This window comes from Alosa alosa, chromosome 16 (genome assembly GCF_017589495.1).
Source record: "Alosa alosa isolate M-15738 ecotype Scorff River chromosome 16, AALO_Geno_1.1, whole genome shotgun sequence".
NCBI classification, from domain to species: domain Eukaryota; kingdom Metazoa; phylum Chordata; class Actinopteri; order Clupeiformes; family Clupeidae; genus Alosa; species Alosa alosa.
The window spans coordinates 12,790,102-13,058,840 of NC_063204.1; the positions used below are offsets into that span (position 1 = coordinate 12,790,102).

At 42.3% G+C, this 268,739-nt stretch overlaps 12 protein-coding genes, 1 long non-coding RNA gene and 2 other non-coding genes across 23 annotated transcripts; 8 read left to right on the forward strand and 7 right to left on the reverse strand.

Moving 5' to 3' along the window:
- The first annotated feature begins 3,282 nt into the window (after positions 1-3,282).
- Positions 3,283-32,133, forward strand: LOC125309889 (alpha-2-macroglobulin-like). The gene is made up of 32 exons (XM_048267006.1): positions 3,283-3,412; positions 4,356-4,536; positions 5,875-6,034; positions 6,669-6,721; positions 6,868-6,888; positions 6,990-7,155; positions 7,526-7,610; positions 7,854-7,980; positions 8,473-8,593; positions 8,736-8,845; positions 10,052-10,225; positions 14,299-14,835; positions 16,329-16,478; positions 16,576-16,728; positions 17,035-17,122; positions 17,233-17,513; positions 17,823-17,949; positions 18,094-18,215; positions 23,737-23,788; positions 23,988-24,071; positions 24,165-24,341; positions 24,578-24,653; positions 28,462-28,618; positions 28,712-28,786; positions 28,984-29,134; positions 29,215-29,405; positions 29,521-29,736; positions 29,967-30,100; positions 30,297-30,387; positions 31,523-31,591; positions 31,699-31,804; positions 31,888-32,133. Exons 1-32 carry the CDS (start codon positions 3,330-3,332, stop codon positions 31,926-31,928), a joined length of 4,359 nt encoding a protein of 1,452 aa, XP_048122963.1. The 5' UTR covers positions 3,283-3,329; the 3' UTR covers positions 31,929-32,133.
- A 4,417-nt stretch (positions 32,134-36,550) lies between these two features.
- LOC125309890 (alpha-2-macroglobulin-like) lies at positions 36,551-62,792 on the forward strand. The gene is given in 37 exon segments (XM_048267007.1): positions 36,551-36,696; positions 36,995-37,175; positions 37,348-37,507; positions 37,601-37,653; positions 38,414-38,434; positions 38,567-38,650; positions 38,652-38,736; positions 39,082-39,166; positions 40,288-40,411; positions 40,628-40,748; positions 40,830-40,939; positions 50,728-50,876; positions 50,878-50,896; positions 51,003-51,025; positions 51,128-51,362; positions 51,485-51,697; positions 51,911-52,060; positions 53,166-53,312; positions 54,213-54,300; positions 55,286-55,436; positions 55,537-55,762; positions 56,005-56,131; positions 56,280-56,401; positions 56,813-56,864; positions 57,016-57,099; positions 57,195-57,371; positions 58,179-58,254; positions 58,525-58,681; positions 58,789-58,863; positions 59,907-59,978; positions 60,453-60,585; positions 60,678-60,868; positions 60,984-61,199; positions 61,291-61,424; positions 61,758-61,893; positions 62,021-62,126; positions 62,752-62,792. Coding segments are annotated over 37 exon segments (4,407 nt in total). The 5' UTR covers positions 36,551-36,613.
- Positions 62,793-75,608: 12,816 nt separating this feature from the next.
- LOC125309298 lies at positions 75,609-79,141 on the reverse strand. Of its 2 annotated transcripts, none has more exons than XR_007196102.1 (4): positions 78,956-79,141; positions 78,521-78,873; positions 76,793-76,933; positions 75,609-76,037 (listed from the first exon to the last, which is right to left on the reverse strand). It is a non-coding gene; the product is annotated as an uncharacterized LOC125309298 (long non-coding RNA). The 2 variants fall into 2 exon arrangements; XR_007196101.1 differs by having other exon boundaries at positions 75,609-76,110.
- On the forward strand, positions 76,548-113,364 carry LOC125309296 (alpha-2-macroglobulin-like protein 1). Its single transcript, XM_048266102.1, is given in 36 exon segments — positions 76,548-76,923; positions 78,028-78,211; positions 78,808-78,967; positions 79,049-79,101; positions 79,741-79,761; positions 79,894-80,065; positions 84,289-84,373; positions 84,528-84,648; positions 85,699-85,819; positions 86,217-86,326; positions 86,421-86,585; positions 86,677-86,877; positions 87,028-87,240; positions 88,832-88,981; positions 89,495-89,635; positions 89,772-89,871; positions 90,215-90,314; positions 90,502-90,727; positions 91,738-91,864; positions 92,000-92,093; positions 92,095-92,119; positions 92,214-92,265; positions 92,497-92,580; positions 92,678-92,854; positions 94,417-94,492; positions 100,745-100,901; positions 101,016-101,090; positions 101,270-101,420; positions 101,513-101,703; positions 101,817-102,032; positions 102,124-102,257; positions 102,967-103,057; positions 103,273-103,338; positions 104,358-104,463; positions 104,763-104,806; positions 113,248-113,364. Coding segments are annotated over 35 exon segments (4,263 nt in total). The 5' UTR covers positions 76,548-76,849; the 3' UTR covers positions 113,248-113,364.
- A 5,678-nt stretch (positions 113,365-119,042) lies between these two features.
- On the reverse strand, positions 119,043-121,651 carry LOC125309299. Its single transcript, XM_048266103.1, has 4 exons — positions 121,596-121,651; positions 121,289-121,382; positions 120,836-120,949; positions 119,043-120,346 (listed from the first exon to the last, which is right to left on the reverse strand). Exons 1-4 carry the CDS (start codon positions 121,644-121,646, stop codon positions 119,328-119,330), a joined length of 1,278 nt encoding a protein of 425 aa, XP_048122060.1. The 5' UTR covers positions 121,647-121,651; the 3' UTR covers positions 119,043-119,327.
- A 14,838-nt stretch (positions 121,652-136,489) lies between these two features.
- LOC125309557 (ribosomal protein S6 kinase beta-1-like) lies at positions 136,490-156,182 on the forward strand. Its single transcript, XM_048266569.1, is given in 16 exon segments — positions 136,490-136,761; positions 137,692-137,735; positions 137,983-138,103; positions 138,218-138,286; positions 139,651-139,798; positions 142,206-142,263; positions 142,386-142,486; positions 142,975-143,065; positions 143,367-143,457; positions 144,547-144,654; positions 144,761-144,823; positions 149,013-149,090; positions 152,169-152,276; positions 154,758-154,870; positions 155,130-155,197; positions 155,200-156,182. Coding segments are annotated over 16 exon segments (1,503 nt in total). The 5' UTR covers positions 136,490-136,692; the 3' UTR covers positions 155,373-156,182.
- Positions 156,183-158,078: 1,896 nt separating this feature from the next.
- LOC125309330 (mediator of RNA polymerase II transcription subunit 13-like) lies at positions 158,079-186,516 on the forward strand. The gene is given in 31 exon segments (XM_048266155.1): positions 158,079-158,802; positions 160,656-160,890; positions 161,566-161,734; positions 162,948-163,093; positions 163,261-163,458; positions 163,659-163,856; positions 165,301-165,457; positions 165,615-165,722; positions 166,039-166,066; positions 166,069-166,769; positions 169,832-170,051; positions 170,372-170,402; positions 170,636-170,757; positions 171,427-171,517; positions 172,467-172,678; positions 173,657-173,838; positions 174,073-174,971; positions 175,434-175,601; positions 175,709-175,932; positions 176,224-176,419; positions 177,249-177,498; positions 177,746-177,962; positions 178,177-178,368; positions 179,351-179,574; positions 181,326-181,468; positions 181,594-181,752; positions 182,050-182,223; positions 182,594-182,754; positions 183,044-183,208; positions 184,987-185,087; positions 185,351-186,516. Coding segments are annotated over 31 exon segments (6,270 nt in total). The 5' UTR covers positions 158,079-158,736; the 3' UTR covers positions 185,484-186,516.
- Positions 186,517-197,116: 10,600 nt separating this feature from the next.
- LOC125309722 (autism susceptibility gene 2 protein homolog) lies at positions 197,117-203,106 on the forward strand. 2 transcript variants are annotated; one of them, XM_048266802.1, is made up of 5 exons: positions 197,117-197,168; positions 199,042-199,113; positions 200,776-200,914; positions 201,091-201,168; positions 202,158-203,106. In XM_048266802.1, exons 2-5 carry the CDS (start codon positions 199,063-199,065, stop codon positions 202,442-202,444), a joined length of 555 nt encoding a protein of 184 aa, XP_048122759.1. In that variant the 5' UTR covers positions 197,117-197,168; positions 199,042-199,062; the 3' UTR covers positions 202,445-203,106. The 2 variants fall into 2 exon arrangements, with proteins under 2 accessions (XP_048122759.1, XP_048122758.1); XM_048266801.1 differs by lacking the exon at positions 197,117-197,168 and adding an exon at positions 198,381-198,415.
- Positions 203,107-203,496: 390 nt separating this feature from the next.
- On the reverse strand, positions 203,497-210,915 carry zgc:112083 (uncharacterized protein LOC550461 homolog). 3 transcript variants are annotated; one of them, XM_048267207.1, is made up of 10 exons: positions 210,829-210,915; positions 210,214-210,388; positions 209,704-209,930; positions 209,409-209,520; positions 208,464-208,616; positions 208,107-208,181; positions 207,848-207,968; positions 207,514-207,649; positions 207,124-207,248; positions 203,497-204,897 (listed from the first exon to the last, which is right to left on the reverse strand). In XM_048267207.1, the coding sequence occupies exons 1-10, from the start codon at positions 210,829-210,831 to the stop codon at positions 204,489-204,491; spliced, it is 1,536 nt and encodes a 511-aa protein (XP_048123164.1). In that variant the 5' UTR covers positions 210,832-210,915; the 3' UTR covers positions 203,497-204,488. The 3 variants fall into 3 exon arrangements, with proteins under 3 accessions (XP_048123164.1, XP_048123165.1, XP_048123166.1); XM_048267208.1 differs by having other exon boundaries at positions 210,819-210,915; XM_048267209.1 differs by lacking the exons at positions 210,214-210,388; positions 210,829-210,915 and adding an exon at positions 210,034-210,200.
- Positions 210,916-212,520: 1,605 nt separating this feature from the next.
- Positions 212,521-220,732, reverse strand: map6b (microtubule-associated protein 6b). Its single transcript, XM_048266277.1, has 3 exons — positions 219,568-220,732; positions 217,001-217,211; positions 212,521-214,827 (listed from the first exon to the last, which is right to left on the reverse strand). Exons 1-3 carry the CDS (start codon positions 220,269-220,271, stop codon positions 214,531-214,533), a joined length of 1,212 nt encoding a protein of 403 aa, XP_048122234.1. The 5' UTR covers positions 220,272-220,732; the 3' UTR covers positions 212,521-214,530.
- Positions 220,733-220,830: 98 nt separating this feature from the next.
- LOC125309386 (diacylglycerol O-acyltransferase 2-like) lies at positions 220,831-229,882 on the forward strand. 2 transcript variants are annotated; one of them, XM_048266279.1, is made up of 8 exons: positions 220,831-220,974; positions 225,421-225,561; positions 225,835-225,942; positions 227,486-227,556; positions 227,863-228,067; positions 228,306-228,480; positions 228,600-228,802; positions 229,423-229,882. In XM_048266279.1, exons 2-8 carry the CDS (start codon positions 225,498-225,500, stop codon positions 229,575-229,577), a joined length of 981 nt encoding a protein of 326 aa, XP_048122236.1. In that variant the 5' UTR covers positions 220,831-220,974; positions 225,421-225,497; the 3' UTR covers positions 229,578-229,882. The 2 variants fall into 2 exon arrangements, with proteins under 2 accessions (XP_048122236.1, XP_048122235.1); XM_048266278.1 differs by lacking the exon at positions 220,831-220,974 and adding an exon at positions 223,275-223,380.
- Positions 229,883-229,983: 101 nt separating this feature from the next.
- Positions 229,984-235,443, reverse strand: thap12b (THAP domain containing 12b). 4 transcript variants are annotated; one of them, XM_048266274.1, is made up of 6 exons: positions 233,945-234,030; positions 233,309-233,531; positions 233,093-233,213; positions 232,873-232,980; positions 232,742-232,778; positions 229,984-232,497 (listed from the first exon to the last, which is right to left on the reverse strand). In XM_048266274.1, exons 3-6 carry the CDS (start codon positions 233,105-233,107, stop codon positions 230,552-230,554), a joined length of 2,106 nt encoding a protein of 701 aa, XP_048122231.1. In that variant the 5' UTR covers positions 233,108-233,213; positions 233,309-233,531; positions 233,945-234,030; the 3' UTR covers positions 229,984-230,551. The 4 variants fall into 4 exon arrangements, with proteins under 4 accessions (XP_048122231.1, XP_048122230.1, XP_048122232.1 ...); XM_048266273.1 differs by lacking the exons at positions 233,309-233,531; positions 233,945-234,030 and adding an exon at positions 235,383-235,443; XM_048266275.1 differs by lacking the exons at positions 233,309-233,531; positions 233,945-234,030 and adding an exon at positions 234,459-234,560.
- Positions 234,916-234,987, forward strand: trnap-agg. Its single transcript has one exon. It is a non-coding gene; the product is annotated as a tRNA-Pro (tRNA).
- Positions 235,234-235,305, reverse strand: trnap-cgg. The gene has a single exon. It is a non-coding gene; the product is annotated as a tRNA-Pro (tRNA).
- A 2,845-nt stretch (positions 235,444-238,288) lies between the features above and the next one.
- LOC125309342 (dual specificity tyrosine-phosphorylation-regulated kinase 1A-like) lies at positions 238,289-254,789 on the reverse strand. Its single transcript, XM_048266168.1, is given in 12 exon segments — positions 238,289-239,526; positions 240,318-240,442; positions 241,183-241,486; positions 241,776-241,916; positions 242,292-242,438; positions 244,075-244,256; positions 244,259-244,360; positions 244,573-244,720; positions 245,082-245,270; positions 245,401-245,493; positions 247,999-248,195; positions 253,960-254,789. Coding segments are annotated over 11 exon segments (2,157 nt in total). The 5' UTR covers positions 248,119-248,195; positions 253,960-254,789; the 3' UTR covers positions 238,289-238,920.
- Between the last annotated feature and the right edge of the window lie 13,950 nt (positions 254,790-268,739).

The following is a 268,739-nucleotide window of genomic DNA, read 5'->3' on the forward strand; positions in this document are numbered from 1 at the left end:
GAATGATATCCCATTCTTAGTATACATGTGTGTGTGTGTGTGTGGGGGGTACCAGTGTTACATTACATTACATTACATTTGTCTGACACATTTTTAGCCAAAGCGACTAACAACATGGTAAACAGTTTAAGTTTTAAAGCAATTCTACAATTTTAGGACAATTTAAAAATGGAGTACAGTAAGAATAAGTGCATCAGTGAGTGCTGTTTTTAACAGTTACGTGTTAGTTCAAGACGACTGGTGAGTGCTAGGATCAGCAAGACTTGTTGTAAGTGGTGCTATGAGATGTTCTCTAGAGAGCTGGGTCTTCAGGAGTTTTTTGAAAATGGAGAGGGATGTCCCTGCCCTTGTAGGAATTGGCAGTGTGTTCCACCAACGAGGAACAACAGATCGGACCGGTGGTAGAGCTAGACGTCGTTCGTCTGAGGAGCGCTGTTATTTAATGCCTGGGGTTTATTCAGTATGAGATGCGTCTCTGACGAGATTGTTTTCTGTTTGTCCAGTGTTTGTTAATTGTTTGTCACTTAAACCTGCCGGAAGCCTACCAGAACATAATTTTGACATGCTAGACTTTTCATCCTGGAGTCATGGCACGTCACAGACAATAAAACACTCGACGTGGAGTGTCAATTGTAAGACGCACTCCTTCTTCGATGTTATTCCCGACCTTTTCATAATCAGGTACAACTCTAAAAATGTATTGGCTACAACAAAATCAGGCTGAAATAGTGTAATCTGACCCCAATCTGTGCTAATGTCTAACTGTCAAATAAGGGACTCTAAGGACACTGTAAGAGCTCTGTTGCTGACCTGTCGTAATACGACCACTGAGTATGAGTGGCTCAAACTGAAAGGCAGTTTATGTAGAACCTTAAGTTTATACACAACATTATAGCCAGCAGGTCATTACTGACCTATAGGGCTAGGGGTTGCTGGTGCGTCCCACTCTCTGTAGAGGTTGTAAATCCAATAACTGCTTTGCTGTTGTACACATCAGCTAGGCACAGCATTCTCATACAGTTACATTATTGACACCTTTAGCAAGACACAACATTCTTCCTAAATTCAATCTCTGAGAGGTCCCCTGCACATTCTAAAGTGCATGAGAGGCCTCTGGGTTACATGACACATAAACTAATCAGCGAGCTCAATCTGATTGGGTAAAGCCCACTTAAGCAGCAGAATGACTGGGTGGGAATGAGCAATAACTGAGGCATCAATGAGATCAACATCAAGAAATACAATATAAACTTGCAATATAAACAAGCAATAGGGAGGAGCTGAGGAGAAATGTGATGACTGCTGTCAAATAGGTAGGTTACTAACAGGTATTGCATCATAAGAGGTTCAAATGGACAAAGTATCTGTCATGGAGAGAGTGACAGAGACCTTTGTTTAGGTAAAAGAAATTGAGCTCCATGTCTCCTGTAGGTTTGGTTGAGTCTAATCAGTACTGGTGTGTGAGATTAACATGTCTCTGTGTGTGTGGCACCAGACATATGCACGACATAAAGTAGCCACCAGAGTGTCTGTTCCTCAGCCCCCTCTCCCTTACGCTCCTGCCTGCTCCACATATCACCAAAGCATTCCTCTCTCTGTTTGTTTCTGTAAACGGTGAAAAGGGCACTCTCCTCAGAGGCCCAGAGTAAATACAGCCAAAAAACAACTTTTCAGCAAAGCTTTTGTCGGACGCTCTGTTTCTGTTTCCTTCTGTCGCTCATGTGGAAATACTACTGTATATTGGACAAGAGACTGTTGGTTTAAACCTGTTATGGGACAGTGTGCCTTCCACAGTACACCTACCCCCATTCTAAATCAATTGTACAGTACCCTCCAGAATTATTGGCACCTTTGGTAAAGTCGACTTAAATAATCTTTTAGCAATTTATTGTACTCTCACAATGAAAACAATGAGAAATAAATCCACCCTTGAAGGGAAGGACATTTATTCTGAGATAAAGGAAAATCTCATAAAGAAATAAATCACTGGCACCCCTAGAAAAATCTTTTCCCTTGCTTTGTATTCTCCAACTTTATGGGGTGTCATAGGAGAATATTACAAGCTGTTTTATTGGCAAAGGGAGGCTTAAGAAGATGTTACAAGCAGGGGTGCCAATAATTTTAAGAGACTAAAGAGACATGTTTTTGTTAAAAACTATTTATTTATTTATGAGATTTTTCTTTTTCTTAAAATAAATTTGCTTCCCTTCGAGGTTTGATATTTCCTCATTGTTTTCATTGTGAGATTGAAATAAATTATATTTTACAACAGATTATTTTTTAGCAGAGTCAGTTTTAGCAGAGGGGCCAATAATATGGAGGGTATTGTATGCACCACATTGCTATGTAGCATAGTAATCCATACCCATACAGATTGTACATGGGAATTCATGTGCAATCTGTATAGTGCTTTACATTGTCAAATTAATGTTACTATGTCACAATTAAATTTAATCAAAATTGGTCTCCTCCCCCTCCTCCGCCTTTGGTGCTTCCATACTTATAGCTGCAGTGAATACCCTTAGCAATAAGTAGATGCATCATAAAATATCCACAAGAATTCATACAGTATAAATATAATATTCATGTTGTTTTATCCAATATAGGTTGTGCAGATGTAAATCCATCTTATACACACAACCAACAAAGTGTAATTATTCCATATTTTGTGTAGTCATTCTACATAAGAACCCCTGATATACAATTAACTCCCTGTATTCATGATACACTATTAGTTCACAAAGAAAATTGGTGTCCTTAAAGGTTGGATTTTTCCGCATTTTGTTAATTAAGGCATTAAGATTAATTTCCAAAAGACGATTTTTCAGCTTTAGCATGTGTATGCACAGGTTATGTAAACTTATGAGCACAACTGTATTTGAAGGGTTCAGATGCAAAAGCCTCTAAATGCCACCTATGTCAAAAATGAGATAAAGATGGTGAGGGGATGCTCTCCACACATAGTCTACGCTAATCAAATAATTTAACTACCACTCTCTTCCTGGTCTGAAATATCGATTTATAGGTAAAAACCTATAGGAACCTGAATTTAAATGCTCATTTAAAAGAAAAGTGGTCAGACGGATTTAGAGGGTTTTGCATCTGAACTCTTCATTTATTGATACTTTTCCAGTAAAAGACTATAGGTCATATTGGCACGATGACTCACCAAAAAATATGCTAGTGGTGTAACGGCAGGTTAATCATTGGGCCGTGTGTGTTTGTGAAAGGGGGTGTTGATTCCATCAGGCAGTTGAAATATAAGGCTGTTCAGTGCAGAGGAACAGCACTGCTGTGTGAGACTCTCCCCTGCAAACAGGCTCATTAGAATGGCCCTCACCAGGATCCTGATTGCTGGAGGGCTGCTGAGCTGCCTCTACACTCTCTGCTCCTCCACAGCAACACCACATCCGTGAGTACAGCCCTCTCCACACAGCTCACTCCCCTTAATTATGACCGCCGCGCAGCGAAGTTTGTCCAAATTCCCGGGACACTGTAAGACCGGGGTACACAAAACTTGGTGGGCATGTAACCCCACATGGATAGCATGGAACCATCGCTTTTCGTTTTTATCTGTAGCCCCCCCGCTGGACTGGACCCCCGAAAGGAGGGTAGGGCAGACACAGTTTTCTGTGAATATCTTGAGAACCGTAGGGCCTAGGATGACCAATTTTTTGCGCATGTTTGCCTCCAGGGGTCATGTAAACCCATTCCATATGCACACATGTGCATAAACAGATACACACGCACACACATACATTCACAGTAATCCGACGCATACTCACACAGTAGACATATACGCGCATGCATGCACTTGCACACACACAGGCACATAAACAGGCAAACACACACATGCACGCACACACACCCACCCACACACACATAAACATGTACACGCACACATGCACTAAATTCAAGAATTTCTCAGAATTATGAACAGGCAAGATGGGGGTGGGGTTGTATAAAATGTATATTACATGTGAAATCTATGAACTAATCATGTTTTGGTACTTGTTGTCTAGCAGATACCAGTGAGAATTGAGTGTGCATAATGCAGTTCAGTTAGAATCATATATGCCTTTCAGCGTGACTTATTTTTGTGGAAAACATGTGCTGGACTGGGCGGCGGTCATATTTTGTACCGCTCTGCGGTACATCTAGTATTTCTGCATTTCAGGCATTTCATTGCATTTGACACGAATGAAGATCTTCAGCGTTGCTATACATACTCAGAACTATACGCAAGCAATAATGCTAACTGCTAATATATGCTAATTGAGTTTTAAACCACTGAGGTTTAATAATGCAATGGGAAAGAGTTACTGTACACTCCATCAATTGTATGTTCTCCTTAGGTCTTTCCTGGTGACCTTTCCTGCCCAGATATGGTCAGAGTCCGAAGCCAAACTCTGTGCCAGCCTCTTGAGTCCAAACGAGACTCTGCTCATGTCCATATATCTGACCAATGGAGATGAGAAGAAGATGCTGCACCAGGAAACATCAGACAAGGACTTTCACCGCTGCTTCCAGTTCCAGGTCAGTATGATGATGATCTTGACTGACAGAGGACTGAACAATTTTAAAGCTTGCAGTTACACCCAGAATTAGGGACAGTCCACACCTCACTAGACTCTTCCAAAGGGTTTGTGTAGATGCTGACTTATTAGACAGCAGACATTTCCATTTACAGCAGACAAGCCATCTCTACAGCGTGGAGAAAACTCTCTTCCACCCACTAGCACTAATTAAGTAATTAATTACAGTTTTTCTCAGTCAGTTTTGTGCATTTCTCTGTTCAGAATTGAAATTCTCAAGACTGCTTGTTCATACACCATAGAATCTTCTCACTTGTGCACATCTTAAACACTATTTTAATTTATTTGTACAAACAGCAAATGTTTAGTACATTCCTGCACTTGATTGTGTAAAAATGTCTGCTGTTTTTCACATTTCCGATTGCTACTGTCACGTTGATCAAAATGCATTATACTGGTTTCATGCTGAATAGTCCTACATTACTTGAATCATTACATGTAAAAGTGTTGAACATAGCTGCCATAACTAGTTGTCACAGTCTGTCTAGCATGTTAACACATGTGACCTGACAGCCAAGAATGAAATAGAAAGATTTGCACCAAAGCAACTAAGCAACAAACAAACAAAGCATCCCACCTCTATAACATATACCTCAGGTGGCTTTAAACACCATGTTCTATTCTCTAGTCTACACCTAACTTATTCATTTATCATGTATACAGACCTTACTGTTCTGTAACTGACCCTAGGCAGATGGGTCAGGCCCTTGAGTCGTGGATCTGCTTGAGGTTTCTTCCTGTATGTATCTCCAATTCTAGGGAGTTTTTCCTCGCCCCTGTTACTCATTAGCCTGGGTTTTCCCATGCTGCCTTACGCGAGCGATTTTATTCACGCTGCTAGGCAGCCTGGATGCCATGGAGCAAATTTTCGCCTCAGTTAGGGGACCAATCACAGAACGGAGGGAGGGCAGCAAGACGATGACGACACACCGAAGCCGTTATGAGCTTCGTACAGACGCATTTGATAGACATTCGTAGCACCCAATAAACGGCTCTGGCCATTCATAAACCACGTTTCAAATACGAGAAAATGAATGTCTAGTTCCCAGACCCCATCTCAATGAGATGAGGTCTGACGTTAGCCAGGCTAGTTCCTCATGGGCCTTCTCTGATTGCTTAACACTCTAAAGCGCCATGAGACATGCGTAATGTTTTGGCGCTATATAAGTGAAATTTAAATTGGAAAAACCGTAATCAATACCCCTTTGTGTACATAATATGTACTACAGATGCATGATTGCCTCTATTTCTGACTCTAGCCCTGGTGTACACTTTACAGGCCCCTTTGGTGAAAGAAGGATCTGTACAGAAAATCACAGTAGAGGTCAAAGGTCAAACATCTTACTGGACCTCAGAAAGTCGGGTGAAGTTTAGGCCAAAACCTGCTCCTGTAACCTTCATCCAGACAGATAAACCCATATACACCCCAGGCCAAACAGGTATGTCCATACAGCACACTGCCTCACATAGAGCTCAAGAATTTATCTAAAACTTCTCTATTCAAGTGGGACACTGTGGCACAACAGTACTGTGCCCATATCATGTATTTGTCCAAGTGCCTACGGTGACCCAAGTTCGAATCCGACCTGCAGTTATTTGCCGATCCCACCACATCTTTCTCCCACTAACTTCCTGTCACTCTTCACGGTCCTGTCCACAAAAAGCACAACAAATATACTTAGAACTATGTTAAGTAGGGCATGATCTTACATTACATTACATTACATTACATTTGGCTGACGCATTTTTAGCCAAAGCGACTAACAACATGGTAAACAGTTTAAGTTTTAAAGCAATTCTCAACAATTTAAAAAATGGTAGAGTACAGTAAGAATAAGCGCATCAATGAGTGCTGTTTTTAATAGTTACGTGTCAGTTCAAGGCAGCTGGTAAGTGCTAGGATCAGCAAGACTTGTTGTAAGTAAGTAAGTAAGTAAGTTGTATCTTATGTCCACAACAAACACGATACAACACGTTAGTAACATTTTCCCGTGCAACTGGTTATAAAGATCTTTATAACATGATCTAAACATTTTCTAGATTCAGACATTTCCCCATTTAACTTTCCCACAGTGCATTTCAGAGTGGTCACCATGGACACTAAATTCATACCGCTAGATCAGGAGGTGAGTATTTCAAGATTTTGAACAACTGTTGAATCATGGGGTCATTTAAGGTCATTTCTAAAAGAGTGCTGCACACAGAGAGTTTTTCTTTTTTGGTCCCACTCGAAAGTGAACTTGTAGATTAACTTACTGTCTCTCTTTTACAGTACCATACCATGTCACTGACAGTAAGTCAACAGTCGGATCATAGTTTTTCAAGGAAATACATCATAATAAATAATTGGTCATTAGTGGTCCTGGCAGTAAACATATTTCTGACATTTAACAGGACAGCCATGGCAACACCATTGGCCAGTGGCTGAATGTGACGTCAGAGCGTAAGATAGTGCAGCTGTCTCACGCCCTAAACCCTGAGGCAGCCCAGGGTCACTACACGCTGTCAACACATACACACGGCCGCATACGATCCCACAGGTTCCAGGTGCAAAAATATGGTATGTTTGGCGAGAAGAAGAAACAAATTTCTTGTTTCTTCCATACCTCCATACCATTCTTCAAGAAGAGAAGAATGGTATGGAGGTATGGAAGAAACAAGAAATTTAAGTTTTGTTTGGATGTGAATGGCATGGGGTTATGAACATACAGTAGTGACATTTGTTATGTGAAATACATAAATGTCAGATTCTGGCCTTTTGTGTACATTGTGGTGCTGGATGATGTTCAGTAATATCTGTGATTTTTGGTGTGTGATGTTCAGTAATGTCTGTGAATTTTGGTGTGTGATGTTCAGTAATGTATGATTTGTGGTTTGTGATGTTCACCATGTCTAATTGCGAGTCCGTCTGGTCTCTTTACTGTGGTCAGTTTTACCCAAGTTTGACGTAACGACTAAAGTCCCAGAACAAGTAAGCGTTGGGGCAGAAGAAATGACATTGGAAGTGTGTGCAAAGTAAGTTAGTTAATGTGTCACTTTTTGTTCATCATGACACAACACTGTAATGGAATTATTCTGTTGATGATCAATATAGAATAACGTCCACTGACAAATTTCCCCTCTAGGGTTAACCAGAAGTTTTATCACGGCTAGCATCGACTAACATGTTTTGTAGCTCTTTAAGGATATTCAGGTGTTTTAATGTGTCTTTGCTGTGTCTGTGGCCTGTGATATAGCCTACACTGCTGTTGTTCTCAGGTACACCTTTGGCCAGCCTGTCCCAGGGATGGCCTCCATGTCACTGTGTCGAAACGCTAGTATGGACTACATATATAATGACCGTGACGAGCTTGTAGAAGGCATCTGTCTCACACACTCAGCTGAGGTAAGGATGGTCATCACACCTGGGGAGAGAGAGAAACAAAATGAATGATGAAATGCACACCCAAAGGTGCCAGTTACAGTAGGATGATATCAGAAAAGAATGAGTAGCCACACGTAATTGATAGTAAAAGACAAATCAGTCTGCATCTACTCTTTAAATTAACTGTGAAAAGAGACCCAAAATAAGAACTTTTAAAGGATCTTTATTTTAGTCCTTTGATTTTAACGTTTGTGCCCACATCAGAGACATGTGGGCACATGTGGGCAGAATACCCAAAGGTCCTGCATAATTAGGTGTAGAACAATACAGTAACAAAAAACTAGACTGCATAAAAAATGTTTAACACATTATTCAAACAGCCTCCGGTCATCTCTCACTCACTCTGCATCAGGAAAAAAACCTAACACACCCCTGAGAGCTTGAGTGTGTGACGGTCAGTTCAGAGGTGTGTGTGTGTGTGTGTGTGTGTGTGTGTGTGTCTGATCTTTGCAGATGAAGGCCTCTGGCTGTGCCTCTTTCATTGTTCGTGTGTCTGAACTCACTCAAGGTCCCTCTGCAACGAAACTGAGGGACACCCTTACTTTCAACGTCACCGTGGCTGAGGAAGGGACAGGTGAGTCACTATTGGTGGACTAGAGACATCTCTGTGCTCATCTGATAGTTTTGTTTTTTATTTATCCTTTATTTTACCAGGTGAGTCCCAGATCTTAGATGTTAGATAACTGCAGGGTGTGACGTTTTCCTGTATTCTTTAGGCATCAGTAGGTCAACAGAGAATTCTATAACGGTAAACTTCTCCATTGGGAAAGTCACATTTGAAGAACTACCCACTCTTATTGAGGAGAAAGCAGTTATGAAGGGCAAGGTGAGTCCAGCCGCCAATCACATCACATCATGATATAAGTTCACAAGAACCACCAATCACATCACAGTTTAAATACAAGCTCATCCATTTACACCAGTGGTCCCCAAACTACGGCCCACGGGCCGAATACGGCCCGCCACCTCATTTTGGGTGGCCCCCCAAAACATGTCTGTGGCATATAGCAACCAGCCCGCACGGGAGTACGACATCGTCAAACTATAACCTCCGCAATTTCCCCCATTCATTCTCTATGGAGAGTCTTAACAGTACACATGTAATACTCTTTTTGTCCACTGGTGGTTGTTTTGCCGCTGTTTCGCGTTTGCCATCAAAAATGGAATGAAATGTAGGCCTATCTGCATACAATGTAATGAGGCCTATGCTGACTGCATCAGTGCTCAAAGTATTCTAAAAGTGTATCAATGAATTGTTAATAACTAACTAACTTATATTCAAGTCATTTTTCTGGGACTTTCTGGGATAATTATTTTTATTTGTTCAAATGTTGAATGGTGGTCATTTCAGACCACTTCAGCACTTCATAAAATTCTCATAGTTTGAGAACTTTACATTTTCAGAGTTCAGAGTTTACACATTTTTAATGAAATATACTTTTGGGAATGCAAAAGTCTTTTTATTAGTATTATTTACTTTGAGTTACATTTTACACTATAATGTAATGGCAATATGGCAATATAAATAATTATAATATAATAAAATATAAACACAGCTAACAATGGTATTAAATTGCAAAAGCCTATAGATTAAATGTAATGGAATATTCAACTAAGGTAGACTGCTGTTGTTCACAGCACTAAGCTATTTATGGTTACTGATATACTCCGAGTCTCTGGCCCTCTCTTACAGCCAGGCATAGTAAGCTGGCCCTCGGAAGAAAAAGTTTGGGGACCACTGATTTACATTATTTGTAATGTACCTGATTCTCTTATCCAGAGAGTACAGTGAATTAACCACAGGGATATTCCCCTTGGAGCAACTCAGAATTAAGTCTTGTGCTCAGGGGCACAATGGTTGTGGCCCCTAGGATTGAACTCACAACCAAATTAAACCCCAGATCTAGAACAACTAGAGAACCTCCACACATTACATCTAACTGTAAACACACGCTTGGGCCACAAAATTAAAACAAAAGGTGAAGTTCTGGTCCATTCTCTATTACACTGTGTGCTTATACTCTCTGAAAAGGTCAGAGCAACACATTACAATGGAACAGGAATCGCCCATAAGACTATCCACCTGATGATGCGCCAAGCCCCCAGCTATGAGTCCAGCCTGCTCCAGAACCTGACCACAGACGCTGATGGACTGGCCCACTTCTCTTTCAACACGACTCCTTTCCCCGGAGACATTGAGCTCATCGTAAGTTGTCTTGTAGCGCCCTTGTAGCGCCAACAAATACGTTCAGCATAAAGAGATTAGCAGAGTCAACATAACCCATTCAAGTCCCCAAGTTTACTATGAGTAAACCTAACACTACACGCAAACTTAACTTGAGTGGGCTATGTTGAGGGTGATAAGGTTTTTATACAGTACAGGTGATGGCTGTTTGGAAGAAGACATACTGTATCCAATTTGGCCATCACACCACTATTTTGTAGCATGTAGCATGTTCTATCACCCTAGTCATATCAGCTACAAGAAACAGTGACCATTATGCTGCCAGGGGCCAAAATAGACAAGACGTCTATTTTATGCAAATGCTGAGTAATGCAACGATCGAATTAAAGGCAGCGTGGCGTATGTTGCTTCAAACTTTATACAAAAATGTATCCAAGATGACGGAGCTAACTCATATGCCAGTATTTCCATTTGAAACAAATAAGTTCAGGATCTTGTAAAAGCGAGAAAAATTCAATCTAAAAATTTAGATTTTGTAACCAAAAAATATATCTGTGTCATATGGCATGCTGTATCAAATCATCTAATGTCTGTGAGCTTATTGTGCCGTCTGTGCTTTCTTCCAAACACACGTCTCAGTCTGCTACCACTCTGTAAAGTTCAAAGGACAGAATCTGCCTGACGGATCTCATTCCTAAGGTCCAAAAACCTCTTGTTGAACAGCTAAACAAAAACCAATGCCCACAATACTTGCTGAACAATCAGTATTGATCAGTCCATGGTTCACAAGTCCAAACCACCCATGTCAAACATTTACTGGTACCACAACTGCAGAACTCACCCAATCAATTCACATAAACCTCTCCTGTACAAGTAGACCACCAAAACCTTATTCACAAGATGCATCCTTTATTGTTCTCTTTCAATAGACCCTTTCAAGAGAGTTCCATTATCAGCATCATAGTTGGCCCCACTAGGCTTCCTTTTTAACATTCTATATGTTATCTTAGGGTACGTTCAGACTAAGCGTCTTTTTCTCAGCTACCGGCGTCCATTTTACATTATAACCCTATGGAGTAGACCGTGTTTTCAAAAGTCGCTTGTTTCTTTTAAACGCCGACTGCAACCGGGTTTTTTCTGCAGCTCAGAAGTTGAGAAATGTTCAACTTCTAGCGGAAAAACACCATACGTCATGCTGTCTTTTTTATGGATGACCAATCACAAGCAGATTACCGAGACCCTGACATTTAAAACGAGACATTGAGAACTTTGAAAAAGCACTGGTAGTTTACTTACAAGACGATTTATACAGACAGCTACTGGAAGAAACTGGAATCCATGCATTTCCACAGAATTATTTTTGGAATCTGATCCCTTATCATACCTGTTCATTCTTACTCGTCGCTCGACTTATCGTGACTAAATTCAAGATGGCTGCAAACGCTTAAACTTCGTGGAAGATACTGTCTGTATAAATCGCCTTGTAAGTAAACTACCAGTGCTTTTTCAAAGTTCTCAATGTCTCGTTTTAAATGTCAGGGCCCTCGGAAGTCAACCAATGAAGTGTGGAGATACATTGAGCCTCGAAAATGGTGTAAAACAGTGATTTATTTGCATGGCTAGCCCGATGCCGAGGCACCACCATTGAAAAAGCTGTTGGTAGCATCGGCTAACTAGCGCCAGATTTTGGAGTGCAGGGGACAAGCCAAGATGGGTTATGAGACATACGTTCACACTTGGTATCATGTTTCAACACACTTTAGGTCAATATCACACCGGAATTCTCCTTTAATTTTGGAAATTTGCCTGCCTCTCATAGGTGTTCATGACTACAACTGACAGCTGTTGACAGTTGGCCTTTGCTAATTTGGCAACCCAAATAGGAGGACGCGCTAGCCCATTATTAATACGCTATTCTAGAATTAATCATTCAAAACATAAACGAAAATTCCAAGAGATTCCGCCCCGTAACTCATTTTTTTTTCATGGGTTTTACGGGTTAGAGTAATGTTGTCAAACAAGCCATTACTTCAATTCATTGTGTTTTCTTACTCTCTGACAACATATGGTGATCATTTTTGGAATGGTTACAGTTTATTTTCCATTATTTCCTACATACTGGACCTTTAATGCAGAGGAAGTAGATTGGGGCCCAAATAGAATGTTCAAGCATTGTTTTTGTTTTTATTGTTGAAAGGGTCAATAGGCTACATCTTGGGATGTAATGAACGTGTAAACCTCTGCAGTCTGCACCACATGTGCTCCTCTCCATCTCAACATCTCAATGAAGGCAGTAGCCTGGAAACCCTGGTAATCTAGAAAGTTTAAAGGAATTATCCGGAGTAAAATGCACTTAAGATTAATTTACGGATGATTGGGAGTACATACGTTGAGTTGACATCAAAATCATGTCATTCGGATGTGTTTTGAGAAAGTTCGATTTTACCGTTTTTAGTTAAAACTCGTTAGCCTGGCAGTGACCAGGGCATGTCATTTCGCCGCTACAAAACGCTATTTTTACACCTCTTCTACAGTTCCAAACAACATTACACATACGTGGTAGTGAGTAGAGGGTCCCTAAAGCCAAACCGAAGTATCCCGAGGTCTTTATGTGGTCGGATAGAGAGTCCAGAATGAATTTCATCAAGCCAGTACCTTTCCGGAAATGTTGCTGCTGCAGCTGGCATCTTTAGGGGAAAGTCCGTAGGAGTCGATGTCAACTCAACGTATGTCAACTCATCGTATGTACTCTCAATCATCCGTAAATTGATGTAAAGTGCATTTTACTCCGGATAATTCCTTTAAAACCACATAACTCTCAATACAAATTTCAAGTTTTTGCCTGAAATTGCACTGTGCCTATTTAGAAGGCCATTGTTCCCACTTCTTCTGGGGCCTACCATCAAATGTTGGACCTCTATAGAAAGCTGAGAACCTCTAGTTTTCGTAGGAAACAGTCAACATAACTGTGTGATGTACTCACACAGAGTTACAGAGGCTAGAATATAGTTTTTTCTTTCTGCCGGATTACAAGCATCTCTGAACTGACCACATTTCAGCCCTCTGGGTCACTTGATATCCCTTAGAAACACAACTGAGCCCTAGCACCAGGTCTTGTGAGGCTGTGTGCAAAAGTAGATCAATATAGAATGAAAATATGAGTGCTTTATTTATTTGCCAAGGTATGCTCATGTGTTTTGTAAAATGCCTATGGAAACTCCCCATAGGACTTTTTATTATCCAAAATGCATACTGACACTCAAATGCTTACTGCACATGAACCCCTTTGTGTAGAAGCATAATCCTGGTCTCAAATGAAAGGTAACACTTTGAGGTTTCTTGTGGACTATTTAGATTGTATGTCAGGTGTTCTGATATAGACTGACTACACAAAATATGGAATAATTACAAAAAAGTATCTATTATTGCATTTACTTTGTTGGTTCAATGAGTGTGTATAAGATAAACTATACATCTGTACAACTAATATTGGATAATACAACATGAAGATTCAATTTCTATGGATTCTTGTGAATATTTCAGTACCCAATATGTTGCATCTACTTATGGTGCTGCAGCTACAGTACACTGCAGCCAGAAGTCAGGGTAGCACCAAAAGCGGAGGAGGGGGAGGGGGGCATTTTGGATCAAATTTAATTGAGACACAATAAAATTAATCTGAAAATGTAAAGCACTATACAGATTGTACATGAAAAAAGTTGTCATTTTTGGATTCCCAAGAGCCAGAGCTTTGAAATGGTGTATAACATTACTATGCTACATAGCAATATGGTGCATACAATTGATTTAGAATGTTAAACTGTTAAGGGTCTCAGGGTTCTCACAAGAACTCTGGATTTCCAGGGTAGGGCTTTAACACTGGTAACCCAATGCTAGCTCTCAATGTAATTGTATTCATGCAAGATAGATAAACGACAACACAAGAGACAGTTATTGAAGCCTCTGTCACTGTTACTGTTAGGTTGTCACTGAAACCTCTGCCATTGCTGCTGTTAGGTACCTCATTGAGACTGGTCATAACTTGTTTTTACCAATATTTCAAGCTTATCACTAATCATGCCACTGTTTTCAAGGCAACCACTTTAATGGAAGACCATGTGCCATTCCGCACCCCTTACTACGATTCAGTTTCTAAGACGGTGTCCAGACTGAAGCTGGCATCACCACACACTCCTACATCCAGCTCTCTCAGCATCAACAAAATAGATGATGCTCTTCAGTGTGGCAAAGACGTACCCATCACCATTAAGTACACCTTCACTGGGGAGACTTTCAACGCAGACTCTGTGGATGTCATTTATATGGTATGTGGATCACAGATTACATTCCAGGCATCAAAACAGTCTTCTAAACTCTCTCTTTGGTTAGATGTCATTAGGTTTCTTTGTTTGTTGCAGGTTGTATCCAAAGGGCAGATTGTTCATCATGGTTTTGCTGAAGCTTCAGTGAAGGGTTCTCCACCAGTAACTCAGGGTGAGGTTTCCTTCCAGTTGTCCGTCAGTGCTGAGATGGCCCCCTCAGTGCAGGTCCTGGCCTACTGTGTCTTACCCAGTGAGACGGTCCTGGCTGACAGCAAAACCTTCTCAACGGAGAAGTGCTTCATAAACAAGGTACCTCATCGTAACATCAGGTTTTACAACTGTAAGGTTTTATAATGACCGCCGCGCAGCGTATCTGTGACCTAACATAGTCAAAACTGCACGAAATTGGAAGTGTAGGATCATTATGACACCCTCTGTATGCACGCCAAGTTTTGTGGAATTCCGTTCATGGGGGGCCACACAATAAATTAATTTATGTTACTATACACCAACTGGCCTGTAGGTGGCCGGAGACAGTTTTCTGTGAATATCTCGAGAACCGTAGGGCCTAAGAGGTCCACCTTTTTATGTATGTTGGTCTTAAGGGGGCATGTCAACCCATCCCATTACCACTTATTTCATGTATAGCGCCACCTAGTTAAAAATTAAAAAGCAAAAAATTAGGTGTTTTGATCACAATATCTCTGGCTGACAAGGTCAAAACTGCACGGAATTAAAAGTGTAGGATCATTATGACACCCTCCGAATGCATGCCAAGTTTTGTGTGCTTTCGTTCATGGGGGGCCTTACAATAAAATAATTTATGTGTACATTTAGTGGCGATACACCAACAAGGATTCCGGGACACTGAAAGACCGGGGTACACAAAACTTGGTGGGCATGTACCCCCACATGGATAGCATGGAACCGTCATTTTTCGTTTTGATCTGTAGCCTCCCCGCTGGACTGGACCCCCCGAAAGGAGGGTAGGGCAGACACAGTTCTCTGTGAATATCTTGAGAACTGTAGGGCCTTGGATGACCATTTTGTTCTGTATGATTGCCTCCAGGGGTCATGTTAACCCATTTCATATGCACACATGTGCACAAACAGATACACACACACACACACACATACATTCACAGTAATCATACGTATGACACATACTCACACAGTAGACATATGTACGCTTTCATGCACAGGCACATACGCAGGCACGCACACACACACACACACACACACACACACACACACACACACATAAACATAACACAAAAAATCAAGAATTTCTCAGAATTATGAACAGGCAAGATGGAGGTGAGGTTGTATAAAATGAATTTTACATGTGAAATCTATGAACTAATCATGTTTTGGTACTTGTTGTCTAGCAGATACCAGTGAGAATTGAGTGTGGATAATGCAATTTAGTGAGACAGTTAGAATCATATAGGCCTTTCAGCGTGATTTCTTTTTGTGGAAAAAATGTGCTGGACTGGGCAGCGGTCATATTTTGTACCGCTCTGCGGTACATCTAGTTTTTCTATCTACTTGCTTTGCTCTACTTGTGCTGTAAACTGATTCACTACTATCTACTATCTGTGTCATCTCTCCATCTGAAAGCGTATCTGTCTAAAATAACTGTGGTCTTCACTAATGTCTGGCTTCAGATTTTTCTCTGTAAAAGTCAAATTACGTTGCTGATTCTTACAAAAAGCAAACCTTTCTTGACTTGTTTGTTTGGCATTACAGGTGTCGATGCAGTTCCCCCCCCCCCAAAGTAAAACCTCCTGTCTACTACACAGGTGTCGGTGCAGTTCTCCCCCCCTAAAGCGGTTCCTGGAGAGGAGAGCTCCCTGCAGCTGTCAGCTCAGCCTGGCTCACTGTGTGGCCTCAGTGCTGTGGATCAGAGCATTTCTATCCTGGAGCCAGGGAAGGGCCTAAATACAGACAAGGTTGATTGCATTAACATCATAACAAACCTGACACAAAACAATGCAACTTGATGCAATCCCACGTGGCCTTCACATGACCTTTACCATGTGGCTGCAGATTTTCGGTCTACTGCCTGACTTGGAGTCAAGAGTGAGTTACGATGTGGAAGATCCCGAGAAGTGTCTTCCTGTGAGGCCGAGGAGATCCGTGATGCCAGGCCCCTACTACCCTGGGAGTGGCTCACAGAAAGGGCCCACTGAAGCTTTCAAGGTAGTCAAATAATGGACGGTCACTATGGCATTGTCTCTCCATGGCTTTGTGATATTGCCTGTATTTTATTAGAAATGCATTGTAAAAACCAACCTGCTGCCTCTATACCCAACTCTGTGTAGCATTTTTATAAGACAATTAAGAAGCCATTAAACTATGTCCTCAAGTGAACAATAAAGGAACAATGGTGTTGCCTGGTCTAGATGGTGGGATGGTATTGCACTGCATTTTGTAAAATCAGTATTACACCAATCTGTTGTACTGTAAAATTGTTATTACATCTGTACCTGAATTTGTGTCCATCAGAGGCTGGGACTGAAAGCTATAACTAACCTGGTTGTGAAGAATCCCGACTGTTTATTGTTTAAGGGAAACAGATACGAACGGCATTTTGGTAAGGCTGAATTTCAGTCATTCTTTAAGTTGATCATGTATCTGTAAAGAGGGAGAGTTGTAGCACTATGCCTGAATGGAAACAGGTTCATAAGACATGTGTTTGTTTAGGTATGTATCGACATTTGGAATTTGATTCTCAACCGGATATGGCCTCTCTTCACAGGGGGTCTGGAGAAACACAAGTCCCTCTCACTGTCCCTGACACCATCACCACCTGGGAGATGGAGGCGTTCTGCCTGTCCCCCCAGGGCTTCGGTCTGGCCCCACCAGTTCAGCTCACAGTGTTCCAGCCCTTCTTCCTCGAGCTCTCCCTGCCCTACTCCATCATCCGTGGAGAGACCTTTGAGCTCAAAGCAACAGTTTTCAACTACCTGCCCAAGTGCATCATGGTATTACAACAGTTTTCAACTACCTGCCCAAGTGCATCATGATATTGCAACAGTTTTCAACTACCTGCCCAAGTGCATCATGGTATAGCAACAGTCATGCATACATTATGTTTGTTAGGATTACTGAACTTTCTTCTGGCCAAAGTTCAGTGTATTCTGATTGAATGTTACCCTGTAGCTCTGACTGTGTGTGTGTTTTAGACTTGTATGTTTAAACATGTATGGCTCTGTAAAATGCTGTGTACCGTTAAACATCAGCCCCTCTCTGTCGTTCTGAGTGTGTGTTAAATATGAACCCCTCTCTGGTAGGTCACAGTGACTCCAACCCCTTCATCAGACTTCACTCTGACCCCCTCCTCTGATGGCCAGTACTCCTCCTGTCTGTGTGCAGATGGGAGAAAAACCTTCAAATGGACGCTAGTGCCCTCTGTACTCGGTGAGTAACGCTGAGAGAGTTAAAGGAAAGTGGGTAACTTTATTAGACACTGGGGCCCACTGTACTCTGTGAGTAATGCTGAGAGCGTAGAGACACTGTAGTAGTGGACACTGCTGAAGCTGACCTGGGGAAACTTGCCTGCAGGAGAGATGAGCGTGACTGTGAGTGCGGCCGCTAAGCCGTCTCGGACTCTGTGTGGCAATGAAGTGGTGACCGTCCCAGAGAGAGGCCGCGTAGACGCAGTCACTCGCTCCCTCAAGGTCAAGGTAGGCATGCCATGCATATCTTGTTTGTACTCATGGTAGGGATATTGTCAATATGTTATAATATGGTGCTTGGTATCATTGGAAAGGGGGCCTTTTAGGCTTTCATTTAAGCCCAGTGCTGAATCTGTCTGACAAACACAGATGTCACATGACTTCTTTAAACCAGAAATAACCACATTTTCTCACAATTTCCGCCTAAACTGTATGCTTTATTTTATCCCTGTGGCTTGAAAGAACACCAGGGACACAAAACTCAACAACTTCAATACTCAAGGCACTCTGATGATTCAGAAAATGTATAATATATACAATATAGCCATACTATTTATTTGTGAGAGCCTTAAATTAGACTTGTGTGGCCAGCACAAGTCTTCAAAATAGAATGGAGCCAATAGAATGGACAAATAGTATACCCTATTAGTCCAGGGCCTAGTTTTTGAGATACCTCCACCCAATCGTGTTTTTTATATTTTTGATATGTCTAGTTTATGAAATTGATTGTTGTATAAAAATATTTTACTGCACAACTAGTTTTTTGGATGGTATTTGAATCTTTCCCAAAACTGGAAATTGTGAAAATTCCGGATTCTGCAAAAAGTACATTATTTGCTTTGTCACATATATCTTTAAAAGTAATGATCAGAAACTCACCATATTTGGACTGTATGTTCCCAGGTCGTTGGCCCACACAATGAAGTGATAAATTAACCATTTTTTATGAGTATGTAGCAAAAACTTACCCTTCAACATACATGGAATGTAGGCGGACATTGAAAAGGTAATGCGAAATATGACATAACCATGTTTATTTTAAATTGCTTTCAAAACAAAACAAAACAAAATTGAGCAATAAAACAACTTGTTCATTTCTAATGTAACATCGAAGAACAATGACAAAATACACAAGACAATGCAGGACAGGATAAGAAAAGTGCAAATTCAAAATGGGAAGGAGATACTATAGATTTCATTCAAAGGTAGTGCTTTCTTGAAGATACTTTGCTATTAGATTGAATTCAAATGTAGTGTTTTCATGAAGATATATATATATATATAAGCAATGTATATCTTCAAGTCCCACAGTATCTTGGCTTGGTCATTCTTGACCACCTTTGGAGGTGTATCCCATTTTGACTGCAGCCCATACTTAGCACAGATGTTCCTATATACTATCCCAGCCATCTGATTATGGCGCTCCATGTATGCCTTGCCTGCCAGCATCTTGCATCATGCTGTTATGTGTTGGACTTTCTCAGGGGCTTCCTTACACAGCGTGCACCTTTGATCTTACCTTGCATGGTAGACCCCAGACTCTATTTTTCTTGTACTCAGGGCATGCTCTTGCGCTGCCATGATCAGTGCCTCTTTGCTGTCTGTCAGTCCAGCTGTATGGAGCCACTGGTAGGATTTCTCAATGTCAGCTACCTCCTCTATCTGTCGGTGGTACATACCGTACAGGGTTCCTCCTCACACTCCTTTTTTCAGGTGTTTGCTGCCTGAAGTATTCACTAAAAGTATCCAATCACATGGGGCCATCTTCTGGATGTATTGGTGGATCTTAGTTGTTTCATCCTGGACACTCACTAGTCCTCGGCACGGTGTATCGATACTAAAAAGGTATCACGATGCCTTCACGCAAAAAAACGATATGATTTCCGACGTTTTTAGAATCGATACTTTATTAAAATAATAAAGTTCTGCGTCTGTGTGAACTACTGCTCTCACTGCTCCTTGTACGCATCTAGGCAAGTGGGTGTGTCAAGCAGGCATCTCTGAGTGAGTGAGTGCGCAGCTAATGTCAACAAAGTTTTTTGCCAACAGACACACCTTGTGGATAAAACAAAAGGTGAAGTGAAATCTGGAACTATATGGGACAAATAGCCTAATTGGGAGCTGTAGCCTAATCATAGGGTGCTAACGTGATGAAAGCGCAATGTTCACGCCAGAATATCATTACCATAACTTGTAAACAATCTATTTCATGTTCAGTCAGTACTACTGGTAATATTTGTCATGGCATGTAGACTGCAATTTGTTCAATAATTATTGCCCAGATGTTGGATAGGCTACCCGAAATGCGCTAATTAAAGCCCACAGCATATTACCACAAAAGCCTGGTGAGTCCTAATAATATTACCGGCTTATTGTTACGTGGTAGCAAATCATGTTATCAAAGAAATGGACGTAATGTAGGAATGCACACAGATATATTGCAACATAATGGTGTAGGCCTATCTGACGAAGACCTGAGTGGTTGGAACGTACTTGTACACTGGGCGCAAAGAAGACTCCTCACATTTTTCCCTTTGCAACTGTCAAAGAAATCCCATGAACACGGGAAGGCCTAGGGTAGCCTATACTGTACATCAGATGGCCTAAAGATTAGCCCCCTCTGCATAGCATTCAGTGATTTGCATGCAGTAGTTTCAACACTGACCTTGATCTAGCCTAGTTTGGCTATTTAAAGCTACTTTATTGCCAAAACACAACACAATGTAAATTAACTATAACAAACAATAAAGGACTTAATCACACAAAGTAGGCCTACTATTTTACTGACTATAAAAAATAATAATTATGTAGGAAGTTTAGAAGTTTAGAACCCAGAATTGACCTGCACACTACAAAAGTGCACCGAATTCAACACAAATGACCCAATACACTTGGAGGAGGTATAAGTGCTTTCTTTTCAAGATATCTTAGGATTTCGCCGTAGTATCGTTTCAGTATCGAGCATCGTGATATTTATGGCAGGTATCGTATCGCAGTCATAATTTTGGTATCGTGACAACACTACTTGGATGGTAGACCTCCTTGGAAAACTAGGTTGCTGCTGGAAGTGGTGTTGGTGGGTGGTCAGTAGGTGGCACTCTTCCCTCTGGCCAAAAAGATCGATCCCAATGCCCCAGTGCAGTGATGGGGACACTGTACTGTTAGAGATGCCGTCCTTCGGATTAGACGTTAAACCGAGGTCCTGACTCACTGTGGTCATTAAAGTTCCCATGGCAAAGAGTAGGGGATTCCCCGGTGTCCTGGCTAAATTACCAACCTGGCTCATTCAATCTGGCCCCCTAATCATCCCCACTGTAATTGGCTCATTCACTCCCTCACTCTCCACCTCAAGCTGGTGTGTGGTGAGCGTTCTGGCGCATAATGGCTGCCGTGCATCACCCAGATGGGTGCTACACTATCTTCAATAACCTTCTGAAGACCCAACTCTTTCGACGGTACCTCCTCTGCTAGCACTACAAACAATTGGGCATGCTTAATCTAGCATTGAACAGTCATCCCATTCTATGCGAGTAGTGCTTATTGCTACACTAACATGTCCTAGTCACACTGTACCTTTATTGTTCCCTTTTTTGTCGCTTTGGATAAAAATATCACACATGACCTTGCATATGATACAATTTGGTATTGCAGGAGCCAAAATTTATATTTTTACAATTATTTAGATATTTAAGGGATATGTTCATGAGTGTGTGTGAAAAATGACATTGATTTATGGTATAATATTTAACTGTATAGTTGTTAGTTTCCAGAGCCGGACAGTAACGTTGTACATTTACTTGAGTACAGTACTTGAGTACAATTTTGAGGGATCTGTACTTTACTCGAGTATCATTTTTGGGGAGTACTCATGACTTTACTCAAGTACATTTGAGAGGCAAATATTGTCCTCTTTACTCCGCTACATTTCTATCCATAACCGTGAGTACCCGTTACTTCTTCTAAAAAAAAAAACTGGGACAGCCTATCAACAATCACCTTCAGCTTTCCGCCTAAGTCAACTCCATGGTCAGAATTAGATAAGAGACGAAACCATGGATGAAACAATGGATGAAGACGCAGCAGGTCCATCCCGGGAATGGGCCAACCCGTGGCCCCACCTCGCCAGACTATTTCAATTTTCTGAACAAGTTACAGTAATGATAGTTTTCGCTTCAAGTGTTTCAATTACAAAATAGTATTTTGTATTTGAAATACGTATTTTAAATACATGTATTAGAAATACTGTCCATCCCTGGCAACATGGTAAAAAGATAAAAATGACTTGATTTTACTTTCAATTCCTTTTACATTCTCCAAGGTATTAACATTAATATTTTTCATAACTCCATGTAGGACGTTTCTGTACATAAATGTAAGCACTGTGGCAGTAGTAATGCAATATTTAGAAAATGTAGGCTACTCTTGTACTCTTAATACTCAAGTACTTTTAAAAACAAGTATTTCAGTACTTTTACTTAAGTAGACATCTGACTGTTGTACTTTTACTTGTACTTGAGTAAAATTTAGCAAAGGGTATCTGTACTTTTACTCAAGTAATGAAGCTGTGTACTCTGCCCGCCTCTGTTAGTTTCTGATTTCAATCTCTTTTCACCTAACAAAACCCATATTTGTCAGATTGTTTTTTATAAATGGCCACCAAATCTGAGGCCTCTACGATTCTAAATCTGATCAGACCCCCTTTGTGATTTGTGTGTGTTAAAAATGTGTTTTTTTGTTTTTTGTTAATTTATCACTTCACTGAATGGGCCAACGACCTGGGAACATACAGTCCAAATTTGGAGAGTTTCTGATCATTACTTTCAAAGATATATGTGACAAATTCAAATAACATCCAAAAAACTAGTTGTCCAGTAAAATATTTTTATACAACAATCCATTTCATAAACTAGACATATCAAAAATATAAAAAACATGATTGGGTGGAGGTATCTCAAAAACTAGGCCATTTGGCCCTGGACTAATAGGGTATTCTATTTGTCCATTCTATTGGCTCCATTCTATTTTGAAGACTTGTGCTGGCCACACAAGTCTAATTTAAGGCTCTCACAAATAAATAGTATGGCTATATTGTATTGTACATTTTCTGAATCATCAGAGTGCCTTGAGTATTGAAGTTGTTGAGTTTTGTGTCCCTGGTGTTCTTTCAAGCCACAGGGATAAAAGAAAGCATACAGTTTAGGTGGAAATTGTGAGAAAATGTGTGTTATTTCTGGTTTAAAGAAGTCATGTGACGTCTGTGTTTGTAAAACAGATTCAGCACTGGGCTTAAATGAAAGCCTAAAAGGTCCCCTTTCCAATGATACCAAGCACCATATTATAGAATATTGACAATATCCCTACCATGAGCACAAACAAGATATACACCAGATTTTAAAAATGGAATTTATCTTTGGGGGTGGGTAGGTTCATGAGCTGAAAAAAGTGATTTCGCTACCACCCTGCACTGCTATCGTGATTTTTCTAGTACTAGGGGTGTATACCTTGCCAAAAAACAATGATAGCATTTGTCCCCCCGATGATACCGATCAACCCCCCTGGCTCATAGACTATTAGTCTATAGCTCCCTTTAGTACTTTGCCTTTAGTACTTTGCCTTTTTAGTACTTTGCCGTCACAAACTACAGTATGAACTTGTTTAGCATCTTCCTCAAACACTGGAATTTGAACAGTCAGAACAGGAGCAGAGTTTTCTCAGAAATTATATGGTCCTTTCAATGCTGTTCCCTCAGGCTGAAGGAACTGAGAAGTCTGAGAGTTTTAGCTGGCTGCTGTGTCCGAAAGGTCAGTGGGGCTTTTGTTTTCCAGTTTGTATGTATTTGTAAAAAATATTTTTCTATATCTATTACAAACAACAATCTGTTTCTCACTTCCACACACCACATATGAAAACTTCTGTTCATCATTTGTTTGCATGAAACTTCTGGTAAGTTTAATCTTGCCTCTGGTTTCGTATACCTACAGCTTTATGTTGTTCCCACAGGGGGCGCTCTAACAGAGGAGGTGGAGCTGAAACTCCCAGCAGCTCTAGTGAAGGGATCAGCTAAAGCCTCAGTGTCTGTGCTGGGTACATCCTCGTATCTCAATCTGATTGCAATCATGGTGCTCATTCAGACAAGGTTAGATATCAGCTGTTTCTGATGTACAATTTATCTTCTAGGAGACATCCTGGGTCGTGCTTTGAAGAACATCGACAGCCTCCTGCAGATGCCTTATGGTTGTGGGGAGCAAAATATGGCCGTCCTCTCCCCAAATATCTACATTCTGCAGTACTTACAGAACACTGGCCAGCTCACTGCAGACATCAAGGAAAAGGCCACCAATTTCCTCAAGAACGGTGAGCCATTATTGTGCTTTTGATAGCGAAGTGCAGATATCCATATAGGATACAATAGGATGCGTGCTCCCTGTGGGGTATTACATCTTGCTGCGTCTCTCTTCAAAATGGACATCATTTAGTTGGTACCATTTAGTTTCTGTCTCATGTTATTATATCAATTATATCTTCTCAATTTCTCTAGAATAGGCCAATATTAACCAGTTATATTGCTATCAACCAATTACAAACGACAGGATACCAGAGGCAGCTGAACTACAAGCACCGTGATGGAGCCTACAGCACATTTGGTAGTGGACAAGGAAACACATGGTGAGTTGATCACAGTTAATAAAGTCATAAGGCCTATTCACACCAAAGATTCGTGATGAGATGAGTTGCAACATTCTAAAAAACAGCAACTTGCTGCAACATTCTAAAACCTTGCAACTGTGACTAGACATGGTGACTGTTTCGCGACGGCTTGCAATGATGTGCAACATCTAATTCACACCAGTGTTGCCAACTATTTCAAATGGAAAGTAGCTAAAGCCAGCTCCAAAAGTCGCTAAATGTCGCTAGATGACGTCACACACTAATTTGCATATCAATTACGTCACCAGGTCGTGACCCCCAAAAAAAAACGGTGATGGCCCTTTAATTCCCCTTTACACCTGTTTGCTTTTCTCCTAGGCCTACTCAAATAGGCAACTTTATGAGCCTAATTTAAATATATTTAATTTAATATACTGTATATTAGGGTAATTGATACACTTCTGTACATCTTGTCATAGTATACACCAGAATGAGCATTAAGTGGCTGAAAATCAGCCATTTCCAACCTTTTCCCAACTGCTGCATTTGCTTTGCACAGCTTGAAGTCGGATTATAACTTCACCATAGGCTACACACAATTTAACCTTACGACAATGGCTATATTTTGGACTTATTTAGTTAATGTCACTTTTTCTGTGAATATCTCGAGAACCGTTTTTTTTTTGTATGTTGATCTCCAGGGGCCATGTCCCCATTCCATAACCACTAATTTCATGTATAGCGACAGATCGACAGAATTTTTTCCCCCTCAGCCGACAGTCTGTCCTGCATTGACAACATTGAGGCTACATAGCCTAAACGAATGCTTTAGGTTTTCCTAACTTGTATGCTCGATTTTGAACTATCTGCTTCGTGAAAGTTGTAGCCTACTTTCCTTTGTTGAAAGGTGCTGGAAAGCGTGACCATGTTTCCCTGTCATCATGTCATTGCTCTCGTCTCGTTGACTCTGGTTGTAGCCTAATCTCACCCGAAGTTGCTGCATCTTCCAATAATGTTGTCTGAGCTGTTAGATCTATAGAACATATACTTCCGTGGATAACATGGGCTGATACTACATAGGCCAGTCATTACTTTTATAATCATGGGGCAGCGCTTTGGGCGAACTCGATGTAGGCTAATTCACAAACGAAACAGGCATGAGACTATGGAGTGAGAATTGTCTCAAAAAGATTTAAATATATATAAAAGGATATATATACATATACATACATTTATAAATATCCAAATACAAAATACAAATATAAAAATGTGACATACAAATAAATAAACAAATTTATATAAATAAACGTGTCTTTGTAAATATATTTTCGAGATTTGAAAATAAATATGCTTGACTTTGTATGTGGAATCTGCATTTGTGAATCTCCTTTTGCTTTTATGTCGATGGCGTAATTTTTGAGACATTCCTACTGCACACCAAGATCCACAAATAAATACCACTAGATTTGAATCGCTAAGACACCCTCCACTGAACAACCAGCAGATGGCAGTGTTGTACAACATGTCTGTTATCAACTGATAGCAACTGAATCTTTCCGACGCTGTTTTCCCTAGTTCAGTTCAGTCAAGTGGTCTATGACTAGCAGGATTAACGACATTGAAGACACTGGATTAAATGGATAGGTAAGTAATAACAACTAGCCAGAACGATTTATTATCGGTTTTGATGTGTAGTGCCATTTTTAATTTCATAGACTGTATAAATAAGTCCATTTAGCAATATTGACATTAGGCTAATGGCAGTCTGTCAGATAGCGATCTCAGCTGAGCTGGCTCTCACGTTATGTTAACCTAGAAGCTATGTTAACATCTGTAACATAAGATCTGCAACATCTGTAAAACAGGGAACACGAACACAGCCTGTCACCAGTTGCAAGACACAATAACTTTAGGGAAAACTACATTTTATTTTAAGGGGGCCCTAAATCGGATTTTAAGGGAAATCTTAACTTAATGTGTTTTGTGCAGGCACCAACATAGCTGAACAGGCACCAGCTGTTTAGCTAGCTGTTAACGTTAGCAGCTGTACGCTGACTAAATTGACTTATTTATACAGTCTGTGAAATTAAAAACGGCACTACACATCAAAACCGATAATAAATTGTTCTGGCTAGTTGTTATTACTTACCTATCCATTTAATCCAGTGTCTTCCATGTCGTTAATCCTGCTAGTCATAGACCACTTGACTGAACTGAACTAGGGAAAACAGCGTCGGAAAGATTCAGTTGCTATCAGTTGATAACAGACATGTTGTACAACACTGCCATCTGCTGGTTGTTTAGTGGAGGGTGTCTTCTCATTCAAATCTAGTGGTATTTATTTGTGGATCTTGGTGTGCAGTAGGAATGTCTCAAAATTACGTCATCGACATAAAAGCAAAAAGGAGATTCACAAATGCAGATTCCACATACAAAGTCAAGCATATTTATTTTCAAATCTCGAAAATATATTTACAAAGACACGTTTATTTATATAAATTTGTTTATTTATTTGTATGTCACATTTTTATATTTGTATTTTGTATTTGGATATTTATAAATGTATGTATATGTATATATATCCTTTTATATATATTTAAATCATTTTGAGATAATTCTCACTCCACAACAAAGTCGCTAAGTTGGCAACACTGATTCACACCTGCAACTCCGCTCTGCAATGGTTTTGTCTCGTTGCGAATCTATGGTGTGAATTGGGCCTTAGACCCCCATAGACCACAGACCTTGGCCTTAGACTATAGCTCCTGGCCTTAAACCACAGCTCCTGGTCTTAGACCACAGGTCCTACCCCAAGACCACAGGTTCTACCCTTAAACCACAACTCCTGGTCTTAGACCACAGATCCTAGGTCCTGGTCTTACAGGGCCCGGTTGTTCAAAACAAATCTGATTGGATTTGATCAAATCTTTCAAATGGGTTGTTCAAAAGGAAAAATGGATCCTGAAATTGGATTGGATCACGTAATCTAATCATGGTGTTGATCTGAATAAAACCTTCACTTTGTGTTGTTCAAAACTTTTGAGTTGGATTGGGATAAATTTGATCCAAAAATTAGGATTACCCTGATCCCAACAGAAGGGTGGATTTCAGGCACAAAATGCTACAGTAATACATGTAGGAGATGAAATATGATTGTTTGTACTTATTTATTTGTTGTGGATAAGATGAAGGGTCTGATAATGTTAGGGGACGTTTGTATTGTTTTATTGTGGTGTTTTCAGTCTCTTTTAGGTAACATGATCAATGCTGCCTCAGGCCACCTATTCTAACTGGTGTTCCTTACATAGCCACTAGGCTAGATTGTGATATATAGTTCCATTTATAAATACAGGTAATCAGGATTTCATAATCCTGAAAAGGTTGCATCTGGATCAGGTTCATCCAATCCTCAATTTCTTTGAAAAAACAGGCATAAAAGAAACATGGATTACCTGATTCTGGATTGTAAAACATGGGATTTCCAAATCTAGATCATTCTGATCCAGATGAAACTTTTTGAACAACTGGGCCTAGGTTCTTAGGTCCTGGTCTTAGACCACAGGTCCTACTACCCTTAGACCACAGGTCCTACATTTAGATCACAGGTCTTTAGGTCCTGGTCTTACACTACACGTTCTTAGGTCCTACACTTAGACCACAGACCCTTAGGTTCTGGTCATGACGTATGAGAATGTACCTTTCTTCATCTCAAATCAAACATCTTTATGAGATAAAAGTGTACCTTTCCATCTCAAACCAAACATCTTTATGAGGTATGAGAATGTACTTTCTCCGTCTCTAAGAGGTACTTGATCTCTTCTTTCAGGCTGACTGCATTTGTGCTAAGATCCTTTGGTAAAGCAACATCCTTTATCTACATCGATCCACAAATTATTACGGATGCAAAGACTTGGCTTGAAAACAAACTGCAACCAGATGGTGTTTACCATATGCAGGGGAAACTTTTCAACAACAGAATGAAGGTATGAATACATAATACTTTCTACCAATTAACAAAAACATGTGGTCTTAGGATGGATGCTGAATTTAAAGTTGGCTTTGTTCTTCTTTTGTAGGGGGGTGTAAGTGATAACGTAACAATAACTGCATACATCACTGCATCAATGCTTGAACTGAACATGTCTGTCACGGTAGGTAAATCTTTTTGCTAGTCTACAGACATGAACAAACCATCTGATGTATCAGAGCTTTCATTCAGACACTTCTTCTGATCGATATCTGGTTTACGGCTGTATGACTTTCGAGTCATACTGCGACAATCATAACGGAGAGGTGTTAACTTTGAACCAGATTGTTGAATAAAATTATCTACTTTTTACTACTTCAGGAAGAAACCAAGAGGTTTCTAAAGTCCTCCGTCAGTGACCTGTCCAACACCTATACCACTGCTCTACTGGCCTACACCTTCAGTCTCGCTGGAGAAGAAGACATTCGAGCTGAGCTTCTGAAACACTTGGACAGTAAAGCAACTTCTGGAGGTAGGACACATTTTACAGTGTACCTGAACACACACACATGAACCTGCTTCCTTCATCTCATGTGACTTGTGTCTTCTCAGGGAGTCTCCTGCACTGGTCTCAGTCCTCATCAGAGAGAGCTGATTCTCTGGCGGTGGAGATGAGTTCTTATGTGCTGTTAGCTGTTCTCACCAAACCCACACTGACTGCTGCTGACTTAGGCTATGCTTCCAGGATCGTCAGCTGGCTGGTGAAGCAGCAAAATCCATATGGAGGCTTCTCTTCCACACAGGTGCTCCACACACCTTTCCTTTTTAAACGTCTTCTGTTGTGTTAGTGTGTGTGTGTGAGCTTTCCTCCAGCTTCAGTATTTGCCCACACTGACAGATGGGTTTGTATTCTCTCAGGACACGGTGGTGGCACTGCAGGCTCTGGCTCTGTATGCCACCAAGGTCTTCAGCCCACATGGCTCCGGCACAGTGACCGTGCGGTCAGCAGGGGGCGACACACACCAGTTTGATGTGAACCAGCACAACACACTGCTGTACCAGGAGAGGGCGCTGCGCCACGTTCCTGGGAAGTACAGAGTGGACGTGAAGGGCTCTGCATGCGCTTCTGTGGGGGTCAGTGTGAAAGATCATATTCACTGTGTTTCTAAATAACTAATGGTTGATATTCTGTTAGTAGTATTTCTATAACTCTCTTATGTAACAGTGTCATTGTTATTACAGTATGTGGTATGCTAGAACAGATCCTTTTGACTTGTTGTATGTATTATGCCACATGCCATGCTCATTGAATTGAAATAAAAATAAAAATTTGATCGCAAAAAAAAACCTCTCTTCTTTAACAGGTCGCTCTCTTCTACAACATCCCCACTCCCAGTAAGCACTCAACCTTGAGCATTAAGACTCAAGCCAAGCCTCTAACTGAGGGGGAGTGCAACAAAGCCAATGGACAGGCATTCAGCTTAAACATCACAGTCCAGTAAGTAACCTTATGTAAAGTTTACTTACTTCAAGTACAGGAACCAAAATTAAGGTAGAATAAAGGTGATAGGTAAAAGTGGTTAACCATTTTCTAACCAGAGTAGCATTCCATTTCACTGATGTATTTTTCATATACTACTTATTCTTTTTAAAGATGGCTTTAGAGACACAAATATGTATCCTTTCTTGCACAGGTATGATGGACCACAGGAGAGCACCAACATGGCTATAATAGATGTGAAGATGTTATCTGGTTTCACACCTGACTCTGCCTCTGTTGAAAGAGTAAGTCATCCATCCTAACCCCCTGGTCAGACTAACGACAAGGCACATTCTTTTTGGCAGTTGGCATTTTACAGCTCTCCCCTCCCTTACAGTTCTTCCTTCCACTTGCATATAGGCCTAATAGTAAACACAAATGGCTAACACTTTATGGTAAGGGTACATGAATTATCATGAATTCATACATGAGTTAATTCATGAGTTATGCATTACTTCATTCCTTTTTTTATATCTTATGAATTAGTTCATAGTCTTTCATTCATGACCTCATGCATGAACAACACATCAACTAAAGCATTAGGTACAGTGGGTACATCATTATGATGTATGATTTATTACCGGTAAGCATGATCATCATGATTACATGAATGTAAGGTTAATTGCTCATGAGTTCATCATGTTTGTGGTCCTTCAACTAAAGTGTGAACAATGGCATGTGTTTAGAGAACTGCACAAGTTGTGCTCAAATCAGAATTTGAGTAGCGATGACCACATTTTTGGCAGAAAAAGAAATCATCATGATCATTCTTAATAAATCATAAATCATAATGATGTGCCCACCATACTCAATGCTTTAGTTTATGTGTTGTTCATGTATGAGGTCACAAATGACAGAATATAAACTCTGACATTTCTGATGATTCATGAGATATTAAGGAATTAAGTAATACCTAAATCATGAATTAATTAATGCATGAATTCATGATAATTCATGTACCCTTACCGTAAAGTGTTATCCACAAATGTAATGTTGTTTTGTGTTATGGAAGTTTTGAAAACCTTGAATCCATTCAGTCATAAGATGATGCCTGCACAGGAATTTCTATTTTTATTTTTTGCGGTGGTGACAGTGACGAGTTCCGACCCACAGTAAGCGTCACATGACCGCGGTAATGCGGTTACAGTCCCAGCCCTATTTGTAACCTCAAAAATATGTCTGAGGTGATGTGCAATGTATCTGCCAGCAGTCTTCATGTTAGCATGCTAGCAACCAACTAGCCGTGTCCGTGAAGCACAATCTTGTCTACCAGCTAATAACGGCCATTCAGTTACTGGAATTGTCTGTATGTACAGTAAGTCTGTATGAGTCATTAAATAACCTCCTGTAATGGTGTTCATGGCTCATTTATCTTTCTAGCTAAAGGGCAGCATATTTGTGGACAGAGTCGATAAGAAAGATGACCACATCCTGGCATATTTGTCAGAGGTAAGAAAACAGTTCTGTACATCATTTAGATATTAGACTTTCCTTACATGTTTACTCAAAATGGCAAACATTGTCAATGGCAATCTGAGTATCTTTTGTTTCAACAGGTTCCAAAGGGTTTACCTATTTCGTATCAACTGACAATCCGACAGGATCTCCCAGTGAACAATTTGAAGCCAGCAGTGGTCAAGGTGTATGACTACTACCAAACCAGTAAGTCTGCCTTATAAACCAGTATTATGTGGAAGATACAGTGTTGTTTGCAGCAGACTGATCATGGAATCTCTCTAATTAAGGTGACCAGGCTGAGGCCGAGTACCACTCCCCATGTGCATAAGAAGGCGTCCAGATGTATTGAATCTGTGTGTGTGTGTGTGTGTGTGTGTGTGTGTGTGTGTGTGTGTGTGAACTTGGCTATGTACTGTTGAGTTCCAAGCACAAATGACATTCCATTAAAAATAATTGACAATGTCTGAATTTCAATGTTATAATTATGAACACAGCTACTGTATGCTGACAATAAATATTTCCCTTTGAACATACCTACAAGTCCATACATTTTTGCACAGTGACACAATTTTAATTTTGAACACGCAATTTTTCATAAAAATGTTAAAAAAGATAAAAACACTTTTTTTTATTCCATGTGTTTACCACATTGTCTTGCAACCTTTTGGCATGTGCAAGTGTAATTTTAAGTAAGAACAAACATATTGTTCAAGAGAAAATCAATATTTGCCAGGGGTATGAATATTTTTGTTCTGAACTATATCTTAAAAAAGTCTAAAAAGTGAAAGTTTTGTCAAATGAAAAGATAGCTAGGCTATCATAAAAAAGTTGCATTCTTTGCATGATAAAATGTAATCAGGTAATCCCCAACAATGTAACTGTAATCTGATTACACATTTTTTTTTATTGTAATCTGGGCTGATTATAGTGACTTGATTTTTGTAATCTGATTACGTAATCCAGATTACATGTAATCCGTTACTACCCAACCCTGCCAACACACCACATCAAGAAACTGGTAAGCGATACTGTTAGGGAGGTAGGTGCATGAGGTTTAAGTTTAATTAATATATTAGTAATATATAACTATCAGTATGGGGGACCCTTATAATAAAGTTGGTTAAGCTTTATTAATATATTAGTAATATATGACTACTCAGACTGTGAAGGGACTGAGACCAAAACTGACTTATCACATTTATTCCTTTAGGAAAAGTTAAAACAAAACAACAAGTAGTTGAATGGGCTATATTACATGCATCATTCCTATACCATCACTGTCAGCCCTACTAGCAAGGGAGACATGCGACATGGAATGTTCAGGTGCACAGAACGACAGTTTATTAATATTCTGAGACTCACTAAACACTCACAGACGTAGACCATGCGGAGGACGTAATGCATAAACATAATGCTAAACTAAATGTACATTCATTTCCTGCTAGACTGAATTGCACTTTCCATGCACACTAAGCTAAACTACACTGAATGCATGTAAAGTTGATAGCGGAGTTTAAAGCTAGTCACGTTAGACTCAGTGTGTATGAACTCCTGGTCATAATGAAAACATTAATAAACGTTCTCTAAGTTGCTAGAATTGCACCCAAATCTTAACAATACATGTAAAGTAACATAATACAGGTGGTATATCAAAGTTTTCAACTTAAACAACATTTTACAGTTACAAAATTAAAACAAAGTGGGGAGAGCTTTATACAGTCAACCTACGCAATGCAAAGCAGCATACCGCTTCTGATCGGCTATGGCAACAATACAAGGACAAAACGCAGCAGAGCTGCAGTATAGCGTTTCTCCAAAGGGGGCTCCAAAACACCAATCTCAATAAAGCTGCTTAATTATGGCGAAAATTACATACAAACACTAAACTACATTTCTAACTCTGTTACACCCCCCTCCCCTGAATTTCACCAAATTCAAGCAGCAACCAAATAGTACGTCCAAAGGCAAAGAGTACACTACTTTCAAAAACTAGACAGAGGGTCACCAATTACAGGACAGCCAACCACAGAGGTATCCAATAAGGGTGAAGTGGAAGAAGAGGAGCACAAACTCTCACACAACCAACCACTGGCAGTAGGGTGCCTTATACACCCCACAAGACCATAAAGCCATAAACCATAAATTCCATAAATTCTCCACAAAGCTAATCAGAAAAGCTAGATAAATAATAATATGTCATTAACTTTTATATTAGCATATAGTTTGTGAATAAACATTTAAATGATGTAAGAAATAACTGTTAATTAGTGCCAAAAATATATTTAGTTAACTATTAACATATATTAATACAATATTAGTTAATAGATTTGTTAAAACATTCACATACAGATTTTATGCAAACAACTAATATTTAATTAATGATGAAAAAACTATTAACTTGTGCCAAATAGATATTTTAGTAACAATTAACAAATATTAACAAAGGGTTAGGTAATTACTAGTTTGCTATTTATTATGGCACCTTATTATGGAGTGTTACCGAGACTTGAATGAACACAAAAAGTGTGTTTTTGAAACTATGCGTCATTTTCGTTATGCATTATGTAGGAAAAACTGGCGTTATGGATGTGACGGTTTCACGTTATGGATGTGACGTGTCTGAACCAGTCCTCGACAAACTACATAAAACACATAATTAAGTAGTGAATTTTGAAAAACTAGCGATGAAATTATTGCTTCCTCAGTGCCCACTAAGAGACACAGGAAGAATCAGGACAACAAGTAATTTAAAATATAAAAAATACATTTATTTTTTTCTTTTACCGTCATCAATTTTGGTCAGTGATTCCCGGGTTACTGAAACACCAGGGAACATGAAACTTGGTGGCCACTCCCTTAAATAACTAGTCCTACCTGAACCGTTGCACCCAAGATGACAAAATATTTATGGTATGTTAGTCTCAAGAGCCTGCATCAACCTAACCCATACCCACTCATTTGTGATTTGCACACATAAAGTACATGTGCACACACGCACATGCACACAAACACACACACACACACACACACACACACGCACGCACAGTCGCACACATACAGACAGGCAAGCACACACACACATAATACAGACAGGCAAGCACACACACACATGAATGCAGACACATAAACACACACACACAGGTACGCATACGCATGTGCGCATGCCAACACACACACGCACACACATAAACACACAAACGCAGGCACGCATACGCACATGCACACACACAGACACACACTTATAAACAAAAGCAAACTCACATATGCACACACTCATTTACATGCACATGAGTTGCAGGAGTAGGAAATGGAGACAAATTGACAAGCGTGATTTATTTTTGCGAAGAGAATATGCAGGACTGAGAGGCGGTCATATTTTGTACCGCTATGCGGTACATCTAGTTTATTGCTGCCGTTACTTATGTTACTCTGTGGGTATTAGCTACAGAGGACCTGACACTTCAAATGCTGGTATATCACGTCACATTTAAAATTAAACTGTGTTAAGCAGACGTGAACGGCAGGCTGAACAGATCTGCAACAGAAGGAGGTTGCTATGTTAATTCCAGCTGCAAAGTCAGCCATCTTCACCAGCTAACGCGATAATCCAGTTACAACAACAGTATGACAGTTACAGGAAGATAATCGCTCAGATTTGTGTTATTAGGCCACTTGAAAATAGGCTATGGCTAGGCTAATCACTGGAGGTATTTTAATATTACCGGTATGTTTGTTTTGCTAATGGTTAGGCAAGGCCTCCCTGTGGTTTTGATCAACCTAATAATCTTTGAAATGTCAATTGTAAACACTAAGGTGAAATGCGTTGAAACTGACATGCCACCAGAACAGACGTTTTATCGGCTTTGAGGTATAATAAAGTCTCCAGTCTTGTAAATTCACATTATGTAACATCCATAACGTCACATCCATAACGCACCAATAAAGGTTTTAAAAGCAAGAAAGTGGAACAATTTGGTCATCACACTTTACATTGATATAAATCAGCTTTGCACAGACACTATGGACATTGATATCAATCAGCTTTGCACAGACACTATGGACATTGTCGCATCAACACTGTATGTGTAGCATAAACTTTTCCTATAAAACGTTATGGATGTGACATGGCCATGGAACTTGCTGACTTAAAAACAAAAGCCTTACAAATGTAAGGAGTTGTGCTCTTAAAGGCAAGCTGAGCATAGACATTGCTCTACCATTCCCTTGTCAATCTGGAATTTGTCAAATGGCACAATTTGTTTGAACCTTGAGTCCATTTATCCACTTTTTAAATATGTATAATATTACCATGTGAAAAATGTTGTTTCTGTATGGTTGCACACCATATTTATGATGTAAAAAGAGTGTAATTATCAATTAAATTCAATCAGATCAGTTACAAACAATAAAATATAGACCTAAATGAAGATTTTAACAACAGTTCTATTTGCATATGCACAACCTTTTTTTTCCATGGTAAGGATGACCTTTGCATGGAATTGCCCAATAGGAAAAAGTACAATCACTATGGGTGCCTCGCAGCTTCACTGCTTGGCCCCCAATGAGACCACAATTTAGTCAAATGAGCGCACACACATCCTCTCGATATACAAAAATATCTTACCATGACACCTCCTTGGCTCCATACAAAATAGTGTTATACTGCAAAATCATCAGCACAATCACAAGTAATAAAGTAAGGGTCATCAAATGCAATAAAATAGCAGAGAATACTCATTGCCTAAATATTGTTCAGATATGTTATCTGTTCTGTTTATTGATATTTACCATTTCTGATAAAGGCCATAGGTCATATTGACATGATGACTCCAAAACCAGGCCATCAGTATAGCTGCAAGTTAGACATTGGGCTGTATGTGTGTGTGTGTGTGTTAACAGTGGGTCAGTGTGTGGGTGGGGTTGATTCCATCAGGCAGTTGAAATATAAGGCTGTTCAGTGCAGAGGAACAGCAATGCTGTGTGAGACTCTCCCCTGCAGACAGGCTCAGTAGAATGGCCCTCACCAGGATCCTGATTGCTGGAGGGCTGCTGAGCTGCCTCTACACTCTCTGCTCCTCCACAGCAACACCAGAGCCGTGAGCAAACGCTTTTCATGGTTCTGAATATTTTCACTATCTATTTCATTCAGAGAGGCAACTCAATTCAGATAAAAACAAAGAAAAGATTTTTTAAAAATGTGTGTAAAAGTAAATAGATAAGTATAAGAATAGAATGCTGCTTTTGGGATTACATTTGATCAGGCTAGTGAAAGTGAGATCTGAGTCAATAAGACTGTCAAGATATCAGACTTTCAGTTCAGTTACTGTATTTTGGTTCTTTTGAGTAAGTGAGACACTAATTTGTAAATAAAGAAAGTGTTCCTCATCTTTGTAGGTCTTTCCTGGTGACCTTTCCTGCCCTGATAAGATCAGAGTCCGAAGCCAAACTCTGTGCCAGCCTCCTGAGTCCAAACGAGACTCTGCTCATGTCCATATATCTGACCAATGGAGATGAGAAGAAGATGCTGCACCAGGAAACATCAGACAAGGATTTTCACCGCTGCTTCCAGTTCCAGGTCAGTAGCTCACCTAACCATGGTCAAGACAGGAGATCAGTTTACACTGTGCCTCATGAGAGGCAGGACTGTCCGGGTTCAAGGTTTACCCACCCCCACCCCTCCAGTAAGGTTCACTGTACCTGGTGTTTATCACCCAGTGAATCTAGTGTTTACTCTGCTCTTTAAATAGGCCCCTTCGGTGAAAGAAAACTCTGTGCAGAAAATCACAGTAGATGTCAAAGGTCAATCAAATCACTGGACCTCAGAAAGTCGGGTGAAGTTCAGCCCAAAACATCCTCCTGTAGCCTTTATCCAGACAGATAAACCCATATACAGCCCAGGCCATACAGGTATGTCCACACAGACTCACAATGCACAAAGGTTCGCATATAAACATGTGTATTGTATGCAAAAGCAGTTTCTCACACTATTCTTGCCCACAGTGCATTTCAGAGTGGTCACCATGGACACCAACTTCATTCCACTCAGTGAAAAGGTGAGGCGCATTTCTAAACTACCATATGTCCTGAGGTCAGACAATCCATGCTAAGCTACGCAGAAGAGTAGGGAAAGGATTGGTCAGCTGTTAGAGTTGAGAAACAAGAGCAAACAGAAGTTGCCCATGTTGAAATTTGAACTGATTTTGGACCTCAGAGTGTTATACTCTCTGTTTATTATGTTATGTAACAGAGATAAGTAGGTTCCTACTGTGAAATATCCTTCATTAGACAAGTTCATTTTGAGTTTAACAGCTGTAGCATTTAGCCATACAGTATGCTTAGTGTTAAACTCAAAGTTATAGCTTTTAACCCTGAAGGGAAATCATTTTGTCTAGTCTACATGTAGCTGTTGAAACAGAGAGTATAGGTATTATAGGTACCATACTAGATGCAAGCAGCCTTGGACCGTAAGATACTGATCAATGTGTTGATACTGTATAAGATTAGCACTAGTGGCTAATACGTTTGTTTTAGTGTGAATATCTGCCACACATTTTTAGCCTTGGGTGTTGACTCATGTGATTTACAGTACACCTGGGCAACTGAACGAATCAGTCAAATTAACTCAACCAGAGATATAATTTTAAAGGCATCCTATAATAAGCAAGAGAAACACACCCATGTCTCTAACAAAGTAAAAGTAAAAGTGATTTGTATGACGACACTGTTAACATGATTTTCATTTCCAAATTGTTGTGTTTTGTTTGTTTAGAAAAGTGTTTCACAACTCATTCATGTATGCTCTTGTTTTTACAGTATGACCGCATATCCCTGGACGTAAGAACAAAATCCTCTTGATGTTGTGTAGTTTTCTCACTCTTGCTTTCAAATCTTGAATTAATAAATTCAATCTTAACATGTTATTTTTACAAAGAGGACATTGATTGTTTTCTCTCTTTCACTTCACAGGATAGCCGTGGCAACACCATTGGTCAATGGCTTGATGTGAAATCACAGGGCAAAATAGTGCAGCTCTCCCACGTGTTAAACCCATGAAGCTCCTCAGGGCACATACATGCTCAATGTACAAGGCAGTCAAACATCATCTCAGTCACATCAGTTTCAAGTGAAAAAATATGGTATGTTTGTTACTTACAGATATATCCATATTTAATATATTCATATTCATACACACACACACACACACACACACACACACACACATATTTATATACCTAGTTGCTTCTTGGATAATGGTTTAAAATAAACCATTTTCACATTTTCTACCCATGAAACATCACTGACACATATCATATTGCACATGCCTAAAGGCTTTGTAAGACTTTTGAGGTTAAGTTTGATTAAAATGCAATAACATCACAATGTAAAAACCTGCACACAAGAACTTTGACAAAGCATCTCCGGACAGGGACAAGTTTTTAGCCACTTTCTAGTGTGTTCTTAAGTAACTTCTTTCCATTTAGTTTTGCCCAAGTTCAAGGTTACGCTGAAAGCCCCAGAGGCCATCAGTGTTGGAGAACAAGAGGTCAGGCTGGAAGTGTGTGCTAAGTAAGTGATACATTGTAATTAATATATAATTATAGAAAAGCAAATTTTTTCAAGAAAATGATAACAGGATTATTATAACCGCCGCAAGCGCACTAATCATAAAGGAGTTTTTTTTTTTAACGTTACGTTAATTTTTGGTCAATGACACACCGGGGCACATGAAATTGGGTGGGCATTAGCTCCACTGAATTTTAAGGACAATAAACATTATCTCCCCCCCCCACACACACACACACACACACACACACACACACCATTAGACCCCCCCCACACACACACACACACACAGTCACAAACTGGCACACAAACACACACATGAACACACACACACACACACACACACACACTCACAAGCGAACACACACACACTTACACTTACATACACATAGCATGAGTTGCAAGAGCAGGGAATAAAGTAGGAAATGGAAACAAATGCTAATATTTTGTAGGCCTACCACTACATCTAGATTTAAACAGGTAAAAATTTTTATACGATTTTACAGGGATCGCAAGATGGTTGTGGAGAATGTCTGTTTCATTTGATGTTAGGTTAAGGTATTTGGAGTTGGGTTGATAGGATAAGGAGAAGGTTCTGACAAAGACACAGAAGAGTTGAAACATCAATTGCTGTGCACCATAATCAATGAATTTAAAAGCCATCTCTGTGTGCTCCGGTGAACCTTCTCCTTCTCGACATGATCAGTCCCGTGAAGCACCAGACGTGAATTAAGAAGCACGGTGGAACTACCTTTTTTGACTAGCTACATAGGATATTTGGAGTGGGGTTGATTAAGGGACCATCTGCAATGTAGGCTGCACTTTCTCTTTTACAGTAACCGTGTGTGTCTGTGTAAGGGACCGTCTATTTAAGGGTCTTTAGGCTGCACATTTCATGGATGTTTGCTTTTCTTTACATCAACTGTTAAAGTAGCCTACTGCTATCTTTTTTTTTTGGGGGGCATAAACATACAAAAGAGCACAGGAGATAGAATGAAACTTTACGGTAACCCAGTATTCAAAAAGATTTAATCAAGCAGGGAGCCTTGTGAGAGACACAGGATAGCCTATTATTAAAAACTCCTTCCTTTGGTTGCCTTTAAATGCAACTCTCCTGTTTCTAGGTACACATTTGGCCAGCCTGTGCCAGGAAAAGCTTCCATGTCATTGTGTCGAGACATTGATCGTTATCAAACTGATGATGATGAATTAATTCCAGAGGCACCTTGTTTTGCTGTATCAGCAGAGGTAAGGGTATTCGCTAAAACTAAGCTGGCAATGTCCACTTCCTGGATGCTAACAATTTGTAATTGACATTACAGACCCAAACACTTGAAGGCTGTTGACAAATGTAGTATTAAGGCTGTATTTAAAATTCTCTTTATGTCACACATGGTGATTCACATCCCGAAAACATTTAACTGAGATGCAAACATCTGAAGTGTGTGTGTTTGATTCCCACAGACGGATGAATTTGGTTGTGTCTCTCATGTCTTTAATATGGTAATGTTTACACAACCAGACTTAAATAGAAAATTGAAGAACAGCTTCCGATTCAATGCAACCGTAGCTGAAGAAGGAACTGGTGAGCCAACGGGACACTTTTTAAAACCATTGGTATATCTTCCAAATGTGCCATGTTTACATTACTTTATTTTCTCATCAGGTATCAGTCGGGCAGAAAGCAAAGACATAAGGTTGGACTACTCTCTTGGGAAACTAACATTTGTCGATACACCAGAAGTGATTGAGGACGGAGCAGTAATGGAGGGCAAGGTAAGAGAACATACAGTTCATAGATATTCAATGAGTGTGCTTATGAGTTTACTGTATTTGTTTGCATCACAAGAGTGAGCTACTGTTTGTGTTTTGGTGTTCACTTAACACCCCCCTCTGTTAGCCTAGCTTAGCAGAATTCACTTAAAATGGGTCCCACTCCAGGGCCTATTATGTAACCTCTAGATCAGGGGTGGCTAACCAGTCCAGCTAGAGAGCCAAGAAAATGTTCCACACAACTCAAAAGAGCCGCACAACAAAAAAGATGCCCACACTACAACAGCGACTTAGGCCTACAGTTTAAATAGATCTTCTCTTTTTCATTTAAAGTGAGACACTTGGCAGATGCTACAAATTATCTTTTTCAGGAATGAGTAGCAAGCAACAAAGATATCTGACACACATCACAAATTCCCCCTCACTGAATGACTTATTAGCATGAGAAATGCTCCAATGTAACAACTGATAAGATGCCAATGTGACCGTCAAATGTTCCGTCGAGTATTCAGGGGTAGACTGAGTACAGTTGAGACAGTTTTTGCCCACACAAAATCAAACAAAAAATAGATACTGAAAAGAAGTGATTTTCCACACAACATTCCACATGCCATTTCCTTAGCTTATAGACTAAAATATTATCAAGCAATAATACCCATAAGTAGTTTATATTTTCCACAATTATCTCATAAACATAAGGTGCATTTTTGTCTTGATTGTGTCTCAACTGTACCCTATACACCTACCTGGTACAATTGAGACACCCATTTTTGTTATATTTTTGTTGCATAACATGTTCCAGTACCGGGTCATTAACCCCCTCCACCACCTCCCCCCAACATTCTACATCAATTGTATGCACCATATTGGGTCCGTGTATCATTCGTTCATTTGATATTCAATTGAGAATCCAAAATGAAAAAACGAAGAAAGGACTTGTTTTTTCATTATTTGTTTATGAATGTGATACAAACCAACAAATAATGCTTTGTTTTTCAGACTTTTGATTTCATGATCAGATCAAAAGTAGAACGTTTAAAAAACGGCCTCAGGCCCAAAACTGATTTTGATGTTTATTTTTTCCGATTGCTCTAAATGATTTATTGACTTCCATTGCCAACTGCTGCTTCTGTTTTGCAGTGTTAAATCGGACTAGGTCTACCAGTCCGATTATAACTTTACCACACACAATTTAACCTAAAGAGATATATTTAAATGACCACTCGGACAGAGCAACAGAATCTCTTTTTCCCCCTCAATCGGCAGTCTAAACGAATAGGTTTTTCTACTCCTATGCTTGATTAGCGTAGCCAGAAATGTTCAAATGGGTGGGCACAGAAATAAAAGGGTGCCAATTTGATTGAACATAACCTAAGAGAAGCCTAGATGAGATACACCATACAAATATTAATCGGCATGTTATATTTATGACATGTGGAATTTATTGAACGCATTTGATCACAGCTGACAAATTAGGCAGAAACAAAAAACTGGAGAAAAACAATGCATGAATGTAGGCCTAGCTTCGGCGCGTCACATGAAACACAATTGAGACAATAGATTGACCATAGGCCTATTGTACAACTGCAAAGCCTTATCATAGGCATGTTACATTCATGACATGAAAAGTAGAACTTATTGAACAAAAATGGCAAATTACGCAGTCAGCTAAACATTTTAAACTTGCGCAAAACGGCATGAACCCAGCAACGGTGCGTCGCATAACTTAAACCACAAACTGAAGCAACAGCTTGGATAATCCTACTGCAAAGCCTTTCCTTCCATAGGCATGCAACGTCTATGACATAAAAAGTGGAATATGAACGCATTTCACACCTGACAATTAAACGGAGCTGCCGCCTGTTCGCGATTTCACTGATTCTTACTCTCAGAGCAGTGTTGACTTGCGCGTCTTTTTTAGATGGTGAACGTAATTGGACGGGCAAGCTACGCCTATCAAAGTCAAAGTCTGCTTTATTGTCAATTTCTTCACATGTCAAGACATACAAAGAGATAGAAATTGCATTTCCTACTATCCCACGGTGGAGACCAGACATATTTTACCAATTAGGTCCACAGACAAACCTAACATTCAAGTAAACAATATAAAAAGTAAAAATAAGAAGGCACATACAATGAAGAAATAAGAGCAGCAAAATTTTGTAGAAATTGTGCAATTGTGCATACAGTAGACAGTCAATATAATAGTGCAAAAGTCAGGCCAATAAATGGCTGAGGTAGTTTTGTTTGACCTAAGTATGCAAGTGGCATAGTGGTGCAAGTTATGTAAGAGCAGCAGAAGTGTGTTCAGAAGTGTTCAGGACAACAGGACAACAACAACAAGTTGCAAGTGTGCAAGTGTACAAGTGGAGTAGTGCAAGTGGAGTAGTGCAAGGCAGCCATTGTGGGTCTAAAAGTCCAGGATGTTATGTAGCTGAGGGTGGAGGGGGGAGCCTATGGCTCGATTTGAATTATTTGCTCTGTTTATGAATGAAGTTGTAGCCCCTCTTTCCTTTGATCAATGTGCTTGTTGAACGATGTGTCCCTAGTTTCCCTGTCATAGCTACTGTCTTTGGTGTAATCTCACCAGAAGGCTACTGCAGCTGGCTGCCTTCCAATGACGTTGGCGACAAATGATGATCTGAGCTGATAGATCTAACATCTAGGCCTACTTCCCTAACATGGGCTGATACTACAGTACATAGCCTAGGCCAGTCATTACTTCTTTAATCATGGGGCAACGCTTTGGGCGAAAGCGATGTTCATAAACGAAACAGGCATGAGAAGGGAGATGATTTTCTGTCGATTCAACAAAACCAAGTTTGCCATCGTTGCGCACGTCGCCCAATTTCTCACTATAGTTGTTAGACAATATTTTCTGTCGCTAGGGATGGCCAAAATAAAATCTAACAACAAAGTCACTAAATTGGCAACACTGAGCACTGACAGGTCTAGACCAAGAAAGTGACTTGGATAGACTTCCAGGTCACAGAAATCGGAACAAATAAATATCAAAATCAGTTTCGGCCCTGAAGCCATTTTTTAAACGTTATACTTTTGATCTGGCCATGAAATCAAAAGCCTGGAAAACAACATGTTATTTGTTTGTTTGTATCACATTCATAAACAAATAATGAAATAAGTCATTTTTTTTTTTTTTTTTCGTTTTTGATTCTCAATTGAATATCAAATGAACGAATGATACACGGACCATATTGCTATGTAGCATAGTAATGTTATACACCATTTCAAAGCTTTGATTCTTGGGAATCCAAAAATGCCAACTTTTTTGAAGTACAATCTGTATAGTGCTGTACATTTTCAGATTAATCTTGTCTCAATTCAATTTGATCCAAAATGCCCCCCTCCCCCTCTTCCGCTTTTGGTGCTACTCTGACTTCTGGCTGCAGTGTAGCTGCAGTAAAATATGTAGATGTAACATATTGGGTAATGAAATATTCACAAGAATCCATAGACATTGAATCTTCATGTTGTATTATCCAATATTAGTTGTACAGATGCATAATTTATTTTATACACAACCATTGAACAAACAAAGTAAATGCAAAAATAGAGACTTTTTTTTTGTAATTATTCCATATTTTGTGTAGTCAGTCTATATCAGAACACCTGACATACAATCTAAATAGTCCACAAGAAACCTCAAAGTGGGGGGGCGCTGCGGCGCAGCAGGCTACAGCACCCGTACCATATACGGGTCCGAGTGCCCACGGGGACCCAGGTTCGAGTCCGACCTGCGGTCATTTCCCGATCCCACCCCATCTCTCTCTCCCACTTGCTTCCTGTCACTCTCCACTGTCCTGTCCAAATAAAAGGCAAAAAGCCCACAAAAATATACTTTAAAAAAATAAAAAAAAATAAAACCTCAAAGTGATACCTTTCATTTGAGACCAGGATTATGCTTCTACACCAAGAGGTTGCCACACAGTAAGCCTTTTATTGTCAGTGTGCATTTTGGGAACCCAAAAGTCCTATGGCGAGTTTCCATAGGGCATTTTACAAAACACATGAGCATACCTTGGCAAATAATGGTACAAAGCAGTCATTTTTTATTCTATATTGATCTACTTTTGCACACAGCTTCACAATGTAACCAAGGTGCAACTCGTTTTGCTGGGGAGCTATGCTGTGGCTGTTCAACAAACAGGGCTGGCGACAGAGTTATGCAAATCCAATATATTTATTTAATACAATATTTAAAAAGACAGTCCATAAGTAGAGAAGGCACCAGTTCACAGGTAGGGGGCTATTCTGCTGGTGGTGGGCGGGCGCATCCGATCCGAGGAGCGAGGGAGGGGGGCAGTGTTCAGCTACACGCACGCGCTGATCCCAGGGGGGGGGGCAGTGTTCAGCTACACGCACACGCTGATCCAAGGGAGGGGGGCAGTGTTCAGCTACACACACACGCTGATCCAAGGGAGGGGGGGCAGTGTTCAGCTACACGACAGCTGATCCAAGAGGGGGGGGCAGTGTTCAGCTACACGGCTGATCCAAGGGAGGGGGGCAGTGTTCAGCTAGGCAGTCAGTGTTCAAACAATCCAGGGGAGGGGCAGTGTTCAGCCCTTCCCAGGGGAGGGGGGGCAGTGTTCAGCTACACGCGACACAGTGTTCAGCTACACACACACGCTGATCCAAGGGGAGGGGCGGCCGATAGTCAAGCTGGGCAACCCTTTACGTCACATGCGCACTGCTGGAAGAAAGAGAAAACTGATACTAATAGGCCAAACTGCTATAGCCAGTAAGTGTGGACTACAATTCTTAAGCAGTCAATAGTATTCCTAGGGCAATTTACTGAAGAAGAGAGTCACTGCAACGTCCAAACATAGCACAGCAACATATCAAACTTAAGACGAGGCACACAGTCTTTAAATACACACGGCACGCGTTGTCACCAGGAGTCTATCAATACGTAAAAACTGTTGTCCACAATCCCACGGCAGTCATGGCAGGAAGGCTAATGGGCATCTGCACGCGGCAACACTGCAGCTCAGGTTGAGGAATGCGATCACTTAACTTGATGGAGGGCGACCGATGTCGCGCCTCCAGATGATCCAGCAAGCAGCGAGTTCGTCCGAGGCAACTTCTCGACACCGATCAGGAGCAGACACACAGGAAACTTCGCGTCCAATGGATTCTTCTCCACACGCTGCCACAGCCCGCGGCTATAAACACTGTGCACCAAAACTCTACCCCGCTCTCCCGTGTTCTCCCCTTCCTCCAAATGAGCTTGTCTTTTGTCTGTCACAATGCCGCTTCCCTAATTATCCCCAAATCACCACACCTGTGCCTAGAGAGCCCCGTACCCCTCTGTGGCTATCTACAGGTCGCATTACATGCACGTCACACACACACACACCCCCAGATTCCTCAGTCGCACCAGACATTGACAGCCCTCACCCGATCACACCGTTACATCTCATATGCCACATAAATTCACCCGTGACAACAAGACCTGGTGCTAGGGCTCAGTTGTGTTTCTAAGTCATCTCAAGTGACCTAGAGGGCTGAAATGGTGGTCAGTTCAGAGATATTTGTTATCCGGCAGAAATATAAAACAGTATTCTAGCCTCTGTACCTCTGTGACAGTACTTCCCACAGCTATTCTGATTGCTGTCCAAGAAACTACAGTGTCTAAGCTTTCCAAAGAGGTCAGGCATTTGATTATAGGCCAAAGTATGTAGGAGCAATGATTTCGTAAGTAGATGATGTACAATGCCGGGCAAAATACTCAAAATGGGCCGTATGCAGAAGAATTTAAAAGGAATAATAATAATAATAATAATAATAATAATAATACATGTTATTTAGAGCGCCTTTCATGTCAACCAAGGTCACTTCACAAATAAACAAAAACAAAAAGGTTGTAAAATTATAGTCATCTCAAAATAATAAATTAAAAGTAAAAGTCAAAATAAAAAAGTAAAAATCAGTCAGTCAGTCAGTCCATAAGCCATCTTGAAGAGATACGTTTTAAGTATCCTTTTAAAGTCAGTAATTGAGTCACAATGTCTCATGTAGTCTGGCAGTGAATTCCACAGCTTGGGGGCGATGTAGCTGAAAGCCCTCTCTCCCCAGTGCTGAGGTTCACATTAGGGACATGCAGTAGGCCTGCTGAGGAGGATCTCAGTGAGCGGGCAGGAGTGTTAGGGATGGGCAGAACGAGGCTTTGTGAAACAACGAAACGTTCGAAGCAATTGCGCCGGAATGTGTCGAGGTTTCGAAACAATCCGACACACGTAACTCCATGGTGACATCTAGTGGCCAGTTTTGCTAACATCACATTTTGACCGTGAAGCACAACTGCTTCAGACGAAGAATATAAATAGCCAACATGGAACGCAAGATTTCGTCCACAGCCACGTGGTTCAGTGGTTAATACACTTGCATTCGGCCGGAGCGGCCGGTGTTCGACTCCCTGCTGGTGCTTAGAAATATCAGACTAGTATATGCGTTCAGTACTTAGAACATTTTTATATCTGCCAGTTAGATGTTTTGTTATTTCAGTTTCATAGTACATTATCCTTTGGAATATGCTGGAGAGGAAAATGCTACAATGGTTTTAAAATGTAGGCTATGCTTATGGCCCAGGGTTTTTTTTTGGGAACATGTTGTAGGGAAATAAAGGATACATGTGAAGCAGGTTAGAGTAATCAGGTACAACATGGGAAAAATAAACAACACATTTTTTGTATGTCAACATACATTTTTATTTAGGAATAACAGTTGTTCTGCCGTCTTGGCATTTAATCTGTTTCTTGTTTTTGAATAAACCTCCCCAGCCTTGGAAAAAAATTCTTTCATTAAGGCACACTTGTTGCTGGCATGCACAAATATTTGTTTGCCATCACAGTTAGGTTTGGATAAACCACTCTCCTCTCCTGCCAGTATTTCAAAGGGTCAGCTGTTCTTGAAATAAAGGCATCAGTCATATATTTTTTTTTACTTCTGCTACTATCTAAATATTAACGTCACTAGACTATATCTATCTAAACTATCGCTTACTGTCTGTCTCTAGCCTGTCAATTAATCTATATCACTAACCTATCAATCACAAGAATGCACTATAAATCGCTATATGTCTCTATGTCGCTATATCTCTTAAAATCTCTCTCCTCACAAAAAAAACACAAAGATAGGATGTGTTTGAATGACTTTTAAGCATTCTGGGACTTTGTAATTTAGATCAAACAGGTGTTTACTCGGGTAATTGGCTCGCGCGGCAAGTGTGCCACCTGTCCAAACCAAATTGAAACACCACGAAGCCTCACTAAGCCATGGTCACGTGACATGGGCGTTTTGAACCACACTTCGAAACACTTGCGTTTCGGAAGCTCTACACTGTTTCGAAACGTCAGCTTCGAGCGTCACATCCCTAAGGAGTGTAGACTTCTAGGAGGTCAGTGAGGTAGATGGGGGTATAATTGTGTAGGGCCTTGTATGCCAGGAATAGGACTTTGAAATGTATTCTGTAGGCAACTGAAGGCCAGTGCAGTTGCATCAGTAATGGTGTTACATGACTAGTGGATTTGGAGCCTATAATAATCCTTGCTGCAGATTTCTGAATTAGTTGGAGCCGATGGAGTAGCTTGTTAGGGATTCCGGACAAGATGGAATTACAGTAGTCAAGGCGGGATGTCACATACTGTTATATTAGGCCTACAGACAGGGAGACCCAATAGCAGTTCCTTTCAGTGCTTTTATTTCTTCGCACGTGGAAGACAATAATCCAACAAAGGAAAAAAAGCTCAGAGGTTTAACTAGTTGTGGTCCATATAAAAGTCAACAGAAGAAGACCAGTGGTTCTAAAGGCAAAAATCTCAGTATCGGTAGTCCGTAAATTTTCAAGAAAAAACTAAACTCAAAAGGCTGCATAAGCAAATGTCCACAGCAGTAAAGTAGGGGTGTGACTTTCAAAACCGATGTCTCGAATCAGTCTCGAGGCTTTGAAGCACAAGTGTTTCGAAACACTGCTTCGAAACGTGGTTCAAAACAGCCATGTCATGTGACCACTGCTTCGAAACATCGTTCAAAATCCCCATGTCATGTGACCAAAGTTAAGTGAACCTTCGGTGCATTTCACCGGTGTCGGCAGGCGTGCCCGTGCATTCAATTAACAGTGTAGACTATTATTAAGCAATAACCATGATGTAGTGGTTAGTGAGGGCGTTTTTTGCACGGTAGGCCTAGCCTAGGCTGCTCAAATGTGGTTCGATCCCCGTTTGATTTAAGGTATTGTTTCAGATCGTATCTGTTTATGTTTTCTTACTTCATCATTAACCACACAGTTTCAACTAAACTCTCAGAATGGTCAAAAATCGAGTTTTTATAAGAAGAAAGTGATTTAGAGAAAACTAGCGACAGCAATAAGAATCTCTTTATTGTCACTTCATGTGGTCTCCCATCCAGTAATTGACCAAGGGCATGACTGCTTAGCTTTTGACAAAGACTGAACACAGGTAACACAATGAAGTCGCTGACGAGAGAAGCTTTGTTGGTGAGGGATCTTATGTTGAACAATCCAGCTTTCAATCGGTTTGACTGACTGTGCACATCCGATCTGGGCAGACGGGCAAGCACAGTATGGTCAACTTGTCGATCAGGCTTCAAATGACCACAGTCCAGAGACAGGGGATTATTTTGTCATCTTTGCGAGCCATGCAGATTTTGTTGCGACGAGATCCTCGGTGAACATACTTTGGACGTCGGAGAGTGTCTCAACTGTCCCCCGCTGACCACCTCACACATTTCTCTAGATTTTGCAACGACCTTACATGACACAATGCCATAAAATGTGCCAGTTTTTAGGACACAGAATAATGTTTGTAATGATACCAGTTACGTTTAACAGTGTACAAAACAACAAAAGTGTAATGAGCTATTCATTGTCAAAGGTGCATGGTGAAGTGAAATTCTTACTTTTGGAAAACAAACATTTGCCGATATCCTTGGATGGGAGATACTTGTGTCGTTTAAATTTTCCATGATCAAAGAGGGCACTAATACGCATGGGCATAGCAAAAATCACAACTTGGGCTTGCTGTGCAAGCAAGATATTTAAGGTGCCTCAACAGTACACATGTCTCAACTGTACTCAGTCTACCCCTACCTTTTTTTAGTCTGCTTCTCTGACTGATGTCTATGTATCCTACCTTTACCTTGTACTTGCAAAGGTCAGTGCCTTTGGGAAATGTTCAGGTTTGAAGCTTTATGCATCAGTTAAGTCTGGCATACCAAGTACCAAACTAACGTGTAGACCATGTTTTTAACGGTGTTATTTTGGATATGTTGACGTATCAACCAGAAGGGTTATGCTAGCCTACAAAAAAGATGAATCCTCCTTTTGAATGTCCGTGTTCCGTGTCTGCTTCTTTTTTGGGCTAGATACCTGTCCATAACATGACAGTAGCCTACAATTATTTTAATTTAAATATTGCAGCCTAACTATTGGCAGTACTATCAACTATGAAAAGCATTTTCCTTCACCAGAAATATAGGCTATCTCAAAAAATAAAAAACTCTAAATCCAAGGAGAAGTGAGAACATCAGTTGAGCAGCCGCGAACTGCACGAGGAGGCAAAGAGCCGCATGCAGGTTCGCCACCCCTGCTCTAGATCGTCAGCATGCATGTTCACTATTCATTACTTTGTCTGTAGGTGGAAGCAGTGTTCATAAAACACACACACACACACACACACACAAACACAGCTATTTCCAACATCTTGCATATAACTTGCATGCATTTAGGGTTCTTGTGTTTGTTCTTTCTACAGATCAAAGCAACCCATTACAATGGCACTGGCATCGCTCACAGAGCGGTTCATCTGTTTAAAGGTCTGGGATGGAATTCAAAGCTCCTACTGAACCTGACCACAGACTCTGCTGGAGAGGCCCAGTTCTCTATTAACACTACTACTTTCCCTGGAAAACTTTGAGCTCATCGTAAGCTTCTAACTGGCTGGCTAAGCCTTTCAAATGTCCTTTCAAATACATAACACTATATGGTTGAGAGTAGCCTATTGTGTGATAATGCCTCAATGATTCTCAGTGCTTTGTTATTCACATTCTCTGGTCCTTTAACATTTCGTAAAACATTATATTTTGTCAAACATTTTTAGAGATGAGCATTGTTGGTAAATGCAGAGGGAATAATAACCTTTTTTTTTTTTCTAGGCAAGTACATCATCCATCTTTGTGGAATCTATTGAACTTGCTCCCATATTATGACACTGCAACAAAGTCGGTGTCCAGATTACCACCAGCATCTCCACACACAGCATCATCCAGCTCTCTGACCATAAAGGCTGTAAATGAACCTCTTCAGTGTGGCAAAGACGTATCCATCACCATTAAGTACACCTTCACTGGGGAAACAATCAGCACAGACTCTGTGGATGTCATTTATATGGTATGTGGATCACAGATTACAGATTTGGTTAGAAATTACATTATTGGCATGTATTGGCATATCGTTACAACACTTACTGTGGTAAGATGATGCTGAGTTTCCTTGTGTGGTTCCATGTGTAGGTTTTATCCAAAGGGCAGATTGTTCATCACGGCTTTGTTGAGGCTTCAGTGCAGGGCTCCCTACCAGTAACTGAGGGTGAGGTGTCCTTTCAGCTCCCTGTCAGTGCTGAGATGGCCCCCTCATTGAAGGTCATGGCGTACTGTGTCTTACCCAGTGAGACGGTCCTGGCTAATAGCCAAACCTTCTCAACGGAGAAGTGCTTCAGCAATAAGGTGTGTCAGCAGTTCCTTGCTTTGAAATGTAAATGTTCTATCTTTTCTCTCACATATTTATTGTTTATGTTTTGGTCTGACAGTGGTACAACAATACAGACTGTTACTGTCAACTAACAATTATGTGTGCATTCATGTTTGGCCTGTCTGTAGAACTGGTTGCATCACAAATTGCAATGCAAATTGTTCCTCATTGTTTGCTTTTCATTACAGGTGTCTGTGCAGTTCTCCCCCCCTAAAGCAGTTCCTGGAGAGGAGAGCTCCCTACAGCTGTCAGCTCAGCCTGGCTCTCTGTGTGCCCTCAGTGCTGTGGATCAGAGCATCTTTGTCCTGGAACCAGGGAAACGCCTAGATGCCCAGAAGGTTACCATAGCTGCACTGAAGACTAGCACAATGGCTATGTCCGAAATGGGAAAAATCCTGCCTTAGCATAGCATTCTGAGGCAGCAAGGCTTCGAGGCACATTCAAATCTAATATCTATAATCTATAAAATCTATAAAATGCTGCCCTCCAAGATACCTTGTTTTGCTGAATTATGAAGGCAGCATACATCCTTCATGCTGCCTTCAACCAAAGATTCTTTAGAACATCTCTGCTTCAACTCCCACTGATTAAAGTCAGGTGTAGGTATCCTGGCAATGACATTCTGTATCGCTATCTTGCAGAGTCCGAAACATAGCTGCAATCTTGATGCCTGCTATGACAAGTGACTCATTAGACAGTTGAAAGCAGAGAGGCAGCAGCAGGCAGCTGCCTTCCATTTCGGACACAGCCAATGACAATATAAATCTCCTCACATATTGGGCTCTCAGTGTTAAGGCCCGACTGCACCAAGAACTTCAACTAGAGTAGAATTAAAGAAAAACTATGCAATAATTTACCACTTATATTAGGTATTTTATCTTTATCGCACCATTTTGGTATGTCCAAATTACTTTGAATGTTATATGTGGTCATGTGGTCTTTCCCACAGGCCTCCTGGATATGCACTATGCAGTTCTGTGTTCCTGTAGGAACACATGGAAATTAAAGAAAACCTTTCACAGCAAGACATTACTGCCTACATGTATATCAGCAAAAGACACCAGTTAGCCTGTTAGAAAGCTCCTAACAGTGCCAATAAGGCTCTGGGACTGGGTGGTGCAAGGTTTTGCAGGCCTTTTAGGTAGCTAGCTCGCTAGTTTTAGACCAAAACTCCATAGTGCTGCTTCAAGCAAATAAGCACCAAGATTCTGTGGTTTACAATGATTTTACAATGATACTAGATTATCAGGGCCCATTAAATAGGGCTACTGATCAGCGGACTATGTTATCTGTCACCTAGGGTGATGCCTGCCATTGTTGAATAATGTAAATTGAATTATCAAATGTCACTGTAATGACCAGCTTAGTGAGTTTTCTCAGGAGGATGATGTGGCATTGCATGTAATTCTTAGATGATGTCATTTGAAATCTCTACTATCCTAGATTTTTGGATTATTACCAAGTTTGGACTCAGGAATTCCTTATGATGTTGAAGATCCTGTAGAATGCCTTAAAGTCAGACTCAGGCGTTCCTCCATGCCATACTACCCTTCACGGCGTGCTGATACTGGGGCTTTCGCGGTTTTTAAGGTAAATAAAACACATACAGTATGTGTAATATAGTATATAATTCTAATTCTATACATGGGTCATTGACAAATAAGGCTTTTAAAAATGTGTTTTTTTTTTAATATTTTTTAAATGTACAGCATGCATTTTTGGAAGACTGTGTTTAAACAAGTCTTAATGGCTGTGCAACATTTACAGGGTTGTAATACATGTTTAGACTGTATTTGCAATTTCACTCCTAAGTGTTTTTTTTTTTTTTGGTTAGTATACCTGAAGGTGTCTAGAGTGCACTATTATTTTGTAGTTGCCCTTATAACTTGAATAATAATGAATACTTTGAATAATGAATTGTGTACTTTATTTATTCACATTTTAATACTTAGCCTCAGTTACAAAGTCATGTCGGTTTATCATATAAAAGATTCAGAAGATCAGACCTAACCTAATCTATAATATGCCACACAATGTTTTTTTAGGCCAAGGCTCTTTCTCAACTAGCCTGTCTGCTTGTGTAGTTAGACCATTACAAACTATTAAAAATGCAGTGGCATGTCTGGTCTTTAATCAGCCAAAGAAGACATGTAACTCCTCTGTTAGTTACTCTTCATTGGATTCCTTCAGTTAAGGATCTAGAGTGAACCCTGACCTTGGGTCTTTGATAAAAGATCCAGGGTTAACCCTAACACTAACCTTGGATATTTGATAAAGGAGCTAGAGTTAACCCTAACGCTAATCATGGGTCTTTGGTAAAGGATCAAGGGCTAACTGGGGGTCAAGGATCACTGTACATTTGACTTAAATTTAAGCTCATATTTTTTTTTTTTTACTTTTGTGGTTTCCCAAAAGTTCATCTGTTTGTCTCCCTGCTACATTTGTTTGTGCAACATAATAACCAATATCATGTGTCTTTGTCTACTGCAGAGTTTGGGACTGAAGATGGTCACTAATTTGGTTCTACAGATCCCTAACTGCTTAATGTTTAAGGGAGAGACATATCACAGGAGGCATGGTATGACCCTACATCAATGCTTTGGAGTATTTTGGTCATTAGATCATTGTAATCACAAACAATGGGTTGAAATAGATCCAAATACAATCTGCAACATTCTTGAACAAAAATCAAAATAGTAATGTAAATGTAAATCAGGTTTCTAGGCCAAGTATACTTGCGTATACAAGGAATTTTGTCTTTGGATTTATCCCATCCGTGAATTAGTGAACACACAGAGCACACATTGAATACACCGTGAGGCATAGCACACACTAACAACTCCCGCACACAGTTGCGTGCGTGGCAGTGCAACTAAGGTTCCCGTTGTTCACTTTACATGGGCTTACGTCATCCGTTGCCGAACTGAATTGTGGGTCTGTTGCGTCGCGTTGCTTCCGTCGCTCGCGTAGAGAAGTTCAGCTGTTGCTGCACCGACAGACGGCACAAGCCAATCAAATTACGAACAAGCGAACAACAGACGGCACCAGCCAATCAAATTACTGTTATACTTTAAGTCATTTGCATAGCTACCGTCGGGAACACCCACTGGCATGCGTTGACGGAACGCAACTGTGTGCGGGAGCCGTAACCCGGAGCTGTGAGCTGCCTTGCTACAGCGGCGCTCGGGGAGCAGTGAGGGGTTAGGTGCCTTGCTCAAGGGCACTTCAGCCATTCCCACTGGTTGGGGATCGAACCGGCAACCCTTCAGTTCCAAGCCTGAAGCCACTGACATGAACAACAAAAGTAAATCAATGACTTGAGCTACACAGAACTTATGACCTGTTAAATAACACTGACTAAAAGTGAAATGCGAGACCAGTTCTCCCGTTTGTAAAAATGAATTTATTTGTGCATGCATTTGCAATACTATTCAAGCAGTAGAACACATTCACATGTAGTGATTGCATGACCAGGATTGACACATGATGCAATCAGCATGTAAATGTCAAGATGGAAATGATTTCATCCACTGAACACTGAAATATTGTTCTGTTTCTGTCAGTCTTGTATCATCAGGAGGTCTATCCACTGGCCACTAGGGTGCGCCAGATGGTCACTAGTTCAGGAATGGGAAGACCTTTTAGAGAGGAATTTGGTGTGACGGTTCGCACAGTTTTCCCAGAGACGTGGATCTGGGACCTGGCAGAGGTTGGGTGAGTGGCCCCATAGAAATCAGGGGATCGTTTTTCTGTCTTACTCTAGTTTCAGTCCTCAACACCACAGCCTTTTCTTTAACATGTGCTCTCTTCACAGGGAGTCTGGAGAAGCACGAGTCCCTCTCACTGTCCCTGACACCATCACCACCTGGGAGACTGAGGCTTTCTGCCTGTCCCCCCAGGGCTTTGGTCTGGCCCCACCAGTTCAGCTCACAGTTTTCCAGCCCTTCTTCCTGGAGCTCTCCCTGCCGTACTCCATCATCCGTGGAGAGACCTTTGAGCTCAAAGCAACAGTTTTCAACTACCTGCCCAAGTGCATCATGGTACAGAGATGCATAGCTGGACATACAGATTCTGGTTTCAGTTCTCATTTAAAAAAAAAAAAACTCAAGACTCTTGTCATGGTTGACTTACTAAAATTTATTAATTTATTGGAATTGTTACTAACACTTAAGAATATATAGTATCATTGCTTGCAGGAGAAAAAAAAATATTCAGGGCCCTTGTGGCTGAACTCCTCTCTCTGTGGTTCTGAGTGTGTTAAATATGACCCCCTCTCTGGTAGGTCACAGTGACTCCAGCCCCTTCATCAGACTTCACTCTGACCCCCTCCTCTGATGGCCAGTACTCCTCCTGTCTGTGTGCAAATGGAAGGAAGACCTTCAAATGGACACTGGTGCCCTCTGTGCTTGGTGGGTTAACACACTTCACAGGACTCACTGTAATGCAAGTACAAGGATGTAACCATTTACTGCGCAGAATTCGTCCCAATATCAGCATGGGAAAGTGTAGTATAAAGATATTACTGCTGAAAGTAATGTAGTGTATTTTGCTTGGCAGGACTGATGAATGTTACTGTGAGTGCAGAGGCCACTCAGTCCCAGGGGTTGTGTGGCAACGAGGTTGTGTCTGTGCCAGAGAAAGGTCGCATAGACATAGTCACACGCCCCCTGCTGGTGAAGGTAGGTGGTGCCAAATTTATTATTACCCTTACCTCTGGTATTGTAATCAGGTACGTCCATCCGTGTGTGTCTGTTCACACCGGTCACAATATCTCTGTACTTCTACATAAACTGGATCTGGATCAGGATAAAATGGATAACTTTTGTTTTCGCTTTTTGCAGCTATGTTACACTCCCCTTATTTAAGGGAGAAATTCTGCAGTCGGCTGACTGCTCTTGTTATCATGGTAGTGGGTCTGTTATACTGTAGGTCCCCTGCTCTAGACACAACACTCTGTTTTCTCTCTTCACAGAGCCACATTTTAAACACAAGAGGTGTTTACTACAAATTAATCATTAATGGTGAATAAATGATGAGCCATATGTTCCAGTTTTGATTTTTTTTTTTTTCTTGGTTCTCTGTGTTTTTAGGCGGAAGGAACTGAGAAGACCGAGAGTTTCAGTAGGCTCTTATGTCCAAAAGGTGAATTGTCCCACACTGTTCCTATATTTCCATTGCTTGTCTATGATTTTTTTTTTTTGCCATATTGATATTCAGGTACAATTTTGCATGAAGTAGCAAGTCTGCAAATTAATTCTGTAATAATTCTGCTTTTCTCACATTGTTCCCACAGGGGGCGCTCTAACAGAGGAGGTGGAGCTGAAACTCCCAGCAGCTGTAGTGAAGGGATCGGCCAGAGCCTCAGTGTCTGTGCTGGGTACATGTTTAAATCTTCAGAGTTCAATAATATTTCTGTCTCAGTAATTATAGTAATTCTCTTAACATGTGTATAATGGAATGTTTTCCCTGTAGGAGACATCCTGGGTCTCGCTCTGAAGAACATTGACAGCCTCCTGAAAATGCCTTATGGTTGTGGGGAGCAAAATATTGCCATCCTCTCCCCAAATATCTACATTCTGCAGTACCTCCAGAACACTGGCCAGCTCACTGCAGAAATTAAGGAAAAAGCAACAAATTTCCTTAAAAATGGTGAGAAGTTACTTTCCTTTTGAATGAAATGTTTCAGTGTCTCAGTTTCAGTGACAAAATGAACGACCTCTGACACACTAGCTTTTAGTGACCAGTTACTGTAGGTAACCATTTTCTGATTTGGCTATTGAATTCAATTAACTTTCCACATCCTGCTCCCAATTTGCAGATTTGCACCTTGCATGGCGGCAATCCATCTCCACCATCTGTGTGTGAATGGATGAATGTGAGGCATAAAATGTGCTTTTAATGCTCAGAGAAGCAACGCTATGTAAATGCAGTCCATTTACCATAGCACACCAATAACAGAGAGAATGACTTTGGCTTTGACATGCCCATTACTCAGAGGAGATATGGAGTCAGGAATGTCAGCATTTAGCATTTATTCTCAGCAACAACTGAATAGTCACATTTACATACACTTTTCATCCGATTAGAAACGCCTCAATCGGAATAAAATGCCTGATCCGATCAGAATTTTAATGGGAATGGAAGAGGTGGTGTAGTCCATTCCTGTTCCGATTGAACAGCAATGTACGGTCAATCCAATTGCCTGCTGTATCTTCTCAAGGAAAAATAGGCAACAGCGGCTATTCCAATCAAAGATTCTAAAGCGCTTGAGAGCACCTGATTGGAATAGAACGTACGGCACAGATTTTTCAATTGGAATAGTTTAATAAGAATGACAAAAAAACTGTCCATGTAAACGTGGCTATTGTGGAGTAGCGAATGAAAGGAGAAAGGAAGCAGAGCTGGCTTTCTTTCATTTTGCCATATTGATATTCATCTCCAAATATAACCCAACAGGATACCAGAGGCAGCTGAACTACAAGCACCGTGATGGAGCCTACAGCACGTTTGGCAGAGGAGATGGAAACACCTGGTGAGTTGAACCCAAGCAGTACAGTCAAGCCCATGGCAACCATAATCATGACTGAACACTGAGAAGAGTTTGTCTACATGTAGAATAGAATGAAACAATTTAAAACTATTAAACACTATGTAACAAGAGCATTGGACACACATCAGAAACAAACCATCTACAATGATGCAGGTAAAACTATAAGATAGGTCATCTTAATAGTATAAAATGTTGTATAATAATCTGAAAAGACTTCAGCTGACACAATATTGTTTTTAACTCTTCCTCTAGGCTGACTGCATTTGTGTTGAGGTCGTTTGGTAAAGCAAAGTCCTTCATCTACATTGACCGTGACGTTATTGAAGGTGCCAAGGGTTGGCTGGAAAATCAACTTAGTCCAATTGGTGCTTACCGTATGCAAGGAAACCTCTTCAATAACAGAATGAAGGTTCTTATAATGATAATACATTGATGACAGTTTAACAGTACTTAGTTTTTTGATGGACATGGGTTTCCTGTTTCTTTGTTTTTATTGAGTTTGGTTTTGTTTTGTAGGGAGGTGTAAATGATCTTGTGACAATAACTGCTTACATCGCTGCCTCAATGCTGGAGCTGAATATGACTGTAAAGGTGAGGACATTTGTAACTCTGTTGAACTAAAACAAACCAACTCAAACTTATTAGAGGTCTCATCCAAACAGTTTACTGTGGTGTTATACAAGTAGTTTTTAAAGTGTGTGTGTGTGTGGGGGGGCATCCAAGGGGGGTGCAATATTCAAAAGGAAATCAAAAGGAAAAGCTTCAACTTAGAGGGGGTGCGGAGATTGGTTGAATGAAACTGAAATCATGTAACTAGTCAGTGTGTGGAAATAATAGAAGCTATGCAACAGCTAGCTGGATGTCCCTTTTTTGTTGTTGATTTTGTTAAACTGTTGATATTGAAATCAAACCACCAAATACCAGCTGTTCAAATGTAGAAACAATGTTTTAAGAAAAGTTCGGGAACCAATATGTATATATAACCTTGTATGAGACGACCCAATATTAGATAGATAGATAGATAGATAGATAGATACTTTATTGATCCCCAGGGGAAATTCAAGGTGTTAGTAGCATACAGACATCACATATTCACTAACAGCAGAAAAAAGTAATTAAAAGTATATAATATAAAAAACACAATAGAAGATAAAGTAGAAGATAAAGAATATACTAAATATACTAAAATACAAATTATACTAAATAACACTTAATCTCAATCAATTCTAAAAACAGGATCCACATAGTGGGTGATTAATCAAGAGGCGCTTGCAATGACTGAGGCAGGGACTGAGCCTGTGATTCTCTGTGCATAGTAAGGTACGGTAAGGTGCTCTGTGAGAGTGAGTGTCATGATGATGGTGCAAATGAGTAAATCCAACAGTGCAACAGTGCAAGAATAAAGTCTAGAGACCAGCATAAAATAAATATGGACATATCAGAGAGTAGGCAAGGTAATATAGAAAAAACTATATCTATATATATCTATAACTATATATATATATATATATATATATATATATATATATATATATATATATATATATATATATATATATATAGTATAAGTATTTATACTCTTTTATATATATAACTATATTAAGTATTAAGAATTAAGAATTATTTTGTTCCAGGCAAGTACCATGATGTTCTTGAAGTCCTACTACAGAGGGACACCCCTAAATCCAGCAGGTCTCCCCAGTGTGGTAAGGAAATTACTTGCCTGGTTGCTGGAGAAAAAGGTCTACTCGCAGCCTTAGGTTTAGGATCTATTCTTGGGCCTATTTGCGGTTCTATCTTCTAGTTTCTAGGTTCTTTCTTTCTGCCTGTCCTTATAATGTCTATATTTTAAGCCAATGCACAGGCTCTATTGCAGACTTTTGTGCTATGGTATCGTAAAAGAGAAACAGTGATGACTCCATCGTCCATCCACTGTAACTGAAACTAAAGGTCTTTACATCTGTGATAAACAAACAATTAAAGCTACTTCCACAATGTTTTTATTCCATTTTATATAAAAGCCTGGTAAATTATTTAAATTATTTTTACTTTATGTGCTTTACATTCTTTTTAACTGCCTTTTATATATATATATATATATATATATATATATATATATATATATATGTATATTAAAAGCAAAAAGGACAGTTAATAATATATACATATATACTTGCCAGGTGGAACCATCCGTTAATGACTTCTCCAACACCTACACCACTGCTCTACTGGCCTACACCTTCAGTCTCGCTGGAGAAGAGGACATCCGAGCTGAGCTTCTGAAACACTTGGACAGTGTAGCAACCTCTGATGGTAGGACAGAATTTACACTGTGCCTGAACAGACACACATGAACCAACAGTTGAACCTGCTTCCTTTATCTCATGTGACTCGTGTCTTCTCAGGGAGTCTCCTGCACTGGTCTCAGTCCTCATCAGAGAGAGCTGATTCTCTGGCGGTGGAGATGAGTTCTTATGTGCTCTTAGCTGTTCTCACCAAACCCACACTGACTGCTGCTGACTTAGGCTATGCTTCCAGGATCGTCAGCTGGCTGGTAAAGCAGCAAAATCCATATGGAGGCTTCTCTTCCACACAGGTGCTCCACACACCTTTCCTTTTTAAACGTCTTCTGTTGTGTTAGTGTGTGTGTGTGAGCTTTCCTCCAGCTTCAGTATTTGCCCACACTGAGGGTTGGGTTTGTATTCTCTCAGGACACGGTGGTGGCACTGCAGGCTCTGGCTCTGTATGCCACCAAGGTCTTCAGTCCTCATGGCTCCAGCACAGTGACAGTGCAGTCAGCAGGGGGCGACAAACACCAGTTTGATGTGAACCAGCACAACACATTACTGTACCAGGAGACAGCACTGCAGGACGTTCCTGGGAAGTACAGTGTAGAAGTGAAGGGCTCTGCATGTGCTTCTGTTGGGGTCAGTGTGAAAGATCATATTCACTGTGTTTCTAAATAACTAATGGTTGATATTCTGTTAGTAGTATTTCTATAACTCTCTTCTGTAACAGGTGGCTCTTTTCTACAACATCCCCACTCCCACTGAGAACTCAACCTTAAGCATTACGACTCAAGCCAAGCCTCTAGCTGAGGGGGAGTGCAACAAAGCCAATGGACAGGCATTCAGCTTAAACATCACAGTCCAGTATGCATATGATGTCGCAATACATCATACTTTTATAAAATCAATCAACTTTCTCTACCTTGTCAGTGGACATCGTTATTTGCAAAGCCAGTGCTGGATAAACAAATAGCGTGCGTGCAACAGAGGAAATGTTCTTTGGTATTGCTTTAAAGAGAGGCAACACCGGCCATGTAACTGTTCCCGGGGCATCTGCTGCAACAATTAGCTTTCACTGTGATCAATGGAACTGGCTACACCAGATGTGACAGCAGTGTGTATGTTCAAAAAAATTACAGCAGTCTTCTAAAACTATTTTTACACTCCGTGAACGGAATGATTCACTTGTGGACCCAGTGCAGCCCTGGTCTTAGTCATTAAATCAGCTCCTGTGAAGGTGCTCATCACAGCTTTGTCTTTCCAGCTAAAGGGCAGCATATTTGTGGACCGTGTCGATGAGAAAGATGACCACATCCTTGTGTATCTATCAATGGTGAGAAATAAACGTCTCACAAAATCACGACAGTCTGTACAGATTCTTACCCACCATGTACTTTACATATTCCTCACAGGTTTGCCCACAATGCCATGCATGAATCTGATGACCTTATGTTCAACAGGTTCCAAAGGATATTCCTATTTATTACCAGCTGACCATCCAACAGGATCTCCCAGTAAGCAACCTGAAGCCAGCCGTGGTCAAAGTGTATGACTACTACCAAACCAGTAAGATTCCCTTATAAGTATTACATATACATGCAGGAGACTCCCCTATAAACCAGAATAAAGTGTAAAATCAAATTTCAGAAACAAAAGTTTCACTCATAAACCAGTAAGACTACCTTATAAGCCAGTATTAGGTCTACATGTAAACACAAATGCAAGATTCTCTTGTAAACCAGTAGGACTACCATATCAATTTGAAAAGGCGAACAAAGTTTAAAGATTGTAATTAAGCAAAGTTCTGATGTGTGAACTATAGACCCTTTCAAGAGAGTTCCATTATCAGCATCATAGTTGGCCCCACAAGACTTCCTTTTTAACATTCCATATGTTATCTTAATGCAGAGGAAGTAGATTGGGGCCCAAATAGAACGTTCAAGCATTGTTTTTGTTTTTATTGTTGAAAGGGTCTATAGCTATTGTGCTGAATGTGGTAGCATTGAGCTGACACGTCAATGTTTGCACTTTTACTTGTGCGCGTCTTACTCTTACCCATGGTGTTAACATTTTTATGACATTGATCTTTAGTTAGATAGTTTGATTTAAGACTGTTCTCTTTGCTCATCACTCAAATTAGAGCCCATATTGTTATTCACAGCTGATTGATGATGAAATCTGTTTCACTCAGGTGATGAAGCAGAGGCAGAGTACAGCTCCCCGTGTGCGTAAGACGAGATCCTGGTGGAATCAATCATTCTGATGTGTGTGTGTGTGTGTGTGTGTGTGTGTGTGTGTGTGTGTGTGTGTGTGTGTGTGTGTGTGAGTGAACTTTGTTTTGATTTTGTCATCATGACAGAGACAAAATAGACAGAGATTACATTCCATTAAAAATTCGAATTCATGATGTCTGAATGTCATTGTTATGATGACTTTCATTATGAACACAACTATGTTCAGTAAGGGATAACAGCCGTCGAGGTGTCCTGTTATACGGAATTAATGGATCGAGGGCGAGGGCAAAAAAACTCCCCGACGCCAAGAAGGAGTTGCGCCGCCTCGAGTCCATTATTTTCCTCGTGATAACTGGACACACCTCGGCCGTTATCCCGCTTTATAACCCGTTGCAACTGTAAAGCAATTGGAAACACACGGTTCCGTTTAAAAAGAAGCTCACTAGTTCAGCTTGTTGTACAACTTTAGCATGGACAGTAGCTTGTTTACAGTTGATTCCATTGTTGCGAAGCGTGCAACCAAAGATTCTAGAGCGCTGCAACCGTCGTCCTACTATGGTTTTTATAGTTACCATTCATAAGCATTGATATAGAACGGTGTCCTGTTATTCAGAATTAATAGCCACCCCACCAGCCAATCAGAAAAGAGTATTTCTTCTCTCCGGGTAATAACAATAAATATTTCCATTCTAATATGCACTATATGGACAAAAGTATCAGGACAGCTGGCCATTATTACACCCACAGGAACATTTATGACATCCAATCCTTAATCTATAGCCATAGTATAGCTATAAAGTATAAGTATAAGTATATATACTCTTTTGATCCCGTGTGGGAAATTTGGTCTCTGCATTTATCCCAATCCGTGAATTAGTGAAACACACACAGCACACAGTGTACACACAGTGAGGTGAAGCACACACTAATCCTGGCGCAGTGAGCTGCCTGCATCCACAGCGCCCGGGAGCAGTGAGGGGTTAGGTGCCTTGCTCAAGGGCACTTCAGCCGTGCCTACTGGTCGGGGTTCGAACCGGCAACCCTCCGGTTACAGGTCCGAAGTGCTAACCAGTAGGCCACGGCTGCCCCAAAAAGCTTCCACTGTTCCAGGAAGGCTTTCCACAAGATTGATGAGCATTTGTGAGTTCAGGAACTGATGTTGGACAAGAAGGCCTGGCTCGCCATCTCTGTTGGTTCATCCCAAAGGTAATTGACGGGATTGAGGTCAGAGCTCTATGTGGGCCAGTCAAGTTCTTCCACACCAAACTCACCCAGCCATTTGTTCATGGACTTTGCTTTGTGCATTACAGTACCAAGCTTGAGTTCGCTGAGCTCTTCAGAATGACCCATTCTTTCGAAAATATATGTGCGAATACAGACTGCATGACTGAGTGCATACACCTGTGGCGATCGAATTGAATGAAACACATTAATTCAGGGATTACATGGTTTTATGTCTCCCAATACTTTTTGTCCATATAGCATATTTCAAATAGTGATTATTATAACCATATGGTCATATAGGTTTTAGTCAGATTTTTTATTTTTTTTTAATTATTTTTTTTTATTTTTCGCGATGCCCAAATTTCCGCCAATGATTCCCGGACACTGGAAAGACCGGGTACACGAAACTTGGTGGGCATGTAACCCCACATGGATAGTATGGAACCATCGTTTTTCGTTTTGATCTGTAGCCCCCGTTGGACTGGACCCCCCCCGAAGGAGGGTAGGGCAGACACAGTTTTCTGTGAATATCTCGAAAACCGTAGGGTTTAGGAGGACCATTTTTTTTTGTATGTTGATCTCAAGGGGCATGTCAACCCATTCCATAACCACTCATTTCATGTATAGCGCCACCTAGTTAAACACAAAAAAAGTAAAAATGAGGTGTTGTAATTGAAGGTATCTGTGACCTAACATAGTCAAAACTGCACGAAATTGAAGTGTAGGATCATTATGACACCCTCTGTATGCACGCCAAGTTTTGTGGAATTCCATTCATGGGGGCCACACAATAAATTAATTTATGTTACTATACACCAACTGGCCTGTAGGTGGCCGGAGACAGTTTTCAGAATATCTCGAGAACCGTAGGGCCTAGAGGTCCACCTTTTTATGTATGTTGGTCTTAAGGGGCATGTCAACCCATCCCATTACCACTTATTTCATGTATAGCGCCACCTAGTTAAAAAATTAAAAGCAAAAAATTAGGTGTTTTCATCACAATATCTCTGGCTGACAAGGTCAAACTGCACGAAATTAAAAGTGTAGGATCATTATGACACCTCCGAATGCATGCCAAGTTTTGTGTACTTTCGTTCATGGGGGGGGGCCTTACAATAAAATAATTTATGTGTACATTTAGTGACGTACACCAACAAGGATTCCCGAACACTGAAAGACCGGGGTACACAAAATTTGGTGGGCATGTACAACCACATGGATAGCATGGAACCATCGTTTTTCGTTTTGATCTGTAGCCCCCCGCTGGACTGGACCCCCCCGAAAAGAGGGTAGGGCAGACACAGTTCTCTGTGAATATCTTGAGAACTGTAGGGCCTAGGATGACCAATTTTTTCCATATGTTTGCCTCCAGGGGTCATGTTAACCCATTCCATGTGCACACATGTGCATAAACAGCAACAACAACACGCATGCACATACATTTACAGTAATCATACGTATGACACATACTCACACAGTAGACATATGTACGCATGCATGCACATGCACAAACACACATACGCAGGCAAACACACAAGCACACACATACACACACACACACACACCCACACACATAAACATAAATTTGTACACGCACACATGCACACAATTCAAGAATTTTTTCCCCATTTACTCCCTGAATTTTGGTCATTGATACCGGACACCCCAACCAATCGGGTACATGAAATTTGGTGGGTATGTAGCCCCACTAGACTTTACGAAAATGTCATTTCGGCCCCTCGGACCACCACCAACCCCATGCTGGGCCCCCCTGAACCGCAAAAAAAACCAGTTTTTCCTAAATAACTACCTGAACCGTGGCACTGAGGATGAAGAATCTTTATGGTATGTTGGTCTCAAGGCCCACATCAACCTGGCTCATAATCACTCATTTGTGATTTGCACCCCCACCCCGTAAAAAATGAAAATGCAATATTATTCTGCTTTTAATCGCCCCTATCTTCAGTTAAGATGTTCAGAACTGCACCAAATTTTATGTGTATGATTGACCTGGCATTCTCTGGGGGGGTATGCCAAGTTTCGTAGAATTTCATCCATGGGGGTCTAAAAAATTAGGTTATGTGTACATTTAGTGACTGTACACTCATTGGCTGTAAATGGCGGTGCACACATATACACATGCACACACACAGGCACCCACATACTATCGGTATTAGAACGGCAGATACATAATTACAAATTCAGTAGGATTAAAAAGAAAGCCAAAATAAATATTCATCATCATCATCATGGCTGCATTTTCAGTATTGGCGAAAGTAGTCGCTTGTCCACTAGATGGCGATCGTTGCAGTGAGACGTAATTTTGTTGGAAGTTAAAAGTGGGTTGGAAAACAATGGACGCCTCACAAGGACTGTAATTTCACCGCAGCTTAACATCTAATAAGGATAGGGACGATGTTCACATGAAGTGTAATTCCCATTTCTTCTTGAAGCCTAAATAAATCTGAGGATGTTTATCGGACATGCTTGGTTTTACTGCAGGTAATGCTAATCTTGTAATATCAATAAGGACCTAGGTAATGTTACCGTTAGCTGGTTGAGTGATGGAGGCATTTGATTTATTGCATTTGTAGAAAACTATAAATGCAGTTATACCAAGCAAATGTATAGCAGCACTGTTTGTATCTTTCGACTGTCATTTATTGCACGCATACAAAAATCATTCTGTGCAATGGAAGATTTTACCAACGCTACAACCGGGTCTGATACAGTTTTGCCTTTATACATGCGTGAGACTGAGACGCCTGTTTATTTTGTTTTAAGCGCAGGGTGTGAGAGGGGAATCGATGTGCTTTTGATTACAGCTTGGTAGTTGTAGTCTGTGAAATTAAAAAGCACGCGGTGTGTGAAGTATCCAAACAATGACACCTTCATTTAATTATGGCTGCTTTAGCAACACACCTTAAGCTACTGTGTAGTGGGTCCCATTTAGAAGTGGCTACTTCATTGAAAGACTTCCTTGACTCATGGAGCTGCGTGAATGTTATTACAACTTTTCGCCAATGATATGACAGTTTAAGTCCCGCTTTGATACTGTAAGGCGTAGCCATTGGTTTCCAAAGGAGATTTTATTTGTGTTGCCAGCATAGCCTATTGACAATTTATGTTGTAAATAGGCCTACCTTATATATCCTACCTGTAGCTTAGGAAGCTAACAGCTTTCTATTAGGATAGTTTGTTAGTTACCGCTTTTGTCATAACTCCCTGATGCATTTTTGCATTTAGAATAGCCAGAGTGTGTATATCTCAATCGAAAATTAAAATAATATCGGTGCCTATGGATCTAGGCTGGGTGAACCCAGCCTGATCTGCCCGCTATTTATTTTTGATTTCTTAAAAGATTGAGCTTGGTCTGATGAAAGCCAGACTAGCCATGGACCTCAGTTAAACAATGCAAGGGAACATGAATCAGCCTATATTTGCACTAACAATAACGGACAAAAGCTCTTCAACTTTGGCCCGCTAAAATGTGTATGAACAGTCTAGCTGACGATTTCATCAAGGCCCATTTGGACATGTCAGTTATTTGCACCACTGGTTAGATGTAAAACAGCATTTAAGCTTCAGACTAGGCTACTGTTACTTAATTTGTGCATTAACAATAACGTTTCAGACTACTGTTACTTAATTTGTGCATTGACAATAAAGTATTACATGAACTAAAAGATGACTAAAATCTTATGTAGAAGAAGAAACATTCACAAAAAAAATCATCCATCCAAAAATGACCTTTTGTTTTTGATAGCTGTTGAAAACGGCATGGAACTGACAGAGATGTTTTGTTTAAAAATACACAAAAAAAAAAAAAAATAAATAACATTATGCTGATACCTTTTGCTTTTCCCAAATACAATGTAGCCTACAGGTGTAAGTGACCTTCATCAATCCAGTTGCAATGGATGAACTGTGATGAACTGCCCTACTTGTGATTGTTTAGAGATTTTAAAGGTTTTATAACAATGCTACATCTTCTTTGGCTATTCTACAATCTATTCACCTTTTCAGCACCAGTAGGCTACTTTCTGTGCAGCCAAGACACACACACTCAGGCATGCCAAACAAGCATACACAAAAGTTTCAAGAGTGGGGGATGGAGTAAAATATGGAGACAAATTGAAGTGTGATTTATTTTCATGAACGGATGTACAGGACTGAGCGGCGGTCATATTTTAGGAAATCTGCTATGGTACATCTAGTTAGTATGTATTAGAACGGCCGATACATAATTACAAATTCAGTAGGATTAAAAGAAAGCCAAAAAAAATATTCATCATCATCATCATCATGGCTGCATTTTCAGTATTGGCGATAAGTAGTCGCTTGTCCACTAGATGGCGATCGTTGCAGTGAGACGTAATTTTGTTGGAAGTTAAAAGTGGGTTGGAAAACAATGGACGCTTACAAGGACTGTATTTTACCCAGCTAACATCTAATAAGGATAGACGATGTTCACATGAAGTGTAATTCCCATTTCTTCTTGAAGCCTTAAATAAATCTGAGGATGTTTATCGGACATGCTTGGTTTTTACTGCAGGTACGTTAATCTTGTAATATCAATAAGGACCTAGGTTTCCCGTCAAGCTTGGTTGAGTGATGGAGGCCCATTTGATTGATTGCATGTGTAGAAAACTATAAATGGTTATACCAAGCAAATTGATAGCAGCACTGTTTGTATCTTTCGACTGTCATTTATTGCACGTGCTACAAAAATCATTCTGTGCAATGGAAGATTTACCAACGCTACACCGGTCTGATAGAGTTTTTACTATACATGCGTGAGACTGAGACGCCTGTTTATTTTGTTTTAAGTGCGTGTGGGTGTGAGAGGGGAATCGATGTGTTTGATTCCATCTTGGTAGTTGTAGTCTGTGAAATTAAAAAAGCACGCGGTGTGAAGTATCCAAACAATGACACCTTCATTTCATTATGGCTGCTTTAGCAACACACTTAAGCTACTGTGTAGTGGGTCCCATTTAGAAGTGGCTACTTCATTCGCGCTTTCCTTGACTCATGGAGCTGCGTGAATGTTATTACAACTTTTCATAACGATATGGCAGTTTAAGTCCGCTTGATACTGTAAAGGCGAAGTCATTGGTTTCCAAAGGAGATTTTATTTGTGTCGCCAGCATAGCCTATTGACAATTTATTAGGGCCCGAGCACCGAAGGGCGCAAGGCCCTATTGTTTTTGTAAGGATTATTATTATTATTATTATTCAGTATTATTGTTATTCTACTTTTTTGCTTTCCTGTTTTGAGGTGGTTAACATGGTGAAAACTCTTGAAATGTGGCACACACGTCAGGTGTCACGATCGCAGTTAGGTACAAAGAGCTTGATCCCGGGCGTGGCCCAGGGACTCGCTAGCGCCCCCTTAGGTGACTGATCCCGTGGTTGGCAAATATTTAGAGATGGTTAACATAATCGAAAAGTCTTGAAATTTGGCACACACATCAGGTGTCACACAAAGCAGCTAGGTAAAAAGCTTGGCCCCGGTATGGCCCATAGACTTCGCTAAGCGCCTCTTCCAGCCCCCTTAGATGACTGATCCCGTGGTGGCCATATACTTTCAGCTACAAACACCAAATTTGGTAGGTGTGTGTATCTCCCAAGATGAACAACTTTCGTATGTACAATGCATTAGCCACGCCCAACAGGAAGTGAGGTATTTGGGATTTTTGTGCGGACTAAAAATGTGATGAATTGTGATGCCAAAAAGAGGTGTTTCCCATCAGTGAAAAAGCATGAAATTTGGCACACACATCAAGTGATACAGTGAATAGACAGGGATAAAAGCGGGCACGGGCGTTGCCCAGGAACTCCATAAGCCCCTTATGTCACTGTGACTTATGGTTGGCATATAGTTTTAGATACACACACCAAATTTGGTGGATGTATGTAACTCCCAAAAACAAACAACTTTTTGTATTAACATGCCATTAGCCACGCCCACAGGAAGTGAGGTAATGAGATTTTGTGCATTGTGGACATGATCAATTTTAACGTACTCCTCCTAGGCGGTTGATCCGATTCATGTCAAAGTTGGTATACATGGCCTTGAGATGTTCCTGATTATAAATTGTGAAGCTTTTTTGATATGTTGTAATTTGATGAAATGGCGAAATTATTAATTTTAATACCCTTCCACATAAACAATAAATGTGTCATAATTCACCATGCATGGCTTGAAATGTTTTACATTTCACAGGTCATTGAAGACCATGTCAATGATAATATTCACAGGCCCATAATGCATGTTTGGCATAGCACCACCAACTGACAACAGAAAGAATGACAATTATACTGATGTCATATAATCAATTTGAACATACTCCTCCTAGAGGGTTTGTCAGATTCATTTGAAATTTGGCAAATATTATGCCAAGATGTCGCTGATGTTAAATTGCGAAGGGATTTTTGATAAGTTATATGTTTGATATGATTTTAATATCTCACCACAAAAACAGGAAATGTGTCATAAATCACAGTGCATTGAATGAATGGTCTGAAACTTCTCAGGTTAATAGATATCAAGATTATGATGATATCCAGACACCCAATGGGCCAGCCTGACATAGCGCCACCACCTGGCCAAGCAGAAAATGTGCAAGAAATGGACAATGCCTTAAGTGATTGATCTGAAACTTTATAAAATATCGGATATCATTATTGTGATGATATTCACATTCATAATTCACAGGCCTAGCATAGCGCCACCATCTGGCCAAGCAGGAAATGTGCCAGAAATGTTCTATGCTTTGAATGAATGGTCTGAAACTTCTCAGGTTAATAGATATTATTATTATGATGATATCCAGACACCCAATGAGCCTGCCTGGCATAGCGCCACCACCTGGCTAAGCAGGAACATGTGGGAGAAATTGGCAATGCCTTTATTGATTGATCTGAAACTTTACAAAATATTGGATATCATTATTGTGATGATATTCACATGTGTAATTTACATGCCTAGCATAGCGCCACCATCTGGCCAAGCAGGAAATGTGCCAAAAATGTTCAATGCTTTGACTGATTTATCTGAAATTTTACACAAAATTAGATATCATGATGATGACATTCAAATGTCTTATTAACATGCCTTACATAGCGCCACCAATTGGCAAGATAAGGAATGTGTTTTTTCCACGTCTGTTGGATATCACCAACAGATGCATCAGATTAATCAGATTAGCACACACATCAAATATGTACATTTCAGAAGCGCACCACGTCGGTGCTTTGTTGGGTTCCGCAATGTCACGGGTTGCGGCCCGCAGGTGCTCGGGCCCGCCATTGCCGCTTGCGGCTATATTGTTGTAAATAGGCCTACCTTATAATCCTACCTGTAGCTTAGGGAAGCTAACAGCTTTCTATTAGGATTTAGTTTGTTAGTTACAGTTTTGTCATAACTCCCTGATGCATTTTTGCATTTAGAATAGCCAGAGCGTGTATATCTCAATCGGAAAATTAAACAATATCGGGTGCCTATGGACTAGGCTGGGTGAACCCAGCCTGATCTGCCCGCTATTTATTTTTTGATTTCTTAAAAGATTGAGCTTGGTCTGATGAAAGCCAGACTAGCCATGGACCTCAGTTACACAATGCAAGGGAACATGAATCAGCCTATATTTACCTGAACAATAACGGACAAAAGCTCTTCAACTTTGGCCCGTTAAAATGTGTATGAACAGTCTAGCGACGCATTTCATCAAGGACCATTTGGACATGTCAGTTATTTGCACCACTGGTTAGATGTAAAACAGCATTTCGTTTCAGACTACTGTTACTTAATTTGTGCATTAACAATAACGTTTCAGACTACTGTTACTTAATTTGTGCATTGAGAATAAAGTGTTACATGAACTAAAGATGACTAAAATCTTATGTAGAAGAAGAAACATTCACAAAAAATCCATCCATCCAAAAATGACCTTTGTTTTTGATAGCTGTTGAAAACGGCATGGAACTGACAGATGTTTTGTTTATAAATACATAAAAAAAAAAAATAAATAACATTATGCTGATACCTTTTGCTTTTCCCAAATACAATGTAGCCTACAGGTGTAAGTGACCTTTTATCAATCCAGTTGCAATGGATGAACTGTGATGAACTGCCCTACTTGTGATTGTTTAGAGATTTTAAAGGTTTTATAACAATGCTACATCTTCTTTGGCTATTCTACAATCTATTCACCTTTTAGCGCCAGTAGGCTACTTTCTGTGCAGCCGCACACACACACTCAGGCATGCCAAACAAGCATACACAAAAGTTTCAAGAGTGGGGGATGGAGTAAAATATGGAGACAAATTGAAGTGTGATTTATTTTCGCGGAACGGATGTACAGGACTGAGCGGCGGTCATATTTTGTACCGCTATGCGGTACATCTAGTTTGGTTACATTTTACTTGACCGTGTCGACATAAGAGTGACATGACACTGTCATGAACAAGTCATAAAAAAGTCAAACATTTATGACATATCGCCACTGTTATTAAGTGACATTCGGTTTTTGTCATAAGAAGTTATGGTTAAGATTAGGGTTAGGTTTAAGGTTAGGGTTAGAGGTTAGGATTTGTCATGACAGTGTCATGTCGATACTGTCAAGTAAAGTGTTACCGATTATTTTAATGTTTGAATTGAAATCGGAAGAAATCTCAATCGTTTTTTTTACACTTAGAGAACTTCCACACTGCATGTTTTTTCTCCTCAAGCTTTGTCTGTGGTTGGCTACGATTACACACAAAGACACCCCTGATTACAGCCTACATACAGAAACACCACAAACAAACCACATCACGTATCAACCAAACACAGAATAGTGCCCACATCTACAGTAAAAAGGATTATTAAATAGCGACAATCTCCTGGAACTATGCTTGGACAAGGAACTTGCCTGTAGGACGCTTGGATATTTTACCTCTACACAAAGGGAGGAGGACAGTAAGAGAGGGAAAAAATGTCACAAGGATGTTGTTGGAGAGTTTATACTAGGATCAGAAAGTCTAAAAAAACATCCTATGCTACCTTCATGCGAGTTAAGCCTTTCTTGCCATTTAATTGCAAATGTCAGTGGCTGAAGTTGCAAATTATTGCTTAAAAAACACTAAAATGAAGATATGGTCTTTACATTTTTTCTACATGCTGCTCAGGCACTGCATGGGGATGGAATGCACTGCCACAGTGATTTCTCTAAAAATTTCTTTTGACCATTACTTCAAAAGTTGAAGTAAACCTTTAATCAGATCCTACAGAAATAAAGCAAGGAAACGAGGCAAGGCTTCTAGTGAGTTCTAGACTAGTGACTGTGCTGGAAGTTGCAGTGTGTGTTATCGAAAAAACAATGCCCCGCTTCTTCTACAAAAACAATGAATGCACCACTGACATTCCCATGTCAACAAAATTAAATTATACATGCTTGATTCGTTTGCTGAAATCAATTATGGAGCAGTAACCATTAAGTAAAGCCTTGTAGAGAAAAGTTGGATCATTGGCGAACAATTTCTCAAGGAACAGGGATTGAGCCTTACTCTGACAGTTTTGTCCCCAAAGTGATTGGAGAAAAAATCCCTCCTGTGTTGACTGAATTGCGAAAAGATGAAAACAACCAGATAGATAGATACTTCATTGATCCCCAAGGGGAAATTCAAGGTCTCAGTAGCCTACAGACATCACACACAACATGCACTTACAGCAGAAAGGGTAAAAATAAGTATATACATATAACAAAACTCCACTGTACGATAGAGACAGGAGAAGATAAGAAAAACTAACAAAACTAAATACTAAATATAAATTAAATGTAAAAAATCCACAGTGTGCTTGAGGATGATGAAGCATGAGACGCTTGCAGTGACAGCCATCACAGATCTTCATCAAAACTGTGTGCTATCCTGAGTCATACAAATTCATATCAAAAGCTACTCCCTGGGGATGTAATCATGAGAAATTTGTATGTGACGTGTTTATAGATATATAAGAAATCTCATGAAAAAGTACAAAGGTTTAGAGAAGGACAGTGAAGGGAAACTGAAACTAACACTTAACCGAAACCACCAGTATTTCTACCAGGTGCAAACTCAACTTGGGGTGTGCAAACTGGAATCTGCCCATTTTGTTGTTTGGACAGAAACGGATTTGCATGTTGAGCAGATTTTATTTGATTTGGAGTTCTGAGGTATGAAAAGCAAGAACATTTTCGACAGACATTATTCTAGAGTTAGTTGGCAAGTTTTACACAAAGCTTTCATCTACCATGGCCACTGTGTCCTTACAACCTGGAATATTTGCCTCAGTTGAATCACATGGCTCTGATTGTGCTGCAAGTGCCAGTGGCCAAGAAAGAACCTGGTGTTTCTGTGGCCAGGTTGAGTTTAGAAAGATGGTTCTATATGGGACAATGCAAAATGTCATATTAATTGGTTTCACTACTCATGTATTAATGTTATGATTGCACCAAAGGGAACCTGGTATTGCCCACAGAGCCAAAAGCTACCCCAGTCTCTTCCAAAAAAGAAAGAAACCTCCAAAGTAATAAAACAAAAAATAAAACTTTTTTAGTTGGCTGCTGTGAAGTTTCACTGATACTTTATTTTTCCTTTAATAAATCTGTGTTCTGATGATAGTGAAATGCTGTGTGTTCTCTTCCACAACAATACAATGGCTTAATGACTGTAAATTAACAATCATTTATATAATTTTAGCCTACTGTATATAGACACAGAGACATGGATTCATTTATATTTTCTATTGCCAAAGTGCATATAAAAATATACTTACAGTAGGTAAAAATCCACTACTGATGGACAAAAGTTTACCAGAACAGACAAGTCCAATCTTATATGCTACAATAACCATCACTATCTACACATCAAGAAATTAATTGACCCCCCCCCCTTTTTGCCCTTTGATTGAGATGAGCATTTGTGAGTTCAGGAACTGATGTTGGACAAGAAGACCCCCCCCCCCCAAAAAAAAATAGTATTTCTGGCCCACACAACCAATCACACGCTCAACATGAATCCTGACGTGGGCAATTTTCCTTGTGGTTTCTAAGTGAACAGGAGCTACTGTAACTGTGACTTTCCAGGAGTGAAGGCTGGAATTTGTACATGAGCCATTCTACAACCTAAAGTGGCCTGAATATTTAAGCCATGGTCAGCAAGAACTAGATCACCAAGTATGTTGTCCAAAAAGCCACAGCTTTCAGTTATGTTTTTGTTGCTACTCTTCCTCCCCATGCATTTGAATTGTAGGAGACTGTGCCCTGGGGATTGTAATACCAATCAAGAATTGAACTGTGTTATGGTGCTTGTAGGAAGACCATGTTTTTGCTCTGGCTATAGACGGACATTCTATAAAAACCTCAAAACGGTCAATAATAACAGCAAATATTTTCCCAAAATGTTTCCTGAATTGCATTGGCATGTTTTTTTTTGTTTTAAACTGTTCTCTTTCTGGCCATATGATAATTGGCTTCTTGCGAATAAACATGACATCGGTGATATCCTTGTAGCAGTAACTATTGACACATTGAATGCATATGACAGGAAAGTTGAGGAAACATTTAGATGCATCAATGTAAGCATCAACTGCTTAAACTTATCAAGTGACTTCTTCACAGGGAGGTGGGAACTAAGGAATGTGAAGAGTACTAACAGTATCTGGTATGTATGTAGGCCAGTGAAAAATAATAACTTTCCATCCTTATCAACAAAGGCCCTTTGGTCATAGGAAGTGAACAAATGTGCAACATCACTGAATGTTTTCAGTTCTAAGACTTTGGAGTTCAGTGTTCATAGCCTCAATTACATCACCAGTCAATTCAGTTTGAGTCCCTGTACAGCACAAATTATCGCTGACATAATCACTTGTGTTGGGGTCATCAGTCTCAGCAGCAGCAGCAGTAGCTTCAGCCTCCAGTCTCTGCTGGGTTTGATTCATGTGACGCTTGTAGCGTGAGTTCCCTGTTTCTTTGGGTGACCGAGGTTCCTCCTTGCTGACCTGTCAGTCCAACAGATGGCACCAAATCTGGGTCATCCTTTTGGTAAAGGTCAGACTTCCTACCAGTAATACACTGAAAAATACAGCACATTTTAGCTCTACGTTTTAAGAACGATCAGAATAACATATTAAGTCAATGCCACATGCGGTAGCTTGATATGAATAATATTATATCAATGTCAATGTCAGCTTTATCTAGGCCTATCACATTTAAAATAGCCAGTGTCCTACCAAAGTGCTTTACAGTAAAATAAGCAAACAGTAAAAACAATAAAAGCAATAATTGTTTTTACTGTTTATATTAAAAATATTATTATTATATCATACACTAGAAATCAATCAACATGAAATGTTTTTCAAAGAAGGAGGCTGCCCAGAGTGGAAGTGCATGGTCCTGCAATCCAGTCCTCAAAGAGTGGAGTGCACGCACATCTGCAAATTTAAACAGGTGCTGGGTATAAGGCTTAGCCAACAATTGAAAAATAAAAAGATACCCGCACACTGTTTCTATAAGCTCCCAGAGTGGTTTATTAACACAACGTTGCGACCAGAGGTCTTCGTCAGGTATACCTTCAGGTGTATCTTTTTATTTTTCAATTGCCTGCAATCCAGTCCCTCAGGAGTTTAGACTTGTAGGTTATAGAGTGTATTGACATCATTAACTGCCAAATGTGGAAAGACAATATTGTCCCAAAGTTAATGATTTAGGGGGCTAACAGGAAAAGGTATCAGGGGAATGGGATGTTTCCTAGTACCAGTGGTGACCGTTACAGCAGTGAGTCTTGTGTCCAAACCCCTGGAGACACAGAAGAATGTTCCTCTGGAGGATCTGCACTGCCCTGGGGCTGCTGGCTGCCGTGGGTTACGCTAACCCAGCACCAAGGCCGTAAGTGAAGCTGCACACACACACACACACACACACACACACACACACACACTCACACACTTAAAAGACGTTCTAAGAATGTCCTCTAAAGCAGTGTTTCTCAAAGTGTGGTCCGGGGATCACTGGTGGTCCGCAAGCTATCCCAAGTGGTCAGCGAGCAGACGTGGTAAAATATAATATAGATGAGTTGTTTGCCATATTGAACCAACTTGTTTGTAAATTCAAACAGTTCTGCAACACTGCCTATGTAAGCTATGCCACTTGAAATCATATGAATCCTCAGACACAATAAGCACTCTGACACAATAAGCAAGGTGCAAAGATAACAAGTAAGTTGAGTATGAGTGTTCAGTGAGTAAGCCTATTGTGCAATATACTGTTGAAGTAGGTCTACTATTATTTTTTTTAGCTAGGTGGTCCGTGATTTTTTTTTTTTTTTGGTTAAGTGGTCCTTGGTCTGAAAAAGTTTGAGAAACACTGCTCTAAAGGTATTGTGTTGTGTAGCCTTCAGAGAAGGTTCCCAGAACGCCCCGTTACAGCTGTTTTTGTGCAACTGTTTAGGGAAGCTTTTGGGAACATTCCCTGTTGGCTATATTAAGCCGGTGCCAACATTGACCACTCAGGTCAGATACCTGATGAAGACCTGAGTGGTCGAAACATTGTAACCTGCCATTAAACTGGGAGCATACAAGGCAGTGTGCGGATATCTTTTCTTCCTACTAAGATATTTGACATACAGTAAGTTGCTTATAAAAGTGTTTGCTAAATGAATAACCAATACATGGCAGGACTTTTTACAATGCACACACAGCCCTATATGTTCACACAAACAACAAGACACAGTGTGGGGTTACATGCAAACGAATAATCTGATTTCAGTCTGATTATACTCTTTACTTGGTCACCCGCTAGGAGGCTGGCGGTATCTTGGTAGGGTCCCAAATGACAAAGAACACACGCGCACACACACAAACACACACACACCATAGACACAGTCTGTTGTCTGTTGTCAACTGTAGTCTGTTGTCATTCACAGCCTTATTCATGACACAGTTCACCAGTGAGTGGTGGGTAAATCTAGTGAGTCGCTGTGCATCTCCACAGGTCTTTTCTTGTGACGTTCCCTGCATCCATAAATTCTGGCTCACATGCTAAAGTGTGTGTGAGCTTTTTAAAGCCCTCAGCTGAGCCCACTGTCATGTCCATCTACCTGAACCATAAGGACAACAACACACTGCTGCTACAGGAGCCAGCAGACACTGAGTTCCACCGCTGCTTCCAGATTCAGGTCAGTCATTGTCTTAGTTTAGTTAGTGTAATGCCAATATGGCAGTTTTCTACCCATGTACTGCCCCTTCTGCTGCCAAAAGTCGACATATGAATACATTGTGTCAATCTTGTGGTATGTTGCATACATTGTGGCAATCGTGCCAAGCTTGGTGTCAAGAAGCCTTGCACACACGCAGTGTGCCCAAAATAGCTGCCTGCAATGTTACCCGTGCCAGTGTCTCTATGCAGTGTTGCCCGTGCCAGTGTCTCTATGCAGTGTTACCCGTGCCAGTGTCTCTATTCAGGTAGTGTCTCTATGCAGTGTTACCTGTGCCAGTGTCTCTAGGCAGTGAAAGTTGTGCCAATGTCTCTAAGCAGTGATAGTGAGCAGGGTTAGCTGTGTACAATGCATCAATCAAAAGATCTGTAAATCCCCTGTAGACTCCTGTGGTGATTTTCAGAAGATCGGGAGATGTTTCTATTTTCTCCTTGGCTCTTGAGCTGATGAAAGAGTTTGAGCAAAATAGCAGGTGTTTTTACTTTCTCCTCTAGACTTTTGTCCTGATGAAAAAGTTGGGACACAAGATAAGGGCATGTTTTCATGTTCCCCTCCAGGCTCCTGTGGTGATGACCATGTCCGTCCAGAAGATCCGTGTAGAGGTCAAGGGTCAAACATTTAATCTGATGGAGGAAAGAAAAGTCCTATTCAACCCCAAACCAGCTCCCATCACCTTTATTCAGACAGATAAGCCTATATACACACCTGGCCAAACAGGTAAGTGGAGAGGAAGGTGCAGAGGGCTTCACACAGCATACCTGCCTTAACAGATCTGATTGTAACAGTCATCTTCTGCAGTGCATTTCAGAGTGATCTCATTGGACACAAAGTTTATCGCAGTTAATGGAGAGGTGAGGCAAAGAGAGCTCCCACTATGTGACAATCCTATGCAAACTGAATGTAACCAAAGGTTTTAGGCGGGGATCACATTAGCCAGCGGCCAGCGGTTGAACAAGCTGAGCGTTGAACTTGGTTCAACTTTCAAAGCGCAGCATGGGTGTATTCAATTGTCAGTTAAGGCAAACCATTTGTGTTACCATAGGAACGAGGTAGAACTTATTATGGTCTGAGCGTTGTGTTACGCTTGCTGCTGCCACTTGCTGCTGGCTGTGATCTCCGCCTTACTTAAATGTCAACACTGGCCTCATGGACTTTGGTTTGTCGCATAAAGAACCTGACTCAGGTGCTGTGTGTTGATCCCAAATTGGTTAACCCAAATATCAGCCAAGTCCAGAATGTATCGGACCAAGAGCCAACCCAAATCTGTTCCCCAGTCAGCAGCTGCTGGAGTAGCCCGCAATCATGTGGGCTAGTGATTCAAACCACTTGTTCTGTGCTTCAGCCAATGAAATCTAAATGCATACCAGAGGAGGACTTTAACACATTTAACTTTTATGATGTCATGCCCTGCGACTACAAATAATTGACAATATGTTTGATTACTTTATTCACAACTGTCCTTGTAACATCTCTTTTTCCTACTTTTGCAGTATCCAGTTGTGGAACTTAAGGTAACACAATCCATTATTGCATGAGCATATTGTTGTATATCAGAAGTGTTTGTAGATCATCCACTGCAATATAAACATGTAAGAGTCTCAGCTGTAAGAGTCTCTGATTCACCTCTTGTCCTGTTTAAACAGAATAGTGGAGGGACCAGGATTGGGCAGTGGCTGAACTACTCGTCACAGGGCCAGATCCTGGCTCTCTCCCACACCTTGAGCTCAGAAGCACCGGAGGGGGCCTACTTCTTCTACGTTTACACCAATCAGGACCATGCCACGGCGACCCATGGCTTTAGAGTGAAGAAGTACGGTATGTCCGATAGCCCAGCTCTTTAATATGAAGAAATCTGACAACCTAGCTCTTTAACGTGTAGAAATACAGTAGGCCTATGTCTGACAATTCAGCTGTTTACTGTAAAGAAATATGGTACTATACTATTTGTACACATCTTAAAGGAACACACCCACTTTTTGGGATATTAGCTTATTCACCATCTCCCCCAGAGTTAGATAAGATGATACAGTGGCGCCGCCAGCCGTAATCCTGTACGCATGTGCGTACAATTTTTCAACGCTTTATTCATGAAATCATTCAGTATTACAACAATAAAAATAGCTTATAGTTAAAAATAGTAAAAATAGCAGTTATAGTTACAGTGAGATTAGGCATTGCATAGAGTCACTCTGTTTGGAACATTGCAGTTCGGGTTTCAAGATTGATAAGATTCAGGTAATGTGTAGGCTAAAATATGGATCGTCTCAAAGTTTGGGACAAACAGCAGTGTAGGCAAATCCTTATTGTTAGGTTACATAGCTGTCTTTTCTCTAGGCCTCTCGCAAATCGCGACATAAGCTCATTGGTTTCTTTTTTCATTTCTTTCCCTTGTTCATGTGTTGGGTAGTGTTGGGTATAATGCATTTAAAGCAATGTTCACGTCATGTGAGCCAGAGCCGATATGGCCAGAGCTGCTTGCTCTGTAAAGGTATTTCTGTCCCACCCAAATTGCATTAAAATGGTGCATTAAAATAGCGCCCTGGGCCATGGTGCGTACTATAGAATACAACCATAGCGGCGCCCCTGAGATGATACATACCCTTCTCGTTTCCATGTGTGCAGTAACTCAGTCTGAAGCACCCACCATTAGCATAGCTCATTGAGGTGGGCAGTTCTAACTAGCCTATCTCCCAAAAGTGACGAAATAATAGGGATGTGACGCTCGAAGCTGACGTTTCGAAACAGTGTCGAGCTTCCGAAACGCAAGTGTTTCGAAGTGTGGTTCAAAACGCCCATGTCACGTGACCATGGTTTAGTGAGGAGGCTTAAAAGATTTGGTTTGGACAGGTGGCACACTTGCCGCGAGCCAATTACCCGAGTAAACACCTGTTTGATCTAAATGACAAAGTCCCAGAATGCTTAAAAGTCATTCAAACACATCCTATCTTTGTGTTTTTTTTGTGAGGAGAGAGATTTTAAGAGATATAGAGACATATAGAGATATAGCGATTTATAGTGCATTCTTGTGATTGATAGGTTAGTGATATAGCAGAGCTGCCAACTCTCACACATTGGCCGTGAGACACACACATTTGATTAGTTTCACACGCTCACACGCCACACCCCCGATTTCTCACGCTGAAGTGTCCACCCGGTCGGTCAGATGCCTGAAAAATGAGTTTTATCTATAGATCTACCTGTTGAGCCACTGATCGACTAGTTATGCTTTCAGAGACGGTGAGAGGGTTCAAGAGCACCCCCTGTCTGGAATTTTCTAAATTTACGATGCTACTTCAGAAGCCATCCCAGGCGCATTTCCCCGGCTTCAGGTATGCTGTGAGTATTACTGAGTATTTTTCACGCTGAAGTGTCAACCTGGTAGGTCAAATACCTGGCAGATGAGGTTCAACTAAACTAAACCTATACATATCACACATCATGTGAACGAGCGGAATCTAAGCTTTCCAAAGATAGCGCCAAGTTGCTGTGATAATGGTTCGCGAGAAAATTAACATTGAACTGACATGCAATTTAGGCTAAGCATATTTGCATTTTGCACACAGAGCACAGCCATTACTCTCGGTTAAATATTTCACTAACCCTTCACACAACACATGGAAAACCCAATGTCACAATAAACAGCAAACCGTACCGAATACGAGGATATAAAGCATGCCTCTGTGCAATAAGTGGTTCCTGAGTAATCCGGTTTTGAAATTGCAACACATTTCTACATAGTCTCATTGGGGCGAAATTATAATGTATTCTAATATAAACTATTTGTCAGTACATTACAGTTTTGTAAATTGTTCAGCCATAGATTATCCCACTATCATGGTTCTTATATTGTCAGGTTCCAGCCAATCCCACTTAAACAGATAAATTAATATATTTCTATTGGCATGCTTCCTAGTGACATTAATGCAAAAATATGAAGAAAATCAAATTATGAGACACAAATATTGATATAAAGCCTGACATAAGCCATATGCTAACATTCACATCATACATTCCCAGATATGGGTACATCCTGAAAAAAAGGAAGAGCATGTACAGTAGGCTATAGGCTAGATGGCCATTACAATGACCAATATCTTATCTTAAATGAACTAGCTGAATAACATATGACCACTTCTGCAAAATGTACACGCATTTCTGAACTGTGAATTGTAGCATTTATGTTTTGTGGTTGTGAACTTACTGCAATATCACCATAACTATTCCACCTGTGTGTGCATGGTTATAAGTGCAAAATAGTTTAGGCTACAGCACAAATCTTTCCATAAAAATAAGTCTGACCCCTGAATTTATTTTGAAAGTGCACCTGATTGATGCATTTAAAAGTTAAAATATACAAACATTTCTTAAATTCTTACAAAACACCCTTAGGATGACACAGCATCAGATGAATGCAGGTTCAGGCCGAGGTCCTAGTAGTAGATCCCTTTGATACCAATGTTAATTAAACTCTGGGACCCTGGTCCCTACACCTGAGAACCACTGATGTACGTTTTTTTTTACTGTACGGTAATAATGCTGAATGAGCCAAACAAAAATTTCCGCAGCAAAATTTTGGTTGGCCCCACCAAATCTCACTCCAAGGTTTTTTGAAAAGTTGGCAGCCCTGGATATAGATTAATTGACAGGCTAGAGACAGACAGTAAGCGATAGTTTAGATAGATATAGTCTAGTGACGTTAATATTTAGATAGTAGCAGAAGTAAAAAATATATGACTGATGCCTTTATTTCAAGAACAGCTGACCCTTTGAAATACTGGCAGGAGAGGAGAGTGGTTTATCCAAACCTAACTGTGATGGCAAAAAAATATTTGTGCATGCCAGCAACAAGTGTGCCTTGTGAAAGATTTTTTTCCAAGGCTGGGGAGGTTTATTCAAAAACAAGAAACAGATTAAATGCCAAGACGGAAGAAGAACTGTTATTCCTAAATAAAATTGTATGTTGACATACAAAAAATGTGTTGTTTATTTTTCCCATGTTGTACCTGATTAGTCTAACCTGCTTCACATGTATCCTTTATTTCCCTACAACATGTTCCCAAAAAAAAACCCTGGGCCATAAGCATAGCCTACATTTTAAAACCATTGTAGCATTTTCCTCTCCAGCATATTCCAAAGGATAATGTACTATGAAACTGAAATAACAAAACATCTAACTGGCAGATATAAAAATGCTCTAGGTACTGAACGCATATACTAGTCTGAAATTTCTAAGCACCAGCAGAGAGTCGAACACCGGCCGCTCCGCCGGAATAAAATGAGTTAACCACTAAACCATTGGCTGTGGGCCGAAATCTTATGTTCCATGTTGGCTATTTATATTCTTCGTCTGAAGCAGTTGTGCTTCACGGTCAAAATGTGATGTTAGCAAAACTGGCCACTAGATGTCACCATGGAGTTACGTGTGTCGGATTGTTTCGAAACCTCGACACATTCCGGCGCAATTGCTTCGAACGTTTCGTTGTTTCACAAAGCCTCGTTCTGCCCATCCCTACGAAATAACTCAAACATTGTTCTATTTACATGTTGTAACTAGTATACAGTAAATACAACGTGTACAAATTTCAATGTAAAATGCAAATGCAAATGCAGCGATTTTCTAATCATAGGTTATACATGCTTGGAACTACCTTCTCATTCAGACGAAGCACTGCTACTGCCGCTTTTCAGGTGCTGTGTGCAAATCACTCCACCCAAGTAGCAGTGCTTTTCCTAAATGAAAACATAGTTCCAAGTTTGAATATGCTTAGAAAACTGCCTATCTGTAGTTTGTATGTTGTAAAGTTCTTTTGTAGTGTTGTAGTGTTCTTTTGTCACCTTTGGGTGCTATGGCTAGTTGGAACTGCCCACTTCAATTCACTATGCGAAGCTATGCTAACAATGGGTGCTTCAGACTGAGTAACTGCACGCACAGAAGAAGAAGGGTATGTATCATCTTATGTAACTCTGGGGGAGACAGTGAATAAGCTAATTTCCCAAAATGTTGGCATGTTCCTTGAAATAAACTCCCTCTGATTTAGTGCTGCCTAAGTTTGAGGTAACAACAGACCATCCCTTTGTGGTCAGTGTCGGCTTAGATGTCCTCGAGCTAAAGGTGTGCGGAAAGTGAGTCTCTTCATGCACACTCAGTTCCTTTTTCTCTCTCTCTCTCTCTCTCTCTCTCTCACACACACACACACATGCGCACACATTCATGTACACATACATTATGATTCTTTGGAGTTCTAACCCCAATTCTAAAGCAAGGCTCTGTTCTCAGATACACTTATGGGCTGCCTGTCCCAGGTTTGGTTTTAATGGTTTTGTGCCGTCATGCGAGAGCCTGGATGCTGAGCCTGGGTGAAACCCTCAGTCCTCTGTGTCTCAATGCTTCCCTGGAGGTAGGTCTCTGGTCAGGTGCCCATGCGGACCCAGGTTCGAATCTAACCTAATGTAGTCTTCAGAACCCACCCCACACTTCACTCACTCCCTGCCTACTCTACATTGTCATCCTGATGAATGCTTAAAAAAATACAATGGATGCCTTAAAGCCCCCTAAATATTTTCATACCTAAAAGTAACAGTTCCAGAATCATTTTGATGGCACATAAACTCTTCTGACACACTCTGAGCAGGTCATGATTAATGTGACGTCTTCTGCAATCACTGACTGCACCTTCAAGCAAAAATGTGGTACCTGATGCCTTAAGATAGCCTGACGAGCCAGAACCACATTAAAATGTAGGGTCTGGGCACTCACCGTTGGCAGTGCTCAGTCCGAGGGGCGGGATAAACGGTTGTCTTTCAAATTCCCTCTGCACGCAATAGGACAGCTCATGCGTTCCCACCCATGCGTTTTCCCACCAGCGGAGCTAGTTGGCTAGTTCAAACTTTTGCCAACTTAAAAAAAACTTATCTCGTGTCACGCTGTTCGCCAATAGCAATATCCATCTTCTTTGTTTTCAAATAGCCAGGAATTCAAGTCAAACCGTTGCAACTCTGCCATCAATGATTATGTTAAGCCTGCCTAACGTCTCTATACACGATTTGATTGGCCTGATAGAAATGTAATTTTTCCAGCTCACAAGCCAACGGAGAGTTGCTAGACTAGCCCTGGCAGCAAATGTAATTTTCTGCCGCTAGGGTGCGTCTAGATTTCTAGGCTAGCCTTAAGAGGCACACTGATCCTGACTTCTAGCTAGTCCATCCTGCTTGCAAGTGTGTGCATTTGTGTGCATGTGTGTGTGTGTGTGTGTGTGTGTGTGTGTGTGTGCGCGTGCTTGCAAGTTGCAAACAAAGGGATGTATGACCTGTTGAATTGGGTTGAAATTCAGAGGGATCACAACATCATTTTGACACACTGGTGCACACAGTGACGACTGTGTCGAGTATACTCAGCCCTTAAAGTGTCTGAAGGGCTCTATGTAACTAACCTGTTTTCATCCCCACAGATGGGTGATTCAGGCTGTGCTTCTCATGTGTTCAACATGACATTTTTTACTGACAGTGGCTTTGCTACAAAGCTAGACGATGCTCTTGATTTCAATGCCACAGTCATTGAGGAGGAAACAGGTGAGTAAATGATAAAGAGGAAAAGCATATTTTATTGCTTCCTGATGCCCATTCATATAGGACAGCATCCACAAACACACACACACACAGAAAACAGCCATGATGGAATAACAAATCCACACATACTGTAAGGGTTATGATATGGATTTGGACTGATGCTAGAGTTGTTGTTGTTGTTGTTAGGGCGATGGTAGCATAGTGGTCATTAGGAGCTAGGAAAGCCTGCAGTTGCCAGGAAAGTTGTGGGTTCAATATCCAGCTTCCACCGTTGTGCCCTTGAGCATGGCACATGGCATGGCAACCCCAAGTTGCCCTTGTGATATAATTGAGATATGTCTCTCTGGATAAAAATGTCTGCTAAATGAATAAATGTAAATCATTATTTTTACAATTTCAGAGGTGAGCAAGTCCATAACTGCAAGAATCTGGATTTCCTACTCCCTTGGAAGCATCACATTTGAAGAGACCCCAAACGTGTATGAATATGGATCAGTTGTGGAGGGAAAGGTATGGTCTGGACTAAAACTTCTTTTGTGAATTTCCCTGCCTGCCTATTTGCATATTACACTCTTGCTTTGTCCTCTCTGCTCTGCTACCACAGATCAGAATGAGGCATTTTAATGGAACAAGTGTTGCATATAAGCCAGTCTATCTGTATTTACATGCACACCAAGAGCCCCTGATGAGCATCACCACTGACTCTGATGGACTGGCCAGTTTCTCTTTCCACACCGCTGCTCTCAATAAGGACAACATCCTCCTGTTTGTAAGACCCTCACTGACCTTAGCAGAGCTGACCCTCTGATTACATTGAACAAATGCACATTGCACATTCATATGATGTCACTTATTTGCAGGCAAGGGTCCCCTTCTATGACCAAGGAATATTTTGGGTTACATTGCACAGGAATCCATCTCAGCTACCAGCCTCACACAGCTCTCTATACATCACAAGCCCAAACGAGCCTCTGAAGTGCCACACAGTTGCAACCATTAGCATTCGCTATGTCTTCACTGGAGAGACCTTCACCACAGACACTGTGGACATAATTTACCTGGTGTGTGTGTGTGTACCTGTAAGGGATTTCAATCCCATTAGAAAGAGTGCATCTATGAAAAGAAAATGTCTTACTTCCACCTCAGCTCTTCAGACAAGCCATTTTAAAATTGTCTACACGGGACACTGGGTTATTTTTGGTGTGTTGCAGGTTTTATCCAATGGTGAGATTGTTCACCATGGGTTTGTGAAGGCTCCAATAAAGATCACCCAAACTGTAGTTGAAGGCCAGGTGTCCTTCGAACTGCCTGTCACACCTGAGATGGCTAATTTCATGGACATTCTGGTCTACTGTGTCTTTCCCAGTGAGATGGTCTTGGCAAAAAGCAAGCGATTTCAAACGGAAAAGTGCTTCAGAAGCAAGGTAAGGGAAGGTGAAGTATGATGCTTTAATGTCTAGCAGCAGTGAAGTTGATCGCAACATGTAACATTTCTCAATTAACCAGACAGATCATAAACCACATATGCCTTCATACACCAGTATGCAGCCAACCACCACCAACCAACCCTACGGTTCTCAAGATATTCACAGAAAACTGTGTCTGCCCTACCCTCCTTTCGGGGGGTCCAGTCCAGCGGGGGGCTACAGATCAAAACGAAAAATGACGGTTCCATGCTATCCATGTGGGGGTACATGCCCACCAAGTTTTGTGTACCCCGGTCTTTCAGTGTCCCGGGAGTCCTTGTTGGTGTACGTCACTAAATGTACACACAAATTATTTTATTGTAAGGCCCCCCATGAATGAAAGTACACAAAACTTGGCATGCATTCGGAGGGTGTCATAATGATCCTACACTTTTAATTTCGTGCAGTTTTGACCTTGTCAGCCAGAGATATTGTGATGAAAACACCTAATTTTTTTTTTTTTAATTTTTAACTAGGTGGCGCTATACATGAAATAAGTGGTTATGGGATGGGTTGACATGCCCCCTTAAGACCAACATACATAAAAAAGGTGGACCTCCTAGGCCCTACGGTTCTCGAGATATTCACAGAAAACTGTCTCCGGCCACCTACAGGCCAGTTGGTGTATAGTAACATAAATTAATTTATTGTGTGGCCCCCCATGAACGGAATTCCACAAAACTTGGCGTGCATACAGAGGGTGTCATAATGATCCTACACTTCCAATTTCGTGCAGTTTTGACTATGTTAGGTCACAGATACCTTCAATTACAACACCTCATTTTTACTTTTTTGTGTTTAACTAGGTGGCGCTATACATGAAATGAGTAGTTATGGAATGGGTTGACATGGCCCCTTGAGATCAACATACAAAAAAAATGGTCCTCCTAAACCCTACGGTTTTCGAGATATTCACAGAAAACTGTGTCTGCCCTACCCCTCCTTTCAGGGGTCCAGTCCAGCGGGGGGCTACAGATCAAAACGAAAACGATGGTTCCATGCTATCCATGTGGGGTTACATGCCCACCAAGTTTCGTGTACCCCGGTCTTTCAGTGTCCCGGGAATCATTGACGGAAATTGGGCATGCGAAAAAGAAAAAAAAGAAAAGAAAAAAAATCTGACTAAACCTGCGAAGCGGCGGTCATAATTAGTAATATAATACTGTTTGATGACAGGATAGAGACTTAAGGAAAATGATGTAGCCTAACAATATAATTGTAAAGTCCTAATGACCAGCCTACTTATTTGTATGTCCCACAGCTGACATGGAACGTTATTAACTGGCTCGGGAACTTTATTTTTTTGTTCTAACTGGTTCAGGAATGTCTATTTTAGGGTTGAAACCAAAACCGGAAACATTAAAATACTGTTTCTGTTAGGAACGAACCAATTGGGGGGAGAAATCTGGTTCAAAGCCCTGGTGTAGAGTTTTGAAAAAATGACAAAGAACTTTGAAAATATGCGTAAACAGTTGTAAAAAACTGTAATTTACTGGTCTAACCTGCTGATTCCCCCCTCCCAAAGTAAAACCTCCTGTCTACTACACAGGTGTCGGTGCAGTTCTCCCCCCCTAAAGCGGTTCCTGGAGAGGAGAGCTCCCTGCAGCTGTCAGCTCCGCCTGGCTCACTGTGTGGCATCAGTGCTGTGGATCAGAGCATCTTTATCCTGGAGAAAGGCTCACGCTTGGATGCTAATATGGTTGATATACTTGTTCAGCGTGTAGTGTAGTTTCAATTCTCTTTGAGTTTGCTCCAATATGTTTCCAATCTTCATTGGAATATTTGATGACAAAAGTAACAAATGGTCAATCAAAGCATAAATATCACTGTAGATATAATTTAGAGATGTACCGGTAGTTAGATCACTAATGGGTGTGGTTGGGTGCCTAAGGGGTGTGGTACATGACCAAGGGGTGTGGTTGGATTAATGAGGGATGTGGTGAACATATAATGAAAGGCTAAACATTTAAAGCAATATTAAAATCAAGGTACAGAATGACCGACATTACCAAGTAAAATGACAGAACACATATGAATGATGTTAGGACACGCATGTTGTCTCTCCTCCTGAGCATTACCGGTATACATTTTTTATAGACACTTATCATCCATGTATTTCATATGATTCCTCTCTTGTCTCTCCTATGGTAGTGTATGCTGTCCACAGCAGGTGAGCTATATTCTAGTTGTGTGTGTTTATGTTTCAATACAGATGTTCGGCATGGCACAGAGTCAGTTCCGTGGCATTCCCTCTCAAGTTCAAGATCGTTTTGACTGCCTTCACCTTAGACCTCGCCGATCCTCAATGGCCATGCAAACCAGCATCACAAATGATGCACACAGTGTGTTTGGGGTGATTTATACATAATACTCTGTATATGGTGTAGATATTGTATATATCCACAGTGTGTATGGGGTGATTTATATGGTGTGGATATTGTACCCTGCTGACTTCAAGAGTATTTACCTGCTGACCTTGTTTCTGGCAGAGATTAGGGCTTAAAGTGGCATCAGACCTGCATATCCGCACACCCTCCTGTGTTGTCTACAGGGGCCACCAATACACATTAATGGGTGCTGGTGAACATGGTCAGTTTGACAATGCAATGCTTGTCGCATTCACTTTATACTCATTATACAAGTTCCAGTTTCATTGATAAGCTTTATAGGGATGTGGTCAGAGGGCTGAGGGGTGTGTCAGAATGAATGAGGGGGTGATGACTAATGTGTGTGTCTGAATGACTGAGGGGCATGACCAGAGGATTGAGGGGTGCGCCTGAATGACTGAAGGGTGTGGCTAGATGATTGAGGGGAGTGTCTGAATGACTCAGGGGTGTTGTTGGATGACTAAGGGGTATGGTCAGAGAACAGAGGAGTGTGTATGAATGGTGTGTTCAGAGGACTGAGGGGTGTGATTCAATCACTCTCGTAGATCCTTCGGTGGCTGCTGCAGTTGGAGTAGCTTTCAACCCAGCTCAGACTATTCGCACCTTCTTCCCTGAAACATGGATCTGGGAGCTTACAGAAGTTGGGTAAGAGGGCACAAAACCTGCATCATGAAAATTATGCCTTATGTGACACAAATAACACAAAATGTACTCACACGAAAAACTCAAGCTATGAAAGTATATGTACAGTAAGTTATCTGGAAGTGTTGGATCCAATTAGTTTTTATTGTTGCTATGGCACACTCCTCTGACCTGTGAACTGTCTCAACAGGGAGTCTGGAGAAGCACGAGTCCCTCTCACTGTCCCTGACACCATCACCACCTGGGAGACTGAGGCTTTCTGCCTGTCCCCCCAGGGCTTTGGTCTGGCCCCACCAGTTCAGCTCACAGTTTTCCAGCCCTTCTTCCTGGAGCTCTCCCTGCCGTACTCCATCATCCGTGGAGAGACCTTTGAGCTCAAAGCAACAGTTTTCAACTACCAGCCCAAGTGCATCATGGTAATATCTACACCTGCCAAATTCTGTGTGTTAGAAGTAGGCCTAGCTAGATGTCTACACATGAGGGGTTGTCCCCTCGCTCAAATTGCTTAAGGGCTTGTGTCCACCAATCACGTTTTTTGCGCCAACGGCAGCTATTTTCTATGCAAATCCTACGAAGTTTAGCGTTCTCAGCGCCCGGCGGCAAAATAGCCCTCTGCACTTTCCGAGCGCTGAAAGTTGAAATCTGTTCAATGTTTAGAACAGCGCTGGCCTCGTCAATGTCACTTCTCTCTCGAGGACCAATCAAAACTTTGTAACCTCGCAACAATAAACACTTTGACGAAGAGCTCTGAAAATGAGGTTGAGGGTGCGCTGTCAGCACAAAAAATACGATTGGTGGACACAGGCCCTAAATGCTATAGCCCAATGTGAAGATGAGAGTTGTTTGGTGTAATGGACTCCCATCCTGAGGCAACAGAACATGACAAAAGTCTACCCAGCAGTGCTCTCGCTGTGGCTTTGAGTGTGTGTTGAAGGTGTACGCTGTTTTTAGTGGCAGGCTAGCACATACCGTTGACTTGCGCTAGCCTAGCACCTGCGAACTCTGCAATTAGAAGGACTGGATGAAACGTGTTGAAAACGGTCTCCACTGATAAATATCACACTTGCTTACTTGGAAATGAGGTCCTATGTCCAAAATCCTGAACCACCCCTTTAACTTACATTGTATTTGAAACGGTGCCATTTGAGGTACAAAATGGTTTCACCAGAGAGACAAACCAGCACTGGCTGATTGGCTTGAAAACTTAACTGGATATCTTGGTAACACAGAGCAGGTGTTTATGAAATAATGGCAAAACGGTTACTCAAGTTCTGTTGCTATTGCTAGGTCATGTTTTGAATGTTTGAATGAATGAATGAATGAATGTTTTAAACCAAACAAAAATGTAGCCTACGCTTAGCCGCTTCACACATAAGCGCTTTCTATAGTTTTGAGTGTGTGTTAAATATGACCCCCTCTCTGGTAGGTCACAGTGACTCCAGCCCCTTCATCAGACTTCACTCTGACCCCCTCCTCTGATGGCCAGTACTCCTCCTGTCTGTGTGCAAATGGAAGGAAGACCTTCAAATGGACACTGGTGCCCTCTGTGCTTGGTGAGAATCCGCACAGTAAGGAGAAGTGATACATATGTCTGTGGATGTCTGGTGTGTATAGTAATACTAATGCAGTGGGATGTTTGTGTGTATGTGTGCGCGTGTGGGTGTGTGTGGGTGAATATGTCACGACAGGTGTGATGAATGTGACAGTGAGTGCAGAGGCCGCCCAATCTCAGACTCTATGTGACAATCAGCTAGTTACCGTACCAGAGAGAGGTCGCATTGACAGTCACTCGCCAACTCCTGGTTAAGGTAAGTGTGTGTGTTTGTGTATCTGTGTGTGTGTGACTGTGATGTACTTTAAATTGATATATCAGTAACCCATCTGTAACTGTGGCCACTAAAGGCAGAGGGATCTCAGAAGACTGAGAGTTACAACTGGCTTCTGTGTCCAAAGGGTGAGTTTGACCTGCCCTCCACAGCCCTTTTCATAACATTTAACCATGGCTGTGATATTATGGAGTCATTTAGTATTCATAGGTTTATGTCATCGTATGGGTTTGTTGTTACATATACCGGTACACATGTTAATGTGTATATTTTCTTCCTTTTGTCAGTGGTGAAATATTTGATTGATGTCGATCTCCTCGTATGTTTAATTTGTCTGGAGTTTTGTGTTGTTCCCACAGGGGGCGCTCTAACAGAGGAGGTGGAGCTGAAACTCCCTGCAGTTGTAGTGAAGGGATCTGCCAGAGGCTCAGTGTCTGTGCTGGGTACATCTTCACATCTCAATCTGAGTGCAATAATGGTGCTCAATCAATAATCAAGATACATCTTATAATCTTTTTCTGAAGTATACCCCTTCTGTAGGAGACATCCTGGGTCGTGCTCTGAAGAATATTGGCACCCTCCTACAGATGCCTTTTGGTTGTGGGGAGCAGAATATGGCCATTCTCTCCCCAAATATCTACATTCTGCAGTACCTACAGAACACTGGGCAGCTCACTGCAGACATCAAGGAGAAGGCCACAAATTTCCTCAAGAGCGGTGAGAACTCCTCCCCTTGAGGTGAAATATGCTGTGTCATATGTTCAGATTCAAGATGAATGGTGTGCTCAATTCCTTTTGAGTTTGATTTGGGTGCTCTTCGGTCCAAGGTAGAACGTCTAAGAGGGTCATTCCATGTGAAAACAGCCAATATCGGGGTATCATATACATGACACCTCTCAGATTTTGCTGAAAAGAGGTGAATATATGCCTTATGTTACCAAACAAAGGAATCTGAAGTTTCAAGTCAATATCTCAAACGGTTTGCCTGTGGCGTCCTTTTGAATTTCGGGTGCCACGGCCCTAATTGACACATTGGAAATTCACATTTCATCTTTTGCAATTTTTGGAAGCCCATAACGTCTGTTCTAATAGTGGTAGAGGGCTGGAAATTGGTGTGGTAGTTCATTGTAGCCTGTACTACACAATTCTGGAGAATCAACATTCCTTACTGTTTGGGTGAGAGGTGGGTCACCAAAGTCCTAAAAAATGTTGACGGCATGTGTGATTTTTCACTTTTTGGTTGGGCCTAGCACCACAATTAATGATCATATTTATTCTAAACAGGATTATTTGTTATATGTGGGAACCTTGCTTTTGCCAAAATGAATTTGAAGGGTATGGTACCACTGGTGGGGGTTTTATGGGGGTCCAAAAACCCTCTCCAGCAGAGGTGACTCTTTGGAACCCCATATTTGGACCCCCAAATGACCATGTGGGCACTTGTTGATCCTAACGGGATTTTCACGGATTAATCCGTGACAGTCTCAATATTTAATTGTTTGCCATCACTGAGCATAATACTAAGTTATTTCCACTATTTTCATGCTTCACTAAATTCTCCCTGATCTACATTCCAGACTTCTGGAAACAATGTCCAAAATGGTGCATTATGAAGAATAAAATTCATATTATAGAGCTATACAGTCAAAAAATGTATTTAATTAAAAGAAAGAACAAATATGTATCTTTATCTGGTATAAATCCCATTAGGATCATCAAGTGCCCACATGGTCATTTTGGGGTCCTGTTTAGAGTAAATATGATCATTAATTGTGGTGCTAGGGCCACCCAAAAAGTGAAATCACACATGCCGTCAACATTTTTTAGGACTTTGGTGACCCACCTCTCACCCAAACAGTAAGGAATGTTGATTCTGCCTCCAGAATTGTGTAGTACAGGCTACAATGAACTACCACACCAGTTTCCAGCCCTCTACCACTATTAGAACAGACGTTCTAGAGGACGTTGAGATATTGACCTGAAACTTCAGATTCCTTTGTTTGGTAACATAAGGCAAATATTCCCCGCTTTTCAGCAAAATCTGAGAGGTGTCATGTACATGGGTGGCTGAGTTGGCGTGGAATGACCCAAGAGGCAGTGTAGAGAATCTGAGGGCCGAGGCACTCCTTAATTAAAATGTCTTTATTGCAAAAATGACATGTCCTAAAAGGACAACTTTAAAATGCCCACACGTAGCGGCATGGGGCCTTCTTCAGGGCATGCTGTGTCATATCTCAAGTTGTTCTGATGGTGTGCAGTAAACCCGTTATAACCACCAGGATACCAGAGGCAGCTGAACTACAAGCACCGTGATGGAGCCTACAGCACGTTTGGCAGAGGAGAAGGAAACACCTGGTGAGTTATTAATTGAAAAACATTACAGGAGGAGACAAATCCTTAATGGACTAACGGAGTTCATGGGGGAGACAGTACCTCTAAACCCCTAACTCTCAGAAAAGGCTGAAATTGAGTATCCAGCGTCAGTTCTGGCAGGCCAAGTAGTCAAGTCGGCGTTAACTGCTATTGGCCAACAACAGGATCGCATCAGCTTATCTGCATCAGCGCATCCGCTGGTCAACTCCCCTCGCTTCTAAATGACTACACGCAAACAGGGAGCCTTATTTAAAGCTGCTTTAGTTTTTTCCTAACTGCTTGCTGCTCGCATTTACGCAACCCACCTCCTCCCCTGCTCCACCCTGTCGTGTATAACATGGCATAGGCCTTCTATGTCATAGTTACCGCTCTGTTCATATGGGGGAATAGTTTAGCTCTCCCAGTCTTAAACTGTGTGAGTGTCCCCTAATGCTGCTGCTGTCCCCTGACTGCTTTTTCATGGTGCTCATGAAAGGTCTGCAGACTCCTCTGAACAGAGCCATACCGCAAAAAGATTCTTTTGTTGTTCTTGACTTTAATGGCTGACAGAAGTGTAATTTTGTGTGGACCAACAAGTAATAGACCAAAATAGACTAAAAACTGCTGACAAGTTGTGATAGCTCATTTATCAAAGCCCCATTACAGGGTTTTTTTCAACTGCTTAGGCCTACACACTAAATCTTTGCTTGTCACACAATTTTCTAAACAAGTATTTCAAACACCATAACCCCACACCAAATCTGCAAAACCATACACTAATTCTCAGTGTTTGACTCAGTTTTCAATTTTCTAAAACGCATTTTGCAAAACACCACACACAATTTTCTACCTAACACACAATTCTAATGGCCTATGCAGACTACAAGATTTCAGCCCGATTTTGTCACAATTTTGTTGTAGCCGACAAATTTCCAGTGTCACGCCCGAATATGAAAGGTCGGGAACAACAGCGATGGAGGAATGGGTCTTGTAATGTGACATATTCAACGACCCGAGATTTATTGACTGCAACATTCTACAACTCCACAACCAAAAGTCTAGCATGTTATGTGTTGTCACCATACACTGTATAGACCCCTTCATGTCCACGTCACAGAAAAGGTGTGTGCATGCTTCCCATCCCATTGAATTGTGTGGGTGTGAACTGACTGAGACGTCAAGGAAACGTCAAGAAAAATGCTTGTATTACTGTTTTGCATGTATACAGGCTGGGCTTGTCAACCAGATAGCTGTATATGTCGGGCTAATGAATCTCTGGCCACTTGCTAACGTTGTCTACCCATTCTGTTATCAGCTCAGGATCAGGCAGACAGTCGCCATTAGCTAAGACTAATTTATTAACGTTCGTGGCTCCTCGTGATTAAAGGAGAATTCCGGTGTGATATTGACCTAAAGTGTGTTGAAACATGATACCGAGTGTGAACGTATGTCTCATAGCTCATCTCGGCTTGTCCCCTGCAATCTGGCACTAGTTAGCCAAAAATAATTCTGTGGAAATGCATGGATTCCAGTTGCTGCTACTGGAAGAAACTGGAATCCATGCATTTCCACAGAATTATTTTTGGAATCTGATCCCTTATCATACCTGTTCATTCTTACTCGTCGCTCGACTTATCGTGACTAAATGCAAGATGGCTGCAAACGCTAAACTCTGTGAAGATACTGTCTGTATAAATCGTCTTGTAAGTAAACTACCAGTGCTTTTTCAAAGTTCTCAATGTCTCATTTTAAATGTCAAGACCCTCAGAAGTCTACCAATGAAGTATGGAGCTACTTTGAGCCTCGTAAATGGTGTAAAACAGTGATTTATTTGCATGGCTAGGCCGATCTATTAACTGCGCCATTTTTCTGACCCCATGTGTGCAGAGCACCCAACCTAGGCTCTGGATGATTACAAACATGGAAGGGGTCTATAGGTTGACACTGACACTATGACGACACATGACGAGTAGGCTACGATAGGCTACACGAGCTGGTAATGTGGCCAATCTCCCGACCAATACGCAGCAAGAATTTATGGTTCTCTGATCGCCTAGTTTAATTTTTCGAGCTCACAAGCCAACGGAGAGTTGCTTGACTAGCCCTGGCAGCAAATTTAATTTGCCGCTAGGGTGCGTCTAGATTTCTAGGCTATAAAAGACCTTCATCTGCTTGCACACGAGACCGTATGGAACAGGTGTTCCACTAAACCATGCTTTACTAAAACCTAGCAGAGTATAGCCTACATGCATCTGCACTCGTCTATTATTTGAACTCATAGACAAAGTGAAACTAAGGGACCGTTTGTTATTTATAAACGGGATCACCGGAGGGATTTTGAGTGCTTCGATCAAAAGTTGCATGACCCTGCCCTGCCTGCTATATAATTTTCAACGACCCTCCAGTAAAGGTGTTTGAGTCGTGACTCACTCGGATCTTTCACCCGTGTCTTTAAATTAACCCATGAGTCGCGAGTCTCTAGTATCATTAACTCGGATCAGTTGAGTCCTACTACAATTCAATCTAAAACGATAAACAGCGCCACACACAAACCTCTTGCAACATTAGCTAGCCTCTTAGCCCTAGCCATCATAGCTGCCAAAAATGTAACAATTTCGTAGGCAACCACAACTCCACAACTCAAGCGACTGAGTGAGCAGGCAGTCCGAGATAACTGGTTAACTTCCCGCAGAGCCGGAAACATTGCAGACTCGCAGACCATGGGACTCAGATTGGAGCGGCTGAGTAGCAATCCGTGTTAGTCGGATCAGCCGGCCGGTTAGGCTACGTTGAGTACGAGTCAGTCCAATCAGCCGGCTACGTTGTCATGAGTGGATCTTTAGAGCAGCGAGTAACTCCTCGTCAAGGTGAAAAACAAATCCACAACAAAAGCCATGCTTTCACTTCTGAAATAACATATGTTCTGCAATGCATAGCCTACTATAAAATGCAATTAGGTCGCAAAGACAGTCCGAAACATTGCAAGCTCTGTATGGAGTTGCTTGAGTAGGCTAGCCTACCTGAGTCAGTCGGATCAGCGGGGCGGGCCGGTTACGTTGTTGTTATGAGTGCGAGTCAGCCGTATCAGCCGGCTAGGTGTCATGAGTGGATCTTTAGAGGAGCGAGTAAATCCTCGTCAAGGTTAAAAGAAAATCCACAACAAAAACCATGCTTTCACTTCTGAAATAACATATATTCTGCACGCATAGCCTACTTTAAAATGCAATTAGGTCGCGAAGACAGTCCGAAACATTGCAAGCTCTGTATGGAGTTGCTTGAGTAGGCTAGCCTACCTGGGTCATTTGGATCAGCCGGGCGGACCGGTTACGTTATGTTGTTATGAGTGCGAGTCAGTCGAATCAGCCGGCTACATTGCCATGAGTGGATCTGTTGACGAGCGAGTAGCCTAGTTTCTACTCGTGTCAAGGTGATAATAATAATAGGCCTAATGAAAAGTAATAGTAGTAGTAGTAGTAGTAGTAGTAGTAATAATAAAAATAATAATTTATTCACTGCAGGGCATTTCTACGTTACTGTTTCTATGTCTACATTGAAAGTCAATTGCTTAGGCTAGGTTAAGACAATAAATAAACAGTCTGGCTCAAACTGCCTTCTTTCCCATGAGTGGGTGGAGGTTTTGATGCTATTATATTAGGCTATTTTATATTATATTATATTAGGCTACCTAACAGTATAGCTATGATTAATAATAATATTAGTTGCCTAGTATTAGCAGCCTATAATACTTATTAGAATAGATTCCTATTAGCCTACTATTAGTATATAGTAGTGGTAATAAACATTGTAGCAGAGTAGCATTAGACCTAGGCAAACTTTTCTATTGTTAACAAAACAACAACAGATAATTAATTATTATAATATAGGCTACCCTCTCTGTCAATAAGATCAAAGTTTCTGAACATGAGCACCAAAAAGATGAACAATGTGTGGATGCACTTTGACCAGGAGAGCAAAACTCTAAAGGCTAAATGCAAGTACTGCAAAAACCTGGTTTCAAATCATGGAGGATCCACATCCAACATGAGAAGGCACCTTGAACGTAGGACTGAATTTCTTTGCAATTTAGCAATACTCAAGTGACTCATTCAACCCGGATCAGTTTAGTGAGTGACTCAGAATAACCCGGATCCTTAAAAGGAATCGAGTTTGACCGGCCTACCCTCCAGCACCATTTCATAAATGACTTGACCCTCCCCGGCCAATTGTCAATGTCTTCCACCCACGCTCTTACGCGCTATGAAAACACATCATCATATGCTACCGCCCTAAAACCAACCTCTGCTTTCTGATTTTACACATCACCAAGATGGTGGCCATTTCAGTAGATTTACTCACTAACATTGTTGTGGAAACACAATAAGCATGGAAACTAAATGCACACTTCCTGCAACTGCATTAGCCTACTTGAAAAGTTACTCCTCTAGTAAGTATTCACATGAAATAAAACAATAAAGCATTGAGACCATTCAACAAAGCACACCGGGTAATTTTCCCGTAGAATATCCCATATTACTGTAATACTCTCATAACATTAGTCCTGCATTCTGGCCTGTCTCTGTGTTGTCCTGTTGTTACCCCTTGCCCTTCCAGTGAAACAGATGTATTCAAATCATCGTTTTGCTTGCTTGAATGCGAACTCAGAGTGATGTTAACCTATTTAAGTTAACAACGTGGTTGACGTGAGAGCCGCGATTCATTAGCGCTTGCAGTGTTCGGTCGTGGGCTATGCCTCGTCGCATGCGTGCTTGGGCTACTCAGCTAGACAAAGAATTCCCCCTGTATATTCACTCCAAGTTGGCCTACCATAACTTACCAACTACACTGTAGACCATAAACTGGCTATTTATATGACCAAATGTATTTGTTAAACTTTATGAAGCAGAATTACACACTGCTACTTGGAACGTAACACATTTTTGTTGGCAGGAGAGAGAATGACAGCGATTAACAAATTGCACTTGTTGCTGGTTACCAATAAATACTATATATTTTTTTGCAAACAACAAAAACAGAAAGGATGGAGACAGCAAAGCTAGAGATGGGCAGGAACAAGGTCAATTGGTAGAAATGCTTGTCAAAACGTTAGGAGCTGGATGTGTGGATGAATGAAGCACAAGTATGCTTTATGTTAAGCATGCACACTGTTTAAAGTAAGGCTACACGGTAAACTACAAGTAAACCAAAGTTACATTTAGCTTTTTTAGGGCTGGATAAAGTTGACCAAATGAATAGGCTGTTAGGCGTGAATAAAGTAGGCTACTTTGTTGCTCCAACCCTTCCAACGTTAATGGGGACGAATGTTGACATTTTCCGTATTTTGTGTGAGAAACCTAGCCTAGAAATCTAGACGCGCCCCTAGCGGAAGCAAATTACATTTGCTGCCAGGGCTAGTCTAGCAACTCTCCGTTGGCTTGTGAGCTCCAGAAATCGAAACTTAATCAGGCCAATGAAATCGTGTATAGAGTCGTTAGGTGGGCTTAACATAATGATTGATGGCAGAGTTGCAACGGTTTGGCTTGAATTCCCTGCTACTTGAAAACAAGATGGAAGATAAGATGGATGTTGCTGCTAGCGAACAGTGTGACACGAGTTAAGCTTTTATTAAGTTGGCAAACGTTTGAACTAGCCAACTAGCTCTGCTGGTGGGAAACGCATGGGGCTCATAGCGCTGCCGCTGTCCTATTGCATGCAGAGGGAATTTGAAAGACAACTGATTATCCCGCCCCTCGGACTGAGCACTGCGAACGGTGAGTTTCCAGACCCTACATTTTAATGTGGGTCTGGCTCGTCAGGCTATGAGAAACCCGGGAAATCTCCCTTATTTTCATTGTTCAATGTTGACAGAGCTATGGAGCGAAAGAGAACGTTATATGGCGACAGAAATCAACAATCAAACAAGTCACTTTGATTTTTTGCTGTTTTCATGAATACAAAAGATGGGTGACCCTCCCTAGACAAAAAAAAGTTAGGTGACCCTCCCCTCAACAAAGAATAAAAAGACATGACCCTCCCCTATTTTCCTCCGGTGACCCCGTTTATAAATAACGAACGGTCCCTTACGTGCTGCAATGATAATGATTACCTTTGAATTGTGAGAACATTTAACTGCAATGTTATGAATCACAGTGGTATACAGGAAAGCAGTTCAATAGTATATACTGTTCCATTTCTTTAAAATATTCCTCAGTGCAGTTCACACAAATGGCTAACAGTGTTCCTCCTCTCCTTTTCCAGGCTGACTTCATTTGTGCTGAGGTCATTTGGTAAAGCAAAGTCCTTCATTTATATTGATCCAACAATTATTTTGGATGCAAAGAATTGGCTTGAAAGCAGACTTCAACCAGATGGTGTTTTCCACATGCAAGGGAAACTCTTCCACAACAGAATGAAGGTGCACATATATATTGTGTTTGTGAATAACGCAACCATCATATTTCTTAAGTTTGGATTTTGACAAATGCTTTCCTGAAATGCTTCAATGCCTGAGTTTGTCATTGTGCTATAGGGTGGAGTAAACGATGTTGTTACAATAACTGCCTACGTCACTGCATCAATGCTTGAGCTGAACATATCTGTTACGGTATGTAGGTTCATGCTAACTGAGGGAAAAAAAAACATTGGATATGTAGCTACCTTGTATATCAAGGAGCAAGAATGTATCACTTTTTTGGTTGTTATTATTATTTTACTATCATACACCAGAGACAAAGACATACAGTTCATCCCATGGAGAAATCAGAGAATGTTATGTTATTCCAGGAAAAAACCCTCACATATCTAAAGTCCTCCGTCAGTGACCTGTCCAACACCTACACCACTGCTCTACTGGCCTACACCTTCAGCCTCGTTGGAGAAGAGGACATCCGAGCTGAGCTTCTGAAACACTTGGACAGTGTAGCAACCTCTGAGGGTAGGACAGAATTTACACTGTGCCTGAACAGACACACATGAACCAACAATTGAACCTGCTTCCTTTATCTCATGTGACTTGTGTCTTCTCAGGAAGTCTCCTGCACTGGTCTCAGTCCTCATCAGAGAGAGCTGATTCTCTGGCGGTGGAGATGAGTTCTTATGTGCTCTTAGCTGTTCTCACCAAACCCACACTGACTGTTGCTGACTTAGGCTATGCTTCCAGGATTGTCAGCTGGCTGGTGAAGCAGCAAAATCCATATGGAGGCTTCTCTTCCACACAGGTGCTCCACACACCTTTCCTTTTTAAACATCTTCTGTTGTGTTAGTGTGTGTGTGAGCTTTCCTACAGCTTCAGTATTTGCCCACACTGACAGATGGGTTTGTATTCTCTCAGGACACGGTGATGGCCCTGCAGGCTCTGGCTCTGTACGCCACCAAGGTCTTCAGCCCTCATGGCTCCAGCACAGTGACAGTGCAGTCAGCAGGGGGCGACAAACACCAGTTTGATGTGAACCAGCACAACACATTACTGTACCAGGAGACAGCGCTGCAGAACGTTCCTGGGAAGTACAGCGTAGAAGTGACGGGCTCTGCATGTGCTTCTGTGGGGGTCAGTGTGAAAGATCATATTCACTGTGAACAACTAAACAACTAATGGTTGATATTCTGTTAGTAGTATTTCTAAAACTCTTCTGTAACAGGTGGCTCTTTTCTACAACATCCCCACTCCCACTGAGCACTCAACCTTGAGCATTACGATTCAAGCCAGGCCTCTAACTGAGGGAGAGTGCAACAAGGTCAATGGACAGGCCTTCACATTAAATATCACAATCCAGTAAGTAACCAATGAAGAGTATAGCTGTCTATTACACCCTTAAAGTTAGGCATTTTTTATCAACTGGTCGACTAAACAATAGCTGGTTCATAATTTTAATGCACAATCTGTCCATTCAAATAAGAAATCTTGCTTAGAAATAAAATAACGTGATTTAAAAAAGATTTGCTAAATGGGGCAGTGGATTACCTCTCTATTTGCTTAAGTGCAACCAAGGTTGATGGAGATGGGTTTATTTCCATAAATGTACATTTGCTGCAATTTTATAACATGTTTCCTTAAACGGTCCTGGGTCAATCTTACATTTTGATCCCATACTTGTCAGTGAAAGTCATCCTTTATGAGAATGTCCATTGTAATTCACACAGCACCGTGGAGGGAAACCCACAATATCATTTTCTGAAGCCAAATGTTCATATAAATGGTCATGTAAACCCAACCAGTGTGTGATGCCATAACTATAATAGTTAGAACATACAGTAGCATACTGCTTTTAGGAAAGGCTTCGGCTGTGCCTCAAACCACACATTTCTGTCAGTACACTGCTAGTGTGCAATGAACGCTTACTTGCGTTGTGCCCACTTTTCGATGGTTTGTATTGTCCCAATATCTGCACTATAAACTTAAACTTAAAGTGTAATATACTTAAAGTGTGCACGTAGGCGGTTTGAGACACAGCCTTTGACTCTTTACACTCTTTCTTTCATAGGTATCATGGGTCACAGGAGAGCACCAACATGGCTATAATAGATGTGAAAATGTTATCTGGTTTCACAGCTGACTCTGCCTCTGTTGAAAGAGTAAGTTGTCCGTCCTCAGTCTGTATTAGTTATTAAATAATATCATGTTATGGTGCCAATGTTCAACAATGTTTGAACATTCTATTTGGTTCCCAATCTACTTCCTCTGCATTAAGATAACATATGGAATGTTAAAATGGAAGCCTTGTGGGGCCAACTATGATGCTGATAATGGAACTTTCTTGAAAGGGTCTATAATAGGTCTACTATTCCAGCTACAGGGCGGCATAGTGGACCGAGTCGATAAGAAAGGTGACCACATCCTTGTGTATCTGTCACAGGTGAGATATAAACCACATCACTGTGTATTTGTCACAGGTAAGATATAACCCTTGTCACTGGTGAGATATAGATAGATAGATGGATAGATACTTTATTGATCCTTAGGGGAAATTCAAGAATAGATATTAAGGTATCCAATGCAGTTTCAGGGTTTTTTTTCCGTTACTGGACTCCCCCTGCAGTTGGGGAGTACCGGTATTTGTATTTTACACAACTGTCGTAAATACCACCAGAAGGCTACTGCACAATTGCTGCAAAACAATTTGTGATTCTCCAGGTTGGGGGTTACCATAATCAGTCAGTAAACATTGGTTGTAGTGTTGTCACAGTTCACATTATACATGGCCGAGCAAGATAGTTCATCGTAGTTTAAGTCTATGGGCACGAAATGGGGATCGAGTCCTGTCTGCGCAATGAATGCTTAAAAAGGTGTGTCGTCGACGTATGGATGAGCGTAGGTAGCATCCGGCCAACAGCAGCAGAATAAATCACAGGCGCACACCTGATATAAGGTTGATTTTCTCCAGACTGGAATGCTCAAAAATGCAAATGGGTTTGAGGATCATGAAAACATGCCCGAAATTCACATTCCTAACTCTATAGAACCAAAATCTTAGCATATGTGGTGAAATTCTGAGCTATGGCCATAGACTTCAATGGAACAGTCGCTACCTCTGCTCTGCATAAAGGGTTTTTGACCCCCCACTCCCCCCTCGTGCAATCCAGGTTCCCGGAAGTAGCTCCTGATGAAATATCTTGCTCTGCCCATAATCTTTGGTGTTATCCAATTGCGTCGAAGTCCGGAATCAGTCAGTGAACATTGGTTGCATGTTATCCAATTGCGTGGGCCATTTTCATTACTCATAGCCACACCTTAATCTTTCGGATTTGGGTCTGGATTTCCAGGCTATTAAACCATGTTTTTCCCAAATACAGATCACTGATATGTGTTATTCTCTGTATTCTCTGACCTTTAAGAGCAGTTTTTTCATTGTTTTTTCATGTTGGCATTAAACAGGTTCCAAAGGGATATCATTTCTACTACGGATTAATCCTCAGACAAGACCACCCAGTGAGCAAACTTAAACCGGCCTTAGCCAAGGTGTATGACTACTACCAACCCAGTGAGTCTGCTAACATTTTACTCACATGTCATAAATCCTTATTCTGATGTGTGTAATGAAGCCTGTGAAACATTTTATCCGTTTTATCCATTTTAATTTATTTTAACAGTTATCCGTCTATTGTGAGAATTGTTCTAAAACTTACTGTTTACCATGTTGTTAGTCGCTTTGGTTAAAAAGCGTCAGCCAAATGTAATGTCAATGTAATGTATTTTGTTTAACTCTGATTCTAACTCTGATTCTCTGCTCCTTAAGATAAGTAAGTTCATTCTGAGACTCTCTGATTCTCTCTGTTACAGGTGACCAAGCTGAGACTGAGTACTCCTCCCCCTGTGTAGCCTAGGTAATAATAATAATAATAATAATAATAATAATAATAAGCTTTATTTGTATAGCACCTTTCATACACAGAATGCAGCTCAAAGTGCTTTACATTTGAAGCATGCAACACAATAATAGTCAGTCAGTCATTATCAATCACTTTTCTTCATTGCTGGGGCTGTTTATGATCCACTCAGCAACATATCAAAAATATAGAAAATGACGTCATAAGACTGGCAGCCTTAACCCTCTTACCCTCCACAAGCACGCCATATGGCAACTGTGGCAAGGAAAAACTCCCATATTCCAGGAAGAAACCTTGAGCAGAACCTGACTTAATAGGGGGAGCCCATCTGCTTCTGGCTGGCTGCGCCCTCCAATAGCAGCAGATGTAGAATAATCTGAAAAAAGTAGTCTACAGGATAAGATGAGTTAACTAAAAGCTTTCCTGTACAGGTATGTTTTCAGATCTTTTTAAAAAATATTTACTGAACTCGCCTGCTTGATGTACAGAGGCAGGGTGTTCCATAGTTTGGGGGCATAATGGATAAAAGCAGCTTCTCCACTTTGTTTGTGGAGCACTTTGGGTACGATTAAAAGATTAGAATTTGATGATCTAAGTTTCCTTTGTGGTTGATAAGATATTAAAAGCTCAGAGATATATGAAGGTGCTATGCCATTCAGAGCTTTGTAAGTAATTAACATAACCTTAAAATCAATTCTATAGGAAATAGGGAGCCAGTGCAGTTCAGCCAACACAGGGGTGATGTGTTCTCTCTTCTTAGTCTTAGTTAAAAGTCTAGCCGCAGAGTTCTGTATGAGTGCCAATTTCTTTAGATGTTTTTGGGAAGACCAGTGAAAAGTGCATTGCAGTAGTCTAACCTGCTAGTGATAAAGGCGTGAATTAGTTTTTCTGCATCTTGTTGAGTTAAAAAGGGCAGCGACTTTGGCAATGTTTCTCAAGTGGAAATAGGCTGTCTGAGTAACTTTACTGATATGGGGCTTAAAACTTAACTCTGCATCTAAGATGACACCGAGGCTTGTTACTTTTGGTTTGACCTGGTGCCCAAGTTCCCCAGATTACTAAGAATAATATCTAAGCTTTAGTTTTGGTCCAACCAAAAGTACCTCTGTTTTGTCATCATTTAGTTTAAAAAAATGTTGCTCATCCACTGATTAATGGAGGTTAGGCATGCAGTGAGGGAGCAAAGGCCATCTGGGTTTGTTGGCTCCACAGAAATATACAATTGGGTATCATCTGCGTAGCTGTGGAAGTTTACATTATGCTGACTTATGACGTTTCCCAATGGAAGCATATATAGAGAAAATAGGTGGGCTATTCTATTCCAATCACACAATACAATTCATAAAGGCCCCACTAAGAAAAAGCCAGGGCTTCAGGATTTTTTCAAGCATTTGGTTTGTGTGCAGAACATATTGGGCACTTTTGAAACTTCTCAGATAGAGGGGGCTGGAGGACCACTGGGGATGCCTACAAACGGCCCACCGATTGCAAATTTAGGTCCAAACACTTTTTAATTTATTCAGTTATACTTCTTCCATTTTAATAACATTTTCCCTTAATATTCTTATATTTGCTATCTGGGTTGGTGTTCCCTTACATTGGCTGCTGCTGTGAATTGTAACTGATACTAGTTAATTTATGGCTCCCACACACAGTTGCGTGTGGTGCAGTGCTGGAGACGCGTCCACTTTACATGGGCTTACGTCATCCATTGGCGAACTGAATTGTGGGTCCGTTGAGTCGCGTTGCTCCCATCGCTCGCGTCGAGAAGTTCAACTTTTGCTGCACTGACGGATAACAACAGACGGCACCAGCCAATCAAATTACGGTTATACTTCAAGTCATTTGCATAGCGTCGGGAACACCCACTGGCATGCGTTGACGAAACGGAACTGCGTGTGGGAGCCATTATGCAAGTAAAACACCTCTAAATGATTTTGTATCCTGGTAAATAATTTTCCAGAGTTTATGTAGAACTTTTTTAGTCAATTGCAGGTCCATTTTTGTTTGTATTGTTTCAGGAGATGTCTGAAGAGTATGGGCCAGGATGCTACATAAGAGGATTGTCACTGTTATGATGCCATTATCTGATTTCAACATTATGAAATTGAATTCAAGCGCCAGTAAATCATAAAATAGTCCCATGCCGCTTTTCTCTCTTTGTCTGAAAATAAATGTTCAAATCAGCAAGACATATCTTAACAGGTGACAGATCAGTCAAGACTAAAATATGACCTCAAATGAGGACCCCATCGTTGCTGTTGTCCAACGTGACGTCAGACAAAATTATCAGGTTTCCGCACAGTTCAGCTTCACATGGTTCTGATAAGATTATCTTGGAGATAGTTTCAGCCATAAAAATGCATTCTAGGGTTAGGTCTAGGCTATAGTTAGGGAAAGTTAGGCATTTTTTTCGCCAATCTGCAAAAAAAATATTATCAATAGCTTTTTATACAATGTGTTCATAGGTGTCTAGTAACACCTCCCAATTTATCCACGGCCAAATCCTCTGGGAAACGTCTGGAGAGCCCATCAAGTTTGAGGTGCCCAGAGGGTCTGGACTAGCCTAGAAATCTAGACACCCTAGCGGCTGGAAATGTAATTTGCAGCCAGGGTAGTCTAGCAACTCTCCTTTTGCTTGCAAGCTGGAAAAATGAAACTTCCATCAGGCCAATCACATCACGTATAGTGGGCGACGGTTCCGCGCAAATTTCCTGCTACTTGGAAACAAAGAAGATGGATGCTGCTGCTGGCGAATTTTTTTTAAAATTGGCAAAAGTTTGATCAATAGTCAACTAGCTCCAATGGTGGGGAAATGCATGGGACTCATGAGTTGTAGTGCTATCCTATTGCGTGCAGAAGAAATTCAAAAGACAACCATTTATCCTGCCCCTCGGATTGAGCACTGCCAATGGTAAGCTCCCAGACCCTACATCTTGATGTGGGTCTGGCTCGTCAGGCTAGGTCTCGACAAAAATATATATATTTTTTTCTCACAATTTTTTTTTTTTACTAATATTAGCTTTTGAGATGTCTAACTAGGGGGTTTTAGGGGAGCTGAATCTATCCCAGCCATTAGGTTTGAGTAAAACCATAACAAGTGGTTTTATTGAACAATTACAAGACAATACTTGCTTAATCGGTTTAAAATGCCATCAAACTCCCCTGCATTCCCTCACTCCTGGTGTGAATGGGGAGCAGGTGTGTTTAATGCTGCGTTATCGCTCTCACGCTCTCATTCTGCATGGTCACTGGAAATCCAACATGGCACCTCATGGCAAAGAACTCTCTGAGGTTCTGAAAAAAATAATTGTTACATGAGGATGGCTAAGCTATAAGAAGATTGCAAACACCCTGAAACTTAGCTGCAGCATGGTGGCCAAGACCATACAGCGGTTTAACAGGACAGGTCTAGCTATGGTCGACCAAATAAGTTGAGTGCACACGCTCAGCGTCATATCCAGATGTTATCTTTGGAAAATAGACGTATGAATGCTGCCAGCATTGCTGCAGAGGTTGAAAGGGTGGGGGGTCAGCCTGTCAGTGCTCAGACCATACGCCGCACGCTGCATCAAATTGGTCTGCATGGCTGTCATCCCAGAAGGAAGCATCTTCTAAAAATTCCGCACAAGAAAGCCTGCAAACAGCTTGCTGAAGACAAGGAGACTAAGGACATGGATAACTGGAACCATGTCCTGTGATGAGACCAAGATAAACTTATTTGGTTCAGATGGTGTCAAGCGTGTATTGCGGGAACCAGGTGAGGAGTACAAAGACAAATGTGTCTTGCCTACAGTCAAGCATGGTTGGAGTATCATGGTCTGGGGCTGCATGAGTGCTGCACTGGGGAGCTACAGTTCATTGAGGAAACCATAAATGGCAACATGTACTGTGACATACTGAAGCAGAGCATGATCCCCTCTCTTCGGAAACTGGGCCGTATAGGGCAGTATTCCAACACGATAACGACCCCAAACACACCTCCAAGACGACCACTGCCTTGTTAAAGAAGCTGAGGGTAAAGGTGACTGGCCAAGCTGTACACCAACTACTTTACATTGTAGTAAAGTGTAATTTCTTCAATGTCGTCCCATGAAAAGATATGATATTAACTCAGTTTTCATCCTCATGAGTTTTACATTTTGTTTCTCACCGTCCACCCTCCGCATTGGACTCTCTCTATCTTTCTCACACACACATAGACAGGTGATATTTTTGAGATATGTGCTTCCTAGAGGCATTTTTTTAGTAAAAGTTGGGAACAGGACTTTTTAACATAATTAAGCTGTGCTGAATCCAACTAGCCCTGTTCCCAAGCTGAATTTTGAGTTTATGACCATCTAATTAGAAAACAAAATGGTTGCCAAAATGGCTCCCTTGTCATTATACCAAAATGAGATTGTTCACAGAAATCTCCCTTGGATACAGGCTGTGAAAAAAAGAAAAAAATCTAGTATTATGCCTATGTTAATTACCTGAAAAAACCTTTGAAAAATGTTTAAAATTGCGGCCTACTCATGGGCGGATTATGAACTTTCGGGCCCCTGGGCCCAGATGTATTAAGGGCCCCCCACTTATTGTCGTATATGTGTGTGTGGGGGGGTTGGGAGTCCTCCCCCAGAATTTTTTTTAATTTGTTTGATGTGATTTCCTGTATTCTGGTGCATTTTGGGTATGGCCAATACTAAATTCAATCAGATTCATAGCCTACATCCTGATTTGTTGATATTGAGGCAATGATTCCATGCAAAGGCTTGGGCTTCAGGGCCCCCTGACCCCTTGGGCCCCTGGGCCTGGGCCCGGTAGGCCCATGCAGTAATCCATCCCTGGGCCTACTGGTTAGGTCTACGGGCTTGAAACCAAAGGGTTGCAGGTTCGATCCCCGACCAGTAGGAAAAATGTGGGTGGTGGAAAGGTTGAGCACTAGTCTCCCATGCCCACATCCACGGCTGAAGTGCCCTTGAGCAAGGCACCTAACCCCTCACTGCTCCCCGAGCATCACTGTAGCAAGGCAGGTCACTGCTCCAGGTTAATGTGTGCTTCAATGTGTGACCTGTGTGTTCACTAATTCACGGATGGAATACATGCAGAGACCAAATTCCTTGTATACCCAAGTTTACTTGGCCATAAAACCTGATTTACATTACATTTTACATAATTGAAGCGAATTAGGTTGGTAATGTATGTAGTCTCGGAGTAAGTTACACAGGCCTTTACCCATTTCGGTAACACTTTACGGTAAGGGTACATGAATTATCATGAATTCATGCATGAATGAATTCATGATTTATGTATTACTTCATTCATTAATATCTAATTAATCATCAGGAATTTACTAAGTTCATAGTTTGTCATTTGTGATCTCATACATGAACACATTACTAAAGTATTAGGTACGGTGGGCACATTATTATGAATTATGATGTATTAACCATGATCATGACTTTATTTTTCTGCCAAAAATGTGGTTATCACTGCTCAAATTCTGATTTGAACATAACTTTGGAGTTCTCTAAACACATGTCATTTTTCACTACTTTAGTTGAGGGGCCACAGACAGCAATTATCCTAAAATTCATGTAATCATGATGATCATGCTTAAAGGAACACGCCACCCAATGTCAGTAGTAATATATGTTCTTACCTTAACTTTCACGAGTTGAGTCATACCTCTCCCGTGTCAGTACGTGCACTCAAATGCTCTGGTGTGCGGCGTGAATGTGTTAGCATGTTGCAATGCTAGCGGGCTCAGACGTAGCCATAGAGGGAGAAAGATAGCAGTAATAAAAAACATCCACGTTTTCCCTACTTAAATACAGTTGCACGAGTAGTTGATAAAAATGTGTAAGGTCACACAACATGAAACGTGGCGATTTTCCAGGCGAATAAACAGGAGAACTACAATGTGTGGCGCAATAGCACTTAGGAGTACTTCGACCTAGCATAGTAATATTAATTAACACGTAATTGTAGATCCTATCCACCGTTTGCAGTGAAGCGAAATTCTATGAAACCTGAAATCACTATAATACTTCTGCTTGTTATCACAACCCTTCACAATGCATGTTATAACCATGATTGTTCACAATCTACTTTACCACTACCTGCTACTTTGCTAAGTCAGCTCAAACTAACACCAGCAGGGCAGGTTGTCTCTATTTACGGAAATGACTGTGTGTGTGCCTCGGAGGGGGAGGGGTCGATCCAGCTCTGTGGTGGATAGGATCTACAATTAGGTGTTAACTAATATTACTACACTAGGTCGAAGTACTCCCAAGTGCTATTGCACACATTGTAGTGTGTATTTAAGTATTTAACAACTGTATTTAAGTAGGGAAAATGTGGATGTTTTTGATTACTGCTATCTACCTCCCTCTATGGCTACATCTGAGCCCGCTAGCATAGCAACATGCTAACACATTCGCGCCGCGCACCAGAGCGTTTGAGTGCACGTACCGACACGGGAGAGGTATGACTCAACTCGTGAAAGTTAAGGTAAGAACATATACAGTATTACTACTGACATTGGGTGGCGTGTTCCTTTAAGAAATCATAAATCATAATGATATACCCATCACACCTAATGCTTTAGTTGATGTGTTGTTCATACATGAGGTCATCATGAATGAGAGTATATGAATTGCCACCATTGAAAGCCATTATACTTGGTTTTTGACTTGGATTGGGATTGGATAATCACATTTTGATGATCTTGAGATCTTAAATATAGGTAAAAGGGTCTAGACTTTCCAATTCTACGATAAAATGTCAAAGAATGTGTTAAATTGTGAAGATAGATGCAATTATTGGGAAAAATAGCACATTTTAGTACTAATTTTAGCATAATTAAATTGTTTTTTGTTAATAAAACATATGTTGGTTCGGTTACTTCAGCAGGGGCATGTGCATGTTCTTTTTTCAGTTTAATATATATAATTTCATTATACCGTAATAGTGCAGATTGACAAGAAATTAGCAGGAAAGAGAGACAGGGCTTGATCGGGAAATGATCACTAGTTTAAGCTGAACTTCAGAGGGGGCAGGGGGACTAAGTAAATGCATAAATGCATGTGTTTGTTTAAATATATATACCATGTATTACCTCAATAAAACAACAAAGACTAACAGGAAATGTGTGGGAAAGAGACAGGGCCCCAGTAACCTTGAAATCTAGTGACACCTCTGCTCTGTAGCTAGCCATATCAGAATGTCTGCATTACAAATTAATGTAATCATTGCATTTGCAGGCACACAAAGGAGTACACTCAAGACTAATGCTGTAGCATTTACATCTTCCCAGACATTCAGTCTTGACACATAGTCAATTGTTGACAGCTCTCAGCAATTGGTGGGAGTGTCATCCACACTACTTGCCAAATGTCACCTTCTTTCCTCCAACCCAGGACATATTCATTTGATACATACTTGCCTGGCCCCAGATACAGACAGCTTGATAGGTTGCACACCACATGCTTAGCAAGAGATGCCCTTGTTGGTGGAATGGCATCATAGGACCTCTGCTTCCGTGCAAACAGGTCAAGTCTTGTTTCATCAACTCCATCAGCAGTGCTGTTCTTGTTGTACATTGCTATGACAAACTTCAAGTGTGCCAAGATCCACATCATCCATTACTGGTGGGCAGACCTCTCAAGTCTCACGCATTGAGCGTGAGACACACGCATTTCAATGACTTCACACGATCACACGCCACACATTGCATTTCTCACTCCGAGAAATTATTAACTTGCCCGCACAGAAATTTATAAGGGCTATATTTTACAAACGTGTCACAACGTTGCTGTCTGTGCGCTCATTCAGCTCAGAGAGCTGCTGTTCAGTTACTAACCTATGGGCCAATCAGAAAATAGGATTTCTCAACCAATCAGGAAATAGTTTTGTTTTGATGTGGGTCTGCGGAGTCGTGGAGTGAAATTAGGCGCGGTGCTTCGTCTGATAATTTGCTGCGCAGTTGATCAAGATACCGCGGACCGACAAAAAAAGAAAACAAACGTTTCTGCTACCGATGTCATTAAACATGGAGCCATACAATAGACCCGTTTTCTGTTTGTACACAATGATGACGTAGAACGTTTGCGCGCGCATTTTGGCAACAGAAGTATGGAGGAGATACACAGCTTGTCAAGCTATGCAAGGGGATTATCAGCTAAAGATCGCGAATGTTACTTTAACAAGTTAACTTTAACAAATGGTGTCCGACTTACAGATCCATCTTCTATTAATACATGGGTTGAAGATGTTAGAAAGTGGCCAAATATACAGTGGCCGGATATATATACCTATTTAATTGAGAAACCAAGTGTGTACACCAGAGAGAAATTACGAGCCTATAAGTCACTGGATGCTTATGAATACGTTGTCTGTGGACATGTACAGGATGTCAAATACCATGACATAGACTCAGAGTTTTGTGTTTTAAGAGCAGAAGTTCTCCCTAGTCAATGACAAGGACACAAGACAATGATGTACGATGCTTGGGTTATAATCAACAAACGAGAAACCTACGTCCTCACAGCTAATTGCACCTGTATGGCAGGGTAAGTAGTATTATTATTTGATGTTGTAGACTAGGTAGCATAACATAGCATATAAGTTGCTGTTGCTATGGTTTTGGGAAAGCATCGAGAGCTCTTTGATCTAGTTGTTATGCAAAGATGAAATAACCAGGTGATACCAAGATCCACGCGAAGCTGGTTAGGTGCAGGTAGATTGCAGGAACATACTTAAATAGCAAAAATAAGATAGCTCTACCGCACACTGTTGACGTTTACTCGATTTAACGACTAGAGTAAACGTCAACAGTGTGCGGTAGAGCTATCTTATTTTTGCTATGAAATAACCAGGGTTTGAAACTAACATTTTCATGAACACAGACAACAGGGTTCAACATGTCAGCAACCAATATCATTCAGTTATAACCTGATTACGTTTAGGATACTTACCGGTAGTCATATGTCTAGTAAGTTAGATGTTTATTACCATCTAGTAAGTTAGATGTGTACCTACCTCATAGCCAGAGTTGAGATCTGTTTTGAGTGTTACTTTCAAGCCCTGGTCATAACATTATGGATCAGAATGTATGTTTATTAGTCTACTGTATGTTTTTGAAATTTCAGGCTTAATCATGCTGCAGCCATGCAGCTGCAATATTATTATGACCGCCGCTTATAGGTTTAGTCAGATTTTTTTTTTTTTTTTTTTTTTTTTTTTTTTTTTTTTTTTTTTTTTTTTTTTTTTCGCATGTCCAAATTTCCGTCAATGATTCCCGGGACACTGAAAGACCGGGGTAGACAAAACTTGGTGGGCATGTAACCCCATATGGATAGCATGGAACCATCGTTTTTCGTTTTGATCTGTAGCCCCCACGCTGGACTGCACCCCTAAAGGAGGGTAGGGCAGACACAGTTTTCTGTGAATATCTCGAGAACCGTAAGGTTTAGGAGAACCATTATTTTTTGTATGTTGATCTCAAGGGGCCATGTCAACGCATTCCATAACCACTCATTTCATGTATAGCGCCACCTAGTTAAACACAAAAAGTAAAAATGAGGTGGTGTAATTGAAGGTATCTGTGACCTAACATAGTCAAAACTGCACGAAATTGGAAGTGTAGGATCATTATGACACCCTCTGTATGCACGCCAAGTTTTGTGGAATTCCGTTCATGGGGGCCACACAATAAATTAATTTATGTTACTATACACCAACTGGCCTGTAGGTGGCCGGAGACAGTTTTCTGTGAATATCTCGAGAACCGTGGGGCCTAGGAGGTCCACCTTTTTTTTTGTATGTTGGTCTTAAGGGGGCATGTCAACCCATCCCATTACCACTTATTTCATGTATAGCGCCACCTAGTTAAAAATTTAAAAGCATAAAATTAGGTGTTTTCATCTCAATATCTCTGGCTGACAAGGTCAAACTGCACAAAATTAAACGTGTAGGATCATTATGACACCCTCTGAATGCATGCCAAGTTTTGTGTACTTTCGTTCATGGGGGCCTTACAATAAAATAATTTATGTGTACATTTAGTGACGCACACCAACAAGGATTCCCGGGACACTGAAAGACCGGGTACACAAAACTTGGTGAGCATGTACCCCCATATGGATAGCATGGAACCGTCATTTTTAGTTTTCATCTGCAGCCCCCGCTGGACTGGACCCCCGAAGGAGGGTAGGGCAGACACAGTTCTCTGTGAATCTTTTATGGTATGTTGGTCTCAAGGGCCCACATAAACCTGGCTCATAATCACTCATTTGTGATTTGCCCCGGTAAATCAGTAGGATTAAAAGAAAGCCAAAATAAATATTCATCATCATCATCATGGCTGCATTTTCAGTATTGGCGAAGTAGTCGCTTTGTCCACTAGATGGCGATCGTTGCAGTGAGACGTAATTTTGTTGGAAGTTAAAAGGGGTGGAAAAACAATGGACGCTTCATACAAGGACTGTAATTTACCGCAGCGAACATCTAATAAGGATAGGACGATGTTCACATGAAGTGTAATTCCCATTTCTTCTTGAAGCGAAATAAATCTGAGGATGTTTATCGGACATGCTTGGTTTTACTGCAGGCACGTTAATCTTGTAATATCAATAAGGACCTAGGTAATGTTACCAAGTAGCGTTGGTTGAGTGATGGAGGCATTTGATTTATTGCATTTGTAGAAAACTATAAATTCGGGTTATACCAAGCAAATGTATAGCAGCACTGTTTGTATCTTTCGACTGTCATTTATTGCACGTGCTACAAAATCATTCTGTGCAATGGAAGATTTACCAACGTTACACCGGTCTGATGCAGTTTTGCCTATACATGCGTGAGACTGAGACGCCTGTTTATTTTGTTTTAAGTGCGTGCAGGGTGTGAGAGGGGAATCGATGTGCTTTGATTACAGCTTGGTAGTTGTAGTCTGTGAAATTAAAAAGCACGTGTGTGTGAAGTATCCAAACAATGACACCTTCATTTCATTATGGCTGTTTTAGCAAAACACCTTAAGCTACTGTGTAGTAGGTCCCATTTAGAAGTGGCTACTTCATTTGCGCTTTCCTTGACTCATGGAGCTGCGTGAATGTTATTAGAACTTTTCGCCACGATATGACAGTTTAAGTCCGCTTGATACTGTAAGGCGTAAGCCATTGGTTTCCAAAGGAGATTTTATTTGTGTCGCCAGCATAGCCTATTGACAATTTATGTTGTCAATAGGCCTACCTTATAATCCTACCTGTAGCTTAGGGAAGCTAACAACTTTCTATTAGGATCTAGTTTGTTAGTTACCGTTTTGTCATAACTCCCTGATGCATTTTTGCATTTAGAATAGCCAGAGCGTGTATATCTCAATCGGAAAATTAAACAATATCGGGTGCCTATGGACTAGGCTGGGTGAACCCAGCCTGATCTGCCCGCTATTTATTATTTTTTGATTTATTAAAAGATTGAGCTTGGTCTGATGAAAGCCAGACTAGCCATGGACCTCAGTTAAACAATGCAAGGGAACATGAATCAGCCTATATTTGCACTAACAATAACGGACAAAAGCTCTTCAACTTTGGCCCGTTAAAATGTGTATGAACAGTCTAGCGACGCATTTCATCAAGGCCCATTTGGACATGTCAGTTATTTGCACCACTGGTTAGATGTAAAACAGCACTTCGTTTCAGACTAGGCTACTGTTACTTAATTTGTGCATTAACAATAACGTTTCAGACTACTGTTACTTAATTTGTGCATTGACAATAAAGTATTACATGAACTAAAGATGACTAAAATCTTATGTAGAAGAAGAAACATTCACAAAAAATCCATCCATCCAAAAATGACCTTTGTTTTTGATAGCTGTTGAAAACGGCATGGAACTGACAGAGATGTTTTTTGTTTATAAATACATAAAAATAAATAAATAAATAACATTATGCTGATACCTTTTGCTTTTCCCAAATACAATGTAGCCTACAGGTGTAAGTGACCTTTCATCAATCCAGTTGCAATGGATGAACTGTGATGAACTGCCCTACTTGTGATTGTTTAGAGATTTTAAAGGTTTTATAACAATTCTACATCTTCTTTGGCTATTCTACAATCTATTCACCTTTTCAGCACCAGTAGGGTACTTTCTGTGCAGCCGCACACACACACTCAGACATGCCAAACAAGCATACACAAAAGTTTCAAGAGTGGGGGATGGAGTAAAATATGGAGACAAATTGAAGTGTGATTTATTTTCGCGGAACGGATGTACAGGACTGAGCGGCGGTCATATTTTGTACCGCTATGCGGTACATCTAGTTCAAAGTTGAGTTATATGGTAGGATGGGAAGGACAGAGAAAGAAGCGGTTACTTCTGGAGTGTGCATGTGGAAAGATGTCAGCAGGAAAGAAGTCACACCGGCTCCATTGAGGGATATCTGCTTCCAGAAACCAAAAAGGCTAGGCAGGCAACTTTCAGCAGCTTCAACATCTACTAGGAAGAATAGTATCACACCCAGAGGCATGTAGTGTATAATAGTTGACAGAGCCTAGATAAGTTTCCTTTTGCCATTGTGCGTTTAATTAATTCTCGGGATTTCTTTTCAGTGTTTTGACACAATAATAGCCTGAGAAAGGTGTTGATAATGCAAAAATGAACAGGCTGACAGACCAACATGGCTGATTTTTCATTAACACACTCAGTTTGAATAGTTTCACTATTATGTTAGTTTGAATGTCTTCAGATTACTGATTCTAGAAATTAGATTGTTATCTACAGCTTAACTGGTCTGGTTTTAGAAATATTCTTATGAAGCACACTGATTGTGTCTTTTGTTGCTCTATTGTCAGTGTTGACAGATGATGACATTCGAAACTGCGGGATGTGGACCCAGGTGCTGCAGTGCTGACAAGCCTTGAAAACAGTGACACGGACACAGCATCATCTGACACTGATTCAGAGGAACATCCAGACTTACCTGAGCCCTTGACAGCTTTATGGGATGCAACACTAAGGGAGCTCTCACCACAGGACATGCAGGTGAAATGTGAAGATACATTTCATAAACTAAAAACAACACTACAACCTCAGCAATGTGAGAAACTGGAATTTGTGACACGGCAACAGTCAAAGTCAAATGAGTGGCACACCTATAGGGCTGGTCGGATCACAAGCACCAAACTTCACCATGCTACCACAACTGACAAGATAAGCAAAACATACCTAAATGATATAATGCAGTACAACAAAACAGAGTTAAATGTCCCATCTGTGCTCTGAGGTCAAAACATGGAGGAAACAGCAAGACAAGCCTACACTGCATTTATGTCCCAAAGCCATCCAGATTTCAGCATCAGCTCATGTGGCTTAGTAGTACAACCTTCTGAGCCACACCTTGGATCATCGCCAGATGGGATTGTAAGATGTTCCTGCTGTGGCAAAGGGGTGGTAGAGATAAAGTGTCCCTACAAATATAGGAATAGCCTTCAAGGATGTACAGAAGACAAGCAGTTTTGTCTGGACAAGTCATTTTCGTTGAAACATTCGCACACATACTATTATCAAACTCAACTTCACATCTTTGTCTGTGATGTAAGCTATTGTGACTTTGTGTTGTGGACGAAGGAGAAGTTCATTGTGCAACGCATAATAAGAAATGAAGAGTTTCTCCAGGAGGCTTTGCCAAAAGCACATGACTTCTTTATCTCAAATGTGTTGCATGAAATTACTAACAAGAAGACATGATCCTGTCTTGGTGTCACAGAGAGCCTGTGAATACTGTGAAAGACCAGATTTTGGTAAAATGATAATCTGTGCCAAATGCAACAACCACATTCACTACAGTTGTGCACAAATAAAAAGGAAGCGGGCAACATGGTTGTGTAGGAAATGTGTGAGGGTAGAGGCTTGAATGCCTTCATGTACGAGTGGGCAATATGATGTATTGTGATAAAAGACCAGATATGGTGTTAGATGTTGGTTATGGAATGTTTTTCCTTTGTTTTTGAAGTTAGATAAAAGTTAAATGATGTACTGACTATCTACAGTAATAACTATTCCAGATCATATATATAGATTAAAGATCCCATCGTGTAAATGTTTGTGTTATTGACTGCTGTGTCTATGCACTTCAGTGCAACAAGATATTTAAAAGTTGTACTCTTTAATTCAATGTATGTATCAATAGATATAATTTAGACCTAAAAGTATTATTGTTTACAACATACAAAACCAGTTTGATTATAATATATTGTACATACTCCTACTATCCATGTTGTTATTGTTTAATGAAATGAAAATGGAATGAAACTCATTAGTAACAACATTACAAATAAAAAAGTTAAACTACACTCAGAATTGTTGAGATAATCTGGGTGGAGGGGAAGGACCATTACACACACCAGTATCAGCCAATGTGGGGAGGTTTATTAAAATTCATTAAGTAACAGAGAAGAACTGTAACAGTAAGCCTAAATACATGTTTTACAAAAAGTAAAATCCCTTTACATGTCATACATGTTTATGTGTAACTCATTTGGGAACAACACTCTTACAGAGGTTTGTGAGGGCACCACATACAATAACAACATCATCTAGTATGTTAACCTGCGACACTGGAATAACTGTCTGCAAAATCTTAAAGTTTTTCCACCGACCAATTACTCTTTCTACATGGATCCTTACACGGGAAAGTTGTCTAGCTGTGTCCACTTCCTGTGCAGAAAGCTGCTTCTTTCCTTTTGTGAAATGAGGGATACGTAGGGTTGCACCATAGGCCGCAAGCTCGTCTCTGATGAGAAATCCTCTGTCAGCTAAAACCTCATCCCTAGGCTCCAAAAGTTTTAGGAAACCTGACTCATTAGTGATCTGCTTGTCTGAGACCCTTCCTCCCCACCCAGGAGACAGAAATGAAATTGCACCAGCTGGACTGATGGCGATCAAATATTTAATGGTGTTGTTGTGTTTATAGTTTGACCATGTCTGGGCCCTGGCAGTCAGACTACTAGGTCTAGCTTTGAAAATTTCGGTGCAATCTATTATGCACCTGCATCTTTTAAAGTTGCGCTTGAATATTTTTGGCATATTTTTCAGTATTGCACCCTTACTTGGCCATTTAATGAGTGGCTTGAGGATGAAGGCCATAGCAGGGACCCAGCTCCGCAAAATATTTGATATGGTGGTTTTTGATACCGGAAATCTATAAGCCAAGTCAGTATTGCATAGGCCCAACCTTAATTTCATCAATATAATCAATAGGTGGTCCTCTACTGTAAGTTTGTTGTGAATTCTCTCTACGCTTCCCATTATTTTGGTAATCAGCCACTCAAAGACCACAGAGGTCAGTCCTGTGAGAAAAAGCAATTGTGTAATGTTGCATTTAACAGTGGTGTAGGAGAATGTAGATTTGTGTAGATCCTCTTTCAGCTTTACATTTTCTGCTCGTAGTGTCTCCAATTCCTGTCGCAGGTTGACATAGTCCTCCTGAAGTTGACAGTATTTCAGGTTCAGATCATCATATTCTCTCCTTGGAACTGGGATGTCCTCTTCAGCTTTAATATAGAAAAATGAAAAATTAACATGTGCGGTAACCAATGAAAACAAGTTCACAATCCAGGGTATTTCACAGTTCCACACAATGAATTTTCCAAACATGACAGAAAAGAAGATACATTATTGATTTCTCATCAGAGACGAGCTTGCGGCCTATGGTGCAACCCTACGTATCCCTCATTTCACAAAAGGAAAGAAGCAGCTTTCTGCACAGGAAGTGGACAGAACTAGACAACTTTCTCTTGTGAGGATCCATGTAGAAAGAGTAATTGGTCGGTGGAAAAAAGAAGATACATTATTGATCCCAGGGAGAGATTTCTCCTCTGCATTTAACCCATCCAGGGGACAGTGGGCCTTGCAGGAGCACGCGCACGCTCACACACACACACACACACACACACACTACGAGCAAACTGACTCTTTCAGTGAGGGTGGGAACTGTGACAATCAATCAGTTAATTGTAAGATGATAATTAATATATTCATACCAGGACAATGATCCATGCTGCATTCTTGTTCTGGAGGTTCTGGAGTTTCAGAAGGAGCACGTTGGTTTGCTGCAGCACTAGGTCCGTCTTCTCTCCTCCTTTTCCTATGTGTACCTACAGTAACAGCAGAAATATACAGGTAGACTCAGCCACATGTCTCAAAACAGCAGCTGTAAGCTTATTAAAAACAAAATGCAGCACCTAAACGAGGTGGAGCAGCAAAGCTAGATCTAACGTTACGTGTCAAATGTTTTCGCTAATCCAGAAGTCGCCAAATCAGTCGGTGAATGCACCATGAACAAAGCAAAAGATTGGAAGATTATCTAGCGTTTCTACTTTGGACACATCAGTTAACTGAAGGGAATTCGAGGTTAAGTCACAGGGTTGACAGGTATGGCTTAGGGGAAAACAAACAATACAAAAAACGACCGAGGAGGGCAACTCTAATCCTACCTGTCCATCTTTGCACCTGGGTTCTGGCTTTGTTTTGTGTATGTAAACACAGATGGCACAAAATCAGGACTACTAGAGTCCAATGACATCTCGCCTGCAAAAATAAAACACAAACACGTCTGTTTAGCTAGCAAGCTATCAAACTTTTAAGCTGCATAGCAAGCTAGCAGCTACTACTAGCTAAATCTAACTCCAGTCTATCCAATTTAAGCTGCATTTTATTATTATTCTACATCATACAATCATAAATGTAAACAAGGCTTTCCTGTAATATTAAAGAGTAGCCTATCTAGATAGATAACCTTACCTGATATAAAGTGGGCGCCGCAGACACGAGCATTTTTGATGATGTCCTCATTCCAGTCCACAATAGCTTGCAGCCACAGACGCCTTCGGTTGCTCTGAAATGGTCGTGGTCCTGTCGGAATCCTATAAAACTTAAGTCCACTGGTTGAATAGCAGTTAGTACAACCATACACGCAACAACCTGACATGTTGATGCCTTATACAGTTCGTGAATACCTACTAACTGGTTGCTACCTCCTCTTCCTCAATCAGAACTGCTGGAAAATAACACGACTTCTGTTGCCAAAATGCGCGCGCAAATATTTGCTGACGTCGGATGTAAATGGGTCTATAAAGTGGTGGTATGAGCGTTCATTCAATGCAGGCGTCTGCACGAGAGAAACTGAAACTAATCGATAACGTTGGTATCGAAGCTCCGCTTCAACCTGTTGAATGCTATTTAATTGTTTAACGACACTTAATAGAACAATGTTGATTTTTGGAACTTCCATAGAAACAGAGCAGAGACTGTATAGCACTGAGCATTGTATAGTCAAATTTGAATATAACGTGGCCAAAAGCTATTGTAGCCTTCTTTCTATATCTGTTAAAGATCAACAGATCAGTGATTTACGCCTATCTGCTCGCCAAAAAAGCTGGTATTGTGTTTCCTGAATCCTTACATTCAGGCATTCAAATTAAACTTCAATAAAAAAAACATGTATTTTTTTTCTCCATTTCCTACCAATGTATGATGGTTGCATGAGGGAAACATCCCAAAACAATAGCACCCATATAATTGTTGCTGTTTTGAGAAGTATTTCTTTTCTTATGCAAGCATCATGTAACCATGCAAAAGCAATGAAACTAATTATATCTTACATTAGTAAAGCAGTCCTCTGATGTGCATGTCACAAAACATTTAAGTGAAAGTGCATGTATAACAATATGGGCATAATAATGATTGTGATAATGATAATGACAATTTGATTTGGAGGGAGGGGGTTGGATGCGTGTAGATGAGCCCTATGACCCCAAAGTCTGCCATGACTGGGCCTCAGGTCAAAGAAGTTTGAGAAAGGCTGGTCTACATAACCTGCATCAGATTGAGGTTTGCAGTGATGCGCCTGAAGGCACGGGTTGAGGACCCAGTCAGTTACGTCACAATATGCACATTTGTTTAAATTCATACCTACGTAATCACCATGACCAAAATTTTAGTTTTTTTTTTTATGAATCTTGAAAAAAATAAATATTGACCTACCTACCGACCCATTTTTTAAAATTTTTGGCTGTTACTGCAAACAAGAATATTTTTTTTAAGGATGGCCTCATGACTGTGAAAATGGCTGACATTGAACCATAGTGCTTTAAATGGGAGCCCCCAGTATCAGTCATCAAGGCATCAAAATCTGCCACAAACACTTACACAACACACAACATCACTCATAAACACACACACACACACACATGGATAGAACCACCACTGTTCAAGAGACCATTTTGGGGCTAAATGTGCTTTTTCTCATTTGGTTGTTTTCTGTTTGTTTAGAGCAGAATGAGCCACTGCTGTTCAAAGGGCCCATTTGGGTGAAATTATTATTATAATTTATGTTATTATTATTTATTATTATTTACTATAGGGTTCTAGAATAAATAAAATAGTGTGTTTGAAATAATGGAATTTGTGCTCTCTCATGAAGCTGGGTCGATGGGACATGGGGAGGGTGGGTCTGTTGATGATCGGGGAGGGGGCGTGGCCACGAAAGTAGTTCAAGCCGGCGTAGGACTTTCATGTACTTCGATCATGGGCACTGTGGCACTGTACCAACATACAAAAACAAGTGGCCAAGTTTGGAGGCCTACAAACATGGGGCAATGCACAAAAAAAATCAACCATGAAATATTGTATTATTACCATCAATTAATTACTTAAAGTGGTACCCAGGTCAGCCTAAAATGTGCAACTCCCGAACTCTGAACTCATGAAACATTGTAGCCTAGAGTTTGGCGCGCACGTACACAGCCACATCATTATACATTGTTAACACACAGCCCTAGCCAGCCACGACGTAAAATACATTGAAACACGCAGTCAAGCGCACACACACAGCCCAGCCACATCAAATACAAACAAGGGGGGTGTTGGAGCCGATAACGGTAACGTTGTCAGGGACAGGGGTGGACGTGGACGTGGACGCCATCTGACAGACTTACCATGACCAAATTCAATCCACAGCTCCTCTAAGCCTGCATCCCATAGAGTCCCAAAAACACTGAGTGCAATAGCAAGAATATCTGTGTCACAGGCCTTAATCAACACAGATTTCTTCTGTTGCGCATGTAGCTAGCTGTGTGTGTGGAACGTTGGTAAACCTCACTCCCCGACGCCTCAAGAGTGCTGCTGGCATGCAAGCTAGTAGCCTGGGCTTTTAGCTCGATTGTCAGCACGCTCGACTCCCAATCCAAGGTGCTGCTGTTCGCGGGTTCCGGGCGTGTGCAGGGCTGATTCGCACAGGTTCAACACAATGCAGGTTACACACAACTGCATGAAGTGCATGCAAAAAGATTCTAGTGTCAGCCTCTTCATGGTTGCAAGGACTAAGGCCTTCCAGGCTGTCAGGTTTAAGAACATTTTCTTCTTTGGTCACAATCACCACATTGTCTGGACACCAAGTCACAATTAGGTAAGCTAGAAACCCAAAACGTTCAGTCTTGTTGTCATTGTCTCGCAGGAAGCTTTTCCAGTTAGGTGGTACTTTGGTTTTGTCAGACACACATTTGGGCTGATGGGTTCTCAGTTATTCCAATGGCACCACCATCACCTTTGACAATTGCATTGGCCTGTTCATGGGCTTGATCAAAAGCCAATCCGGAAAACTCTGTGGGTCTTGTGGACCACATAGTTCCCTTGCTGAAATTCATTGGCCAACTGAGGATGTGTTTGTTAACTCATTGAGTGCCAAAAACGTAATATTATGTTTTTAGCTTTTTTTTTTAATTACTAAACTAGACACTCTAACACACCTTATATGTGATTTTGGGAACTCTGTGATGAATGGAAATAAAATATATGACGATCGAAAACTCATGAAAACGCACAATCTGGACATTTTATCTGGACATTTTATCATAACTCGGTTGTTGCTTTGGGTCGAATCAGAGACGCATGCACGTCAGGTCAAAACCAGGCCATTTTCGTGGGTCTATCACTAGGTGGCAGTCTCGCCAGGTCTCGCTGATCACTTCCCAGAAAGTTTACACAAGTAAGTAACAGGCAACACTTCATATTTCATTAAAGACGTTATATCTCCATTAAAAAAACAGCGATTTTGCCACTGTTTGCCACCGAACTAGCCACTGTTTAGCTTGGGATTTCTCAGGAACAGAGGCGTGTAGAAATACACGGTTTGCACCTACCGAGAGCTTAAAGTCTCACCTTTTAGACGAGCCATTGTATGTGTTCATAGCTATAACACAGAATATGCTGTGGCTGTACAAAAATCATCAACAATGGTCTAGATTGCTGGCACTCTAGGACAAAGCTCCCGAAAACATCTTGGCATTCAATGAGTTAAGCTTGTCACTAAATCTCCGCTTAGCATTCTAATAACAAAAGGGGCACATATATGTTGACCACTACAACATGACTCATTATGTCTGTAACTCTAAAAAAAACACTTACTTTCATAAAGGACGCACGCCATCCAGCACATACACATGGAAAATGATATTTTGGGGACTTGTTTGGCCACAAACTAATTAAATTAAACAATATCGGGCGCCTATGGACTAGGCTGGGTGAACCCAGAGTAGTAATTATCATGAACTATCTGTCAAAAATAGACCCCGCCCCCTGAAATGTCATAAATCACGTCATAACCATGCCTCCTTTTTTATGCAATTAGCCATGTAGGTTTGTCACCACGTGTTGTTTGTTATTGTTATTGTTTTGTGAGTCATGTGACAGTCATGTGACTGGTGTCAAACCCTGGGCAGCCATATTGGATGTAAAGTCATGTGACAGTCATGTGTCTGTTGTCAAACAATGCCACCCCCCCACCGAGGATTTGGCATCCATATTGGATGTTGTGTCATGTGACAGTCATGTGACTGATGTCAAACCCCAAATTTTATGGCCATATTTTTGTGGATAATGGGGGATCAGATAAACTTTGTAGGAGTTGTATATGTTTAGTGGTAAATGGGGATAGATATAAAGTGTGCTGCTAGCCCAGAGGAAAGAAAATGTTAAAATGAGAGCTCCTCTCTTTCTCAGTTGTTTCTCCTAGACAATAATGAGATCACAGTGATATAAAAAATGAGATTATTGCTTTTGTCTCCGCTTCTCAGGTTTGTCTCTGGAGCAAAAAGAGTTAAGTTATCTCAGTGTAGACTCCCTTTAATATACAAATGAGATCTCATCAATATTTAAATAATGCTCAGTGTTGTCTAATTTATACATCTCATATTTTACTCAGGCTGATCCACCAGAGAGCTCTCTCTGTAAACTCATGCAATTCTCATTTCAGATCATTTTGGTAAATCTCAGATTAGGCTCCATCAGTTCTGTAAAGAGAGATCTCTTCACAAGCTTGAACCGTTCTCATTCTAGTCATCTCAGTTTAGTCCTTTTTGATTTACAAAGAGATCTCAGCAAAGGCTTATACAATACTCAGACTTGCTCAATTTATATATCTCATATTTTACTCAGGCTTATCCATCAGAGAGCTCTCTAAGTGAACTAATGTAATGCTCATCCAGAACTATTTGTTTTATAAATTAGTCTGATCTGTAAGAGCTTAGCTGTTGTACAACAATTCTCAAATGATTTTCATTGGCTTATTTGTTTTAATTGCACATATTTTCAAGTTCACATTTGCAAACAGTAGGCCTAACCATGTGATGTGACCACCACACATGACGATGCTCTGACAGACCTCTGAAGTTCGCCTACAAAAAAGCTACCATCTATGCCCATACAAGGAGATCACCTGTTAAATTCTCGCCAAGAGGGAGACGAAGCCAAAATCGGAGACGCAGACGTTTTCCTAAACACACTTTTTGTCTTCAACCTTCGAAAGTAGATATTATTATCAATGGTAATGCGAAGGCGGCACAATTTGATTTTTGCTACCCCAGAGCTAACTTGCGACTTGTTAGCAAGTTAGAGAAATCAAGTTAGACTCCAGAGGTCTATGATGGTCGGACGTGACAAACTCGCGTGCAGAAGAATCCTACCAGAAAATGCAGTCTAGATTTGGCGCCCAGTGAAACCAAGTGAAACGGTGTGTGGGTATGAAGGATTGTGCAGAACTTGCTACCACGAAAACTCAGAGAAGGTACATTAACATTTTGGTAATTTGCTAACGTTCTTGCATATTTTTAGACTCAATATATCATTGAACAACCTGACGAAGCAGCACAGAAAGTTAGCTAGCTAGTTAATGTTAGCTACTTGTAAGTTACATCACTGGCTGTGCCGCTTGTATATAAAGCTAACGTTAGACAATTTAACATTGCTAGCTTACTTTGCCTTATACAGCTTTAGTCTGTACGTTTTGAATGGTGTTAAGCCATGCTGCACGGAATTGTAAAATGTCTTTGGGATGTCAGTCAAGATGACGAAGCTAACGTTATTGCCACTGGTTTAAACTGGTTCCAGCTCAATTCCACTGAAAAGAGGCCGGCAGCTCTGGAAGACTACGCTAGACCATCAGATCAAATTGCTGAACAAACAGCTGCACTCAAAATGGTAAGTATATTTTCCCCACAATATGTTCTCACTTTTGTTTAACCTGCTATAAATTACAGCATATTGTAACAGGAGTGAAAGGGCATTCTTGTAACCCAGGTAAACTAGGAAGTAGCGTTGCTGTGGTCGAGGGATCGTGAAATAGGCCAGTCAGCATCTGCAGTCATGAATAACTTACCAGTCAACATTTCTTTTGCAATTAATAGAATCTGTAGCATGCAAATCAAACCAGCTATTAGCCTAATATAAAACCATGATATATCTAGGTATGGTGAAGGGTATGTGATGTGGGGTTATCTATCTATCTTTTAATTACAAAGGCCAAGGGAACTTTATCAGGATGCATAGGATCCTGAGTCCATTCAATAACTGGCCTTTAAAAATAAAATCTGCCTGCCTCTATGGATTTTAACATGGGGGTTCCTTACTTATGCCCCCTGTATTTTAAGGAATAACATTTATTAATTTATGATACCTGGTTCATTCACAAAGAATATTGGTGTGTTTAAAGGTTGGATTTTTTCCTCATTTTTTAATTGAGGCATTAAGATCAATTTCCAACAGATGATTTATTGTATTCCTCTGGTTGTCTTAACTTATGCACAGTTGATGGTTTTATAAAGACACCCCTACACCAATAAATAGTTAATGTAGACTGTCACACAATGGTAAGTGGAACATTGGCCACAGCTTGTAACAACTTCATTTTTTACCATTCTTTAGCGTTAGGGATGTGTACACAAGGATGTGTAACCTTGTGTAACTTTGTGTAACTTACAATTACAACAGAAAGGAACACGTTTCAGCTAATCAAAATCAATGACTGAAAGTGTCAGTTTCAGAGCTATTATTACCACACTGATAGATTGATTTTGCTTTTTATTTGCTGCCTACGTTATGCACTGTGGAACGCTTCTCTGATGGACAGCTGTGGAATCCGCAAAGGTCAAGAAGGCTTTTGTTACGAGGGCTGGAGGTTCCAAAACATCCATGAAGCTGGGGTAATTTTCTCTTATTTTAAATTATTTCCAATTGTGGTGAGCATTATTGGTGGGCCTTTTATAAAGGGTAGGCCTCTATTGCACTAAAATTATTCAACCTTTTATACAGTTAACATCAAACTGTAGCTACTTAAAGCTACAAAATCACATTGTCATAGAAAATGATAGAGGCGAAATTTCCACTAGGTTTTATGAAGATATTTTACAGATGGGCTGAACATACATCAAAAGTAAAAAAAATGACATGGCCAAAATGATTAACTCACCAACAATATTTGTTGTATGGTGTATACCAGGGATCACCAAATGGTGGACCGCGATCCGAGTCCCGACCGTGGACGATCCTATCCGACCCAGACCATAATAGCCTAATTTAGATTTTCACGTAAGATTTCAAAGCTGCGCTTAAATGTTTCGCTGGTTAGGATAACAGCATTTACTTCAGGAACCATCATTTCGCTTTGCTGCTACTCAGCCAGTGAAATCTGTGAATTTGATAAAGTCGAAGTCAGTGAGTAAAGTAGCCTACTATGGGGAAGAGACTGATAGCCTGAAACGAAATGAGGAGAGGAGAGACGGACGAAAACAATCAGATGGATATCTAAGTTAACGATAAGTAAGTTATTTTCAAATCATCGATTGCTCAAAGAGGAGGAAGCTAGACAGCGAGAACAGAGCTTTATATAACGATACGGGGGCAATACCACGCAAAACTGTCACGTCCGTAACGCCAACTAGGCGTTACTAAAATTAAAGTTACTAAAACTAAAAAAATTAAATTAAACTTGCTGATTAATGGGTTCAAGGAACCAGCCTTGTCTCAGCTCAAATTTTATTTTAAGTTCACGTTAAGATCTTTAAAATAGCCAAGGCTACTCAGTTTTTCTCCCCAATCACTCTTATCTTGCCTTATTTCTCCTCATTTCGAATGTTGCCTTTTAGGCTACTTATTTTATTTCACATTAAACATTAGGCTTAGGCCTACAATCTTCTTGAATTTCCCCTTGGGGATCAATAAAGTATCTATCTATCTATCTATCTATCTACAACTAGGCTCCATCCATCCATCCTAATATTATATATACACAGTGGCGATTCTAGACATTTTTAACAAGGGTGGCACTAGTGAGGCACTGATTCAAGGGTGGCATGAGGCAAAACATCCAGATAAACAGAAACAGGCTCAAGATGTGAAATTAGCACAAATACATTAGGGAAACCAGATGCAAACACCATACTCATAAATTGAAGGACAAAAAAACACAAATACCTTACTCTCACATAAAATGTCTTTGTACTTGAATAACATTTAATACAAACATATTAAAGTTAATTATCTAAGTTGTCTGTCACTGGGCTATGCTGTTCTAAAAAAAAATTCCATCATGGGGACATTAAAATATAATCAATTTTATTATATTACTGTAAATGAAGATATACAAAATATACTCATCCAAGACATTTCCCCACTCTATGGCCATCTATTTTGTAGCTGTTACAATAATTTGACCTGCTTTTTGTCTATTTGTTTATTTTCTCAAGAAACTTGAGGTTGGTATGAAGGAGTGTATTGTGTATGTGAGCAATTTCATCTTCCTGAATCTCAATATTATGATCACAACAAGTCTGGGCAAATTATTAATTAAATTTTCACGTGGGGTACCGATTCCATGATTAATCATCAGTTTCTTGAGAACTTTAAAGTTCTCAAGAAACTTGAGGTTGGTATGAAGGAGTGTATTGTGGATGTGTGCAAACATTGTGCAATGCTGCACATGGTGCAGCTTGCAGGGCAAACCACATAACCGGGTTCCATGTGTTTGTATTGATGACTAAAGTTCTCAAGAAACTTATCTACCTGAATCTCAATATTCTGATCACAACAACTCTGGGCAAATTACAAGTCAGCACCAGTGCTGCATTCATTGTTTTGCACTTTTATAATCACATCACCAAAAGTAGGTTATTGGTTTTACCAAAATAATTTGGCACTATTTTTAAACTACAAACCTATGAAGTATTTTGATACAAAATATGATGCCATTTTTTCCAACTAAATAAAATAAAAATGACCACATACTATTTTGTATTTTACAAACATGTATCAGACATACTGCCTATCCCTGGCTGTTGGCTGCAGCCACTCAAGCTAGGTAGTACTGATTGTTTTGTGTTTGTTTTGTGTTTATGTTAGTTTTGGGGTCAGTTATGTTAGTTTTGGGGTCAGTTTACACCAGATTTGCCCTTCAATGAGACTGTGTGACATGTTCCAGCAATACTCATCACTTAAACCTCACTGATCACAGGAGAAATGTTCCTGTTGAAACCCACTATCAGAACTAAACAAGGCAACGCTGCATTTAGTTGTTATGCGTTCTGACTATAGAGCCAGCTCCCAGATGACAAAAAAAATTGCCCAAATTACTTTTTTGACATCAGGACTCTGAACTAAACTATTTTCAGATGCCCATTTTTTTTTTACACTGAATAGGCTTAGTCCAACCAAAACAAGGTTTTGCCTAGTGGTAAACTGGATAGGGGTTAATCCTAGTCTGACAATACAGTTTACTCACTAGATGAGGTGAGGGAATTCAACAAACTTGTTTAAGCTTGACAAATATATCAATACAATCTGTTTTTCAATTGGGCAACATATAGCAAATGTGAGTGGTAGCTATCACATCCCCCATTCTGTGTTTAAGTGATTAATAAGGTGTGTCTGATCTTTGTGCTGTATCAAAATTCCCACAGTTATGAAAGCAGACGGTCAAACAAATGTCTTACTTTGTATTTTTGAGTGGCTCACAAACTAACAATGTTCTATTTTCTGCTCTTCTCTCCCTCCTCCCTTTGGTTGGTTCCACCACCAGGATAAAAGATGCAGATTGACCAGCCCATGCTTTCATCCACCATTGTACACAGTATGGCACGCTTTGGCACAAGTTCAGTTTGTTTATGTTATTGTTTATTAGTTAATTCCTCTATGTTGTATGATTTATAGATAGACTTAAATTGTCATTGTGCAGTTGGTCCGTACAATGCAATTTGCTTGTGCAGCTTTTAAAAATAATACTCACATACACACTCACACACACAAAAAAATAAAAAATAAGAATACACAATTTTTAAAAAGAACATATCAAGGCATTAACATGCTTCCATTGCTTGAAGTCCATTTTAAAGTGCAACTGTGCAAGCTCCCTTTGCTTAAAGTCCATTTTTAAAGTACAACTGTTTTGCTTTGTTTTATAAAATAAAAGTTTGAAATGCTATGGAGTGCCCTATTTTTTGACCCTCAAACTGATATCTCAATTGTAACTCCTACTTCTCAACAGTTTCTCATTGCAATGTCTCCTCATTTGCTCTATTATTTCTCCTAAGGAGAAACAAGTTGTAAATGAGACTACACTCAAAGATATAAGAGATCTCCCGTATTTCTCCTGCTTCTCAAACTAATATCTCTTATGTGACTCCATCTGCTCTATTATTTCTCCTAAGGAGAAACAAGTTGTAAGTGAGACTACACTCAAACATATAAGAGATCTCCTGTACTTCTCCTGCTTCTCAAACTAATATCTCTTATGTGACTCCTACTTGTCTTATTGCTATGTGTCTCATCTTTTGCTTGTTTTATTTCTCAAAATTAGGAGAAATAATTGTGACAAAAGTAATACTTAAATGATCCTTAAAAGAGAATCACCATTTAGCCTCCTTAGCAACAGAAGGGATACAAATGAGAAGCAAAAGTTTCCTCTGGGAGCATAGCCGTTAACCTGTTTAGCATGTTGTTAGAGGTTCTGGTTGAAAAAATGTGTTAGCTATAAGTTACAAGTGCTAACCAGTAGGCCACGGCTTTGTCCGGGCATGTCTCTGAGTGTGTTGTTTGAGCCCCCTTTCATGTGGGGGGTCTGCCTACTACCTACGTACACTAGTGCTGATAACATTGTAAAAGATCTGTTTATGAGTAGTGACGTCTGTATGCAGACACCTGGTTATCTATAAACCCTTTGTAGTGGGTGTGTTTTGCCCCGGCATGTCTCTAGGATTGAGATTATAAAAGCTGTGGGTGATGTATAGCTATCATTGTTAGCAGTGATTTTGAACAGAACTTACCATGGCTGACATGATTGAATCGGGCAAAATCAAAGAGACGGATTACACTCACGCCTGTTAGCTTAAGCTATCGAATCCTGAAATGACTTATGCACCGCAAAGGAGGAGACCTGAAACTTTGTTAATTTTCTGAGTAAACCTAATGATGGCGTGGAATACCAATGGTTGTTGAACGATGGGCGATAGGAGGCTATGTTTTTGACAAGGAAGATCGCGAGTGTGAAGCTATACGCTTTGACATCTCCGGATTTGGCGTTTTCAGACATATGGCGACATTTCATTTTGTGATGCAGATTGGGTGATGTTTAGGGACTCTTGGAAGGATATTGTACAGCCTGCTATGGACAGTCGCTACACAGCATCATGGAATAGTCCAGCCTATATCAAGTCATATGATAGGGGTCTCAAACAATACACTCAGAGACATATCCTGACCCAACACCTCCTCTACAAAGTGAGGGGGTTCATAGACCCCCAATACATACATACATAATTAACCACTGTGTTTGTAATCAGTTAAGCAGTACGTCTCCGGCTAGCCTGTTGTTTGATGAGCCACATGTAAGGGGCTTCAAACAATAAACTCAGAGACATGTCTGGGCACAACACCTCCTCTACAAAGTGTGGGGGCTTCTTAGACCCCCAATACATACATACATAATTAACCACTGTGTTTGTAATCAGTTAAACAGTATGACTCCGGCTAGCCAACTATATGATAAGACACATGAAAGGGGCTTCAAACATCACACACAGTGACATGCCCGGGCCCAACACCTCCTCCAGGCATAGACCCATTTGGTCACACACACACACACACGACCCCATGATTCTAGTTATAAAAATTACAGTACATGGGATTTGGCTGACACCTTTTTTTTACCAAAGCCTAGCTTAAATGGTAACCAATTTAAACTTTTTTTTTAAATTATTTTTTAATCCATATCTCTCAACATCTCTAGGACTTCAAACTTCATACTACTCTCAGCCATTAATATAGTTGCTAGGAGTGGGGGTTGAACCCACAAGGACACAAACATCCATTTGATCTGAAGTCCAACGCCTTAACCACTCGGCCATCCTAGCAGCACACTTTGTATTTACACCCATTTACCACTAAACATATACAACTCTTACAAAGTTTATCTGATCCCCCTTTATCCACAAAACACACATGTGGGTTTGGGGGGCCAATATGGTCTTGGGTTTGACATCAGTCACATGACACTACATCCAATATGGATGCCAAGGGGGCCTGGCATTGTTTGACACCAGACACATGACTGTCACATGACTTTACATCCAATATGGCTGCCCAGGGGTTTGACACCAGTCACATGACTGTCACATGACTCACAAAACAATAACAATAACAAACAACACGTGGTGACAACCACGTGGCTAATTTGCATAAAAAGGAGGCGTGGTTATGACGTGATTTATGACGTTTCAGGGGCGGGGCTTATTTTGACAGATAGTTCATGATAATTACTACTACCCAGCCTGATCTGTCCGCTATTTATTTTTTGATTTCTTAAAAGATTGAGCTTGGTCTGGTGAAAGCCAGACAAGCCATGGACCTCAGTTACACAATGCAAGGGAACATGAATCAGCCTATATTTGCACGAACAACAACGGACAACAGCTCTTCAACTTTGGCCCGTTAAAATGTGTATGCACAGTCTAGCGACGCTTTTCATCAAGGCCCATTTGGACATGTCAGTTATTTGTACCACTGGTTAGATGTAAAACAGCATTTTGTTTCAGACTACTGTTACTTAATTTGTGCATTGACAATAAAGTATCACATGAATTAAAGATGACTAAAATCTTATGCAGAAGAAGAAACATTCACAAAAAATCCATCTATCCAAAAATGACCTTTGTTTTTGATAGCTGTTGAAAACGGCATGGAACTGACAGAGATGTTTTTGTTTCTTTATAAATAAATAAATAAATAAATAAATAACATTATGCTGATACCTTTTGCTTTTCCCAAATACAATGTAGCCTACAGGTGTAAGTGACCTTTTATCAATCCAGTTGCAATGGATGAACTGTGATGAACTGCCCTACTTTTGATTGTTTAGAGATTTTAAAGGTTTTTTAACAATGCTACAACTTCTTTGGCTATTCTACAATATTCACCTTTTCAGCGCCAGTAGGCTACTTTCTGTGCAGCCGCACACACACACACACACACACACACACACACACACAGGCATGCCAAACAAGCATACACAAAAGTTTCAAGAGTGGGGGATGGAGTAAAAGATGGAGACAAATTGTGTGATTTATTTTCGCGGAAAGGATGTACAGGACTGAGCGGCGGTCTTGTACCGATATGCGGTACATCTAGTTCATGCCCATTTTGGTGCTTGTATCACAAAGTAAACGATTGTCCTGGAATATGGACTTAACCTGCCGCACTATTACATTTTAAATTAACAAAACCACTTCTTATGGATTTTTTATGGACTTGGAGTCATTTTTACTCAAAGATAGATTCGGCACCCTAAAACCCTAGTCAGACATCTCAAAAGCTTATATTGGTAAAAAAAAATGTCACTGGCACAAAAAATGGCACCCCTTGATAGGCTCTACAGGCGTTTCCCCGAGGATTTGGCCGTGGATAAATTAGAACGTGTTAGACATTTTTTGTAGCCTAGAAATCTAGACGCACCCTAGCGGCGGCAAATTAATTTGCTCAGCAATGATATAGGATGGCCCGCCAGGCTACATTTTTTGCAGATTGGCGAAAGAAATCCTAGCTACTACTTCTTATAGCGCGGGAATGATGCCAAAAACCTCCCTTCCTACCATCCGGTGGATCCATCAAACGTCATGTCGCCTACCAGCACGTTCATTGCTTTATCATGGAACAACAAATGTGTAGCTACCTCTCCGGAGGTTTTGTTTTTGGTGCATTATGTCTGTTTGTCTAAAATCTAAGACAGTAGAAAATTATGTTTAAAGACTTAATTAAATGAAAAACATAATTTTCTGTCTTAGATTTTAGTTTCACATTGCAAGTAACGCTTAACATTGAATTTCCCCTGGGGATCAATAAAGTATCTATCTATCTATCTATCTATCTAACATGACCAATAGGGCTACAAATTGTGGTTAACTAGTGTCGAGTTGTCGACAGCATATTGCGAGTAGGCCTAGTTGTGAACTTTAATCGTAGCCTATAGCCAAATTGAAATAAATGCGAATTTATGATAAGCCTGTCAGTTCGACTGGCGACCCACAGTTGGAAAAGCAGGTCCCCCGAACAGTCTGCATTGCTACACTGAGGGCTTCTCTGTCTGCTGATGTTTTGCTCAAAGGTCCAGGCGGTCCACATAGCCTTCATGCCATTTCAGCTGAAAACACTTTTCATTTGTTAGCCTACTTATAAACGTATCATAGTGTCAACATTACAGTATTTAGGCTATGTTAATCTTAAGCCACTCTAAGAAATGGACGTAGGTCTACTTTTACAGTACAGCACAGCAAAATCTATTCAAATTGCAGTCCGAGGGATAGCCTATTGTCCATAAAACGTTGTTAAACTTAGCCTATAGGCTAGGATACATAATCACATATTTGGAGATTTGAAGTGGGCTCATATGCTTCCATAACGTATTGATGTAAGAAAGAGAAAATGTGGTAAGGCCAGCCTATGGCATTTCTCATATCTCGCAGATAATTGTTTAGTCCTGTTTTGCCGATGGTTATAACGCATAATAGTTTAAGCAACAATAGCAATAGCTTGTCACTAATAACGACACAAATAGACTAATGAATGTTCATTTAATGAAGTTTCAAAATTGTACAGTGTTCCTACATGTATTCATGTTCCAACACAACATGTATCCATCATGTTCCAACAGAATAAGTACATGTTGCAACAATTCTGGGCACATGTTGGATACGTGTAAGTTCATGTAGGCTGCTTATAAAAAGGCAATTATTCTGATAAGGCGGGTGGTATGACGTTCGGTTGGTTGATCAGATGGACGGTAGGAAGGTTTTAGGCACGATTCCCGCGCCATAACTACTAGCCTAGAGCCTACAACAGTGACTCCAACTAGGGCTGTGGTGGCTGTACACCCTCGAGGCGCAGGAGGGCACTCTTCACTCTGTTTGTGGTTTGTCTGCGCATGTGTGACAGTCGGCCATGGCGGCGATGTATGTTTGTCCATGAGGCGGGAAGGGAGACCTATTATTTCGGATTAACACGAGCAACACCAAAGTGAACGATTATGGCTGGAGTATTCGACATAGATTTGGACCAGCCGGAGGAAAATGTTTCCGACGAGGAGCTGGAGGAGGTAATTGCGCTGACACGTGTGATAGCATGTTGTATTGAGCTAACGTTAACGTTGTGCTAACACAGGCCCGGTCTGGTGACAGACGAGGGAAGGCCCAGTTTTGACAACGCCAACGATAGTCCGATATCGTGCTAGCTAACGTTAGCGTTTGCTTGCCCCTGCAACTGCGGTAGCCTTTTCGGCTTCCACACTAAACTGTCAGCTTGAACACCAGCTGACACCTCATGGCGTTTTCGAAGTGTTGGCAATACCCATAACGTACTGTTCCCTTAAATGACTAACGTTACATTAAAGTTGAATAACGGAACGCTAGCTCAAAGCAATGCACGCATAGTAACGTTATATTTCGGCCACTAATTATTTGATCGTGCCAGGTGGAAGTGTTAACGTTGTTAACATTAGCCAACTTGCTTAGTTTTGACTGCAGCCTACTTTATTGCTTTCAAGTCTAAGTTGATTTGGTTGTGCTCGGCAGTGCTTCAAGAATTCACGACTGCGTGCTGAACAGCTAGACTTTGGCCATTGATCGTGAAGATAACTCGCTTGTCAAAGTTAACGTCAATGTTGCCAACATTGCACAAGCGTGCTGTGCTTTAAACCATAGACTGTATAGAACAGTCTATGCTTTAAACCTATGTCAACTTAAGCAATTCGATTACGGTGTTCTATGCATCATGTAATCGTTAGCTAGCTTGTCGATCTTGTATTAATCACACAAGTACGAGTTGAAGCAAAGCTAACTTTATGATCCTTAACTGACAGCAGTTATAGGTGACTTCAATAACATAAGCGTAAAGCCTGGGCGTTTAATTCCCGTGGAACGGTTTATGTTGACTAACTTGTGCGACCCTTTTGCAGAATATTAAACCGTATGGCCTGAACACATTGCATTTTGTAATTTTCATGTATTCTGTTCTCATGTCATTTTAGACGCAGATCACTGACTTCATGGATCAATGCAGTGGATTTGAGTTGTAAGTAACTAGACACACTTCAAATGTGACGGAAACTATACCGTAGTGACTAATTGACACCCTCCCATTTCTATTTTGGGCTTAGCGTTAGACATCGATTAATCTTGTAGACTGTGTAATTTGTTATACCTCAGCTGAAACTAGAAGAGTGTAGGAGGATGTAAAGAGAAAGCAACAAGTGCTGAGGTTTAAAAAAAAAAAATCTCTGTCTGAGGTCCTGAGTGAACTGTATGTCTTTGTGCCTCAGTAACATGGATGATTGTGAGAAGATTGAAATATCTGAGGACAGTGTGAACCAGGGCTCGGAAAACATCAAGCCTGAGTGTTTCGAGCTTCTGCGTGTGTTGGGCAAAGGAGGGTATGGTAAGGTAAGGACATGAAAGAACTTTTTTACATAGTAACTGCTGTATTGAGGCTTAATTCACTTGAGACATCAGAATGTATCTACTAAAATGGTTGTGAAACCTTTTTTCCCCCTATAGGTTTTCCAAGTACGAAAAGTAGCCGGAGCAGCATCAGGAAAAATATTTGCCATGAAGGTTTTAAAGAAGGTAATTTTTTCTTTATGATTAACTATATTTTTTGTGCAAACATCAGACAAGGCATATGATCTGTTGTGAGGGAGGTGATCAGTGATATTAGGGGTTTGTGGTGGAGGTGATTAGTGCTTTCCTGTGTTGTGATTGTGGGAGGTTATGTTTCACAGCGCTGCAGCTTTCTTTGTATTCACAGCATAGTTCTTTTGCCATGGAGCTTGGTTGTGCAGTTGTCCCCTATGGAAAGTTACTGATCACTCATCTGAATATCTGAAGTTTTATCCTCTCTACGTAGTTGCTCGTTATCAGCAGAATTTGCCCATTTAAAGTGGCAGTAGATAACTGTAATATATGAATGTAAAATCGACTAAGCCTGGACTAGTTGTAGCCTCACATTTAAAATCTGTGCTGTTGATGGTACATAATGGATGTACTGTTCAATCCACATACTCTGGTCAGAGAATGTTTGTGAGGCATGTTTTATCTGCTGTTTTGTAGTTGTGGTAAATTGTTAAATCCAGACACGTCTTTTGTGGTAAACAAATCAAAGGATGTCTTCCAGGGATGAAAGGCAGCAGAAAAATGTTTGGCCTTTGAAGATAACATATGGTGACATTAATGGCCTTGGACCAAAAAGATGTGTTTTTTCCCACAAACACTCTTTTCACTGGCCCTGCCTCTCACACAGACTAGAACCAAAGCATGTAGCAGACTTAGGAGAAAGACCTGCTCCTATATTAGCTTCACCCCAAATATTTGGAGGTTGGAAAAGTGATTTGGAGAGAGCTGGTTGTGAGGGAAAGTGGATGTAGTTCTCATCATGCTGAGGCTGTAATTTGGAACCTTTTAGAGCGGTAGTAGTACTGAAAATATACTCGGTATGCAATTTAGTTGTAAAGTCCGACGTCACAGGCACAACACAGGCTTTTTGGTCAAAAAACGTTGACTGGCACAGCCAGCCGGTTTTTGCAACTTGTAAACCTGGTCATCATCACCTCTGTTTTATGGAGGGTAAAACAAAATTGGTCAACTTTAACAGAGTAATTACTGTAACTGTGCAGGCAGAAGATACAATCAAGGGTTACTTGCAGGGTTCCACGAAAAAAAGGATTTTATTAGGTTGAGGCAACAAGTGAGTAGTAGGATGACAATTTCCTTAAAGACTACACTGAATAGCGGGGAAAAGCTAATTTAATTTAATTTACTGTCTTTGGAGAAAACCGAGCGGCTCTTTAACCCGTTAGACCCGGAAAAATATGTATTAGCCTGTTATTGAATCACTTAATAACCGAATACAAAAAGACCAAAGAGACAGTTTACAATATACAGTATAAAATAGTACACCGTGTAATGCCTTTCCTGTGCTCTGGGGGGGTCAGGCCATGATTGTGCGCAACGCTAAAGACACTGCCCACACCAAGGCGGAGAGGAACATCCTAGAGGAGGTGAAGCACCCCTTCATCGTGGACCTGATTTACGCCTTCCAGACGGGGGGCAAGCTCTACCTGATCCTGGAGTACCTGAGCGGTCAGTACAGCGCCCATATAGGCTCCAGCAAACACAAAAACTGTCCCACAGAAAAAGTACCCCCATTCTCTCTCTGCTCAGCCTGTTGCTGGGGCACTGCTTGTGATCATTAGTATGCTGCAACGACCTTAAAACACAAATCTCTGCTCTTTGACAGTAAGTTAGAGAAGAACTCTACAAGTTACAGAAACACACTGCCCATCAATTTTGTGTTCTCATACTGCATGTACGTTTGTGTATGTGTCTGATTTTGTATGTGATTATATCCATGGGGTTTATGTCTAAGGTTGTGTGTGTGTTTGATATTTGTGAGTGTTGGTATTAAATGTTGTGTGTGTGTGTGTGTTGGGGCTGTACGATTAATTATGACCGCCGCGCAGCGAAGCGGCGGTCAAATAGGTTTAGTCAGATTTATTTTATTTTATTTCCTTTTTCGCATGTCCAAATTTCCGTCAAGGATTCCCGGGACACTGTAAGACCAGGGTACACGAAACTTGGTGGGCATGTAACCCCACATGGATAGCATGGAACCTCCTGTTTTCGTTTTGATCTGTAGCCCCCCTGCTGGACTGGACCCCCCGAAAGGAGGGTAGGGCAGACACAGTTTTCTGTGAATATCTCGAGAACCGTAGGGTTTAGGAGGACCATTTTTTTTGTTGGTTGATCTCAAAGGGCCATGTCAACCCATTCCATAACCACTCATTTCATGTATAACGCCACCTAGTTAAACACAAAAAGTAAAATGAGGTGTTGTAATAATCGGTATCTGTGACCTAACATAGTCAAAACTGCACGAAATTGGAAGTGTAGGATCATTGACACCCTCTGAATGCATGCCAAGTTTCGTGGAATTCCGTTCATGGGGGGCCACACAATAAATTAATTTATGTTACTATACACCAACTGGCCTGTAGGTGGCGGAGACAGTTTTCTGTGAATATCTCGAGAACCGTAGGGCCTAGGAGGTCCACCTTTTTTTGTATGTTGGTCTTAAGGGGGCATGTCAACCCATCCCATTACCACTTATTTCATGTATAAGCCACCTAGTTAAAAAATTAAAAAGCAAAACATTAGGTGTTTTCATCACAATATCTCTGGCTGACATGGTCAAAACTGCACGAAATTGAAAGTGTAGGATCATTGACACCCTCCGAATGCATGCCAAGTTTCGTGGACTTTAGTTCATGGGGGCCTTACAATAAAATAATTTATGTGTACATTTAGTGACCGTACACCAACAAGGATTCCCGGGACACTGAAAGACCGGGGTACACGAAACTTGGTGGGCATGTAACCCCACATGGATAGCATGGAACCATCGCTGCTTTGATTGATCTGTAGCCCCCCTCCGCTGGACTGGACCCACCGAAAGGAGGGTAGGGCAGACACAGTTTTCTGTGAATATCTTGAGAACCGTAGGGCCTAGGATGACCAATTTTTTGCCTATGTTTGCCTCCAGGGGTCATGTGTGCATATGGAATGGGTTTACATGTGCATAAACAGATACACACGCACACACATACATTCACAGTAATCCTACGTATGACACATACTCACACAGTAGACATATATATGCATGCATGCACATGCACACACACAGGCACATAAACAGGCAAACACACAAGCACATGCACACACACACACCCACACACACATAAACATAAACATGTACACGCACACATGCACACAATTCAAGAATTTCTCAGAATTATGAACAGGCAAGATGGGGGTGGTGTTGGATAAAATGTATATTACATGTAAAATCCATGAACTAATCATGTTTTGGTACTTGTTGTTTAGCAGATACCAGTGAGAATTGAGTGTGCATAATGCAATTCAGTGAGACAGTTAGAATCATATATGCCTTTCAGCGTGAGCTAAACTGTCATTCAGCCGCATTTTGTGCCGCAACAATCTAGTTTGTTCCGATTCACATGCAAGTACAGAGGAGAGGTGGGTGGGTGAGTGTGTGTGTGTGTGTGCATTTGAGAGAGAGAGCGGGACAAGGGAAAGCAGTGTCAGTTTTCTGCCACTGCACGTAACTAACGAAAGAATTTCATATATACCCGAAATAGAAACGTATAAGAATTATTACATGTTTACAAGGCTGGAATTTCAACAAATACAGGCCTACTACTGTGATTGAAGTAGTTAAATAAAAAATATTTCATTAATATCAATTCATGCATCACCTAATGTCATCATAACATAGGCCTGGGCTCCAGGAAAGAACAGTTTATGTTTAATTTATATAATATTGTGTTGGTCATACTATAGAATGATGTATTGCTTGTCTTTGTTGAATAGTATAGAAGATAAAGAGCCTAAAAATAATCATTGTTCAACCCTAGTGTGTGTAATATTTGTGAGTGTTGGTGTTAAATGTTCCGTGTGTGTATGTTGACAGGTGGCGAGCTCTTCATGCAGCTGGAGAGGGAGGGCATCTTCATGGAGGACACAGCCTGGTGAGAGGAGACCCTCAGCTCTTATACACACACCCTTTCCACGTCACACACACCCTCTCCATCTTGTCACATGACTTTTCAGATGTTGGTTTGGGCAAAAGCTAAAGGCTTTTTACTGTCAGCTTTTATTTGGCAGAAATCTCCATGGCTCTCGGCCACCTGCACCAGAAGGGCATCATCTATCGAGACCTCAAGCCAGAGAACATCATGCTTAACAACCATGGTAACGGCACCTAAACACTAGCTAGCAAGCTAAATAAACAAACACCTTGACAAAGCCCTCCCAAATGTTTGCAAATAAGCAAGACCATGAAGGTAAGGTTTTTAAATTCTAGCAAGCAAACAAACCAAGATAAAGCTCCCAAAGGTGAGGAGGTAAATGTATTCAAGGGTACATGTGTGAAAGCATATAGAGTGTGACACTGGTATACCAATGCAATGAAGGAATCGGCAACATTTGGTAAAGGAGAATTCCAGCGTTTTTTCCCCGCACAGATCTGTTTCTCGAGATCGCTGAGTACTGTCGGTACGAAAAAACAAAAAATCAGTTCTACCTAGCTCGAGTTGCTGCAACCAATGGCTAGAGCTGTTAAGCAGCTAGGGTGCTTCACTCTTGGGGCATGTTCATGTGCTGTAGCTGCCTACTCTAAATGCCTACTTCTCTTGTCTTTATTCAGTTGGAATTTGACTGGATGTATGTTTTTTTTCTAGGCCATGTGAAGCTAACAGACTTTGGTCTGTGTAAAGAGTCTATCCATGATGGGACGGTCACGCACACCTTCTGTGGTACCATAGAATACATGTAAGACACTCCAATGCTATTCAACATTCCATTGCCACTTCTTCTGTGGTACCAAAGAATACATGTAAGACACTCCAGTGCTATTCAACATTCCATTGCCACTTCTTCTGTGGTACCATAGAATACATGTAAGACACACCTTTGCTACAGTGACCCTGAAGGACGTACAGTATTTCTAATATTCTCATTAGCTGTCGGTGTAGTTGATGTGGTGTGTGAATGTTCCTTCCACATTTAGGTCAGGTGTTCTGATTCGTTATGGATGTGATTGATATGATGTGATTATTGGGTGTTCTTGCAGGGCCCCAGAGATCCTGATGAGAAGTGGTCACAACAGGGCTGTGGATTGGTGGAGCCTTGGTGCTCTCATGTACGACATGCTGACGGGAGCAGTAAGTTAACACACACACAGCAGTGTCATCTTAACCCTTACCTACCCATCTCTGGCCCACTGGAGCTCACACTATTAACCACTGTGCCATACTGCAACACTCTCTCCACTACATCACACTCACTACCGCATCACTGCATCATGCCCCTCACTGCATCATGCTCTTCACTGCACCACTGCATCATGCTCTTCACTGCACCACTGCATCATGATCTTCACTGCACCACTGCATCATGCTCTTCACTGCATCACGCTCTTCACTGCATCACGCTCTTCACTGCACCACTGCATCACGCTTTTCACTGCATCAATGTCTTCACTGCATCACTGCACCACTCTCTCCATTACCTCCCTTTTCACTCATCAGTCTCATCACTGCACCACTGTATTAACTGCATCACTCTCTCCATTGCACCACCACATCACTCTCTCCACTGCACCACCACATCACTCTCTCAACTGCACCACCACATCACTCTCTCCACTGAACCACCACATCACTCTCTCCACTGAACCACCACATCACTCTCTCCACTGAACCACATCACTCTCTCAACTGTACCACCACATCACTCTCTCCACTGCACCACATCACTCTCTCCACTGCACCACATCACTCTCCACTACACCACCACATCACTCTCCCACTGCACCACCACATCACTCTCAACTGCACCACCACATCACTCTCTCCACTGCATCACAACATCACTCTCTCCACTGCACCACAACATCACTCGCATCACTGCATCAGTGTCGTCACTGCTTCACTCTCTCCATTGCATCACTGCATCACACTCCCCATTGCATCACTGTCACCATTGCAACACTCCCTGCATCATTCTCATCACTGCATCTCTGTCACCACTGCGTCATTCTCTCTACTTCATCACTGTATCACTCTCACCACTGATTGAGTCTTACCCCCTCAATGGCTCGTGGCTCTTACTTACATTTACACTACATTGGCTCACCCAGACTAGTTACAGTCTTGCCCCAGGCATTTGTAGTAGTTTTTTTCTGTGTAGTTGCTTCTGTTAAGAGCCACCATTGGTCAAATGACTGACCTGTATGTAAATTGCTTTCCTAGCCACCATTCACGGGAGAAAACCGTAAGAAAACCATTGACAAAATCCTGAAGTGCAAGCTAAACCTGCCACCCTACCTCACCCAAGAAGCCAGGGACCTCCTCAAAAAGGTGTGGATGCCTGATGGATGGATGGATGGACTGATTGACTGACTGATTGATTGGTTGACTGATTTGAGATCATCTGTGTTATAAATTAAAGCCTTTCTCTCTGCAGTTGTTGAAAAGAAGTGCCTCCTCTCGTCTCGGAGCTAACGCTGGTGATGCTGGAGAGGTGCAGGTCTGTCTGCCACAACATAACTTACACACTGATTTAAAGTTGATTAGGGCTGAATGATTAATTGCAATTGTGGTATGATGAAACACGGTTTTCTAACCTAAAAGGCTGTGATTACACTGCACAATATATTGATGTCACCAAAGCACATTTATACTTGCGCTTGTCGACGTGCCACCGACACTGCACACCGTCGAAGAAGCAAAAGACGTAAACAGGAGGACCAGCTAACAGTGTCAAGAAAGCTCTGAGCAGTAGAATACTTTGGTTGAAAATAAACCTCTTTATTACCTTTTGCTGGAACCTGCCATGCCCTGGTTCTGGTTCCTTTCTCTTAATTTCCCTATGCTGCTACTCTCTCTTGCACAGTAACTTCGTTAACTTCTCCAGCTGACTATTAAAACTTCACGACTGTTTAGTTTACACAGCAGCCATTCACCTGTGCTGGTAACTGTTTACTAGAGTACAGTGACAGAAGGGGCATTTGCGATATCCAAGGGGGTTGGTGGTACAAACATTTCATGTCATAGTTAATGAATTAATGCCTAATGTTATCCGCAAGTAGTTGACACGGCTAACCACCAAAAACCCAGCTGTTCTAACATTAGCTTACCAGCTAAGGCAGCGTTTCTCAAACTGTGGGTCGCGACCGTCTACTGGGTCGCGGAGACATGCCAGGTGGGGTGCGAACTGACGTTAAAAACAGGAGTTTTTTTATTTTGTAGCCTGGGCCCAGGTAGCACCCGATGCGCAATGGACGCACTGTGTTATTCACAGGAAAGCGCTCGTGTCAAGACAGCTTAGTTAGTCCCGACCTACATGAGATTTTGAACGTTGTTGTGAGAGTGGTGAATTTCATCAAAACCCGCCCTTAAAAGCTGGGCTTTTCTCTGCACTTTGGCGAAGAGATGGTAGCTGACCAAAAGGCTGTACTGTTTCATAGCGAGGCAAGGTGGGTCTCCTGAGGTAAAGTGCTGTCGCATCGGTTTGAGCTCAATTCGCCTCTTCTTGGAGGAAGACCGCATGTTTGAATCTGCAAGCACGCTCACTAATGAACATTTCTTTTGACGGTTGGCCTATCTTAGCGATACATTTGAGTTAAATGTCCAGTTACAAGGCAAAGACAAGCACCTACCTCACCTAGCAAATAAGATTACTGCATTCACCAAAAAAATTGAATATGGGACAGAAGCCTCGATCAAGGACAGTATTATGCCTTTGAGATTTCTGGAGCCAAATCGCTGAAACGCCTGATTGGGAGGCACTCTTGTGATCCCATGTATTAAACAGTAGGCCTACATCACATCCCCTGCAAAGTTTATTTCAAAAAAATATTTCCCAACCAACAGTGCTCAGTATGACTGATTATGGATCCATTTAATGCAGCATGTTGGTATTTCATTGAATATATTGTATAATGCTGTAAAATGGCCTATGCTTCCTAATATGTTGCTGGAAAACAGAAATATGTGTGTTATGTATTTATTTATTATTATATCTGCAGCACCAGCTGATTTTAACTCTGTTGAAGAGGATATATTTAGAACTTGTCATTATTTCAATAAATTTGACAATTTTAAGCTCGACCTACCACTTTCTTAGAGCGATGAGGGACAGGTGGGGCTCGAGAATGCCCCCTTGATCAAAGTGGGGAATGAAGGAAAACGTTTGAGAACCACTGATCTAGTTTGTTAACTACCACAGTCACGATACTGTGTCATTTTTAAAAAGTGGGTCCCCAGAAAAAAAGTTTGAGAAACACTGAGCTAAGGCTCTTAGGTTATATGCATGCTGCTAACTGCTGCTAACTTGGCCTGTTTAAAGAGTTCTGTCTCCGCAACTTGACTTTGTTGTGATAAGAACAAACTAGTTAATGTTGATAATGCCGATGTTATTTGGCCGCAACAATCTAGTTTGTTACGATTCACGCGCAGCTACAGAGGAGAAGAGCGGGTCTGTGTGTGCGTGTAAGAGAGCGAGAGTGGGAGAAGGAGGAGCAGTGTCAGTGCCATTGCGTAACTAACAAAGAAGATCATATCTACATGAAGTAGATGTAATTCATATCAATCCATGCATCACCTAATGTCATCATAACATATGCCTGGACTCCAGGAAAGAACAGTTTATGTTTAATTTATATGATATTGTTTTGGTCATACTATAGAATGATTTATTGTTTGTCTTTGTGCAGTGTTAATTTAGTTGACTATGACAAAATATTCCTCAACGAACCTTTTTCACAGATGAAAACTAAATAAAAAGTCAGACATGATGACGAAGAAATATAACTGACACTTTAGTCAACGAATAAAAACGAGACAAATGTTAGGAGGGACGAATGGAGAAGAGATCCAATCAAAACTACTCTTTTTGTCGGACAAGTTGGGAAGAAATCCAATCAGAGCTAATCTTTGAGGGTAGGTTGATCTATGAAGAGCAGCAGAGCCATTTAAAAAGCTGATGCAAATGCAGGCGTAACAGCTAAACAAACGCAGCAGTAGTTGCATAAGAGGAGAACAAAGACAAGTTTGCAGAACTTCGCACAATTTCGAGGACGTTTTCACAACAGTTGGGTTGTTTACATTACATGCACAGACTTAGTTACACAGCTGTGACTGATTTCAGCTGTCTTAGCTCATTAATCGCATTTCATAGTGACAGTTGACCCAGTGCAGTCTGGCTATCAGGAGCATCAATCTACTATTTCTGAATCTGCAGTTAGGAATTTCCGTTGCCTACCGTAGCAGTTCTCACGTCTGAAGTAGCACCTCAATTCAAAACAATCTGGAGGTAGTCCTACGAGTTGGCACACCTCTTGATGATGATGCTAGCCACCAGCCTTGTCAAAGGTAACTTGGCTAACCTTACCTAACAAACAAACTCCCTTAATAAATTGACTACATGTGTTGCACACTTGACACAAAATGTCTTCAAAAGTATGTTGAAGGTGGTTACAGTTATTTCCATTCCAGTAACTTCACAAACTACATTTCCGTTTGCACTTGTAGGCTCTTTCTCTCGTTTTCCTACTGTACTGTTTTGAACTTTTCTATTTCTTATCCTGGACTGCCACCTATTGGATAGAAAAGGCAACAACCTAGTAATTATGTGAATTGAAATCTACAACATGTTTGAATGGCAAAAAAAGGAAAAAATCATAGGGGGTATTCCAAACATTACTTTGGTGTTAGGGTAGTCTACGCTGCACATGTCATAGACAGTGAGTGGTAACTTCAGTCATTTGCATTCATCATGCTAAAAATCTGACACCAGGTACTACGCTTATGCCTGAGCCAAAGAGAAAATTATAATAAAAGAGAGAGATGTTGAACTTTAGTCTATGGACCCTTTCAGGACCCTATCAGCATCATTGTTGGCCCCACAAGACTTCCTTTTTAACATTCCATATGTTATCTTAATGCAGAGGAAGTAGATTGGGGCCCAAATAGAACGTTCAAGCATTGTTGTTGTTTTTATTGTTGAAAGGGTCAATAATGTTGGGTTGGCTCTTCATTGATTCACTTATCTGCTAAACTTGTTTAAGATGTTCGTAGCAAAAATGGATGCATCTGATTCATTTGGATTAATTAATCACAGAGTATGTACGGTCAGTGTTTTTGACATTAAGAATAAAATAAAATACAGATTTTGTATTACAACCATTAAATCTGTGTCTGTATTGCATATTCAAACCTTAATGCCATAACAGACTGATGGATACTTCCAATGAATGGAAATTCTGGAGAAATATTTAGTCAACTAAGTCCACTGTAGATTTAGTCGACTAAAATCTGCTAATATTTGGTCTACTAAAACTAGACTAAGACTAAAAGATTTCAGATGACTAAAATATGACTAAAACTAAATGGTGTGTTATTCAAAAGACTAAGACTAAATCAGAATTTGCTGTCAAAATTAACACTGCTTTGTTGAATAACACAGAAGACAAAGAGCTTGAAAATAAATGCAACATTGGAGGGGGGGAATGGCAATTAGATTATTTTCCAAAATCATTCAGCCCTATATTGTATGTAACCTACACAACACACTCAAGTTTTCAGGATGTAGGCTGTTGCATTAAGTAAAAACGGGAAGTTCTCACAAGGAATGCCCGTCCAGCTTTAGCTTGTGTCACTGTTGTGGTTGTCAATCTCACAGTCTGCTAAGATCCCATTGGTTCTCTCCTCCGCAGGCACACCCCTTCTTCAGACACATCAACTGGGAGGATCTGCTGGCCAGGAAGGTGGAGCCGCCCTTCAAGCCCTTCTTGGTGAGTGTGTGTGTGTGTGTGTGTGTGTGTGTGTGTGTTGGAGAGAGAATGAGAGCCCCTTGGCTGGTAGGGAGTAGTGTTGCACGGTGCACCGATGCTACAAAAGTATCGCAGTACCTGAAATTTAAAACGTCACAATACCTAGTTTTATTAGTATCAATACTTTTAAGAATTAAAGTGTTGTTTTGCAGTAAGATGGCCTACGTATTTCAGGTTAGTGTGCACAAGGCATGCTTCTATTGCCTCCCGTAGCTTTGTGTTTTTACACACACACACACACACAGCTTTCAACCTGCAGCTGTCATTTGATAAGTACAGCGAGACATGGCTGCTAATATAAGCAGGGCCTAAATTTCAGCGCAGGATTGAGGGTATAGTGCATAATTTATTCAAGTCGCGCAACTCTAGTCATCATAATGCGAGAAAATCCTGCACACATTTTACAGCGCTATCTGATAACGTTACTCTAATAATGGAGCGCTGTAAATGTGGGACCGGACAGACCAACTTCTGACATGAATCGAACGTAACCCCATGCAGACACACACACGTGCACAGAACTACTTTGCAGGTGCAAGGAAGCTCTCTCACAGTAGAACTTGTCACCGCTGAAGTCAAAGTATGCTTCTACATCAACTGCTAACCGACAGGAAAGAAAAACTAAATTTAAGCGATCCGGAAGTGCCAGGAATTTTGCAAACACACAAGGATTACATAGAGTGGCCATGAGACGCGAGGGGACATGGATGTGTTCTCCATTTGAGGAATGTAATCGATTGCGGATGTACACAGACATGGAGTGCATAGTAGGCCTACTTTCACTTTCTAGAGTGCACATTCATTATGTGAAAGATGCTTCATACCAAAACAGCAATCAAACATTAGCAAATTTATCATGACGTGTTGTCACAAACACTTACTATTAGTAAATACTATGTTATGACTATGACTTGTTCTCTCATTGACGCCTGTAATAAGGAAAATACGATTTCCGGTTTTGTTGTGATTAGCATTTTTTTTTTTTTTTATTTATTTATTTTTTTTTTTTTTATATCATACCTTCTCGTGTTTCTTTTTGTGGACATTTTCAGCTTTCTTTTACATTATTGGTTAAAAATGATAGAAGAAAAATTAAATGGCACAAACCATTTAATGACCATTAATAATTAAAAGATTATTTACAATTTATTTAAATTTGTCTTAATGGCAAAGGCCACACCCAATCTCATGAAGCACTTAATTTTTTCTGGGCTTTGAATTGAATTGAATTGTGGGGGGGGGGGCCATTAATGCTGACACGCATGCACGTAGCCAGATGCTCTCCTTATAGTCTAATTCTCAGTCCCAAAACAACAAAACCCACGTGATAAAAAAGTAAATACTCACTTTTTCTTCACATCACTCCCACAGTTACCATACAACTCACTCACAATTAACTCAAAAAGACCTAGGGTACTTGATTGAAGTGCTTACCGTTAAGCCCTCAATCATCAAGAGAACGCTGAAGTTATGAGAACATGTCTTTCTGATAAGAGAATATAGGCTCCTATATGTCTAATGCCAAAACATAGAAAAAAGGTCTGTTTTGATAGCCTATTATAGCTAAGTGGACAGAATTTAGGCTATATGCTCATATTTCCTTTAACTATCAGACAGTTTAAACAGGCCTAGACTGTGTTCGCCTAGCTTTCCCATGCAAACATTACATATAGCCCCACGCTAACGCTACAAGTCTAGGCTACAATTAACGTTAAGACCATACACCTTGTAGCACATTGGTTTACTCTATTGCATTACTTACGCTTTTAATAATTTGTCGCTTGAATGTTGATGGAGGCTCATCTTTGGGAAATCAGCTCTCTGGATAAAATTGTCAGCCGGAGCAAGAGTTCTCAGAGTTGACACACACTAGGGGTAAATCCAATCAGCAGAAAGAACCGATCACAACAGTAGGCTAAATCGCAACAAACTTTTTTCCCCCCATGTTAAATTCATTTCGGTAATCATGAATTGGTTTCTTTTATTTGATGTAGGCTAGGAGAGGAGGATGCATGTTTCACATTAGTGTCAATGTGTCAAAAGCAGGCTTTGGATCAGAGGAATTGCTCAAGCTTAACATATGGCATAGGCTACAAGCCAATTCACGGCATACAAACAGCTTCGATGAAATATAACTAATATCATTTTTACTGTCGCCAGGCCTATAAGTAGGCTATTTATTGTGTAACCTACAAGTGAACGATGACACCATAGGCTACACTGTGGCGGAGCAAGACCCCATCAGTCGGATAGTTAAACAATGTAACCGTGTTCAGAACGTAGGCTAGCCATATGGGCTGCAGACTTGTCTTTGGGCTTGTAATCACCTGACACATCATGCCGCATATATGTCCTGAATAATGAGAGGCTAAGTGCGGATTTGATGCACTTAACTTACTCAAGACTTTCAGAAAACAATTTCGAGATGACGTTGGCCATTGTGCTTTTACAGTGTGTTAAGTGAATCTTGTGATATTATGTTGCAGCGGCGCTGAAAATCCAGCGGCGGCGCTGCGCCGCTGTTAAATACATTGTAGGGGAAACACTGCAATATCCTGTCCGGACTACTGTTGTCAAGTATTTGAAATGAACATGAATTCTTAATGTCTAGTGACATATCAGGGCCATTTTATGATTAATTGAAATACATTTCTTACATATGGTTCCTTTAAGCCCTCATAAGTGATGCTGTGTAAGATTTGCTGACTTGCATCTCTCAAGTTGGTGTTGCTAACTTACCTAGGCTATGGAATTTGTGACTGCCTACTGTCGACTTCAAAAATAGGCAAACTTTTAGAAACATCTAGAGAGACCTCCTTCTAGCTGACCTTCCCGTTAACTCACGTAATGTCTGTCACTCATGTAGTGCTCACCAAAATCATAAAAATAAACCTGTCTCTTCTATGATAACAGAAAGATTAACGAAATTAGAATTCTTGACTTGGTATCGGTATTGGTATTGTGACAACACTAGTAGTGAGTGCCCCGTGTGTGTCTGACGTGCCTCACGTCACATGTTCTCCCTCTGTCTGTGTGCAGCAATCGGCTGAAGACGTGAGCCAGTTCGACTCCAAGTTCACCAGCCAGACACCTGTGGACAGCCCCGACGACTCCACCCTCAGCGAGAGCGCCAACCAAGTCTTCCTGGTGAGGCCCACCCTCCACTCGGTTACAGCCCAACTAAAGCTGATTCTTTTCCCGTACTGCCTCCACAGCTGTCATAGAACACAACAGTAATACTACTTATGAGACTTAATGCAGAATGGCGTTAAACTACCAAGTGCATTAGCACCTACAGTGGCTTGCAAAAGTATTCATCCCCCTTGGATATTTCCCCTTTTTTTGCTTTAAAGCCCCCCTTGGTAGGATTAGCTATATTTCCCCCTCTACTGGAGAAGTTGTGCGTTATGCTATTTCAAACTGTGGAAAAAAGTAATGATAAAGCACATGGATTTGTTTACAAGCTAGTGAAGCGATTCGCATAAGTTCGGCAGAACAATGTGGATGTTACAAGGTATGAAACACTATTTTTGGGCAGCCGTGGCCTACTGGTTAGCACTTCGGACCTGTAACCGGAGGGTTGCCGGTTTGAACCCCGACCAGTAGGCACGGCTGAAGTGCCCTTGAGCAAGGCACCTAACCCCTCACTGCTCCCGAGCACCGGGCTGTTCATGCAGGCAGCTCACTGCGCCCGGGATTAGTGTGTGCTTCACCTCACTGTGTGTACACTGTGTGCTGTGTCTGTTTCACTAATTCACGGATTGGGATAAATGCAGAGACCAAATTTCCCTCACGGGATCAAAAGAGTATATATACTATATACTTATACTTGTTCCAAGGTTGGTTTTCCGCCTTGGGACGCTAGGGGGAGCAGGGAAAGTCACTTTCGCCGGAACAAGTCATTTAACCATCCAAAGGATTTCTAAACGGGTTTATTAAGTTGAAATAGTTGCCAAGTCCCCCTTTGATAAATGGAATATTTGTAAATTATTGTATAAAAAGGCCAAATTAAATGGAAAAACATCCCCTCTTTAATCTCAAAGTGAAAGCAAATTTCAACAAAGTAATGTTAATTAATTAGAAATATAATGCAAAATAAGCAATTGCATAAATATTTATCCCCCTTAAATCCCCCCTGACCTAAATCAACAGCGGTCCTGCCAATTGGTGCTAATAGTCTCACAATTAGAGAAATGGGATTGCCTGTGTGCAGTAAATGTGCATTTTATAGAAATATAAAGACACGTGCATCTGGAAGGTCCAGTGCTAATATAAAGTTGAGTGTCATCAGCGTAGCAGTGTAAGTTGAGTCCATGTTTACGGATAATATGACCTAGGGGTAGCACGTAAATGGTGAACAGCAGAGGACCAAGCACAGAGCCCTGGGGCATGGGGTGGGTTCTGGGTTAAAAGTCTTCAGAACTTACATGGTGGCCCAGAATGAGTCAATTAAGTGATACAAGTTACTGATTATTAATCTATGTTTATTATGTAAAATGGAAAAAACAAGAGCTTGAATTTGGTGGTTAAGTAGAATTGGGGACAGTTGCGGGACACTGAGGAAAAAAGTTCATTTCGAGCCCTGAAGGCACCTATGACTACTCTGAAGTAGTTAAAAGCTTCAGCAGCTGAGATAGGAGAAACTATGTATGCATATAACAACTTCTTCCCCAGTTCTTCACCAGTCAAAGCTCTATGGGTGAGTGGCAAGGCTCTTATTAAATCTTGACTAAAGTTCGCCCAAAGACAAATGTGGGAGACTCTAAGCTCAAATGGAAGAAGGTTCTTTGGTCTCGGGCCAAATTGAGCTTTTCAGACAATCAGACTAGATGCTATGTTTGGCGGACATCAAGCAATGGACATTACCAAAAACGCACCATCCCTAATTTGAAGAATGCTGGTGGTAGAATCATGCTGTGGGGATACTTCTTGACAGCAGGCCATGGAAGGACTATAAAGGTAAAAGTAAAATCAATTCAGCAAAATATATGGAAATCCTGGAGGACAATCTGATTCAGTCTGCAAGAGAACTATGACTTGAGAGAAGATTAATAGGCAGGTATACTCAATGTTGACGCGAATATGCCAAAAGTGTGACGTCAAAATGGTGTCTTTCCAGCTGGTGCTACTGAATTTCAGCCTTGCGCATGCAGCTTATATTTTCTGATTGGCATGTGTGGCGCGCAACATTGAAAGCAGAATGGACAAGTGCTTATACAGGCACCAGGCACAACATGTTTGCTAAGTTCACTCATATACATATACATGTCGGCATTTCATATAGCCTAGCTCACATCCTAAATAAACTTAAAAGGCTTATTGCATACAGCGTGAATGAAAGTAACATAGTAAAATAATGAAGATAAAGGGGGTACCGTATTTTCCGGACCATAAGTCACACTTTTTTTAATGTGACTTATAGGCAGTTGCCAAAGCCAAAGGTGCATCTATTAAATGCTGACTTGAAGGGGATGAATATTTATGCAATTGTAGACTCTTCTCTCCTTCACACAGATTCCTCTCTCTCAGACTCCTCTCTCTCAAAGACTCCTTTCTCCCTTCACACAGACTCCTCGCTCACACAGACTCCTCTCACAAACCTCTCCTCTGTGTTCTTTCTCACTGCAGGGTTTTACGTATGTAGCTCCATCTGTGCTGGAGAATGTAAAGGAGAAGTTCTCATTTGAGCCAAAAATACGCTCCCCCCGACGCTTCCTAGGAAGCCCAAGAACACCCATCAGGTTGGTCGCCATTCTCACATTCTGACACTGTTAAGCCTCTTATCATGTTACTACATGCTTTTTTTATAACTAATTAGTTTTTTTTGACTTATTTTTTTTTTTATTTTTTTATTTTGATATTATCATCAAATCAAAGGTCTTCAACTCAATGTTCATAAGTGTTAAAACCATCAAAACTTTTCTTGCTGTCTGTAAGTGTGATTCTGCTTCCTTCCCACCCCCCACTCTCTTCTTTTCCCCAACCCGCCCCTCCCTCCAGCCCAGTGAGGTTTGCTGGGGACTGCTGGCACGCGGGGCCCCCCCTGCCCGTGGGTGCGTCCCTGGCGCCCGGGAGCAGGCCATGGAGGAGTCCAGCCTGGAGCAGATGGACGTGACTGCTAGCAGCGAGGCCTCGGCACCCCTGCCCATCCGCCCCCCCGCTGGCGCCCCCATGGGCCAGTTCAAGCAGCAGGCGTACCCAGTCATGGCCAAGCGGCCCGAGCACCTGCGCATGAACCTATGACCCACAGCACCTCCTCTGGGCCGGGGGTGTCTCTGCGTCTGATTGGATGCCAGGGAGAAGGGTGAGGGGCAAAAAGTACCAGCTCCACCCTGCCTGCTTTTGGGTGTCATCTCGTGTGTGTGTGTGTGTGTGTGTGTGTGTGTGTGTGTGTGTGTGTGTGTGTGTGTGTGTGTGTTTTATGTATGTATGTATGTATGTATGTATGTATATATCTATGTATGTATGTATGTATGTTTGTGTGTGTGTATGTGTGTCTATGTCAATGCAGTCTGAGTGAGTGTGAATGTTGATGTATCTCGACATTGTGTGTGTGTGTGTGTGTGTGTTTTGTGTGTCCCCTGCCTTCAGGTCACGTTCTGCTGCCTCTGTGCAGTGTGCGTATCAGCATTGGGGCTGGAGACTTTGTGTGTGGAAATACAAAGAGACTTTTGAACTCAAGTATACCATCAAAGAAGAGGATGGGGTGGAATCACAAATGACTTTCTTTGCACTGTTTTCTATGTGCAAACTAATGACCTGGTGCTCAATGCAGGATGATCAAGTGCTGTCGAGGAGTTGCTGCCGTGGGATGATCTGGATTTTCACGGTGTTGCTTGGGATGCAATATAGCTTTCCTAGTCAGTATGAATTGTGTAAATCATTGTGATTTAAAAAACAAGGAGGAAGAGAGACTTAATTTGCATTAAGCGGAGGTTCGTTGTATGGTTAACGTCTTAAAAATTTGACTAAACGAATTCTTACTACACAGCTCAAAGGAATGATGGATCTACACACAAGAACCTCAATAAAGCAAATATGTTTACTTTTTAACGGCGTCTTATCTGCATCATGTGTCATCAAGGAACAGGATTTTTACTCGTTTGCCTAGCATGTAAACTGGAATATTCCGTATTATGGTAATCCAATTGCTGCTTTAATCAGACATTGCTGCTTTGTTCTATGATATGTGACTGCACTCAGAATGAGTTGATGTGCTCACTGGCAGCAAGAACTGCAGCTCTAGCAACAGTACTTGTGCAGGTCAGTGTAAGTCATCTTGCTGAAAGGTACGTTATGCACCTCAACTTTCATTCCTGCCAGTGCAAGTAAACAGTACTTTTTAATTTATTTATTTTTTTTACCTTTTATTTAACCATGGAAAAGAACACATTGAGATTGTAATCTCTTTTTCAAGTGGGCCCTGGCCAAGAAAGTAGGTGTTATGAGTAGGGGTTTTATCAGTGCTGTAGTTTTAGGATGCATGTTGGCAGTTGCTGGCATAGGCAGTATATCGACCAGTAAAGACACAAGAATTTCACAATGTATTGTAAATGGTCCAGAAGACTTGCACTGTTGGTCAAAGTAGGAATAGTTGTTTCCATAATAATACCATTACTTGGTCAACTTGGCAAATGTGTGATCAGGTCATAGCAAGCACTGTGACTGAAAACACAAAGCCATGGTCATTCTTCCTGGGCCTGACCACTCACACAACCAACATGAAGACTCCTGTGTGTGTGCAGGATTGCCAGTATAAATTACTGTTACACACACACACATACATTCATACTGATACCCACTGCTCCTCAGCCTGCCTAAATGTAAAAGTTGATATACTACTACACACAACTGTACATTCAGTCAGTCTGTATGATCTGTGACTGATCCTTGCAGACTGGAGAGAATTAGGTTTTTGACACCAGGTGAAATGGTGAATAGGACTCTTGAGCTGAAGTTGACAGCAGAAGACAGTCCAAACACAGATACTTTGAGGCAGCCAACTATTCAAGGATGTTCTTCCATCGAAGTGCCCCACTCACTGGACAATGGGCCGGTTTTGTATAGATGGATGAAGCCTAGTCCTAGACCAGTGTTAATCAAAGTGTGGTCTGGGGACCACTGGTGGTCCGCAAGCTATCCAAGTGGTTTGTGAGCAGATGTAACATATAATATAGATGAATTATTTGCAATATTGAATCAACTTATATCCAAAAAGTTCTGTAACACTGCCTATGTAAGCTATGTCAGTTTAAATCATATGACTTCTCTGACACAATAAGCAAGGTGCAAAGACAATAAGCAAGGTTGTTCAGTGAGTAGGTCTATTGTGTAATATACTGTTGTAGGTCCTTTTTTTTTAGCTAGGTGGTCCTTGAGGCTTTTTTTATTAAGTGGTCCTTGGTCTGACTAATAGAGAACTTACATATAGATCTATCTCCTTTGGGGGGGGCTTTTGTGGAGGTAGTGTATAGTTTCCCATGCATTGCATCTAAGCATCTGTACAGCAGGGTCACTGCCATCTGAAAAGCCTAGTCTCACGTTGCACAATTATGAAAAACACTGGGGAAAATCTTCTGCCATCTAGTGGGGCGTCTCAAGAACAGCGCCTCCAACCATTTGGCCCATTCATCTTCAGCAGCCCAACCTATACCGTTTACAACATGCAGTTGGAATGGAAAGAGCTCACAACACACATCTAAAATTATAACTGAAAGAGGTCTATGAGTATTCAGACATGTATTTATTTTCCGTACGTAGTAGTATAATTACGTTAGTTCAAAGCGAAGATTCAAAGTTATATCCATCATCCAAACTTGGTACTTGTACGTATTGTGGCCATATACATTAGACTGTGCCGGAGAGGTACTGTATGTCAACGTCAGATATTCCGAACTCTTCACTGCCTTTTGACCAATCGGCACAAGAAGGCGGAGCTCCTCCTTTGGCCGCCATTAAAGAGAGCAGTGCATATGAATTCAAATGGAAACCTGCAGGACTTGAAATCACAATCATGAGTAGCCGGACTTTTTAATTAGTTTTACTGGCGTTAGAACTTAGGTTGATTTTATGATATGTTGTTTTAGGACACGAAGTCGGGAGATTGTAGATTCCACTCAGGGTGAATTTGTGGTTGGTCACCTTTGCTTCACTGAGATACAACCAGATAGCGTTAGCTCGTTTGTATGCTAACGGTAGTTAGCGAGCAGGCTAGCTAGCTGGCTAGCTTAGGTGCCAAGCAAAGGGGGAGGGGAGAGTTGTCTGCACACCTCTGGTGCTTTTAGTAATATTTATTCCTTCGTAGACTTTAATTTATGAGTGCATTGGACTATTGACCATGTAGAGATGGTGGTGATTTTAATTCAGGTAGTTAAACAAGCACTGCGTTCGCTTGCTTTTCATTTCTTTTAGAACAAGCAGTCAGACAAAACAGTCGAGGTTTTGATGAATTGGCGAGAGCTGTAGCAAGCCAGCTAATAGCACTTTACAACGACTTGTTTCAAAGCCGGTGTGTGATCAAATATTTGAAATCAAGTATTTGATCATTTTCCACATCACTCTTCTTGTGGTCTGAAATAATGGATTATTTGACTACCACCTTTTGAAGATGAGTTCTTGTTTTGTACCAAACGGGGCGAGCCTGGAGGACTGTCATTCCAATCTATTTTGTCTGGTAAGAGATTTAAAAAACTATGAGGCCAGAGGCCATCTTCAGCTAGCCCACTAATAGCTAACTCTAGCTTGCTTATTAGCTGTTGCATAGTAGCTAACGTTAGCAAAGGCCTGTTGAGCCTCTAAATTGCTAACGTTTACATGCCGACCTGTCCATTAATTGCAGGCGTGATCAATTGTAGAAACGTCCTTAAATACTGTTGCATTTATGTTGGAGAATAGCATGACTTTTCATAATATGTGGAGTGAATTGCATAACGGTGTCTGACATGTCTTGAGAAAAATGTATTTGTAATTTGCTTTGAAACTAACTTGAGACAACCAGACGTTAGCTAACAACTTTGCAAGTTAGCCAGTTAGCCAGTATGCAGCTGGCTAGCTAACTTGCAGGCACATCGGGGCCAACAATTAGAGCTTGTTTACGAGTTTGGCATAGTTATTCTAATGCTTAATTGGTGGCACTGGCACGTCGTGAAAGATTCTATTAACACGTAAGAGTTTCATTGTGGACAAACTTCAAGGCATAATACACTGGTGGTGGTTAACATTAAACTGGCGAATACTAAGAGAAGTCTTGTTTCCCTTAAGAGCGGTTGGTAGCTAAATAGCTAACGTTTGCAAACTTACCTAGTTAGCTACGTCATTGGTTTGTATGAGTGTCTTTAGCTTGCTAGCTGAATCGAATGTGGGAAGCCTGCGGTTGAAGTTAAGCAACGTTAACATGAACTTGTCCGCGCACTTAGCAAGCCACATCCTCATTAATTACTACACAGCTTATTCGGGAACTTTTGTTGGCATTTGTTTATTGATATTAAGTTTTGGGTAACCTACAAATCATTACGTATGCCAAAAACGGTCATCTGGAAAGCAGAACGAAAGCTCGGACAGCCGAGTTAAAGAAATGCGTTTGCCAGTAATGACGTTACCAAGAATCAATTTGCTTCGTGCGGTTATGTACGACGTGATGTCACGTTTATTTGTATTTTATTACACTAACAGATTGTAACAGAAGACACTTGTGGTAGAGAGGCTAACCGTTAAGGAAGTACTCCAGAACAGGACTTGTAGTTTGCGTCATTGTGACAACAGCCGCCAATTCGTGACCCATACTTGTTTATGTTGCGTATTTGCATTTCCCGACATATTCTCCCAAATCATTTATTAGATGAGGCGTGATTGCTTGCTTGCAGACCTGTTGCACAGACAGCATAGCTTTAAACGTTATCTGTCAACATTTAAAGAGTGGCAAACCTGTTTAATTTGTTTTCCTATATGTTCTGGTTGCTGTGTGAAGTTTGGTTTCAGTTTATTTGAAACCGATAGTGAAAAACATCTAGGTTCTCTGTGGTTGCAGTAGTACTATCATCCAAAACAAGCTCCTTCTTTTACACACACACACACACACACACATATATATATATATATGTATATATATATATATATATATATATATATGTATATATATATATATATATATATATATATATATGTATATGTATGTATATATATATATGTATGTATGTATATGTGTTGGCAGGACTATGGACTCACCACTTTTACAAGTTATAAGGAGTCAGTGTCGGCAAACTAAGTTTCAATATGGCATTAAGTTTGAATAAAGAACATTTATTATGTCCACCAAAGTAATAAGATAAGAGTGAAACCAGATACAGAGAATGGTAACATTGGTGGAAGGTGAAATTAGTAGTGATGTCATGCCAACAACCAGTGTTAGCCACCCTGACATGTTGTAGTGTTCTACTGCAGTGATATTGTGTAGGGAACTGTTGCTTAAGCAGGTGTCTGTTTTGTGGCTCTGAAACTGAGGCTTTTTGTGTGTGTGTCCCTCCACAGGCGGACCTGACGGGCATCAAATGGCGCTGCTTTGTGTGGCAGGGCCCGTCATCGTCGCCCATCGTGTTCCCGGTGACGGAGGAGGACCCCATCTTGTGCAGCTTCAGCCGGTGCCTTCGGGCGGACGTGCTTAGTGTGTGGCGTCGCCACCAGAGTCCCGGCCGCCGCGAGCTCTGGCTCTTCTGGTGGGGAGACGACCCCAACTTCGCCGAGCTCATCCACCACGAGCTCTCCAGTAAGTGCTCACCTCCACTCCCGTCTCGCTCCCTGCTCCTGGCCGCCTGTCTTACCTGCCCACTTACTGTGTGTGTGTGTGTTAATGTCTGTGTGAGAATTTGTGAATGTGCTGAAGGCTGTGCATGTCCATTGGCGTGCTAGACTAGCTGCTCTTGGCGGTTAGGTTGGTCTGATCGATTGGGAGTTATGAGCGTGTAACCTACATAATGTTTGCGCTGTTTGATGTTATTACAGCCATGGCAACAATAGGACGGACCAGTCAAGATGACATGAAACATGTCAACATTGTCATCATGAAACATCGTCAACAATAGAAAGGATTCAGATCTGTCACCTAAACATGCATAACTATTCCTGCTGCGACCGAACACTGCCTTTGACCCAGTTTTTCCATGATTGTCATGGATGTTTCTTCCTCAGAAATTGGGGGTCTGTTCCCACTTCCCAGTTTTAGAGACGCATGTTTATGTTGGAATGTTATAAGTGAAAATGTAACAACTTTCTGGAATTGAAGGCGGAAGCAACACCCTGCTTGTCGAAGCCACGTTTTGGTAACTTAAGTCATCGCCTGCCTACTCACAGGGCTCCATAGGGAATAATGAGAGTGGGCTGGCTTACAAGGCGCAGATGCGTCGGCATGTGTGTGTGAGTAATCTGAGTATTCTGTTCGTAGGTAATGAGGAGGGTGTGTGGGAGAGCGGGCTGTCGTACGAGGCGCGGACATTGCTCTTCAAAGCCATCCACAACTTGCTGGAGCGCTGCCTGCTCAATCGCGGCTTTGTGCGCATTGGACGCTGGTTCGTCAAGCCCTACGAGAAGGACGAGAAGCCCATCAACAAGAGGTGAGGCTACGCACACACACATGTACATAAGCCACATACATACATACATACAAACACACACACGATAAATACACCTAATCACATACACATGGAAATGAGAAAAATGACATCACCCCATCACCAAGTGAGTCTACACATATATACAAACACTCCTACATGTTGGTAGACACACACTCCCACTCTTGAGTGTCAGTTGAGTGACCGGTTGTGTCCACAAACACTGTAGCCTATCAGTTTGGGAAGCCTTGAAAATCATAACAAACGCATAGTCAATAAGTATGGATGCAAGGGAATAAATAACCATCAGATACAATCTGAAAACTGGGGTGAAATGGGATGTTTGCCAAGTAGGCTACTGCCTGGGTGCAAAAGACAGCATGCTATAGTATACTTTATAGAAATTCATATTATAATGGCAGGTATTTGTCGAAGAACAACAGACAAACACTAATAATTAGGCTATGTTTCCAGCGATTCCAGCAGGCTACATGAGTTTTTTCAGTCATCGTATAAAGAACAACAATGAAATCAACTTAGACATTTAGATACGTTTTTCGTTGCTTCTTTACATAGGCCTATTGGTTGCTATTGCAGTGGAATAGGCATAGTTTATACAGAATGCCAGGTAGCTTTGTCAACTAACGACAAACAAATAAAAATAGCCTACCTTGTGTAATGGACATTATAGAATATAGCCTACACAGTGCTTCTTATGATCAAGAGGGATTTTTTTTTTTTGTCACAGCTTACACAGTTAGGCTATATAATAGCCTAGCGTCTTTAAATTGCATCCGTTGCCATTCACTGTATGGATGTCAAATGAATAAATGTAGGCTACTTCTCACGAAAACAAAGCAGCATGGCCATCATCACGTGAAACGAGCACTACGAATCAGGGAAGGGAACATGGGCTTGTACGTCATCTGTTTTCAGATGGTTCCGCAACACACTACAGACACACAGTCCACATTCATCTGATACGGCTGCGGAGGATCCGCTGATCCGATGGTCTAATGTGGACGGGAGGGTGAATCATAACAAAAGGGCGTCGGATAGATTTCTATCCGACATAGTGTAGATGTACAGCTGCACAGAGATAGCCCTTTGCAGACTGCCCCATCATGCTGCTGAAATGACTCTGAGTACAGAGATGACCTCAGTGGCCTCACATCCTCATGGTGCTGACCCCTGACCTCTCCTCCTCTGTCTGCAGCGAACACCTGTCCTGCTCTTTCACCTTCCTCCTGCACGGTGACAGTAACGTGTGCACCAGCGTGGAGGTGAACCAGCACCAACCAGTCTACCTGCTGACGGAGGATCACCTGGCACTCACGCAGCACAGTTCCACCCCCTTCCAAGGTAACACTCTGGGTCCATAAGCACACAAGACTGGGGACCCACCACAGGCTATCAATACCTCTGTGTTTGTTTGTTTGTTTGTTTGTGTGGAGTCCATACGACACTGAATGGCAAGTACTTTAGGTTACAGTATTAACTCTGTGTTTTGTGTGTGTTTGTGTGCGTAGTGATTCTGAGTCCGTACGGCCTGAGTGGCACTCTCACCGGCCAGTCCTTTAAGCTTTCGGACCCACCCACTCAAAAGCTGCTGGAAGAGTGGAAACAGTTCTATCCCATCAGCCCCAGCACCAAGCCTGCGCCTGATGACCACCCCGAGGATCTGGACTGGGAGGATGACTCTCTGGCGGCTGTGGAAGTGCTAGTCGGTGAGCTGGAACACACACACACACATACAGACATGCATACATACATACCCACACACACATATACATGTATACTTACATACACACATACACACACATATACATATGTATATGTGTGTGTGTGTGTGTGTACTGATAGATACTGAAATAGATACTGAAGGAACCCATTAACCTGTTCCATGTATGTGTGTGTGTGTTTGCAGCGGGTGTGCGGATGGTCTACCCGGCGTGTCTGGTCCTGGCGGCCCAATCCGACATCCCAGTCATCGCTCCTTCAGGCCCCACCCCCATTTCCAGCAGCCTCTACACGATTGGCCAGTCCTCTGCCATCTCCAACAGAGACCACGCCCTCTGCTCTGTTACCCTCACACCCCCAACATCACCAGAGGAGGCTCAGACCGGTAATATATATATAATACATACACATACACACACACACACACACACAATAGGACATACACACACGCTCATAATATGTAAGTAGACCCACACACATGCATGCTCAGAACATAACAGCAGACACACATACCATATTCACAAGGGCGGTCACAATTTTGGTCTTAAGTCGAAAATTGATTGAAATTACATCTCAATCTTGAACTTCAAAATCAAATGTAGAATCGACGATGCAGCCACACCCCCAATGTCACGTCCAGCATGCATGCCAAGAGACCAAAAAGGCTTACTTTGAGGCAGAACACATGCACAGATTATTCCATACTCCACACACTCTTTATTGTCTCATCTTGATGAATCTATGATGCATCACGATATCTGCAAATGAAGAAGAAAAAGGCAACAGCTATAATTATGTAAAAAGTAGATGGATGTTTACCTGCGCGCCACTTAAAAATGTAGAGACATTAATAAAAAATGAGCACAAAATATACCTCAAGAAATAATATATATTTTTGAATGCATATTTATGTGTTTCTAAACATATTTCAGTGTCATACTTACGTGTATGCATGGAGTAGTGGCTTTGGTGGGTTTGGATCAATTTGGCTGATGAGTCTGTTTAGAACAGGGGCTTGCAACCTTTACTTTTTTTGTACCAAAAATTAAAAAATGTACTTTCTGGGGCCGCATCAATATTTAAGCCATTTAAATTCACGCAGACTTCAGCCTATTGGTCTGAATTAGCTTATCAACATCACCTGAATCAAAGGTTAGCAAATACATATAATAAAAAACAAAGAAATTCAATGACAAGCCAGAACTTAGGATAAGCAATCAGTTGAGTGGTCCAAAATAGACTGCTGCGTCTTTAAGCCAATAATTCAGCCGCAGTGGTGGTGAAGGCAAACATTCGTCCAAGCATTTAATTGATTTATTAAATTGATCTGTTTTACTCTACAACATTTTAGGGAGTTTGACACCATCGCTTGCTTGTCCACTCAAGCCTAACTCAAGTTAAAGGGACGCAAGGATGTGACACTATGACTCGTTCAAATAATCATGCGTTTTCTTACACATTTTAGAGGCTACATATTTTCACATGTTCATAACCTAAGGATGTATTAAAGCTCAATACTGTTGTAAAAATATTTGCATCTTATAATATAAATGTTAACATTGTAAAAAATATTTTAATAATTTCTATTTTAAAACAAAGCCAGGGAGCCAACAGAGAGTGGCTAAATTCGAATCTAATTCAGTTGATTGATATGTTTTGTGGGGGGCTGGGTGGCAATTGTTTGGGAGCTTAGGCGAGGTCAGGTTCTACATACTGCATATCAGACACCATGTCATGCCTCTCACACACAGATACAGACCGTGTGTGTGTGTGTTTGTCTGTTTTGAGCGAGCAATATGAAGACACTGTGTTGTCTCGGTTCCCTGCAGACTCCCAGCCTCCACAGAAGTGGGTTAAGTGTTCCGCGGCGTCGGATGGCCTGAGATCGGACAGCAGCGGTCACCATGGTGGCAAGATCCCACGCAGCCTGGCCAATCAGCTGGTCGAGTGCGTGTGGCAGGAATGCAACCTCAACCGGGCACAGAAGTACGTGCACAGACTAACACCCCTTCACACACTACACACGCATACACACATGCACGCTGTATGAAAGATGTTGTGTGTGTGTTTAGTTTTTTTGTCTCGAGGAAGTTCCACTCACACGCATGCACACTTATAAGATGTTGATGTGTTTGTCTGTCAGGAGGAAGTTGTCGTCTGTCACTGGTGCAACATCGGAGGAGGAGCCGCAGAAAACCAGCAACTGGGACTTTGTGGACACAACACACAGGACCAAATGCAACTGCTCCAGGTGAGCACACACACCTGTACAGTACACACCTCCTCCGCACATAACGCTGGTCAAGACGATAGAGCGCTTCACACCACTGTCAGAGTGCAGCACACAAAACACCCCTTTTGTAGTCCAGGGCATTAAACACAATTGAACTCAAGTCTGCTCTTGGTGAGAACAGATAATCCACCTGTTGTAGTCTGCCACAGTGCTGTATGTGGGGACGTATGCATCAAAGCTGTGTGTGTGGAGTTCAGCATTTCTGTGTGATGTGTGTAGGAGGGCAGTTTTTCAGTATGTGTGTGTGTGTGTGTTTGTTCTCCTCTATCCACAGGCACAAGAGCCAGAAGCAGCGCTCCGGCCCCCCACAGGTCCCCCTGCCCCCCCCTCCCTAGGCCAGCCGACCCCCCCGCCCCTCAAGCACAAGCTGGGGGTGGAGAAGCCGGAGAAGGCAGAGAAGCAGCCCAAGCGGTCGCAGACGCCGTTCCACCACCGCGGCTCCCTGTGCGAGGACCCCAGCCTGGAGGGGCCGCCCACCTCGTCCTCCCAAAGGCTGTACCCCCCGCACCCCCACCCCAGCGCCACCGCCTCAACCTCATCCGCTGCGTCCACTCCCTCTTCCAAACCGCCGGCGCTCCACTCCAGTGCCGATCCCGGGTCTGCCGACCTCAGCCCCTCCCCCCTGCCACCCCCCCTAAGCCCTCACCCCTGCCACCTGGAGGACGGTCACGCCCAGAGAGCATCCCATAATGCATTGCACCTGTACCCTGCGCCCTCATCCTCCTCCTCATCCACCTTTGACTCATGTCCGCCCCCCCAGAAGGCGGAGGATTGTGCTCTGGACATCATGCATCCTCCGCTCCCGCACGGCTACCCACAATCCCTTGAGCCAACAGTGTTTGTGGGCTCTGCCGTCGACCCCCAGCAGGACTCCGCCCCCAACCCCTGGCGCTACTACAAGTTGCCAGGGCGACGGCATCAGGACTTTTCCGCTCCTCAACTTCCTGCTGACCGGCTAAAGGGGGAAATGCACACTACAGCAGACGCACCAATCTCAGTTACAGAGTAAGAGTACCAGCACACACACTACTACAGCAGACTCCAGACTCTGTTGCGCGGTCCGCCTGAAATTAAGCGGTTATGAGTCATAAAAAAAATTGGCGGTCAGTTAAAATTAATTAAATATATATATTTTTTAAAAATACTTAAACTATCACGAGAAGGCTAGCATCAATATTTAACTCATATTTGCTTTTCAAAGATATCATTGGTTGAAGCATACAGTAGACCTACTTGCCACATAGGTGGAGACAGTGGAGATGGTAAAGAAGCTGAAGAGGAGAAGTTGAAATAAGACACCCCTCCAGGAAAAGCCATATATGGGAAATATTTGGAAAGGTTCTTATAGAAGATGACAGTAGTGCAAGTTATGTTCTATGTACTTCTTGCAAAGCCATTTAAAAGTATGACAGCCACAAAACAGGCACGACCAACATACAGTAACTCGTCACAAACGCGGCACTGGTAGACTAAGCCTTCTTCCAGCCAACCCGAGTAAGTGCAATTCCCAGACCTCAAGCAAGCAATAGATAGCTTTATATGCTGACATGGAACAGCTTTTTTAGACTAGGTACAAGACCTGAGTCGCTCAGTAAAATTATGCTGATACTTTGCCACCTGCCCATGTTAGCCTACAGCCGCGAGCAGGTAGTCTGACGAGCCAGACCCACATTGCTGCCGCTAGGGTGCATCTAGATTTCTAGGCTAGTGAGCAGGCGCCTGCAGGAATAAATGTTATGGTACACAGGCTATGTATAGGCCTTGTAGGTTCGCGCATGCATTAAATTTACTTTGGTTCGTTGTGTCTGTGACTTTAAACAGTGTATGTGCTTCAGTAAAGCTTTGTGCTTCATTCAGCCAAGGCGGGTCAGGTATAATTTTGTCCTAATTAATATTCGCAGTCCGAGTTGCGGTCGGGTTGATTAAAATATCGGGCTGCTTGTGACCAAACCCGCGCAACACTCCCTCACACACACACACACACACACACACACACACACACTAGCAGACTCCACCATCTCTGTTACATAGTAAAGGCTGTTTTATGCTTCTGCATCGAATCGACAGCGTAGCCTTCCAGAGCCCTGTGCGTCACCGTGTACCCCCTCCAAACCGTCTGCTGTTTTCTGATGCACACTTACCAAAAATTCTAACTTTGTGTTGAGGCGACGCAGACCGCAAGGACTGTGATTGGTCAACTTGCCCTGTGTGTTGATGGCCGTCTGCTTCAAACAGCCTACTGTAGGGAATAGAAACATGCTTTGCAAATAAACTGACAGATTTCGGTTACAATGACGGAGTTATCCGTTTGTAAAATGTCTGTCTGGCATCTTTCTGCCAATCAGCGATCAACGAACAGCCAATCAGCGTGCGTTGGTTTTGAGTTTAGGTGACGCAACAAACAACATGGCGGCATCTACAGATGAGATGAGCGTAGCTATTGCACAAGTTTTATCCAAATTAGAAAGTATTCCTGGGGAAGCTGTGAATGCAGCTGGGAGGAATGAACGACACAGACATCCTCACGGCCGATTCCAGTCTGTGTTCAGTAGCCCTGAATCTTGGTTAGGCCTACTTAATGAGAAATGGAGGAATATGCTTTCTTCAGAAGTGTATCGTGAAAACTTGGTGAGGGTTGTCATTGATGAGGTTTGTCACATACAAATGTTAAGTTTAAAAACGTTAACGTTAGTTACGTTACCTAACTTAATTGTATGTTAAACAAAGGCATTAGAAGAAAACTTTGATTTGGCCCGTCGATAACCAACATAGGTGGTGATAGACAGATGGTTTATCCAATCAGCTAACCAGTATTTTCGCTCATTTCCAAACGTTCTCCAACGGAAAGTTTCCACATGGAGCAGTCAGGTTAGTACTTTGGGGGCAGCTGTGGGAAGTCAGCTTGCTGTCATAACAAAACTGGCTGGCAGACACCTCGAAATAACCTCACTTATTTTCTGGTAACAATAACTAGGTCATTAGAATGTACTGTGTCTATTTCTCTAACTTTTACAAGATCTAAGCAAGAAAAGGCCAAACAAATAAGATTAATATTTCAGCACAGGACACTGCATACACGGCAGTCTATGGAGTTTGCCATTCTGACTACCAGGTGGTGAGCGACGCAGAACTTCGAAAGGTTCACGCTGGCATCGAGGCAACGACGTAGTCATTGCGTGGAGTCAACGCAGAAGCATAAAACAGCCTGAAGAGTACTAGCACGCACACACACACACTACAGCTGACTCCACCATCTCGGTTACAGACTAAGAGTACTAGCACACACACTACAGCACACTACACGCTCTGGAGGAGGTACTAGGGATACAGCCAAATCCAAATATGGTATTGGGAAAAACGGGAATAATGCAACATCAACAGATACTGAATCTTCCCGAATTTACGAGTTATTATTCTGAAAACAGATTTTGGTGACTGTATTCATTTCTTGTTTTCCATTTCCAATGTGGAAGCATTGTTTTGATTTGTAAAGCTGTAAAGCCATTTTGTTTCCCAGAGTGTTTTTGATTTAAAAAGTGTCTTATTCCTGGATGACACTGACTAGTTATTGTTGTTAACTTAATTTAGGAGTGGTGGTGGTGATGGTGACAACACTTGCATTACCAATCACATTTGGTGACCAAATACAATATCTCTCCTATTTAACTTAACTTTCGGTATACATCACGTTAATTTCCACGGGCCGATCCAAATGCAGATGACTTTGTTGACTGAACAGATACAAATCATGATCATTGTGCATGTCTAGGGGTACCTGGGATTAGTTACAGCATTACTTAGGGTGCTAGCTAACGCCTATTCATCCATCCAAGACTAACAGTGTTCCCTTATCACTCAAGCTAGCCTGCAGTAGCCATGCGGTTTGCATGATGTGAATCCATTGTGTGGTGTTTATGGAGTGCTCTGAACACTAATGACCGTCATGCAAGGGCTGTAGCTTTTCTGCGTGCCATCTTTTCTTGGATTGGTTGTGGCCTCTTCCTACTGTGTTGTCATTGGCTGCAATCTCTTCCTGCGTTGTGCTGATTGGCTGTTGTGTCCCACAGGGCCATGGCATCGTCAGGTCGTCCTCTGAAGGTGTGTGAGGAGCGGGTGAAGATGTATGTGCAGCAGCAGACTTCACATCTGGCAGGGGCGCTCTCGGATGGGGATGGGGAGGGGGAGGCCGAGGCCGACCCGTACGCCTTCCTGGAAGGGGATGAGGAGTTCAGCTTCACCGAGAAGAAGGACAAGATGGCCACAGAGAGGGAGAGCAAGAAGAACAAGGTGAGGAAAGATGAGAGAGGGGGCGAAGAGAGGCTTTGACTTTTAAAGTCCTTTTATTGAACCATTATATGGATCAAAAACACCTTAAAAAGCTACCATACTGTCCATTCTTGTAATTGCTCCCTTTTCCGCGTGCCAAGACACTCTTCTGTAGTTTTGTGAAATGGTCTTTTAGGGTTGTACAGTTGAAATGAATTATTAGAAGCAAAGATCCTTATGTGCAACCACTTCTGTTTTTCCTACAGTTTTGATTTTGAACTTGTGAGGCTGATCAAATCTATATGTGTTTCCATTGACGTGTGTGTGTGTGTGTGTTGCAGAAGGAGGACAACAGTACAACAGCAGCAGATGGTGAGTGAGACTTTAATAATGAGACTTTAATGGCCTCAAACACTGTACAAAACAAACATACAGAAATATCTGGTGCTTGATTTGTGTCAATTCTAAGAGTGTTTGTTTGTGTGCGTGCTCCTTAAAGATGTCATTTTTGTGTGTTGCATTTTTAGAGATGCCTACATTTTGTGTATGTACTAATTATCGTTTGTTTGTTTGTTTGTTTGTTTGTTTGTTTGTTTGTTTGACAGATGGCCAGGAAGCGGCAGGCAGTAAAACTGCTCCCTCCACCAGTCTGATCCATGATTCAGATCTGACCGTGTCCATCAACGACCTGGAGCACCTGTTCAACTCTGACGAAGACGAGCACACGGTGAGGACCTCACACCCCAACCACCCTAACCCTCAACCTCACACCCCAACCACCCTAACCCTCAACCTCACACCCTAACCCCTAATCTCACACCTCACCCACCCTAACCTTAACTTCACACACAAACCACTCTAACCTTAACCACACACACCAACCACCCTAACCCTAACCTTACATACCAACCACCCTAACTCTAACCACACACACCAACCACCCTAACCCTAAGGTTATCCGGATTTGCGGGTTAAAGGCACACTATGCAGGTTTTTTAGCTTAATATGCAAGATTTTAAGCTTAATTTAACTTCATTTAACAGCTTCAGAGTCATTGGGATGGTTATATGTCTTTTTTCGGGTTGAATGGTGGCCGTCTCGCATCCCCCTAGCGCCTGTAAGCGGAAAAACCACCCTTGCAACTGTGGGCGGTGGGCGGCCTCGGTGTCATGAATTATAACGAATGTAACAAATTGCTTTACTGCTTTACGCTAATACACGCCAGGCACCGGCTAGAAAAAGGTAGCGATGGAGTTTCTCAGACATTCGTCATGACAGAGCCAGCGAAAAAGAAGCAAAAACCGAGAAAACACTAAGGAAATTGCCAATACTGCATAGTTTACCTTTAACTTATTGATTAGTTATCTGGTTTTGTGTGTGTGTGTGTGTCCTTCAGCCTAGGTCCAGGAGAGCGGCACATGGAGCTGAGGAGCGTTTCAGCAGCCGAGAGTCCAAACCTGCCGCCCCAGACCCCCTGTCGTGTGTCAGTAAGTGTCCATCTGAATGAGGAGCAGTTGCAGTCTCTGCTAGAGATCACTTTAGCGGTTGCAGATAGTTCAACTCTTCAACTGCTCAATTCAATTCAGTTCAATTAAAAATGCTTTATTGGCATGAAAAGGTCACTCATATTGCCAAAGCAGTCATTATACAATAAATCTAGACACACCCATACATATCAATAGATTTCCATGAGAAAAGGGAATAAAAGAAAGAAAGTGAAATAAAAGTGTGTGTGTGTGTGTGTGTGTGTGTGTGTGTGTGTGTGTGTGTGTGTGTGTGTGTGTGTGTGTGTGTGTGTGTGTGTGTGTGTGTGTGTGTGTGTGTGTGTGTGTGTGTGTGTGTCGCATGCGTGTGTGTGTGTGTGTGTGTGTGTGTGTGTGTGTGTGTGTGTGTGTGCGTGTGTGTGCGTGCATATATATATATGATTGTGTATGCTTTTTTTGTGTCAGTGTCACTCATTGTCCCTCAGGTTGTGGCATGTTGATAAATATTGGGCAGCAAGATATGACCTGTCTCCTTCTCCTAATAGTCTCTTTAATTTTGATACGTCATTAAAATTAGGAAATTCTGAATTGAATTTGTTGAAGAAAAGGCTTCTTGTGTGATTGAAGGATGTACATTGTAGGAGGAAGTGCATCTCTGTCTCGACCTCACCTGTCATGCAGTGACCACATAATGTGTTCTTTTGGTTACCATGATGGTTAGGCTCAGGTTCTGTTTTCTATCTCTGACCGTAGAAAGATATTCTGCCAATTTATGTTCTCAGTTTAGGGCCAGACAATCTGCTACCGGTACTTTGGGCTTTAGTTTCTTCTTTCCAATGTTCTTAATAGGCTCCTCTACATTGCTTCATAATTTGGTTGATTTGTTTTTTGGAAAACCGTGTCGTTTCTCACTGCTCCCCGTCTCTCCCTCTCCTTCTTATTCTCCCCCCAGGCTCAGCAGACCTGCTGCACCAGATGTTCCCCACCCCTCCATCTCTGGAGCAGCACATTATTGGCTACTCTCCCATGAATGTGGGCAGTAAGGAGTACGGAGGTCTGGAGGGTCCAGGAGGCATCACGCTGCTGGACGGGGCAGGCCTCGGAGGCAGCTTCAAGGTGGAGGTGGAGGAGGGATTCTGCAGCCCCAAGCCATCAGAGATTAAGGTACCCACTCGGAACACTCCCCACTCGGAACACTCCAGATTCCGATTCAGATTTATTTATGATATACGTAAGGGATAACGGCCGCAGAGGTGTCCTGTTATACGGAATGAATGGACTTGCGTGTGGGGGAGTTCTTTGCCTCTTGCCCTCGGTCCATTAATTCCGTATACTAGGACACCTCAAAGGCCGCTATCCCGCTTATCACCCGGTTGCAATAGACATGCCTTCAACAAAACAAGCAGTTCCGTTTAAAAAGAAGCTGACTTGTACAACTTTCTTTGGCCCTATAACAGCGATCGCATGGGCAGTTAGCTTGTTTACAGTTGATTCCATTGTTGGTAAGCCTGCTTTCAGGCTCAACCATCGTCCTACTATGGTTGTTATAGTTACCATTCATAAGCATTGATATGGAATGGTGATTCAACTGGACAATTGGTTTCACAGCCGTGGTGCTGTAACTGCAAAGGCTCGGTCACCTTTTTGTTTGAGCCTTGACCACATGGAGTCTTAGGTGGTACATTCGGTATATTTAGAACCACGCACCCTCAGAACACTCCCCCTACCCAGAACACTCCCCTACCCAGAACACTCCCCCTACCCAGAACACTCCCCCTACCCAGAACACTCCCCCTACCCAGAACACACTCCCCACTCAGTATTCAGAATCATGCACACTCAGAACACTCTCCACTCAGAACACTCTTGGCTTTTTCCATTAGGGACCTGAGGCCGTCTGGGCCGCAGCCCCAGGCCGGCCCCAATCATGGAAATAGAAAGTCAAAAGCTTTACCCCAGACACCGGGGTTTTACCCCTTAGTGGAAAAGGCCCATCTGTATCCAGAACACTCCCTACTCAGAACACTCTACAATCAGAACTCTGACCACGTGAATGGGCTTTTCTACATGACTCTGGCCTCATGATTCAAGCCCATGTGCTTTTGATGTGGTTTATTAATGTGTGTGTGTGTGTGTTTGCAGGATTTCTCATTTGTATTTAGAGCGGAAGCGTGCCAGGCGTTCGCAGGCTGCTCGCTTTTCGCTCCCCTGAAGGTTCTGCCCAGCCAGTGTATGGTGCCCATGAAGGTGCCCCACGAGTGTGTGTACCGACCTAGCTGGACGCTGGGCAAACTGGAGCTGATGCAGCCTATGCCCACCATCAGGTACACGTACATCCACACTCACACAAAAACACACACACACAAACACAAACACACACACAGAAATATGCTTATTATATACATATTACACACACACACAAAAACACATTTTATTACATGTATTCACTCATTATATGCCAACTCACACATACAAACACACTCACACTTATAACATGCAACACACACACGCACCTTTTTCACATGTCACAAGCAATAACTCTGTGTGTGTGTTTGCAGTAACCTGCCCAGTGATACCAGTGGCCTGGACACAGATTACCAGTCCTACACTCCTCAGACACACACGCCCCTCATGTCCAACAGCGCGCCGCCTAGCAACAGTGCCACCCCTGGCATCCTGCCCTCGCCGTCCCCCGCCACGCCCCGCTTCTCTGCCCCCACCCCTCGAACCCCGCGCACTCCCCGCACACCGCGCGGTCCTGCCAGTGCCCAGGGCTCGGTCAAGTACGAGCACTCGGACCTGTACTCGCCAGCCTCCACCCCGTCCACCTGCCGGCCTCCCACCGTGCCGATGCTGCCGGAGGCACACAGCCTCTACGTGACGCTCATCCTGTCCGAGTCGCTGCTCAACCTCTTTAAGGACTGTAGCTTCGACAGCTGCTGCCTGTGCGTGTGCAACATGAACCTGCGTGGCGCCGACGTCGGCGTGTATCTCAGTGAGGCCGCGGGCACTGCCGCCACTGCCCCCTTCGAGCCGCCTTCCGAGGCCTGCTCCTGCGGCTTCAGCGCCGTGGCCAACCGCCGCTACGGCAACGGCTCCGGCCTCTTTCTGGAGGACGAGCTGGACATCATGGGCCGGGGCTCGGATGCGGCGAGGGATGCAGAACGGCATCTGGAGACGGTACGGGCGGCGACAGCGTCGGCCAATCGCGAACGTCTCCCTGCCGACCTGCTCCTCCTCCTGCAGGACCAGTGCACCAATCCATTTTCCTCGCTGACCACACTGGACACGCCCCCACAGCCACGCCCCCCACAACGTCTGGAAGAGCGGGATCACCGTGGCGACTGTTACCTGGCGCTGGAGCATGGCCGGCAGTTCATGGACAACATGTCCGGAGGGAAGGTGGACGAGGCGCTGGTCAGGAGCTCCTGCCTGCACCACTGGCCCAAGAGCAACGGTGAGCATGCATACTCATGCTATACACTGAACACTACTCACAGAACCGTACATGCAGAACTGCATATAGAGCATACTGCATACTGAACACAACTTCCTAGTACACACAGAACACTTCCCACTGAACAAGGTATATACTGAACAAGACTCACATTTACGCACAGGACACTACCCACTGAAAAGGACAGACAGTATACTGTGTAACACTTACTTCTTCATGAAGAAACTTTACACACTGAACTGCATACTGAACATTACTACGACTATTGCAATTTCTACTACTACTACTGGTTTCTGAATATTGTAGTTACTGTTACCACTACACTGTATACTTAATATTACTGCCACCACTTTGTACAGATTGAACATGACTGACTCCATGCAGCGTGCTATGCTATATACTTCATACAGCATGTATTGTATAGTGAACCCTCTGGACTGACTGTGCTCTCTCCTCTCGCAGCAGTGGACGCCAGCCAGCTGTTCTCTCAGGATGTGTTGCGTATGCTGCTGCTCCTGCAGCCGGTGCTGCAGGATGCCGTGCAGAAGAAGCGCACCATGCGCTCGTGGGGTGTGCAGGGACCGCTCACCTGGCAGCAGTTCCACAAGATGGCCGGACGCGGCTCCTATGGTGCACGCACGCACGCTCACACCGACACACTTCTATATATACACATGTATGTCATGATGTCCAGTAGGGGTCCTCATTAAGCTCTTTTCTTTCTTTCTTTCCCACAGGTACGGATGAGTCTCCAGAGCCCCTTCCCATCCCGACGTTCCTGGTGGGCTATGAGCATGACTACGTGGTGCTGTCTCCGTTCGGGCTGCCCTACTGGGAGAAGCTGCTGCTGGAGCCCTACGGCTCCCACAGGGACCTGGCCTACCTGGTGCTCTGCCCCGACAACCCCGCACTCATCGCCAGGGCACGGCTCTTCTTCAAGGACCTCTCCACCGTCTACGAGGTTAGACACACACACACGGGCCTGGCTCTTATCAAGGACACCTCTGCCATTTATGGGGTTGACACATGCACACATACTCGCCCTCAACAGGGCCCACACTCACATTCACACACCAGGGCCTGCCCCCTCCTAGGGAGATCACTTGTACACTTTCGTACACAATTTTCTGTAATTATGTAGTTAACATTTACATACATGTATATACTCTGTATGCATGCATTCATACGGATCGCTTTTTGGAGATGGATTTATGATGGACTTGGCTGATGATTGGCTCTGTGTGTTCTGCAGGCATGTCGACTGGGCCGGCACCGGCCCATCTGCTCCTCGTACTCAGACGGAATCGTGCGGGTGGGCGACACCAGCCCTGCCACGCCTCCTCCCGAGCAGACCCTCAGCGATTGGTTCCTGAAAAGCTCCACCTCCAGCAGCAGCGAAGCCCTGGCCCGACTCAAGCTCTTCGCCCACACGTGTCGTCACGAGCTCGGTATACACACACTCATATCCGCCCCCCTAACATTAACACTTTGCCTGTTCATTTTTAAAGACCACCTCGGGAGAAAATCAAGTATTGACCCTGTCCGGAACATGTTTTTATCTTGTCCACTACGTTTTACAAGACATATCATGAGCAAAAAAAGCAGTCAGTGTCTTGGCCGAGGATTTCTGCTTTAGACCAATCACAGCCCAAGAGGGCCAATTCAGACATTAGTCCATTAGTGCGTCATAACGGTAGAGACCCAATCCTGAGTGCTAAAGGGGTGGGACAATTTTTCATAAAGAGACACAGTAGCTAGCTAACATGTCAGGTGCAGCAACCAGTAGCAGGTTAACAGTGTGGTGGGGGTGGAAGGCCAGGTAGATCCCAATTCCTGAAACGAGGAAGACTGTGAAGTTACGCTGAAGCCATTTCAAGGTTGCTTTAAGTTTTTTGTTTTTTTTCCCCCCATGAAAACAGCTTCAAAGTGTATACTTCCGAAGAACAGCAAAGAGTTTTAGTGTTGTAATAAACTGTTTGAGTTCATCTTTGAGAAATGTGGCCTTAAGTTGTACTGGAGGTTTATCATAAATGTACAGCATTTACTACTTTTCTCTTGCATCAGTAAGGAGACCGCCTCAGGAAAAGAGTTTAATTAACAGTGTAATGGACTTGATAATAAGTCTACAACAACATTGTGATTGATTGATTTATTGATTGATTGATGGATCATGATTACGAGATTTGAGAATGATTGAGTGCTGAGGATGGAAAAGATAATGATGTGGTTGATTGATGATGATGTTGACGACGATCCCACTCTGTCTCCGTGCGGCAGCTCCTTACCTGGCCTCCCAGTCACTGGACATGTCGCTGCTCTCCCAGAGTTCCTCAGGATCGTCACACTCCTCTCAGGGTTCCTCTTCCTCCTCCTCCTCCTCCTCCTCCTCCTCCACCCCTGTGGGTCCCCAGAGCTCCAGCTCCCAGCCCAGCAGCATGCCCTCCGTCGGGGCCCCCAGCCAGCAGAGCAGCACCCAGCCCGCAGACACACAGAACCAGACCCCAACCCCCACTGAGCCGATCCCGAGGTCAGAAAACACACACACTCTATTACACATTCTCATACACTCATTCATTCACTTCCTCAAACACACACACACACACACACTTTCTCTCTCATGCTCTCACAGCACGCATAAGACCACTACATTCATTAGTGATATGTCTGCTGTGAATACATTAAGAGACATGTACATAGGCACTAGGACTCACTCAATGAATGCATATATAATAATACTCATACTGTGTGTGTGTGTGTGTGTCTGTGTCCATCAGCACTATGGATCGGGAGAAGGTGGGTATACCAACAGATGGGGACTCGCACGCTCCCAGTTACCCCCCTGCCATCGTCGTGTACATTCTGGACCCGTTCAGCTACGAAGAGGGGAGCGGAAACGCACCCAACAGCTTCTGGACCCTGGGCCTGCTACGCTGCTACGCAGACATGCTGCAGGAGCTGCCACTGCACATCAGGAGTGCCGTCAGCATACAGGTAACACACACACACACACACACACACACACACACACACACACACACACACACACACACACTTGCATATCAGCAGCTGTCCTTGCTTATCAGGAAATCTAATAGTGTATAAGACACATAAATATGCACGCACGCCTAAATGAAGCTACATATGCTTGTATGCTGTCGGTAATCTTGCATCTGCTTCTGTGTTTTCCGTGTGTGTGTGCAATCAGATCGTGCCGTGTCGGTACCTGCTGCAGCCTGTGCACACGAAGGAGCTGCATCAGTACTCGCAGCACCTGAAGTCCCTGGCCTTCTCCGTCTACACCCAGTGCCGCCGCCCGCTCCCCGCCACCTCCAACATCAAGGCCCTGACCGGCTTCGGCCCCGGGCTCGCGCTTCACAACGCCCTTAGGGACCCGCAGGTGAGACCCCAGCAGGAATGAGCACACTCAGAGACTAGAAGCAAAGAACTCTGCAAAATGGTGCATTTTCATTACAAATGGAGCCTCTGGTCAGTCAGATAGAATCATCTAATCTTGCTGCCCTCAAGGCCTCTCAGTGATATAGCCCCACAGGGAGGGTGTGTGTTCACATCACCATGTAGACTGACTGGTTTTTCCCCTGAAGGTGTAGAGTTCAGCTCTCTTAGAAATGCGTGTCTGTATAGTCTTACAGTCTTTGGGGGCAGCCCGTGGTACTGGTTAGTGCTTCAGACTTGTAACCGGAGGGTTGTCGGTTCGAACCCCGACCAGTAGGAACGGCTGAAGTGCCCTTGAGCAAGGCACCTAACCCCTCACTGCTCCCCGAGCGCCACTGTTGTAGCAGGCAGCTCACTGCGCCGGGATTAGTGTGTGCTTCACCTCACTGTGTGTTCACTGTGTGTGGAGTGTGTTTACTGTGTGTGGAGTGTGTTTCACTAATTCATGGATTGGGATAAATGCAGAGACCAAATTTCCCTCACGGGATCAAAAGAGTATATATACTTATACTTACTTACAGACTAGAAAAGTGTTCAATTTTATCCTCTTAAAGAGAATTTGAGGTTAGATGTGTTTTGTGTTGCTGTGTTGAGGGTCTGACTGCACCAGAGATATTCCAGTAGATGGAGATGACCGTTTTCCCATTTTCAAAAAACATCTGGCTAACTAGCTTTAGCTTGGGTCACCTGTACCCCATAGGATTCCATTCAAACAAACCAGTCTCGGGTCCCCCTTGACCCCACCAGAGAGCTGCTCTATTTGAATGTAATTATATGGAATGCACCTGGACCAAGCTAAAGCTAGGTAGCAATCACACTTTTTCACCTCAAGATAGGATCTAAAAAGGGACATTCCTTTCTCTCTGCTCACCTGTGCAGCTGACCCCCTCCCTGACCGCTCACCTTTGACTTTTGACCTCCTGCAGCGTCCGGAGTGTGTGCATCTGTACACGCCGCCGTTCATCCTGGCCCCGGTGAAGGACAAGCAGACGGAGCTTGGCGAGACGTTCGGCGAGGCAGCACAGAAGTACAACGTGCTCTTCCTGGCCTACTGCCTGTCACATGACCAGCGCTGGCTCCTCGGCTCCTGCACCGACCAGCACGGAGAGATGCTCGACACCTGCGTCATCAACATACACGTCCCCAACCGGTGAGCTGTGTGTGTGTGTGTGTGTGGACACGGTAATGCTCGAGACCGGTGTCATCATCCATGTCCCCGACTGGTGTACAGGGTTCCCGCGGATCCTTCAAAAGTCTTAAATATAATGTAAGGCCTAAAAAAAGTCTTACATTGTCTGGGATGTCTTGAATTTTCGAAAGGGAGGTATTAAATGTGCGTATGGGACCGCCAGCGATTGCAAGAGAGCGAGTGATGTCTCCATCCGGTTTCGTGAAGTTAAAACGGAATTGTATAAGTGACTACGGGAGGAAGTGTAGTGGAGAGTGAAGATGTTTTTCACGTGTGTATAAAGGTGTGAAAACGGTAATAATACAGTACGTACAAATATGCCTGACGTTTTCGTGGTGTAGCCGAGGCCTGAGAGATAGGCAGGTAGCCTACGTGAGCGGTAGAATGAGCGGGAGAAAGAGTTGGTAAACCAGTTAAACCAGCGATTTGGAGGTTGGCCATACGTTCGAATTTAGGCCGGACATATGGATTTTAAAAACCCTGTCCGGCGTCCGGCTCAGCTTCAAGCCAGATGCTCATTTGTCCTCCTTTTTGGAGTTGCACTTGGCATCTAGAATCTTTGTTCGGACGCAGCATCGTTTCACAAACTATGGACGTGAAGACTGCTGGTCAAATTATTGAATTCTGAAATTCTGTCACTCGTCTGATATTTTGCTGCGCAATTTATGAAGGAACCACGAACTGACAGAAAAAGAAAACAAGCGTTTTCGCAATCAGGAGGAAATACTGTACATGTTAAGTTGATCTGTTTGCATCTTTCCAGCGTGTGTTGTTGGCCTAGCCTAGGGAAGAAAATATATGTCTAAGTTATAATACCTGTAATATCTGCCAGCAGCTTGCTTGCCAGCGTTTCCCAGTAGGCCTACTTTGCAAAAGTTGTGAAATATAACCGTTTTTTTTTTTTTATGTCGGCGACTGGCTACATAAATAAAAAACGTGCGTTCATAATATGTGCGTGCTTGAGATGAAACCAGCAGTTTTCAGCAGGATCATGCGGGAGGACCTGTCTCTTAATTAATTTAAAACAAGTCAATGGTTTTACAATGTTTCAGTCAAGGTTGGTTGCAGCCAGGTTGGTTTAGATACAACCGGTATGCAAAATGTAAAGTAGTGCATTAACTTAAATTTGCTGTGCTGCATATGGGACAATAGATGCACATAGTAAATTATATAAAGTAGGCCTATTAAAATATTTAAATAGCTTAGTCTAACTTTGAAAAAAATATTGAAGGGAATCCAGTCCAGTGCACATGTCTTTGGCAAGTAGCCTAGGCTACTACAGACACAGGTGAAGAACAGTCAGCCTCAGCCAGTAAGCACAACCAAATATCTACAGCCAGCTTCAAAAGCAAACAGTCGTATATATCTTTTTGCCGTGGTATAGTCTTAAGACATCTAGACATCTAAACGAAAAAATTAAGTCTTTAAATTTGCACTTGGAAAATGTGCAGATACCCTGGTGTACTGTGTGTCTGATGCTGCAGACTTATGTTGGTCATCTAATCCATCTCTCCTGTTGTCTCCACATGTGTCGCTATTTCTGATTGTGTAAAACATTATCCACTACCAGTCCACTATATAAATTCTTTCCAAGCTTAAAGAAGTGTGTGTGTGATTATAATGAGTAGTCTGCCAGTGTAATTCCTCAATAATGCATGGCTTGTAGTATGACCTGTTTAAATACTGTGGTTATATAACTGTGTGTGTGTCAGGGCTCGCAGAAGAAAGGGTTCAGCGCGACGTATGGGACTGGAGAAGCTGTGGGAGTGGTGTTTGGGGCTTGTCCAGATGACATCAGTGCCGTGGCGGATCGTGATTGGCCGGTTGGGCCGGATCGGACATGGAGAGCTGCGAGGTAATAAGCACTAACCAGACACGAGCTCCGATGGATCATCTAGGATCTTAACATGCATATGGACAATGTCTGGCCAGAGTAGTAGTCACAAACATCATAACAGACATATGTCTCTCCCCCCCCAGACTGGAGCATCCTGCTGAGTCGACGGCGCCTGCAGTCAGAAACACGGCGTCTAAGGGACATGTGTCGCATGTGCGGCATCTCTGTCTCTGACACTCCCAGCATCCTCAGTGCCTGCCTCGTCGCACTCGAGCCACAGGCCTCCTTCTTCGTCATGCCAGGTGTGTGTGTGTGTGTGTGTGTGTGTGTGTGTGTGTGTGTGTGTGTGTGTGTGAGACGCAACCATCTGTGAACTCTGCTCTATGTACAGTGCATGTGTCTTTTTTTTTTTTTTTTTTTTTTTTTTTTTTAAGAAAGTGTGTGTCCTGTAGGCGGACTCCGCATCTGTGGGGTGGGCTGTCTGTGTGCAATTGTGGATAACGTCTGTGTGTGTGTTACCCTTCTGCCAACTGCCTACGTGCTCCGTGTGTGTGTTTCTAACTCCTATGTTTTGTGTGTTGTCTCTGTCCCCTGTGCAGACTCCGTGTCGACGGGCAGTGTGTTTGGGCGCAGCACGACTCTGAACATGCAGACATCCCAGCTGAGCACACCGCAGGACACGTCCTGCACACACATCCTCGTCTTCCCCACCTCCGCCTTTGCCACCGCCTCCAGCTATACCACAGACACAGACCTGGGCTTCAACGCCAATGGTACACATATATACACACACACACACACAGGTCACTGCCTCCAGATATACGGCAGTCACAGATCTGGGCTTCAACGCCAATGGTACACGCACACAAGTCCAACTACATGCTCAAACTTGAACTCAGATAGTGCTCATATGTCCATTCATCCATGAAGTTATTTATCTTTGTTCCAACCCCCTTCTCTCTCTCTCTCTGTCTCTGTCTCTCTCTCTGTCTCTCTCTCTCTCTCTCTCTCTCTCTCTCTCTCTCTCTCTCTCTCTCTCTCTCTCTCTCTCTCTCTCTCTCTCTCTCTCTCTCTCTCTCTGTCTCTCTCTCTCTCTCTCTCTCTCTCTCTCTGTCTGTCTCTCTCTCTCTCTCTCGTGTGTAGATGGAGCGGGCGGTATGGATGGGATGGACGGGATTCTGGACCTGCTGAATGACAATGATCTGGTGGATCCGGACCTCATAAACATCCTGCCCAACTCCCCGACCACCTCCCCCGTACACTCCCCGGGCTCACACTATCACCATGGAGGAGACGGCAGCAAGGTACGTGCACACACACACACACACACACACACGACCCCATTCACTCCCCGGAGTCACACTATCATCATGGAGGAGACGGCAACAAGGTGCACAGAACCAAACATCACCTCAAACGCTCGCCGGGGTCACACAATCATAGAGGAGATGGCAACAAGGCATACACACACACATACACACTTGCTAACTCACTCGCCTCCCCTGAGGACAAGTCCAAAATATGATTGTTGCCCAAATGAAGATGTGTGTGCAATGTGTATCTTTGTGCTAATGTCCTCTCCCCCTCACTCAGGGCCAGAGTTCCGACAGGATGGACCCTCGCGAGGAGACGCCCAACATCCTGCAGCAGCCGCTGGCTCTGGGCTACTTTGTGTCCACTGCCAAAGCCGAACCATTACCGGACTGGTTCTGGGCCGCCTGTCCACAGGCACAGAACCAGTGCCCCCTCTTCCTCAAGGTACACACACACACACACACACACACACACACAGGGCCTGTGTGTTGATTAGGGCTACTTGATTATGGCACAAGTTATTATTTTAATTCAATTTATTTAATTAAAAATTACATTTTTATTAATTGCACAGCCCTAAAACGCACACGTGCACACACCAAGGTTTACTTTAGCTGGCTACAGCTGGAAATCGTCTGGTCTTGCGTCTAGTTTCCTGGCAGAAAAAAAATATTAATGGGCAGAATGTCCGGTGGAAAATATGCCTAATTAATAAAATATAAAATCCTAGTTTCCTTACATATTGCACAATATATACAATATGTTGCCACAACAACTTAAATATAGCCCTGAGAAGTTTATTTTCGATTTTAAGTTTGCACAAGCAGCAGAGTTGGCTACTTTCACTCTATGAAGTCGAGCAGCAAGTAAGCAGGAATTCTTGGAGTTGCAGTTGCGTTGCTGCAACACTAATTTATTAAGCATGATTTAAAGTTATTTATTTGGACTGTTCCTATTTTATGGGGGAACACAGGGCAACTAAACGTTTTAGTAAGGCTCTGTACCCACTCTCATATGAACCTGCATGGCAGCTAATCAGAGCTGTTGTTATAAGGCCAACAGGTCTGTGGGGAGAGGCTGCTAGAAGTGAGAGTGATGGGCTGTGATCTCACAATAATGAACTTGCAAACAACAATATCATGCCTGTTTTTAAGCTCATATATTCCTCAAAGGTCTGAGCAGTGGAGCTACTTTGGTTGAAAATAAACTTCTTCATTACCTTTTGCTGGAACCTGCCAAAGCCTTGGTTCTAGCTCCTTTCTCTTAATTCCCCTGTGCTACAACTTTCGCTGGTAACTTTTGTTAACTTCTCCAGCTGACAATTAAAACTATTAAAACTTCTCACTACTGTTTAGGCCTACATAGCAACCATTCACCTGTGCTGGTAACTTTTTTTTTTTTTACTAGAGTACAGTGACAGAGGGGGCATTTGTGATATCCAACGGGGTTGGAGGCGTCACAGTTAATGAATTAATGCCTAATGTTATCCGTGAGTAGTTGACACAGCTAACCACCAAAAGCACAGCCAGAGAGGGGTTTGCTCCCATAGTAACGAATTACGTTGCTCTATTTTGCTAGTAATCAAGGATCTTTGACACAGCTGTTCTAACATTAGCTTACCAGCTAAGGCTCTTAGGCTACATGCATGCTGCTAACTGATGTTATCACCCAGAGAGAAGAAATAATCTTTTCTGATTGGCTGGTGGAGTGGCTATTAATTCTGAATAACGGGACACCTATGAAGTAGATCTGGTAGGATGACTGTTGAGCCTGGAAGCAGGCTTAGCAACAATGGAATCAAATGAAACAAGATACCGGTAACTGCCCATTTTATAGCTGTTATAGGGCCAAAGAAAGTTGTACAACAAACTGAACCAGTCGGCTGCTTTTTAAACGGAACTGCTTGTTTTCCTAAATAAAAAAAAAAAAAAATATTTCATTAATATCAATTCATCCAGAAAAGAACAGGTATGCAATAATCGCATATTAAATCGCAATCGCAATATTGGGGGGATAAAATCGCAATTAGATTATTTTACAAAAACGTTCAGCCCTAATGTCTGGTATGCTGGATTACTAAGTCATTTTGTCAAGTCAAAGAAGTTTAACACACACACACACACACCTCTTGTCTAGGTCCTTACTAAAAGGGAAATGTGCCTTTGACTTCATTGTGCTGTGTGTGTGTGTGTGTGTGTGTGTGTTGTGTGTTCCTTCCCCAGGCCTCTCTGCATGTGCATGTCTCTTCTGTGCAGTCAGACGAGTTCCTCCATAGCAAACACTCCCACCCGCTGGACTCCAACCACACGTCAGACGTGCTGAGGTAAAGCATACACACACACACACACACACACACACACACACACACACACACACACACACACACACACACACACACACACAATAGACACACACACACACACACACACACACACACACACACACACAGACACACACACACACACAGACACACACACACACACACACAGACACACACACACAGACACACACACACAGACACTAATCCAACCACAGTCCAACGTGGCCCATACTGATGTGTACTTTGTTCCTTGTGTGTGTGTGCAGGTTTGTGTTGGAACAGTACAACGCCCTCTCCTGGCTAACATGCAACCCTGCGACGCAGGACCGCCGCTCCTGCCTGCCAGTGCACTTTGTTGTGCTCAACCAGATGTACAACTTCATCATGAACATGCTGTAGGCCCACACACACATGGCCTCAGGCAGAACCTGCTGTCGAATCTCACCCTTCGCACAGAACCTACTCTGCGGAACCGGTTCTGTGTCTTAGTCTCTGTGGATCCCTTCTGCACTGTGACATCGGACCTTCTCAGCAGGCCACTCCGCCACCACAGGGTCCTCAGCCAGGTTGTCTTCTGGGTTTTAATGGGCTTTTAGAAGTGCACGCACCAGCCTCACCAGAAGGGGGCGCTAACCTGATGTCACTGCGCAAGGTGCTGCCCCTCCTCCCCACAGGTTGGGTGGAACTGCCCCCATTAGGGGCATGTGGGCACACTGTCCTTTTGAAATGACTGGAAAAATGCAAATGACGTGAGATTTACTTCAGTGTCACAATTCTCATGAGGCTTTTACAGTTTCCCAGAGTTTTCATATTTGGGGGTAGAATTTTATCTCTTGAAAGGCCTGCATATACATTATTTATTGTAAGTTTCTAAGTGTGTAATTTCTTAATCTTTTATATATACATAAAAGGTGTATATATATATATATATATATATATATATATATATATATATATCAAGCCCTGAGGGTATGTGTTGCCCTCTGGCTTAAAGGATTTTAAAGTGTATGTAATAATTGTCTTAATTATGAGCCCTTGTCGTCCCTGAGGGCTGCTTTTAGAGAATTATTTTTCCAGAGATGAAATGTTTCTATGGCTGTACAGGTGAGATGTTTCTATGGCTGTACAGGTGCGATGTTTCTATGGCTGTGCAGGTGCACAGCGAAGCAAGCCAACACCATGTACAGCTGCTCAGAGTGCAAATAACAGGACAACAGCCAGAGTGTCTGATTATATATTTTATATGACAGATTTAGAAGAAAGTGTGTGTGTGCGCATGAGAGTGAGTGTGTGTGTGTGTGTGTGTGTGTGCATGTCTGCGTGGGTGTGTGTGTGTGTGTGTGTGTGTGTGTGTATATATATATGTACATACAGAAGTGTGGCACTATGGCTGGTGCAGGTCATGTTTTAGAAATAAAGTGCATTAATCAGACCTGAGTGGCGTATTTGTGTGTTTTCTGTACGACGTATGTCTTCTGTGTGCCTTGTATGTGTGCTCCACTGTGTGAGAGATGTGTCTTTCTGTATGGTCACCTCTAGCAATCAGATCGATCTGACCCACTGTACTTTCCCTGCTTATCTCACTCTCCACATCTGCTGTTTGATCAGCTCTCAGCCAGCTCAGGTGCAGAGACCTGTTGTCCATCTTCTGTCACCAAAATTGACTTCTGTTCAACACTGGCTCCTCTGAGACTCACTGCATGTGTGCGGCAGTGTCGCCTAGTGGCAGAAAGAGGAAATGCAGCAAATGGCAATGCCTGTCAAATCAGGATCAGACAGCAGATGATTTTGAACTAACCTAATCTGGTCCTCTCTCTCCCTTCTTATATTTCTTTTTCTGTCTCTGCAAGGTTAGAGCAGATGGCGTAACCCATTTCATTTTGCCCCTGTAGCCTATGCCACCCACCTCCAAAGAGGAAAGACTACAACAGTGTATGTGATTTGGCCCAAAGGTTTAGACAAAACACACTTGACCCCTCTGGTTTGGTCTTAAACCCATGTGGCTTAAACCATGATGCAATGCAGTGCATGTACCGGGGCCAACACACTCTCTTGGCCATACCCTCGACCTTGTTATCACAAAGGTTCTCAATTTTCCTGTGAAAGACCTGGCCTTATTCGATCATTTCTGTGTGTTCTTTGATGTGTCTGTGTCCCCATACACTCAACAGATCTAGTGCAGTGAGATTTTTAAATGCATGCTTGTTGCCGCCCCTCGAGTTGGGCCATTACACTGTTCGTGGCCAGACCCTTAGAATCTTTCTAGATTACCAGGGTCTGGATTTTCCAGGCTATTGCTCCATTAAAATTCAAGAAAATCAAATATGCAACACAAGACAGTCTTCCTTCTCTAACACCATCAGTTAAAAAGTTAAAGTAACACTTGTGTACTATTTTTAACTGCTGAAGTTAACAAATCCCCCCCCTCACAATTAGCATCTGAATTTTTCTCAACTAATATATGCAATGAGTTTGCATCTTTTTTCAAAGATAAAATTGACTAAATCAGACTCCACATATCTGCTCAATTACTAATTCAACATCCACAACTTCCAGCTACAAATGGAGGGAAACTTAACTTGATGTCAGAGTTTAGATTGATAGACTACATAACACTTGGAAAAAACATTACAGAATCTCAGCTCTTCCACATGTGGCTTAGACACTGCCTACCAATTTCTTCAAAACTGTTTTTCACCTTACAGCGGCAGCTGTCGTAAAGCCACTTCACAAGAAGAATAACCTGGATGCCTCCATGCTAAACAACTACAGGCCTATATCTAATCTACCTTTTATTTGCAAAATGATAGTCTTTAACTAAAATTATTAGAAAATCATTTTAATAAACACCTTCCTAACATAAAATGGGTATTTTGATTACTTTCGGTCTGGTTTTCAAGCAAAACACAGCACTGAAACAGCTCTTATTAAGGTTTTCAATGACACCCTCAATACAGATTCAGGCAAAACATCAGTCTTACTGGACCTTAGTGCAGCATTTGACATTGTTGATTACAGCATTTTATTACACAGACTAGAAGACTGGTTTGGATTTACAGGCATAGTTATCAACCAGCTCAAATCATACAAGAAAGGAGCTTCTTTGTTGCCCTTGGCAACTGTACCTCAACACCAACGTCCTTGACCTGTGGTGTTCCCCAGGGGTTGATCTTCGGGCCACTATTATTCAACCTCTATATGCTCCCACTTGGACAAATCATCAAAAATAATTTGATTTCATATCATAGCTATCAGATGACACACAAATTGACTACACTCTGTCACCAAACGACTATGGTCCCCTTGAATCTCTTTGTCAGTGTATTGAAAAAATCAACAATTGGATGTCTCAACATTTTCTTCAGCTGAACAAAGAAAAAACTGAAGTAATTATATTTTGTTAAAAGGAGGAAAGACTTAGGGTCGCCACTCTCTTTCACAAAAAGGGTTGAAAGCAAAGGATACTGTTACAAATCTTCTTGTATTGATTGACAGTGATCTATCAATAGCCACATCAAAGTAATAACTAAATCAGCTTTTTACCACCTCAAAAATATTGCGAAACTTAAAGGGTTGATGCCAAAACATGATTAAGAAAAACTCATTCATGCATTTAACTCCAGCAGTGTTGATTACTGAAATGGGCTTTTCACAGGCCTTCCTAAACAGACTATCAACAGCTTCAGATGATAAAACATGCAGCAACTATCTCACAAAAACTAAAAGAACTGACCACATTACTCCAATTGTTAAGTCCCTGCACTGGCTTCCAGTAAGTCACAGAATTGACTTTAAAGCCCCACTGCTTGTTTATAAATCAGTAAATGGAGCAGGACCTAAATACTTATCAGATGCTTCAGCAGTGTACACACTCTAGACCTCTCAGGTCTCGGAAGAAAAATCTGTTAGTAAAACTTGCTGTCAGAACTAAACATGGAGAAGCAGCTTATAGCTGCAATGCGGTTCAGCTCTGGAACCAACATTCGGATGACATTAAAATGGCAGCTGTAGCCAGTTTTAAATCTAGACTTAAGACCAAACCTCTGTTTTCAGAGACCTTCTGCTAACTGCACTGAGTTATGTAACTGTCTTTTAATTATTCCACCTTTTATGTTTTCTTGTGATCTTTTCTTTTTTATAAACTATTGACTGTTGCCCTTCTACGCTTTTATCTGCTATTACTATTTGGTTTCATTTCTGTAAAGCACATTGAAGGGTCAGAATATGTGTAGACTGCCATGTTTGCGTTACAAACTAACCCCATACATTTCTATGGGAGATTCTTTGAGTGCTGTGTCTCCTCATTAGAAAGTCTCTGCTTGTACTATGGGAACGGTGTTGTGTAAGTAAGTTATTATCACATCATGGGCTCTTGAGGTCTTAGAAGATTAGTGCTACTAAGTTACCAGCAGCACTTAACGCATGTTAGACTTGGGCTGCCAGCAGGAGGTCAACAGAGTTATCTGCAGTAGGAGATTCAGGGACTGCTGGATGAGGAGACCAGAGACAGCTGGAGGAGGAGAGGAGACCGCAAAGCACATTCAGGTGGAGTCGTGGAAGAAGTCGCCAAAAGGTGGTGAAGAAGAAGCAGGAAGAAGAAGTAGTCCAGGCAGAGGGGAGCTGCTAGAAAATGTGGTCCTTATGACAGACAATAATTCTGTATGAAGATCAATCATTAAACAGCTTTGCAGTGAATGTCATACATCAACTGCTTGTTCTGCGTATTAAAGGTTTCCTACTAAACAGATATGTGTGTGTGCAGAACACATCGGGCAGGCAGTACGAATCGGGATCACTGACACCCAAGTTTGAATCTAATCCGCAGTCATTTCCTGCTGCCCCATCTCTCTCTCCCACTCGTTTCCTGTCACTCATCTCTGTCCTATCTGAATAAAGCCACAAAGGGTACAAAAGGGGTAAAAAGGAAAAAAATTATCCCATTATTTTCTTTACTGCTACATTTTGTTTAATAATTGCACTATTCTGTGATGCCTTATGGTATTATTTCAATCCTATTAAAATAAAAATGATGTTTTTTTTTTTTTTTACAAATGACATTCACAAATTCTACCAGGGTATGTAAAGTTATGGGGATAACTCATGCTTAAGAAGCTTATACTTAAAGAGGCAGATTTACAGGCCTGGTGTCAATAGCCTCCTCTGCACAAGCCGGTGCAGAGTAGGCTTATGCTAATAGCATCAGACAGACACAAACACAACATTAAGAGAAGGAGGAGGGAAGAGAGGAAGGACAGGTAAAAGAGTAGAGGTGTGTGTGTGTGTGTGTAATACGTAGATGAGTGAGGAAGCCTTTGCTTAGGCTACACGTCACCTGGCACCTCAGACAAACATTAGGAGACACACACACCTTGATATAGAGAGGATACTGCATAGATCACTCCTTCTCTTATAACAGAAACTTAGACGAGTTTCAGAAACAAGGTGGCAGAAGTAGCCGTGGAGGTGTTTGGGATTTTGGATAGCATGACTCAGACTGACTCCCAGAGAGGACACACGTGAAGCCAGAGGGGCACACTGGGTATGAACCTTTAGTCTTTTTCCAGCAGTCTGGAGAGTGTAGCTTTAACCTGGTTATGACATCACAAGTTATCTTATCCATAGCATCTCATGATCATGAAGTTACGTCGTTACGTTAAGAATAAACAAGGTCCCAATGCATTATGCAAATGCTTTTGTGATAAATCCAGCTCTAAATCCATTACCACCATTCAATTAAAAGGACTCTCATATCATTTCATTTTATATTATTCTTATAATATGTAATATTACATACATTTATTTATATGTAGATCATATTTATATAATATTTTAAATTATAATATGTGCTATAATTTGATGCAGAGATTGCATCAACATGTCAGGTAGGCCTTGTTAATTCTAAATCGACTATTTGAAATGTTGTTGAAAGGTTTGTAATTTGAAAGTTGAAATGATCATGTGTGAAATGATCATGATCATCCCATGCTGATGTTTAAGCTTGAAGTTAGAGGAAGGGGCATGTGTGGGACTGGTTTGTTGTTGGTGTGTTAAGTAACAGGTATTATGTTTTAGCCTGGTTTCACCAGACTCACTACTTCATAGAAGTACTCACAATTGGGAACTGTTTCCAACCCTAGCATGCCTTAGACTTTGAAATCATTGGTCCAATTACATTGATCAGGGATTCCTAAAGTAACTTCCTAGACCTACTTTGCCTAACCTTTAAAAAATTGTTAATAAACCGCATCCGCAGTCAGGAAACAATGTATTTACCTTTGCTGTATAAATGTACACATTATTCTAATTGCAATTTATAAAAACTAGGGGAGTGGTTTGTGAAGAAAACCTGAATGACTGGGGTGTGTATAGTGTATGTGACTATATCTATATACAATCCAGTCATTCAAGATCACCTTGCATGAGTACTACCTTCATGATCTGAGAATTCCGTATTTTTCCCTAACTTTTTTATGTCAAAAGGCATTGCTACCGTTCACCACAGCCACTATCGAATTTCGAGACTAGCATCATTCCCCCTCGTCGCTGATCGGCCCACCATCCTGGTGGCTGAGGAAAATGTATCTCAGTGAAATGGAAATAAACAGAGATATTAGGGTGGGGCCAGTATAATAGTGTTTGCCTGTAAATTGCTTTGGTATAATAGTAGTGATGGTGAGGTGTGAGCGTTGTGTGAGCGTTGTATGAGTCTTGTGTCAAGCCTCAGGGCCGATCACTTGACTATAATAACGTGGTCTGTACCAGTAACCTTCATCTGATTCACGCCCTCCAGATGATGTCTCACTGCTGAGGTAGGAATAGAAAAACTGACTGTCTCACTGACAGCAACTAATTCAGAAGTGAATGAAGCCTTAATTCAGGTACGGGTCCCGTGAATCATGTGAGGATCCCGCACTCACAGCTACCTGGGTGTCCTCCAACCTGCTGCTACCTGTGTCTTTAGTTTGTTGCTACTTGTGTCTGGGGATGGCAGGAGATCCATGTCTGGGGATGGTGTGAGGTCCTTGTCCACTGCCTTTAGTGTGGGGGGTGGGGGGGTGTACCAACACTGTTGGGGAGCTGTAGGGGGAGTAGAGGAGGAGAAGGGGAGAGGAGACGAATCCTTTACCCCACTGGCAGGGAGAGGAACAGGGTGCTCACAGGAGTGAAGCCTGGCTCTCAGTCTTCAGCTGTGTTTTTACAGACAGAGGTTCTTCTCAAAGCCGCTCAACCCAATTAAAGGCTTTCCCCTGCAAACTGGCAAGGACGAAATTTAGACAACGAGTATTTAACCTCCAGCTAATCTTGTTTTGGAGAGAAAGAAAAGATAATGCCATTAGATCCAGCCTGTGTCGGGTGAGGGAAGGAGCTCAGAGAGTCATTGGACTGACAAAAATCTAAAATCTATCACATCACATCAAGCCAATCCAAGCCAATCAATGTGTATACACATGTGTACATGGTCTACTGTGGATCTACAAATATTTTTTTACATACCTGGTGCTGAAAATCTGGTTTAAAATAGTTTTCACAACATTAAGTGTGAATGGAACCCGGCTTCATCATACAGGTCAAAAGTTACATGCACACATACACCTTCACAGACACAGACATCCCAGCTCAGTCCAGCGGCTTAGAACTCTGCTAGGTGTTTAGTCTGGGAGTTAGAGCTGTGATGTCATAATGGCCCAAGATTCCGCCATTCATTTCAATCGCAAAAAAGAAACCCAGACGAAAAACAGGAGTAACGCAAAAACTACAATGGGCAGTCACCAATTAGTCACATACACCAGTTCGGGCCTGAATTTTAAGAGTTGGGTTGCCAGATGTACTGCTCAATCGAAAGTTCGGGAATGTGGGCAAAGCTAGCGCCCCCCATGTTTGCGTGTGGAATAAGGTGAATAGTAATGTTGTCAAATAAGCCATTACTTCAATTCATCGTATTTCCTTACGACATATGTTGATAATTTTTGGAATGGTTACAATTTATTTTCCACATATTTCCTACATACTGGTCCTGTACGAAGAACAAACCCACTAATAAGAAAGTAAACTTAAAGGGGAAATCCAGTGTAAAATGAATTTTGGATATGCTTAGCATGATAACGAGTTTGAGAACCTGTTTTTAGCCGATGCTTCCAAAATGCTAACACTAGCGATAGGGCATTTCTCATGGTAAAAAGATCGCTAATTGTAAACCATTAACGAGGCTCAAAGTAGCCAGACACCATTCAGAGATCCATTTTACACCGGATTTCCCCTTAAAGAAGAACAATAGTGGGCTTACAGTTCGCCATGCTGTGGGCTTGCTTGATCAAGCCCACTAACATCATGTAAGGTGTCCCCATATACGGAATTAATTAACTTAACTGCACTCCATGAATCCTCATGTCAAATCCATTAAGTGGATTTAAAGAAGAACTATGCAGGTCTGGTTATTCCTTCGCTGTTTCTGGGATTTCGCCTGACTTGGGCTCGCATTTTTCACGACACAGCTCCCTTCTGCAGCTTCAGTAGCGAGTGACTGCTATGCTAACCCCCCACTAGCTAGCGAGCTAGCCATCAGGAAACCAAGCTTAACACATACAGGGCTCACAATAAAATGGTCGAGCAAACACATTGATCAAGAGACTATCAAACTACATTACAAAAACGAAGTTCACCCAAGGGTAGGCTACTTACAATTTCAACAGCAACAAAGCCAAGTCGGTGTCCGTTTTGCAGTCTTCTTCGAAACTACTTGTAATCTGACTACATTTTCGAGGCGCGATTGAATACTTTCGCTAAGTCGCATCCGGTTTTCTTCGGACCGGGAACAGAATGTTGCATATTCGTTTTTTCCGCGGAGAAGCAATAGGGGGAGACGAAGCACCCACCAAACGACCCAGAAAGTGTTGTAGAGCCATCAGAACGTGTCTCAACCTACATAATTAAGGTCATTTTTGCTAAAATTGTTGCATAGTGCTTCTTTAAACTGCTGTGGATTTAATACTGTAGTGAAAATGAACATCAGCTATTAGGCACTCAAGGTCATGGGGTCCGTGTCCTAATGATCCCCCTATGATCCCTACTATGATGATCTATGGTTTTTGGGGCCCCCACCATTGACTTGAAGGCAGCTCTGCCTGGAAGGAGGTAGGGTTAGTCAAGGTAAGGGTTAGGATTGGGTGCCTTGAAGTCGATGGTGGGGCCCAAAAGACCATCAAGAGATAATGATAAGCATAGCCTATTGTCATGGTCATAAGTAGTATATTGAACTGAGGGATGAAATTTGGCTTATTTGAAATGACAGATTTTTCATTAGTATTTAAGCATTTGAAATACTCTAAATGCAAACCCTCAAAGTATTTCATTACAACCTACATTTGTTTTTACAATCCTGCAAAATACAAATCACAAAATACGCTAAAGAAATAAAATACATATTTTAAATGCATCTAATTAAAATACTGCCCATGTCTGCCTAGGAGAACCTTACAAAAATGAGGTGTGTGTGTGTGTGTGTGTGTGTGTGTGTGGATGCCTGTGGTGTGTTAATCTATACCTCCTCCCGACACAGAGCAAAGGGGAAATAGATTGGCCACAAAGTCCTCTCACAACAGCCAGGGAATTAATGGAGTAGTCCATGACTCTGCTGAAAGGTTGTTAACATTTGAGCTAACCAGCCAATCAAATTACACCTCCCCTCTGTGCTACTGTGGTCAAAATAACTACAACTGGTGTGAGACTGCAGCTTTATTCACAATAGTACGAAGTAACAAGCCCACACATCTGTGGGTGAAGCCAGTTCTTATACCCTTAACACACGCCCATGGAAACTCACAAGATGCACCTACCAGTGATCATCTAACCAGCTGGTATTTAACAGAGATAAGAATCTAAGTCAACCTAAGCTATGTTTGTGTTAGTATCCCCTATGACGTCATCATCAGATACTTTACATTCCTACAGAGGGGGTCTCAGATGACATAGGGGTTTTATTAACATTCCTAAGTCAAAGGATGGTAACCAGATTACACTAACATTTCATTCAATGAGAAACATTTACAAATGATCGCACACTACCAAAGCTCCTGTTTGAAGTGACTGGAGAACCCCTCCTTCTCTTCCTCCTGTCCTCCTCCTCTTCCTCAGACATCACTTCTCCTCTTCCTCCTTCCCCTCCGTCCTCTTCCTCTTTCTCCTCCCTTCTCCTCTTCCTCCTTCTCCTCCACTTCTTCCTTCTCCTCTTCCTCCTTCTCCTTCTCATCCCTTGTCCTCTTCCTCCTTCTCCTCCACTTCTTCCTTCTCATCCCTTCTCCTCTTCCTCCTTCTCCTTCCACTTCTTCCTTCTCATCCCTTCTCCTCTTCCTCCTTCTCCTTCTCATCCCTTCTCCTCTTCCTCCTTCTCCTTCTCATCCCTTCTCCTCTTCCTCCTTCTCCTCCACTTCTTCCTTCTCCTCTTCCTCCTTCTCCTCCACTTCTTCCTTCTCCTCTTCCTCCTTCTCCTTCTCATCCCTTCTCCTCTTCCTCCTTCTCCTCCACTTCTTCCTTCTCATCCCTTCTCCTCTTCCTCCTTTTCCTCCACTTCTTCCTTCTCATCCCTTCTCCTCTTCCTCCTTCTCCTTCTCATCCCTTCTCCTCTTCCTCCTTCTCCTTCTCATCCCTTCTCCTCTTCCTCCTTCTCCTCCACTTCTTCCTTCTCATCCTCCTGTTCTCCTTCCTGTCATACAGCTTCTCTTTGATTCTGTTAGCTTCAGTGGTCCTATGAAGGGGGTTCACACATATGCTCTGTACGCTGAATGTCTCTCTAGGTCTTGGACGCTGAGACAGCCATTAAACTACAGTGTCAGACTGCAGATCACATCTGAGGGGCAGTCGTGGCCTACTGGTTCGGGCTTAGGGCTTGTAACCTGAGGGTTGCCGGTTTGATCCCTGACCAGTAGGAACAGCTGAAGTGCCCTTGAGCAAGGCACCTAACCCCGAGCGCCGCGTTAGCAAGGCAGCTCACTGCTCCGGGTTAGTGTGTGCTTCAACTCACTGTGTGCTCTGTGTGTTCACCGATGGGATAAATGCAGAGGCCAAATTCCTTGTATACGCAAGTGTACTTGGCCGAGAAACATTGACATTTACATGTGTGACTTGGACCACAGACACTTCATTAGCTCCATGCTGCTTGATGCTCATACCAATCTTACTGTCAGACTTGTTCTCCATCCTGAAGGCTCACACATATTTCAGGGTGCAGGGCTGTGTGGGGCTTTACAGGGTGTCCAAGTAATTTGTCATTAACTCTGACACATACATATTATTATTTTTTTAAAAATCTGATTTATTAACCTGTAGCAAACAGAAACACTTTTGGCAAAGATCCTCCGCTTCAACCCTCTCTGCTTTTAATGTCAATGTGAGATATCATTCATGCTTTTAAAATCCAAATCAGTTTTTCCTGGTTCCATTTCTTAGCGTGTTCAGTCCTCCAAGGTCCCCATGTGCTGTAGTTCCTGTGCTAAACTTCTCGCTAACAGCATTATGCTAATCACTCTAACACAAGTTGATTCTAAATTGAATGATTGGCTTATTGGAGGCCTGTTGCTAAATTGGCTTATTCTGCTACGCAGCTGGGCTCGGGGCCGGAGCCATCCTTAGCCGCCCTAATTAAACACAAGGACTGGTGCTATTGCTGTTCACTGGACCAGACAGGCAGGGGTTTTAGCACTATGGAATATGGAAGGCCAACTCCCATGGTGTTATGCAGAATAACTGGCAAGCCCGTGTTATACTATAAAAGATTTGTTTTTTAGCATCACAGTTGAGGTGAGTGACTCTGATGGACTGTCTCTCTAAAGTGGTTCTGTTTTTCTCTTTGGTGTGGCAGGGTTGACCCACCAAGCAACTCCAGCAACCATCGCCCCTGGCAACCATCACTCTTTGGAATCCTCACCATCACCATCACCATCACTCCACTCAACTACCCCTTTCACTACATTGCTCGGTGTGTGTTCACCAGCTGTCTGAAGGTGTGAAGAATGTTTGCCCCTCTGGCGGCCCTACCCCTCACCATGGCCCCTCTGCCCCTGACCAGCCCTGTTGGAGGGGGCTACTTAGGTGCGTACCTCACCTCATCATTGCCACCCCTATATATAGGGTAAGCCATGCTGGATGACGTCTATATTGTTTATGACATTTATGGTTATGATTATGTTTCTAAGCAGATGCTTTTGTCCAAAGCAAATACATTGTGGTACCAATATATGAGTATATTTGAAGAGGGTTCAAATGGGTTCATCTGAAGTTTGCACCTGGCTTGGGAAATGCACTTTTCATTGCACATACAGCAGTAAATTAAGATATCTGTGCAATGTTGATCAGTCTATAGGAATGTGTCCGCGAGTGTGTGTGTGTGTGTGTGTGTGTGTGTGTGTGTGTGTGTGTGTGTGTGTGTGTGTGTGTGTGTGGTGGCGTGAACTAAATGTTTATGTGGTGTGCGTGTGCGTGTCTGTGTATTCGTGCATGCATGTAGAGCAAGGCCTACTGCAACAGAAACTCAACTCTCACTTCCTGGCATCGCAGAGGGCAAAGCGAGAAGGCCACGCCCTTGCCACGTCCTTGCCACGTCCTTCCTGGATACACATTCCATTGCTCCACCCACCTACCAACACACTGAAATCTTCCGACACACACACCGTCACACAAACCAACACCAGCATCAGCACCAACACAAACACCGACACACCTTCGGTTCTTTCACCCCAGCAATGCTGCCCCCCACCACCCTGCCTATGGTGAGTCAGCCTGTCATGAGAACCACACTCACAAACACACACACACACACACACACACACACATACACATACACTACTAATACACAACACCAGAGAGTGCACACACACACACACACACAATATAAAACTAATGCTCTTTAGGACATGGTCATAATAAGCTGTCACATCCTGTCATGTCCTGCGTCTCTCTACCTGTCTATCCACCTGTAGTTTGTCTGTTTGTTTATCTCTCTCTATCTAAGGCTGCCAGCCAGCTAGACATTGTGAGCAGACCACTCCCAGTCCTGCTAAAAAACAGATTGGACTAAGAATTTAGCTTTCGCTGGATTTTTTTGACCCAGGGACATGGCCTGAGATTGGCATAAAAAAGGGAAGCATTAAACCCAAATGACACCATCTCCATTTCAATTGTGGGGGTGAGAAAATTATTATTTTGGGATGTTTTTCAACCAGGAGGACCTGGTGACTTTCTCAAAGTAAACAGTAACACTAAAACAAGAGGCGACATGCTACATCAAGATTAGGAGGAAAAGATCAGGCAGTGTGCCGAGATACCTGCCCCAATAGTATGTAAGTTCGTAAGTAATTATATCTTTTGATCCCGTGAGGGACATTTGGTCTCTGCATTTATCCCAATCTGTAAATTAGTGAAGTCGAACCGGCAAGCCCTAAGGCTGAAGCCCTAACCTAACTTTATTATTTCTTCTCTATGAATAATTTTGAACACACAATTTTTCATAAAAATGTTAAAAAAGATAAAAACACTTTTTTTATTCCATGTTTTTACCACATTGTCTTACAACCTTTTGGCATGTGCAAGTGTAATTTTAAGTAAGAACAAACATATTGGTCAAGAGAAAATCAATATTTGCCAGGGGTATGAATAATTTTGTTCTTAACTATATCTTAAGAAAGTCTAAAAAGTCAAATTGTCAAATTAAAAGATAGCTAGGCTATCATAAAAAAAGTTGCTTTGTTTGCATGATAAAATGTAATCAGGTAATCCCCAACAATGTAACTGTAATCTGATTACACAATTTTTTTTATTGTAATCTGGGCTGATTATAGTTACTTGATTTTTGTAATCTGATTACGTAATCCAGTTACATGTAATCCGTTACTACCCAACCCTGATCACAGTGGAGCTGAAGATGCTTCCTACTGAAAGAATATGTTTTCTGTTCTTGTCTGTGTAGAAACCAGAGAAATGGGGTTCCATGCATGTGACCATCGCCTGGAAGGTCTACAGCCACCAGCAGAAAGTAAAGGTCTGCAATAGGCATCTGCATTTCATTAAATTAGCACCACTTATTGGCCACATAGGTAACACCCCAAACACGTAAGGCCTACTGGTCTTTAAAGGAGTCACTTTATCCCGAGCACCGAATGGTGCGAAAGCCCTATTGTTTCTGTAAGAATAATAATAATAATTATTATTATTATTATTATTATTATTATTATTATTAGAGTTGGCGGTATCCTGGGTCTTACAACTTTAAATCATCTCACATAACTGTTTCATCCACTGCTAATAAAATATAATACATGTTAATAAAGATAAACTGCAAAATCACTCAAAAGTCTTAACTATATTAAATGTGCTCTAAGCAATGTTATGTGGTTTCTAAGCTAAAACAATTTTTATCACATACAGTACTGCAAACATCACCTCACCATCCGCTAGCTGCCTGTGCCCTGAATACACTGCAAAAAAAACGCGGTCTCTATGGTCACCCCAGGATCCAAAAACGGCAACAAAAACAACATATTGTTAGTCGCTTTGGCTAAAAAAGCGTCAGCCAAATGTAATGTAATGCAATGTAATGTAATGTAACTTGGTCCAGCCTGGACCATAAAAACATAACTGTTCCACCAATCACTGACAAGATGCGTGGAGATGGAGAGTTTCAATTGCACGGGAGGGAGGGGGAGGAAGTAGCGAGCTAGCTCTCTGTTTTGTTTGAACGTCAACAGAAGTGACATTACCCAACATCGCTTAGAACAATTGTAATTGTATTCTGAATACCACCCATTTACATCGTATTTTTTGTATTCAAATTGTATTTGAAAACAGTTCGACACCATGGGCTTTATCTTACACTTTTAAAAGCCTTTTCCCATTTGCTGGAGGGAGTGACGTAGCCTGACTCCGCCTGTCTACTACGTACTTCCACTCATTTACATTTCCCTACAGTACTCTGGAATAGCTCTCGTTTACTTTGTTTATTTCGGCCACTTGTCTCCGAACCAACCAGCGAACAGAGGGCGTTCCTGAAAGCGATTACGTTTAAGTTGCAAGCCTATGGTTATCGTTGTGTCCCACGTGGTTAACATAAGTTATTACCAAACGTTAGTGATTGAACTCCAATTGAACATTCAAACGTCAGACAAGCGTCCACCAACCAGGAAATAAACGTTTGCCAATGGATATAGGCCAGACTCTGCGAAGTCAGAGGTATCCAGGCTAGGAGTGACGCACAGCATTGTTATAAGTCGGTCTAATAGTCAAAATGGTAATACAATGAATTTAAAGATTTCGCAACAAACAGGAAATGTTTTATGAAGTCACAGGTGAAGTTCAAGCCCCCCAGAATGCCACAGGTCACAGAGCCGTAGATGCTCGGGCCCGCCATCGCTGTTTGCGGCTATATTTGTAATTTTATACCTCACTGATTTGGAGGAGGCTTCAACACAAAATTGTTGCAAGGTTCTTTAATGTGTACAATTCTAAATGTTTTACAAAAACTAATATACTAACACTACTTCAGTTAATAGCTGCAGAAATACTTTATAGCAAAGGGTGGTATTTCTTGAGGATACATTGCTGTTATTCCTGTGTGTGAGTGTTTACCCAGCTTGTGTTTAATGATATATGTAAAAGCCTGTGCTCACTGAAACTTATTAAAACCTGTGGGCTTCGTTTTCCACAGCAGCAGATGTCGCCTGAGACACATGAACTGGACTGTGGGCTACAGCAGGGCCAGAAGCCACACCCCCTCAGACCTTTTGCTCTTGGACCCCTGCAGCCTCATGACCTGCCCCACCCCTCCTTGCTCCTCGCCAGAACAGGTAACACACTATCACAGGTAACACACCAGCACAGGTAACACATCAGCAGGTAGCTTCCTTCTACTTGCTTTCTTTTAAGAGTAGAAGGCTACTCATGTCCTATAAGCCCCTCAAGAACTTGTGTGTGTGTGTGTGTGTGTGTGTGTTTTTGAGGAGTCTTGTTTGGTCTCCACCAGGTTCCACACACCTCTCAGTCCCTGTGTCTGGACCTCCTGCTGGTCCTCCCCTGGGCTCCTTCCTCCCTCCTCAGATAGGTAAGGAGCAGGGCCACCCACTAGTACACCCTCAAACTACGCACCTCCATGCCGCATGCGTGGTCTACCATTTTAAACTTACACACTGTAGCTTTTAATCTCAACCAATCAGCAGTCTGGGAGAGTGACTCTGCACCAGGTGACCAGTCATCCTGCTTCAGCACAGAAGCATCTTCCTGCGGTGTGATGCTATAGATGTTGGATGTTTATGTACTATTAGCTGCAGGTAGGGATGTAACGGTATGAAAATTTAACCTCACGGTTATAGTGACCAAAATTATCACGGTTTTCGGTATTATCACGGTATTTTTAAAAGTGTGTTCAATATGTTCAGAAAGCACTGATAGGCCTACACAAGCTGAAATAGTTTCAAAAAATGTCCCGTTCACTTTTTCATGTTTAATTGGCGATGTGCTTATAGTTTAACTTACTCTACCATGACTTGGAGTTTGCTATTTCTGTTATTTGGATCCAATGAGTGAGACCAAAGTACGTGTTCGAAAATAAAACTTTAGGCTACTGTATTCTCCTGATAACGTGAGTGGAATGGATTTAATGTGGACGTGAACATAAAAAGACGCAGAGTGGCTACATGATACAGTGCACGTTTTGCGGTGAAAATGTTCCGCCTTTTAAAATCAGGTGTAGCCTAATCCGAATCGCAGTTAAAACCATCAATTAGACAACAGAATCAGTAGGGTACCAGTTTTATTTCATTGTACCAGGCCTACTGTATGTCAAAAGCAGGCTCGGATGAAGCTGGGAAGGATTAAACACACGGTTTCCAAACAGTGGTAATGAACCGTGATAATCATGATATTTCAAAAGAAAACTGTAATTGTTATAATATTTATCGTCTATAATATTTATCGTCTATTATCGTCTATAATATTTATCGCGGTTTACCATTATACCGGTAATCGTTACATCCCTAGCTGCAGGTGTTGATTACTGGAACGTAACCAGAATTTCCTTCCATCCCTGTCCAGTGCATCAAGACAGGAGAATCTCAGATTTGAGCCGAACGACAGAATCCTGGAGCCGACTTCAGCATCCCCCATCACCTTTTCCCACCGCCCCCCAGGGGCTGGGCATTAAGGCTCAGCAACACATGCGTAGCTCAGTCCAGAGACACCTGATGAGCTCAAGCCCGATGCCGCTCATGAGCTCAGCCAAGAGACCCCTAACAAGTTCAGCTCAGATGCACCTAACGCAGAGGTCGGGAACCTTTTTAGCTGGGAGAGCCATAAATACCAAACATTTTTATTTTCGTTAAGAGCCTCAATATTGCGCCATAATTGTTAGATTAAATTCTGTACAGTTTCTCTTGATGGCTTTGATGCGCTTAATGAAACTGGGATCCACATGATCTTGAGCTTCACCCTCCTAGCACAGCAGAAGTCATCTCTTCCAAATGTGTTCATTGGTTTAACACAGTTTGTATTTCTTTTTTAAAACATTTAACAGTTCTCATACAGACTCCAAACTCCATTGGATTACCTGTTTTGAACAAATTGAAAAAAATATTCACAGCTAATAGATATTGTTTGCAAATTGCTTGAAATGTCAATGTGTGAATCTCCTTTGCAGAATTCTTCAATCAGCAATCATTCACTATCCATAAGAGATAGTGATCTGTTCTGTTGCTATTTGAAAACATGGATCAAAGGCACATTTGGAGAAAGTACTGTTTCACCTATTTAGTCCAGGTTTTTGTCAATGAAATGTATTATTTACTATTTTAATGAAAAATGACAAGTTGTAGTTCCATGAAATTTGTCTTGTCTAGGTGCTTACTGTAGGTGACTGTCAAGTCAATGACAGCTGCATCTTGGGAGGAATGAATACAATTCATTTTGTCTTTTTTCAGTTTTTCTGATTTCAGAAAAATGAGAATGCAATGACAGACAGCAAAAAATAAAAAAAATGTGTTTTGCATTTTATTGTCCGTTGTGTAATGATTGATTGAAAGCACACAGTGATTTGACAACATGCAAAATTGACTTTTGTTTTCTGCACGTTTTAAATGTTAGTCTTGCAAGCATAATGTGTCATTTTGGCCAGAGTGCTTCTGTTTAGACCTGTGTGTTACTTGTTTTGAAAATGTGATGTCAAGAGTTGACACAAGCATCCCCGAAGCTTTGGGGATGCAGGGAGGACTGCAGTCTGTGAGGAGAAAGGGCAGGAACTCCGCCAGATCTGGCCTTCAAGGAACTCAGTGGAATGTTATATGTTAAAATAACAGAAACAAGGTTTAGCCTCTGGTCAACTATTGTATTATACTTTATACTTTATATAAAATAACTCAAACAAGGGTTTTGTTTTGAACATCATTTTATTTACACCAGGTCAGTGTTCAAAGTTCCCTCCAGCCAGGACAGAGCAGAGCATGGTGGCCTGGGTGAGTCAACTCACAGTAAGCCGTTAACCTCCTAAAAGAGGAGCATTTTGGCTTTGCTTTGCTAGGTGAATAAAGCTATAGGGCTCCACTATTAACAAGTTTACCACTTTCTCTGGATTAACCCCCCACCCCCCCAGCTGTCCTATGAGCCAGCAAACGTCCTGTAGCAAAGCAGCACTCTGCTCCTGAGTCTCAGCTAGCCACACCAGCCATCTGCCAAATATAAAACATACCAACAGCGCTCTATAAAAATACAATGGAGAAAACCTGTTAAAAAATTAAATAAAATAAAAAAAGTTAATATATCAGTGCTCTCTCTATGTGGACACTGAGGCCATGTGCAAATGAACAGAAGTGTTGGAGCAGGTCTGTGAATGAGAGATCTGATGTGAAGCAGATGTCCGAGTGAAGTCTCATGATCTGGTCAGGAAACCGGATTCCTAACAGCCTTTATTCACTCATCAGGCCATTCTCACAATCTTATTGGTCCAGGTGATCAGACCCCTCCCACAATAACTGGTTCCTACACAACCATGGTAGTGTCTCCACACCATTCCATTCCCGACCAAAAACAGCAAACATTATAAAACAGATAAAATCTCTAAAATCTGGCTCATTAGAACATTCACATTTCAGGAAGTATCTTCCAGACTAATCTTAAACGCTAGGCCACATCTAAGCCTGTGTGCAGGTGATCTTATGGCAGGTTCCTTCAGACTGGCTAACAACCACATCATCCCTAGTACACACACACACACACGCACGCACACGCACGCACACACACACACACACTCAGGTGAGCTATAAAGAATAAGGGAAGGGAGCGCACACACACACACACACACACACTCAGATGAGCTATAAAGAATACGTGAAGGAAGTCCTTTTCATCCTCCTCCTCAGCCTGACCCCTGACATTTCACACCACATCCATGCCCAGCCCCCTCGCCACGGCCGCCAGCGCCCTCTCTGCTCCTGATTGGCTGCCGCTTGACTCCGCCTGCTCGTCTTCCTCCTGCTCTGCCCCTACGTGCGACAGGGTCTTCAGGACACAGTACACAGGCCCCGCCTCCTCGTGTGGACGGGGCGAGGAGGCGTGGCCTTCTAACAGCTCAGGCGGGTCAGGGGAGGACGGTGCGGAGGGATCAGGGTCAGAGGAGTCATCTGTGGATGACTCGAGGGCGGGGCGTTTGGGCAGAGGGCCGGCCACAGGGGACTTGCGTGGCGTGCGCTTCTTGGCCATGTTCTTCATGATCTCCTGCGTCACCTCTACCGTCTCGTAACGCACCATGTTCAGACGCATGAAACCATCCTCATCTTTCTTATACCTGAACAAGAAAACAACTTATTATACACATGAAACCATCCTAATGTTTCTTATACCTGAACAAGAAAACAACTTATTATACACATGAAACCATCCTAATGTTTCTTATACCTGCAGAAGACACAAGTTATTACTACAGTATACACACATACACCATGCTCAATCCTCCTTATACCCAGCGTCGGTGTCAAGGGCGGGCCTTAGGGGGCCAGGCCCGCCCAAACAGGCCAGTGTGACCCTCCCCCCAACTGAGTTCTCTCCCTCACATGAAAAAAATCAAAATATTATTATGCCTATGATTGAAATTAAATCCATGTTGAACATCAGTGAAACATGACACGTGTGTCAACTATGTTAGTGTCGATTGTGTGCGCAAACTGCGCGATGCAAACTGTGCGATGAAGAGGGATTCTGCACACTCGGACACCGTTGCAGTGAGTGGCACCGATACATTTACCATGACTCCTGCAACGCCAAATGGGCTTAAATCTCGACCAGTAGGGTTTTTAGACACACAGTAAAAGGTCTCAAGATCTGGGAAGATAATGGGAAATACAAGTTTCTTCGCATTTCTGACCGCAGGATGACCCAAGCTGAATGCATGAGCTAACGATAAACTAGAGCAATAGAGACGTATAGGGCTTTGGATCATGTAGGCTACTTTAAGGGGAGATGGAATCGCCCTTTAGTGAGCGCAACACAGCACGGGTCTTAACCTGCTTTATCCAGAGGGAGACATTATTGGATGCAGTGACAAAAAGCCTATCATGGACCTGGCTGGGAAATTGCGAACAGTCAATAAAAGTGGACTGTCAGAGCAGGACAAAATTAAAAGCCATGCCGAGTGTCCTGTCCGCTCTTAAACTTTGCATCACAGTTGGTGCATTTACCTAGCCACTTCGTAAATGTGTTAGAATTTGTTCTGTACTTTAAAGAACATTTTGAGCGATCACATTGCCTACGTGCAATGTTGCGATATTATCAGTAGGCTCTATGTGCAATTTGCTTTTGAACAGGATCTTACAAGAACATTTCGAAATGAATGGAAAGACACAGTGAAGCCTAGTGTAGCTTGCTAGTGGTGAGTCTGTTATAGCCTATTTACTTGTATTGTAGCCTATGCAACGCTATTGTATTAAAATTCTATTATTCTAAACGTTGTGTGCTCTATTCAACGCTATAGGCTATGACCGCTATGTTCTTGTACTATTTTCCCCCATGATCATATTGTTTTATATCCAAAAGGCTCAAATAATGCTCTTTATTATATGGCAATTTTGGAAAAATAACGAATAAAAGTGAGGTGCCCCCCGTCAGTGCTCATGGCCCCCCCACCCGTTGCTCTCTGGCGCCGACGCTGCTTATACCTGAATAAGACACAGCAAAGAGTTTGCTCTGGCGCCTGCTTCACACCAGGCCATCTCTTGAATTCAAGCTGCTGCATCTCATTGTCATTTATTCAAAGAGATGTTTCAGAATAAGCTGCCCAGTTTAAGCCGTAGGTTTACAGGGTCTAGTAAATGAAAATGCCACTGGAGAAATGAATGGTCAAATCAATGATTGTATAGATGGGACTATATACATTTGTACTGTAGATGGACTATTTACAGTCTTTGGGTCAACTGAACTTTAGATGGAGGTATCCTATGGGGTATGAGTCTCTGTGCTTTCATAAATCTCAAACACAAACCCCATTAGGGATGTAAAGGTCCACATATTCGTACCGAACTAGTCTGGCTTTCACCAGACCAAACTCAATCTTTTTAGCTGCAGGGCGAAAAACAAATCGCCGGCAGATCGAACCGTTTAGGTACAGGACATTAGGTTCAATTCAGATGTGTACCGAATGTACCAAATGCAGTCTTCAACAGGAATCACCAGTAGGCTTTTTTGCTTGCATACCATGTTTCAAATACTAGTTCCCACACATACATATTAAGTAGTTGGCCTTATGTCAGTTTAGTCCATTAACATCAAAACATTTTCAAAAGACTATTCCCATTGCACATCAAAATTATTGTTGGTGAATTTTAGGTTAGCAGTACCTACAGGCTTACTGTACCAAAAATTAACCGAACTGTGACTTCAAAACCGAGGTACACACCGAACGGTGATGTTTGTGTACCGTTACACCCCTAAACCCCGTAATTTACAGAGGAGCTGTGAAGGTAAACTACTCTCAGCCTCTGTGATTGGCTGATGGAGGGGTGGGCGTCGGCAGACCCACCTGAAACGTGCGTGTCCGGAGGGCCACTTGAGCTGGTGTTTGTTCCGCAGGTGGAGCGTCAAGGTGTAGCACCAGGAAAAGGTCTTATCACACAGGTGGCACTTATACCGCGACACTGTCGCACCCTGTCACACACACACAAAAACACACACAGCATCACACACACGCATCCAAGAACTCATAAACATAAATACAACAGAAATCAGGATGTCATGATTGACAGAAGAAAGCATCTAGGTTCTAAGCATCTAGGCAAGCGTTGGTTCATGCAAGTGTGTATATATGTGTGTAATGTGAGTGTGTGAGTATGTGTGTGTGTGTGTGTGAGTATGTGTGTGTGTGTGTGTGTGTGTGTGTGTGTGTGTGTGTGTGTGTGTGTGTGAGACAGACCTCGTGGAATCTCCTGTAGTGCTGACGCATAGTGTGGGACATCCGTGAGGTGTAGGAGCATCCATCCACTTGGCACTGGTACTCGCCCTCGTTATGCGTCTCCATGTGTTTCCTGAGGTCGTGCTGGTTCTTAAAGCTGCATGCACAGAGGACAGCAAGCACAATCACATAAACAGGAAGTACAATCAGATGGGACAGGCAATTCAATCAGATGGACAGGATTGTCTGGTTAGTCAGGTAGTAAATGTAGTAGTTCTGGTGGTGTATTTTTTTTAGGTAAATAGAAGTGTGTGTGTGTGTGTGTGTGTGTGGGTGTGTGTTGCGAGACAGGTACCAGCTCTCGCAGAAGTCACACGGGAATGGCCGCTCATCACAGTGACGAAACTTGATGTGGATCTTCAGCGTTGCCAGAGATGTACAGGTCATATCACACAGAGGGCACTTTATATGGTTCACTGTGAGAGAGAGAGAGACACACACGTTTTATGAAGTTTGTTGCATGAAAAACACAAGTAGGTGTTGAGGCCCATTTCACAGGTGCACACATGCACATAAACGCACACATGCACATAAACACACACACACATACTTACCATGCTGGCGTACGTGGTCTCTCAGGAGCCTCTCATTAGCGAAGCGTTTATCACAGTGACCACATATCAGCGTCTCTGAGAGGAAACACCCACACACACACCATTACATACCATGATCACAAGCCTTTACAATACACCACATGTGTGTGTGTGTGTGTGTGTGTGTGTGTGTGTGTGTGTGTATATGTGTGTGTGTGTGTATGTGTGTGTGTGTGTGTGTGTGTGTGTGTGTGTGTGTGTGTGTGTGTGTGTGTGTGTGTGTGTGTGTGTATATGTGTGTGTGTGTGTATATGTGTGTGCGTGTGTATGTGTGTGTGTGTGTGCGTGCGTGCGTGCGTGCGTGTGTGAGGGACTTACCGTCGGGCTGGGCCTGGCGCTGGATGTGGTCGAAGAACTTGGTGTTGCTGGAGAACATTCCTCCACAGGTGGGGCAGGCGACGATCCGTTCCTGTGTGTGGCTACGCAGGTGTTCCCGCAGCCGATATTTGATCTTAAAGAAGGCCTCGCAGCCTGGCAACAGCCAATGGGAAGGAGAGCAGAGCTATAGTCATCCATCTACTCAAACAGCAGCCATCACATCGTCAATGTTTGGGCTCGTCTGACCACTAACCCAACAATCACATTAGCTACAAGAGACAGCGGCAAAGCGACCGGCTGCCTTTTTTTTTTTTTAACAACAGTGGACGTTGTACAAGTGACAAGAGACAAGTGGTTGTTATGCCACCAGCCAGGCCAAAATAGACAAGGATTCAATTTTAGGCAAAGTCATGCGACACAGTGACTGCCAATCCAAGTGAAGGCAGCGTGACTTACAGTACATTGCTTGAAACTAATCCAATATGGCGATACTAATTTATAGATGGCAGTATTTCTGTATAAAGCAAATTAGTAACGCCCATTCAGCGGCAATTTGCTGGACTTGCCAATGGCTCTTGTAGCTAATGTGACTGTAGGGTAACACACATCTGTGCAAATTCATCTCTGAGAGTGCAGCCAGCCTAGCAACATGGAAGAAGCAGAAGTGCCCTTTGAGGCCAACCCCGGTCGTAAAGGAGGGACAGTAATGGGGAGGAGGAGGTGGGGGAAGAGGAGCACAGAGGAGAGATGTGAGAGAAGAGGAGTGGAGAAGTTAAAAGGTGAAAGGAGTGGAGACAAGACTAGGAGGAGAGGGGAAGAGATGAGAGGAGAAAGAAGATGAAAAAAGATAGGAGGTGAGCAGAGGAGATGAGAGAAGACAGGAAAGGAAAGGAGGAGAGGAGAGAAGATAGGAGAGGACGTGAAAAGAAGGAGAGGAAAGCACACCTTTCCAACTGCAGAAGAGCACCTGCTGGCGATCAGGTAAGGCACGCAGCTCAGTGCAGTGGGCATGCATATCCACATGTCGATAGAACCACTCAGCGTTGTTGAACGTGCTCTGTCAACAACAACAACAACAAAACAGATGAAAAACATATCTAAGCATAACAGCACAAAAAGAAAACGTTTAAAGGCACCACCACAAACATGGCAGTGCCTGTGCACGGTTGTACATTACAATGATTGGTGTGTGTGTGTGTGTGTGTGTGTGTCTGTTTGTCTCTGTGTGTGAGATACTTACGTCACAGTGCTCCCACTCGCACACAAAGGCGTCTCCCAGCTCGGTGATGAGGTTGCTGCTGTTGAGCTCCTGGGTGCAAGTGGGCAGCTCTGGATGTGCCTGCAGCTGCTGCCGGCCCACGAACATCAGCTTGGCGTGAAACACGTGGAAGTGCGCGTGCACCGCCAACTCCTTGGCATTGCCCATAGCCACAAACTCACAGCCACGCCACAGGCACGGGTAGTCATCTGCACATGGGCACACACACACACACACACACACACACTTACTTAAAACACCCTGGTAGGTGAGTCCACAAAGCAGGTCTAGCTGAAAGCAACAAGTCTTAACTGGTTTGGTACAGCAGCCAGCAGGACGTTTTTGCTACTTTGTATCACATCGTTCAGGATTGCTCAGGATTGTCCTTCCCATCACAGTAGCCAGCCAGCCAAAGTGGACATGCTGACCACGGGTCTCACATGAGATCACATACAACTAGACCACCAGCTGTAGAGTGTGGCGTCTTCTTACCGAGTTCGTCTAGGGTGTCTCCCTCGCTTACATGGTCCTTCAGGTGCTGAGACATGTGTTCGCTCAGGTCCTCCATCCTGGTGCCTTTAAAGGAGCAGGACCCCCACTCACACGCCACCACCATCTTAGACAGATCTTTTCGCCTGAGCTGATCTTTACGCTTGCCCATGGTGACCTGAACCACACAAAACCACGCAAACGATGTGACACAACTTCAGTACTGCAAATAAAAACAGTCGTCAGAAAACTGACTTTACCAGTAACAACTGTGATGGAGTATCCTACATGCCTTCATAACGAACCTAAACTGTCGAATAGCTATCTGACTCATCTCTCAGACAAATAGTTGAGCTATGACTGGTGGTGTAATCTTATAGATATGTTAGCTTGCAATAGCTTGTTAGCAAACATTAGCAACCTGAGCTGTTGACAAATGGTACCGTCAAGTCTTACATCATAGATTCATTGTTGTTTTACACTATTCATCTGAACAATTTATTCAACGACACATTTCTACAGAATTCAATATCCTCACTGGTATGTTATGTATACTACATAAAAATGCATATGTTTTAATCTATTTACTAATTTTAAGGAGCACTTACTCTCTCGTACCATAACAGTTGAGTTCTTCTTCTTCAGCAGACGTCATTTGGCGGGACTTGAAAAACTGTCTCTACTGCCCCCATGTGAGCTGACAGCCTGTAGTGCAAGGATCATCACAATTTTCAGGCTATGTTCCACCACTATGATGTAGGTCCATAAGTATTTGGACACTGGACAATGACACATTTTTGCCTCTTTACATCAAGTGTTTCCATTCATTTATTTTAAGTTGCACATGTCCAGTGTTATTATTAAGCAGATTTATTCGCCTGGAAGCCAGACGAATACAAGGCTATGTAGGCTACTAGGTCCAAAACTGAAAAAAACTGAGAACTGAAGTCCAATGGCATCATTTTACTTTTTATAATACATTTACGTACATCAATACTGTTAATCTGATTCCATCTTTTGACAGTAAAACTGCACCTTTAATCACAGTTCCCACAGGATGGCTTATCCTTCCTTTTCTTATCTCACCAGACTGATAGAGGACCAGCATGTGACGCTGGCCCCAGCCCCAGATGCCAAAGCCTACAGGCAGCTTAGACTCCACGTCCTCTATCTGGAAATACTCACCACCTTTAACACCTAAACATCCTCAACACTGTAACCTCCATGTTGTTAGTGGTGGTGTTCCATCCTCCCCATCCTCTCCAATCCCCAGTGGGTCCAGTCGGACTAAACAGAAGATCCAGAGGGTGACAGGCCATCCAGTTTTACGAGCCATATCATCAGTATCTCCATCACAACTGTCATGTTTAAGTGTTTTGTTGTTTTTATTTTATGGTTTTAAAACACTAAAACAAACAATATTTCCCATCCCATGCAGTGCAAGTTTCCCTCATACCTTACATGAACCCGTGGACTTGGGTCCCATCCCTGGTTCTGAGCCCCAGTATCTACCAGTGCTCAATCCTCTGTCAGCGTAACATCCAGCAGGCCCACCTCTCTATGGGCCCATTTAATATTTAATGCAGCACACTAAACACAAGGACCAGAGAGGCATGAATAATTCACTCCATTTGGCAAGGATGAATGAGCTCCCGATGCCATCTCTTAAGGTACAGGCCCCACTCCACACTCAGAGTTCTAATGCAAACTCCTGGTTCTGACAAAGGCATAATTCTATTTTTTAATAATTTGATTTTGCCTGGACTTAAAATCCGCAAAAAGATTATGCAAAGAATCAATGTATTTCATTTTAAAAACCTTGAATACGTTATTTGAACCTCGAATTACATTATTTGGCCCAGATTTTAAACAATATACACACAAGGAGCCAACATTCTAACAAGATCAGCAAATCAAATGTTCACAGCTCACATCATTCCCCTGTGAAAATGAGTGAGCATAACACTGTCTAGACATCCAATGAGACACCCAGGGCTTTTAGATGAACAAAGAGGGGAGTCTTATTGGTGGAGACAGAGGCCAGACTAGGATTAAAAATCAGACAATCCATCAGAGCATGTGTAATATGTCTACATATTTGATAAAGAGTTAAAAATTCAACACACAAGTACAGTTCTGCTGCTTTACGTGCCCAACACCAAACATATTTCAGATTCAGGGTGACGCTAAGAAATAACATTTGTTAACGACTTTAATATGTATATTATTTGTAAAGTAGCCTACCACAAGACCTTTTACGTTTAATAAAAGTGAGCGACAAAGGAATGAATGCAAAGGATACCATATGCACAGCTTTCACAATGTTTTAATCGTTTCATCCATAGCAAGCTGAAAACACAAGCAAGGTACAGCAAACCAGTGAGTATTGAAGCTTCCCAGGCCTTTAACTCTCCACGTACTTCCTGTTTCTCACACCTCACCACTCAAACAGCACATGTGTGGTAGCACCAGTGGAGGGGAGGGGGGTTGGTCAGCACATCATGAGGAAAGCAGAGAGGCACGGAGCAGCTGGGACACCAGGTGTGGCCCAGGTTAGGGCCGGATCACAGCCGGGTCAGCTGCTCTCTGGCATGATGGCCTTAAGCTGTATGACGACAGCACAAGACTCTGACCCTGCAAAGCATGGTGGGAAGGTGGAAACAGAGGGGGTGGGCGGGGGTCAGGGAAGGCAGTCGGTGGTGGGTCATCTCTAATAGCAGCAGGTTCTGACCAGAACTGGACTGGGGTGGTTCCGATCCAGCTGCTATCGTGAAGTGGTCCTGTGTGTGACCCACCAGGAAACAGCACCAAGGACTAGGGGGCGGAGCTAAGCAAGCTGACAGAGAAAGAACACATGTTGCCATGGAGATAGAGCATCCACATCCACTCTCTCACCTCAAACAGACACACTCTGACATTCATATGGGTAGGGTTGGGGGAGGGGGGTGAAGTTGGGAGGTATTGTGATTCATTTCCTAATTTCCTCCTCAAATCAGATTTCACCAGATGGCTACACCCATGCAGAGATGAGCTAAGTGATCTCGAGGTATTATGGGATGTCTGGAAGCAGATTTATCCAAAGTATAGAAACATAGATATCCATACAGCTCAAGGTACAACACATTTTAAAGAGAGTCAATGCCTCGGTTTGGCTCTCACTCAAGACTAACATGATTTTAAATGGATTTGGATCACTTTAGCACTGAAATGCTCATCTATGTGACAGTGGCATAAATTTTGAGTGTTTTCTATTGAGCACAAACCACTTTGAAAGCTCAAACATCCAAGATGGCAGCCGACTTTGAAATGCTGCTGGCCCAGGTTCAGGAAGGGGCCGGTGTGGTTCTTATGATCCAGGGCCAGCTAGGATTCAGAGTCAGGACCAGCCTGGGATGGACGAGGCGAAATCGAGTTTGCTGAAGTGAGGCTGCTTTTCCTATCATAATATAATATATCAAGTAAGCATGCAGTTAAAAAGATTAACTAGATTATCATATAAATACTTACAGCAGGGTCTACTGGCGGAATGGTGAGAACTGGCATACCTAAGGAGCCCTAACTGTTGTTTTGGTGGTAAGTCTAGTAAAGAGTGGACCTTAAAGAGGCCTTAGTGGTCTGACTGTTTCTGTGGTGTGTGACTCATGTCAATGTGACTTATCTGGTGACTGTTTCAGTGATATGCTAAGGTGGTACCAAACAGTAGCCAATTCTGTTAGAGTGACCGAAGTGAATTTGTAGTGTGAGAAATCCAGACGCAGAGCTACCCTATCCTCTCTAATATGGGGGACGAGTGTGGACTCGGTCTCCTGCGAGACCGGACTAACTCTCCAGTCCTGACGCGCCCCGGGTCTTTTTAAATCTCTACAGAACGTCTCCAATAGGGAAGGAGCTCTCCGAGCACGAGCTCAGAGGCAGACAGTGATCCAGGGACGCAGACAGATATGGACACACAGGAAGAGAATGAGCAGAGCAGTGGCAGAGATGCACAGAGACATACGCACACACTTAGTATGGCTAATGCACTGGTATGGGGGCCTGAAGAGGACAATCAGAGTGACAGACGGCAGGACTGGGCTCTGCCCAGATGCTAGAGGAGAGAGAGGTAAGGAGAGGAGAGGAGAAGAGAGAGGAGAGGAAAGGAGAGGAGAGGAGAAGAGCTAAGAGGAGGGAAAGGAGAGTAGAGAGGAGAGGAGAGAAGAGGAGAGGGGGGTTAACTGGCAGACGAGGGCAGGAGAGCTCAGAGGTGGGCAGAAGAACTCCCTCTGTCCCACCACAGCATCACCTGACCCCCCACATCAGTGTGTGAAAAGTGCGGTGGCATCACTCCTTGCCCTCGTTGGCCAGTCTGTTGATCATCTCTTTGCTCTGTTTGCTGACCGTGGCAGCGGTGGGGGTGGTGGTGGTGGTGGTGGGGGCAGTGACGGGGTCGGACTGGAGGCTGGTCACAGAGCTCTTCTTCTTGGTCGTCTGGATCCCATCCTTGCCCTTCTCCTTCTCCTTCTCCTTGTCTTTATCCTTGTCCTTCTGCTTGTCTTTGGCCTTTCTCACCTGTTTGCTGTGGCTGGTGGATGTGGTGCTCTTTTTGGGTTTGGACTGCTGGGTGCCGGACTTCTCCACCTGGCCGGGAGGTAAAGCCCAGTGTGGGTCAGTCAGAAGAGGCCCGCACTCAAGCTCAGGTCCCCGCTGGGCTTCAGGTAAGCTGTCCCACCATCAGCGGGGCAAATGATTGGTGGTCAAACTGCTTGTCTGAAGTCTAGCTAGGACCAGGTAGCCAGGCCTCTAGAGGCGGTAAGACACACTTCATTACATACTTGCTAGCACTACATGGGATGGGGAAGATAAATATAGAGATGCAGTATCCCTCCTTGTATATGAAATTTCTTTCAATACAAAAGTGGATTTTCTGTTAGTAGTCTGGAAAAGTTAACAGAGAAAGGGTGAGCTTTGGAGTCCTATACATAGTGCCAATCCCAGGCTCTATTTCAGCAAACGCAACACAAATGACACCACACAAACTTGGACCACATCACCAACAGCAGCAGATTACTTTAGTTAAACAACTGAAATCCATCGTGCCTGACAGGACACATGCTAAGTTGTGAGATGATAAACATCACACTTCCAACGTGAAAAGGTCAGAAGTCCTATATTCACAAGCACAAGTGACCTAGTTTAACTCTGTAAAAGCTCTTCTTTGTCATTACTATCGCACACTTCATATACATGTTGTTTTAATTTTTATATGCGACCGTGGCACATAGTTCTAACAGTCTTTTGTCCTTGAGCTCTAGAGGACACTTTTTATCTGTCATTTGTGCTGTTTTGCTGCAGAGTGACCACAGGGCCCTTTAGGTTATAAGGCTGCATGCAGAACAATGCATCGCATTCGTCTGTGTGAGACAATGGAGTATATAGACCTCCAGGGAGTGACTATACAACAAGACCTTTCGCCCAGACTTCAATCCTTCCTTCCCAGTGTGTGTGTGTGTGTGTGTGTGTGTGTGCCTCTTCAAGAGACCAGCAGGGTGTATGTGTGGGGTGGACAGGGGCAGCGTGCATCTCGGCTCATGTGATGTCATGTTCAAGATGGACAAACAAAAAACGGCACACCTGTACTCAACTTCAGGTCGAAATAAGGATGTAAGGATGCCAGAGTGACCGGTGGTGGTGGCCATCTCACCAGAGCAAGAGAGTCCAAAGTAATCAAGTGATGAAAGCATGATCTAATATACTAAAATGTAAATGCACATTCTAAAACACCCAAAATAATCATCCAAAGATGTGCATGGGTGGGGTGTCAAGCATGTGGCTTTGGAGAGGGTGCTATGCGGGGTGTATGTGGACCTCAGAGTCTTGCGGAAGGATTGCCTGCGGTCTTGTGTGAGTGTGTGTGTGTGCTCCTGGTGGTGAGGTCCCATCCTGCTGACTGAGTGTGCGGTTAGCGTGAACAAGGCCCAGCCCTTCTCCATGCTCCACACACACACGCACACACACACACACACACACACACACACACACAACACACACCTGACTAGAGCAGGTCTAGAACAGAGCTGCTGTCACTGTCAGAACCGTCCTATAAGAGTGAGAGAGGGAGGGGCTCCATCAACACAGAACACACACAAGCATCCAACTCTCTTCCTCTGGAGGAAGAGTCAAGCGCCATCTACTGGTCCATTAGCAGTATAGCACCTTAGAGCTAGTGCTACATGCCCAATATGACTCATTAGATTCTCTACTGCTCTTTTGCTCTTGTTAAAAAAGCTTTATGAAAAGGGCAGAATGAGAGTTTCACATGTTCTACACCTAAATGGTTCCATGCCTTTGGGGGCTTGGGGCAGTTAAGCACTCTGCATTACGTCCTTTATGAACTGGACTTGGGGCAGTTAAGCACTCTGTATTATGTCCTTATGAACTGGACATCTACTCTACAGGCATACGGATGTGCTGATATTACACGGCTGCCTCTTAACTACTTTGCTTCATGGTGCATCTTTCAACTTGCAGCTGGATGCCATACATTACTGTTAGGGTCAATACATTACACAGAGCAAATAGCAAGTCTGCAAAATACCTGTGCCTGTTTAAACTAGTGGAAGATTGAAACTTATTTAAAGTTTAAGTTTAATATCTCAGATTAATAATAATACAATTCAAAACCATTAGAGGGGAGAAACCAGATCTATCTTAAAATCTCAGATTAATAATCTCTGTGGTCCCTGTGTCTGCTGAGGTATGCAGTTTGGCCTCCATGCAGCAGGAGTCAGTGTTGGCTGCAGGGGTGCTTTACCTTGGCGGAGTCCTTCCTGGGCTCATTGTAGAGGCTGCGTATCCGGCGGCGGTCCAGCTGCTTGTTGTCCTGCGGCACTCCCTGCTCCCCCCTGAAGGTGGCGCTGTAGCTGGTCTCCAGGCTGGCCTTCTCCGTGGTGGCCATCTTGTACTGGGACTTGGCTCGGATGGGCCTCACCGGCTTCACATCAGTGTAGGCCTTGAACTCCGTCCTGAAACACCACACAGGTCACAAAGGTCACACACACACACACACACACACACACACACACACACACACACAGTGTAATCTCAAGACACCAAAGAGATCACACACCAACCCACACACACCCCCACTGGCCACAGTATAGCCTTAAACTCAATCCTGAAATACCACAGAGGTTACACAGACATACATCATTGACCACCAGTGTAGCCTTAAACATTACAGAGATCATACACACACAAACACATACACACACACACACACACACACACACACACACACACACACACACACACACACACACACACACACACCATCACTGCAGCCTACACAGCACTGCTCACACTGCTCCTGCTGAGGCCTGTTCTTCCTCCTGATCGTCCTCCTCCTCCGCCTCCTCTTCCCTCCTCCTTTCTTCCTCCTCCTCTTCCTCTCACTCCTCCTCCTCTAACTCCTGCTCCTCCTCTTCCTCTAACTGCTGCTCCTCCTCCTCTCACTCCTGCCTGACATCAGCTGCGCTTCCTGATAAGCGATTAGAGCTCTAATCACGTCCATCTCACTCAGGTGGTCACGCCATTCCTGGATGACTTGCACCGAGAGAAACTAAAGCCAGGAGGCGTGGTACCACCAGGAGCAGAGTTTCTGTGTGTGTGTCCATCTGTGTGTGTGTGTGTGTGTGTGTGTGTGTGTGTGTGTGTGTGTGTGTGTGTGTGTATCTGTGTGGGCCTCATAATCACACACTCATGTATTACACTACTGGGTTGGGTCACACACACCCACCCTGCTGTTCTAGGGTGCATTGCTGCACAACCCCCACTGTTAAATAATAAGAGACATAGTGAACATTTTGAACACATTCCCTCTCTCTCTCTCTCTCTCTCTCTCTCTCTCTATCTCGTTGGTTACCATGGCAGTTGCTCGATAGCACTTTTGGAAAAAGCAGTCCAGAAAAATTGTGCTGTGGTCTTAATGCTGAGCTGAAATAGGGGTATGTGCTCTAGTCCAAATCAGTGTGGGCTTCACCACCATAGACATTTATATGTCTATGTGCTTCAGTCCATCTGTCCTCTGCTGAGGGGAACTCTGGGATAGAGGAGGACCACAGCTCAGACGTGACTCATCAGATTCTGCACAGGAGCCCTGAGAGCTAACAAACACTGTGCCTATTCAGAGCCCAGTCTCAGCACACATACACACACGCACACACACGCAAGCATGCACATCTCACAATCGTATGATCACACACACAGACACATATCCTTGAATTTCCCCTTGGGGATCAATAAAGTATTTATCTATCTATCTATCTATCTATCTATCTATCTATCTATCTATCTATCTATATCCCTGTACATGTTAGGCAAGCACCCAGCTGACTAGCTAAGATTTAGTGTGCGTGCGTGCGTGTGTGCGTGTGAGCGAGTGTGTGTATGAGGCCTGAGGCTGAGGTGGTCACACACAAACACACACACACACACACCTGGCAGCTCAGCAGAGCTCCACTAACCCCCCCTGACCTTGTCCTGACCCCAGAGGCCCTTGTGATGACAGAGGAGAAGAGAATGGAGGAGAAGAGAAGAGAAGAGAAGAGAAGAGAAGAGAAGAAGAGAGCAATGCAGAGCAGAGCAGAAGAGAGGAGAGGACAGGAGAGAAGAGAAGAGAAGAGAAGAGAAAAGAAGAGAAGAGAAGAGAGGAGAGGAGAGGAGGGATGTCTCCGACGCTGGATGCATACACTTGTTTCTCTCCCGACCCCCTCCTCAGCCCCCATCCCACCGCCTGCCTGATGGGTATTTGATTCTGTAACATGATAAGGGAGGAGAAAGCGGGGGTGGGAGTGTGTGTGTGTGTGTGTGTGTGTGTGTGTGTGTGTGTGTGTGTGTGTGTGTGTGTGTGTGTGTGTGTGTGTGTGTGTGTATATACTGTATATGTGTGTGTGTGTGTGTGTTTTTGTGGGTGGGTGGGGAATCGATCCTGCTGCAGCTGTGTATCTCTGGTCATATCAGTTTGGAGGGAGGAGAGGAGGATCAGCCGTGTCCAGACGCTAACCAGGCCTGCAGCTGAGATGCATGTGCATCTGGGTTAGTGAGACCAGACTGGGATAAGGTGATATTAGATGAATGAGCCAAATTCACAGATACACGCCAATGTTTGAGTGAGGTTCTTTATGAAGAAACATACAAATACACATACACACACACACACACACACACACACACACACACATAATTGCAAGCACACACACACAAACATACACATACACACGCACACACACACCACACACACACACACACACACACACACACACACACACACACGCGTGTGTGCACAAACACAAACACATACACACACACATACTCAATCACCTGTAGGAGCTTCCGTCCTGTTTGATCTGTCTGTTGAGTGCATCTGCAGCAGCCCTGCCTTTCCCCTCAGGTGCTTTCCCCTCTGGAGCCTTTTCCTCTGGCTCCTGCTTACTACTCTTCTCTGCCTCTGTCTCCTTCTTCACCACTTTCTTCTCCTTCTCCTTGGGTTTCTCCTTCTCCTGCTGTTTCTCCTCAATCTCGCATTTCTCCACGCCTGTGTCCACCTCCACTACAGCCTTCTCTTTAGCAGAGGGCACTGCGCTGTCTGAGGCGGACTTCGTAGGGCTAGCTTTGGGGATCCAGGGGTGGTCGCCCTTCTTGGGGATGGGCCATGGCTTGTAATCCTTTTGGTACTGAGATTCGTTGTTGAAAGGGGCCTCTGAAGGGTGGTACTGGTTGCGGGGCTTGCAGCTTCGCTCCGGGCGCACCACCTTCCAAGCCTTAAAGTCCTGACGCATCACGGACGAGCTCGAGCCTTCATCACCCAATGCGGCACTCTTCGGTGCTGACTCCTGCTCGCCAACGGGAGCCTGCGTCTCTATGGCGACTGACCGGTCTCGAGGTTGCCGCTGCGGGTGCACATGCTGCACTTCGGCCACATCGGAGTATTTCGTAAAGACCAAAGGCACCGCAATGTCTGCTTTATCTAACTCACTCCAGAAGCGGTTAATGCAGCAAGCCCTTGTGATACAGGGCCATGCCATGATTGCTTAGAGCAATGGGAGAATCACTTAGCAGACTTTGCTACGACCGCACTAGGCTATTGAATAGCACAATCCCTCTGGTAGATCTCACGTTATAAATGAATATTGCTAGCCCAGCACTCTTCTGGTTCGTCTCTGGTATTGTGTTCTTTGCCTCAAAGACTCGATCTCATTTCTACAAGATAGAACAATGCCCGCGTTGTGTGCGTTGAGTCTGAATAAATTACCGGGCTCCTGGTTGTATCGTAGCTCTGAATTGACTCACCGATTTTGCAATTTCTCCGATTTGGAGACTGGTGTGGCGTGACCGCACCCCGTTTGGTCGGACTCGGATGATGCTGAGACTACTTGGCACATCGGGCATCACCTGCATCCGGCCAGCATCCGCCAGAGCAGAGCAGCGGAGGCGACGCCCCTCACTTAACCCTTTGTGGTGGTGGATAGGCTACTTATCAGCGGTGCGTCAAATCTCTTCTCAAAGCTGCGCCCTTATTGACGCTTTACGTCTGACAAAAGGCGAACGTTTTATTCGATGCTGCAGGCTTCTCTGTGAGATGTATAGACAACACGTACAGTATGTTTTTCAGGCTGTTAAGAAGTAATAGGTATAGGTCTGCTCAACGCCACTAATTGACCAGCAGTCTTGAGTTCCACCTAGCGGCCCTTGCTGAAATAGTCTAGTCACTTCACTGCAAGAGACCAGGTAAGATCAACTATGATGAATCCACTCAAGGCTGTTATCTTGTAGCTACAATTAAGTAGGCTAAAAAACATAAACATGGTGAAAGAGGAGATGTACTGTGTGAAGGTGTAATCCATGGGTGGGGTGCAGCTCTCAGCATGTTCACTATGCAGTGAAGGTTGTGCTAACAGACACAATGTATGCTATGTGGATCTCTGCTTATTATTGAACAGGAACACAGCAACGTCTCTCAGGATGGAGAAAAAATAGTATATATACTTATACTTAATATTTCAAGATCAGTGAGTCACTCATGAAAAAATCAATGAAAACTAAAAAGTGCAGTGTCAGTTTTATTTCTGGTGCCTTAAAGGTGTGAAATGAATCAATTCATACTCCACATTCCATAAGATGGGGGCAGTATATCTCCAGAAAGTGAGATGGTCTACCCTAGAGTAACAACCGGGAAACGTGTCTTGCAGTTTGGCTGGTGGTTATGTTACCCACATACCGCCTTCCATGGCCGAAACTGGTATTATGACACCTGTCGGGCTGTGGCTAGTAATTTAGCATGCTAATTCAGGTTGATATCTCTGCAGCATTGTCATTTTTTAATGACATCATCGCCCTTATTTCTTCTCATTCTTTTGATGCGTGTAGCTCATTTTTTGGATATTTTTACCTCAATTCTTACACATGGAACCTTTAATAAGTTATCAATAAGTAAGGTAGGCTACACAGTCTATGTACATTAGGCCATTCGTTTTTTGTTTGTTTTCAAAACAAATAGGATCATTTAAAAAAATCCTTTTTTGTTTGTAATTATGAAAACTGAATACACAAATTATAAAATGTAACCTACAATCAAATAGCAATCAAATGACAATGAACTCAACGCAAAGTCTTTAATATTCATCCATCCATTATAACCTTGTACACCCTTGAGCAAAGTAGGCCTGGACCCCTGACCCCAGATTATTAAGTGTGTAAGTAGTCTTTGGCGCTGCCACCGAGTTTTTCCAGTGTTTTCATATGTTTGGCGATGTCTTTGATCTTAGAACCCATTCTGAAATTGACCTTTGACCTTGTGAACTTGGATACCCAACCAGTCCTTGTAGCCTACAAGGTGATTAACTGTGGATAGTTTGATGAAGCCACTTGGGAGATATAGCACAAACACTATATTACATGTGACCTTGACCTTTGACCCGACAACTTTGAGTGCTTAATCAGCCATGTTAGCAAAGATCCTTGATGTTCCTCTTTAACCCTCCTTTATGAAGATATTCATCATTGTGCGATATGTGATAAAGATCTTTTAACCTTGTTTGGAGATTTGGGCTCTAGTTCAAAGGCTCAAACAGAATATGAGACCAAACAATAGAGTACAAGTCTGCACAATGCGACCCAAACCACTGACCATCTGTACATCTTCAATTAAGACAGGCAGTTCCCTCAGAGTCCTGCCCTTACAGGCAATATTGACACATGGCCTCACCATTCCAGTAAACTCGGAAAAAAGTAACATACTTTGCTTTCTCGTATTTGTTTTTAAAATGAAAAAAATTAATGACCAATGTAAACAGGCCCTACATTTGAATAATAGTTGTTTAAGTTGTTTAATATAATCAAGAGTGTGTAGTCAGGCCTAGCTTGTAGGCCTTCCGTACTGTAATGTGGCCTATCTATTCATACGCTGACCATGAAATAAAATAAAATTATCTTAACCACTTTGTAGTGTTTTTATATTATGCCAGCTTATAAAGTTTGTTGACCTTCCGTCATAAGATACATTCATTCATTCATTCAATCTTTATTTATTCTCGGAGGTTCATTGAGGGTAGTCGTCATTTTCAGTGAAGCCGAGATTACACAGTAACAATGGAATAACAAGAGATATAGTATAATAATTGTGGAAAATAAAACAAAATAAAACAAATAATAAGATAACCTACATGCCATTATAAAGGAGGAAGGGAAATAAAAATACAGAAAATATTAATAATAAAATAATAACAATAATAAAATAACATTTACATAAAACAGGTACAATTTGACATAGGAAGGTTTGTGATTACAGATTTGAATTGATTTTAGGAAAGTAGAGAGTTAATTTTTATGTTACATTGGAGATTTTTCCAGGAAGTAGGGGCACCATAACAAAAGGCCGACTTTCCCAACTCAGTGTGGATACGAGGAACCTTAAGCATCAAACAGTCATTTGACCATAGATAAGATTGATACTAGAAACTCATGTTTCTGGCAGTCAGAAACCAAGGTCAGCATCTGTGTAGTGAAATATGTAGTGCGGTTTGTCCTTCCTACACTATGAATCAGACCTACAACTCGCTCACTAACAGGATTCCGCTATCTAGGATTCGGTCCCAGCTATGGATTCTTCCTGGTCAAAGGTTCTCGACTGGAGAGGTAGATTCATTCTTTTAGCACCACAATAATACTAATACTTTATTTAACACAGTTTATAGAGATTCTGAGCATCACACTAATACTATCACACTTTAATTCAGAGATTCCGAGCACCTTAATGTCACAGAAGTGTGTGTACTGTGCCTATGTAGGTGAGTGTTGGGCAAGCATCATGAACAGACCCTCTCTGTATATTAATAATAATAATGATAATAATAATAATAAGCTTTATTTATATAGCACATTTCATACACAGAATGCAGCTCAAAGTGCTTTACATTTGAACATTTAACACAATTGAAGAGAAGAAAATAATAATAATAATAATAATAATAATAATAATAATAATAATACATTTTGAGGCTAAGGCAGCAAGTTGTTGAGGTAGTAGGCTTTGCTAACAAATGCTTCTGCCCTGTTGACTGTATGACTGCCAGCTCTACTGTACACAATCATATGTGTACAGGCAGTCCCAGAAAGGTAATAGTAATAACAATAATAATAATAATAATAATAATAATAATACATTTTGTTTGTAGAGCGCTTTATCATATACTTAAAGCACTGAACATTGTAGAGTAAAATAGGGAGGCAAGACAAGATTAAAGGTAAAAGGTAAGGAAAAGTAAAATTAAATAAAAATTAGGGAAACTTAAAAGAATACAGGCAATTGCAAGTGTGGAAATAACAGACATATGCCAATTCAATTCAAAAGTAAGTAAAAAGCAATTAAATAGAAAATAAAAAAGGGCCAGAATAGGGTTAAAGATTAAAAGCTTTCCTAAACAAGTGGGTTTTGAGGACAGACTTGAAGCTGTCGACACTAGCAGCAGATCGAGGGGGAGAAGGCTCTGTCACCCATGGAACGGAGTCTGGTTTGGGATAGTGAGGAGACCATGATCAGAGGTATGGCGTAATGTTACTATGCGAGCAAAGTTCAGAGCAACCCCCTGAACTGGTGGATCTATATGCTCTGGAGGTGAGGTGTGGGAGGGGAACGTGTGCTTGTGGCATGTGCCTGGACCTCGGGCCATCGGGGCTAGACAAACCTCCTGTCCCTGTGAGTTGCGTCCGCTTTGATGGTGCACATATGCAGCTCATATCGGAAGGATGGAGGCCAAAAGCTCTGAGTACTTCAGCACGCTGCAAGGTAGAATCTTCTCAGAAACCTCTCTCAGGAATCCTAAAAGTGCTAATGAGAACTTTATCATATTTGACTTTTCAGGGGTTCAATTTAAGTGAATTGTGTGTATGTTGTATTAGAACACATGTTTTTATATGGTGTACTGGTAATATGTTTTATTTGTTTAGCTGTTGCTTGATTGGACAGAACATACTTACTCAGTGAGGTTTTGGTCAATCAGCATGTGCTAAGGAATCTTATTCCTCTAGTTCTCTTCTTTATTCTTCTAGTCATTTAATTCTTCATTGGTGTGAAACAGTAAGAACCTAGCTTGTAAATATATGTTTAGATGGGAGTACAGTGTACTTTGAACTGTTGAGGAGCTTAATATCCGATTTCTGCTAAGAAACTTAGAATGGATTTATAACATTTATTCAGTAGATCATTGGATCATTTTGAAGGTCACTTGGGCGTAACTCGAGGAAATCCCAAACCCAGCAGGGCTTAGATGCACTCTGCTTATAAAACCAGACTATGAACTAAATCATGGTGAACGCAGGGAATGCACACTGTGCTGTGGTACAGACAGACGTCCCGAGGGCCTGATTGGTGCTGGGGATGCCAGAATGCACACTAAGAGATGGGGTTGGGGTCGTAAGTCTGACCAGTCCAGTCCTGGTGGAGTCTGGCTGTCTGTGTGTCTGTCTCTCTCTCTGCCTGCCTGCCTTTGTGTCTGTCTATCTGTGTGTGTGTGTGTGTCTCTCTTGTCTCTGTGTGTCTCCACTGTCTGTGTGTCACCTGACTGGACATTTCCTGTCTGCTGTTTTAATTTGCTCAGTGAGATGAGTTTGCAGAATTGAAGCATGTGAAGTCTGCTGTTGGGGCTCACCTCTCTCTCTCTTTCTGTGCTGCTGCAGGTGTGGGGACCAGTGTTGGGTCCAGTGTCCTCGCTGCCGTCAGACACCTACCCTCCGTCCGATGGCTGTCCAGCGCCATGGAAGCCAAGCTCCTCCAGAGGCTGGCAGTCGTACAGTACATCCTATCTTTCCTCTTCATGGGTGAGTCAAGGATCAAAGCTAAAAGTCATCTATACGGTCTGTTCACGAGACTAATCCAGGGAACACATTCTTAGTTTTTTATTCTCGTTCTTTGTGGTTTAAATTAAATGATCATCTAAACTTAAATGCTTTTGTACTTGGAGCATATGCATAGGCAATTCATAGCTATAATCCAGACATACACTTTTTTAATGATGTATGCTGTTATAAACAGAATCCCGGTATCTCTCTCTGTGTGTGTGTGTGTGTGTGTGTGTGTGTGTGTGAATGTAGGTCCTGCATGTATAATTCTGCTGATGTACCTGCTCTACACATCCTGTTGGTGGGTCACAGCTCTGTACTGTCTGTGGTTGGCACACGACTGGAACACACATAAACAAGGCAAGCTCATAGAAACACACACACACACACACACACACACACACACACACACACACACACACACACACACACACAAGCTCATAGCTCATACTAGTTCAGGGGCCTCATTTATAAAAGTGTTGCGTAGAAACCATCCTTCATTTGATCTTAGATCATTTCTGAAATGTTCGTACGCGTGATTCAGAGAAAACGAACGTCCGCACAAAAAAAAAAACATGCGTACACCACTCACATTTCAGATGTGCCCATTATAAATCACAAATGAGCGTCAACTTGTGCTGGCGGATTGTCTCCATGCTTGTAAACACCCCCATCAATATCATTAGCATATGCTTTGATGAAATCAATGGCCTAAAAGCTGTAGCCTATCTAAAATGATATATTGAAAACATTGTATAGCCTATGCTATCTGATGTTAACAAGCCTATGTGTATCGTCCAGTTTGAATAAGCTTAACTAATGTTTTTTTCCAAGCAAAACTTATGCATCCATGTCCATTGTCCTGACACACACACACACACACACACACACACACACACACACACACACACACAAGCTCATAGCTCATACTAGTTCAGGGGCCTCATTTATAAAAGTGTTGCGTAGAAACCATCCTTCATTTGATCTTAGATCATTTCTGAAATGTTAAATGCAGCGTGATTCAGAGAAAACGAACGTCCGCACAAAAAAAAAAAACATGCGTACACCACTCACATTTCAGATGTGCCCATTATAAATCACAAATGAACGTCAACTTGTGCGCAGCCGGATTGTCTCCGCCTTGTAAACACCCCCCCATCAATATCATTAGCATATGCTTTGATGAAATCAATGGCCTAAAAGCTGTAGCCTATCTAAAATGATATATTGAAAACATTGTATAGCCTATGCTATCTGATGTTAACAAGCCTATGTGTATGCGTCAGTTTGAATAGCTTAACTAATGTTTTTTCCAAGCAAAACTTATGCATCCATGTCCATTGTCCTGCTTTCATTTCTTTTGCTTATGTGAATATTATGATAATCAACATTTAGTATTTGGCTATACCTTATTTAGTAATTGAAGGAAGACCTCTACAGCTAATCCTGTACGCAGGGATGGGCACAAATACATCAAAATGTATTTCCAAATAAAATACCAAATACCCAACTTAAAAATGTATCAAAATAAGCTACAAAATACAGCAGCCAAAAAATGTATCAAAATAAAATACTGTATTTTTGCATTTCCAAAAACTTTCTTCCTACACAGCTTTTCCTCATAGTTATCAAGACTCCTCACTCTAGGCCTCTCCTCATTAACTTCCGTCATACATACCACTCATCTATGGAACTGTTATGGTTTTATGGAATATGTCAGCCATTCTATGTCCATGTATAATATCTACTGGTGTGCATGCATTGTTCTCCAGAGTTTAACACATTGTACTGAAAACAAATTCCACTACAAATAGCCAGCCTTGGTCTTGTGGCTATTAAACTCTCTCTCTCTCTCTCACTCTATCTATCTATCTATCTATCTACTTATGAATTGCCATGTCAGCTGGTAGGAGATCTGAGTGGGTAAGAAACTGGCCCGTGTGGACGTACTTCAAGGACTACTTCCCCATTCGAGTGAGCACTGGGAAACTCTCTCTCTCTTTCTCTCACACACACACACACACACACTGACTGGCTCCATATCCATCCACGCACTACACAGACATTAACACATTTAACTGTTTTTCGTCTGTTAATTATTAATGTACATTATTTCAATTACAATATCTGTTATCAAGTGAGTTATTTTAATATATATATATATATATATATATATATATATATATATATATATATATATATATATATATGTATACACATACATGTATATATATATATATATTTAATATATTAATATAATATTCAACATTGCTTTTTCAGCTCATCAAAACACATGATTTACCTCCAAACAAGAATTACATTTTTGGCTACCACCCACATGGAATTTTTTGTTTTGGAGCATTCTGCAACTTTGCCACTGAGGCCAACATGTTTTCCGAAAAATATCCCGGGATAACCCCGTACGTGGCCACTCTGTCTGGAAATTTCCTCCTGCCTGTAGCCCGCGAGTACTTAATGTCTGCTGGTAAGATTACCTCGCATTTAACATTACAAGTTGTTCCCACCACAGTGAGCTGCTTTATTTGTTAGAAGTAAATCATCTAACCTAGATGATACAACTTATTTTGGTTGCAAAGTGACATTTTAAAATAGGTAATCTCTAGTTGTTTTGGGGATATACCTGTCTTTTATGTGACTGCTCATTTCTTATGTCACTCTTTAATGGAGGACATGACTGCTCTGTCATTCCCACTCTATCGCAGGTGTTTGTCCCGTCACCCACGACACCATTGACTTCCTCCTCTCTCGGAACGGCACAGGAAACGCGGTCATCATCGCTGTGGGAGGTGCCGCGGAATCCCTCAACAGCAGTCCAGGGGAGAACCACATCACCCTGAGGAACCGTAAGGGTTTTGTGCGGAAGGCCCTGAAGCACGGGTACGCTGCTGAGGCTCTCTCATCCGAGTCCCCACGGGCCACCGGCTGAAGCAGGTGTCCTTGACAGTGACCTTGAGAGTGTGTCGACTCAAGTGTAACTTTGTTGCCTTTCTGCGCAGGGCGGCCTTGGTGCCAGTCTTCTCCTTCGGCGAGAATGAGACGTACCAGCAGGTGATGTTTGCGGACGGCTCCGTGTGCCAGCGTGTCCAGAAGCGTCTGCAGAAGGCCCTGGGCTTCGCGCTCTGTCTGATCCGAGGCTGCAGGCTGCTCTCTGCAGACCCCTGGGGACTCATGCCCTTCCCCAAAGCTATCACCTCCGTGGGTGAGACAAGACTCCCTCCTTATCTATCTATCTAGGTATGAGTACACAGTAGAGCCATTTAGCAGACACTCTTATCTAGAGCCACTTCCAGTGAACTAACTAGAGGGACAGGACCTGAAGCAACCAAGGGTTTAATGCTTTGGTCAGAGGACACAGTGGTGGTGGCTCCTGGGATTGAACTCACAACCCTTTGGAGTATAGAGTATGATTATAGTATGAGTTACTAAAGGTTATGAGTATAGTATGGGAATGGGTTAAGGTCACATGATGTAGGAATTCCCCTTTTTACTGGATACCCATTTAGCGGTAAAGGGGTACTCAATTAATCTTAGACTGATTAAAAAAGGTCATGCTTCTACCCGCGATGTTATCAGATGTTCCGGGCATGCATTGGCAATGTCAGAGACTCTCCTCAAGAGTGTCATCAAAATTAGTTTGAAGCTGTTATTTTAATGTAAAAAAACAATAATGTACTTTTGGAGGAATGGATGATCACTGTGAGCGGTATATGACTATATAGAGCATGAGTATAGCGGATGGGTTAAAGAGTGGCTGAATGGCTGATTACTGTGAGCTACGTAGTGTCACTGAAAATGTCACTGATGCGTCCTTTTACCCAGTGGGAGAGCCCATCAGTGTCCCGCAGGTCAGCGAGCCCAGTGCCGAGGAGGTGGACCGGTACCATGCCCTCTACATGGCCGCTGTGCAACACCTGTTTGAGAAGGAGAAGACCCGCTTCGGCCTGAAAAAGAGAGACAAGTTGCACATACATTAACAATCTGCCGACCAGCGCCCCAGCATCACCGCTCAGACCGACCTATGACCCCAGACTGGTGTCCAGTGGGACCATTTACCTCTAAGTAGCCTTCATCTGTACGACAAGGGAGGACAGCACAATAGTTACTAAACCTTTATCCCTTCTGCACCATTGTTCTGCTAACTGTAGCCTGTTCAACAGGACAATGACGTTCCATCTGTTCATATCATTGTAATATAGAAACATTGTTTATTGGTGTCATGGTTAAATTTTTCTGAAGTGCTTAAATGTTTCTTTTGTAAATAAAGTATCTCTCAGACTGCTCTGCTTTTGTTTAATATCTCATTGTGCTGATTAAATTAATTTAAATCATATGGAAATGAATCCCATGTCAAATCTTTCAAGAGGAAAACCAGTAATTTTATGGCAAATAAAATATAATTTATAGTGAAACATCAGAATACACAGAAGACAGCCTGTCTGTTTTTTCTCTGAAAGCAAACTGCAACCTTTGCTTCTTGACCTGTGAAAACACCCCATTTTCAAGCCAGCCAATCAAAATAGCAGTCGCTTCCTCATTGAAAGCTAAAGGCAGCCAATCCATATGCCAACCTTTGTTTTAAAAGCAGTCAATTAACCTCAGCAGATTACAGTAGACTACAGAAGGTTTAGGGACTAAGGGTCACATAACATAATCACATAAGGGTCAATCACATACTTGGAATACCCCTGTTACCACAGATGCATTAAACAAATAAACAATCAGCACCTCTCATGTTTACAATTGTGGCACATTTCCAAGTAGTTTATTGTCACAGGGGTCATTCATTGTTACCAAAAAACTTAAATTACAATTACTTCAACTGACACAAACAAGTTTTTATATAAGCAAAGTTTTTTTTAATCAAAACAAAAGCATCTGTCATTGTACATTCTCTTTAAATACTTTGGTTCTGTCGTGTCCTGATCACAGTGTGTTGTTAAAAGCTGTGTTATTCAGCGAGTGTGTCACTTTCACTGTGGTCATCCTCCGAGAGCTGTTTTGTGTACTGTTCCACCATCTGGTCCAGATCGGTGACGAGGTGGTAGTTTATGTGAAGCAGGGCCATGCTTGGGCACCTGCAGTCCACAGGTGTGTGCTCCAGGTGCGCCTGCAGCCGCTGCTGGGCTGTCTGGCGCGAGCCATGCTCCAGCCTCAGCACAGGCAGAGTGGACAGAACCTTGAGGAAGGCGTTGACGTTGGGGAAGAACTTGACGTCGGACAGCTGCAGCGTCTCGTGGATGGTGGCGGGGAGGCGGACCTCCTTGCCGCGGTGCTTCCACTTGATTCTCCAGCAGTGCAGCTCGGCGGGCAACGTGTCCGGGTTGGGCAAGTCGCCACGGTAACCGTGCGCGTGGCTCTCCTCTGACGTGTTGAACTTCATCTGGCCCATGACGGCCGGCACCAGTGACAGACACTTCAGCGCTTTGAGGTGGTTCTCTGAGAAGATATCCTTCACTTCCTGCGTGATGAACTGCATGATGGGAAGGGTGAGGTACTCCTTGAAGTACGCCTCCGGCTGCATCTCCCCAACGTCAGCAGACGGCTTCCTCAGCAGGACGACACGGGGAACACACACCGTGATGCCCATCGTAGCGGCCAGATTCACAGCCTCCTCAAACCAGAACTCATGGTACACCTCAATGTTGTCCATCACCTCGTTGAGAGAGTGTAACACCGCTGTCAGGCTGTTGGCAGCAAAGAACACGTCCAGTGTCTCGCCTTGCAGGTTTTTACCGAAAGCTCTCGTGAACGAGAGGGTGTTCTTCAGGATCACCAGTGTCACCACAAACTCAAAGTCGGAGAGCACCTCGGAGATGAAGAAGGCGCTACTGGTGACCCTGTCGCTGCACATCCTCTCTTCGTTCTCATAGAGGCTGTCCATGCAGAGCATCAGTGGCTCCATCAGCTCCACGGCCACCTCAAACAGGTTGTGCATATCGCTCCAGCAGCACCGGCACGCCTGCCGCAGGCTCTCTGCCTTCTCTGGGCTCCCCTGGAACAGGATGCCAATGACCCGGTCCATCTCGTCCTGCAGCGTCGGCGTGGAGCGCAGGAAGGCGTGCACCTTCCCAAGCGTGGCCATGACCGTCTGGACGGCAGCGAGTGGAACGCAGTTGGCCAGGTGAACGTTGAGGGCACAGGAGGACTGTGGCGTGTGCACGGCCATTGGGTACTTATCGGAGAGTCTGCTGGCCACAGTTTTGATGTGTCCGGCGAAGGTGCCGGAGCTGGCGTGTGCCTGACCACGGCAGTGTTCCATGCTGAGCCCCCAGTGTTCCGTCACCAGCGCCTCCAGGCGCTCCGCCAAGCCGGTCGGCTCTGCGTCGGCCTCCAGCAGCACCAGCTCCACCAGCTCCTCCCGCAGCGCGCTGGCCTGGTCCACGAAGCGCAAGAACACGGGCAGCCGCGCGCCGCCGGGGAACTCCACCAGGTCGTCCGTCACCAGGGAGAAGAAGGAGGCGTCCCGCACCTCCTGCAGGAGGTTCTGTTGCACGCTGCGTGCGCAGAACTCCAGCAGCCGCTGCTGTTCCTCCGTGGAACAGTAATCCTCGTTCACGGCCGCGCCCTCGAAACGCCCCCGCAGCACCTCGTCACCCGCACTCAGCCGCGCCTCCAGCAGCGCCTGGAAGTTACTCGGGACGAATGCCGCATCCTCCTCCTCCCCTTCCTCCTCCTTTCGCTCCTCCTCCCCTTCCTCCTCCTGGCGGCGGATGGAGGTCCGCAGGGGGATATTCTGCCTCCCCATCAGCAGAACTGTCTCCAGCAGGGACTTGATGTACTCCTGCTGCTCCCTCTGCTCTGGCGTCAACTGGGGGGCCTCCACCCCGGCCTCCACCTCCTCCACCACACCCCCTTTATCCTTCTTAGAGTGCAGTTGTTCAATGGAGGACTCCACTGGGAGAGAAGAACACAGGGATTTCAGCGCACACATTGACATGTATTATAATTATAAACCGTCAAAATTATTTCATATGAACAAGACAGAGCCAAGGACAACACATTATGAATGCATATTTTGATACTCAGTATATCCAAGTAGATCAGCCATGACCTAGTATTAGATTCCTGGGAGTGAGGACTTCAAATGCATCTGTAGTAAAATAGTACAACCAGTAATACAGACAGACATCGCACTCACGTCTTCTCTCTTTGATTTTTCGAATATCCTCTTCTGTCTGAAACCAAAGCACAGAGGTCATAGTTATTTCTACAGAGCTCACATGTGAAAGGATAAGTCAGTGGTGGGGTGGCGTTTGGAAATTCAAGTACCAGCTCTTTGATGCGTTTGCGATGTCTGCTGTGTGGATTGTTCAGGTGGCTGGTTAAGTCGAATATGGTTGGAATGGCAGTCTCTCTCAACACCGTCCTGTAAGGGCTCTAAACCAGACAGCCAGACTGGAAGTTAAGGCACTCAGTGTCGTCAGTACATCTCTTAGTGGTAATAACGCTGTGGAGTGTAAAGTAGTCAATAAGGCATTTAAACTCTTACTGTTTTGCATATCATCGCTGGTTCAAAGTGCTTTGCACACAGCCGATAATGTTTGTTCAACTGGTCGGATGTTTTGGTCTCCAGGTCAGCACGGCGACAATTCTCCACCCACAGTCGGCATCTGCACCAGAAAGCAGTGGAAAAGACTCACATTACTTGTGAGAAAGTGGAGGGTGATCAACCCTGACCCAAGTCCAACCCAACATATTGACTCACATGGCAAATGTTAAGATGGTACTGATTTGGGAAGGACGTTCTCATCAGTGTTTGTATAGATCTAATAATGATTAAGGGTGGACACTGAACAGCAACATATCTGCACATCATGCATTGCACAGCAATGGACTGACATTACATGCCGTAATGAAGTGTCATCAAATGACAAGTTCCAGAGGACCCGTCAAGGAATGTGAATATTGGGCACCCCTAGTCAAAATTCCTGTGAACACATAATCTCGCTTTAACTTTCTGCCGTTTGGAGATCAGTTCATTTTCTACTCATTTAATTATTCAGAACAACATATTTTGACCAGGGATTTCCAAACTGTGAATGGCTAGCTAATATGATACAGTGTAAGGTGTGTGCCTGTCATACTGTAAACAAATTTAGCTGAAGTTGACATTTTGCAAACAGTAGCTTCAGTACTTCAGCTCCAAAGATGTCAAGACACCGCGCACTGCGGCAAGCTAAAATGTAAAATTAACTAACGTCAATGATATCACTTCAAGGATATCCTAGCTAAGTTGATGTCATGTTTCGGCTAAAGTATAATGTGTCTACCATGTATCCATTACGCCTAGTTACACAACAATTATGTCAAACCAACGAAAATGTAGCACAGGAATAGCTACCTCTCAGGATCTCTTGGAAACCTGAAGAATGCCAAGTTGGATTGGGTGCTCTTTCTTGTGCAGTTCGGGGCCGCGCAAAAATTCGGCATTGTGAATAGCTTATTTAGCCGAGTAGCTAGTTGAACCTAGCTAGGTTGCTATGATTTATTAACCACTTTTGTGACAATTGCCGTTTTGGGTCGGGCACCTAACAGGCAAACTATGAGGTTTGTAATTCAAACAGTATCTTGCCAATTTCTATGTGAGCATATCACTAATCCCACCGAAAAAGTGCATGAATAAAGGAGAGCTTAACCCAGCAACAACAGACAAGCGTTGGTCTCTTTTCCCATAATGCATTTCTCAAATTCTCGGTCCTACATTCAGTTGAATCAACAGAGGATGAGAGCAGTTACAAGATGCATGAATAGCGAATATTTAACCTCCTACGTGTTAAGTGTTAGTTTTTCTAAATACTGCACTTTGAAAGAGCGAAAGTCGACTAACTAACTACCGGAAAACCGGTATTACTCACTTGTGAGTGGTAAGATGTCAAGGCGCAAAGCACGTTATCCATGATTTAGCCTATTTGGATGTAGCCAGCTTTAGCTAGCCAAAGTTAGCAAGGAAGGTGTTTGTATTTCAGATGTCACTTCACGTTATTTTCATCACAGCAGTTAATATTATCACGTGCAACCTTCAGATTTTACGCACAACGTTAAATTCATGATCATTTAAAATGGTAAATTAACTGGTCCACGCTAGTACAGAAACGTCATGTTATCGTTATTGCTGCTAGCTAGAGCGAAACGTCACATAACATAACGAACAGCCTAGAATCTAATGTTTGCTTGCCACAATGTAACATTAGTTATGAATCAATATCGAATAGATTGGAATATAAAAGACTAGGACATGTCATATGATAATTATATGAAGTCTTTTAAAAGAGATATTTAATTGGCAATGTTTCATCATTCGGTTTCGAGTCGGGCTCGTTGGTCTAGGGGTATGATTCTCGCTTAGGGTGCGAGAGGTCCCGGGTTCAAATCCCGGACGAGCCCTGTTTTTGTAGGATAAAGTGAAAGAAAAGCGCCCTTTGCAACAATATCCAACAATGGAATGGAAGGGGTCTTTTGAGATCGATACAGCAAGACCGGTGCATAAATAATTAAAAGTAATTGCTCAAATGTAGGTAATGTCTTTAAGGTTGTACAAAAATGATCAGGTACTTCTTGAGTAACGTTAACGACTGAAAAACACATCCGATTATGTACATAAAAATGGAACAAAGGCTTTAGAAAAAGAATGGGCTCGTCCGGGATTTGAACCCGGGACCTCTCGCACCCGAAGCGAGAATCATACCCCTAGACCAACGAGCCACGATTAACTTCCCATGAGTCCACATTCTGCTTTAAATGTTGAATCATGTCGAGTGACTTACTCCATATATACTTACATTTTTTATTATTTTCCCTTTGTCCAAATTAACGCGTCCACCGCTACTACGAAGATGTAGTTTGAGACTATAATTTGCTGTTTGGAAGTGAACATGTTTGTCCAGTAGAAGCCATGAAACCTAAGACATCTATTCATACCGCACTGACTAATCTGTTTAAGTAGGTACACCATGGTCAGTGTAACTGTATAAGTAAACAAACACACCCAGACGTAATGTTAACGCAACACATTCAAAACAGGAAGAAAAAGGCTCAGAGCGAGTGAATTAAGTTCTTTTTATATATCATACATAAGACTGTTTGAATATAATACAAAGGGCATTATCATATACACAGCAAAGTCTTGACTAGATCTTACAATCTGTGGACACATGTACGTTTCCTTTTCCTCATGCTGTTCAATTATATAGTGCATGTTGCATGTCAAAAAAGCCAGGAAAAAAAACAAAGTCAAGTGAATCAAAAAGACGAAAAGAAAGGGAAAAAAGATGGAATTCAGAGAACTTCAGTATTTGTAGAGATGATTTGATGACCAACATTTTACCTTATTTATGTGCATTCAAATAACAGCCTTTATGGAAAACAGACCTCTTCAACAATAAATTTCTCGTACAACCAAAAAGTAAGGTTTGTGGATATACATGCATTAACTATATACCCTGTGAGCATAATGGTAAGGTAGATCTGGCCTTTCCTCGTCAGTACAAACCCTACCTTTTAGTGTTGTCCTGGTGAAGTCAAGTACCTCTGCCCAGATGCAAAGTTAAGCCATTGACTAAAATCACAGAATTTCCTCTACTGAATGGTAACCAAATCCTCAAATGTAATTAACATACCAGCAGGAGCAAATGTAGTGAGTTCTATACTTCCTTTATTAAAAAAATATAAATATATACATAAATTCTATTTCCACTATTAAAAAGGGGCTGCATTTCATGAAAACTGCACTAAATCAGATTCAGGAACAGCTGAAACAGGTGCACACTTAAAAGTCTCTCTGTATTTTTTAATTTTTTTATTTTGGAATGTTTTATGTGAACACCAGCAAAACTACTAGAATTTTCCTTTCAAATGGTTAAAGATATATAGATATATAAAACAATTGCAATCAACCTAACATTCAGATAACCCATAGTCTTGTTACCCTTAGCCTTTGAATGGGAATTGTTGGTTTCTTAAACATAATCGAGCCTTTGAAGGAGAGATAGCTAGGCGAGAGGATGGCTGAGTGAAGGCGTGCAGTGGGTGGGAACAGCGCCCTCCAGTGGTCCCCGTGGAGGCAGGGCCTGGGTGGGTGGGTGGGTGCAGCTGTCTGCTTTGAGTAGTGAGACTGGAAAAGAAAGCACTTCACAATCCCTGATATCAAATGAAGACGCAGATGTCCTGCATGACGCCGCCGCGGTGACTCCGAACATACAGCTGGAACACACACACGCACACAAACATACATACTCTACACACACACATGAGAAGTGTGCCCAATCATCCCTGTGTGGCCATGGGTGTGCCAACTATTCTTTCCCTTTAAGTAGTCCACCATCAATAAGGGCAGTATGGCCAGATTAAACCAAATGACTTGGAGAAAAATTACAGTTAATAGAAAGACTTTGCGTTAAACTCGACTGTAGCTACAGTACACTGTCCAGATAGTTAGGTCTGAGTAGCCACGCGTTGTGTTAGGTGGTATGGTAGCAACTAGCACGTTAATAAAAATTAAAAGATGAAAGGCAGCATAGCCTGCTCACAGACGAGGAAATCAAAAAAAAAAAAAAAAAAAAAAATGATGCGGTTCTCTCCTCAGAAATATTTGCATTCATTCGATTACTCTGGAGCCTGCAGAGTAATTCAGTGTTTCGATGCTGTCATAGTTTGTTAACTTTTAAAGGAAATAAAAAGAACAAAAATGCTTGGATAAGAAAAAAATGTTGGGTTACACAACAGCCAATTCTGTTAGGCAACAGTTCAGGTTTGAAAAAAGCAACAGATAAAGCCTTTTGTACTTGACATAAATAATCTAAATCAATTTTGCGTTGAAGTGGTGAACTGCTACATTATTGGTTACAGACACCCTATGTGCTATAAAACAACTGCTTTGGTAGAAAATAAATGAAAAAGGGAAAAAGAAATCCTTGTAAAATTCACAGCATAATTTGTGAGGAGGAAAGGCAGTCCCGTGACGGTGGGCTCTCTCTCGTTTCCTAGGCGACAGATGAACAGGCTGACTGCGTGCCGGGCAGCAGTCACCGGCCCTATGCCTCAGAGAGAAGCACTACCGAGGAAATCAAAACTAGACCCAAGAAATCAAAAGCAAGGGACTCCCAACAAAAAAAAAGAGAAATAAAAACTTCATTGCAAAAATCCCACTTCTGTGAACAAGATTTTTTTTTTTTTTTTTAGGAAGTCATGTTTGGGACACTTGAACAAGACCCTGCGATTAAGAGTCCCCTTGAGTGAGAAATCTGGGTGAAAGAAAGGCCTCTTGATTACCTCTCCATTACCTTTTTCTATTCAACTTTTCCCTCATCAATTAAGGGCTGTTTAAATGTTAAAAATAGAGGAAAGCCATCTTTATTCAAATGATAAATGTCCAGCTCCGTTTCATTCAAAGTCCATAGATCATAAGGCCAAAGGGTTTCTGTCGTCAACAGCCCCAGGTTCATCTCCCGCAATCTCTCCTGCTGCTCCTCAGTGCATGTCCAGCACCCCCCCACCCCAACCCAAACCCCCAGAGTCCAGCAGAGGGTCTTAGCGAAGCCGGCCTGGGGGAGGCCATCTGGCCCGCGCAACCCCCCTTCCCTAAGCTCCCTCCCCCATGAGCTCAGTGCCCACACACTCAGTCCCCTCCCCGGGCCCGCACCGCGCCGCCAGGGAACATCCACCTGCTTCTGTGCCCCCCCGCCCCCCCCCTTGTCAAAAGAGTTACACAAGACCAACAACACGAAATATCACTGCAAGGACTGCTCCTGCACACGCTACAGGTGACACATAGTTCGTTTGTGAAGTTTCACTTAAAGGGTAAATAAATTAAACAACCAGTGGAACGGAAAAAAGGTCAAATGTTTTCACTGTTCAGAAAGAAAAAACTTGAATGTTTTTGCATTTCTTTACATATAGCTACCTGTAAAAAACAGCTCTCCACTCTCAAATGCTCAGCGTTAATACAGACCCTATTTTCCACAGAACAGATGGCAAATAAGTACTATGTGCAGCATATGAACGGGTAGATGGTTTCAATTTCACTATGGTTATTTTGCAGTATTACTAATGTGCCTATTTAAAAAGGAAAATCATGGAATTACATATATACTTTTTTTGTATTTTCTTTTTTCTCTTAAATAGACTCTTCTGTTGTAGCGGTTCAGTGATATCTCCCTCCTGATATGAGCAGCTTTTGATCTCTATGCACCTTTTTTTTTTAAAAAGGAAAAAAAAAAAAAAAAAAGAAGAGGAGGAAAAAAAAAAAAAAAAAAAAAAAAAAAAACACCACCTTTTAAAAATCACACAGAGAAAAAACAAACCCCATTAGTTTGAGTTTAGTCACGAACTGGCCATGGAGCTCTGCTGAACACAAACTCCAGTCATGGGCGACTCCTCCCGATCCAGGCCCTGCCGCATGGCCAGGCCCTCGCTCATGTAGTGGGCAGGGCCGGCAGCCGCGCCCGCCCCCAGCGGGTACGTGGGGTGCCCCGCCATGCCAGTCTCTTGGCGGGGGTTGGAGAAGGCGCCCAGCCCCATGCCCATGCTTCCATTCTGGCCAAAGTCCAAGGCGCCGGCGGGCACCTGGCGCAGCTGGTAGGCGTGGTTGCCGTGGTTCCCAGTGGAAGAGGAGGAAGTGGAGGACGAGGAGGCGGAGGAAGACAGCGAGGTCATGGACAGGTGGCCGTGCACCACCTCCATGGAATCCTGCGTGGAGGCGCTGTTGGTAGGGGAGTTGTAGAGGCGCGGGCGAGGCCTCGTGGCCAACACCTGTCCGTGGTGGTGGTGGTGGTGGTGGTGGTGCGGATGGTGGTGCGGATGCAGCGCCTTCGGGTGCTGGGGAGGCACGTGAAAGGTGGTCTCCTGGACTGGGTGGGTTTCTACAGTGACTGGTTCTGGTCCAACGCTGCCTGGCCACACTACAGGGGCGTGGTACGGCGGTCTCGCCTGGTAAAATGTGCGTGCACACACACACACACACACAGAGAGCACAAAAGTCAGATGTGGACAGACATCACTCTGCTAGAGTGGTAAATACAATAATATTTTACTGCTCTGAGCAGCTGACTGGTTTATTAATAGAACCAGTCCAAACTGTCCTCTCTCATCAGAAACACACTTTTGGATGAAATATCTATTGCCAAACATGAGAACGCAAACTGGGATCTACATACAAGCATCTGGAGAACTCCCAAAGATTTAAGTCAAAGTAATGAATCTTACACAAGTCCAACATATGCCAATGGAGTACCTGGACGTCCATAGTGCACTATGAACACTAACATAGTCAACATACACAAATTTGAGATGAAACCCGACAGATAAATTAGCTTAACATGTGCAGGAACATTTAAAGTAAAACCATTAGAAGCTGAAGAGATAGATCACAGGGGGTTTCTGTCTGGAGTTGAGCACCCCTGCTTCTCCAGATCCAGCTCCAGAGGAGCTCCAACAGTCTCCTCATCCTCCTACAGAGGCACCCACTCAGCTTCCAACAGAGGAACCAACCCTTCCTAATAAGGAAAACCCCAGCTGCCCAAGTAAGACAACCTGCTTGTCTGCAACTGCTTCCAACAGTGGACGCCCCAGCTCCCTACGAAGGAGAACCCCCAACAGCCAACAGAGGAGAACCCTTAACTTCCTACAGAGAACCTCCCCCCAACTTCCTAAGGCAGAAAGCCACCAGCTGACTGAGGTTGGCGCTCCTTCAACGTTAGCTTCCCGGCGCAGGAGCTCACCTGTGGGCACAGGTTGTCACAGTCTATGGCTGGCATGGTGGTGCCAAAGTGCCCCCCGCTGTGTCTGTGGTGGTGGGTGGGGTCAGAGCGCGCTCTGCCACTCGTGCTCGTTCCAGACGATCCTCCTGCAGCAGAGACACACACACACACGATACAAATTAACAGTCACACACTGCAATACACGTTAACACCCAGCCATACTATACATCCCACCCCTCCTAGCGATGGTCTCTGTAGAGGATATAGATGTATAAGCCACTCTTTGGAGCTCTTACGATAGTTGGTAGCCTTCATCACCATAATAAGCACATACTATATAAACAGTAAAATATTAATCAGAAAATAATATTTGAACATTTTCCTTTTTCACTAATCTTCCTGGAATCCGGTAAATGACATTCTCCACTGACCAAACAACAATTCTTTACCCTGGCCTTTACTCGACTGGACTGATCTGCGTGGCGTTCCCCTTCTCCAAGACATCTCTCTAAAAGCCCATTCACACCAAGAACGATAACGATAATGATAACTATATCCATAACGATAAAAGCGTTCACACTGAACAACGATAAACAAAGTCTCTCCTTGTGTTAATGAATGTGACAGCTAAAATTCGATGGGTTCTGATTGGCTATTAGCATTTTATCGTTGTGAAAATCACTCTGAAAGTGATCCCCAACGATATCGTTCTTCATGTCGTTATCGTTATAGTTTATGTGTGAACGTCGTCATTCATATTAACGAGAACGATATTTATTTATAGTTATCGTTATCGTTCTTGGTGTGAATGGGCCTTAACTGCACCACACTTTAAGTGAAGGTCCCCCTTTCCCTCCACTTGTGCCACCCATGCCGGTGTGCCCACCTGAACTGGAGGAGGTGCTGGAGGTGGTGCCTGAGGACTGGGACTGCTCGAGCGCGGGGCTGGTGGACACGCTGCTGCTCGTGTTGGTGCCCTCGTCCGCGGTCTTCTTGAAGAAGCTGTGCTGCAGGGCGTAGTAGGGCTGGATGCGGGTCTTGGGGTCGTAGTCCAGCATTCTGAGGATGAGGTCCTTGAACTTCAAGTAGTCCGCTACGGCGTGGCCCGACTCCCCCGCCCTACGCCCTCCTGGGCCCCCCGCCTCCACCCCCAGGATGGTGTGCAGCTTCCGCGACGCTGGGGGCTTATACTGGGGAGATGTGGAGGGTAGAGTTGCATTAAGTGGCATTACACTGATGACAAAATTACAATATACATGTGCGGTCACATATTTTGGAAGGCACAACACCTCCCACATGCCTCGTTGATGACAATTCTAATCACGCGGGACACAGACACAGGACTACATTCGGGCCCTTACACACTGACAGATACACCATACAGCCTTACATTGTAAACGTACCAACACAGCTATAGTCCAACATGCACAACAAAGCAAGGATTGAGGTGTATTACAGACAGACAGACCAGGTACTCACCCGTTTGCCATCTTTGGTCTTCTTTACGCTCCATGTCCCATCCGATAACTTCTCAAAGAACTTCCGGGCTTTTGGTGCTAGGTCCATAATGTGATTGGGTGGAATACCAAGAACTTCCACTATTTTATTCATTTGGTCCACCTGTCGGTTCCCAGATAGAACACGACAGAGTTAGATACCAACCAAATTTCATCACAGAGGGATCTTACAATACCTCACCAACAAAAGATTTGTTGTAATTGCAGTAGCTATGTTACAGAGGTAGTCTTACCCAATGACTATGCTAGAAAGTGCATCTTCCCCCATTAGCCAAGTTAAAGAGTCTCTTGTGTCACTAATTATGCTAAAGAGTGGTCCTTATCTCAGAGGTCCTTGGCTACTCTAACCATCAGCTCTTGCCATATACTAGCCAGCATGCCTTACCTCATTGGCTCCGCTGAATAGAGGCTCTTGCCTCATTGGCTACACTAGCCAGTATTTCTTACCTCACTGGCTATTGTAGTCAGTCTCTCTTACCTCATTGGCTCCGCTGAAGAGAGGCTCGCCGGTGTGCATCTCCACCAGGATGCAGCCCAGGGACCACATGTCGATGGCCAGGTCGTACGGCATGCCCAGCAGCACCTCAGGGGAGCGGTAGAAGCGGCTCTGGATGTACTGGTAGATCTACAAAGAGCGCACACACACACGCACACGCACACACACACACAGAGGAAGTTGAAATAAGAGCCAGGCTTTTCAGTTGGTCGGTGACTGTAACCAGTCAGTGTCAGTGGTGCCTTAACCCAAATGGCATTTGACTTCAACGCCAACGGCGGTAGTAAGTCTAGTCCAGAGTTCCTGTGCTGGTCCTTGTTTAGTAACTGCATGGACCCCATAGCCCAGCCTCTGTGTGTGATGTGATGTGAAATGTGGGCTATGTAGATATGATACATGGATATGGCTGTATGTGTGGATGTTAGGTGTGGGCGATATGGACAAAAAATAATCTCAATATTTTTTGTGATTTTGACGATAACGATAATTAGTCAATATCCTTTAAAAAAATGTTTTTAAAAGTCAGAGTTACTTTACAGCTCATTATTTATGAATAGCATTATTACAATAATAACCAATAACCTAACCTATGACTTTTTAACCAAACCAATGCATTGTCACTCTATGACATTTCCAATTCTGCCCCCACTTGTATGTGTGGCAATGACATGGTCTAGCCAGCTACATTACAGAGGATAGATAGGCCTGACAGTTTCCCAAGAGAAAGTCTGAAGCTGAAGTTCCTTTCAAACCTTTACTTAGGTTTCACCAGAGCCCGTCTATGTACTTATTAGACATTCTCTGGTTTCACTGTAAAACTAAGCAGACCTTACAACAATGATACTAATGCATTAGCTTATGGCCAATGTATATGAGAAATCCCATAGAGATGCTAACAGTTAGCATAATCGATAAAAGTTTATATTTAGAGCGAACTTCAGTCCATTTATAGCCTGGCTAACGTCTGGGTCTGGGAACTAGACATTCATTTTCTCGTATTTGCAACGTGGTTTACGAATGCCCAGAGCCGTTGATTGGACACTACGAATGTCTATCAAATGCGTCTGTACATAGCTCATAACGGCTTTGGTGTGTCGTCATCGTCTTGCTGAACTCCCTCCGTTCTGTGATTGGTTCCTTCGTTGAGGTGAAAACGAAGTCCATAGAATCCAGGCTGTCTAGCAGCGTGAATAAAATCGCGCGCATAAGGCAGCAAGGGAAAACCCAGGCTAGTCCATTTACAAAAAGGTAACATAAGAAGATTTCTTTGTTTACAACTGACTATAAAAATACTCAAAGGCTAGCCTAATGTTTACATATAATACCGTGACTAACTCATCAAGGCCACTTGAACGAAGTAGCTGCACAAAATAAACATTAGGCTGCGTGTGACAACGTGGACCACTAGCAATCACGCGACTTGCTCTGCTGCAGCCAGGGGCTTCTCTCGCATTCACCTCCTGGCTTAGTGAATGTATGGGGGTTCAATGCGTGATTGAGTGTTTTCCCCCTAAGTAATTTAAATACTCGATAATGTCAATTTGCACATTGTTAAAACAGCAATCACGATATTATCGCAGACAATATATATCGCCCACCCCTAGTGGATGTATGTGTGTGTGTGTGTGTGTGTGTGTGTGTGTGTGTGTGTGTGTGTGTGTGTGTGTGTGTGTGTGTGTGTGTGTGATACTACTTCGCAACTCGTCCTGTGTTGGTGTGTGGTGTGTGTTTAACTACTGCAGTGGTGCTAAGGAGGGAGCATTACCCTTTGCCCGAGCTGACAGGAACTGCCGAAGTCGACGATCTTGATGGCGCTGCGCTTGGGGTTGCACAGCAGGATGTTCTCGGGCTTGAGGTCACAGTGGATGATGCTGAGCTCAGGCGTGGCCAGGAAGAGCAGCGCCGTGCACAGCTGCTGAGCGAACTTCCGCGTCAGGTTCAGCGACACCCACGGAAGTTGGTGTTGCGCAGCAGGTCGTACAGGTTGTACGACAGCATCTCAAACACCAGGCAAAGGTGATTCCGGAACATGAAATGACGCTTAAGGTGAACTGCAGAAGAGGTGGGAATAGGGGGTTAGGGCCTCCTTTAACCAAAGATACACGCTGTAAATAAAGAAGCAGTATTTGCCCCTCCCAAAGGAAAATCACTGCCGACAGCGTAAAGGAACAGGATCTATGCATGTCGGCCATATTATCTTATTATCTTATTTAGGATGAACAGAGTTGTTTAAATGCATGCATATAAGTGGCAGGTGCGTTACCTATGTAGTACTTCATCTCTGTGTCGTGCTTGTTCATCAGCTCCAGAAGCCGCACCTCGATCTGGGCTTGATTTAGAAAGGCCTTTTTGTTCTTGATGATCTTAATCGCTACCCATTCCTGTTCGTGGCGGTCATAAGCTTTTACGACCTGCGGGGAGACGAGAGACATCACAGCGAGTTATGCGCCAGCCTCCAGTCCACACACACTGCTCCTCCGCAGGAGTCAACACTGGCACAGAGTTTTAAGTCACGACACATCAGGAGAGAACCAGCCCAGTTGTCTCCCCACAGCACAGGCAGCAAGAGCGGACTCACGTCACAAAATGCTTATTTCAACTCACGGTCCAATACCCATGCACAGTAAACAGTGAACCCTATATACATGCTATAGTATGCTAGGAAATGCTACACTGTGCTATATTATCTGTATGGAGTGGACTAGCTCTACACTCATCCCAACAAGCAGATACCCCTAAGGTCCTCTCCCACACAGAGCAGAACAGTCGTACCTGACCAAAGGACCCTTTCCCAATCAAGGAGTCAATTTCATAGCGGTCCATCCATTTCTCCCCATTCTTGACGATGTAGTCATAGTTGTCGTCGTCGTAGCCATCGTTAAAGACCTTCCTCTCCTTCTTGTGGCTGGAGTCCTCCCCCTGACCCTGTTGGTGCCGGCGCTTCTTTTTTGCATAATAGACCTGAGACAGACACAGAGAGCACATTAACCCACTAGGACCAGGACCACAGGAGTAGGTGAGGACGCCAACAAGCGAGAGGAGTTTAATCAGCCCTCGGCAGGAGAGCAGAGGCGGCAGAGTGGAGTCTTACTTCATTGATGTGTTTGTAGGTTTTGATCAGGTCAATAGAGAGCTTCCTCAAAGGGGCCAAAGTTGGGTCACGGAAACACTGGGGCATGTGCCTCTGCAATAGGAGAGAGAAGGACATAGGTGAGACCATAGCGCACAAGCACGTACACACACAAATGATTTCTTCCTTTAGATTTCATTTATTCATTTAGCTGACACTTTTATCCAAAGCTACTTGCATATGTCCATTGTTACAAGGGCTAGTCTCCCCTGAGACACTTGGGGTTAAGTACCTTGCTTAAGGGCACAGCGGTGGCAGGTAGGAATTGAACCCACAACTTTTCTAGCTACCGCATGCTAGCCCAGCTCCTTAGCCACTACACCATCGCAACACCTAAACACTAATTTGAGGCTCCAGGATAAATGAGTGAGTGAGTGAGTGAGTTAACCGAATCACTTTAACATACACGGCAGTGTTTCCCATACACGGACTAATCTTTGGCGGGCCGCTATAAAATCAACACTGGCTGCCACACATTAATGTTCTTTGTTGTAGACCTACTATAAATAAGATAAAAATCCTTTCATTGAGCTGCGCTTTTCACACACGCAGCCTTTCCTTGCCCCGCCCTGCTCTCTCTAGTAATGGACCCACCGCTCCTCAACTGCATGTACATCTAACAGGATTGTTGTTGGCACATAGATGCATTGCATAGAAGACGACTGGCTAAATTGCTATTAAATCCGCTTAGCATTGTGACCATGCTGCGCAAATTTGCTCAAAACTGCTGTGCTAAGGTCTTATCACAACATAGTAAATTGGGGAGACCAAACTAAGTTATGTTATGCAATCAAGCCGTATATCTAAGGTAACATTATAATACTGTTTGGATGTCGAGCTTAGCATGATCAGTTACAGCTCCTTGCAGTTATCTATTAATTTTATTGACTCTGACACTGAATGTTTGCAAAATCCCAATGTAAATGGAAAAATGTTTTCCAAGACTCAAAAGGGCTTGTCCCAAGGAGAAGTACGAACCTTTATTCTAAATAAATACATATAAAACATTATGAATTGCATCCACACATATCAGTAGCCTTTTAACCGTGTTAAAACCGCAAGCCTTCCTCCCTCACAAATGTCTTAGTGACAGGCACTCAATTATACCGAACTGAATTAGACTATACACCTACAATGTATTGACATCAGATCCGTGTAATAGTTTAGCTCACAGGCAGGATGTGGCCTATGCTATTAGGCTTTAATTCTAAATAATAATTTTGGTGTTGTTTGTATTAATATTAAAGTACATTTTTAAACTGCTACTACAAAATTCCCTGATAATTCAGGACTTTGCTAGCCTGAAAACCAGCCGAACTTAGCCCCGCCCACAACATTTGAGGTCCGGAAATTCGATCTGAAATTGTTCTGTTGTGGAACAACTATGCCCGAGCCAGAGCTGTTCAGACCAATCAAACTGGGCGTGTTGTTCCTCATTTGTCTGAAATCTCTGATTGGCCACCTGTTTGCTCGAAGGGTTTGCAATAGCCTTCCCCAGCTGTTTCTAGCATCGGTGTGAGCGGAATAATGTTCAAAAACGAAGGAGGGCAAATATCCGTTTTTCTGAATAGCCTACCCTGCTACGCATTTTGTGGTCTTCGATTTCACTACCAGGTGTTGTACAAGATATTGACAGTGCAATAAAAAATAAAAAAGTAAACAATGTTAAGGCATTTGTGGAGATGTATGGTTCAGGTGTTCTTCCTACGGCTCACGGCAAGCTATTTCGTAGCTCCCATTGTTTAGGTCTATCCAATTGAGTGCAGAGGCATTTCCCCCACTGTATTGGTTGAAACATGCCCCATAATAACGTCCCAATGGAGCAGTATCAGACTTAAATTCTGACTTTGCCCTAAAAATTATAACATTCCCTGACTTTCTATATGTCTGGAATAGACTTTATACAATTTCTATGATATTCCAGAAATTCCATGATCCGTGAGAATCCTGTGAAGTGTAGGATTGAGTCCACTGCCAACCAGAGTGAGGGTCATTTTCAGTATAAAATTCAAGCAGTCTAGTAGGCAGTTGCTTAGCAGTAGGCATAGCTGTGTGTGAAAAATGTGGGACAATGTGTACTCGTTTTACAGTCAGCCATGTTTGATAATGCAGGACAATTCAGGGACCTCTCTGTGTGTGTGTGTGCAAACCTAATTGGCACCGTGCAGCTGTGTCTGGTCACTGTAGGGCAGTACAGCGTGTGTGTGTGTGTGTACCTGGTTGGCAGTGTGTGTGTACGTATATGTCTGTACCTGGTTGGCAGTGTGTGTGTACATATATGTGTGCGTACCTGGTTGGCAGTGTGTGTGTGTGTATGTGTGTGTACCTGGTTGGCAGTGTGTGTGTGTGTGTGTGTTCATCTGGTTAGCAATGTGTGGCTTTGTCTGGTAGGGTAGTACAGGACTGTGCGTGTGTGTGTGTGTGTGTGTGTGCGTGTGTGTGTATGTGTGTGTGTGTGTGTGTGTGTGTGTATACGTGGTTGGCAGTGCGTGTCTGGTCACTGTAGGGCAGTACAGTGTGTGTGCGTGCACGCATGTGCGTGTGTGTGAGAGTACATACCTGGCTGGCAGTGTGTGGCTGTGTCTGGTCACTGTAAGGCAGTACAGTGACAGGCGGCTCTGTGCTCTGCGGGAGGCGGTCACTGTACTGCTGGTGGGAATGAGGCATGGGAGCAGCCATCTGAAGACCAGCAGCATGGAAAGAAAAAGAGGGTGCCAGCCGGACAGATGAAGTTTTGCATGCTGAGGTCTCTCCTCCTAAAACACCAGCCAAGAGGAAAAGAACACCGTCAACACACAAACAAACATGGACGCCACGCACGCTCAATCACGATTATAGGTTAATACACTACATTTCCACAATTGGGTCGAATCTTCGACTTATCGAATGTCCCAAATGTTACAGCTCCTTAACAAAACAGAAGACTGAAGCTGTTCACCTGTTCTTCAGCCTTAGGTTGGCTCTGGGGCTCCTAAATGGGAAAAGGCTAATTGAGCTACACAGTTTTTTTTTCATTGCCGGAAGAGTTGTATGGTTTCTGTGCAGCCCCTGCACCACAACAGGTCTAAAAACTCCACTGATGTTCACATGTAGTCTGGTGACGCGGGATGCAGTGCCACTCAGCGGCCAGAAGGGGGCGACTGACTCAAGGTTTAATTCCAGCACTGTTTAGATCGCTGTCTGAAAAATCACAGCCATTTGATTCACTGAGGGTTAGCACTCACTAATATTAAATAGCTCAAGAGATGCTAAATTAGTCTTCAAATTCAGCCATATTACCTCTCTCACAAGCCTGCAAGAATTCTGCTCACAGCCTTGCTTCACTGACAATAATATGGTTTGTCATGGCTGTGTTGAAATATGTTGGATTTTACACTGAAATGGCAGGTTTTCCTTATTTTTAAGTTCATTTTTTAAACCTAGGGTTATCCTTGCTGTTTGACTAAATAACCTCATTGTTAGCTGAAGGAAACATGGCCAATTGGTCAATAGGAGCACAAAATAATGTGATTTTACCATAACAGTATTTTAAAAAAAATACATGTCATAGCAAAAAAATACAACATACACTGCATAAAATATATTATAAATGTTGAATAAAATAAACAGTCACATAATAAAAAATATTATTGAGATATAATATTTCTATTCAGTGCATGTCTCTCTGAGCAAGTGCAAATTCTGAAAATTATTAAGGAGCCTCCTCATTTCTCAGCATCTCGCCAGGCAACACAATGCAGCGCAGCCACACAGAAGCCCCAGCACTATTCACAATCCCAGCAACAGCACCTAATTAGCATAGCCTATCACCAAGAAGATACAGTGTGATTTGGCAAGCCCATCAATGTATAAGCCAATCACAGAAGAGTATGCAAATAACCTACTTTTGTTGCCAGGGCAGAGCTGCTTCCATTTTCCAATAAGAAAACAAGAAATAAACAAGAAATAAAATTGAACTTTGGCACACTTTGAGGCTGCTACGGCACACAGGAGCCCAGCAGCAGAATGCTGGCTGAAAAGCTGGGCTTGCTGAAGCGGCTAGAGACTGATTCAGCTGACCTGGCCAAGGCGGGGCAAACTATTCATATCACCCACAATAAAACACTTCTCAAAACATCACCATACCGGGCACGGGCAGGGGAAAAAAAGCTATGACATTGGCTTAAAAAATATGTAATATATTAATAAATAGGGGGAAAATATATATTTACAGTATATACAACAAAGGAGGCTGTGTCCTTGCCATCCTTAAAGGCACAGTAAAAAACCTTTTTGTGTTGTGTGTCGTGGTTTTCATAAAACAAACCAAATGGACAGCTGAAATAAATGTGGGTAAAAATGCAACAGTGAGGCTATTTGTGCTTGGATCTGCAGAGCCAAGCAGGGCTGTTGCCTGGTGCGTTTAGCCCCTTACAGCGGCACAGCTCTGCTGGAGCCTGCTGTGTGCAGGGTGTTGTGCGCCTCGTGCAGGCAGACTGGAAGCTACAGTACCCCAGTTACAGTGGAGCCGGGGCGAAGATCAGCCTTCTAGCGCACACACACACACAACAAAAGACACGTACACAAACTACATGCATCAAACACACATACACAGTACATGTACAATATGCAGACACAATACAATCGTCACACAGACAGATAGACAGGGCCAACACAGACACACAGACTCCAGCACCCAGGGCTTTTCCAACACATCAGGAGCATGGCTAGCCTTGCCACATTCCACCATGGTGGAGCAGAAGCAGTGAGGTGGGAGCCCATCTTCACCTCCTCCACACGTCACACACAGAGCAGTGCCAGCTGCCTGGCCTGCGTGCTACTTCTCCAGCCGGGGAGCATCTTCTCCCCGAGCCTTAGCTACCTGCGAGGCCTAAAGGGAGGGGGACCAGTAAAGGACCAGCAGCTCTCCACAGGACCACCACAGTTAGAGCAAAGGGGCTACAGCCATGAGCATCACTGACTTCGATCCATCCTGAACAACACTGTCTGCTACAGAGAGACACTGATAATCGGTCGGCCGTTACATGTCTGTGCCACTTCGGATAAAGAAAAAAACAACAAAAAAAGTGTCAGCTAAATACCAGTCACTTCACTTCACATTCAGAGAGGGAGAGAGAGAGAAAGTTGGACGTACAGATGGCTTATGTTTGAGCGCCTCAGAGGTATTGAAAAATCCTCCTTTTTTACACTTTGCTCCAGTCAAGTCTGTTCAAGCTGTTGGGCTGGTTGCATAACAAGGTAGAGAAAAGAAGGGGAAAAAAACGTGCACAGTCCGACCACCCACACTATGATGGACAACTACTGTTCAATATTAAACACGCTCGTGCTGTAAGGAAAGGTCTTTGATTTAATAAAAAAAAAAATTGTGCAGTCATCCTCGATGCAGCAAGGAGGACTTTCGATTCCAGGTCATATAATAAGTGGGCCTGAACTAGAGGCTAACATCAGCTGTATTTATGTTTCAGGTAACTCCAACACAGACATACACAAGCAGTGTTTAAGTCAGGCAGGGCTAGCCAGTTACACCTAAGCGAGCAGGTAGAAGCTTAAACGACACTTGTATCCTTCTCTGGTCTCCAGCAGCCGACAGAACAGGAAAACCTCTCTGTTCCAGCCTACCTCGCCACAGCCAGAGGTGGGGCCTTTATCTGGCCGACCCCTCGTCACTCTGGAAGGAGAGCCCAGCTACTAACCAAAACACCAACAGCAAAGAAGCACAGTGCCACTGGGCTTTTCACAGACACCGGAGAGCTGGACCTAGTGGTCGATCTAAACTTCTGTGGAGAGCGGGCAGCAGCACTGGCCCTAATTGTGAAAGTCACCTCACAGAACTAGACAGTGTCAGGATATTGAAACATACTCTTCATATATGAACCCTAATGTCAGTTCACCAGGACCAGCACAGTCAGATCAGACTTAGCTGGTCTTAACACAGCCAAGACCGGACGCTCAGTGCTCACCTTACCCTCTACAGTTAGGACAAAGTTTGTGGAGGCCCTGCTCCTAACAACCCATCTCATGGTGGACACTTCATGCCCACATGAGTGATTTGGGCCTGAAGTTCGACACTGAACGCAAGTCCCTGAATGTAGACAGTCAGTCACTGTACAGCATCTGGGAGGGTGTCAGCACCTGAAATAAAGTAGTGAGCGAGTGAATGAATGAGTGAGTATGGGCAGGGCAGAGTTCAGGGCCTGTGCTCTCCTTTTCACACACACAGGTGCCAGGGCAAAGCATCTGTCTGAAGACCACAGGCCTGCTGAATCATGACGGTCCACTATGCGGTGGTCATGTGTGGGGCAAACTGGAGACACGCAGGAAAGGCTGGAGCCAGACTTAATGGCAGTGATACAGCCTCCTACGACGAGCCTGTGGTCCAACATTCAACCATGAAGGTCACCCATGAACATTCAATAAGCCCTGTTTCCAGGGGGGGGAAAAAAACAATGCTCAATACACCAAAAATAAACAGCACAGCAGAAGAAATGACATTCGACACAAGAGAGGGCATCAATGAACAAAATGGAGTCAGTTGACGGTCATAGAAATCGTGAAATGTTTCACATATGACGGTTTCACATATTTCACCCGCTACCTCCTGATATAAGCTTATTTAAAAAGCTTTAGTAAAAGGTCAGTGTTCACTTCAGACCTTTCCACTATGTTTGTAAAACACTGTGGCGTATACATTGTCTCAGAGGAGTTATGAGCAATAAATTCAACCTAAAACTTCATTAACAAGATATCTCAACATCAATAAACATAACCAATAACAGACATACTTCATATGTATGGAAGATACATGGAAGTTGGTTCTGAAGCATTTCAGTGGGAGAACAAGCCATCCTTCTCTCACTCAGTATTCTGTGTAGTTGTCATGACCAAAACAATAATATAAGGTGGCTGACATGGTAAACAATGTATGTGGACAACATGTTATTCAAGCACTGACAAGTGTATAGGGCTGCTTGCCTGACAACATTAGGATATTCACAGCTCACAACAGCCAAGGAGCAAATAAATCTGAAATAGTGCAATTCAATTCTCCACTGCCCGAGTTCAGTCACCAGTTGGCCAACATCAATTAATATCTACTCACCTGATATGAGAAGACAATGATATTTTTAGAACAGAGGTGCCTCATAGCATGACACTGTATCTGGTACAATAGGTAACGTTAGGTTACTGTTGACAAGAGTGACAACACATGTAGAGGTATTTTAAATAGATCAAATGACAACTAACCTTTTGTTTCCAACTGTTTTACTAGCTAGCTACCTAACTAGCTTAATATCACATATGACATTTATAAAAGAACGCCAACTAGCCGTCATGCTAGCCATGCGACACAACTACAATGGCAACTGTGGGATAATAGCTAACCATAGCAAGTACATTGAATAAACTAGGTTGTCAGTCAACAGAAATTCGGAATGCTTGCATCCTACCAATCTTATGACGTTACAATACATTTAGAAACGCCTGAGTTACTGCCTTAAATACTGTTCCAGCTGACAGCTAGGGTGACTGAACGGACATTCAATGCATGGATTGCGGTCTTGTTAACTATTCGTTCATATGTAACACAGATAAGCTAAATTACATGAATGATGCTGGGCAATAATGGCAAGCTAACTTATATAGTATACTTAAAATTAGGCATTCATATCATACGATTCCATGACCTAGGTGTTGAATTCACTTAGTGTTTACATAGAAAAATATCTCCACAATTAATAACAATATGCAAACATTTATGAAGGTGCAACTGTAACGTTGCAGAAAGGTTAAACGCACATTATTTAGCTAATCGTTATTATTTTTTTGCTTTCAATTGGCAACGATACCATCAGCTAAGTTAGCGATAGCTAACCTTACCCGCGATTAATTCGTGGTGATGTCATGACATCACTCTTTGCTAACCAACGCTTGCCGTTAGTTATACTAGCTGGGATTAATTCGACCTAATTAGACAGTAACGTTATTACACTGACTTCTTAAAACAGCGATATGACAATAGTGGTCATAACCATTATAATAGCCACTATCGCCTAATAACTAGTTAGCAAGCGAGCTAGCTAGTGGGCAAACGTTAGAGTCCGCGAGCTGATGCAAGTTAACTAACGTTAGCTAGCAAGCTAGCAAGGTTGCTATCTTTAGCGAGCTTGCTTAACATCGCTTGCCAATATTACGGTCAGCGTTTAATTCAGGCATGACTTGACGAACAACATCTTATTTCAAGACTATATTAGTGGTATTTGGAGAAAAAACAACCAAATTTGTATATTAGACCTGCGCTGAGCTACCTGGGCAGCCACAAAGCTGGTGACAAATCTGTCGACATCATCTGGCCAGCAGCTTGCTAGCCATCATAGCCTGCTCAGTTGTCAGCTAGCTGGCGAATTCACTGATGACAAACCCGTACCATAAACGTTACTAAAGACCCAGATCATAAACATGTACCAGTAAACCACCCAACGAATCTGTGAAAAAATATTAGCATTTTTTTCAACCACTCACCTTTGATGGTACGATCTTCATTTAAAGTGCCAGAACCAATATGGTGAAGGAACTTATCCAGCTTCTCTATCGTTACTTCCAATGAGACACCCAAAATTTCGAACCTGCTAGCTAGCTAGGTATTAAGAGATAATACTTTCTCCTTACACTAATATCAACTAAAAAATGGCCTGCCAGGCTAAATCTGCAAATATCGAAATCGCCCCTGCGACAGTCATCCTTAGTTAGTGGTCCAACTTCTAAACTGTAGCTACCATCACCCGAATGCAAGCTAGCCAGCCAGTTCAGCTAGCCTGCTAGTTTGCTCGGTGACTTTAGCTAACAAACGTGGCTAACTAGCTTGCTAGCTAGCAAGCTAGCCAGCTGTCTATTATACCGTTCGTAAAACACATTCGGGTTGTTCGTTTTACAGAAAATTAAATCCAGACAATACTCCTACTCGTCATTAAGTGTAATCGGCGACGCACACTATCCAAAAAACATTAGAAATGATGACACTACCGTCAGATAAAAGCCTTAGTTTGGACAAGATTTTATGTCAATTTTCACAAAATGGCGCGCGTTCCAAACCTGCGCAGCGAACCGGCCCGGTAGACCCGAGACACGGACAACTATGTTAGTTCGGCGCCGCCTAAAGATAGAACAACTGTGCTATATCGTTCGACTCTTAATTTTCTCAATCCGATCCAGTCGACGCATTGCTTTCAAGACAATTGTCACTGGTATAAAAGATGACTGCATTATTCCGGCGGGAAGGGAAAACATTTGAAAAGGTAAAAAAAAAACGCTACTGACAAAATGGCGACAACCTGGACTGTTACCATGACAACTGTCAATCAAACTAAAGAGTTCCCGGATGCATCAATGACGAGTAAAAAAACAACGTAGTCTGGTGTCATAATCTGTCAATCAACAAATGTAACAGTTTTCACGTCATGTAAATCAGATATTATTTTATTTAAATGTGAAGCACCGAGTCTTCATATTCCACAGCGAATACAAATTTTTCGTTTTTGGTCCAAGGACCTAATATTAAGAACAGACTGTACCAAGTTGCCATAGGACAAAATAAAAAATAAAAAAAGTAATGTTGCTCTACTAGGCTACTCTGTCAAGAGGTGCTAGAGTTCCGCCCCTTCCGGTGGACCACCATGAAATCTAACTTGGGGAAATTTTATTAAGAGACAAATTATTTTCATGTCCTGTTCAACTTGTGGCTTGAATTGCACATGGGATGTTGGCCAATTTCTCAAGTCAAAGTCAAAGTCAAGTTTTATTTGTAGCTTAGCTTATAGCACATTATTATACATTATTGTCATTCAATGTGCTTTAGGCCTATACAGAAGTAGCCCAAGACTTAGACATAACAAACAAGTAAAATGGAAATATCCCAAATAAAACAAATAAAAAAATGAGTAAATAAAACCAATGGAATAAATAGACATAAGCTATGACTATAAAACAATCCATATGGCCTATTTAAAACAAAATAAAATAACAATCAATTAAAGGCAGTAGAAAATAGTGCAGTCTCTTTTTAAATCAGGCTATAGTTGGAGCAGATCTAATCTCCATGGGAAAGAGGTTCCAATGGTGGATGGCATAATGGCTGAATGCCATTTCACCTTGCTTTGTTTTGACTCTAGGGACAACTAGATGACCGGTCCCAGTAGATCTAAGTTCTCTAGCAGGTGTGTAAGCATTTCTACTATGTATTTAGGGCCCAGGCCATTTAGTGTCTTGTACACAATTGATAGTGCCTGGAATTGAATACGGAGATTGACTGGCAGTGCAAAGACTTAAGAATTGGAGTAATATGGTCTCTTTTCTTGGTTTTAGTTAAAAGTCTAGCAGCAGCATTCTGTATTAGCTGTACCTGTCTGAAGGATTTCTTGGGGAGGCCATGGGGAGGGCATTGTAGTCAACCCGGCAGGATTATGTGAATGAGTTTTTCTAAAACCTGCCTAGAACCAAGATCTCTGATTTCAGCTATGTTTCTGGTGCCAGAATGCTAATCTGGTGATGGCCTTAATATGGTTATTAAAATGAAGATCCTCATCTAAAATGACCCCCAAGATTTTTTATTAGTCTGAAATTGCCTTTGATTCTAGATAGGCACTTAGTTTTAAGCTTCCTTCTTTTTCCCCAAAACAGGAGTTCTCAGTCTTCAGAAAATATTGTTGCATCCAATCATTTATTTTTTTTTAAGGCACAGACATAGTGGTTCAGTGGGACTCAGATCATCTTGTGAGAGAGCAAGGTATATCTGAGTATCGCCTGCGTAGCTATGGTAAGATATCTTGTATTCTTGAATGATTTGGGGAGCATGTATAGGTTAAATAAAAGTGGCCCAAAGATGGATCCCTGTGGGACTCCATATGGCACAGCAGTTTTCTCTAAGACATAGGTAGGCCTACCAATATAGAGACAAAGTATTCTCTCTGTTCTAGGTAGGACTTGAATCTAGGGACATTGCCAGAAAGTCCAATACAGTTCTCTAATCTTTTTATGTTGTGTGTTTTGTGATCAACTGTGTCAAAAGCTGCACTGAAATTAAAGTTCTAGAGTCCAGAGTCTGTATTAAGACGGATGTTGTTTAAAACCTTTAAAAAAAGTTTCATTACTGTGATACGAAAGCCTGACTGGAGGTTATCATAGAGGCCATTAATGTGCAAGTATGTCAATCTGGTTAGAAACAACTTTCTCAATGACCTTCCCTATAAAGGGAAGGTTTGAGATGGGCCTGTAGTTCTTGTGTTTGAAAAGATCAATGTTTCTTTTCTTCAGGAGAGGTTTGATGACTGCAGTCTTAAATGAAAAAGATGGAAAAATACCAAATGTAAGATAACCACAATCTGTAAAAGCTCAGATGCCAAGCAGCTGAAAACACTTTTGAAAAAAATTGTTGTGGGCAGAGTATCAAGACAGCAGGTAGATGAGTTAAGCTGCATCACTGTCTTTTCAAGGGTGTGGCTATTAAAGGCAGCCAATGAGGCTGTAATGTCTCTGTGGTGAGGTAATTGTTGTGGCATTGCATGACAGTGTGGAGGTAATGTTCATTGTTCATTCTAATATTTTCAATTTTCTGTTGAAAGAAAATGGCAACCTCATTACATTTCTTGACTGCACATAAATTCTTAAGAGGAGACCCACGGTCTATCTAGGACCAAAGAGCAGGACCGGAGCACACAAAGCTTTAAGTGATTTTTAATTAGTGCAAACCGACTAATGTTTTGACGCCGATGCGTCTTCTTCAGAGTCAAACTGAAGCGCAAGTGAACCCTCTTTTTTGTTTTTATATATTTTTGGGGGGCTTTTTATGCCTTTAATAATAGGACAGTGGAGAGAGACAGGAAGCGAATGGGAGAGAGAGCAGGGGAGGGATCCGGAAAGGACCACAGGGCGGGAATCGAACCCGGGTCGCCGGCGTACGGTGCAGGTGCCCCAGCCAATTGCGCCACAGCTGGGGCCAAGTGACCCCCTTCTACTGACATAAATTCTTGTTGTAGCTGTGAAGCAGAATTTGTTAGCATGTCAACAGTAGTGAACAGAGCACAGGAGTTGTTCTTATGTTCTTGCTGATGATATTGGAGAAATATGTTTGCCTGGCCCTATACTTAGCTCAGAGTTACGTATAGGCATGAAGATTCTTTCTGAAAATGTTGTAGTGTAATTTGAAGGTTCGTTTTACCTCCATTTATGTTCAGCTTTCCTGCATTCTATCTTCTGGTTTGCTACAGTTGAGATATTTTACCATGGTGCGTTGGGTTTGCTGGGTATCTTTTTGACCTTGGCTGGTAAAGGACCCTGGGTACTGGAATGAAAATGAATAAGAGGGTCTTCCAGACACTCTGTGGTAATGTTTGGTGTCAAAGCTATGGCTTCCATAAAGAGAGTGCTGGTATTGTCATTTATGTGCCTCCTAATTACTCTTTTTGGACTCTTTTGGAACCCCATATTTGGACCCCAAAATGACCATGTGGGCACTTGATGATCCTAATGGGATTTATACCAGAGTAAGATACATATTTGTTCTTTCTTTTAATGAAATACAAAATTTGACTATAATGCTCCATAATATGATTTTTATTCTTCATAATGCACCATTTTGGACATTGTTTCCAGAAGTCTGGAATGTAGATCAGGGAGAATTTAGTGATAATAAAGCATGAAAATAGTGGAAATAACTTTTTATTATGCTCAGTGATGACAAACAATTAAATACTGAGACTGTCACGGATTAACCCCTTAACCCCATGAAAGAGACCCTCCATCAAAATTGATATAAAGCAATGATGCGATCGTGTTCCACTGATCATTTTGGCCGAGGCGTAACGTCTCTCCAGTTCGTCTGTTTCCTCATGTTTTTTAATATCTTCTGCACTAACAAAAAAGAATGTAATGTTCTTAATGTTTTCTGCAAGTCGCTTATTTGCAACTTTGCATGGGAAAAGCCCATGTGATGGAATCGGCGGAACTCTCAAGCGTTTTGCAGCACAAGCAAGTCTGCAGGCCACTAATGCAAACCATATTCTGACACCAATGGAGATGTGTCAATGGGCAAAAGAAAACATTAAGATCATTACATTCTTCTTTGTTAGTGCAGAAGATATTAAAAAACACGAGGAAACATAATGTAATTGGAGAGACGTTACTGCCAAAAAAACGATCAGTGGAACACGATCGCATCATTGCTTTATACCAATTTCCAAAAATAAGATACGGATAAAAATAATATCACAGGATACAATATTCACAGATGTCGATGCAGGACAACAATCGGATTCAGAACACTTGGATACAGAACACCCAGAGGCAGAACACCCGCAGTCAGATCAGCCACAAAACTCAATTTTCCAGCCAGGAAAATACATTGCCTGTATCTATGATGATGACTGGTTCATTGGAAACATTGTTGAACGTTCAGATGAACATGGTGACATTTTTGTGAAATTCATGAAGTGTGTCAACAACATCCTCACATGGCCATCGGACCGAAGACAGATCCCCAGTTGGGTGCCATTCCAACATATCATTTGTTGTGTCAGTGTGCCAGACATCTATGGACGCAGTGCTCACTAATACAAACTTGACCAAAAGGACCATGACAAAAATATGCCACTGCTTCCACAATTTCTTGGATAATAGTTAAAGACACTATTTCATTTAATTTTCAACTTTATTTGGAGAGTGACAGGGGCAAGGAAAAACTAATTTTATTTGTAGTGTTCTTACACTATGTAACATTCTTGTTACTTAGTTCTTTAAAAGTTTGATGGCGGGTCTCTTTCATGGGGTATAAGGGGTTAATCTGTGACAGTCTCAGTATTTAATTGTTTGCCATCACTGAGGATAATACTTTGTTATTTCCACTATTTTCATGCTTTATCATCACTAAATTTTCCCTGATCTACATTCCAGACTTTTGGAAACAATGTCCAAAATGGTGCATTATAAAGAATAAAATTCATATTATGGAGCTTCATAGTCAATACAATGTATTTCATTAAAAGAACAAATATGTGTCTTTATCTGGTATAAATTCCGTTAGGATCATCAAGTGCCCACATGGTCATTTGGGGGTCCAAATATGGGGTTCCAAAAGAGTCACCTCTGCCGGAGAGGGTTTTCGGACCCCCATAAAACCCCCACCAGTGGTACCATACCCTTCAAATTAATTATGCCAAGAGCAAAGTTACCACATATAACAAATAATCCTGTTTAGAATAAATATGATCATTAATTGTGGTGCTAGGGCCACCCAAAAAGTAAAAAGTCACACATGCCATCAACATTTTTTAGGACTTTGGTGACCCACCTCTCACCCAAACAGTAAGGGATATTTATTCTGACTCCATAATTGTGTAGTACAGGCTACAATGAACTACCACACCAGTTTCCAGCCCTCTACCACTATTAGAACAAACGTTATAGGCTTCCAAAAATGGCAAAAGATGAAATTCCAATGTGTCAATTAGGGCCGTGGCACCCGAAATTGAAATGGACGACACAGGCAAACCGTTTGAGATATTGACCTGAAACTTCAGATTCCTTTGTTTGGTATCATAAGGCCTATATTCACCGCTTTTCAGCAAAATCTGAGAGGTGTCATGTACATGATACCCTGATATTGGCTGTTTTCACATGGAATGACCCAGTGGTCAGTCAGAAACTCATACTTTGCCGAGGTCATTTTCACACCGTCAGGGACCCTAAAGGGGCCTACCTCTCTCCCCATGATTCCGGCCCAAAACATGACTCCGCCACCTCCTTGCTGACATCACAGCCTTGTTGGGACATGGTGGCCATTCACCAACCATCTATTACTCCATCCATCTTGACCATTTAGGGTTGCACGACACTCATCCGTAAACAAAACTGTTTGAAAATTAGTCTTCATGTATTCCTGAGCCCACTGCAACCGTTTCGCTTGTGAGCAATGTTTAGGGGTGGTCGAATAGTAGGTTTATGCACACTTGCAAACTTCTTGAGGATCCTACACCTTGAGGTTCGCGGGACTCCAGAGGCACCAGTGGCTTCAAATACCTGTTTGCTGCTTTGCAATGGCATTTTTGCAGCTGCTCTCTTAATATGAATTTGTCTGGCAGAAACCTTCCTTATCGTGCCTTTGTCTGCACGAACCCGTCTGTGCTCTGAATCAGCGACACATTTTTTCACAGTATGATGATTACGCATTCATTTTCGGGAAATATCCAGTGTTTTCATACCTTGTCCAAGGTAGTGCACAGTTTTATGCTTTTCAACAGCAAAGAGATCCTTTTTCTTTCCCATTTTGCTTGAAACCTGTGGCATGCTTAATAATGTGGAACATCCTTCTAGTTTTCCTTTGATTGGGCTCACCTGGAAAATTATCACAGCTATCTGAGATTGATTTTAATGATCCAAAGAGCCCTGTGACACAATACCATCCATGAGTTTAATTGAAAAACAAACAAAAAAAAAAGTTTAACTTTATGACAGTTAAATCTAATTTGCATAATAATTTGGAAGACGGTGTATGTGATTAGAATGTTTGCGAACTGAGAGTACCGCATCATGCGACAGTTAGATTTCCCCCATAGACTGTATAAAGAACACTGAAACTATAGATCTTTTCCTCAAAATGTTAAAAAGTTAAAGCTGAGGGGAACTGTTCCAAGTTAAAGTTTAGGGGAACTGTTTCAAGAAGAACTGTTGCGCTGCAGTTACCCTCCAACCATGTTTCAGTTAAAAACAAAACATCTAACTGGTAGAAATAAAATCGTTAAGAGTGACTTGTTGATCTCACATTAAATAGTGTCATTTTAAGACAGAGTATATTTGTGTTGGGAGCTAAAGTTGCATACTTCGAGTCAGTATCATGATCCTAGGAATAAGTGCAGAAAGTGGTCATTTTTCTCATAACTGTTGAAGGATAACCATAGGCTCATTCGACTTTATGCAGTGACGCAGATCTGACTGGACTGAACGTGGTCCATGCTGCATTTACAATGCATGTTTGCATTGTGCAAACGTCCAACATGCATCACATTCAGCCAGATCTGGGCTGCGCTGCATGAAGTCGAATGAGCATATTGTGGAAGACCATCATTACATCAGACTCAATCAAGTCAACATGACATGATTGACAACAACAACAACAACAACAACAATTCTAATATAAGAACATAAAGAAAATAAAACAGTCAAAGTCATAGTAATTAAATTAAATAAGAAAAACTAAATAAATAATGACATAGGAACGGACTTCCACAAGGGAGATCAATGGTAGGGCAGGATTTGATATGGGAGAGCAGCAACAGAAGACCTGGTCTCCTTTGGTTTTATGGTGTGAGAGAGGAACAGAAAGGAGTTAATAGGAGGAAGACAGTAGAGGAAGACATTATGTGTCACAGAAATATTGTGGCTCAAATCCACTTAGGGCTTTAAAGACGAATCTCACGATTGACACGGGATCATCCCTCAATGCAAATCAAACCAGCTATAACTGAAATAAAACCATGCCAATCTCTATGGTAAAGGGTATGTGATGATGGGGCTATTTTAAGTTAAGTTAAGGGAACTTTATCAGGTTGCATAGTATCCTGGATCCATTGAATAAATGGCCTTTAAAAATAAAAATCTGCCTGCCTCATATGGTAATTTAACGGGTATGTATGGCCCCTGATAATTTATTTATTTACAATACATTATTAATTCACAAAGAAAATTTGTGTCCTTAACCTGTGTTGTTTGTGTCCTTAACCTGTGTTGTGTCCTTGTGTCCTGTGTTTTTTTCCTCATTTTGTTAATTGAAGGTGCTCTAAGCGATGCGACATGTTTTTTAGGCTAAAACATTTTATGTCACTTACAGCAAACATCACCTCACCATCCGCTGCCTGTGTCCTGAACATTAACCCGCAGTTAGAATTTGTGCTCCTTGTTCTTAAAGGGAATGGCAGATGTCACTCTCATTGTTTACACCCAAAACACACCCATGATTAATTAAGAAATATAAGAACAACCCTTTTGAACCGTGCGCCTGGCATCTGATCACTTATTCCACTGTCAAACTAGTAAAACTGTACTGGACATGACCTAAATGTGCTTAAACCAAATGCATCAGACGCGCTTTAGATCAAAAAAGTAAAATGGAATGGGACCAAATTACCTAGCAGACATGCTTCATCAGTACACACCTTCCAGACCTCTCAGGTCTCAGGAGAAATACTTGTTAGTAAAATCTGCTGTTAGAACTAAACATGCTGAAGCAGCGTTTAGATGCAGTTCAGCTCGAACTTTCAGATGAGATCAAAGTTGCCCCAACTGTAGCCAGTTTCAAATCTAGACTTAAGACCAAACATTTTCTCAGATGCTTTCTAACTGATTACTTATTTTTTACATTTCTAAATCTGGGAAAGTCTTTTTTTAGCTATAAAATGTTAATTTTAAGTTAGTTTCTATGTTTTTTTTAATGTTTTAATCATTGCTTTTTTACTTTTAAATTATTGCCCTTTATGCTTTTATGTACTATAACCTTGTGTGTTTTATGTTTTCTTCTTCTTATTATTATTATTTTATTTTCTTATTATTCTTTACTTTTTAAACTATTCTTTGACTATTGCCCTTCTATGGTTTTATCAGCTATTCCTGTTTGCTTTTGTTTATGTAAAACTTTGAATAACCTCTGTGTATGAAATGCGCTATATAAATAAATAAAGTTGACTTGACTTAGATCGTCAAAATAGGGCCCCATATGTAAAATTCATGGCACAATTCAAAACGGACCAAAAAATAAATTACTTATTTCCACTGACAGCCCTCCATATTAGGCTCATTAATGTTTGCAATGTGCAAAAGTCTAGCATGCATCACGTTTCGATAGATCTGCACAGCATGAAGTGGAATGAGCTCGTTTTTGCCCAAAGTAACGTCACATTGACTGGAATTGGAGGACAGGACTTCAGCACAGAGTAGCTTTGGCAAATCTAGTCAGAATGAATTAATATTGGCTGTTAGGCTATTGAAACAAAATAAAATAATTAGAGCTCTAAGAATAAGATTAACTATACTAACCAGGCTATTTAGCCTATTTTGTCCTTAGGGGAGGAATGTTATGGGTTAGCCTACCACTAGTGTATGCAAATGGATATAATACACACAGCATGTTTTTAGACCACGATTGAATACAGGATTAGACATAACACAAGAACACACACAGTTGGTAGTTAACGATAGTACTTTATGGAACACAGAACTGACTTAATTAGGTGGGCACAACAAACTGATAGCCGCTAAAGCACACATGTTGGGTCTAAACACATCAACAGCAGGTACTTTTTCAGGATTCATAGTATACCATGAAGGCCACTGGATATTAGCTGACTGTGTTGAGGTAATCCAAACTGATCATCTGAAAAAACATGCACTTCCATTGGGGCCAGCCATGTTGAATTATGGACAGAGGGGCAGGGAGGAATTTCTCTTAAAGGGGCCCCACATCCATACTCTAGCACTGCACCAGAACATAAAGCTTTGCTTGGCCCCCTCCCGTGCCTCGGGAGCTTGTCATCTATACCCCTTGGCCCCTCTGACATACAGTAGGCCTGTGTACAGGGAAGAGGAAACAGCTCTTCCTGACAGACCACCACAACCACACAGGTTTCACTTTTCTATACGGCAGTGGTTCTAGTGACTTGTATGAGAGTGAAGTCTTGCATGGTGGTCTGTGTGATCGTTGACTGACTGAGTATAGAGGTGATATCCCACACAATACAGCAATGTTGTAGTGGTTGCAATCGAGTTGTACACTGCAGTGTCTGTGAACTTCATGAGAGTTCATACTGCACGTGTAGCATTTTGGCAGATGAAGCAAGTGATGGATGTCTCCCCAATCCTAAAGTAGGTAGATTACAGTAATAAATGATTGCTTATCACACACCTTTTTAAAGTGATAGTGATTGACTACCGTAAGGTACCGGTAACACCTCTATTTCAAACATCCTCCTTCAAGCCTGTAACATGGTGGCTCATTGGCCCAGGCGGTATCATGGTGGTTTACTGAAACAGCCTGTAAGAGGTCCACTGAACCAAACCATGACTCTAAAACCATAGAAAAAGAAAAACATGATGCCTGAATGTAATGTCATGCTAGGTATTTGATTTGAAGACGCCAGCCACAGAGGAAAGAAACACATAAAAGCAGATTGGTTTTCAGGGGCTTCATCCATAAAGGCAAATGGAAGTGCTGTGAGTCATGCCACCACTGTCTGGATGAATCCCTATTACATTATACAGAGACACTCATGCTCACAAATATGAAGTTATCCATAATAAGTATAAATCCATAATAATATAAGTTATCCCATAATACTTTAATAATGACATGAAGCTCTGAATGTAAATGATCTGAGCAAGTTTGCTTTCGCTCAGGAACAAAACCAGAGAGTGAGCAGGCCTAGTCACTGTGTTTATTTTATTTCTGGCTGGCTGTAGGCTCACATCCGACCCCTAGGGGCAGTAGTGAGCCTGAACTATGGTGGAAAGCTGCTTTGCTCTGACCAGAGAGCAACAATTTGAGTTGCAGAGGGGGGAAAGGAAATGGGCAGCAGTCAAAACTGTAAGTGCTTCTGGGGGAAAGCTCTGCAGCACTGTTTCATGGCATTCTCAGCATTCTCCACGATAGCCTCTGGAACCCTCCAGTAGAATGTTTTTAGCATTCTTAGTTCTTATTACTTGGTTGGTTGTGTTAGTGTTTAATTAATTATTTATATATCAAGCAACCTTGTGTGTCATGAAGGTAAAATGTTGAATATCATAAAGGAGAATTTTGGCGATTTTTCATATACGTAGATCTCTGTTTCTCGAGGTCACTGTACTGTCGGTATGATACCTTTGAGTTGCCCAACAGCTAAAGCAGCCAGGCAGCTACAGTGCTACTGGGGGCATGTTCTTGAGCCCCTATGTTTATGCCCCCAGAGTGTAGCACTACATGTAGGCTTAGATAGTCCCCTCAGATTAGCCTTGCACGTGTATGTGTGGCATTCACACATCTAAGGGGGAAAGCAGAGCACTAAGGACTTCCTGTTAATCTTTCTTGAGGGGAGAGTTAATGTCACTCCTGCCCCAAAGCTAAAGTGACCTCTGTGAACATCTTTGGGAATGTGAACAAATGCAGACTGGCCACAGGCCACGCCACAGGAGTGACATGAAGCAGAGTGGAGGGAATGGAAGTTATGTCATAGTACTTGTTCCGAAATAGCAATGAGAGATGTTAGTGCTGCTGGCCATGCTCAGAAAGGTGAGAAACAAGAGATGTTAGCACTGGGCATGCGATTACATTTATTCATTAAGCAGACCCTGTTGTCCAAAGTGACTTACATAATGTCAACTATATTACAAGGTGACACATTGCCCCCAGAGCAACTTGGGGTTAAGTGCCTTGCTCAAGGGCACAACGGTGGAAGCTGAGAATTGAACAAACAACTTTCAGGTTACACTCTACCCCAGCCTTAACCGCTACAATACCACTGCCCAAACACAACTGGGAGAGACAGAGATCGATGTCCTAAACTGAGATCTATTCTTCATTACACGCTACCCATCCTGTCCATGGCCTGAGTTTCTGGATATTTGCCTGATGGCGCCTGAGAGAAGCGGAACCGGAGTGGACCTGAGCCTGATCTAGGAGAGGCCTTGGGGCGGCTGCTGTGTGTCATTTTATCCGCCTCATGCAGTGCCTCCTCCTCTTACCAACTCCCCCTACATGGGCAAATAACTGCCCTGCTCACTTCAAAGGCAATATAATGACCCCACTTGCTCACCATTTCAAAGCACTGACATAAGACACAGTAAGGAGCCATGTCTTAGTGAGCCCTTAGGGTGCTAGATGACAGAGCTTGTGAGCAGATAGGCAAAGCCGTACCAGGAAGCAGCTGGGACAGGTGGAAGTGTGGATGGATTGTGAAAGGTAGGCCTACCATCAGCAATTCTAAGAGATTTCTAACCCATAACATCTTTTGTCACATTCAGCTAATAATATCTCCTCACGATGCACTAGCTCTCCGTTCTGTGAGTGCACTGTAAAAAAAGGTGTTTGTATACAGCCCTGTCCCCCATCAAATATAAACGGGGGGGGGGTCAATATATAAACGGAGGTGACGTCATTCAGAATTGCTGACAGTACCTTTAAGAATCCAGAGGTTCATCCATCTGGGATGTTCTGGATCTGAATTACAAGGATAAAACCCAGAGGAAGTCAGCAGGGTTCACTGCAGTCTAATATTGTTCAATGTGCACTGCCAGCCTCTAAAGGGGAAAAGGAGATCCACACCTGTGTTTGCGTCTGAGTTTCCTCTGGCTTTACGATGGCTGTCTCAACTCTGGACTTTTTCAATTCACTTCACATTGGTCTGTGACACCCCTGTCCCATAGTGTATGTGTACTTAGTTGAAAGAAGCCACAAAAGAGTAGGCAATGTGCAGTGTACACGGTTCCCAACCATTTTGACAAGATTTCAAAACCTTTCCATGACTTTTTTGACCTTTTTTTGAAATTTCCATGATTTTGTACAGAAGTGCTTACGTTATGCCACAGGTGGGACTAATTATGAAATGTGACTTCAATGAGTTTGGATAAAATGTGCTTTCTCCCCTACCATTCTTTATAAAGGAAGCAATCAAATTTGTTACATGATGTATGCTATCTCCATACCTACATCCCCTGGTATGACAAAATTACATTTCATGACTTTCCCAAAACTTTCAGTGAGTTTACAGAAATCCATGATCGCTCCAGGCCTGGAATTGGATTTTCACAATTCCATGACTTTTCCAGGTTTTCCATGACCGTGAGAATCCTAAGTGTACAGTAAGTTACGAATATACTGCAACTTGTCATCTATCAATTATTTGTGTTACACTTGTATACCTCTGGCATCACAAGGAGAATGTTATATTGATTTTCAGACTTAGTTCCCACCTTTTAACCATACACATACAACCTATAGAGTGAAAACCTTTGAGAAATTAGGGTTGAGTTTTTCAAATACTTCAAAACAAATCATTTCTAAATATCCATAGTCAACCCCCCAAAAGTAGGTGTTTTGTGGAGCAACCATTGCTCATATTCTGTAGGGTAATAAAACAAATAAACATGTCGATTCATGTGAAAAAATGTCCGTCAGTTGTTTTCTTTGAACCACCACATAACAGTCTACTGAAGCACTAAAAGATTTCTTGCAAATGTAAAAGAACTTTCATGTGTTTTTGAACATGTTTATTCCTGTTAATCAAGGAAACCTATATGACTTTGGCAGTTATTCAAGCACTTTAGAAGCTCTGATCAAATGTCTGCTACCACTGTTTAGAATGTTGCTTTTATCTTTTGCGATCTAAGTAAGGTGACCTGCTGTTCCATGAGCCTTGGAAGTGCATAATACTGTACAAATCATGGAAATCCCCTCGTACCACTAAACACACAGGCATCTTAGATTTATTTATGCATCAACACAAATTCATTGTCACTGGTTCCCAAAAGCTACATAGACATCTTGGATTCATACAGTGTCTATAAAAAGTATTCACCCCCCTTGGATAGTCCCCCCTTTTATTGCTTTAATACATATATTTGTCAATTTAATTTGGTCTTTTTTTTTAACAGTAATTTACAAAAGAACCCTCTTTAATGTCAAAGTGAAATTCTACAAGGTAATGTTAATGAATTAAAAATATATGATGCAGTATAAGCGACTGCATAAATATTCACCACCCTTAAAGTAGCTGACCTAAATCAACAGCGGCCCATCCAATTGGCGCAAATAGTCTCACAATTAGAGAAACTATTCATACAGCAACTTTTGAACAAGTTCATCACCGGTCAAAGCTCTATGGGTGAGTGGCAAAGCTCTTATTAAAATCACTTAGTTCACCAAAAGACATGTGGGATACTCCAAGGTCAAAAGACTTTTTATAGGCACTGTATTTCTAGCTGACTGATTTATGATTATTTCTAAGATCCTCATTGATCAGATGTTACTATTGTGCTCATATATGTGAGTGTAGAGAATGTGAATGACCTTAAGATTGTGAAGAGTGCCAGAGAATACCCTGCAGGCCGAGACGACTGATGGATGATGCGTGTTAAGACAGCACACAATTTCTCCCTGACATCACCCCTAAGGGGAAACATAAATGAATAGGCTTGTATGCATGTTCAGTACATGTGTAAGCACATGATCATACACTGTGGACACATGATGTTCCGTGTCACTGGTCTAATCACAAGACTGGTGGCATTTTAAC

What these genes read in the sequence shown, in the direction of transcription:
- LOC125309889 (XM_048267006.1), top strand. Translation starts at nt 3,330, where the DNA reads ATGGCCCTCACCAGGATCCTGATTGCTGGAGGGCTGCTGAGCTGCCTC. An exon ending in CGTGGCTGAGGAAGGGACAG is followed by an intron (nt 8,594 to 8,735) that starts GTGAGTCACTAT and finishes TGTATTCTTTAG; the next exon opens with GCATCAGTAGGTCAACAGAG. An exon ending in AGCTTAAACATCACAGTCCA is followed by an intron (nt 30,101 to 30,296) that starts GTAAGTAACCTT and finishes TTTCTTGCACAG; the next exon opens with GTATGATGGACCACAGGAGA.
- LOC125309299 (XM_048266103.1), bottom strand. Translation starts at nt 121,646, where the DNA reads ATGAGGACATCATCAAAAATGCTCGTGTCTGCGGCGCCCACTTTATAT. An exon ending in CGGCGCCCACTTTATATCAG is followed by an intron (nt 121,383 to 121,595) that starts GTAAGGTTATCT and finishes TTATTTTTGCAG; the next exon opens with GCGAGATGTCATTGGACTCT. An exon ending in CCAGGTGCAAAGATGGACAG is followed by an intron (nt 120,950 to 121,288) that starts GTAGGATTAGAG and finishes CTGTTACTGTAG; the next exon opens with GTACACATAGGAAAAGGAGG.
- LOC125309722 (XM_048266802.1), top strand. Translation starts at nt 199,063, where the DNA reads ATGCATGTGACCATCGCCTGGAAGGTCTACAGCCACCAGCAGAAAGTA. An exon ending in GCCACCAGCAGAAAGTAAAG is followed by an intron (nt 199,114 to 200,775) that starts GTCTGCAATAGG and finishes CGTTTTCCACAG; the next exon opens with CAGCAGATGTCGCCTGAGAC. An exon ending in CTTCCTCCCTCCTCAGATAG is followed by an intron (nt 201,169 to 202,157) that starts GTAAGGAGCAGG and finishes ATCCCTGTCCAG; the next exon opens with TGCATCAAGACAGGAGAATC.
- zgc:112083 (XM_048267207.1), bottom strand. An exon ending in GCTCTTCTGCAGTTGGAAAG is followed by an intron (nt 208,617 to 209,408) that starts GTGTGCTTTCCT and finishes GGCTGTTGCCAG; the next exon opens with GCTGCGAGGCCTTCTTTAAG. An exon ending in AGACCACGTACGCCAGCATG is followed by an intron (nt 207,969 to 208,106) that starts GTAAGTATGTGT and finishes TCTCTCTCACAG; the next exon opens with TGAACCATATAAAGTGCCCT.
- map6b (XM_048266277.1), bottom strand. Translation starts at nt 220,271, where the DNA reads ATGGCATGGCCCTGTATCACAAGGGCTTGCTGCATTAACCGCTTCTGG. An exon ending in CAGGACGGAAGCTCCTACAG is followed by an intron (nt 217,212 to 219,567) that starts GTGATTGAGTAT and finishes GTGGTGTTTCAG; the next exon opens with GACGGAGTTCAAGGCCTACA. An exon ending in CCAGGAAGGACTCCGCCAAG is followed by an intron (nt 214,828 to 217,000) that starts GTAAAGCACCCC and finishes CCTCCCGGCCAG; the next exon opens with GTGGAGAAGTCCGGCACCCA.
- LOC125309386 (XM_048266278.1), top strand. Translation starts at nt 223,344, where the DNA reads ATGGATTCTTCCTGGTCAAAGGTTCTCGACTGGAGAG. An exon ending in CCTATCTTTCCTCTTCATGG is followed by an intron (nt 225,562 to 225,834) that starts GTGAGTCAAGGA and finishes GTGTGAATGTAG; the next exon opens with GTCCTGCATGTATAATTCTG. An exon ending in AGGACTACTTCCCCATTCGA is followed by an intron (nt 227,557 to 227,862) that starts GTGAGCACTGGG and finishes TTGCTTTTTCAG; the next exon opens with CTCATCAAAACACATGATTT.
- thap12b (XM_048266272.1), bottom strand. Translation starts at nt 234,033, where the DNA reads ATGCCGAATTTTTGCGCGGCCCCGAACTGCACAAGAAAGAGCACCCAA. An exon ending in TTTCCAAGAGATCCTGAGAG is followed by an intron (nt 233,214 to 233,944) that starts GTAGCTATTCCT and finishes TTTCTGGTGCAG; the next exon opens with ATGCCGACTGTGGGTGGAGA. An exon ending in AAAAATCAAAGAGAGAAGAC is followed by an intron (nt 232,498 to 232,741) that starts GTGAGTGCGATG and finishes CTTCTCTCCCAG; the next exon opens with TGGAGTCCTCCATTGAACAA.